Source organism: Canis aureus, chromosome 20 (genome assembly GCF_053574225.1).
Source record: "Canis aureus isolate CA01 chromosome 20, VMU_Caureus_v.1.0, whole genome shotgun sequence".
NCBI lineage: Eukaryota > Metazoa > Chordata > Mammalia > Carnivora > Canidae > Canis > Canis aureus.
Genome location: NC_135630.1, coordinates 51,084,348 through 51,372,705, shown reverse-complemented (window position 1 = coordinate 51,372,705; position 288,358 = coordinate 51,084,348). Strand labels below are relative to the sequence as shown.

At 34.9% G+C, this 288,358-nt stretch overlaps 1 protein-coding gene and 2 non-coding genes across 7 annotated transcripts; all 3 read right to left on the bottom strand.

The window, feature by feature from the left end:
• Window positions 1-56,991: 56,991 nt before the first annotated feature.
• Window positions 56,992-57,093, bottom strand: LOC144292038 (U6 spliceosomal RNA). Its single transcript, XR_013359578.1, has one exon. It is a non-coding gene; the product is annotated as a U6 spliceosomal RNA (small nuclear RNA).
• Window positions 57,094-132,479: 75,386 nt separating this feature from the next.
• On the bottom strand, window positions 132,480-268,000 carry LOC144291794 (uncharacterized). Of its 5 annotated transcripts, none has more exons than XM_077861586.1 (4): window positions 267,792-268,000; window positions 267,329-267,591; window positions 252,994-253,085; window positions 132,480-133,597 (listed from the first exon to the last, which is right to left on the bottom strand). In XM_077861586.1, exons 2-4 carry the CDS (start codon window positions 267,524-267,526, stop codon window positions 133,543-133,545), a joined length of 345 nt encoding a protein of 114 aa, XP_077717712.1. In that variant the 5' UTR covers window positions 267,527-267,591; window positions 267,792-268,000; the 3' UTR covers window positions 132,480-133,542. The 5 variants fall into 5 exon arrangements, with proteins under 5 accessions (XP_077717712.1, XP_077717713.1, XP_077717716.1 ...); XM_077861590.1 differs by lacking the exon at window positions 132,480-133,597 and adding an exon at window positions 217,726-218,489; XM_077861589.1 differs by lacking the exon at window positions 132,480-133,597 and adding an exon at window positions 217,726-218,485.
• LOC144292028 (U6 spliceosomal RNA) lies at window positions 254,943-255,049 on the bottom strand. The gene has a single exon (XR_013359566.1). It is a non-coding gene; the product is annotated as a U6 spliceosomal RNA (small nuclear RNA).
• Window positions 268,001-288,358: the final 20,358 nt, after the last annotated feature.

Genomic DNA, 288,358 nt, shown 5'->3' with positions numbered 1-288,358 from the left:
AGAGTGGAAATATTTTTCCTTCTGCCTTTAGTCAGTAAGATGAAAAAGGGCTCTACTGCATGGATTTGAAGGTCAACGTTGTATGGTAAAAAGCTTTAATTGAATTTAGGACAGAAGGAGAACACTGAAGGAAGACCTATCTCAGGCATTAGGAGGTAGGAAATGACATTAAATGGCCAGAGCTAGAATAAGACAGGTCGCAAACAAGGAAAGAGAGGGATATGACAAGCCTAAAGCCAAATGTCAAAGCAGAATAAATTTTAGAAGTAAAAACAAATAAAAAAAAAAAAAACTAAAAAAAAATAGTTTTAAAGGCAGAAAGTTTTAGAGGTCCATAGATAATTACATTGAAATATTGTTGAGGCATGTTTTCATTTCACTGAGTAAGTATCGACGAGTATGAAACCCGCTACTTGATGGCACAAGAGTGAACATGATACAGTCATATCTTGCCCCCAAATTGCTTATATCTAGAGAAACTGTAAGATCCTTATGTTTTCATTGTCACATTTCTTGCCAATTAAAATGTTTTATAAACTTTATTTTACTAAAATATTTCTGATTCTCTCAATATAATTTATTTTTAAAAATTTCATTCCAAATTGAGTTATTAATCTTAATGGTTAAATTCTACCAAAATTCTTGTCACTAGGACAATGGTTTTTACAGGCAGTCAATCTAGACAGAATTAAGTCTAAGATTCACTTAGAAAGCTATAGCTATATGCTACTGATTTTGTCTCTCTGGACCACAGAATACTGGTCGTCACAAGCAGGTAGAGTTGGCTTAGCAGGGTTGTTAAATAAAAGGATGCTGTAGTCATTCATTAACTTGAGGGTTGTTCAATATGGACTATCTGTTGATAATTATATCTGCCTAGACTCTACGGATGGAAAAGGACTATAATCACTTCTCTTTGGATATACCTTTCAGTGAGGTTCTATTTCGGATTTCTCTTTCAAAGTATATGACAAGAGCTCTAATTGGGGAGGAAGTCTAAGGGTTGCATTTCTTTAAAGCTTTGGTTGGGCTACGCTTTCTCTCTGAAATGCTCAAGTCTATTATTTCTTTTCTGGCTTCCATACTTTTCTATGTTGTCATGTATGAGGCTTATTATTACTTACAGACAACTTTTGGTTTTTATATTTGCATTTGTTCACAATAACTTTCTCTAAGTACAGAAATTTTGCTCTGTATCACAAACTTCAAAATTTTAGGGTTTTTTTTCTCTGCTTATTATTGGGAATGGCTGCACTTACTGTCCTCTAACTCTAGCTTAGTTAAACGTGCTATCTGTACTCTAATTGCTACATATTCACCTGCCATCATCACCATAAGATCTCTTCTGGTGAAGGGATTTTGAGACAGTCATTTGTAACTTAGAGTTCCTTGCTGAAAGCATTCTCCAATAAATATGTATATGACCACTGAACAAACTTCTTTATGTACTTAGCAATTGTAGTGCATCTTGTGTATACCTCTTAGATCCTCCTTCAAGATGGAGACATTCATACCTCTGACAGTCATGAGCATAGACTGCAGATGGCTTATATTTGGTTCATTTTGGAAATTGCCCTCAGCCTGTGGAAGCTGCCTCTCCCAAGGTCATGGTATTTGCTGGTGTAAGTGATGGTACATGCATATCTCTGAAGTCTTGGCCCTGTTACTTTAACTTGGGACAGTTCTGAGGGGCAACTCATTCCATAGATGCCCATGGGGCTGGCTGAGTCTTTTGTTGCATCTGCATTACAGTTCAACTTTTTCCTCTGTCCCATCCTGTACCCTGCACTTTCTTACAGCTGTTATCCCAATATGTCCTCCCCAGTAGAGCCTCTGCATACAAATTCCTATCTTAGATATTGTTTCTGAAGGCTGTGACCTAAGCCAATTGGTGTCAAGAGTGATTCTCAAGAGTGGACTATAAAATAGGATATTAGAGCTAGGTGACCCACTGGCTGGCCACCATTGTGGATCCTATTACTGATAGTATAGGGAGTACTGATAAGCCCTGGTATGCTACAGCAATGCAATTATTAAACTTTAACAAGTAGTGAACAAATGAAAATAAATGCACTGAGTAATACAATATCTCAAGCATTTAAGAACAGAAAGAGAAGTAGTCATTATAAGGTATGGAATTAGGTGTTTCTTGAGGGGTACTATCAATGCATTGGAAATGGACAAAGAAAGACTCTGATTGATCACTGTTTTAAGGCAATATTTGAAAATCACAATGCCTCCTTGGAAATACTTTTTAAAAAATTCTTATTTACTGTTGCTAGAGAGCAGAAGTCTGGGCTTTGATAGGAAAGAGTAGAAGCCTGAGATTAAGGGTATTGATATCTGGGTCAATGGTCCCTAGAACCTTGACACTTCAAATAATCTTAAGCTCTCTAGGCTTTTAGAAATGTTTCATTCCACCCTGTTCAAAGACCTTGATTTTATCCATACTTAATGATGATGCAGACACTTCTGCTTGTAGACAATACATTCCTGCCTCAGCCTATGCCTCCACTTCTGCTCCTTGCCAGAAGACTCTCAACTAGCGTTAAATTACAGATTAAATTGGCTGGGGAAGTGCTGGGTCTGCTAAAGGGAAAAAAATCTCTAAGTGCCAAGGAAACTGCAGGATCAACCAAGATTATAGACAGGACCCTGGGAAGAATATGTGGGATTAGATCTGAGGGTGCTAGATCAAGGATAACAGACTATACCGTTATATAAGGGAGAGTTTCTTCATAAAAGAACAGTAAGAACAAAGAATTTAATCCTTTGACAAGGACATTGGGAGATGGTGCTAATCACTACTGGGTGGCTTGTGAAAGGCTGGAAAAACTGATAATCCTCACTAAATAAAGGGAAATGCAGAAACACCCTGGTAAACACTAGAGAAAAGATAAAATGCTCACAAACATGGGCAATTAGAGTTCATATAATACACAAATCTGTGGAACCCTATGGGGATCTTGAGTGCAATTTGTTTAGCAAGTGACGAAGAAAAGTGTTAGTGAGGGGTATACCAGTATTGTGAATATCTGTGATGGCTATCCTCTGTAGGCTAGCTAGGAATGATTTAAAAAGATGATATTATCTGATTGAAAGAAAGGTGATGGAATGCCACATTAATGGAGGCCAGGTGGCAAGGCTTAATTGTCAGGAGAAAGATGAATGAAATTACTGAAATATGTGTCAAAGTCAGAGTGGAAGCCAGGGACTGAAACAACCATTGCTATGGTAACTGATAATAGAACACAATGCTTCTGGGAAAAAAGCTATATGGTAGCCAACAATGACATTGCTTGATTTATGAAATAAAACAAAGTAAAACAAACGTTATCCATACTGGTTGAAAAGGAAATCAAGAAAAGCAGCCCCGATAAAATCATGATATTGTACCCAGTTTCTACATTCCAGTCAATTTATAGACCAAGAACTCAGAGTTAACGGTAGGCTGGGTCTCCAGCATCCTGTAACATCATAGGAAATATGTAATGATTTTCCCAGTTCTTCCTCAAAAGAGTCGGTGAATATATTTTTTTTTAAAGATTTTGTGTATTTGAGAGAGAGCAGAGCAAGAGAGTGAGAGAGAGACAGTGCACCAAGAAGGAGGAGGGGCAGTTGGAGAGGGAGAAGCAAGCTCCCCACCGAGCAGGGAGCCAGGGATCAGGACCTGAGCTGAAGGCAGACACTTAACTGACTGAGCCACCCAGGAGCCCCAGAATCTGTGAATATTAACTTAACAATCATTGCCTGGGAATATATGTCAGAGAGACAATAAATGGACAATAAATGAACCTGGCCCAAGTTCACTTCACTCTGGTTTCATTTGTTCCACAGACACACAGCAGTTAGTAATTTTCCAACTCTTCAAACATATAATCAGGGATCCCTGGGTTGCGCAGCGGTTTGGCGCCTGCCTTTGGCCCAGGGTGCGATCCTGGAGACCTGAGATCGAATCCCACGTCGGGCTCCTGGTGCATGGAGCCTGCTTCTCCCTCTGCCTGTGTCTCTGCCTCTCTCTCTCTCTCTCTGTGACTATCATAAAATAAATAAAAATTAAAAAATTCAAACATATAATCAAAACATATATCTTATTTGTTAGTAAAATCCATGTTCTGGGGATCCCTGGGTGGCGCAGCGGTTTGGCGCCTGCCTTTGGCCCATGGCGCGATCCTGGAGACCCAGGATCGATTCCCACGTCGGGCTCCCTGCATGGAGCCTGCTTCTCCCTCTGCCTGTGTCTCTGCCTCTCTTTCTCTCTCTGTGACTATCATAAATAAAAAAATTTAAAAAAATATTAAAATCCATGTTCTGGTTACTATTGCATATAACAAATTATCCCATGTCTTAGTGGCTTAAAATAAACAATTTATTTCTCTCATGTTTGTGGATCCAGAATTCAGAAAGAATTCAGTTGGACAGTTCTTACTCAGGGTTTCTTGTGCTGGTGTGGTCAGAGGTTGTAGTCATCTGAAGACTCAAATGGATTAGATATCAAAGAGAACTCACTCACCTGGATACCATTTGATACTGTTGGTTAAGGGCTCAGGTGAGGATGTCATCTACAGGACTGCATGCTGAGTCTCTAAGGTGTTTGAGGTTCTTACATGATAGCTGTTTTTTTTCCAAGCAAGCATTTCATGGGAAGTAGGTAGTGCATGGCCTTTTCTGACATAACCCTGAAAGACATATAGCATTACTTTCACTGCATCATCTAGTGATTAAATCAGTCGTGGAAAAAATAAATAAATCAGTCACAGATTACCAAGATTTAAAAGATACAGAATAGGGATGCCTGAGTGGCTCAGCAGTTGAGCATCTGTCTTTGGCTCAGGGGGTGATCCCGAGGTCCCAAGATCGAGTCCCCATCGGGATCCCTGCAGGGAGCCTGCTTCTCCCTCTGCCTGTGTCTCTGCCTCTGTCTCTCTCATGAATAAATAAATAAAATATTTAAAAAATAATAAAGGAGACAGAATAAGAAGAGTTTGAAAGAATTTTTAAGCAATGTCATTAAAATTGCCATGCCCTTCCATTGATTCCTGTGAGGTAAGAATTATAATGGGAAAGGCCACAGAAAGTTCCTGGGACTGTCCCTTAAACAACTTGATCAGGATAATCAATTAAAACCTAAAGGGCATGGCAGAGATTAGTGTCATCCTTGTAGTGGTGCAGGAGTGATAATCTTTATCATGTTCTCGTTTTATTTACTAGGGTAGCCCCTATAAAAGCCAAAGGGATCCTGAAGTTTAATCATAGACTATCAAAAATTCAACTAAAAAGTAGCTCCAATTGCTGTTTTCCTGGTAATAAAGCATAGTAACATAATTTTAGATATAAGATGTAGTCATTATCTGAAGAAAATATTTTTTTATCTCTACCAGAAAGATGAATCAGAGGCAGTTAACAATCACACAGAATGAAAAAAAAAAAGTATGTATTGTGATACCTCTCTATCAGACTATAGTCCAAAGGGACCAGGATATTATGGATATTCTGTAGAATATTGTAATATGGTTGGCGTTATGTTACTTGGAGGGTAAAAAGTAGCATGTTGGCAACTTGGGTTTAAAAAAACTCCTCATGTAATCAAGAAATAGGAGTTTAAAATCTATGAAGATTTAACGGCTATCATATTAGGGTTTATAGTTCCAGTGAACTGGAATGATGCCAAAATATGCCATCCACAACAAAGGATAAATTATTGCAACTAGGATCTCCCATCACTAAGAAGGAAGCACAGCTCTTGTTTGGTTTCTTTGGGTTATGGACACAGCATATTCCACCCTTGGGAATATTGCCCTTACTCATTTAGTTGGTGACACAGAAGCCAGCTTTGGATAAGGGAGTATGCAAGAAAGGACTTTGTAGCAGGTTCTAGCTACGGCATAAACTACTGTGCAAGAAAATTTGCTATTTTAGCCCCTGAATACAGCAGAGTCAAACTGTGACACTCAGGAAATATCTTGCCAGCTTTCTTTTTTTTTTTTTTGCAAATAAAGTTTTGTTGGAACACAGCACTGCCTATATAGTTACATATTATCTACAGCTGCTTTCACACCGCAATGTCAGGAATGAGTTCAGGCAGTCTTGCTTTCCATGGTTTTGATGTGCACAAATTTCAGTTATCACAGTTTATTTAGATAACACCAATCTCCCAAGAATATGGTTCAAGTTTCAGCTACCATGTTATATTAATTGTAATTCCATAAAGCACAAACTTTGCTGCTAGCTCTTCAGTCCCCAAATACTATATAAATAACAGATGCATGTCATATTCAATGACCAATCAGCAAATGACCCTTGAGCATTACCTATTCAGTTCACCTACAGACAGAAAAAGCATGTTGTTGTGTTACATCCTACTTTCCTAGAGATAAACTCATGTGGTATTTTTGAAAAATAATCAAGATAATCAAAACAATTGAGAGAGAGACTTAGCCAAAAATGATGAAAGTGTTTGAAGAAATAGAAAGTAATCATGCTTGATGTGAAACTTGAGTATAACGTAAATAGAGTTAGAGAAGCAATAGCTGACCATGAGAATGTTAACACTACTGGTAGAGAGACAGAGATATGCAGCCAGAGAGGAATTTGATGAAGGAGAATTTATCTACATAGTAAGTAAAGTGGTTGTGATGAAAAGAATGATGTCTCAGAGGAGGTGATGCTGGCAAAATCTTCACAATAAAAAAAAAAAATTGGAGATATTTAATTGAAATTGAAAGAGCAAAGGATAAAACACCGGAAGCTGACGCAAACTTAGAAAGAAGTATGGCAATTCACCAAGGCACAGAAAAGATGCCCATTCCATGTATTTAGTTACACAATAGGAAGAAAGTATTGTTCAAAGTACTTCTACGTTTTTTTAAATCAATCTTGCTTTTCAGATAATTTTAACTTTACATGCAGTGCTAAGAAATAATTAGATCCCATGTGTCCTTTATCCAATGGTAAACAACTTCCAAAATTATAAATTATAATACACGAACACAACCTGAATAGTACATTTAAAATTTTTTAAATTCTCCACATTATCAATGTTTGAAGTCACAGTGTACTAGATAAATACTAGTTTTACTGTTTTTAAAATTTTCCTGTACACTTACCATAATCTGTGACCATTTAATGTTTTGACAGAAATTTTAAAGTCTATGGAGTAATCATAATTTTACTCATTAATTATTGAGACTGCCTTGCATGGTTTGAGCATACATAGTCATTTTTCCTGGACCTTCTCTATCTACCCTGCAAAACAAGGACTTTTGAAGGTCTAATAAGAATCTGTATGACCCATGAAGCCTAAAATATTTACTATCAGGCTCTGTGCAGAAGTTTGTCAACCTCTGGTCTAGGCAATTAGTAGGCCCTTTATGTGCTCTCGAAATATTTCCATTTAGTGAAGTATGTCATCTGATAGAATCTTAAATTTTTTATGAAAAATCATTAGGAACTGCCAAGAAATTCACTTCTTGAATATAAATAAGCAAGAACTTAACGTTAAGGTTATTTGAAGCTATAAAATGTCTAGCATTAGAGAACATTATAGCATTCATTAAAACAGGGTGGATTCTATTGAGTGGTTGAATGAATTGCATTTCGCCCACTCTGCACACCTCAACCAGAATATGTCTGGAATTATTTTGTTTTTGCCCTTCCTGTCATGTCTTTACAAAAAAAAAAAAAAAAAAAGTGGTAAGATAAGAATTGCATGGTGCTGAGATTTCAGGACAGTTCTTTTAAGATTATTTTTTTGATGATCTGTCTAGTTTAATAAAAGTGATTATATTTTACTTGTACAAATGTTCTAAGATGGAAAGGTTTGTTTTCCCCACTTTGCCTATACAATGTCTTTAAAAAGAAGTTCATCTTATTCACTTATAGTTAGATAGTGTAATTTTAAAAGTAGAAGAAAATTCACTTCGCAGAATAGATATTTTTATTAGCTCTTGCTTTTGAGTAGTTAGGGACAATTAATTAAATATGAATTTACATTATTATTTTGGAATTTTGAAGAACACTGCAGGTGATGGATAATATTAAATAGTTTTACAAATTTTAAAAATGGAAATTGGAGCTGTGGGAGGACAGGAGAGATTTGAGTTCTGTCTGTGTTACCATCTGTGAGTTCCTCTCCATCCATGATGACTTACTCTCACCATTAGAATGTCAGTGCTCAGGAAAGCATAGGATATAAATTAATCACCATAAGAAAGTGTTACTCAGGCAACTCATCTTGAGTAATATCAATATTGAGTTGAATCTGCATGAAAATGATGAAGACAAAGGGGAGAGACTCCAATATGCTTTTCATACCCCTAAGAGATCTACTGAGACTTTTACTTTCACTTATTTTCACCTTGCTGTGTGACTTTGGCCAATGTACTTAACACCTTTAATCATCAGTTTTCTCATCTGTAAAATAGAGGTAATAATAGTATTTACCTCAAATGTTATCTTGAGAAATAAAAGAAATATTGCTTGTGAAACGCTTAATATGAGGCATGGAGAAAAGTGTTCTGGTAGTTATTGCAGCCTATGAATGAGCTCTGAGTTCAGCCAGCAGTCACTTAAAAAAAAAAAAAAAAAAAAAAAAAAAGCTAACTATAATGTAATATGATAAGTATTACAAAAACCATTTGATGTATTATATATATAGTCAGAAGCCACTTTACCTATTGACCATGATCTGCTTTTGGAGGGAGCCAAGTGAATAACCTCTCATCTTGTGCTTTTTAAAAAATCAAATTGGTGCTCACATATCATAATGATGTGAAAAATATCAGGGTCAAAATAATAGAGGAAAATTATAGATTGGGAAGTCATTAAGAAAAACAGCAAACACAGATAAAAGCCAAGGAAATAGTATACTTTCTGTGTGACAGCTTTCAAGCACAGTGCCTAGCAAAGAAAGACCTAAAAATATATTTTTAAAAATAGTTTTTAAAATACAGTTTTAATAAGATTTAACAATTTTAATAAGATTATTTTTATAAATTTTTAGAATAAGACCCCTTTCCCCATTCTAACAGAATGATCATCATTAGAGCAAAGAAATTTAGTTTGCAGTTGCTTTGCTCAATGTGTCCTTTTGCTTAAAGTCTGAAATATAGGAGATTGAAAAGATTCAATAAAAATTAGCCACACAGGCTTTAAGAGCATTATCTGCCTACAATGAGAAGAAAAGTAAATGGTATTGAAAAAGATTCCACTAAGTAATTTTGGTACAAGGCAAAAAAGCCAAGCATGATTTAGAATATTTTGTTATTAAAAAAGTAAGCATTTAAAATCACCATTTTTCCCCTTTTCAATGTATTGAATTATTTTATCAAATAAGAGACGGAGGTGAGATGACACAATAGAATGCAGAAGGAAATGTGACTGAAGGAAAGTGAGCTGGATGAAATAAACTTATTTAAGGAAAATAAAAAGAATTAATATCTGCATTATAGTTAGGAAGGCAATGATAAAACTCTACATAGTTAGACAAGTACTGTAGAGAATAAATCTGATATTCTTTTCCATAAAGGTAAATAATAGGCTAAAGACAATTCAATGATTAAAGGGAGAATAGAGGACTTCTATAAATCAGTAATAAAAATACAGACATCCCAAAATCAAAATGGGCAAAATAAATGAATAGGCACTTTCCAAAAAAGATACATAAGGGTCAATATATGTTTGAAAAGATGCTCAATATCATCATTCATCAAGGAAATGCAGATTAAAACCACAAAGAGATACCACTACATACATTTTGAAATGACTCAAAGAAGACTGGCCATACTAAATATTGGCAAGGATGTGAAGCAAGCGTAATTCTTATATATTGCTGGTGAGAATATAAAATAGTACCATTTTGTAAGACTATGACATTTTCTAATAAACATAAACAACACATATGACACATGCAAAGTCCATGACATAGCAATTCCACTACTAGGCATTAAGAAAAATATTTTTATATATACACAGAAAGCTTTGTATTAGAATATCATTGTGACTTTATGGCTAAAGACTGAAACCATCCTAAATGTCTTCTAAGAAAAAATGGACACCTAAATTGTATTCTTACAACGGAGTACCACTTAGTAGTAAAAAAAATAATTATCTACACAACACAAATGAGTCTTCCAATTATCATGTCAAATAAAATAAGACAGACATGAGAGAATAAATGATACATGATTTTGTGTACATATACATATATATATATATATATATATATATATATATATATATATATAGTGGTCAAAAACAGGAAATACTAATCTATGGTGATGAAAAAATAGTACTAACTTATGTGGGTATGTGTGGGATTGACTGGAAAGGTCATGGGGGAACTTTCAAGTATGATGGAAATATTCTATACTGTGACTTGGGTTTTATCTTATGCTGAGTATAATGCAATACAATAAAACTTACCAATATAAGCACATGATTTGGTGAGTTTTGAAAAATGTGCCAAATCCTATAACTATCACTACAATCATGACTTAGATCTTTCTGTTCTATATGGTGGTCAGCAGCTGCATGGGCTAGTGAGCACTTGATACTACAAATTGCTGTTAAGTGTAGAATACACTTTGGGTCTTAGAGATTTAGTACAAAAATGTAAAATACTCAGTAACTTTTACATTTGTTACATGTTGAAGTGATATTATTTTGTGTATATTGAGTTGCACAAAATATATTATTAAAATTAGTTAAATTCATTTCTTTTTTTTTTCTAATGTGGCTACTACAAAATTTACAATTCCATATGTGGCTTGCATTACAATTCTTTTTTTTTATTTTTAAATTTTTATTTATTATTTATGAGAGACACAGAGACCCAGGCAGAGGGAGAAGCAGGCTCCATGCAGGGAGCACGATGTGGGATTCGATCCTGAAACTGCAGGATCACACCCTGAGCTCAACCACTGAGCCACCCAGGTGTCCTTTGCATTACGATTCTAATGAGAAATGTTATAAGAACATTTAATGAAATTATTAAAATGGTTTGTTTTACCCATTATTTCCTATGTCTTACCCCCTCCCTGCATTATATGGGTGCCATGTATTTTACTTCTATATATGTTATAAGCACTGCAATACATTGTTAATTTTTTTTGATATAAAGAGGTAGTTCTATTTTATAGTGAATTTAAAAAATAAGCAATGTATTTTGCAGCTAATTGCATAAGTCCTGGTTGGTTCCCCCAATATTTCTTCTGCCAAAAATTTTTTTAAACATATTTTGTGATACAGGTCTGCTGCTCCACACATTCTATTTGTCTAAAATGTCTTTATTTTGCTTTTACGTTTAAAAAATTACTTTTGCTGGCTATCAAATCTGAGTTTAACAGTTACTTATTTTAGTACTTTAAATATATCACTTTGGGCACCTGGGTGGCTCAGTCAGTTAAGTCTCTGCCTTCAGCTCAGGTCATGATCCCAGGGTCCTGTGATGGAGCCCCACAACAGGGCTTCCCACTCAATAGGAAGCCTGTTTCTCCCTTTCCCTCTGCCTGCTTCTCCCCTGCTTCTGCTCTCTCTCTGTGTCAAATAAATAAATAAATAAATAAATAAATAAATAAATAAATATCACTTCATCATTTTAATTATTCCCTGTTCTTACCTTTTGTTCTCTGACTGCTTTTAGACTCTCTTTATCACTGGATAAAGTTTCATTTCAGTGTGCCTTTATGTGGTTTTGTGTTTATTATGCTTTGGGTTCTTAGAATTTCTAGGGTATTGGTTTTATAGTTTCCATCAACTTCTTTTCATTTCTTTTTTTATTTTTTACTTTTCCTACGAGACTTTTCTTCTCTTTCTTTTCTCTCTTCTCCTAAGAATTAAATTATGAATACATAGCACATTTAATATCATTTCTCAGGTCACTGATGGGCTAGTTGCTTTGTTTATATTCCTTTTCTATGTGCTTCATTTTGGGTAGTTTCTAAAGCCTGGTCTTAAAGTCTATTGATTTCTTTTTCAATATCTAACCATTGCTAATTTCATTGGGTTTTTTTTTTTCCTACTTCCAGCATTGAATTTTATCTTCCTAGAATTTCAATTTGTGTTTTTTTGTTTGTTTTTATTCACTTTACTCTCTTAACAGGTTTGTTTTCTCCTCACTTTTCTGAATATAGGGAACACATTCTATTTTTTTTCTGGATCTGTTTTAAATAAAATTATAATCAGAAGTTACAATTTAAAAATTACTTAATCTTTATAATTTTTACATTTGTTTGCATTGATTGAATTTTATCCTCATTATGGGTCATAATTTTCTACTTCCTACCAAGTCTGGAAATTTGGATGCTGAACAGTATAAATTTACATTTTTGGGTTCTTGGTATTACTGCATTCATATAAATAGTGTTGGCCTTTTTTGGCATGTAAGTTAAGTTACTTGGAATTTGTTTAATACATCTGAGGTATACTTTTAAGCTTTGCTGGTCCATGCAGAGCAGTCTTTAATCCAGGGCTAACTGAACTCTATTACTAAGGTGAATATTTTCTGAGAATTCTATCCAATGTCTTATTTATTGAGATTTTTCTGTTTTTGGCTGGTGGTAATACGAACTATTCCTAGCCATGTGGGATATTTGGGAATTGTTCAGTTTTCTCTTCCCTGGAAGGTCTTCCCCTAACCTGTGTAACTTCCTTTAACACATGCATTGAGTAGTACTCAGCTGAAGAATTGAGGGATCTTCTTCAAGTCACTTTATCCTTCCCTCTGTGTATCAACTCCTCTCTTTATGGAGTCTGTCTCTCAAATTAAGGCATCATGGCCTCCATAAATTTTTTTTTAATTTATTTTTTATTGGTGTTCAATTTACTAACATACAGAATAACCCCCAGTGCCCGTCACCCATTCACCCCCACCCCCCGCCCTCCTCCCTTTCCACCACCCCTACTTCGTTTCCCAGAGTTAGCAGTCTTTACGTTCTGTCTCCCTTTCTGATATTTCCCACACATTTCTTCTCCCTTCCCTTATATTCCCTTTCACTATTATTTATATTCCCCAAATGAATGAGAACATATAATGTTTGTCCTTCTCCGACTGGCTTACTTCACTCAGCATAATACCCTCCAGTTCCATCCACGTTGAAGCAAATGGTGGGTATTTGTCATTTCTAATAGCTGAGTAATATTCCATTGTATACATAAACCACATCTTCTTTATCCATTCATCTTTCGTTGGACACCGAGGCTCCTTCCACAGTTTGGCTATCGTGGCCATTGCTGCTATAAACTAGACCACTCTCTTTCACCATACACAAAGATAAACTCAAAATGGATGAAAGATCTAAATGTGAGACAAGATTCCATCAAAATCCTAGAGAAGAACACAGGCAACACCCTTTTTGAACTCGGCCATAGTAACTTCTTGCAAGATACATCCACGAAGGCAAAAGAAACAAAAGCATAAATTTTGATCTATGCCTCCTCATGTTAATGACCACCATATTCTTTGTAGTTTTTCTCTCCCTCCATCACAACCCCAAAAATGCTACCAGGAAGGAAGCTGAAGTGATCAGAGGGTTTACTTCATCTGTTTTCTGTCACTCAGGCATATGCTGCCTGTTGTCCAATATCTAAAAAATATGGTTTCTAATTTTTTTAAGATTTTATTTCTTTATTTGACAGAGAGAGAGAGTACAAGCAGGGGGAGTGATGGGCAGAAAGAGAGTGAGAAATAGGCTCCCCACTGAGCAGGGAGCTGGATGCCATGAGGGGCTCAATCTCAGAACCCTGGGATCATGACCTGAGCCCAAGGCAAATGTTTAATGGACTAAGGTACCCAGGTGCCCCTGAAAAATATGGTTTCTAATATTTTATCCAATTTTCCTGTTGTTTGAGGCAAAGACAGAGGGTTTTTTACTTCATGCAGACCTAAAATTAAAATCAATAATTATCTTTTGATTGATTTGGTTCCATATTTATCAGATTATACACTCAGATACTATTTTACAGATTTTATTCATTTATTCATGAGAGAGAGATAGATTGAGAGAGAGAGAGAGAGAGAGAGGCATGCTCTATGCAGGAAGCCGAATGTGGAACTCTATCCCAGGACTCCAGGATCACACCCTGGACGGAAGGTGGCACTAAACTGCGAACCACCCAGGGATCCCAGGTACTATTTTTAAGAGACTCAGAAATTCTTATTAATTGATGCAGAGAATGCAGAAAAAATGTGCCCCTGAAAACTTTGTAAACATTGAAGAGAGAACCATGAAAAGAAATAAAACTTGAAAAATAAGCTGGTAAATATTTAAATATTTGCATGGATAATTTATCAGCTTGTCACTAGGCAAAATTTTGGATTCAATATTAGGAAGTGCCTTTTGAGAGTAGAGATTGTTAAAAGGTAATGTAGGTTACTAAGAAAAGTTTCTTCCTTATTTCTAGGCAAAAATAACATTAGAACAATTTTTCTTCCACAAATCTTTTAAATAAAGTTTTCTGGAAGAATAAGGCTGAACAGGATAAAGGAATTTTGTCCAATTTCTCTATTTTTGTAACATGCGTTCTCTCAGTCATCTAAAAATGCTTAATCAGCTAATTTCTATTTTCACTGATTAGCCTTCACTGTGCCTGACTCACTAAATAATCCAGTCACCATCTACACATTGAGAATGATGAATCATGACACATACTCTTTCTACTCCTCTTCTTCTCCAAGATCTTTTCATCAAAGTCTTCTGCATGAAAAAAAATAATTTATTTATCAAGGTATGACATTATATAAAATTCCAGTGAAAATGAATATTCTGTATGATTGAAACTTACCTCTGTTTATCCACACTCTAAAATGTTAAGCAGCTGCATTTTGCATCTTTTTTTCTGTTTGATTCTTAAAGACAATGCTATTTGATATCCGTGGTATCAGAGTTACTCATCTGTGAACACAAAAAGCTGTATAATATTCTCACATACAGTGTGTGGGGCTCTTGATTCCTTTCCAGAGGGCAAAGATTATGGAAATTAGGTTTCTGGATGAATGTCTAATTACTGCTGAGGTGAATGCCTATGAAACTATATGCAATGTTTTTATCAAGGAAACTAAGGATGATATTAAAAGTTATATTCATCAATTCATGTGTTCAATAAATATTTATTGCGTACTTAGTATGCTTCAGAGACTGTACATCTGAGTATGTAATGATAAAATAAATACCAATTATAAATAGTGAGGCTTGGTTATCATTAATATCCTTATTCTCTGCATTTAATTTTCCATAATGGGTCAGCTACAGTATATTTAATATGTGGTAGTAAAACTGAGTATTTCGTCAAGAACTCTTTACTACTCTAATTTATCATATTTGGTTTTCTAATCCTAGGTATAAATTATCAAAGGGCTTGCAGTACAGTTCTGGGTAGTTTTGAAATATAAATTTAAACAGTGATAGTTTACCCAATATGGCTTAAAAAATAAGCATGATTAATCTTAACTGCAGCACAAATGAAGCCTCACTTTTCATTTTCCTAAACCTCTAACTTTGCTTTGGTTCTTTGGATAATATGATTGAGTCCTAACATCACTACTAGAGTAATACCAATGAGTGAAGGTGGTTGTTATGTCTACAATAAAAGGGAAGACTCCGAGAGAAGCTTATTTCAGCAAACCCCCTCCTACAGATGTGATCTGGTTTATGGTGGCTATCTGGCATTGCACATTTTTTACTACAAGTCTCAAGAAAACATCTTGATAGAGTATTTCTGTAAGTAGTTTCAGAGGATTATTTATGACTCTGCAAGGATGCCAGATTGCCTCATTTTCAGACAATTAAAACAGGACTTTAGGCAGCCATTATTTGCATCTCTAGGAGAAAAACCCATTAGCACAAGGCCGGGGGATCATTGGGGCCTGGAGAAGCTACCTTGAATAATAATCCTGGACCCCAGTAAACTCGAACAAGCAGAGCCACTGACGCCTGTTAGAGCAGTCTGCATGTAGACGGGCACAGAAACAGAAGCTGGGAGTCTTTTAGGATAATAACTAATATATTTTTTATGAGGCAGACTAAAATAAGGCTCCAGAGAGAGCGACAGAAGACTGATCAGAAAGAGTAAAACTGGTGACAAGAAGATTGGAAAGTAGAATTCATTGTAAAACATATAAATCATGGGGAAATCTGTGCAGAGAAACAGACTAAACTCCAGAAATCCACATTTTGCTAGAGGTCAGCTTAATGAATTATCAATGTGAATACTTAAAATCTTTAATATCTTACCACATATGGGAAAAGACCAGTTGTTGACTAGAAAGAAAATATCATCTCTTTGTCAGGAGTTCAGCATCGTATTAGGAAATACCCCTAGCAGATTTGAAATAAAGAAGATAGGAAGAATTCTTTCAAAAGAATACTTTAAAAAAATCAACAGTTCTTGGTCTCTGTGTTAGCAAATAACATACAAACTGATCCATTCTCACAGTTGATATTGACACCGATATTCCCACTTCTTGAGATAGATTTAACTAATGTTAGATGAAATGCAACTGAAGTTTTTTAAGAGTCAAGGGATAGGTGTTCTAGTATGGATAGACATGGTGAGGAGGACAGATATAGTGAGGAAACCATTTTTCTTCTTTTTAAAAAATGTCCCTGTTCTTGGCCCAGCCACCTCTTCTCACATGAAGTTCTACAAATAAACTATTCCCAAATCTGCTATGTTTAGGGACTGAACCTGTTCAGGGACTTTTCCAGGTACTGGAAAAACAAAAATATTAAAAATTTGATCTTTTTCCTCAAAGAGCTCATAAATGAGGAAACAAAGAGTGAAAATTGTGTCTGATAAGTACAATGCATGTCTTAGGTTTCTATGCCAGCAATATATAGGTGAAATATGAGATAATTCATTTCATTTCCTTCTTTATGAGTTGGAATACTTGCCTGAAGAAACAGAATGCTAGAAAATTCAATCCCCCTAGCCCAAATACAAATGTAAAATTAAGCTTAAAAGACAAGTGTTGTTTATTTCTAACAAAATTTAGAGAAAATGTGACAACTTACAAAGCTATTTATTCTAAAGACTACATATACTTTTTAATTAGGAATACTCACCTAAATCCCATCTTCTATAACAGGTTCATTTCATGCTGTTCAAACTTCATTAAAAAAAAAAAATGCAAAATGAACCAACCAACAAAACACTTGATTACTGCTGCCACATAGATGGAATAGGATTTTATAAATAGTTTTTAGGGTGTTTTCATGGACATTTAAAATTCTATTAACAAGCATCTCACTAGTAAAAGAGTATATATATTAGTTTTTCTATTCTGAAACAATGTAATATAAGCTATATGTACAGTATATGCACAATATATACTCATCCAAATATGTATATCTTTATGCATACACATATATACACAGACATATTTATGAAATAGAAGGCTGACTTAGAAAACTAACGAAGTTATTATTCATACCTATCAAAATTCAAGGGACATACTCCACAGAACTAGAACAAATAATTCTAAAATTTGTATGGAACCACAAAAGATCCTGCAAGGCAGAAGTAATCTTGAGAAAAAACAAACATAGAGATATCGTGTTCTCTGATTTCTTTTTTTTTTTTTAAGATTGTATTTATTTATTTATGAGAGACATAGGCAGAGAGATAGGAAGAAGCAGGCTCCTCGAGGGGAGCCCAATGCGGGACTTGATCCCAGGACCCTGGGATCAGGCCCTGAGCTGAAGGCAGATGCTCAACCACTGAACCACACAGGCGTCCCACATTCTCTGATTTCAAACTACACAAGAAGGCTATAGTAATCAAAACAGTATGGTATTGGTACAAAAACAGACACGTAGATAAACAGAACAGAATTGAGAGCTCAGAGATAAACATATACATATAATCAGTTAATCTATGACAAGGGAGCCAAGAATATATAATAGAGAAAAAGCAATTTTTTTTAATAAGTGTTGGGAAAAGTGGACAGTTATATGCAAAAGAATAAAATTTGATCATAATCTTACACCATACACAAAAAATAACTGAAAATAGATAAAAGATTTGAATGTAAATCCTGAAACCATAAAAGTCCATGGGTAGTAAACTCCTTGACATCAGTCTTAGCAACATATTTGTGGATCTATCTCCAAAGTTAAGGGAAACAAAAGTAAAAGAAAATATATGAGACTACATCAAACTCAAAAAGCTTCTACATAGCAAAGGAAACCTTCATCATAACAAAAAGGTAATCTACTAATTGAGTGAAGATATTTGCAAGGCATAAATTCAATTATGGGTTAATATCTAAAATATATAAGAAATTCACACAACTCAACACATAAATAGACATTTTTCCACACAGCCAACAGACACAATGAAAAGATGCTCAATATCACCAGTCTTCAGGGAAATGCAAATCAAAACCACAACATGATATCACCTTATACCTGTCAGAATGCCTCTTATAAAAAAGACAAATAAGTATTGACAAGGATGTGGAGAAAGAGGAACCCTTGTACTCTATGGGTGGGAATGTAAATTGGTATAGGCACAGTGCAAAACAATATGGAGGTTCCTCAAAAATTTAAGTAGAGGTGTCATATGATCCATAATTCCACTTCCTGGTATTTACCTGAAGAATACAAAAACATTAATTTGAAAGGATATATGCACCTCTATGTTTATTGCATCATTATTCTCAATAGCCAGGATACTGAGACAACATAGTGTCCATTGATAGATGCATGGATAAGGAAGATGTGGTATTCATATACTCAGTGGAATACTATGCGGCCATAAAAGAGGATGGGATCTTGCCATTCAAGATGATGTGGAAGACCTAGAGGGTATTATGCTACATGAAGTAAGTCAGACTGAGTAAGAGAAACACCATATGATGTCACTCGTATGTGGAATCTAAAAACAAAGCAAATCAATAAACAAAAAATGAGTAAGAACAGAACAAAACAAATGAATAAACAATCAAACAAAAGGCAGAATCAGATTATAAATACAGAGAACAAACTGGTGTTTGCCAGAGGGGTGGTAGGTGGGGGAGATGAACAAAATGTTTGAGGTAAGTAGGAGATACAGGCTTCTAGTTATAGAATGAATAAGTAACAGGAATAAAAGACAGCACAGGGAACACAGTCAGCGATATTGTAATGGAACTGCATGGTGACAGATGGTAACTACACTTGCGGTGAGCATAGCATCAGGTGCAGAGAGGGTGAATCACTATGTTGTATGCCTGAAACCGGTGTAACATTACATGTCAACTATACTCGAGAAAAAAAAATGAGAACAAAGTATATATAAAATGATATGGCTTAAGAAGCTGGTTTTTTTTTTTTTTAACTGAACCCATAGACTGCAATTCTCCATGTTTTCCTATTCCTTTTTCAGTTTCTAACGTCAAACCCTTTAAAAAAACACACTTCTGCCTTTTTGATATCAACCACTAAACCAAACCTGTTGAACTCTGTACAGCTTCTAGAAAAAATAGTACATTTTACTACTTAGAGGTAGTAATATAAATCCAAATATTTTGCCTCCAACATCAAGGCTCAGAAGATTTTATCAAGAGGACTGCTGATATCCTGATCTCCATTCTACACTAAGCAGGACATATTGAATATGAATAGCATTAGGAGAGGGAACAACAAAAGCCAGAGAATTAGATCCTAGTGGGAACTGCATGCCCAGGCAAGCAAGATCCAGAATCAAAGAAAAAAATAATGGAACAGACCTTAATCAGCTTGCATCATAGAGAAAAGGAAACTTCTCTTTCAGACTTGTTTTATAGTCAAACTGTGCCTGAGTGGCAGGGCCTGTGTGCCTGTGGCTTAAGAGAATTCTAACAGGTGCCCTACAGGTGCTGCTGTTGTAACATAAAAGAGAACAGGTGTAGGTATTAGAGTCAGGTTTCTAATTTTACCACTTATTCACCATAAATTTAGAAAACCATTAATCACAATCAGCTTATTATTTTTCAACAGGCCAATATCGCACCAGATTGTCATGACAATCAAGGGGAATACTGAAAGTAAAATATGCTATCAGAGTTTAATACATTCTTTGTCTTCTCTTCTACTAATATATAGAAGAGGATTGGGATTTTCAGGTGCCTCCTATATAGCCACTAGTTGCTGACTTCTTGATGTGCTTAGAAACATTCAAAATGTCATGTTAGAGAAAGAAAGGATGCCATAGGTACACAGAATCTGGTTACAAAGAAGGAGCATCTGGGATGGATTGCTACATCATCCAGTATGATAATTCCTTCTTATTTGTTCCCCAACTTCTGTTGGGGATTTCACACTTGTGATTAAAGGGATAAGAAAGTGGTTTAGAAACAAGGAGAGCTGCTCAGCACAAGAATACTTGCCTCATCTTGCCACCAACTTGCTTGCACCCCTCATGCTATCTCTGTGGTTCTTGATCCTCCTTATCTAATATACCTCAGTACCTCACCTTCTGCTGCTGTAGGTAAGAAAAATAAATTTTTGTTTAAATATCATCTTAAGTAAATTAGTGTGTATAAGCATGATCTGTATAATTACAGCAGTTAGTAATTAGTGTAAATAGAGATCATGTCACAACTAACAAACATCATTAAGGCATTCAAGTGTAGAAAAGCCTATACATTTTGCAAGAAAAAAAGGTGCCTTAGATGACTTTCCCAGTCAGCTTTTAGATCATACTTGACATCAAATATGTTGTATTTCATAGCTGGTAAAAATGATTGAACAAAATTTTTCTTGGGAGTATTTTTCTTCACAAATTGTATTTTATTTATTTTTTTCTTCACAAATTTTAAATAATTTTTAAAATCCAGAAAAATAAAATGGTAAAGACATGAACTTTTCTTCTTTCTCTCTTCCTGTTTCCATGTGAAAAAAACTGTCTATCACTTATACTGTCTCTTGGAGGGAAGTTTTGTTTATGGTTTCACCCTTCGTAAGGCCCTAATGGAAACTGACTTTTTGTGTTTATCATTCACTATCTTATATTGCTATTAAAATGTATGAATATGAAATGTTTCCACCTACCCTACAAGCTCTTTTGGATATGGAAACATTATACTTTTTCATTCCTTATGCTCACAGCCCCAAATCTGATAACTTTCAAGTATCTAGTAGTTGTTGAGTCAATTAAAAAAGCTGAGTAAAATGTTTTTATACTAGTAGTAATTATTTAAATAAGTTTAACTTGTTTCAATAGATTAAATCTATATAATCAAAGAATAACAATTATTCAGCATTTTAAAGTATAGAAAAATATTTTACACTAGCCCTTTGTCTTTATAACTGCTTCTTGAGGAAATTATACAACTGAGGTAAAAACTCAGAGAAATTAGAGACGATGTAAAATTATAGCATGTCATTCAGAATGCAACTGATGGAGGTACAAATTAGATTCAAGAACTTCAGCTATTGAATACCTAAAATTCTGATCTATTTAACTACACATTAACTATATTTAAAAAAAAAAAAAACATGTGAAATAGGATTTATTTTTTAGAAAGTAAACCTAAGTAGCTTTGTGAACAAGAAATACATCTTTGAAAGAACAGTTTTTCAGGAAAACATATAAGTTTGGTTCTCATTATTCATTGTAGTTATGTTCTGTAAAGTTGCTGCCAACACTGAATTAACAAATACTGAATCATTGCTCCTTGAAAAACTGCAGGGTTAGATGCCTACAAGCCATGGCCACAACATTTTTGCACACAGAACTTTGTTTACATGTCTTTTGTTTAAAGACACCTTGTTTAATACATATTGTTGATTCATTAACATCGAACCCACAGTCAACAGCACTATAGGTCATGCCAGAACAGAGCTTGTCATACATACTCTCAGGCACTTTACAACCTTTTGTAATTAGGAACAGTAGACAGAGGAGAGGAAGGTGGCGGAAGAGTAGGGTCCCCAAATCACCCGTCCCCACCAAATTACCTAGATAACCTTCAAATTATCCTGAAAATCTATGAATTCGGCCTGAGATTTAAAGAGAGACCAGCTGGAATGCTACAGTGAGAAGAGTTCGCGCATCTATCAAGGTAGGAAGACGGGGAAAAAGAAATAAAGGAACAAAGGCCTCCAAGGGGGAGGGGCCCGCGAGGAGCGGGGCTGAGGCCGGGGCGAGTGTCCCCAGGACAGGAGAGCCCCGACCCGGAGACGCAGGAGCTGCACCGACCTTCCCGGGCGGAGAGGGGCTCGTGGGGAGCTGGAGCAGGACCCGGGAGGGCGGGGGTGCCCTCGGGCTCCCGGGGACAGTAACAGCAACTGCGCGCCCAGGAGAGTGCGCCGAGCTCCCTAAGGGCTGCAGCGCGCACGGGGGACCCGGAGCAGCTCGGGGGGGGGGGGGGCGGGGAGGGGGCGGCTCCGCGGAGGGGGCTGCGGGGCGGGAGCAGCTCGGCGGGCTCGGGCGGAGGAAGAGGCTCCGCGGAGGGGGCTGCGGGGCTGGAGCAGCCGGGGGCGGGGGCTTGGGGGCGGCTCCGCGGAGGGGGCTGTGCGGCCGGGACCGCGAATCCAACAGCGCAGGCCGGGAGCACAGAGCGCGGGGTCACAGCCCAGGATCCGGCCTCCCCCGGGACAGGCAGAGGCCGGGAGGGCCCAGGACAGCGAGGACGCTCCTGCCCCAGCTGAGCAGATCAGCGGCCCCGCCCCGGAGCCTCCAGGCCCTGCAGACGGAGAGCTCCGGAGCTACTGCGGGGGCTGAATACAGGTTTCCAGAGCTGGCCCCGCCACTGGGGCTGTTGCTCCTGGGGCCTCATGGTAAACACCCCCCACTGAGCCCTGCACCAGGCAGGGGCACAGCAGCTCCCCCAAGTGCTAACACCTGAAAATCAGCACAACAGGCCCCTCCCCCAGAAGACCAGCTGGACGGACAAGTTCCAGGGGAAGTCAAGGGACTTAAAGTACACAGAATCAGAAGATACTCCCCCGTGGTTCTTTTTTTCTTTTTCTTTTTTTTTTTTTTTTTGTTGTTTTGTTTTGTTTTGCTTTTTGATCTGATTCCTTCCCCCACCCCTTTTTTCCTTTCTTTTTCTTTCTTTTTCTTCTTTTTTTTCTTCCTTTTTTTTCTCTTTCTCTTTTCTTTCCTTCTCTCCTCTCTTTTTCTCCTTTTCCCAATACAGCTTGCTTTTGGCCACTCTGCACTGAGCAAAATGACTAGAAGGAAAACCTCACCACAAAAGAAAGAATCAGAAACAGTCCTCTCTCCCACAGAGTTACAAAATCTGGATTACAATTCAATGTCAGAAAGCCAATTCAGAAGCACTATTATACAGCTACTGGTGGCTCTAGAAAAAAGCATAAAGGACTCAAGAGACTTCATGACTGCAGAATTTAGAGCTAATCAGGCAGAAATTAAAAATCAATTGAATGAGATGCAATCCAAACTAGAAGTCCTAACGACGAGGGTTAACGAGGTGGAAGAACAAGTGAGTGACATAGAAGACAAGTTGATAGCAAAGAGGGAAACTGAGGAAAAAAAGAGACAAACAATTAAAAGACCATGAAGATAGATTAAGGGAAATAAACGACAGCCTGAGGAAGAAAAACCTACGTTTAATTGGTGTTCCCAAGGGCGCCGAAAGGGCCAGAGGGCCAGAATATGTATTTGAACAAATTCTAGCTGAAAACTTTCCTAATCTGGGAAGGGAAACAGGCATTCAGATCCAGGAAATAGAGAGATCCCCCCCCCCTAAAATCAATAAAAACCGTTCAACACCTCAACATTTAATAGTTAAGCTTGCAAATTCCAAAGATAAAGAGAAGATCCTTAAAGCAGCAAGAGATGACAAAAAATCCCTGACTTTTATGGGGAGGAGTATTAGGGTAACAGCAGACCTCTCCACAGAGACCTGGCAGGCCAGAAAGGGCTGGCAGGATATATTCAGGGTCCTAAATGAGAAGAACATGCAACCAAGAATACTTTATCCAGCAAGGCTCTCATTCAAAATGGAAGGAGAGATAAAGAGCTTCCAAGACAGGCAAGAACTGAAAGAATATGTGACCTCCAAACCAGCTCTGCAAGAAATTTTAAGGGGGACTCTTAAAATTCCCCTTTAAGAAGTAGTTCAGTGGAACAATCCACAAAAAACAAGGACTGAATAGATATCATGGTGACACTAAACTCATATCTCTCAATAGTAACTCTGAACGTGAACAGGCTTAATGACCCCATCAAAAGGCGCAGGGTTTCAGACTGGATAAAAAAGCAGGACCCATCTATTTGCTGTCTACAAGAGACTCATTTTAGACAGAAGGACACCTACAGCCTGAAAATAAAAGGTTGAAGAACCATTTACCATTCGAATGGTCCTCAAAAGAAAGCAGGTGTTGCCATCCTTATATCAGATAAACTAAAATTTACCCCGAAGACTATAGTGAGAGATGAAGAGGGACACTATCTCATACTTAAAGGATCTATTCAACAAGAGGACTTAACAATCCTCAATATATATGCCCCGAATGTGGGAGCTGCCAAATATATCAATCAATTAATAACCAAAGTGAAGAAATACTTAGATAATAATACACTTATACTTGGTGACTTCAATCTAGCTCTTTCTACCCTCGATAGGTCTTCTAAGCACAACATCTCCAAAGAAACGAGAGCTTTAAATGATACACCGGACCAGATGGATTTCACAGATATCTACAGAACTTTACATCCAAACTCTACTGAATACACAATCTTCTCAAGTGCACATGGAACTTTCTCCAGAATAGACCACATACTGGGTCACAAATCGGGTCTGAACCGATACCAAGATTGGGATCGTCCCCTGCATATTCTCAGACCATAATGCCTTGAAATTAGAACTAAATCACAACAAGAAGTTTGGAAGGACCTCAAACACGTGGAGGTTAAGGACCATCCTGCTAAAAGATGAAAGGGTCAACCAGGAAATTAAGGAAGAATTAGAAAGATTCATGGAAACTAATGAGAATGAAGATACAACCGTTCAAAATCTTTGGGATGCAGCAAAAGCAGTCCTAAGGGGGAAATACATTGCAATACAAGCATCCATTCAAAAACTGGAAAGAACTCAAATACAAAAGCTAACCTTACACATAAAGGAGCTAGAGAAAAAACAGCAGATGGACCCCATGCCCAGCAGAAGAAGAGAACTGATTAAAATTCGAGCAGAACTCAACGAAATCGAGACCAGAAGAACTGTGGAACAGATCAACAGAACCAGGAGTTGGTTCTTTGAAAGAATTAATAAGATAGATAAACCATTAGCCAGCCTTATTAAAAAGAAGAGAGAGAAGACTCAAATTAATAAAATCATGAATGAGAAAGGAGAGATCACTACCAACACCAAGGAAATACAAACGATTTTAAAACATATTATGAACAGCTATACGCCAATAAATTAGGCAATCTAGAAGAAATGGACGCATTCTTGGAAAGCCACAAACTACCAAAACTGGAACAGGAAGAAATAGAAAACCTGAACAGGCCAATAACCAGGGAGGAAATTGAAGCAGTCATCAAAAACCTCCCAAGACACAAGAGTCCAGGGCCAGATGGCTTCCCAGGGGAATTTTATCAAACGTTTAAAGAAGAAACCATACCTATTCTCCTAAAGCTGTTTGGAAAGATAGAAAGAGATGGAGTACTTCCAAATTCGTTCTATGAGGCCAGCATCACCTTAATTCCAAAACCAAACAAAGACCCCACCAAAAAGGAGAATTACAGACCAATATCCCTGATGAACATGGATGCAAAAATTCTCAACAAGATACTGGCCAATAGGTTCCAACAATACATTAAGAAAATTATTGGGGATCCCTGGGTGGCGCAGTGGTTTGGCGCCTGCCTTTGGCCTGGGGTGTGATCCTGGAGACCCAGGATCGAGTCCCACATCAGGCTCCCTGCATAGAGCCTGCTCCTCCCTCTGCCTATGTCTCTGCCTCTCTCTCTCTCTCTCTCTGTGACTATCATAAATAAATAAAAGTTAAAAAAAAAAAAAAAAAGAAAGAAAGAAAATTATTCACCAAGACCAAGTAGGATTTATCCCCGGGACACAAGGCTGGTTCAACTCCCGTAAAACAATCAATGTGATTCATCATATCAGCAAGAGAAAAACCAAGAACCATATGATCCTCTCATTAGATGCAGAGAAAGCATTTGACAAAATATAGCATCCATTTCTGATCAAAACTCTTCAGAGTGTAGGGATAGAGGGAACATTGCTCAACATCTTAAAAGCCATCTACGAAAAGCCCACAGCAAATATCATTCTCAAGGGGGAAGCACTGGGAGCCTTTCCCCTAAGATCAGGAACAAGACAGGGATGTCCACTCTCACCACTGCTATTCAACATAGTACTGGAAGTCCTAGCCTCAGCAATCAGACAACAAAAAGACATTAAAGGCATTCAAATTGGCAAAGAAGAATCAAACTTTCCCTCTTCGCCGATCACATGATACTCTACGTAGAAAACCCAAAAGTCTCCACCCCAAGATTGCTAGAACTCATACAGCAATTTGGCAGTGTGGCAGGATACAAAATCAATGCCCAGAAATCAGTGGCATTTCTATACACTAACAATGAGACTGAAGAAAGAGAAATTAAGGAGTCAATCCCATTTACAATTGCCCCCAAAAGCATAAGATACCTAGGAATAAACCTAACCAAAGAGGTAAAGGATCTATACCCTAAAAACTATAGAACACTTCTGAAAGAAATTGAGGAAGACACAAAGAGATGGAAAAATATTCCATGCTCATGGATTGGCAGAATTAATATTGTGAAAATGTCAATGTTACCCAGGGCAATTTACACGTTTAATGCGATCCCTATCAAAATACCATGGACTTTCTTCAGAGAGTTAGAACAAATTATTTTAAGATTTGTGTGGAATCAGAAAAGACCCCAAATAGCCAGGGGAATTTTAAAAAAGAAAACCATATCTGGGGGCATCACAATGTCAGATTTCAGGTTGTACTACAAAGTTGTGGTCATCAAGACAGTGTGGTCCTGGCACAAAAACAGACACATAGATCAATGGAACAGAATAGAGAACCCAGAAGTGGACCCTGAACTTTATGGTCAACTAATATTCGATAAAGGAGGAAAGACTATCCATTGGAAGAAAGACAGTCTCTTCAATAAATGGTGCTGGGAAAATTGGACATCCACGTGCAGAAGAATGAAACTAGACCACTCTCTTGCACCATACACAAAGATAAACTCAAAATGGATGAAAGATCTAAATGTGAGACAAGATTCCATCAAAATCCTAGAGAAGAATACGGGCAACACCCTTTTTGAACTCGGCCACAGTAACTTCTTGCAAGATACATCCACGAAGGCAAAAGAAACAAAAGCAAAAATGAACTATTGGGACTTCATCAAGATAAGAAGCTTTTGCACAGCAAAGGATACAGTCAACAAAATTAAAAGACAACCTACAGAATGGGAGAAGATATTTGCAAATGACCTATCAGATAAAGGGCTAGTTTCCAAGATCTATAAAGAACTTATTAAACTCAACACCAAAGAAACAAACAATCCAATCATGAAATGGGCAAAAGACATGAAGAGAAATCTCACAGAGGAAGACATAGACATGGCCAACATGCACATGAGAAAATGCTCTGCATCACTTGCCATCAGGGAAATACAAATCAAAACCACAATGAGATACCACCTCACACCAGTGAGAATGGGGAACATTAACAAGGCAGGAAACCACAAATGTTGGAGAGGATGCGGAGAAAAGGGAACCCTCTTGCACTGTTGGTGGGAATGTGAACTGGTGCAGCCACTCTGGAAAACGGTGTGGAGGTTCCTCAAAGAGTTAAAAATGGACCTGCCCTACAACCCAGCAATTGCACTGCTGGGGATTTACCCCAAAGATACAAATGCAATGAAACGCCGGGACATCTGCACCCCGATGTTTCTAGCAGCAATGGCCACAATAGACAAACTGTGGAAGGAGCCTCGGTGTCCAACGAAAGATGAATGGATAAAGAAGATGTGGTTTATGTATACAATGGAATATTACTCAGCCATTAGAAACGACAAATACCCACCTTTTGATTCGACGTGGATGGAACTGGAGGGTATTATGCTGAGTGAAGTAAGTCAATCGGAGAAGGACAAACATTATATGTTCTCATTCATTTGGGGAATATAAATAATAGTGAAAGGGAATATAAGGGAAGGGAGAAGAAACGTGTGGGAAATATCAGAAAGGGAGACAGAACATAAAGACTCCTAACTCTGGGAAACGAACTAGGGGTGGTGGAAGGGGAGGAGGGCGGGGGGTGGGAGTGAATGGGTGACAGGCACTGGGGGTTGTTCTGTATGTTGGTAAATTGAACACCAATAAAAAATAAATTAAAAAAAACAAAAACAACAACAACAACAACAAAGGAACAGTAGACAGCAAGCACTCAACACTCTGCTCGGTGGCCATCTCACACAGCAACATCAATAATAAAATATGAAAATACGAAAAATAACATGGCAATAAGTCCACAAAAGGTGCACTTATTTATAGTGTGAGGATCAAAACAAGAAGGCAAACTATCTCCTGATTTGATCTTAGCTGGGAAAGCACATTTCCCAGTGATTCACATTTCTTACCTCTCTGGACATAATCATATCTTAAAATCACCGTGGAAGTATCATAAGCATTGATTTGGGAGGTCACAAATAAATTTTAGTCAGTAGGCAGATTTGTAAACATAGAATCCATGAAATAATGAGAATCAACTGTATTAAATTCCCAAACAAGAAATATTGTGCTATGCATTAAAGAAGGTGAATAAGATATTACTGCTGATTTTGAAAGGTTCAATGTCTGTCTGGAGAGATGGAATATCAACAGGTAATGCCAGTTCAATGAGATTGTGTTCTTATCGCTGGAGAATCATGAAGGAGGAAACAAGTTGGTCTTTAGTTTGATGTGACTATGTCCTTCAATATTACAAATATGGAATATTACAAGTATTACAAATATCGTCAATTCACACTGTAATTCTTACCCCACCCCTTTTTTATTTATTCATGAGAGACACAGAGAGAGATAGAGTCTTAGGCAGAGGGAGAAGCAGGCTCCCCGCAGGGAACTCCAGGATCATGCCTGGAGCAGAAGGCAGACGCTCAACCACTGAGCCGTCCAGGCTTCCCTCATTACCACTTTTAATTTATGAACTAGCTCTTCATTGTTGATAAGAAAGAAATCTCGAAAAGTACTGCTTTGTTTCTGTATCCCTTGGTGCTCAGTAAAGCAAATAAAGGCTTCATGGAAATTTGAATTTAGAAAAGTAAAACATCTTATATCTCTGAATTACATACCACCCCTATTCATTTGTCCACTGAACTGGTTCTATAAGCATTATTAGAAAAAAAATGCCAATACCCTCTTTCTCTATGGAAGGCAGTGGTACACTAGTACAATATAATTACTTCTTGCTTCTTCAGGGCGTATCCAAATGAAGTCTATGTTCTTCTATAAAGCCTAAAATTTCTTACCTTCCTCAAGTTTGCACTTGATTATATTTCTTTGGTTAACATAGTGCTTTCTAAAAATAACTGTATTTTAATGATTCATATCTGAAATCTAATCTCATAAATTTTAATAGATTTTATACTTGTATACATGGAAATCTATAATTCCAATTTTGTTTCCCAATTTTCTGGCCTGGGGCTGTACCCTGAAAAATAAAGTGCAATTATTTTGTTATGCTACATTTTTCCTATGATATACCTATTTTACTCCAGGACTTCTCTTCTCTTCTTTTCTTTTCTTTTCTTTTCTTTTCTTTTCTTTTCTTTTCTTTTCTTTTCTTTCTTTTCTTTTCTTTTCTTCTTTTTCTTTTCTTTTCTTCTTTTCTTTTCTTTCTTTTCTTTTTTTCTTTCCTCTCTCCTTCCTTCCTTCAATTTTCTCAGATAATTGTTTTTCCCTCCAATTCATCTTTTATATTCTCTACCCCATCTACAACAAAACAATCAACAACCTTCATAACTATTAAAACTCTGTTGTTTAAGTAAATAAGACTGGATCTTAATTGTCTTCAGCAGAGCTCTGTCTTTTGTTAGGAACCTCTCATTCATTTAATCTTGCCCTTAACACCAGTGCCTTAGGTGGCAAAATATGGTTCAAGCTCATTGCTTCCTATTGATCATGTTGAAGTTTCACAGTTAACCATGGACCCCTTTTGGTCTGTTCCAATTTTAAGTTGCTTCTCATATTACAAATGTGTAGATTTCCTTTTCTTACATTTTTCTATATCTAATAAATTAGCTCTTTATTTCCACTGCTCTGTCATAAAACCTCTCTGAGTTTGCAGCCTTTGAATTTGAAATTAACCTTCAGCTATTATTTGAAAAGTATTTATTTAGGTGAATTTGAAATACATCTTTACTTTCTGTACTAGAACACTGAACCTCCAAAGGAAACTATTTTACCCCAAGACTGTATGTAACCTAAAGTACTTTGAACATGACCCCCCTCATTAACCCAACAGTGCTGTCACTTGACCTCATTCACTTGTTGAAAAGGGATTTATTTTGGTCAGAACTGAAGTTCTTTTAATTGATATTTACATAAATTTTCAATTCTATTTGATCTCCAGTGATCACTTCTGTGGCACAGAAAGATATTATGTACTTTGGTGAAGTTTGTTCTGTAAAACCTCACAGATTATTTACTAGTGCTCTCTCATTTAGAAAATTGTTCCAGGATGTGTCGGAAGCAAAAATATATTAATATTTTATAGTTTTGTATCATTAGAGGAAATAGAAGCTTTTAAAATATCATCTTATTAATCAGTTGATCTTTCCCCTCAATAATTAGCTCTTTCAATTTACTTCTAAAATTACTGGTTATGGAACTTTCAGGTAGTATAAAGTAAAATTCATTTAATAGAAAAATGACATTTGAAAATAATAGATTTTTTTCTTATACTGAATTCAATTCTCTCAACACTCTTGGTGGCTAATTCATTGCTACTAACATTTAAAACTTTGATCTTCTCATTTTTAATGTTTAAAATTGAGATAATTAGAAATTACATGATAATGACTAATTAGAATATGAACAGCACTATGCCTGAAGCACAAATAATGAGTAGGAATGTGTTGAATTTTTTTAATGTTTGGAATTATATTGGTATTTGAGAAATGCAATTATCATTTTCAATAACAATTTTGTTCGTGCAAAGAAGTTTTAAAACAGAATTGCAGCTAGAGACCTCCAAATCTGTACAAATATGTTAAATTCTCACTTATGTCCTTTTAATTTTGATATATATAAACTGTGAATTTGAAGCTGAGATTTTTGTCTATTTATAAAAAGAACATTTGGGGTTACATTAAAATATGTATCACATCTCATTTTTAAAATATATTAGACACCAGGCTAATTCATTATGGGCCAGTTGGTTGGCACTGGTGCGGCTACTCAATGAATATTCTAAATATAACTTTAGCCCAAAGTCATTTGGTGAGAGTCAATTGTCAGAACTTCAATTTAGTTACCCTCTCACCAAACTTTGAACTAAGGTTGTATTTATAGCAGTTATATTACATATTTATGTGGAGAGGTATTTTGATAAAATTGTAATAGGAATATAGAAAGATTTTTGGATGAATTATTAGTTATTAATAAGGATGGCTTGGGTACTGCAGGTGGGTCATGATGATTTTGCCAATAACTTAAAGTTTAAGTAGGCAGATTTTTATTAGCTCTGGGTCAAGAGCAAACTCATTGGAAGAACTTTATAAAATTAATTGTACAAACACCTCAGTTATTTCTAATTTAGAATAGCTCAACTTTCTAGTTTTTTCATATGGTATCTTTTTTTTATCTTTCCAACTTCAGTTAAGGTCATAAAATACAACTGGAATTATCTTAGGAAAAAAAAAGTGAGACTTTAAACTCCAGATAATTTGATGTACATAGAAAAGCTAGATAATTTATAAAATATCCATAATACATTGCAATAATCCATAAAAACATATACTAAGACTTGTGTAAAATATCTATATAAAATTTGCAAATAAACTTTAATTATACAGAATGAAGTAGCTTTAGTTTGTCTGTATATGAATCTCAAAATTAAGAAGAGTATTTTCTGTATTGGCCAGATGACATTGTTTCACAGCCCATTTCAACTGGAAAATTGGCCACATTGCCTAAGTCGTGTGAACATGAAGAATTATCATGAACCTAAAAACAATGAAACACAGAATGTGTGTGATAGAGCAAACTGAGGAAGAAATGATAACACCACCACTTTTGATTTCTCACTAAGTTTTGGCTGCAAGAAAGGAGAAAAAAGATGCCAAATGTAAGAGACTTACTATGCTATAATCATGGTCAGAGCTATTACAAGGCTCTTTGGAAGTTACTACATTTTCTTGGAATTGTAAACATTTGGATTTCTATAACATATGCCTACTTAGTGTGAATTTTTTAAGACATGGCATGTCAATGATAACACACTGAACAAATTGTCTATTCAGCTTCACTGCTGTAATGAACAGAGGAAATCAGATTGATAACCTAGATAGCAGGTTTATCTCACACCCCAGACCAAGCCATTAAAACTATGGGTCTAAAAAGTAGCAATACCTTAGAGAAGTCCTGGAAAACAAGGAAGGATCTACAGAAAAATATATAGATATCAATAGGGTCCCTGAATAAAATTAATAATATCTAATGGAAAAATACAAATTATCTAAGTTTATTCATGAATCAAGAAAAAACATCTGTATAGCATAATAACCATGGGGGGAAAATATAGTTCATGTTTTATGCAATATATATACATTAGTCCCAAAAGGTTATGTGGCTGAGTTTTACAAAACTTTGAAGGGACAGAAAATTCATGTGTTATATAAACTCTTCCAGAAAAACAAGGGAATCTGCTTTATTGTAGGGCATATGAACTTCAGCATGATGAGTCAAAACCAAATTACTGTCTCTCTATATACACTTTCATAATCAATTAATAAAAATTGTCATTTCATAGTTACCCACCAACACTCGGTATTATACTCATTTATCAGTAGGAAAAAGACAAAAAATGTATCTTGTTATTTAAATTTGTATTTGCCTAAATTCTAGACAGATTGAGAATCTATTCATGTTTATTAGTGATTACTTTTATAAATATGGATAAATCTTGAATACAACAGTATACTATAATATAGTTCATACACACATATACTATATTGTTGAGTAGTTAAAAAACATGTAGCGATGATAGTCACCAAATTCTGCATCATGACTACCTTCTGGGATGGCTTAAGCTAGAGTGAGCTTAAACTATAATTGAGTAGATTAGATTTTTTCTTCCAAAAAATTTATTCCCTTCTTCCCATGACATCTATGAAAAGAGTAAGTTCAGCCACCCTATTGATTTGGAGCTGATCTATGTGATTTGTCTTGAGCAGTAAAATATGGATTAAAGTGAAAGTATATTACCCCTGAGGAGAAATCCTGTATTTCCACTCACCTCTCTGGAAGCTTCCATTTCCTTCATGAAAAATAACAGGTCCCAGTTTCTGCTGTCACTCAACCAAAGCCCAAAATTGGTACAAATGGAATGGACCCAAACTCAATGAAGCCTTTATGAGAGCTGACCAAACCATCCCTTGGACACATGAGTGAGAAATCCATATTATATAAACTGCAAATCAATGGGAAAAAACGACAAAGGATATAAACAAATATATCATGGAAGACAAATATAAATGAGCATCATAAGAAAGATGCTCAAATTTGTTAGGAAAATACAGAGAAAAAAAACAGAGAGGTTATAATTAAAGTGTCAAATAAAGCAGCACTTTTCTCTTACTAGGTTGATAAAAATTAATAGGTTGCTCATATATAGTCTTAAGGTATGGAATATTAAGCATCACCCACCTTTGCTAGAAATGTTAATTATTACAGCATTTTTGGAACACAATTTAACAGTATCTATTAACTTAAAAATACATACGTATAGAGCCTCAGATTTTCCACTTCTACAGATCTATTACAGAAATATTTTGTGCACATACAAGGAGAGTCATGCAAAACTCTATTTATTGCAGCAGTGTTGCTGAGAAGTTAAATATACCTTCCTGTCCCCATTGTTTAACAATATCCAGAACTGTTAAAATAACCTAGATCCTTGCTCCAGGAAATAAAACTAATAATTAATTATAATAATAATACTCATCAAGAATAACATTTCTTGTCAAAACTTGCTTCCAGTACCTCACTTCTCTGTTCCCATCAATCCAAAAGTGTTATACTATAAATGCTACTCAGTTCTTCACCATGTAAGTCATCCTGCCCAAACCTTACAATCATGATTCCCTTTTCCTGGACATCCCTAAGACCATACAAACTTGATATTCTCTCTTATTGCAGTCAATCTAATTAACCTACCATTGCCTAGTTACAGATTTCCCTGGTGGTCTTTTGTGAGCCGAAGGCCAACATTTGAAATTGCAGTACCAAACTATACAAAATAGCAGTAAAGAGCACAGTTCTGGAGTCAGATTTCCTGAAGTTGAATCCTGAAACCACATCTTACTAGCAGTGTGACCTTGAGGAAATAATATTCCTGGTCCTTGCCTGTAAAGTAGGGACAATAACAGAAATTATTTATTGAATTCTTGTGGAAAATATATTATTTAATTTATTTAGAGCATTTAGGGTGAGGGCACAGAGTAAAGCCTCAAAAAGTGTTAAGTATATAAACAAAAGTATCAGATATAAACAACAATAAGTAAATAAATCACCTAAATCAAGTAAATAAATGACCTAAATCTCTATCAATAGAATGACTAAAAAAATCTGTAATACATTTTTATGTACAGTTTTTTTTTAAAAAAGATTAATATCAAAATCTTGATACTGAGAATTCAAATTGTGACATGAAACATATGTGACTACTTAAGTAAAATTATAGGTACATAGTTTATATTTAATCAGTATATAAATTTGTTTTTGGAGGATGTCATCAAACCAAAACTGTTCATTTCTGTGGGAAAAGAATTGGATTACAGATTATTAAAAAGGATTGTAGCCTTTTATTCCCCTCCCCAAAATATTCATGTATTAGTGATTTTTCTTACAAAGGAAATACATGATGATGATGATTTTTAATGGTGATTTGTTAATATTATGGTGATGAAAAATTATAGGCATAGCATACAGAATTGTAAAATAATATATAAAATGCCTACCTTTTGCACTGAAACTTTCAAGTAATTTATAAATGAATATACGAAATACTTTCAAATACTGCCCTATTTACAATTTTTGAATAGTGACTTCAGGAAAGAGGCTAAGCAGATGTTTTTACTGAAGCATAAGCAACTTTGAATCATGAAGTGAGGAGTAATTCCTTAACCAATGAAAATGTCAAGAAGAGTTTAGGTAGGCAAATATCATCCTGCCCAGATGGTTAGATTGAATATTGCTTCATTTAATTTTTGGCAAATTGATCCATTTTGTTTTAGTGAATACATTTTTAGAAATCATAGGATATTTTACATTAGCTCAGAAGGAAATATTTTCCTCAATAAAACCAAGCAGCATATTTTATCTGGTCTTTACTCAGAACAAAAAGAAAGAAATTTCGATCACTGAGATTTAAGGATTAAAACAGAACTCCCTCCTATACAACTTTTACAAGTTATCAACCAAATATAGTTTAACACCATGTTGTGAATCACATCTATTCTCAAAGTCAGTTTAAATAGATTTCTTTACAATTTTGTTTTTAAAAGTGATAATTTATTGCTTTAGAGTGTACAAATCTCATTCAGAAATTTATCTGACTGGAGTGCCTGGGTGGCTCAGTTGGCTAAGTGCCTCACTCTTGATTTGGCTCAAATCACAAACTCCAAGTGATAGGATTGAGCCCCATGTCAGGCTCTGTGTTGAGTAGGGAGTCTGATTGGGATTCACTCTCCCTCTCCCTCTGCCCCTCCCTCCCAAGCTCTCTCTTTCTGAAAATAAATGGATAAATCTTAAGGGGGGAAAAAAAAAGGGAATTTGTCTGGCTGATAAATATAGGTGGATGGACAGCTCGGGTGGCTCAGCGGTTTAGCGCGCCTTCTGCCCAGGGCCTGATCCTACAGACCTGGGATCCAGTCCCATGTCAGGCTCCCTGCAGGGAGCCTGCTTCTCCCTCTGCCTCTGCCTGTGTCTCTGCCTCTCTCTCTCTCTGTGTCTCTCATGAATAAATAAAATGTTTAAAATAAAAATAAATAAATAAATAAATAAATAAATAAATAAATAAATAAATATAGGTGTTACCACTAAAACACATTTACAAAGACAATGAATTTCAGAAAAAGAATACCGACCAGGGGACATTAAGTACTATATTTTATTCTGCTAATTATTAGCTCTAATATGTAATTCATGCTCTTTTCAGTAATTGACACATAGGATTATATTAGTTTATGGAGTATAGCATAATGATTTGCTATATGTATATAACGTGAAATGATTAACACAGTAACTATAGTCACCATGCCGTGCATTGCATTTCCAAGACTTATTTATCTTAGAACTGGAAATTTGTACCTTTTGACAACCTTTACCCATTTCTCACGCAGGCCACCCTCCAAATTCTGACAACTATTGATCTGTTTTCTGTTTTTATGAGTCGAGGTTCTACAAATAAGTGTGATCATACAGAATTAGTGTTTCTCTGTCTGACGTATTTCACTTAGCATATGCTCTTGAGGTTCATCCATGTTGTCAAAAATGGCAGTATTTCCTCCTTTTCACAGTGTAATAATAATAGTAATCATATTTTCTTATCCACACATCCACTGATGAACACTTCAGTTGTTTCTGTCTTGGCTATTATAAATAATGCTTTGATGAACACAGGGGTAGAGATATCTCTTCAAGATATGACTTTGTTTCCTTCAAATATACCCAGAAATGGAATCGCTAGATCATATGGTAGTTCTATTTTTAATTTTTTGAGGAACTTCCATACTGTCTTCCATAGTGGATACACCAACTAACATCCCTACAACATGTTGTTCACAAAAGGTTTCCTTTTCTCAGCTTTCTCCACTTTTCTCCCTATCAACAGTTGTTATCTCTTCTTTTGATAACAGGTACTCACTGATATCTCACTGTAGTTTTGATTTGCATTTCCATGATGACTAGTGATATTGGACACCTTATTATGTCCTTATTGCCCATTTTTATGTCTTCTTTGGGAAAATGAACATTCAGATCCTCTATTCATTTTCTAGTCAAATATTAGCTTTTTTGTTATTGAATTATATGAGCTTTCTGTACATTTTAGATGTTAACTCCTTATCAGATAGATGATTTGCAAATATTTTCTCTCATTCTGTAGGTTGCCTTTTCATTTTGTTGATGGTTTACTTTATTGCACAGAATCTTTTAAGTTTGATGTGATCCCCCTCATTTTTATTTTTTGATATTTTTGGTTGTGGTCTCAAATCCAAAAACACCATTGACAAGACCAATGTCAAGGAGTTTACCACATTTTTTTCTTTTAGGTGTTTATGGTATAGGTCTTTTATTCAAATCTTTAATCCATTTTGAGTTAATTTTATGTATGGTGTAAGATAGTGATCCAGTTTCATTCTTTGGCATGTGGCTCTCCATTTTTCCCACCCCCCATTTATTGAAGAGACTATCCTTTCTCCACTGTATAGCCTTGGTTCTTTGTCATAAATTAATCGATCATACATTAATGGGTTAATTAATCGGTTTGTTTCTGAGTTCTCTGTTCTGTTCCATTGACCTACATGCCTTTCTATCCTATACTACTAATCCAGTGTCTACTTTCATGCCAATGCCATACAGCTTTGATTACATAGCCTTGTAATACAGATTGAAATCAGATAGTTTGATGCTTCTGGTTTGTTCTTCTTTCTTAAGATTGCTTGGGCTATATGAGGTCTTTTGTGGCTCCATACAAATTTTAGAATTGTTTGTCCATTTCTATAAAAAATGCTATTGGAATTTTGATAGAGATTGACTTGAGTAGTATAGACATTTTAACTCTTCCAAACCCTCAACCTGAAATGTCTTTCCATTTATTTGTGTCTTCCTCAATTCCTGTCATTGATGTGTTAGAGTTTTTAGTGTACAGATCTTTCACCTCCTCAGTTACACTAATTCCTAGGTATTTTATTCTTTTTGATGAAGTATAAATGGGATTACTTTAATTTTTCTTTCTGATAGTTTGCCATTAGTGTATAGAAACACAATGGATTTTTTTGTATATTGATTTTGTATCTTACAACTTTACTGAATTCAGTTATTAGTTCTATAGTTTTTGATGGAGTTTTTGGGGTTTTTTTATAAATGATAATATTGTCATTCCTTAAACAGAGACAGTTTTACTTCTTTACAGTTTGGATGTCTTTTATTCGTTTTTATGTCTAATTGTTCTGGTTAGGACTTCTTCTTAAGATTTATTTATTTATTATTTGAAAGGAAAAGAAAGAAAGAGACAGAAAAATCTCAAGCAGACTCCCTGCTGAGCATGGAGCCTGATGCAGGGTTTGATCTCACGACCCTGAGATCATGACCTGAGCTAAAATCAAGAGTCAGGCACTTACCCAGCACCCCCTGGTTAGAACTTCTAATACCATGTTGAATAAAAGTGGCAAGAGGGCATCATTGTCTTATTCTTGATCTTAGAGAAAAAGCTTTCAACTTTTCTCCACTGAGTATGATTATTAGCTGTGGGCTTGCCATATATAGCCATTATCATGCTAACATAAGTTTCTTTTGCATATTTAGTTTGCTGAAAGTTAATATCATGAAGGGATGTTTAAATTTTGTCAATTTTTTTGTATCTATTGAGATAATCATGTAATTTTTAACCTTCATTTAATGTGGTGTATCACATTGATTTGTGTTTCTTGAACCTTGCTTATATCCCTACAATAGTTCCCAATTCTCGCTTGATCCTTTCCATGTGTTATTGAATTCAGTCTGCTAATATTTGGTTTAAGACTTTTGCTTCCATGTTCATCAGGGATGTTGGTCTATACTTTTTTCTTCTTATAATATCCTTATCTGGTTTTGATAAGAGGATAATGATCATCATAAAATCAGCTTAAGAGTGTTTTGCCCTCCTCTATTTTTTGGAAGCATTTGAGAATTGGTGTTAATTCTTCTTTAAATGTTTGAATTTACCAGTAAAACCATCTGTTCCTGGTCTTTTCTTTGTTGGAGGCTTTTGATTATGGAATCAATCTTCTTAGTAGTTAATTGTTCTGTTCAAACTTTATATGTTATGATTCAGATTTAGTGGGTTTATGTTCCTAGGAATTTGTCCTTGGTTGTCCAATTGATGGCATATAATTGTTAACAGTAGACTCTTATGATCATTGTATTTGTATGATAAAGGTTATACTGTCTCCTCTTTCATTTCTAATTTTGAGTCATCTCTATTTTTTTTCTTGGTGTGTCTGTCAATTTTATGTTTTCAAAAGTCCAGATGTTAGTTTCATTAATTTCTTTTATCGTCTTTTTAGTCTCTATTTAATTTATTTCTGCTCTAATCTTTGTTATTTCCTTTCTTCTACTAACTTTGGGCTTAACTTGTTCTTCCTTTTCTGTTTCCCTATGGTATAATGTTGTTTATCGAGCTCTTTCTTTTTCCTTTTTTCTATTTTGTTTATTTATTTATTTATTTATTTATTTATTTTTATTTTATTATTATTATTATTATTTTGTGTGTGTGTGTGTGTGTGTGTCTGAGAGCATGAGAGGGTGGAGGGACAGATGGGAGAGAGAATCTTAAGCAGGTTCCACATCCTGCACAGAGCCTGATGCAGTGCTTGATCTCACAGCTCTGAGATCAGGACCTGAGCCAAAATCAAGAGTTGTATGTATAACTGACTGAGCCACTCAGGTGCTCTGACTTTCCTTAATGTAGGCATTTATCAATATAAACTCCCCTCTTGAAACTCCTTTTGCTGCATCCCATAGGTTTTCATATGTTGTGTTTCCATTTTCATTTTTCTCCAGATATTTTTGTTTTGATTTTTCTTTGACTCATTTATTTTTTAGTAGCTTGTTGTTTAATCTCCACATTTTTGTGAATTTTCCAATTTTCTTCTTATAATTGATGTCTGGTTCTGTAACTTTGTGGTTGGAAAAGATGCTTGATAAGATTTCAATCTTCTTGAATTTATTAATACTTGTTTTGTAGCCTAATATGTGATCAATCCTGGTAAATGTTCTACGGGCACATGGAGATGTTCAGTAAGTATCTGTAAAATTCATCTGGTCTAATGTGTAGTTTAAGTACAATGTTTACTCACTGATTTTCCATTTGGATAATCTATCCATTATTGAAAATGAGGTGTTGAAATTCTCTATTATTATTGTATTCCTGTGCATTTCTCCCTTCAGATCTGTTAATATTTGCTTTATATATGTAGGTGTTCCTATGTTGGGTAAATAAATATTTATAGTTGTTATATCTTCTTGGATTGACCTCTTTGTCATATAACGACTTTCTTGTCTCTTATTACTCTCTTTGGCTTAAATCTATTTTGTCTGATATAAGTACAGCATTAGGTTGAGAAGGGTGTTGATGGGGAATTTTCTGAGACCAAAATATAGACTAAATGAAGACTAAAACAATGACTTAAGATGAGGCTGAAGAGATATTATAGCTAGAGTATGATGGATTTTATGCACTAGGAAAATAGTTTGAACTTGTGAACAAACAAGTCACCAGAAACCTATGAGAAGATCACATGATTTTTTTCCTCTTAGGGAATATCTCAGAAACAGAATGGATGAATGCAAATGAAACCTAATGAAGACAGATAGCAAAGACACTGAGACGTATGAAATGAGCTCATGGGATACACAGTTAATCATATGCCTAAAATCTGAATTAAAAAGTTTTATTACAGGTAGATTTTAGACATTTTGAAAAATACAGAAAAATACAAGAAATAAATATATCTTTAATCTCACAACATAGAAATTGGTGGTTAACATTTCAGTATATTCATTTCTAGATTGTTTCCCCTCTACATACATGTACATTTTAAAACAAAACTCATGACATTGATGTGAAATACTTTGTAGGTTCTGAGTCATCAAATAATAGACATTATTTATGTGATACACCATCAGTTCCTCCTATTATTAGAAATGTAGAGATTTTAAGATTTTAAAAAGCATTGTGGTAAATGTGCTTGTGCTTGCATATCTGTGCCCTTGTCTGATTACTTAGAAAAAGCTATTAGATGCAGAAGTTTTGGGTAAAATACACCCATAATACATAATATACATTTAAAGGTTTTTAAAAATATCTATTCAAAATTCACTTTAAGAAAGCATTTGATATTCCTACCAGCAGTGTCTTTTCCCTGAAGCTTTTAAAACAATGAATATTTTTATTTTTTCCTGACAATAGGCAAATATGATATCTCACTGTTTAATTTGCATTCCTTTGATTACTTATGAAGTTAAATCCTTTCATGTTTATTGTAACTTGCCTGTTCTGTCAATTTTTCTATTGGGGTGTTTGTAGTTTTATGTTTGATTTAAAAAGGCTCAAGGACCTATCTGGTTAGGCAAAATACAGCATAAGAATTGGAATTCATTATTCAGCCATAGAGAAGCTGTAAAAGCATTTCAAAAATTCAAAATGTGTGAAAAATAGGAGCACAGCAAGGCTTCAGGTAAACAAAAATGTGTGTAAATATTTGGTAGGAAAGTCATAGTTATGCAAACTTAACCAAATGCCTGCCATAATGAAGTTAAGGCAGAAGAATTGGCTATTTTCAAGGTGCCAGAAGAATGAAGCAATGGAATGGAGACCCTTTGTCCATGTGGATGCAAAGAAATCCCCTTGGGTTTTAGAGAAGAAGGCTACATTGAGGAATGATAGCTGCTAGTTAGCAATGCCAGTTTTTTTTTAAGTGTGTATGAAAGTAAAAAATGCCAAATTACAATAACCTTGAAAACTATCAGAAGGTATCAGCAACTTATTAAAACTTCAAAGGAGATAGAGGAAAACTAGTCAAAGAAAAATTGTACAAGACTAATTCACATACAATCTGAACATCAGTCCTTTAAATGTAAGCACTCTGCTCCACAGAAAGTGAAGAGCCTATCCTGAAATTTATAGGAACAATTTTCCTGACATTACTAGGAAAATATAATAAAATATAATGTTACCTGTGTAATCACTATCATGATGAGGATTTAAAATATTTTCATCATACCAAAAGCTCTTTCATTTCTCTCTTTTCTCTGATTATGGGTAAATTAACCTTTTTCTAAAATTTCATATAAAAGGAATTACAAAGGATTACTTTTGGTATCTACTTTTCCTCAATACAGTGCTCTTTGAGATTCATCCATGTTGCTACATACATCAGTGGTATGCAGCAGTAATGTTCTTCTTCATTGCCATATGGTATTCTATGTGAAATGTTATTTCATGTGGCTATACCACATATAATCAATCCATTACTTTGTTAATAAGTATATGAGTTGTTTGCAGCTTGGGGCTATTATGAAAGAATTTGCTATGTATAAGTTGTTATAGTGTGGATATAGGTTTTTTTATTTTTCTTGAGTATTTACCTAGAGGTGTAAGACTAGGTCCTGTGATAGATATAGGTTTCACTGTTCCAAAATATGCTGGTTTTAATGATAACAACAACAACAACATAAAGAACAAAATAGGTAGTCTTTTTAATTACATTCTAATAGATGTATAGTAGTGTTTCATTGTGGTTTCAATTTTTCATTTCCCTGATGATTAATGGTGTTGAAAATCTTTGCTGTGTGAGTTGGTCATCTCTACATCTCTTCACTTAATTTTTTTAAAAGATTTTATTTATTTATTCATGAGAGACACAGAGGGAGAAGTAGGCTCCTTGCAGGGAAGCTGATGTGGAACTTGATCCAGGACCCCGGGATCATGTCCTGAGCCAAAGGCAGACACTCAACCACTGAGCCATCCAGGTGTCCTTATATTTCTTTACTTAATATATTTTAAACAATTTGCTCACTTCTTTATTTTTAGTTTGTTTGTTTATTATTCACATGAGTTCTTTATAAAATCTGTAAAGAAGTGTTTCATCAAGTATATATATTGCAAATATTTTCTCCCAGTTTGTGGCTTGCTTTTATTTGTTTTTTTTTTTTTTTTCATTTTTGTAATGGTGTCTCTTACAGAGGAAAATTTAGTTTTGATAACATCAATTTTATCAATCTTTTATACTTTTTGCTTTTGCATTGAATCTAAGAAAACTTTCACCTATGTAGGAGTTTGATAGTTTTAGAACTTGTAGATCTATAATCAATTTTGAGTTATTTTCGACATATGGTAGTAGTTGAAGTTCAGTATTTGTTTTTATTTTTATCTTTGGAATATCCAAGGCTTTGAGCTCAATTTTTTTCAAAAAGACTATCATTTTTTTGCATTGCAGAGCTTAGTGTTTTTTTTAAATTAAATTGATCAGTTATATGTAAGTCTATTTCTGAAACCTCTATTCTATTCCATTGATATATATCCTTATTGCAGCACAATACTGTCTTGATTATTATAGTTTTATAATGGTCACAAAGTTAGGTAGCATAAATCTTCCAACTTTGTTCTTTCATTTTTAATTTGTTGAACTATTTCAGGTCTTTCCTATTTTATATAAATTTTAGGATCTTGTCAATTTCTAGGGGTAAAAATGTCACAGTTGGATGTTGAATCAGATTCACTGAATTTATACATAAATTGGATGAATAATCTTAACAATTTAAGTTTTTAATTCAGAAACCTAGCATATTGCTCCGTTTATTTTGTTGTCTTTAATTACCCTAGACAATACTTTCTTTATACACAGATTTTTTTTAAGTTCATTCCTTAATATTTAGTAATTTTAAAGTGTATTTTCTAGTTGTTATCTAGAAATAAAATTGGATCCTTCTTCTTAAACTTCACTACAGTCTAGAAAGTGCTTGTAGGAAGTTAGCCCAGGTGATCCTTCTGCTTACCTCTTTTGTATTCCTTTTCCCAGGGATAGAAACGATGGGCTATTAAACAATGTAAAGACAGCTGCTTTATCATTTATTTTAGTGTTCTACTTGTTCATTGTTTAGACCGAGTTCCTGCATCACAGCCAGAAGTAGAATTCTTTAATATATTTATTTTTAATGTGATGCATTTTTCAGAAAAGTAAATGGGCACCCATACTCTTTGCATTTAAGAATGTGAAGACTATGGTAAGAAAATGCAGAAACTGGCAGATTCTGAAGAGTAGTGTAGTCTGAAAGGGATGTAATTTTTCATATATTTTTCCTGATAAGATAAAAACTACAAAACTCTACAAATTACTAAATGATAAATTATCTCCACATAGTTAAGTACAGACTGCTACAGGAGTTCATCTTTTAGCAACTATAAAACCTTGAGACTTTACTAAAGGTTTTTCTCTTCAACCTCTACATCAGCGTAAGAGCTAAAAGATGTGAGTAAATGAGGGGAAGGGAGCAAAGGAAATATACCAAAGTATCTGGCTTTGCTAGAATTTTCTGTATTTAGTAATTAAAAAACAAAACAAAATCTCTTAAGAAACAATGAATAAATATTACAGTATAGGGAATCTTAGTATTACATCATGGATAGAGGAAAAGAATACCATTGAGCATATTTTTATTTGAGAAAACAAAAATAATTTAATATCTTTTAATTTTTAAAATAAAATTTAAAAATTCTTGACTATAAAACAAAGTGAGATACAACAAAAATTTAAGAAAGTTTTAATAGATGAATGAGATATAATAAAATATAAATTTAAAGAAACAAGGATCCTTGCAAAAATAAAAGCAAGTCCAGGAGAAAATTTTGAGTAGTTTGCACAACATTTAGAAGAAAGAGGCTAAGATATTAAGACAAAGAAAAGATAAACAGTATGGAAGATAGATATGTACTTTATTTATAAGTAGAGTACCTAAAGAAAAAAAATAGTTATAACAGGTATATGACAAAAGAATAGAATTAGTATACTTATGACAACCAAAGAGAAGTAATAATTAGAATTTGGAAAAGACAGCTTACTTAGGTTGAAGAATAATTAGAATTTCTGGGTTTATTAGTTTAAGTATACCAATACCCAGAGAGTCTGGTGAATTTTTAAAGTGCATGGATTAAACAGAACTCCAAAGGAGGTTCAAGCAGAAACAAATACAGTTTACATACAAAGGAATAATATGTTTGACCTTAAACTCTTTGTATATCAAGAACTCTAGAAGAGGGATCCCTGGGTGGCGCAGCAGTTTGGCGCCTGCCTTTGGCCCAGGGCGCGATCCTGGAGACCCGGGATCGAATCCCACGTCGGGCTCCCGGTGCATGGAGCCTGCTTCTCCCTCTGCCTGTGTCTCTGCCTCTCTCTCTCTCTCTCTGTGACTATCATAAATAAATTAAAATTAAAAAAAAAAAAGAACTCTAGAAGACATTGAAATATTAAGAGAGTTTTGAGGGGAACTATTACCACCATGAACTCTGTAACTGTGTTATATTTGAAGGAAAAAATAGAACATTCTCAGATGCGCACAGCATAGCAGTGTAATTTTCACTCTTATAAGATGGAAAAAACCTTAACAGACCTATTCTTGTTTGAAATATGCCATAATTTGAGAGCTGAATCAAAATAAAGAAGTTTAGAATACTTATAAGAAAATTCTCTTGGTCAGCATGAAGTCAAGTGAGCACTGTTAACATAACAAATGGTTAAACAAACTGAACACAAATGCCATATTTGGACAAAGAAACACAATTTAAAAATAAAGTAAATCTGAAGTAAAAAAGTATTAAATTATTTTAAAACTGGAAAACAACTATGAGTAAAAAAGCAAAATAAACTTGCTAAATTTTTCTGATTTGAGAACTTGCTAATAAACTTTCTTCTTTGAGAAGAATCAATATATGATCAATATATATATAGTCAACAAAATCTAGCTTTGTTATTTAAAAAGATTAAAGTAATCTCTAGTAGGGCAAAGATTTTTTTATAGCTATCAAATAAGTGAGGAAAGAAAAACAGAGAATTACACCTTACAATCAAAAGAGAAAATAATAATAAAAACACTTAACATACTGAAACAATATTATAAGAGTAAGTATGTAAAGTTGATAATGCAAATATACTAAATTCCCTTTATGAACTAAAAAAAAAACAAAGATTCTCATTTTTGTGTACAAAATTCAAACATATTCTGATGCAGTTTCCTAAGATTTGCAGTTATTTACATTTACTTAAAATTTAAGAATTTTTTGCTATAGACTCAAAGGATTTAACAAGAAGCCTACAATACAGTGTCCAGATGTCCTTTGTCACCTATTAGCTATTTACAATAAGCAAGTTAGAATACTTTCTGTGCTATGGTTTCTTTATCTGTAAAATGAAAATAATAGTAGTATCTACCCCACAAGATGTTCTAAGGATCACTTGAGTTAAAGTATATAAAGTGCTCAGAATATTGCCTATTTTTAGGAAGTGTTACATTAATATTTTTACGTACAGAAATTCAGCAGGAGAAAAACTGGAAAGAGGAAAATACTCTCAGGTGTGAAAATATTATAACTTTGCTTGAGTTGGAGCTGATGGGATGTACAGTTTTGACTTGCTGCTAAGGGTTACAGCTACAGATGCTCACTAGGGAGGCATCTAAGGCTCTGATAAGATTTTCCCAAGCTTGTTGGATATATACCTCAAATATATCCAAAATTCAAGGGTCCAGAAAGGGAAGACATGAAGTTAGGAGGCATCATTTAGTATCATCATTAAATCTTGATTATACCTGGTACCGCTAGTCCATTCCACTGAAGGGCTTTTAGAGTAGAAGCAGTCAACTTTCAAGGACAAAAATATAGCTGTTCAATTGACTGATGAGGAATCTAATTTTTTTCTAAAGTGGAACAGAGAATGGCTATTTATTATTTTTGAAAGAGCAAATAATTACATTCTTCTTAAGAAAATACAAAGTTTTGTTGAATGATGTTGCAGATGCTGTTTGCAGTATAAAAGGTATCCCCCATCTGAGAGAGTGGGTGGGGAGAGAAATAAAAGCCATTATGGGAGTGAGGTTAAACTACCCATTTAACTTCTCTGATTATGGATGGAATGCTCCCTCTCCGGGAAATGCATTCCCCACTGGAAAGCAATATAGTGCAAGATGAAAAAGAGAAAGTAATAAACCAGGTATGTTCATGGTAGAGGCCTCTGTGCTGACAATTCTCTAACTAATTAAGAAAAAGAGAGGAGAAAATATTTAAAATATATAAAAAATCATGCCAGAGAATTTTGAACGAGAGTCAACAGAAGAAAATGCAAAGTCAAATATTTGGTACAGAAACTCGATAGTCATAAGATTTATTAAAGTTGAAGACAGAGCAGTAAAAATACTTGTCATACATGTTGATAGGAAAGGTCTACCAGATAAATTTGGAAAAGAAAAGCATGCTGAGCTTTTTAAAATTGTTGTACTACCTGTGGTTGATACACACAAGTATTAATCGTCTTGAATATTAGTTACGGATGATGAGTATCAACCCCATGCAGAGTCCTTCAGACTCTCCCTTCTGGAACAGCAGGAGAAATTTAGGTGAGGTGCAGCTTACATGCCTGACATCTAAGGTGCAGTGTGTGTGCCTGACGCTGCTGGTGCAGGGAAGTGTGCCTGACACCAAAGGTATGAGGTTAGGCAGTACCAACAGACATATGTTACAGTTGATTACTTTTCCCATTTCAACATTTAAAAGGAAGATAATATTGGCTAAAGGGTAAGTATCTCATTCTCGCTACTCATGTTGAGCCTCTGGTGAAGGGAGTACTCTGCTGAAGGCAAATGCAAGGAAGCACAGATCTTGAAAACAGTTTTGTAAGGATGAGAAAGTACTAGTGAAAGGAAGAAGTGGACACCATTTTCATATTGGTGGCGATTAGGAAAGAATCCTGTAAGGAAGTAGAACTTCAAAAGTCATCTGAGAGGAAGAAGGAAATCCAAACTGAAACCAGGCTTCTTAAAATCCTGCTAAAGTTTGGGTTTAAAGAAAATGTATGAACTTGAGAGAAAGATTGCAGGGAGTGGGTGAGAGAGGGGATAAGGTGATTGCCTCTGAATGTGGTAGCACGTAAGATGTTAGGCCTAGTTACTTTAATAGAAAAGAACAAATAAACTACACTGAGAAAGGACAAGTATTTAAGAAGGAAAATAAGAATATGCTAATTACAACTCGAGAATAAATACTCTGAGTAGCATATCCATGCAATAAAATGTCTAGAGACAAACGTTCCAGAAATAAATTAATTAATTAACTAATAAAACAGACCAGGAGAATAAAGAAAAGGGAAAGGGAAACAAACTTTTGGCATATAGCTATTCAGGTTTAAGTAATTGGTATTCAATTTCTGTAGAAACTTTGTTGGTCTGGCTCATGGGAATTGGATTGTAAATATGTATAATATGTAAATAACTTTTAATATACTTGAAGGATTTAAAAAGAGGGATAATAGATATGAAAGTGCTCTACAATGAATATCATTACAGACACTGGGAATGTTGAAAGGAATACCCAAAGAACATTTCCAATTCTTGTCTCATATCTGCTTACATGTATTTGATTTCCTGCATAGGGTCACTTACAAAGTATAAGCCCTTCCTTATTGAATTTGTTTTCTTTCAACTTATCTTCTTTCAAGGCACTGCCTCTCAGAGTTTCTATATAGTACAGATTCATTTGTCGGCTTTTCTGTATTTATTGTTTCTGTCATCCATTTTATGCCCAAAGATTCTCAAAGGCAGGAAACATAGCCATTTACATTGTCTGGTCCGGAAAGAGTAAATATTATATGATAATGCTTTTCAGAGATTAATTCACTAGGCGTTATTTAAGACAATTCCATTTTGGAAAATAAATTCAATTTCAACTTTCTTACATAGAGCTTATATCTTCTACTAAAATTCATGGTAAAACTGGGTAAGTCTTTTTAATACACAGTCGACTTTCAATTACTAGGCAAATCTTGTTTGCAAATACTGAATGCTTTTTGAAAAATCTCACTTTCATCATATTTCAAGAATCTTAGTTCCGAGTCACATACTATGAATGCAGGCTTTAAAAAATGCCACCCAATATCACCATAGTATAAAAATCAAACTCCTTTTTTGGTTCTGCTTTGGTTAAATTTTGCCAGAAGTACTTATCACAAATTTTCTTCAGTCAGTCTGAAGTGCTTCCTCATTTTTGCATGCTAACGTTTTTGTTTGTTTTTTGTTTTAAGATTTTATTTATTTATTTATTTACTCTCTTTAACAACTTTCATATATATCATTTATACTCTGTATTATATACCACATAGCAGTGGTAACTATCTATAGTCATTATGTTCCACATTACAGCCCTAGTGTTTACTTAACAGAATTTTAAGTGTATAATATAGTATTATTAACTAGTGTATAATATAATATTGTTAACTATAGGTACAGTATTGTACAGCAGGTTTCTAGAATTTATTTATCTTGCATTACTGAAATTTTACACCCTTTGAACAGCGTATTATCATATCTTTCTGCTCCTAGTCCTGCAACAATCATAGTACTCTATGTTTTTTAGATTGACTATTTTTAATACCTCATATAAAGTAGAATCACGTAGTATTTGTTCTTTATTGATTGGCTTATTTCACTTAGCCTAATGTTCTTGAGGTTCATCCATGGTGTTGCGTATGGCAGGATTTCCTTCTTTTTTTAAGACTCAGTAGTATCGGGGATCCCTGGGTGGCTCAGCGGTTTAGCGCCTGCCTTTGGCCGGCGCGATCCTGGAGTCCCGGGATCGAGTCCCACGTCAGGCTCTCGGCATGGAGCCTGCTTCTCCCTCCTCCTGTGTCTCTGCCTCTCTCTCTCTCTGTCTATGATAAATAAATAAATAAATCTTTAAAAAAAAAAAAAGACTCAGTAGTATCCGAACATATGTATGTACCACATTTTATCTATTCATCTGTTGATGGAAATTTGGGTTGTCTTTACATATTTGCTATTGTGAACAATTATGCAATGAACATGGGAATGGAAATATTTCTTTGAGATCTTAATTTCAACTCTTTTGCATAAATAGCTAGAAGTAAGATTCCTGGATCACATGGTAGCTCTAGTTTTAATTTTTTGAGGAAACTTGACAATGTTTTTTATAGCACCTGCATCATTTTACATTTCCACCAACAGTGTACAAGGGTTCCAATATCTCCATGTACACACCAATACTTTTTTAAATGATAGCTATCCTAAGAGATTGTGAGGTGATACCTCATTGTGATTTTGATTTGCATTTCCCAGTTGATAGTGATGTGGAGCATCTTTTTATGTATCTGTTAGCCATTTTTTTAAAGATTTATTTCTTTATTCATGAGAGACACAGAAAGACAAGCAGAGATATAGGCAGAACCCTCCTCACAGGGATTATGTTGTGGGACTTGATCCAGATCCTAGGATCATGCCCTGAACCACCCAGGCGCCCCATCTGTTAGTCATTTGTATGTCTTATCTGGCGAGATGTCTGTTCAAGTCCCTTTCTCACTTTTTAATAGTTATTCATTGTTTTGTTTGCTATTGAGTTTAGGAATTCCTTATATATTTTGGATAATAAAACCTTATCAGAAATATGGATTGCAAATATTTTTTTCCATTTTGTGGGTCACTTTTCTACTCAAAAGATTGTTTCTTTTACTGTGCAAAAGTTTTTTTAGTTTGATGTTGTCCACTTGTTTATTTTTACTTTTGTTTCCTGTCTTTTGTTGTCATATCCAAGAAATCATTACCAAGATCTATGCCATGAAGCTTTTCTTTTAGGTTTTCTTCTAGCAGTTTTAGAATTTCAGTTCTTATGTTTAAGTTTCTAATTTTGAGTTGGCTTTTTTGTATGGTGTAATAGATCCAATTTTATTCTTCTGCATGTGGATATCCAGTGTTCCTAACACCACTTGTTTAAGACACAGTCTTCCCTAATGCACTGTATCCTTTGTTAAAATCACCTGACAATATATGTGTAGGTTTATTTCCAGGTTCTTTATCCTGACCCATTTATCTACATGTCTGCCATTATGACAGTACAAAACTTAGATTTTAAAAAATTATTTATTTATTTGCAGTAAAGGAGAGACAGAATGAGTGAGAGAATCCTGAAGCAGACTCTGCTGAGTGCTGAAATCAATGCTGGGTTCAATCCCAGGACTCTGAGATCATGACCTGAACTGAAATAAGAAATCAGTGGCTCAATCCACTGAGCCATCCAGACACCCCAAGACAGATTTTTAAATCTGTTTTTATAGCAATAAACCTGTATAGGAGTAACTTCTTAAGACATAATATTAATATTTTACTTTATAATCTGCAACAACCTAGGCCTTTCAAGTAATGAAATCATAGAAAAAGAGTTATACAATATTTTCCCAATGCTATTCAGTTAGTTGATGATAAAGCAGGAATAAGAACCCTGATGTTGTGAGACTTTGCCCAGTGTTCTTATAGCACATGAGGGACCACTCTTTCATATGATTGTGAAAAACTTACTGTGGTTGTAGGATATTGCAAAATTTTCTACTTTTATGTACCTAATTTCATAATTTAAAGTGTAAAAATAAGAGCAGCAGATGGGAGAAAGAATGGAGACAGTGTATTTCAGCAGCATTCCTTGGACAGCTGGACGAGCAGATTGTAAGAACTGGAAAACAGTGATCAAGTTGCTAATCCTGAAGTTACCAATCAGTCATAATCAATTGACTGTCAAACCACAGTCTTGTTCAAATTTCTCATACACCTCATTCCCTTTCTTATATTTGTGACTGAGATACACAAAAGTCAAAGTTTTTGAGTAAAACAGACTGTAAGTCAAAGTTTAGAAATTCCTTTTTACCTCAATATTTCCTGGTGTCTTCAATCTCTTGTCTTTACACTTGACATCATTTGTACCTAAAAAAATCAAATATTTAGTTTGGAGAATATGCACTCCTTACTAACTGTACAGTTTATACAATACAAATAAATTCTAAGTATCCTATTTGAATGTAATTTAAGATTCATACATTACTGTGGTAAAGGAGAAAATTATTTTACTTAAAGACGTCTACAAAAATTTGGATAATATATAAAAGAATAAAAGGTAACAACTCACAGCAAGTTGCCTGATCCTAAGACTTATAGAAACAAGTTCTTTTAAATATATATTTTTAAATATGTTCACTTATTTACTTACAATTTCTCAAATCCTTCATACACACATTCAGCAAGGTATGCTTCTAGACTCACATATCTAAACCTAAACAAATAAGCAAAAAGCTGAAAGAACCAAAACAATTTACAATATCTTTGAATGAATTGCTAAACTCAAATAAGACTCCTATCGTTAAACTAAGTGTGACCACGGGCATGTAAGAACACGGCGACTCCTCGAGACAAGTTGGTGATGAAATGGCAGGAATGGTAGATCTGACAAGAGGCATGCCAGCCTGAGAAGTATGAGAGCAGGGTAAACAGCAAACCAATATATGTACACATTATATGTTAAGGGAAGTTCATGGATGAATAGGCATTGTCAAAGACGGGGACACTGGAATAAGTGCACTTCCTATACTAGATACTAACAATGATAATAATAGTAATGATTAAAATATCAGCTACTATGTATTATTTTTTACTTAAACTTCATAATAACTTGGTGAGTTAGCATGATTCCCCAATTTTATCAGTGAAGAAATGTATAGTTTTTGTGGTCAAGCCACATGCCCAAAATTGTAGACTGAATAAAGCATAGAGTTCAAAACCATCTCAAACTCTTTTCATTTAATATATTAAATATTTCATATATGTATTTAATACATTTATTAAATATATATATGAAACATATATATTTAATATATATATTTAATATATTTCATGCTTGGAGACATATAGTCATATTTTTGAGATTGCTAAAGAACCAGGTTAAGTTTATGGTGTATGAATAGAAATGCGGCAGACAGATACTAGGGCAGATTAATAAATATCGAAATGGGAGAAAGACAGAGAGTAGAACCAGAAAGCAAGACTCAAGCCATCATGTTTGTGAATTTCTATTTTTTATAGCTGAACAGAAGATTAGATATCTTCTCAAAAAAAAAAAAAAGTTTGCTTCCTTGTGTGTAAGATTACTTTTAATGTATAAGCAACACTACTAGGTTTCTTTTTCAAAATTTACAATCCCTGAACTGCCTTTTGGCCTCCTTTCTTGGCAACAAGTTCTTCATTAGTGATCTCTATAATGCAAAGGTCATGAGAAATAATTTACTTGAGGTATACCATATCAAACACATGCAACTCTATTTTTTTTATTCAGAATACTAAAAATTCTATTTGCTTATAGTGATCTAGATAATATACAACAAAATAAAAGCTTTCCTTTGGATAATTAAATGTTTTTATTCAATTATCTGATTTAGCTATCTAATCACTTAGGGAAAAAATCCTTCCCTAAGGAAGGATTCCCTAGAATAGATGTCTCAAAAATAGCTAATGAATAAATCAATAGTTGAACAAATGTATTTTAAAAAGGAAGCACTTACTTGGTTAACCTCTCAGAGCAAACCTGAGATAATGCATGCTTTCCTTGATTAATCACAGTCTTTGTATTACAAAACAATTATTACTCCTTTAAAAATTGTATTATTTTATGGCCAAATGTATGTATGAATCAATAAAAAATTATGAATGCCAAAAAAAGAAAAAGGCTATTGCAATCATAGGATGAATTAATACAAGCATCATGGAATCTAGAAAAGGAGGATATAATTTCAGTATTTTCTTTGTATCAATCAGACAGAGGGATAGAGGGATACATAATATCTCGATTAAAATTTGATTATCATTAGAATTTTTTAGCTAGTGTAAAAAAAGGCACAGAGAAAAAGGTAAAAGAGGGGAAGGTTTCTCTTGAAATTACATTACAAAAGATAGAAGGTGATATTTGCAACAGATATCTTAATGGAAAATCTATTCATTCTGACTTACACTCTGGAGGAAAGGCAAGAGTTAAGAAGAAAGTAAATTGTAGGAATATTGGAAGCATATTTTACAAATTAAAAAAAACACTATGTTTTCAAGTGGAGAAATGCATAAATGCTTTGTATTTAGAAGAGCATCTTGGTTTACAGCTGCTTTATTTTAAGAAGGGAGCCTTAAAAAGTGGAGTATGTGAACATTGAAACAATCGTGGGTCTTCAAAATCTTTTCATGCAGGGGTACATTTAAAGGACTGCAGGCCCTACAGTGAGGAGAAGAGATGAAATGGGAAGCCACTCCAGTTTCTGCTCATTTTGATTATTGAAATGGGAGAGATACTTGATTGAGCTATATCAATTCCTTGAAAGCATGAATTATTCTGAGTTTTACATTGATATCTTTCATCAAATTAATTTTAAATATTAATAGCTCAATAATCACTGGATGGATAGATAGAAGTATGTGTTTAGAGTAGATGGATTCTAAGTAAACAATGAGTAAAAGCCTATTCTCTACCTCTAAAGGTAGAAACTAGTTTGTGAACAAATTTCTACTGAGCTAAAAAAGTTTTTAAGGCTGGTTCTCAAGTATATTTTGATAGGTAAACAATTGTGGTCATTGAATTGTAGGCAGAATTATATGACTAACTAAAATTAATTTGCAAGGTAGCAGTTTTGTATTGTTTAGTTTTGTTTCAAAACATAATTTCTGTTTCTGAAATTTACTCAGAGGATTAAAGTGAGAAAACTTTATAGAGTCCAAAGTAGCTTCATAAGATGTGAAAAGGTGTCACCAGAGTTTTCCTAAATGTTGAGTATTATTCATTTATTTACTTAGTCAACAAAGTTTAAATGAACTTATTTACACTAGCCTCTATTCATACAACAATTCAAAAAAACCTATTGTCTTCTAGGTACATTTCATTTTAAAGTGATTTTGTAACTGAATAATTATGGGAAACTGGGATTTGCTGGGATAAAATTTGGAATGAAGGACACATCAAAGTTTGCTAGGACAGGTCAGCCAACGTTTCCCCGAGGAAAGACAACATTTAAATGAAGACCTTAACCACAAGGAGTTGGTGTTCACCAGACAGACAATTGAAAATAAGAATTCCAGCCAGGAGTGGGGGGTAAGGAGTAATTGTTATTTTCTCACTGTGATGGAAATGCCATGATTCCTGGGAACCGACAAGAAATTTGAGTTTTCAGGAACACAAGACCAATGGAGAAGAGGAAAACAAGGGTCCAAATGCAATAAAAAGTTAAATGAACAGACTGTGGAAGGCTTTGCTCAGGAGTTTTATTTATGCTAGTAAAAAGGCAATGAGTGATTTTATTTATGAGAGTAAATAAGAGTAACATGGTCAGATCTCTGCTTCGGAAAGATAAAACAGTGCAAGAGTAGTGTCAGATCATGTGAGCAAAGAATCTTTTCAGAAAGCTCTTAAAACAGTACACATGAAGAATGCTGAGGCTGAATCAAGGCAGGATAAACATATTTATTTCAATTGCTCTTGTTCTCAATAAAAATGAGAAGTTAGGGGAGATATGAAAGCTTTTGCATTGTGTCTCTCCTAAGGAGGCAAAGTATGACATTCACACTAAAGAATAATTAAACCAGGGATCCCTGGGTGGCTCAGCGGTTTAGCACCTGCCTTCAGCTCAGGGAGTGATCCTGGAGTCCTCAGATTGAGTCCCAGGTTGGGCTCCCTGCATGGAGCCTGCTTCTCCCTCTACCTCTGTCTCTGCCTCTCTCTCTCTCTCTGTCTCTCGTGAGTGAATAAATAAAATCTTTAAAAAAAAATAATTAAACTACAGTCTTCCATTTTAATTATGCCGATGTGGAAGTCAGGTTCTTCTACTACATTAGTGATATTGGGCCCCAGATATATCTCTATTTTACAAAAGAATGAACATCAGCAATTCAACTTTTCTAAAGGTGATGTGCTCAATGCCCTTATTATGGGAGAGTGGGGCACCTAATTACATTGATCAAAACAGATACAGTTTCTCTCCTCAGAGATCAGTCGGTACACCTTGACGAGGTAATAACACCTTTTTGTTCCTATTGCCTTTCTCCTCACTAGGTTGGGTTCCTTTGTTTCTGCCAATTCCAGGTGCTCATTCTATGTAGCTCAGCATTGGTCTTATTTCTCAAAGTGTTTCCAAAGTTTCTGAACAATCTTTAAAGTTTTTGTAATTCTTAATCTTCCTTATCCATCCCCAAATATTCTAATTTTCATGATTATCAGTAATTCAGGATATTTCTTTCTTTGCACAGATTTTACAAGACATAAAAGAGTTCTTACTAAGAATGTGTTTCCTTGGCTTAGTCAACGAGTACTTGCGCTGCCCCTCATTCCTTGGTAAAATATCATTTTTGATGTTTAGCATTTACGGACTGCCCATAAAACTTATCAGGAAGGGAAGAATCTCTGAATTTATTGCCCATTCTTACTTTAAAATTGCTATCAATGAAATGAAGTCTTAACTACTAGATTCAGTGCTACCTAATTACCCATTTCTTCATTTTATAACTTTACTACATGTAATTTTATTAATGGAAATTCAAGATATCCTAATTATAATACAACATGTAGAAATGACTATTTTTATATGAAGTAAGCTGAGAATTATAAAAGCATATCAATATATATATTAGTTAACACCCTGCTTATTGTGAATACCGTAGTAGATGATGGGCATTTATAGATTTATATACATTTTTTATACTTTTTTTTATTCTATGGAGATAATCCACAAATTCCTCCATAATTATAATTTTCCAAAAATTCTTTGTTTGCTCAATATTTACTTTTATAATCACACTGAGTCAGCGACCCTCAGCATGGAAATATGGTTTCAAATATATGATATCATCTTATTACTTTCTCATTATTATTTTTTTTTAACTAAAAGATAGTTGACACAATGTTACATTAGTTTCAGGTATACACACAGTAATTGGAAAGTCTAAAAAATTTGGAACACTTCACATATTTGCATGTCATCCTTGGAGGGGCCATGCTAATCTCTGTATCATTCCAATTTTAGAACATGTACTGCCAAACTGAGCACTACTTTCTCATTATTTACTATAAATATGGTGATAGATTTTCTACATGGAAAGTATTCCAAGAAAAGAGAACATGTTATATGATGTTGAAAGACCCTGAAATAACAAAGACATAAAATGATATACCACAATGAACTGGACAATCAAAATGGGAAATGATGGCAGAAAAGGAAACAAGTGTGCAAGTAGAAGAGAAGACAGGACTAGAAGAATTATCAGGTAATATATATTTTCTGAGGCCCTGGCAACAGCATTTACTACCACTTTATAAGCTAGTTTTTCATTATAGCAAAGATTTTCTGAAAAACTTCATTGCTTCTTTAGAAAAGCATTAAAAATATTTAAATAATAGATATTTCATTGGTTAATGTCCAATATTTCCATATAAATACAAAAATATATATGTATATTTTAAAGATTTATTTATTCATGAGAGACAAATAATAGATATTTCATTGGTTAATGTCCAATATTTCCATATAAATACAAAAATATATATGTAGGGATCCCTGGGTGGCGCAGCGGTTTGGCGCCTGCCTTTGGCCCAGGGCGCGATCCTGGAGACCCGGGATCGAATCCCACATCGGGCTCCCGGTGCATGGAGCCTGCTTCTCCCTCTGCCTGTGTCTCTGCCTCTCTCTCTCTCTCTCTCTCTGTGACTATCATAAATAAATAAAAATTAAAAAATATATATATATATGTATATTTTAAAGATTTCTTTATTCATGAGAGACAAAGACTGAGAGAAAGAGTCAGAGACAAAGGCAGAGAGGGAGAAGCAGGCGCCTCGCAGGGAGCCTGATGCGGGACTCCATCCCAGATCCCAGGATCACGACCTGAGCCCAAGACAGGCACCCAACCGCTGAGCCACCCAGACGTCCCCCAAAAATATTTTTAAACTTAATTGCTTCATCTATAAATATTTTGCTTCTAACAGTTGTAGTAACCCAAATACCTACTATTTGAATGTTAATAGATCAAATAAGAATTAACATTTTATTTATTTTCCTGGGTATTTAAATATAGCCTAAATAATTTAAGTTAAAAGACATATACTTCCCTTTATTGTGTAAATGTTTTCTTTATTAAAATTTTAAATTTTTGTATAAACCAGATCTTTTCTGAAATATACATTTTTCGTCCACTGTTTTATTTTATCTTTGTACCATTTCCATATTGTTTAAACTAATGTATGAGCTGAATTCCCAGAAAGACAAGCCACTCCTTCTTAAATACTTTTTTGAAATATTCTTATTATTGTCAACATTTAACAAAATTCCTTCTACAAACCCCTCATCACTGCAAATGCTGTCAGCGTTTGAATTGGCCTAGAGTTTTATGTGATATATATTATATATATATAAATATATAATTTTGCAATTTTAAAGACTATGAATATCTGTGAAAAATGTGGTACACATGAGTTTTAAACATGTTTTCCTATATAAAGTGATTGTAATTGCCCTTTGACTTCTTTCTATCTCTGATTATACCAGTGTCACAATGAACTTAACCTCGAGTATATGTAACAAGAACTGTTATTTTCTTAAACCTAATTTCCTACATTACATAAGTGATTTCAAAAAATACAAGCATATTTCTTCAATTTTTCAAATACTTAGCTATTATAATTATGAATTTTAAGTGTAGGACATATATATTTTCTGAGATAAACTTTTTCTATTCTGAATCAATGAATATGCTAGAATGTCTCTTAAGTGGTAACTCCCCAAACTTGGCATCTTTATTAGTTTGCATATTTCTAAGCTAAGCTAGCAACTACTTTTTTTTTTTTTTTTTTTTGCGTTGCTTTGGCACTTTCCAATATGTGGTTTAGAGCATATTTTTTACAGCATTTTTTTTTTTTTAAAGACTGTATTTGTTTATTGGAGAAAGAGAGTGCACGGTAGGTGGAGATAGAGTGGGAAAGAGAGATGGAGGGAGAATGGGGAGAGAAAGAGGGAAAAGAATCCCAAGACGACTCTGTGATAAGCATGGAGCCCAGCATGCGGCTCAATCTTGAGTCTAAGATCATGACCTAAGCCAAAACCAGTCAACGGCTTAACCTATTGAGCCACCCTGGTGTCCTTACGCATTTTTGTTTCACGAATCACTCTTAGACATGCTTTCTACAAACAGACTCAGTTCTCTGAAAGAACATTTTTGTGGTTTGGTGGGAGGGGAGTTGTTCTGGATGGCAGTCTAATCCAGGGTGGGCTTTTTTGCTGGAATGTGTTTTGTGTGTGAATATCTACTTATTTTTGAAAAAGCCTCAGACTGAAGTCTGTTTACTTGCTCATTTATTTGTTTTTTAAAAAAGGTTTGGGGGATCATAACTTCCGCACAGCAAAGTCATGGTTCACCACAAAACAGTATCAATACATTGTATTAACCATTTAAAAGGAGTAATGAGGGATGCCTGTGGCTCAGCGGTTGTGTCTGCCTTTGTCTCAGGTCGCGATGTCAGGGTCCTGGAGTCCTGCATCCAGCTCCCTGCGTGGAGCCTGCTTCTCCCTCTGCCTGTGTCTCTGCCTCTCTCTGTTTCTCATTAATAAATAAAATATTTAAAAAAAATAAAAGAAGTAATCAGTAAATTAGTCTTTTTATTTGGAAGTTTGATTGAAACATTCGTCGTATCCCAAGCCAGAAATTTACACATGAGCCCTCAAATGCTAGTTAGTTAGTAACAATTCAATAAACTTAAACATCTGAGGTTGAGTTTAGCATAGTTAAGACCATAGATTCTGGGGTCAAACAGACCTGCCTTTCAGCTGTAATCTTGCCATTTACATGCCAATAACTGTGAACGATTTACTTCAAATCTGTTATTCTTAATTCTGTTATCTTTAAAATGTGGGTAACAACAGCATCTACTGAACTAAATTATTGGAGTAATAAATGACATAGTTTGTGTGAAGCAGTTTGAACAATGCCTGATGTAGAGTAGTAGTTAAAAAACAAGATGAAATAAAGTTGTATAATTTCCCATAGTTAAAATTTCAACACAAAAAAACATAAATTTGTGTTAAGTATTCTATATTTAAACTAAGTACAAAATAGTTTAAGTAGAAAAATGTCCACACAATGCTATCGCATTCACCAAAAGTAATTTTTTTCAACAATCAAAAACAGTAACAAATCAAAAACCAAAACAAATAAAAAACACATACCATAAGTTAAATATGTTCTTGCAATTTAAATTTCAATAAGCATTATAGAGTTATATGGTACTGTTCATCTGATTGAAGGAAAAGGTAGTTTAATTTCTCTACGCTTTAGTGGCTGTTCTTACGCTTTAGTAAGTTGAAGGAGCTTTGAAAGTTAAGGATAAAGCACAAATATTTAAGACAAAGAAAAAATTTGCAGGTAATTGCAGACTCTATTAAAGCCTTAATTAAAGGACACTAGGAAAGCGAAGTAGCACATCTGAGATTTTAATCAAACTGCTATTTCAACCAATTTATTAATTGACTCCAGGATTAGACTGTAATGTGCACTGTTAAGATTATGTTCGTGATCTGAAAACCCTACGACTATATCTCACTATTTTTATCTAAGGAATAACCAAGTTGAAATGTGCATTTAAAAGGGATCTTCTAGTTTTATGGAGATACTAGTAAATGTTGTAAAGGGTATTGATCATTCTATGCCTACGATAGCTAAACCTAAAACAAAATTAATGTTAATGTGGAATTCAGCAAACACTTGTTGAGTGGCTGAATGCTGTAGATATTTTGATTCACCTAAAGACAAAAACCACATTCTTTATTAAAATATAGTTCAAACAAGAGTTACAGCAAATTGTCTATTGTATAACATAGGGCTTATAGTTAACAATACAATATGGTAAACTTAAAAATTTGTTAAGAGATAAGATTTCATGTTAACTTTTCTTACCAGAAAAAAAAAAAAAGCAAAGCGACACAAGGAAACATCTGGAAGGGATGGATATGTTTATTACCTTAACTGTGATTATGGTATCATGGGTGTATTCATATGTCCAAACTCATCAAATTGTATCCATTAAATATGTGCAGATTTTTTGTGTGTATATCAATCATACCACAATACTATAAAAAAATTAAAAAGACTGTCTTTTTTCATTCTTGGTGGAATAAAAAAATTATTAGATAAAAATAAAATTCATTTTTTCAGATTATTTATTTATTTATTTATTTATTTATTTATTTGAGAGAGAGAGCTCTCTAGTGAGCATGGGGGATGGGCAGAAGGAGAGAGAGAAGCAGACTCCCTGCTAAGCAGGGAATCAGACTTGGGGCTCAACCCCAGGACCCTGAGATCATGAGTGAGCCTAAAGCAGATGCTTAACCAACTGAGACACCCAGGCACCCCCTTAAAAATAAAATTCACTTTAAAAATCTTAAAGATAATTGTAGTAAAACCAAAAGGCATTTTCAAACTATATAGAACATTTCTATAAATTCCAAACTCAGTATTGTGTATAGGAACTTGTCATAGTCTGTTTGGGCTACTATGACAAAATACAATAGATTGAATGGTTGATAAACAGTAAACATTTATTTCTCAGTGTTCTGTAGCCTGCAAAGTCCAAGATCAAGGCACAGATTCAGTGTCTGGTGAGGGCTCCTTCCTCTCTGTCCCTCTTTTAGTGATGACCTCATGTGGCAGAAAGGGTGAAGAATCTTGCTGGGACCTCTTTTATAAAGGCTTAATCCCATTCATCATCATGAAGACTCTGCCCTCATGACCTAATCACCTTTCAAAAGTGCCATCTCAGGGTACTATTACTTTGATGATCAGGTCTCAACATAGAATTTTGAGAGGACACAAACATTCCACCTATAGTGGGCTTATCCTGAAGTCTTCAGTCAATAGGCTACCCTTCCATATTTTTGGTCATAAAGTAGAGAAATACCATCTCACATAGTCTTCTATATGTATGTGTATTATAATAAAGTTATTACCTGCTTCAGAGTAAAATGGATTCCCTCCTGCTGTAAAGAGTTATATGTTATTCTGCTTGTAGAAATGTAGCAAACTGAATTCCTTATAAATTTTTTCTCCCATGTGATTTTTAACACCAGCTTATGTTCTTATCTCAGTAGGTAAATAAGAAAAGAAATGCTCCTATACCTTAAATATAGTTTTTGTTTGTTTTTCTTTTCTTTGAATTCATGACATGTTTTCAAGTCTTTGGAAACCACAAGCAAAAGGCAATTATAAGTTTTCTAGTAGCTAGGCTTTTTTAGCTTTAACAATAAGAGTAGAGCCAGCTCAGAAGTCTAGTTGTCTGGGCACATGGGTGGCTCAGTACTTGAGCATCTGCCTTTGGCTCAGGTTTGATCCCAGGGTCCTGGGATGGAATCCCACAATGGGCTCCCCACAGGGAGCCTGTTTGTCCCTTTGCCTGTGTCTCTGCCTCTCACTCTGTGTCTCTCATGAATAAATCAAATCTTAAAAAAAAAAAAAAAAAAAAGAAGAAGTCTAGTTGTCAATGAGATTAACCAAGGGGGCCTGTTGTAAGAACAAATTTAGGTGTTTTTTTTTTTTCTTTTTTTCCATTTTGGGGTGAGTAAATATAAAGACTTTAACATTGACAAGCATATTAATCATGCCTCTTTATTTTATTTTTGTGTGTATTTCTGAGGCTTTGCCATCTGGGACCCAGAGAGACTACTCCCAGAGCTAGCCAAGGTCTAGAGATAATAAAGGACTCAAGAGTATCTTTCATATGCAAACCAACCAATCTTGAGCCCACACTCCAACACCTCTTTTATCACTTTTTAGTGCTCTTAAACTCCAGGCTACTATATTCCCTACTATTCACTCAGGACCAGGTACTGAACAATTAGAGCTGTTATACTCTAGAGCCCACTGAAGTTATTCAAACTAGCTAATCGTAAACCTGTTTAATTGCCTTGTCCTTTCCTTCACATGGAAGCCACAGTAAAGGTTCTTGTCCATGCTTTGCTCCTGCTCCCTGTGCCTCCTTACTAACCCTGGGGCTTCTTCATATGACACCTATATGAGTGCTATGCCTCCTCCCCTTAGAAACTGGGAGTAAAAAACTATCTTTTCAATGGCATTGTCTTCTGATCTGTTGGTCTCACCACACCCGATTAATACAAACATCTAAATTTTAAAACAATGAGCACAAAATACTTGTACTATTAAGAAAACATATATATCTTCCCATTTCCAGGCATGGTGTGACTTTCTAGTCATGCTTAAGAGTGAAGTAAAAAAAAAAATGTCAGTTTAAGTAAATATTTTAATAGCTTCATGCTTTCCATCAATCCATCAAACAGCTAGAAGGCCTGCTACCAATATAGTTAGTTTACGCATGCGGCAACAGTTCAAGTCACACCTGGCTAGAAGCAGTCTACCTCAATGTCCCATAACAACCAATCTTTTTCAGGCTCTTATCTTAAGAATTAAAGGTTCAGGTGCCTGGGTAGATTAGCTGGTTGGACTTCTGCCTTTGGCTTAGGTCAAGGATCCTGGAGCCCCAGGATGGAGCCCCATATCAGGCTTCCAGCTCAGTGGGGAGTCTGCTTCTCTGCCCCTCGCCCTACTCATGTTTTTTCTCTCTATTGCTTTTTCTCCCTCTCTCTCAAATAAATAAATAAAATCTTTGAAAAAAATTAAAACCATATTCAGGTACAGATTTCTAATAGAATGCACAAGCAAAAACGATTTTCTCACCTTTCATTGTGCCATCACACAGCAGCATGACAAAACAGATAATTAGACTTAATATAGGAGACATTATGGGGTAGACTATTTTATTTATTATCTTTTCAATAGGTTTAAGTTCAAGACGGGATTGACACTGGACAGTGGCTGACATCAACGGATATAAAAACTACCTATGGATTATTTTAAGTACTTTTACAGCCACCATTTCTCTTCATCATTAACTACTCTCTGCATGGCCATCCACTTCTATATAGTCAGTTAAATAAAGAAAACTGCATGTGGTTGAGTAGATCAATATTATTGACTTATCAAATAAGATTGATATGTCCATAATGAGTTTAAAAATGTTTTAAGACTAATGTATTATGAAAATAATTGCCTATCATCATTACTTCGGCTAAATAGCACAATAATCATCAAGCAACCACCTATTGATAGTGATGTGATAATTGCTCCTTCACTTTGACTGTTTTTATCTTAACGATTAATCAATTGTCTTAATTCAACTTTCTCAATTTCTCTTGTTCTAATCCTTCCCTTTCTAACTTTGTGTTCCTCTGAACTGCTGCAATGGCTTTCTAGCTAGTCACTCTACCTGCATTCTCATCTCTTAATAAAACATTCTTCAGAGTGCTGCCAGAGAAATAGGGCTAACATGTTGTGAGGAACAACTTTTTCCCATGCTCAATATTCTTCAGTGATTGCTGTTACTTAAAGGGTACAGTAGCAACTTCCTAACATGGCATAAGTGGCCTTTCAGAATCTACTATTTTCACACATTTTATACAATATGGTCCAACAATACTAGACTGTTGCAATTTGCAAACATGGCATGCTCACTTACATCTCTTGCATATTCGGTCGATCCTTGAACAAGTCTGAACTGCAAGGGTCCATTAATACATAGATTTTTTTTTTTTTAACGAATACAGTAAAGTACTCCAAATGTATTTTCTCTTCCTTATGATTTTCTCAACATTTTCTTTTCTCAAATTTACTTTATTATATGAAAATAGCATATAATACATATTAGATACGAAGTGTGTGTTAATCAACTCTTTATGTTATCTGTAAGACTTCCAGTAGTAGAGTTTTGGGAGGGTCAAAAGTTATAAGTGAATTTTCAGTTGTGTTGGGGGTGTTAGTGCCCCTAATCCCTGCAATATTCAAGGATCAACTGTATTATTATTATTTTTTCCTTTTCAAATGCCTTTTTACTAACTTATCACTGATGCAACAAAGCCTTCAATAATTTTCATGGTTTGTCTAGGCACACATAGGCATGCTCTATACCTTCCTTGCTACCTGTGCATACTGAATTTCAAGTATTAGTGTCATTTTTTCTTATAATTGTGTGCATGTTTGCCTCTCTAGTGGGCTACAATTTCTTTGAGTACAGAAAATATAAATTATCATATATACATCTTAGATAGAGCTCTATACATACAATTTACATAGTCATCTATTTCAGGTAGTTGAATGAATGAGTGGATATGGAGTCCCTGAGAGTCATAGTAGAAGTACAATATTGGAAAAATTTTTCCATCACTTTAAGTCTGATAAACTGCCATCTAGACAATGTTAAGATACGACATGTTTTTAACATCCAAGTTCCTTAAAGGCAGAAACAATGGGTGAACAGTTTACTCCCCTGAAACACCAACAGACAAACCAATTGTTTCAGGAAAGCTATGTTTAGATTTGTGATACTTAATGCAGTAAGGGAAAACACCACCTTGACTGGGTCTTATACTATCTTAGAACAGAAGGTCAGGAAAGGATATTTATCATATTTTAGCTCCTCGGCTAGCTGGTTGACTTTAGGTGTGTCTTGCAAGATGTGGAACTCATTGGAATTGGGCAGAGATTATGGCACAATAGCTTTGTATGGATAGGCACACAGAAACGAGGGTCTTCAAGTACTTCTTGATGAGGAACTTGTTTGTTTATAAGTAATTTGGTGAGTTGTTTTACAGTCTTAATCTTCCGGAAGCAATTTTATGGTGGAGAAAGAACTAGGTTATTTTTGCTTAGTCACAATGTTACTTCATATACACATAGCAGTTTATGTTCAGCCTCACAACACTGTTTAACTGATGACATTGGTTTCAGTTTTTAATTACTTCCTATAATTTGTATCCTTAGTGTCTATCACAGTACCTGGCTCTTGGAAAGATTTAAATATTCTACATGCTTAAACTTCTAACTTGAAGAGTACAAGGCACAGGAATTTTCACTGAATCACAAAGTTCCTTTTATGGAAGCAGGATTGGCTAATTCAGAGGTTAAAAATAAAAGGACATCGTCCATAAAACCCATCAATTTCCCTGTTTAGTGTGCTCCTACACCTCTTATTTACCCCAATAACACCTTTCCCATTTATCTTTTTCCTAACTATGTACTATGCTCCAAACTCACCTATCACTTGTGTCGGCACACTACTCATCTTATAATGAGATCAGTCTCTACTCTAGTTGAATATTTTCATTGTAAAAACTCCAGAAATTTAGAAAAGTATAACATGAAGTTGCTAGAACTTTCTTTTCACTGTTCACCTATTAATGTGCACCTTCCTAGAATTTGTTTTATGCATGTAACAAAGACAGGTCCTTGATTGCTTGGACCAATATGAAATATCCATATGTCAGCTTTCACAAGAAATCTTGGAGATTTTGTAATGTTCATTTTGATTACCTAACTGTCACTTTGTGTAATACATTTTCAAACATGAAAAGAGAATCCAATTAAACTGAACAAGAATTATTGTGCATCATCCATGTGAAAGACAATTTGTTATATTCCAGGGGGTTAACATAAATAAAATATTTATTTCTTTCAAAGGTTAATAAAACATGCAAGGCCTTATCATCTAGCAGAGATGGCATCTATTTATATAATTAAAATAAATGTTAAATAGAATAAAATAGATACTAAATTGTTGTATGAGGTATTTGTTGTAAGAGATTAGAGGAGAGAGAATGTACTTCTGGGTGGAGTCTACTTCAGAATATAATCTGAACACCATTTCTAACTTCAACCTCATTTTCCTTCACCTTTTCATTTCTTCTTATAAATTGATATGCACATATATCTATGCATAGATGAGGTTTTCCTTTCTGAATGTACTTTAAAGCTCTTATATTCTCTTTCCCTTTGACAGGGGACCAAAACTAGAGAAATATTTCTAAATTTTAGTTCTAAAAGACACTTGGGAAGTTGATCTCAGAAAATAAAGAATTGTCATTCATATCCAAAGCTGGCATGTAATTTTTCCTTATGGCTCCTCCTTAGCCAGCTGGATAACTTTTAAGTCTAACCAGTGACAACTTTGAATTGGTCATTCCAGTTGAGTCTGGCCAGTCATCCTTTTTGCTGCCATGGCACCCAGATCAAGCTCTCTTTTCCCTAAATGAAAATCAGCCAAATATCTAGCTCACTACTTGTTCCCCCAAGTGCTTACTAGTAACTGCAGCCAGTATGTCATACATACCAAATAGCTAATTAAAGATGGGGCTAAGTTTGTGTTTATGTTGAGGTAGAGGTTTGAAGTTATACACATTTTGAATGGCAACCATTTAGTTTTACAAGACTTAGAAAATGACACCAAAGATATTGATGACTTGTCAAGGTTAACAAGAGTAAGGCAAGATCCACTTGCATTGAACTTAGTAGAATACAAGCCTCTGATTGCTTCTTTCCTAGGTGTATCCAGAGGTGGGGTTACATAACTATGATTACTGCATAGCAGTGACTTAAAAAAAAATGTCAATTCGCTAAAATCAACGTTTGCAGGAGAAATAAAAAACAAAACAAAACACCAAACCATCAAAAATAATAAAGGCACCAAAAATAATAAAATACCTGGTAATAAAACTAACCAAAGAGGTGAAAGACCTATATTCCAAAAACTATAAAACACTGTTAAAAGAAATGGAATGAGGAGGACACATGCAAATGGAAGCATATCTCATGCTCATGGATTAGAAGAATTAATATTGTTAAAATATTCATATTACCCAAAGCAATCTACAGATTCAATGTAATCCCTTTCAAAATACCAATGACATTTTTCACAAAACTAGAGCAGGTAATACTAAAATTTGTATGGAACCACAGAAGACCCTGAATACCCATGGCAATTCTGAGAACCAAAAACAAACCTGGAGGTATCATAACACCAGATATGAAGATATATCATAAAGCTGCAATAATCAAAACAGTATGATACTGGCACAAAAAAAAGACACACAGATCTAGAATAGAGACTCCGGAAATAAACCACAACTATATGATCAATTAACCTGTGATAAAGGAGGAACGAATATAAGACGGGAAAAAAGACTGAAATCTTGCCATTTGCAGCAATATGGATAATGCTTAGTGAAATAAGTCAGAGAAAAACAAGTGCCATATGATTTCACTCATGTGGAATTTAAGAAGCAAAACAAAGGAAAAAAGAGACAAAGAAAAGACCAGACACTTAACTATGAAAACAAACATAAGTATCATAAGGGAGGTGGATAAGGGGATGGGTGAAGTAGGTGAAAAAGAATTAAAAGTAAACTTATCATCCATAATAAGCATTGAGTAATGTATAGAATTGTTGAATCTCTATATTATACACCTGGGACTGATATAACACTGTATGGTAAGTATATTGAATTAAAATTAATAAAAAGAGAATATATAATGGGGAAAAGACATCCTTGTCAATAAATGGTACTGGGAAAATTGGACAGCTACATGTAAAAGAATGGATTATTTTTTAACACCATACAAAAAAATAAACTCCAAATGAATTAAAGATTGAAACATGAGACCTGAAACCATAGAAAATCCTAGAAATCCTAGAAGAGAAAACAGGCAGTAATTTCTCTGATGTCAGCCATAGCAACATTTTTCTAGATACGTCTCCTAAGGCAAGGGAAATAACAGCAAAAATAAACTATTGGGACTATATCAAAATAAAAAGCATTCACATACCAAAAGAAAACAACAAAATAAAAGGACAACCTACCAACTAGGAGAAGATATTTGCAAATGATAATAAGAGATTAATATCTAAAATATATAAATGTAGGCAACTCAACACCAAAAAACATAGAATTCTTTTTTTTTTTTTTTGTTTAATTTACTTATGATAGTCACAGAGAGAGAGAGAGAGGCAGAGACACAGGCAGAGGGAGAAGCAGGCTTCATGCACCGGGAGCCTGATGTGGGATTCGATCCCGGGTCTCCAGGATCGCGCCCTGGGCCAAAGGCAGGCGCTAAACTGCTGCGCCGCCCAGGGATCCCCAAAACATAGAATTCTATTAAAGAAATGGGCAGAGGACCTGAATGGACATTTTTTTTCCAAAGAAGACACACAAATAGCCAACAGACATAGAGAAAGATGTTCAACACCATTAATCATCAGGGAAATGCAAATCAAAACTGAGTTATTATCTTACACCTGTTAGAATGGCTAAAATAAAAAAAGAAAGGACAAGTGTTGGTGAGGATGTAGTAAAAAAGGAACCCTTATACACTATTGGTAGGAATGTGGAAAACAGTATGGAGGTTCCTAAAAAAGTTAAAAATAGAAATACCATATAATCCAATAATTCCACTATTGGGTATTTACCCAGAGAAAACAAAAACACTAATTTAAAAATATATATACACTTCTATGTTTATTGCAGCATTACTTACAATAGCCAATACAGGGAAGCAATCTAACTGTCCTTCAACAGAAGAACAAAGGAAAAAATACACACACACACACACATAGGAATATTACACAGCCATAAAAAGGATAGATAGTGCCATTTGAGACAACTTGGATGGACCTAGATGCTACTATGCTAAGTGAAATAAGTCAGACTGAGAAAGACACATACCATATGATTTCACTTATAAATAGAATCTTAAAAAAAGAGAATAAACAAACAAAAAGTAGAATCAGACCTATAAATACAGAGAACAAACTGATGATTGCCAGAAGGGAGGTCAGTAAGGGGTTAGGCAAAATTGGTGAAGGGGATAGGGGCTCTGCTGTTATAGAATGAACAAGACTTGTGAATAAAAGGCAGAGCATAAAGGAACACAGTTAATGATATTGTAAATAGCCATGTAATAGGACAGATGGTAGCTACACTCATGAACATAGCATAATGTATAAATCTGTCAAAGTACTAAGTTGTACACCTGAAACTAATGTAACATTGTGTGTCAATTACAGTCCGATAAAAAAAAAAAAAAGAAAGAAAGAAAAAGAAGCCAAAAGGGCAAAATTCACAGTCAAATAAATAAATAAATAATAAATGAGATGTCTGTTGATAGAACAAACAGAACTGAATTATCTTCTCATGCTGTACATGGCATTCATATTATGAGTGTTAAATTTTCTCTTGTTTTTTTTTTTATTTTTTTATTTTTTAAAATTTTTTTTTTTAATTTTTATTTATTTATGATAGTCACAGAGAGAGAGAGAGAGAGGCAGAGACACAGGCAGAGGGAGAAGCAGGCTCCATGCACCGGGAGCCTGACGTGGGATTCGATCCCGGGTCTCCAGGATCGCGCCCTGGGCCAAAGGCAGGCGCCAAACCACTGCGCCACCCAGGGATCCCAATTTTCTCTTGTTTAGTTATAGTAGATAGAGGTGGCTAAATATTTATAACCCAAGACATTTAATTTGTCTCATATATTTATCATTTCTGTAAATTTATAAAAAATAATTGAACTTTTCATGTCTTATTTTTATGGCCTAGGAAAAGGAATTGTTACCTGCCTCATGGTGTTATTATAAGAACTAAAGAAAGGGTATATTGCATGTAGTAAAGAGTAAAGGTTTACTGAATGTGATCCAGTATCACAGTTCAAACTGAAGAGTTTGTGATTTGGTAATTTGGAAAGCTGTTACTTTTATTTTATTTTATTTTATTTTATTTTATTTTATTTTATTTTAATAATTTTACTTATTTGTAAAGCAGTCAAGAGTTAAGCAGCCAACTCTTGATTTTGGCTCAGGTCATGATCTTGGGGCCCTGGGATTGTGTGGGGCTCCCTGCTCAGTGAGGAGTCATCTTGAGGATTCTCTCTCTCCCTTTGTTCCTCCCTGTGTCCATGATCTCCCTCAAATACATGATTTTTATAAAAATCATGTAGCCTTTGCTTGCATCTTTTGGACTGTCATTTTCTAGACACTCTCTGATCCCAGCTGCTATGTTATGAGAAGCCCAAGTCCATGAGAAAATGACAAGTTCCATTTGAAAGTTTCAGCTAAACCCAGGCTTTGAGTTATGACAGGCACCAGTCATGTGGGGGGTGGGGGGGATAGTCTTCCAAATAATTCCAGCCCTAGAGCTTCAAGCTACCTTCAGGTATTAGGGATTCCTTGCTGAGGCCCTTGACATCCTTGAGCAGAAAGTCATGCCTGCTGTGCCCCGCCTAATTCCTGGCTCATGAAGTCCAAGAGCAGAATAATATGGTTGTTGTTTAGGTCACTAATTTTGGAATAATACTGTTTAATAAGTAGCAGTAGATAACTAGGAAAAAATGTATTAAATCATGAAGGAAATTTGAGTTTGTTAATCAGGGAGACAAAAACAAACAAACAAAAAAAAAATGAAATATTTATATGGAAATAATTAATAACATACCAGGAAAGGAAAATAGTAAGGCTACCAGATAGTAAGGCTAGCGTCTACCAGAATAGTGGGAAAGAATGAGAAGAGAAAAAGTTGGCAGTCAGGTCTCTCAAATTCTACAGATGGCTGCCAGAAGAAATTCAGGACAAATCTGTGACCACCAAGAATGGAAAAATTATGCACAGCAAGTACTTCCTGAGTACCTACTATGTTCCACATACAAATTACATCACACACACAATTTCAAATTTGTCACCCACTTCGATATTTTTTATTGTCATGTTCTAACACTTTTTTGACAATCCTGTGCACATTTGAAAAATCTTTTCAAAAGAGAGCTTTTATAATATTTTGTAATTGCTATTCAAGACATTGCTACATTTGATTTTTTTTTTTTAAATTATAGCTAATGATACCTGATTGTGTCATCTACTCATTGCTTCTTTCTCATAGAATTAAATCTGGCTGCTGGTAGTTTACAAAGAATATTTGAGAAATGTGGCAAAATCATGCAGTCAACCATCTATTTGGGGAACTGTGTCTTTCCATAGAAAACATAGAACTTATTAACAACTGACACTTGTGATTTCTTACCAGGGGAAACTTAGAAGTGTTCAGCAAGATACAACCATTTGCACATGCATTCTCAAAGTCAATGAATAAAACATGGTTGAGGTGACACTTTAAAATATCTTCTAAAAATTAAATAAAATTCATATTCTACTTTTCCTTGTATGTGCTTCAATAAAGCCATGAACATAAACTTTTCTGTGTACCTAATAATATAAATGAACAATTAAATCTTCTAGGTCTTTGTTTTCATATTGTCTTCTTGTAGCAGATAGTAACATAAGAAATTGCAATAAATATCCTCAGGTGTTGAGATGAAAAATTATATATATTGAGCACTATATTCAATACAAGAAGCACATTTAGCAACAATACAGATTTTTGAGATCATAAAATGAAAAAAATGTACATTACACAAAGAAAAGTGCAAGATAATTTATACCCTTCCTCTTTTATGTTATCTCAGTCTGCTATCATGTCTTTTATTGCATAAAATTTAAATCCCTCCCCTTGGTGGATACTAAGGCTCTTTTTGTTCCTTTACCATTTCATTCCCTCTGAGTAATGTTCTTCTTCTTCTTTTCTTTCTTTCTTTCTTTTTTTTTTTTTCATTCCTGGCAACCTCACTATATGAGATCAGTTTTCTTCTATTTGACTTTTTAAATATAAAATTTATTGAGGATCTTTTCTTAGACTTCTCTCTTTAAAATTACTCTTTTGAAAATCTCTATCCTTTCCCACAATTTTGATTGTGGTTATCTTCAACTAATGCTTGAAAAGGTTGGTACAGTATTCCAGACTTACACCCAGCAGTCTGTATACTGATGTGGGTGACAGTCATAGTTAAGAATTATTACTTAATTTTATTTAGTTTCTTTATCAACAATTTAAAAAGAGAAACCATCTACATTTCTAGCCTCTCTTAGAAAAGCAGAGTCTACAATTGCTAGGGCAGTGATCTCCTGTAATATGAGGGCAGCTACTTTCTTTGGAAGGGCATATTTTTCCAGTGTGCTCTATTCCCCACATCTTTATTGTTTTGAAAATAGCTTGTCACTTCAGTAGTCCCTGTAAGCATCTGAGTTTGCAAGCCCTCTTGTAATCCATATCTTAAAAGCAAAAGATCTAAGCCTGCATTTCCAGCTGGCAATTGCACAGCTTCATTCCAAACAGCTGCATTGATCCTTATACATAAAACTTTCCTAACTTGGTCTGATAAAAATCCTTTCAGATACCAAGACTGGAAGCTATGTACTTTTTTCTTTTCATTTCTTTGTTCTTTCCCATTAGCACTGATTAATAGTGAGGACAGGTCTTATGGATTCAGCTTTTATAATATATTCCCTCTGCCAGTCCCTCATTACCTCTTACCTAGGAACATTACAGACTCTACATAATCTTCCCACAAAAAAAAAATATCCTTACTAGGTTAATCATCCAAATGTATAACTTTAATCATACTACTATGTTGCTCAGAAAACTTTGAGAAATTTTAAGTTGCCAACAAATTTTTTAAAAAATCCTCAACTTAGCATTCTAGGTCACTCAAAATGGGAACCAATGTATTCTTAGATCAGAGCATTTTAGAATAAGCATGACCTTAATGATTTCTAGTTCAATTCCCTGTGTGTGTGTGTGTAGCTGAGAAAACTAGGTCTCAAAGGGCTAAGTGACTCATCCATAATTCAATAGATAGTTAGCTGAACAAAGATCAAAACTTAACTCTCCAGAATAAGTTCTTAAGGCTACTTCTACACTCATCAGCCAAACTACTTGTTCTAGCCAAGGATTGGTTCCCATTCATCACTACCAACATCTGACCCAGTGCTGTTGGGACTATCTTTTTTTTTTTTTTTTTTTTTTTTTTTTTTTTTTTGTTGGGACTATCTTAAAGGTAATTCTCTCTTTGAAGGTTTTGCTTATCTCTTCCCCTTGCTCACAGAGTGAGACTTCTCTATATTTTTAAAGTACATTATAAATTGTAATTTTGTGCAAGCATTTACCATGTTCTCCTTTACATTCCAGCACCCTGCCCCATCTACTCTCTTGCAAGCACACTGAAGGGAGAGACCATGTTCTTGTAGAAGCCGGCACAATGTCTTGAACCTAACAATTTGAGTTGTCATTGAATTCCCAACCCAGCCTCCTTTCTCCCTTTCAACTTTATCTTCCTGTGATAATGTCTGCTATGATCTACTAATTAGAGATTTCTTCCCCAACTCAGGATGCTTCTCCTCTGAATGATCCTCATGGATTTGTTTCTTACACATTTGCAAATGGTAGAGGTTATACTGTTGTTTTTGTTTATTTTTAGCATATAACTAATTTTTTTTTTTTAATTTTAGAGTGAGAAAAAGACATAGGACCATGCAGGGAGGGGCATTGGAAGAGGGAGAGAAGCAGGCTGCCCATTGAGTGCAGAAACCCAACTCAAGGCTCCATCTCAGAAACCTGAGATCATAACCTAAGATGAAACCAAAAGCCAGGCTTAACCTGACTGAGCCACCCAGGAACTGAGTAACTGATTTAAGTACAACTTTCCTCCCTTTAGCCTTTACAAATGGAAATCAGGAGCATTTACTGTTTGTGTTTTCAGTATCATCAGTGATCAGCAGAGCATCATCACATGTCTATAGCCAAAATAAATTGAGATCAAGAATTGTTCACCCACAGGGCCCCAAACCTCTGAAAGTCTACCAGGGTTGTGTTTGTGGAAAATCTATACTGCCTCTGGCATCTGCTATTACACCTTAAGAAATAAGTTTAATAGTTACTTAGCTTAATAACGATTACTAAGTAATTTTAATTTCATCAAACTGTTCATTCCAGTTATAACTCCATGCTGTGTTGTGAAATTTAATCAAATATTAATTTGAATTCAGGTCATAACACTTCTAGTTATCTTCTCATAATTAAAAAAATTTAATTAATTGAAGAAAGAAAGAATGTACTTATGTCTAGAATTGCCTGTCTGCTACTTCTTTGTTTTGCTGAAAAATAAAATAGTTAATGCTAAATACAATAATGATCTGTCGTATTTTTAGATATACAAATACAGCGGAGGGTATTTTATTTGAGATGACGGAGGCTGATACAAATTAATCTTCTTTTAACTTTAACCTATTCTATCTTCTTGCTCTATGTATATGCGAAGCCTTATTTAATCGTTATATTTAAAATTAAAATTGTCACAACTACCCATTCACTTAACATTTCAAAATACTTAACTGCAGACTCATTTCATAAGTCAAGGTAAATATTGTAAAATATTTAAATGATTGCTGATTTTCTTCTTGGTTTCTGTACCATTTTTTGTATTGCCTGCCAATATTAGGCCTTTTTAAATATACTTTCTTATATTTGAGAAGCGGAGTTTCACTCCCTATCAGCTTTCTTACAAGTATACTGAAGACAAAGACAAGGACTAGGTTCTCTTAGCAATGAGTACAATGCTTTGAAGCTAACAGGTGCTCAAGGAATATTTATTGAATTTCTTTTGAACCCTAAGCTCTATCTTTTATTTCAATTTCATCTTCCTCTGCATTTTTCTATTATCTTAGAAATATATTCTTTCCCAAGCACATATGAAATTGATTTTTTAAATTAAGAACAATAATAAATGTATAATTTTAGATTTTAGGAATGTCATAATTGCGATATATAGACTAATCAAAATGTATTGGATCACGTTAGTATCTACATGGCCTTAATTCAGTAGACACCTATAGTGTGTTTACATGGTGATAGTAGCTATAGACCGAAAGGATCCAAAGATGGGTCAGACATGGTCCTAATCCATGATCTACAAGACAATTTTAAAAGAATGCTACACTAACCCATGTGGAAGGTGAGAAAACTGGGAAGATGTGTAGAGTTTCTGTGCTTTAGATTAGGAACAACAATAACAAAAATAGACATGTATGAAAACATTCAAAAACAACTCAGATTATTCTTTTTTCTATCCAGAGGTTTTTCTCTGTTTACCTGTATATAAGAACTTTCTCCAAATAATCGCTAATATTTTCAATAGATAGTACACATCCAATAACCATATGCTGGTAAGTGAATGGACTCTGAGTGATAAGTAAATGAGTTAAGTGTTACTATAGGGAATATATTTACACCTACCTCCATATGGAGACATTTGTTTTGATACTTCCCAATTATGCTAATAAGCACACTGTAGTACAGTTCATTTAATCCCGCTGTCTGCCAATAGTCAGTATGTAATGCCCAGCATCCCCCTTTCTCTTTGTGATTATATTAAGAATTGACACTGTGGTTTCTTAATTCTACAATTCTTACTTCTTAAAATGACCAGTGGTTCATGTTCTTCTGTCTAATGTGATTAAGCTAGAGAAAATGGAGTCCACTTTTGGTATGAAACCATCGTATTGTCCATTTAGTGTAGACATCAAAAAAAGCGTATTCGCTCAGTGTCTACGTGGCACTTCCTATTTAACACCATTATCCATCTCCAGCCAATAGTAACTCCAGATGGCAAATAAAAGAATCACTGATTTGGCAGAGAATATGATATCAAACAAAACATGTAAGAATGATCCACATTTTAAATATGTGCATGTGGACTTTAACAATCATTGTTAGTTTCTTAATGTTCACTGCATCATTGAAAAGAAATATATCAAGCTTTTAATGTTCAATATTTAGATAGTGATTCAACAATAGTGCTTCTTGCAAAGACAGTGGTAAGAGATAGAAGGCAGGTTTTCTCTCTTGACGTTACTTACATGTAGTCAGGAAGCAGTTTAATATATATATTTGAACATTAATTAGTAATATATTTTTTAATTTTACTATTAAATAATTTGATATTAATTCAAAATAACATTATACACACACACACACACACACACACACACACAGAAATACTTAGTCTCAGCTCTCTGGAAATTCCCCGGGCTAGAGAGAGCTGCCTTTCCAAAGAAACTCTTCCTTCTCAGAAGCAGCTAAAGCTAGTGACTGATAGGGAACTCAAACCCCTCTATGCACCACGGTAAAACTCTGAAGGACTATTCAGAATTCAAGGCTCCCTGTGGTTTTGGCTATGACCTATTTTGCAACTGCATTGTCATCAACTCCTTTCTCTAATATTCCTTCCTTCCTTTCCTTCATTCAAGTGTTGACCCTAATAACTTATAGTTGATAAATTATCTTGATGAAGATTCTGATTATTTACCTTCAATCCATGACAAAGCATGAAACGGGGCATGAATTAAGTCTACTATGATGAACAAACCATAGAAGAGTGGGAACCTTGGTTCTTCATCTATTATTTTAAAGAACCGAAAGCAATTTTAGGGTGAACCATATATCTTTTAAATATGATGATATGAGGACATAGATACTATTTGTACTTTATATACCTGTATACTTTATTCATTCACTAAAAACTTATTCAATATCTATCACATTCAGCATGTCTGCTGGGTCCTGAGATAAAAACAAAACAAAACAAACAAACAAACAAAAAAACAAATGGCCCTTTGTTTCTTTTTCTTTTTCTTTCTTTTTTTCTTTTTTTAAGATTTTATTTTTAAGTAATCTCTGCAGCCAGTGCGGGGCTCAAACTTACAACCCAAGATCAAGAGTCTCATGTTGTACCAACTGAGCCAAGCATGTGACCCTCAAATGGTCCTTTCATAAAAGAACATGCTATCTACAAGAGTCAGCTTATTTTATAGGAATTTTAAAATAATAAGCTGAGTATCATAATTTAAAGCACTTATACTCTCCATGTGTGGTCCCAGACCAGCAGTATCAGCATCAGCTGGTAACTTGCTGGTGCTAATTCTCAGGCCCCACCCTAGACCTCAGAGACTCTCCTGAGGAGCCCAGCAATCTGTATTTGACTAAGATGTTAAGTGATTCTGAAGCTCGCTAATGTTTGGGAACCAACATTTTTTATTACTTTATTTTGTTGTATTTTATTTTAATCAATTAATTTATATTTTTAAATGATTTTTAAGATTTTATTTATTTATTCATGAGAGACAGAGAGAGAGAGGCAGAGAAATAGGCAGAGGGAGAAGCAGGCTCCCTGCTAGGAGCCTGATACAGAACTCAATCCCAGGACCCCCGGATCATGCCCTGAGGTAAAGGCAGATGCTCAACCACTCAGCCACCCGGAGAATCCCTTATTTTATTTATGTTTATTAAGTAAGCTCTATGCCCAACATGGGGTTTAAGCTTACAACCCCACGATAAAGAATCTCATGCTTTACCACCTGAGCCAGCCAGATTGCCCCAGGAACCAATCTTTTAAAAAATAACAACAAAAGAAGTTTTGAGAGTAGTAATTTAGTTGCAATTTTTCTCTATTGAAGGCAACACTAATTTGGATTAATTCCATCTTATATCAATGCAGTATATAACTAGGTTCTTAAAGGAAATTAGATAAAATACAAAATTGAATCACTTAATAAAATACTCAAGGTTTAAAGGTACTTTGTGAAATATTTAATGAACTATAAATTTAGAAAGCAAGGAGCAAATCAAACCAAACAATCCTCCTTCATTTGTTGATATCATCCTAACCCAATTTTTATTATCATAAGGCTCTTCCCATTTCTGTAATACAAGTAGATATAAAAAAACATATATTACTCTATGCCTATTATTCTAAGATAGATCCTTTTAAAATACTATCACTATTGAGCTAACCAGTGTATTTAGACTGAATTTACAAGGCATGGGTTCCTTGACTTCAACTACAGGGTCTGGATTCAGCTTGGTCCAACTTGATCAGTATTTAGAAATAATGATTTTGTTGTATGGATGACCAAAGATTAAGCCTTCCAAATGTATTTTGTGACTTTTATTTTTTTTGGTAAGTCTTAATTCAAATGATTGAGGAAAGTAAAAAAGTCTGCTATATTAGATTTATTGCCTATTTTATTAAATACTGTGGCATTTGTGGTTATAAGGACCCAAGCATTCTGTGTGATTCCATGTATATCCTACTTTCCGTTATAGTTAAATCGGTACTATGGATTAGTTCTAGATAATGGCCTGTGGGAGGAAGCCAAGTGTATTTCTTAGGTCTTAGGTACCGGAATGAATCTTCCACATTGTTTATTCCCTTTTCCCAGCAAATCTTTAATGCCCAATAATGATGGCATCAAAACATTGAAGGTATCTGAATTCTTGAGTAGCCACATGGATATTTAACCTAGATTGTTACCTAACTCACAAAAGATTACAAGTGAGAACCACATCTTTGCTAGGTTAAGCCATTGAGCTTTAGAGTCCCTTTGTTTCTACAACACAGCCAAAATATCCTATTTATCCTAAATATCTTTTGGTAGCCATTTTCTCAATAATAACTAATAGGAAATAGAGCTTGCTCTCCCTTCCAACACTTTTATACAGTTCTGTTTTTTAACTTTTTGAATAGGTAACATATTCATATGGTTCACAAACTAAAAATAGATTTTCCTTAAAAGTCTGGTCATTTGGGCTATATTAAACATGAGTGCGTTCTCCTCTGTACCTGTGCTGGGGCTTGCTATAAGAATACCTTATTGGGTCTCATACTGGGAAAAGCCCTCATGTCAGAATATTTAGGTTGTCTAAATACCATAGAAGAGATTACTATAATCTCCTGTACAAACAATGGGAGCTAAATTAGGGAAGTAGATAAACGTTTATTTTAACTTTTGTTTTCACCAATGAATATATTATGGACTGAATTGAGTACTCCCAAAATTCATAGGTTGAAGCCTTAACTCTCAATGTGACTGGATGTAGACATAGAGCCTATAAAGCAATAATAAGGGTTGAGTCCTAAGGGTAAGGCCTTAAGCTGATAAGATTGATATCCTCATAAGAAAAGAAAGAGACATCAGAGATCTCGCTCCCTCTCACTGTGCACAGAGGAATTTTGTCTGATAACCATTTTGTTACAGAGATCTGCTTTAGGTCATATATATATAGTATCTGTACATATTTTTTTCAATATGTTGGCTTTGAGGGTGGTAAAATATGATAACAACTCACCTATAGTTCTTTTTTCACAGATTACTTCAATCCCTTTGAGGCAATTTGAAAACCATTGTTTGAAATAGATACTAACCTAGAATCTTTGTATTCCCAGTACCTGAAGCAGGGCTCTGATTGTGCAGTGGATTTCTGATGCACTTTGAGAATACATGGAACACTCTGAGACATTTTGAGGTCCCAACACAATCAGAATATTTTTTTCCTGAAATGATCCATCTTGAAAATGCAATTTGGAGACTTATCTGAGGCACCTACACATTTTTCATAGACAAGAAAGTTCTTGTGTAGTTTTGTTTATATATATATTTTAAAGATGTTATTTATTTTTTTGACAGAAAGAGTGTGCACAAGCAGGGGGAGCAGCAGAGGGAGAAGGAGAAGCAGGCTCCCTGCTAAACAGGGAGCCTAAAAAAAAAAAAACCTCTTCCCTGTTTAGCATCCCTGCTAAACAGGGAGTCTGCTAAACAGGGAGCCTGATGTGGAGGACCCTGAGATCATGGCCTGAGTTGAAGGCAGACACTTAACCTAATGAGCAACCCGGGTCCCCCCATGTAGATTTGTTTTCATCAAAAGAACTCTTGCATGCAATACTTGTACAATGATCATGATATTATTATTACTATTTGTTACATCAAAAAAAATTTATTGGGATGCCTGGGTTGAGTGTCTGCATTTGGCTCAGGGCGTGATCCCAGGGACCCCAGATGGAGTCTTATATCGGGCTTCTTGCATGGAACCTGCTTCTCCCTCTGTCTATGTCTCTGCCTCTCTCTCTCTCTCTGTTTCTCATGGATACATAAATAAAATCTTAAAATAATATTCATTGAACACCTATAATATATCTGAGAAAGACAGCAGTAAAAGAAATAGGCAAACATTCTGATTCTAAGGACTTAGACTTTGAGAGATCAGCAGCAAAAAACCCCACAAAACATGTACACATCGGGTAGTGGTCAAATCTATAAATAAGATGACATATCATCCTCTCCATAAAAATATAGTGCTACCTGCAATTATTTAAAGGCAAAATACCAAAGAAATTAATAGATTCCTAATATTTAGCAGGATAAATAAAATGGCCAATGTAATTCTAAATCATTAACAGTCTTCTAAAAGAGACTTTTTGGAGTGGGTTAACTTGTAAATACATTACCCAATATACGCTCCCCTGCTGAGTTTATGAGATCTCATCTCCTGTACTGAGGCTCATGATGTCTCCTCTTCCTTAGCTAAGGATCATGAGGGCCCTTCATCCTGGGAAATCACCAATCAATTCTTGGAAGCTTTAATTGCTGTTAACTGTGTTAGGAGGAAAAAAAAAAAAAAGTTCCTTACCTCCTTTTGTGTGTTCTCTCCTTCCTACGTTTAATGCAGTTTTTATAAAGGGTAAAGACTTGCTTCTAAGTTTGAAATCTATGTTTCTTGTTTTTGTTTTTCCTAATACAAGTGAAAGCGACATAGCAAAGTAATTCCTCCATATAATGATCCTTTCTGACCAGATAACTCAACTGACAGCTTTTGGGAATGCTGTGAAATTATCAGATGGTATCTTTATTGGCCATTTCTCCCTTAACCATATAAAGGTCCACATGAAGAAACTCTTACCCATATACTTAAAGGCAAGATTTATTTATTTATTTTAAATTTTTATTTATTTATGAGTCATAGAGAGAGAGAGAGAGAGAGAGAGAGAGAGGCAGAGACATAGGCAGAGGGAGAAGCAGGCTCCATGCATCGGGAGCCTGACGTGGGATTTGATCCCGGGTCTCCAGGATCACGCCCTGGGCCAAAGGCAGGCGCTAAACCGCTGCGCCACCCAGGGATCCCTAAAGGCAAGATTTAAACAGCATGAGGAGGTATGCCACAGGAGACTTTGACCATCAACACCTGCAGCAAAAGGCCAAAATATAAGGTGTAAAGGGACTAAACAAATATGATGTAGCATCATTATTTTCCCTCTTTCCTTCTATGTCCCCGACCCAATGTGCACCTGCACGTGTGTGTGTGCATGCAAACACATATGCACACACACATTTTCTTTTTCTTTCCACTATCTCTCCTCCCTACCTCAGGAACCTTCACTACCTCATAAGCTGCAGGCCAGCAAAAGTAATACCATGCCAATACTGTTCTGATGGTTATTGTAACCCCAAGCAAAAGGCATGACCCCCAAACATGAGTTCCCTTAAAGTCAAAAATTGCTGCCTAAATCAAAACCATGAGGGCAGCTACTCAACTGTCCCCTGTCCTATCAAAATGCTGACTCTGTTTCGATTAGGAAGCTACTTCATCTTCAGATGCTCAATTTCACATCAGCTGAATAAATCCTTTAACCTCTATTTGAGTCACTTACATTTCTTTTGAAAATTTAAGATCAGAGAGTTCAGGGCATAGGCATAAAATTTTCACTTGGGCTTAAGGGAAAATGATAGATAAAGCATAAGACTTCACTGAATTATGTTATGCAATAATTTAATTTAATATGTATTTGTATTCTTAGAAAAATTCCCTAAATTGGCTTAGGATCAAGACAAATTACAAAGGCATAGCTCTGATATAGAAGTATTTGTGGAATTCAGATTCCTGATTGGAGTAGGAATCTTCTATTGTTTTATGCATGCCTTTATAGTAGATATCATGGTAACTGATTTCCTCAAAGACATAATATGCCTTGTTGATCAGTACTGACAGCTCCAACACTCCAGGAAAATGTATCAATGTTATGAAATAAAGGTCTATCTTTATTGCAGAAAAATGATATAACCATCAAGACGATAAACCAGGAAGAGTTTTTCACTGCTTTTTTAAGTCCAATATTATTGGAAGATCTTTTTCTAGAAGGCGATGTAATGGATCAACTGTGAAACAAATTTATTCATTTATTTAAGTTTTATTTTTTTTAAACGTTTTTTTTAGTTTTTTTTTTTTTTTCAATTTTCACTTATTTATGATAGAGAGAGAGAGAGAGGCAGAGGGATAAGCAGGCTCCATGCACCGGGATGCCCGATGTGGGATTCGATCCCGGGTCTCCAGGATCGCGCCCTGGGCCAAAGGCAGGAGCCAAACCGCTGCGCCACCCAGGGATCCCTTTATTTAAGTTTTAAATATTTTATTTATTTATTAAGAGCAAGAGAGATAACAAGCAGAGAGGGAGAGGGAGAAGCAGCCTCCCTGCTGAGTAGGGAGCCCAATGTGGGGCTCAATCCCGGGACCCCAAGATCATGACCTGATTCGAAAGGCAGACACTTAACTGACTGAGCCACCCAGACACCCTGGAACAAATTTATGACAGATAATGAATATTTCAGGAAGATTTAGACATTATAAATATCTTCATTTCAGTTACAATTATCTTAGAAACAATGTTGGAATGTCCAATTGAACATTTCCTGGTGTGTATGGTTGTATGTGCTGATACATTTGTCCGATGTACTGAACTGACTCTAAGTCCATCTCTGGCTTAAAATATCCGATTTTGAATGTGTGAACAGGTCAGCAGAACATAACTTAAAAGAGGCAATTATATACCATTTAGAACTACAAATGTGTTTTTTGTAGTTTATTTTCTATAGAGGAAGATACATGGAAAAGAGGAGGGAAAGGAGGCACAAGGAAAGAAGGAAGAACTGAAAGGAAAAAAAGAAGAAAGAAAAGAAAAGGAAAAACTTCTGAAGAGAGAGAGGGCATCTAACCAAATAAAGGTCTGATGATCCAATGATATATTTCAGGTGGGCTGAACTTTTCACTTTTAAATCCTAACAGTAATGAGACCACTCTGTAAGAGCTACAAACTGTAGACTACTAGAGTTTTACAGCCCTGCAATCTATTTTATTTGGCCATTTTGTGATGTCTTCACAGAGTTTTAAAATCAATGAGATTAGGTATGTACTCAGCTTGCCATGACATAAGCATCTTAGGAAATGCATACATATGTACGGCACATTTAAGATTCAGCACTAAACAGAGTCCATAACCAGTGGCTATCAGACATTCATTGATTTTAACATTAGGTCAATTTGAAAATCCTAGAATCCCAAAAGCCAGTGTCTTCTTAAAGAATTGCACAAAAAGTGAAAAAAAAAACCTGTGCTGGGCCTAAATTGGTCCAAATTGAAGACATTAACCTAGCAGAAATAGTCTGTGCTTAGACTCAAGCTATGTTAATTTAGGAGAATAGGGTTAAAAAAAAAAAAAGACAGAATATTTGTAAATTTTTTGAAAACTATTACAAAAGCTTTTATTACAAGAGTGTAATGATTGTACAAACATTTCCAAATTGTCTTAAGATTAATTTAAAAAATAGGAGCGACTTCATGCAAAATGAATGAGACTGTTCAAGCTTGACTTAGAGTTACACTCTCAGTGTGAAGTACTGCAAACGACAGCTAAATATATTCAGGTTAGAGAAAAAATCAGCAGCTAGTATTATTTCTTTGGGGGGAGTAGGTGATGGAGATAGAATGGCCATCTGGGAGCCAAATCTCTGTAAAGGGACATTTATCAGTGGAACAGAAGGACTTTAGCTCTGCAATCTGCTTGCTATGTTTGTAGGAAAAAGCACCATTTAAAAATTTAGAAAGCTTTTCTATTTCATGGGTCTTTTTTACATAAGAAAAATAACTCTGGTTAATATCTTACTCTAAAAAATTGTTGTTTCCTATGTGTCTTATGTTCATCTACACTATGAACTTGCTAGGTAAGACGTCAATAGATTAGCCCTGGAGAGACAAGATGTCAAGGGAATAAAATATTTTACCACGGTACTATTTCTCTTTTTGTCCATATTGCACACACTAAATTACACCCACTTTCTTTTCTCACAACGCCCCACAATGGCTACTTTCCTCCTCTTCCCTTCCCCTACCATATGGTCCTAGCATTGCTTGCAAATGTTTTCAATATGTTCCTGCTCATCTTCTGAAGTAAAGGATGGTTCATCTTGGTCCAGCTTTACTCAGTACATTGTGGGAACACAGGTTAACCTTAACAACTAATTTTCACATAAGGAAATCAGGCATAGGGAAACTAAATCAGCAAACATTATTCAGGAAAGCTTCAATAAGTTAAACTTTTGGGGTTTTAATCCAAATTAAAAAGGTTAAAAGTGTGTATTTTGTTTTACTATAAATATACACTAATCAAGGCAGTGTTGTATTGATGAGAAAATATAGACAATGGATCAACAGAATAGAGGCCAGAAATAGACCCACATAAATGTCATCACTTGATGTTCTTTTTTTTCCCCCCCCAAAGGTCAAAGGCAATTCAACAGTGAAAAGAATAGGTTTTTCAACCAATGATGCTGTAACAACGGAATGTGCATTTGCAAAATAAAAATCAAACAAATCTGGGTCTGTTAGGTCATCTTCATTATTTCCTTCCCATATAAACTTTTGCATATGAAGTTCCTAATAACATAAACTAACTGATACAGATCTGGGAATATTTGATTATATATTTCTAGATCTACTCTGCATTAATCTATAAGTTTCTATCTTATGTAGCTTTAAAGGTATTTTAAAAAGATATATTTATTTGAGAGAGAGAGAGAGCGCATATGCAAGCAGGGAGGGGGTAGAGGAAGAGCAAGAGAGAATCTCAAGCAGACTCCCTGCAGGGCTCAATCTCACAACTCTGAGCTCATGACCTGAGCCAAAATCAAGAATCAGACACCTAACTGACAGCCATTCAGGCAACCTCTCCCACCCACTGCTTTTTATTTTAAAGATTTTTTTTTTTGACATAAACTTTAAGAGACAATTTATCTTTGTGAATTCTGGAGGAGTGTAGACAAAATGCATAGAGGGGCATTTAATGGCGTAGAAGCAAGAGTGGTGTAAAAGTTGTCAGTTTAAAGTAACCATGTAGTAGAATCTAAGAGCAAGTTTTTAATTTTGCAGATTTAACTCATTTTGTGCAAGGGAAATTTTAAATATGCAATGTTATCTGAAATTATTTTAGAAGCTTCTTCATACAAATTGATAAAAACGGACATCACTAGATGTTTGTTCCCTTTTTGTTTTAAATGAACAATTTATACTGAAAGTTTCCTGAAGTGGCTACAGATAATTTTTAATTATCTTTGGTAAAATTTTGTCATTTAAAAAAAAAAAACAGAAATTAAAGTTAAAATGTGAATATATATTTAACAGCTGAATCTGACCTAGAAGAGAAACAAACTTTAAGAGGAAATATGAAAGGATCACAATGGTTGATTAAATACATTGTTGCTGCACCTTTATGACTCAGGCTCTCCCTCTAATGGTGGGCTGTCTGCAACTGCAGATCCAACAAATCCAGTGGATGGAAGCTTTGGAAATAGGATCCATCCCAGAATCATACTCTCAGGGACCAGCACCACCCTTTCCCCTAAAAAATAAAAATAAAATAAAATAAAATAAAAATTAAAAAATCCAGAGGAAAATTATCATACATTTTAAATGGAAGACGTATTCCAAAGTTTGTCCTATAGGGACTGCCTACTGGGGCAAGGCAGTTAACATTACACTGAAAAAGTGTTAGTAGTTTCTAAGAATATGGCAGTCAGTGGATAGTATTTACAGGCCTTGGGGTGGGGTGGGGGGGCTGTTCTAGAAAGGTTTAGGATGGATCTTTCTAGGCACGGTGTTAACTGAATGGAGGAAAATCTGTGATATGACTGTTTAATATTAGAATACACAGTGTCCAGAGTCTTGAAGTGAGACTAATAAATTGGTGTGTGAAAATGAGTTGTTTGACCAGGTGAGCAATATATTGTCCTGATAGGAGAGATTTTTGTCCAGAAGCAAACAATTTGCCCAGATAATTTGGTTTACAGTAATTTCTAGAAGTAAACAATTAAACCATGTCAATAAAGTTAGCTTCAATTCTCAGTCCTAATAGTTAAACTTTGTGAACCAGGGAATTTCAATTTTCAAATTTAAGGGGAATAAAGCCAAAACAAAGAAAAACACATACTTTGAAGCCTCAGTTCACATTCCAGTTTTTCTTCTTCCTCAGTGTCTAACCATCAACAGATTCATTAATATTCTGAGACCATATGTATATTGCATATTACAACTTGCATTTTCTTTTCTTATCTATATCTATATTTATATAAGATCTATATCTATATTTAATAATGCATATAAAGCATCTAAACCAGTACTAATTATATAGAAGATACACACTTAAAGTAAGTTTCTTCCACCTTGAGAGGATTAAAACAATAAAGCCAATAGTGAAAATAATATTTTAAGTTCTTGAATGTAAGGAATAACATGATACATTTTCTTTTATGTTTGCAAGGCAAACTTCTTTACACGTACATTTGCGATGTGCATTAAATTGTGTTGATTGTTGCCATATGAGAGAATTTATTAGTTATAAAAACTTAGAATGTTTGAGGAACACAGTAATGGACAGCTTTATTGAGTTAAATCTTAGTTACATATCATAAAATTTACATGCTATAAATTTATAGTTAGATGAGCTTCAGAAAATGCATATAGTTTTTCAGTCAATACTGTAAGTGAGCTTTAGAATACTTTAGTGATTCCAAAATATCGTTCTTGTCCACCCCACTTCCACTGTGAAAACAATGATTTGTTTTCCTAATGTATGAATTTTGCTTTTTCTAGAAATTTCCTATAAACGACATTATACATTTGATAGTAGTTTATGTCTGTCTTGTTCTACTTAACATGGCATTTTTGTAAATTATCTATGCTGTTGCATGTTGAGTCAGAATTTGCTTCTTTTTATTGCCTTGGTAATATTCCCTTCTATGGATGTAGCACACTGCATTTATCTACTACATGATGATTGATATTTTGGTTGTTTTTAAGTTTTGACTCTTAGAAATAATGCTATTGTAGACAGTCACACAAAAGTCTCTGTGGATATAGGTTTCCTATCTTGAGTATATACCTAGAGATTAAATTCCTGCATCATATGATAAAGATTAAGTTCATTATTTAAAGAAGCTACCAATCTTTTTTTGAAAGTGATTGTATAATTTTATATTCCCACCAGCGATGTAGGAAGACTCCAGCTCCTCCACATTAAAAAAAAAAAAATTATTTATTTATTCATGAGAGACAGACAGAGAGAGAGAAAGAGAGAGAAGCAGAGGGAGAAGCAGGCCCCATGCAGGGAGCCTGACATGGGACTCGATCCTGGGTCTCCAGGATCATGCCCTGGGCAGCAGGCAGCGATAAACCATTGAGCCACCGGGCTGCCCTAGTTCTTCCACATTCTTAGCAATACCTAGTATTGTTATTATTTCTGATTTTAGATAATGAGTTTGTAGTGTTAATTCAGTGGAGTTTTATTTCACATTTTCCAAATGACCAGGGTGCTGAACATCTTTTCATAAACTTATTGCCCATTTTCATAACCTATTTTGTGAAATGTCTGTTCAACTCCTTTGTCCATCTTTAAGTGGATTGTCTTCTCTTTATTTCCATTGAGTGCTTAATATATTGTAAATCCAAATCTGTTCAACTTTGTTATACAATTAATTTTACTCAATCTGTGATCTATTTGTATTCTAAATGTTTCTTTCAAACAACAAAAGTTCTAAACTTGACATTGTCCAATTTGTTTACTTTTTAAATGGTTTAAGTTTTTTGTGTTCTATGTAAGAAATCTTTGTATAACACAAACTTACATATATTTTCTCCAGTTTCCTTTAGAAGTTTTATACTTAAACTCTTACTTTTAGGTCTGTGATACATTTTGAGGTAAAATCTGTGTGTAAGAGGAGGAGATGGTGAAGATTCATTATTTTCCATGCCAGTTAGTTATTCTATCACCTTTTACAGGAATGCTTTGCTTTATTACACTTAATTTAATTGTGCTTCACAGGTACTACATTTTTATAAGTTGAAAGTTTGTGGAAACCCTGCATTGAGTAAGACTACTGGTGTCATTTTTCCAACAGCATTTGCTCAGTTCATGTCTCTGTGTCACATTTTGGCAATTCTTGCAATATTTTAAACTTTTAAGTAATTAGTTTATTTGTTATTGTGCTCTGTCTTTAGTAATCTTTAATGTTACTATTGTAATTTTTTTTGAGGTGCCTAGAATTGCATCCTTATAAGGTGGCAAACTTAACGGGTAAATGTTATGTGTGTTCGGACCTTTTCACCAACTGGCCATTACCCCATCTCCCTCCTTCTCTTTAGGACTCCCTATTTCCTATGATATAACAATATTGAAATTAGGCCAATTAGTATTCTATAATGGCCTCTAAGTATTCAGTGAAAATAAGAGTCACACATCTCTCACTTTGAATCAAAAGCTAAAAATGGCTAAGCATAGTGAGGAAGGCATGTTGAAAGCTGAGTGAGGCCAAAAACTAGGCCTTAGGTTGTGGATGTAAGGGAATATTTTTTAAGGAAATAAAGAATGCTCCTCCAGTGCTCCTCCTCTTCTTATCAAATGATAAGAAATCAAAACAGCCTAATTGCCAATATGGAGAAAGTTTGGTGATCTGGATAGAAGATCAAACCAGCCATAGTATTCTCTTAAGCCAAAAACTAATCCAGAGCAAGGCCCTCGTTCTCTTCAATTCTATGATGGCTGAGAGAGGTAAGGAAGCTGCAGAAGAAAAGTTTTAAGCTAGCATAGGTTGGTTCATGAGGTTTAAGGAAAGATGCCTTCTCCATAACACAAAAGTATAAGGTGAAGCTGCAGATGCTGATGTAGAAGCTGCAGTAAGTGATCCAAAGATCTAGCTAAGATAATGAGTGAAGGTGGCGACCATAAAACAACAAATTTTCAATGTAGATGAAATAGCTTTCTATTAGAAGATGTCATCTAGGATGTTCATAGCCAAAGAGGGAAAGTCAGTGATTGGATTCAAAGGTTCAAAGAACAGACCTGACTCTCTTGTTAGGGCTAATGTGGCTGGGGACTTAATGACGAAGTTGAAGTCAATGTCATTTACCATTCCCAAAATCCTAGGGCCCTTAGGAATTATGTTAAATCTACTCTATAGAGAGACTCTGCTCTATAAATGGAACTGCAAAGGCTAGATGACAGCACACCTGTTTACAACATGGTTTATAGAATATATTAGGCTCACAGGTGTGACCTAATTTTCAGAAAAATTGATTCCTTTCAAAATATTACTGTTCACAGATAATGCAACTGATCACACTAGGGCTCTGATGTAGATTTACAATGAGATTAATGTCATTTTCATGCCTGCTAATACAGCATTCATTCTGCAGCCCATGGATCAAGGAGTAATTTTGGCTTTCAAGTTTTATTATTAACTAAATACATTTCATAAGGCTATAGCTACCATAGATAGTGATTCCTCTGATTTGAACCAGGGAAAAGTAAATTGAAAATCTTCTGGGAAGAATTCAACATTCTAGATGCTATTAAGAACATTTGTGATCCAGAATATCAATGGGAACTAGAGTTTGAAAGAAGTTGATTCCAACTCTCCTGGATGACTTTGAGGGGTTCAAGACTTTAGTGGAGGAAGTAACTGTGGATGTGGTGGAAACAGCACGAGAATTAGAATTAGAAGTGAAACCTGAAGAGGTGACTGAATTGTTGTGACCTCATGATAAAACTGGAACAGATAAGGAGTTGATTCTTAGGGATGAGCAAAGAAAGTGGTTTCTTGAGATGAAATCTACTGAGGAAGATGCTATAAAGATTGTTGAAATGGACAAGTGATTTAGAATATTACACTTAGTTGACAAAGCAGAGGCAGAAGAGAGCATTGACTGCAATTTTGAAAAAAAAGATTCTACTCTGGGTGAAATGCTGTTTGACAGCATCACATACTACAGAGAAATGGTTCATGAAAGGAAGATTCAATCAAAGTAGCAAACTTCATTGTTATCTTAAGAAATTGCCACAACTGCCCCAAACTTCAGTCTGATCAGTCAGCAACCATCAACATTGAGACAAGATGCTCCATCAGCAAAAAGATTACAACTCACTGAAATCTCAAATGATGATTAGGGTTTTTTTAGCAATATTTTTAAATTAAGGTATTTATACTGTTTTCCTTGCACATAATGCTATTGCACACTTAATGGGCGGTAGTATAAATATAACTTTTATATGCACTGGGAAACCAAAATATTCATTTGGCTCAGTTTATTGTGATATTCACTTGATTGCACATCTTCATTTCCAAAGTAGTTTTTACCTTTTGTAATAAATAATACAGGGAATGCTACTTTGAAATCTTGTGAATAATCTCTTCCACAACTACCTGTATCCAATGATTTAGCACCCATTGTTGGTCTTTGCCTGAATGAGATATATTAATGTCTTTAGTGATTTTCTAGGTATGTCAGTCTTTCTTCCTTTTTTTCTACTTCTCTTCCTTCTTTGTTCCAAATTTCCTTCTTTCCTTTCTCCCTTTCATTCTTTCTTCACTCATTCCTTTCTCTCTGCCTTCTTCTCTCCCCACCCATCTTCCCTCTTTCCTCACTTTCATTCTTTTGAAATGACATTATGAATTCATGGAGTTTCATTTTTCTTTATGAATTTATCTAGTGGAAAGCCCTTAAGTCTAGATCTAAATGTGCCTATTTTTCTTGGTGGTTTATGGTTCTAGTCCCTTTCAGTGAACAAAACTAGAAAGTATATATATCCGTGTGTGAATACATGATATTACATACATTGTAACTATACTGTTGTATGTAAAAATATTGTATGTATATGAATACATAACTTTGCTGAGTATTACTTAATGAATTCTATAAAAGGTGTTCTATTATGAATTCCATAAGCAAAAAATAAAATATAATATTGCCTCAAAGACTTTCCAACAGTGTTCAGATGCTTTTTTTAATATATGAGAGATAAAATAATATTTGGGATAGTTTTAATTTTATTTATCTCATTATATGTGAAATTGAATATTTTTTATATGTTTAAGCACCATTTATGTAGGCACACTTAAAAAAAATAGCTGTTCATATTTTTTCTTTCCCCATTTTTCTATCAGATGTTTGGTCATCTGCAATTTTAGAGTTCTTTCGAACTTTAAGGAGATTAGCCTTTTACCTTTTATACATAATACACATATTTTCTTCTAACTTGTAATTTGTCTTTTATTTTTTTCCATGTTGTCATTGTATATATAAGGAAATAGTTTTTTCCCTTTCAAAATGTATTTATTATTTTGTTGTTTGAGTAAATAGTTTTTTTCTTTTAGTACAAATGGATTTAAGTCACAATTAGAAGTTTTCTTCTGCTTTCTTAAGGTTCTTGTATGGGTGTTTTTGTTTTTGTTTTTGTTTTTGTTTTGGTACATCTTGATCTCTGATTCCTTTGGAGCTTTTGCAGGTGAGTGATTTGAAGTATGGGTCCCTGCTTATGTTTTTCCAAACTGCTGTCCAATTGTCTCAACACTTGTCCTTAGTGCTTCTCCCCTCACCCCTAGTGATGTAAGATGTGACTTTCTTTCTTTCTTTCTTTCTTTCTTTCTTTCTTTCTTTCTTTCTTTCTGATAGTCACAGAGAGAGAGAGAGAGAGGGAGAGGGAGAGGCAGAGACATAGGCAGAGGGAGAAGCAGGCTCCATGCACCGGGAGCCTGACGTGGGATTCGATCCCGGGTCTCCAGGATCACGCCCTGGGCCAAAGGCAGGCGCTAAACTGCTGCGCCACCCAGGGATCCCAAGATGTGACCTTCTTTATATCACTAAATTTTATTATATACTGGAATCTATTTCTGAATTTTCTTGTATTTCTTACTTGTCTGACTATTCATGTTCAGTTTCATACTATGATTTTTGAGGCTCTAAACTATGTTGTATATTCAGCAGGCTTAGTTTCCCCTAACTGAAAACCTCTTTAGGTTCTTTCTAACTTTTCCTGTATGTTCATCTCATACATATTTTGGTATCATTTATGTATCTCCAAAAATCATTACTTTTATTGAATTTTTATATTAACTTTGAGATAATTGCCATTTTATAATGTGCTGTTGTCATGTAAGAACATGAGATATTTAAATTGCCTTTGTATCTTTTTCTGGTGTTTTCAAATATTTTCTTTTGTAAATTGCTATACTATCTTACTAAGTTTATTTACAAGTATTTAGTCTTTATTTAGTCTTTATTTTGTCCTATGACAGAGTTTTCTTTTCCATTACACTATACATTCTACTAAATTTTATTGCAGGTATAGATTTAAGTAACCATCATCACATTCAACATGCAGAATCATTCCATCATTACATAGACACTTCATTGTGTTACTCCTTGATAGTTACAGCCTTCCTTTTAATCTTGGCCTGGCAGCAGTTTATCTGTTCTCATTACTATAATCTTGTTCTAGAAATGAGATCATATAACATCTAACCTTTTGTTTTGCATGCCTCCCTCAACTCAGTTTGTTCAGTGCTTCTTCATGATTAGATTCCTGCATTTTTAGCGAGATACTAAAGATTTGATATTTTTTCCCTGTCAATTATTCTTTTAAGGAGCCAAATGATGTTGGGTTTGGCTGATTGTTCGTAATGTTAACCCTATTTATTTGTTTAATGTAACTTTTTCCAGGTTTCTCTACTTTACAGGTATTATTTTTCCTTGCTATTAATTAAAAAAAATCTTGAATTTTAAAAAATTAATAGCAGTAATCCAATTCCAAAAAATGAAACTAAAATACATACCTTATATATATTATATACTTTAACTATATATCTTATACCTCATCAAATTTTCACTCATTAATTTTGCATTCACAAATTTCTAATATGTGAATTAAGCACATTTATGCTTACTATTTAATTGGAATTTTTATCCTTAATTCTGTCTTATTATCTTTCATATTTTTCTGTTTATTGTTATTATTTCTCTGTGGGTTTTTTTTTTTTCTCTGTGTTTTTTTTAATTAAATTTTTTTTTTATATTTTCAAGGACTAGTACCTATGTTTGGGTAATTATCATTCTAATACTGTCTTTTATAATGCAGTTAATACCCTTAGGTATCTATCATTTGACTGAATAGCTTTAAATAATAGTCTTCGATGTCACCCTATTGTGTTGTACATACTTTTAAAAAATTAGGTTATTCTATGTAATTTTCTCTGGTATTTGAAGCCATTTGTTTGGTTTTATTCTTTCTTCTTGTCCAGAGCACATAAGATTTACATCTATTCTGTCTTCTACCCCACCTTTGCTATTATCTTATTTCACTCTTAACTTATCTCACTTAACTCATTGCAGTGAATTTTCCTATCATCCCTGGTTGGGTGATATGCTTCCTCTAGAAGTGCAGTACATGAGTACAGCGTTCCCTGAATTCCTACATGTTTAAATTGCTTTACTATAAGCTGTATCCTTAAATAGCAGTTAAAATGGATATATTTTGGCTTTTAAGACAACTTTTTGTTGCATCTGAAAATGGGAGTCAAAATATAAGTCTTGAGACTGGAGATTGTGGAATAGAATTGATTTCAAACACCTGGACCTTTACATAGATAAAAAGAGCATCCTAGTTATAGAATTAGGGAGAAATTTTATTTAAAAAGGGGAAAAGATACACATTTTAAAGATTATTTATTTATTTATTTATTTATTTATTTATTTATTTATTTATTCATGAGAGACACAGACAGGGAGTAGCAGGCTCCATGCAGGGAGCCCGATGTGGAACTTGATCTCAGGACTCCAGGATCATGCCCTGAGCCAAAGGCAGACACTAAACCACTGAGCCACCCAGGCGTCCCAAGATACCTATTTTAAAAAAAGACTTTGATATAGGATGAAAAGGTACTCAGGGATCAGGTGTTATTAACATATATTAATGAAAGAGAATGTTTTTAAAATTAATTTTCAGTGTTTTTATTTCCATATAGTGGAAAATAGCAGAAAAGATGCAGGTAAACATCTCATCTCTTGGATGGGATTTAAACTCAGCTGATCCAGAGAATATAGAAGATGAGAAATGAGAGGAAGGCTGGTTTACACACCAGGATCCATAACAATCATTCAGTAATCTAGCTTAGATTTTCCTTTAGCAGGGGACTGAATTCCAAGAAATAGAAGTGGAAGCTGCCAATCCTCTTAAAGCCTGGGCTGCATAGCCCCAGAATTTTCATTTCTGTTGCTTTCTCTTTATGAAAACCAGGCAAGAATAAAAGGCAAGAGAAATAAAGTCCGTCTGTTGATGGTGAGAAATGGCATGGGTTTACAGGAGTGAAGTGACAGCTGTTTTGGGAAATAATTACACAGATATTTTCATTGTCCCTGGAAAACAGAGTTTAATTTTCTTGAAGGATGATATTTTGCTTTATTGTTCTTTATAGTCTTCACAGTACCTCACATAATATTAATAAATAATATTTGATTGTTGCTTGGGCTCTAATCTAAACGTGTTTAATTAAACTTTTTGTCTGAATATCATGATGAATTCTGGCAGTAACTACAGAACTCCAATAGATGACACATAATTTACTGATATATCTAGCCACTGTGACTTAATATAGATTCTGCTGTTTCAACATGGAGAGATATATGTCATTAGAAAGACAATGTCAACAGTATTGGATTTATTAACTTCCATTACAATAAGAGTCTTTAGTTAAGGTGAAGGTACTGGAATTTCTTTTTCACCCTATGCCCATATTGCATTTTATATGAAAAGTTTAAAAGAAAAGAAGAGGCCAAGAAAGAGAATTGAGAAGGTCAGACAATATGTTCTTTGCTTTAATAACCATTTTAATTCAATCATCAGAAAAAGGTACAATCAGAGAAAGCTATGCCCACGGTTAAAGATAAGGTCACCTACTTCCTTCTAAAAAATAATGTTTAATATGTACTGCTCTCTGATAATAACTTTTTGCATACCAAATTGGCCTCCTAAGAAATTTTACTTCTACTGATGAATTTCATACAATGCCATAACAATACAACTAATAATACGCGAGATTTGTTCAATTGTGCAAACAGTATTCATTGTGGCACAACCGAATGCTTCTTTAAGTTAAAGTTTTTATTATATTTATCACCTTGTACCCTGCGTAACAGATGTCACAGGTCTTAGACATAACAGATACTCAATAAAATTCAATATTTGTTGACTATTAACTTTATTTATTTATTTATTTATTTTTAAAGATTTTTTTTTTTTTTTTTTTTGGTTATTCATGAGAGACACACACAGTGAGAGAGGCAGAGACATAGGCAGAGGGAGAAGAAGCAGGCTTCCTGCAAGGAGCCCGATGTGGGACTCAATTCTGGACCCTGTTCATACTCTGAGCCAAAGGCAGATGCTCAACCACTGAACCACCCAGGCTATCCTATTAACATCATTTAGTAAATTTGATTCCTTAAATAAAATCTTGGTAAACTAAAGCCAAATTTAATTAAACAGATATTATAAATCCTTAGGTCATTATGGGTGAATTAATCCTTCTCAATCTTTTATAAAATTAATTCTTAATTTTGGTTCCTCCCTTTTTATAGAGGGGCTAAAATGTCATTTCATTTGTTGCATTTTCTTTAAAAGAAGTTTATATATAAAATCAATATATTCTATAAATACCTGTAGTATCAACTATCTAGGGAAGTGAATTATATAGTAGAAAGCATAATGATCCATAAAAAAGACAGACATTCAAATTATGATTCTTGATTCTGGATTTAACGGTTAAAAGATAGTAGATAATTTCTTTATCTTCCCTGAGTCTTAGTGTTCTCATTTTTTCAAGGAGCACAATGTGTTGTTGGTAGAATAAAATCAAACATATGTAGAAATAATATGAACTTAGGTTTTAGTTTTAGCTTCTTGGCTGACTGATGATAATTTGTTCATCTTTATAATCACAGGACCCTACAGTATGACCTTATCAACAGCACACGATTCTTAAGGGTTTGATTATTGAGTAAAATGATGTAAAATGAAGAAAGCATTATTTCTTAGTTTTGGAATTAGGGAGCACAACTGCAAACAGATTTCAGCATGACAACACATGTAGAACTTTAAGAAGACTTTTTCATGAGGATGTGTAATATGCTCCTATTCCTCCTCTTCCAACGTGAAACAACTCAGTGATAGCTCTAACAAGTTGTGTTTTGCCAAGTCTCATATATTCTTAGATTCAATTTCTTCATTTTAAATAGGTTTATTAATATATAACCTACTGTTTCAAAGGTCAAAATAAATACAACAAAGAGAAACCTATTCTGAAACATGAATTTAAAATATCAACCAAGAAATGATTTTAAGAGAGTAAAAGGTTTAGTCTGATTTCCTTTAATAGAGGAAAAGATTTTCATGCAATGATTGAGACAATAGTGGTTACCTAAGATTCAATTTCTCCCCTTTTTTTTTGTAGCAATTAACCTTTTAGAAAACTATCATCTATTTGGATACAAAGTAGATTTCAAGTATACCATACCCTCCTCATGAAATAAAAAGATTCATACCCACAGTAATATCACAGAATATGCTTGGAATCTACTTAGAAAGGCCCACTTCTTGCCTTGCCATGGTAGCATGTATATCTTAAAAGACTACTGAGATTGTGTTTGCCTTTGTCATATTTAGTTTGTCAACTTCATCTTATCTTCTACTAGCTAAATGTAATGTTATAACTTCCTGTAAAAGCCTGGAAACAAAAAATCTAGGTCATTCTTTCTTACGGTCAGTTTTTAAAGATATCTTACTCATTTTACCCATTTAAAGTTCCTCTGAAAATCAGGCCATGCAATGAAATATTATTTTGCCAGTTTGCCTCAATGGCTAGAAAGGATGTGAGGCCATGTGTCTCTGTAGGTATTAGTGAGAGATGACCTCATTTATTTTTAATAGCATACGTAGGTGATTATTTGATTGATGGAATTTATATTACTACTTTCAGAGAGTCATTAACAATAGAAGACACATATGGCTGGAACACGTAAGCAGGTATGAGTAGCATTTGTATCAGTTTGGTCAAAATTATTGTGCAGATCCACACAAAGTGTAAGGCAAGAAGCTACATAAAGTTATTATTTTTCAAACACAGTGGCAATATGCTACTATATGTGATATACTTTATGCAAAATTACATGTCCAAAAACTTTATTATAAAGCAGATGGCTAAAAAAATTTTTAAAAAAATAAAGCAGATGGACATAAAACCAATTGTATTTCCATGGGACACCAGGGTGGTTCAGTCAAGCATCCAACTCAGGTCATGATCTCAAGGTCTTTCGATGGAGCCTTTCATTGGGCTCAGCACTGGCACTCAACACGGTGTCTGCTAGAGAATTTTTTCCCCCTTTTTCTCCCTGACCCTCTGCAGCACTCCCCACCCACATCCTCTCTCTTTAAAATAAATAAAGTTCAAAAAAAAACCTCAGAAGCAGTGTTATATATATATGCTATGCTCTTTATCAAAAATTTGTTCTCATAGTAGTTATAAACAAATAATATGCTATAAAATAACACTACAATCTTAGAAATATATAATTTTTTGAACAGAAGGCACATGCTCTCATAATCATAGTGTTTCAAAGCTACAGATATCCTAAAGATCAGAATCCAATCTTCTACTTTTAACATTAAGGTATTTAAATAGTTTAATTATTTGGCCAATATTAACTATTTAGTTGGTGATAAATATATGACTATATTTATAAATTATATTCCAGTTATTTTAGACCAACCTCCATTATAAAAATAAAAAAATTTGAAGCTATTTCTAAGTGATTTAGTTTATCTGAAGAGAAATCATATCTGGCAGCTGTTCTATTGGGTCTTGTACCTCCACAGTCGTGATACTTTAGACGAATTTTATCTACAACTAGATTATGAGACTTGTTTTGTAGGAAATATGTACCAATTACCAGATATAAGCAAGATTCCTCAGAGTGGAAATTTACCACTTTTATTCCAGATAGGAGGGGAGGACTAAGAGTTACATGTTCAATTCTCACTAGAGTAGATGTGATTAGGAATTGGCAAAACTGCTTTTTTCTTTTTTTTTTAGCTCGCTTATTCAACCAACATTTATAGAACACACATATATGGCAGGACTTGTAATACTAGGGATAAATAACTAAAAATTCATAATGACTTCTTGAATGTTACTATGTTACTGTTTTCAGAAAGTAATCATTTGAAAAAAAATATAGTGAGTCCAACAGGAGCTACTTTTCACTCTTCAGTGTGGAAAATTTTTAGGTACTGTGGCCTTATACCTGCATCTTACTATGTAGTCCTATAACATTCAAAAAAGAGACATACAAAGAAAGGATGTGCATTTTATGATAGTGGGAAATAGTTCTTCAAATACCATGATCTTCAAAAATTGGATCCTTTTACCAAAGACCCTGAGGAGATATGAAATTATATATATTATTTGGTTATTAGTCTCTATGGAAGTACTTCAGTTACTTCTATCTGGTCCCTGGAGTGGAAACTTCTCAGGGTTAGTTGGTTGGTTAAAATGGGGTTTTGTTATCATCTCATAAGGTTAAAATGTTAAGGTTAATACTCTGAATACTATGATAGTTGGCTTCTCATGGCTAGAGACATCTTGAACCCAAAGTTTGAACATTAACAGTACTAGAGGAGACAGGGTAGTTTACTACAATTTTAAAGACTCAAGACATTAGACTTACTATTTATAAAAAATTAAATATTATAACACTGTACAAATGTACAGTATTATTATTTTTATTTTTGATAAAATATACTGTATGTAACCAACTAGTTATTCCCAGATTTATGCTACTAAATTAAATTCACAGGCTCTCCTAATTTGGTAACATTTGGATTTGTAATAGTAGTAGGTTTTGCCTGTAAGATTAGATTATACAATGGTAAATATACTAGGTAAGAACATCCTAAAGCAAAAGAGACTATGTGAGTTGACTTCTAGATACAAGTGTTTTAAGAGTGATAGATTTTAAGAATGAAAGTATAGCAAGTGTAACTTACAGTACAATGTTTTCAGACATATATGTAAACTCGACTTCTTCATGTGAAAAAGAGGATGAATATTTTCATGGAGTTTTGAGGACACAACTAAAAGGCGTTTCTAAATGCATTTATCATCACTCCCACAACAGATTAGCACTTAATACATGGTGGTTATTTTCTTTCCTTTCCCTCTAAAAAGGCTGCATGTGATTATTTGGTTATATGTATACACTGAGATCCATTGTTTGCCATTTTTTTCTCACAAGTGATCTTTGGAGTACATGTCTTTTTTTTTTTTTTTTTTAATCAAGTAGGCTTACATAAAAGACCTTATTTCTAAGCCTTAAAATGGTTACATATTCACATGAGGTAATATTAATCATCAAAATAGCCAGATACAGAAAATTATATACACGGATCAATCTATGAGAGATTTTAGGGGGCCAGAAGCTATTGGATTGTTTTGCAACTTGACAGAGCTGGAGGTGATGGGAAGTTTGCATTTTTAATCTGAACTCTAGTAAGTCTTTCCAAAATGAAAGTCATAAAACTAATCCAGGTAATGCAGAATAAATCTCTGATAATGATTAGCTTGACTCTTTAAAAATGCTTTCCTGAGTATTGGTCCAAGAAAAACAAATGGGTCAGGTTACCATCAAGAATATTTTTAAAAAAGATAATTTGGGAAAGCTCTGCCCTCAACTTTTTGAATAGTTAACAGTGTATGCAGCAAACTGGTATCTAAGGAAATGGTGAGTAGAGCCAGAATTCCAGAAACCATTTCCCACGGCTAACACTTTCTTATGGTATTACCTTCCTGTTCCTGTGTGTCCCATCTGCAAGATGGAGGTAATAAGAGTATCTATTTATTATAGCAATTGTAAGGATTGAATATGCTAATATTCAATGAAATTCCTAGAATAACATCTCAATATATATTAGTCATTTTAATATTTAATATTACTTTATTTTTATTATTATACAACCCTTTTTCGGTGTCTGATATTTTATAAATAACTGAAGTCTAGAAATGGAGGTGATTATATTTCTCTTAAAAGTAGTGCAGTTTGGAAGGGTTGGGATATAGTTACATAAAACTACATTTTAGCAAATTAAGCTTAGGAGGCTAATCTTTTTTTCTTTAAAAAATATATAATTTTTTTAAAAAATAAAAGTCTATAGTAATACAGAATTACTGAAATAATTTCATTAACAAAAACCAGAATTCTCTGCCCATCACCACTGTCATGCTTTGTTTTAGATAATAGCCAAAATTTAAAATATATATATGAGAGAAATAAGCATTCAGAAAGAAAATAAATGACATTAGCAAATATTTTTTTAAATGACAATAGAATAATTATTATATGAAAATTTAAGAATTTTCTTCAAGAAAATTCAAAAGAATCAGATAAAACATGATTAAAACAACTGGAGAGTTAATTAGGAAGTTAGGTACAAAATTAATAAAATACTCAAACATTTATGTATATGTATCAGCCAGAGCAAGTAAAAAATATAATAGAGAAAAAAATACCACTTAAAAGGATAAGAAAACTTGCTACAGATTTAATATAATACTAAACAGAAAATGTGTAAGCCTTTAGAGGAAAAAAATACTGTAAAATTTATCAAAGACGTGAGAAGAGTTATAGAAGCCAAGTGCCAGAGAAATGTAATTGTATTTTAAATAACTAATAAATTTAATACAAACTTTATTTTAAAAGTTTAATAGTATCATTATAGAGCTTGAAAGTTTATCTTCATATCTACCTAAGTGCAATTTCATAACAATATTCAAGAAATTATGAAAAATTGATGACAAAATATAGATGACTCTTTTTTTTTTTAAGGTTATTTATTTTATTTTAGAGAAAGAGAGAGAAAAAGCATGCACAAACATGGGGAGGGCCACAGGGAATGGAAGAGAGAATCCTAAGCAGATTCCCCACTGCTGTGAAGACCCCGACGCAGGGCTGGATCTCATGACACTGAGATCATGACTCAAGCCAAAATCAAGAGTCAGACACTTAGCCAATTGAACTACCCAGGGACCCCTAGATAATTATTTTACGTAACATGAATGTAAGATTCTATAAAGATGTGGCAACCAAACTTTTAACATGGGCTTAGAAACAAATAGAACAGTGAAAACAAAATAAGTGGCCAGAAATAGATTTATAAAAAAGTGGCTTTTCAAATATATGTGGAAATTATACATTATATTGACATACATTAACTAATCATTCTTTAGGGGAAGCCATTAGTTGTCCATTTTACATTATACATAAAAAACAGAAATTAACTCATAAGAACTAGACAGCTAAACTTAAAAATTATTTATAAATTTCCAAATATGAAAGATTAGTTCCATAAAATTTTTGGAGGAGAAGAAATTTTCTAAGCAACACAACAAATCAAATAGAAAATGACAGACTGACTTGACCACATGAAAATTAATATTTCTGTTGCACACATGAACTTAATACAATGGTATGTGTCAATTATATCTCAATAAAAAATAAGATTTCTGAAAAAAGTTTCATGAGGAAGTAAGAATAAACAAAAAAAACCACAAAATAAGATATTGGGGATAAATATATATAACATAAAGATAATATATAGGACATAAAAAAACAAATCCTGTAAAATTTACTCAGAAGATATAAGCAACAATACATTAAGTAAAATGATCAGAAGTAGCCAAATGAAAAAATGGTGAACCTTCATATAAAAAATATGAAAAAAATCAATCTTGATTGTAATGTAAATAAAACCAAACAACGTACATAATGTTTTACTCATCCATTTGGGAATAAGCTTTAACCTCATCTTGACAAGATTTAAAAATGGAGGGAATGTAAATTGGTTTACCAAAATGACAATTTGGCAATATCTAGGAGTATTTGAAATTTGTCTACTCTTTATTTCGGAAAGTCTACTACTGAAGAAATACTCATATATATCTTAAAAAATGTAGCTGCTACAATTTAATAATACTAAAGAATTGAATATATTTTTGAATAAATTGTACATAAATACTATAGCAAGATGCTGTATATGACACACACTAAGTTATATGTGAGCATTTACTGTAATTATAATAATTACCAGTACTGATATCTGTGTTGAGTATTTTCCATTTTCCTTCTAGATCCCCTCTCCACCCATCTCCAGGCTGCTCTGGACCTGGGAGGATAAATACTGTGGGCTACAACCACAGCCCTTCTGGCCTTTTTGCTTTTGTTTGGGTCCCATCGGTAAATAATCAGAAAATGAAGACGGTTGGAATATTTGACTTCCTCCATGGCAAGTTGCTGGGGGTTAGATGCTTCTGTCTAATAAAAGCCACAGTTTCAGTAAGATACCACCCCCGGTTTCTAATAACCATTCCAACTGCTCACTTCTTCAGACCTAGACAGTGCAGCTCCCTGCTACCATGGGACACAAGGTTCTGCAGTAGCCTTGTTTGTTTTCTTAAGCCTCATCACACCTTTGTAAGTAGTGCCTATAGTTAACTCTCTTCCAATCGCCCAGTTGAGTGAACCATGTATTCTTGCCAGTACCCTTTCTCACAGTATTCTTGACAACATTTCGTTTTTCTTCATTACCGGCAGAGCTCTATTTTTTTGTTCCAGCCCTCCACATTCTTCCTACAGCCTTTTGGTCAATCCCTTTCCTCAACATAATGATCAATCCTGATTACTCTGAGTTAAACGCAGTAATTCTATTCACTGTACCAGCAATCAGTTTAGGAGTAGCTGGGAAATGAAGAGAGAAGTCTAATGAGGGGGTTCTAGGGAGGTTCTCATGAACTTAAAAAAAGAAGAAACACAAGAAGAGGCACCCACAGAAGTCTTCTGGTAGGCATTGTGAAGTTTGGAGTGATGCCTGGACCTGACTTGGGTGCTACACCATTGCACCACTGTGCTAAAATGGCACAGTAGGCAGACAAAAAGGGTGTGAGTGAGCTGACAAATCTATCAGTTTTAGGATTGCCTTCCCTGTGGATCCTCTACTGTGACATAATACATTTTCTTCTTATTGTTTAATGAATTCTGAGTTGGTTTACTCTTACTTTCAGTTGAAGGCAGGCCCTCTGATCTGAATACCATTGAATGCTGGAAAGCACTTAAAAAAAATAAAAAGAGGAAAATTGGCTTTTACTGAGTTGCAACTATTTCCAAAAATAATTATAATCATCCACAAAAGAAAATAAAGTGAAGATATATATGTATATAAGTAATGTTACATATGTATTTAATCTTATACACATCAGATTTAATAAAATATATTAGATAAATATTAGATTTATAAGTATCATATGATTAGATATTACTATATAAAATATTATTAGATTATACTATACTTTAATGTATAATATATAATGATATCTATAATATTATATATGTATATAATATTATATAGTAGCTAATGATCTTCTGCCTCAAATACCCGAAGTAAAGGTATATGCATATTATTTATGTAAGTCGTTTACTGAATGCTCTGCAATTAATAGAACACACAAAAACATTGTAATTATACTTGACCCTACCTCTTTAAACCCACTTATCATCTTACAATCCTTCCCTTTGTAATTCTTGACAACCCAATAACCCTTCTGAATGACTCTAAATAATCCATATCTCTTATTTTTTTTAAAGATTTTATTTTTTTATTCATAGACACAGAGAGAGAGGGGCAGAGACACAGACAGAGGGAGAAGCAGGCTCCACGCAGGGAGCCCCACGTGGGACTCTATCCCGGGTCTCCAGGATCCCACCCCAGGCTGCAGGCGGCGCCAAACCGCTGGGCCACCGGGGCTGCCCAATCCGTATCTCTTATTAAGATACCTAGTCTTACCTAATGGCAAAGCTTCTATCTTTCATTAAATTTAAATATTTTTTTCAACCCAATTTGAGCATGCCTCAATTTTATAAGCCTACAATAAGAATGTTAAACCTTCAGGTCTTCACCTTTTCACTGCCTTGTACTTCTACTACCCTTACTCATGCTGCCCCTGTCTTCCTGTAGAAACTGAAAAGGGAGAAGAAGGGAGAGAAATTGTCTGAATTAATTTTAAGAGTACAGTCTGGCATGGGGGCTGTTTATGCATTATATTGACAAATGCTCACTTATTTTCTCAAGGGCTTTATTTATGTGTTTTGGGAGGTTTGCTCTAGTGAGAGACTCAGTCTGAACATCTCTAAAGGCAATGCGTCCTCTATCTAACCATTAATCTATTTCCTCAGCCACGAAATTCCTGAGTTCCGTCCCTCTGTATGGGGTATATGTAGAAGGATTTTGTTTAGGTATCCATATCTTCCTTCCTGCAGGGAGACACACATCTGGCAAATACATATCTTTGCCATGTCCTTGTGTATAGTAAACATACATATCTTTGGAGTCTCTCTCTCTCAAGAAATTCTAACCATGATTTATATTTTGAAATTTCAAATTCCTAATCAATCCATATTCTCAAGTTCTAGAAGACAAAGTCCAAGTTCTGCTAGTGCTTATCTCAAGTTCTGCCAGAATTCGCCTGTCATTTACCCGTTAAAGATAACAGAATGCCAAGAATCCATTAGGTTGCTAAAGAAATAGAAAAATAAGAATTTCTTTACAGGAGGATTTGGTGTGCTGTGAAATGTTTCCTGTCTCTTCTCTTGAGGAAAGGAGAAGAGACATAACCTATCACTTAACTGAAAACTAGTCAACAGTTTAGCTTGATATAGCTTTGGTGATTCCACACTGGTACACTGCAAAAGCTGGGTCCTAAGGATGGCATTATAGTTTTGTAATGTCCTGTGTAAATGTTTTTACTGATTTTTGAAAATAATAAACCAAAAACCTTGGTTCATTTATACATGCCTTTTGATACATGCTTGTACGTATCTAAAGATGATCCCCTTGGAATGGTCTAAGAGTTTAACTTGCAGTGTTTTGTTAATTGGTACCTTGTTGTCTTAGCTTTGAAACAACTGACACTGAGTCCTCAGTTAAAACTTTAAGACCCAGAAAAGTCCATTTTAACATTTTATCTCTAATAGTAGATATGTAAACACGTAGGGGAAAAAAAAAACCTGGTAGGATATACCAAAATATTAATAGAGGTTGACTTTGGAGAAAGGAAGGATATGATATTGAAAGTAGTTCAGGGATGCCTGGGTGGCTCAGCAGTTGAGCATCTGCCTTCAGCTCAGGGTGTGATCCTGGAGTCCCGGGATCGAGTCCCACATCAGGCTCCTTGCATGGAGCCTGCTTCTCCCCCTGCCTCTTTCTCTGTGTCTCTCATGAATAAATAAATAAAATCTTAAAAAATTAAAAAAAAAAAAAAGAGAAAGTAGTTCAAATTAGGAGGGAAAATTTAGTGTTTACAACTTACACTTCTCTTTGGTTTAGATTTTAAAAATTAGCACTCATTTATCACTTATGTACCTGTAAATAACAGCAAACCTTTAAAAAGTGAGAAGAACTACACCCTAGAAACCAAAACTATTAGAAAATTCATTAGATCATGAAATGCTCAACAATGAGAATTATGCATTTTTTATCATCAAATCCTTGGATTTGATATCTTGATCTTGCTGCATGGGAAATATGTGCTGAAATAAATACGTGCTGAATGCAGAAACAGAAGTAAAAATGACATACTCCTAATCAAGGAGTTAGGGTATATCATGTTTTTTAAACTTTGAGAGCTACTGTAATACTCTATATCTCTGAGGTACTAGTATAGGGGAGGGGAACACTTTTTTCCCCTAACTTTATGAGATTTATGTGGAATTAAGGTTTATTCTCTCGAAAAATGAAGAAGAACATCTGGCCTTGTGCCTTTTGGTCACATTGAATACAGTATTGTGAAAGCCTACATATGTAATGAAACCGGTTCTCTGACAACACATTTCTATAGTAAAAGGAAAAATCTGCTAAATCTCAGGGGCTGTGCAGGTGGATTAGCCTATAGTAGTATTAACAAAGACTTTTCCAGCTCTGTTTGAAATCAACACAAAATACACTGAACAAAACCTTAATTATACAAGAAGACTCCATTTGTGAAAACATTAATATATTAAAAAATATATAACCTGAAATAAATTTAAACCATATAAAACTAACCTACTAATCACCAAAAATGTTAAGCACAATATTGAATATATATTTTTGTTTGTTCTCTTAGAATACAGAAGGACTTTCAGGAATATCCCAAAATTTGTTATTAAAAAAAAAGACTGGAGGGGATCCCTGGGTGGCTCAGCAGTTTAGCGCCTGCCTTTGGCCCAGGGCACGATCCTTGGAGTCCGGGGATCAAGTCCCGCGTCAGGCTCCCGGTGCATGGAGACTGCTCCCTCTGCCTTTGTCTCTGCCTCTCTTTCTCTCTCTATGTCTACCATAAATAGATAAATCTTTAAAAATATATATAAAAAAAAATAAAACGAATCATGGAAAGTTCTTTAAATAAATAAATAAATAAATAAATAAATAATTTAGAAGACTGGAGGGGCGTCTGAGTGGCTCAGTTAGTTAAAAATTTGACTCTTGATTTCCACTAAGGTCATGACCTCAGGGTTGTGAGATGGAGCTGAGCATGATGGGCATGGAGTCTGTTTAAGATTTTCTCCTCCCTCCCTCTGCCCGCTGCCCCATCCCCACTTTCACACCGGCTATTTCTCTCTTTCTCTCTCAAAAAAAAAAAAAAAAAAAGAAAGAAAGACTGGAAAAGATTGTGTTATTCTACAGCAAGCTGAGATATTCAAAATCAATCTTCTGCAAACTTATTTGAATAATAATAACGGTAGCAATCTAAATGTTTAAAGGCAATGCTAAAGGTTATAATTGCTATGTATTTGAGACAGCAGCTATCTCTTTTACCTTCTGTATCTTTTGATCATAACCTTTCCCTTCCCTTTCTCAAATATCCCCTTCCCAAGTTCAAGGGCCGAATGGGAAGGGAATAGTAGTTTGTGTTTCCTAAAAGACCACAAGCATGACAGGGACTGTCAAATAAAGGCTGGAGAGGGGTCTTCATCCTGTGCTGTGGTGGAGAGTGGGGGAAAGATGGAGAGTGAGCTAATTGGCCTCAGGATTTTCACACCAGCTCTTGGAACCTTTCTCTTGATCATTGCTACAGGGTTGCTGACTGTGTGGGGCTGTGCTATAGAATCCAACATACAGTAAGAAAAGGCCTGAAAAGTGAAGAATGGCTGTTAATTAGATGGTGGTGAATGAGCTGAGCTGGGTAACACGGGACTGCCTTATCTTGAAGAGAAATTTAGCCCATGTAATAGCCTGCACGTTAGTGACAGCAAAAGATATCGACAAAGGATGGCTTTCTAAAGGTTGAGACTTTATTCTAGCCTCAAAATTCCTTACATAGCAGAGGTTTATCATTCACATATCATTGTCAAAAAATAACAGGAGCTTCCAGACTTTCTACTGAACTTTACAGATGTTTGCAAAGCATTTATGTGGGTCTTAAAGGTAAATGTGTTCCACCAGACTTACATAAATGCTATTAGGATGAATACACTGCCTAAGCCCTTTCTCTCTTTCCCCTGTCTTTGAGTTTGCAAATATTACCTTTGAAATGTAAATGGAACTTCCTTGTTCTCTTACTATGGCATATACTCTCAACTCTAATATTGAAACAAAAATAGAATTATCATGCAATGAAGTTGAGGTCCCTCATTTGAGATCATATAATAAAGAATCCTTTGTGTGTTATAAATTTGACATCGAAGTCTGAGAGGTATAAGGAACAATGCAGATTCATTTAATGTATACAATCCCCTGGCATATTTAATAGGATTTTTAAGCATAATGTCTTACATAACTGCAAAGAAACAGTAGTGCTTCAATTCTAGTCTTTTATCATCAGCAGGAAACTAGAAAATAGTGCTTCCTATGCTAAAGAAAAATTTGCTGGTGATTACACTTTTTATAGTTGAGCTCCTTATAAATGATTTTCTCCACTTGTAAAGAAAGTGGTAGTAACTATCTCATATTTTAACAGAAGTAGAAGGAAATAGATCCATTTGCATCACATTGCACTGTATTGGGTGTCAGAGAGAGACTCCTCAATCTCCAGAGCTCTTGTTTACAAAGATAGTTTCTATATACTTGGCAATAACTTCAGTAGCTCTATAGTTTATAAGCCTTCAAAAAATATGAGATTGATATTGAATGATGCAAGTACTCTAGAGAAAACCTTTCTTTTCTCCCTGCTCCTAATTTAAATGGATTGCTGGCCAATGGATATTTTTAAATGAATGAAGCTCTGATTATATATTAACTGTTTAATAAAGTTTAATGGTAAGAGTAATAAGATTTTGTTAATGAAGTTTGGGCGGCCACAAAGCAATGCATTGCTTTCTTGGAAAATTCAGACATCCAAGAATTTCTAAATATCCTGAAAGAAATAGAGACTGAATCTATAAAACTTAGTTTAGTTCTGTGACTTCCAAATGTAGAAAAATTATATTATTTGGAAATCTTGTCTTTGACTGGAATGGGATCTAACCTAAATTGGGGAAATAAGATAATTAGAAATATTCCTTTGATTAATAAAGGGAAGTGTTAACAGAAATGCACACATAAATTATTTTGAGGATGAATTCCACGTTTTATAGTAATGTTAGTAATAACAATATTGACCACTATTATAACATATTGAGGGTTTATTATTCTCCAGATCTTGTAAGGGATTTATATATATATATACATCTCATTTATACTCAGGCCAGTTTTATGAAGTACTTTTATTCTCAATTTACAGATAATTAAGTAATAATTCTAAAATCACATATGGTTAGTAAGTGATAAAGTTGAAATGCAAATACCCCTCTGACTCCATAACCTCTGCTCTTGGCAATTGTTGTAACTGTATGATGCTGCATAGTACTCTCCACAAACATAATGGTGTAAGCATTAATTGATCGTTCATGGATCCAGAGGTTGACTGGTCAAAAGAGAATGGTCTCTATGGGTCTCTCATAGACTGCACTCACACAGTGGCTAAGGCTGATGTTATCATAGAAGATTGCTTACAGGCCCAACTGTTGTCCAGGACATTTACACATGATCACTATTTGCAGCTTGGGCTTTCTCAGAGCATGGCAGTAGAGTTCAAGGGTGAGTATCTCCAAATGTAGAGCCTGAAGAAAGCTTTATTCTTTTTTCTAAATCAGCCTTTAAACTCTTGTAGCATCATTTCTATAGCATGCTATATATTAGAAGTCACTCAGTAATAACAGCATATTTTCAAATGGAGAAGGCCTATGCTCCATTTCTTTTTTTTTTTAATTTTTTTAATTTATTTATGATAGTCAAACAGAGAGAGAGAGAGGCAGAGACATAGGCAGAGGGAGAAGCAGACTCCATGCACCGGGAGCCAGGATCGCGCCCTGGGCCAAAGGTAGGCGCTAAACCGCTGCGCCACCCAGGGATCCCTATGCTCCATTTCTTAAGAGGATTAATGTCAAAAATTTGTGAACATCTTTTCATTAATAGTGATTTTTAAAAATTGTGGTAAAACATATGTAATGTAAATTTGTCTTCTTAGCCATTTTTTTAGTATAAAATTCAGTGGCATTAATGACTTTCACATTTTTGTGCAACTACTGCCACTATCCATCCACAGAAATCTTTTCTTCTTGAAAAATGTAAATTCTTACTCCTTAAAAATAATTCCCCATCCCCTGTTCCCCCAGCTCCTAGCAACTACCATCCTACTTTCTGTCTCTATGATTTTGATGTAAGCAGATTCATACAGCATTTGTCCTTTTAGGACTGGCTTATTTCACTAGCATAATATCATCAAGTTTCATCTATGTCGTATATAGCATGTGTCAGCATTTCCTTCCTTTTCAAGACTAAATAATATTCCATCGTATGTATACACCACATTTTGTTTATGCATTCATCTGTCAACAGACACATAAATTCTTCCACCTTTTGGCTACTGTGAATAATGGTACTCTAAACGTGTAAGTATAAATTCCCTTTAAGGAGTGGAATTGTTAGGTCATATGGTCATTTTTCTACTTTTTTTTTTAAACTGACATACTGTTTTCTAAAGCATACGCACCCCTTTATATTTGCAACAGGCACAAGTCTTCTAGTTTCTACTTATCCTCATCAGCACCCGCTATTTTCTGTTGTTTTTTGTTTTGTTGTTTTGTTTTGCTTTGTTTGTGAACGGGTACCTCATTGTAATTTGATTTACATTTTCCTAAGAATTAGTGATATTGAGAATCTTTTCATACTTTTTGGTTACTTGTATGTCTTCTTTGGAGAAGTATCTATTCAGGTTCCTTGTCCATTTTCAAATCAGGTTGTTTGTCTTTTGTTGTTCCATTTTAGGGGTTTTTCTATATTCTGGATGTTTTCCATATTGGATATATGATTTGCAAATATTTTCTCCCATTTTATAGGCTGCCTTTTCATTCTTTTGATTGTGGCATTTGATTCATAGACATGTTAGATTTCAAAGTTGTTTATTTTTTTTCTTTTTTTGCCTGTGCTTTTAGTGTCATATCCAAGAAATCAGTGGAAATCCAATGTCATGAAGATTTTCCCCTCTATTTTCTTGCAAGGGTTTCAGAGTTATAGGTATCAGGTTATGTAAAGTTTTTGATCAAATTTGAGTTAATTTTTGTATCTGATGTAAGATCAGATTCCAATTACATTATTTTGCTTGTGAATAGCCAGTTTTCCCAGTATCATTTGATGAAAAGATTATCCTTTCCCCATTGAGAGGTCTTAGCACTGTATCAAAGATCATTTGCCCATTTATGCAAAGGTTTATTTCTGGGCTGTGTGTTCTGTCTTATTGGTATATATGTCTGTGTCTATACCAGTATGACATTATTTTTGATTACTCTAGCTTTGCAGTAAGTTTTGAAAGCAGGACGTGTGAAACCTCTAGCTTTGTCCTTCTTTCTCAAAATTGGTTGGCTATATGGGGTCCCTTGAAATTCTATAAGAATTTTAGGATGCATATTTTATTTCTGCATGATATATCACTGGCCTTTTGACAGGGTTTGCATTGAGTCTGTAGATTCAATTAGAACTTCTTTTTCTTATTTTTTACAATGTAAATGAGATAGTTTTAAACTTCCTTTTCAAATTGCTCACTTTTTAATGTAAAGAAACACAACTGATTTTTGTGTGTTTTTTGTGTGTTGATTTTGTATCCTGCAACTTTGCTGAATTCATTTATTAGTTCCAACTTTTTTCTTTCTTTTTTTTTTTTTTTTTTTTGCTTATTTGTTTGTTTTCTTTGGAATCTTTAGGATTTCCTGCAAATAAGAACAGATTATATCTCTGTGAACAGGAATAATTTTTCTTCTTCTTTTCCAATTTGGATGCCTTTTATTTCATTTTGTCTAATTCTGGCTAAGACATCCAGGACTACATTGAATAGAAGTGGTGAAAGTTAGCATCCTGTCTTAGCCTTGGTCTTGCAGGAAAGCTTTCAGTCTTTCACCATGAATTATGTCAGCTGTTGTGAACTTCCTTTAAATCACCATAATAATTTTTAATATTTTGTTTAATTAATATGTAATCTTCATACTCAAACCCTGATTGTATTTATATTTAAGTGATAAGGCATCACTAACTATACCTCTTGTCCAATTATGCAAGAATGAAAAGATAGGGCAGCCCCGGTGGCGCAGCGGTTTGGCGCTGCCTGCAGCCTGGGGTGTGATCCTGGAGACCCAGGATCGAGTCCCACATCGGGCTCCCTGCAGGGAGGCTGCTTCTCCCTCTGCCTGTGTCTCTGCCTCTCTGTGTGTCTCTCATGAATGAATAAATAAAATCTTAGAAAAAAAAAGAATGAAAAGATAAAGAAACAGTTCAAAGCAGTCCAGGGCTAATGAGAAACGTGCTTGCCAGTTTATCCAAAATGGAAATATGAAGCCAAAGTCAACATTATTAGATTCAAGACTTATGGGCTTATTTGGCATTATTTTTAATACTGTAAAAATCAAAGCTACTACCTTTACAAATGAAGGCAGTTAGCAGTCTAAAGTTATTATTTAAAATATAATTTAAGTGCGCCAGTGGTAATATTTCAAATAGGTGAAGAAAGGATAATGTTTAATAAACAGTATTGAGAAAATTAGATATTGATTTGGAAAAACCTGATTTCAATCTTTAGCTGCCACTGTTCCCAAATCCATCCCAGAAGGAATAAGGAATTAAGCAGGAACAATGAAGCCATCCAAGTACAAAAAGAATGTATCAAGACAGTTTTTATAATATTGGGGTGCAGAAGACCTTTCAAAGAATGACATAATAGCAAAGATTGACATACATGACAAAATAAAAGTTAAAACTTCTGAATGGAAATGACACAAAGTTGAAAGGCAAAATGGGGAAATTTGTCACATATAAGTGACAAAGAGTTATTAAAAAGTGGATAGAGTGCATAAAGAAATTCTACCAAAAAATTTTAAAAGATTCCACAAACAACACCCCCTCTCAAATTCACAAACAATATAAGCAGACTATTCAGAAAAAAAGACGAATACTTGACCAATAAACATTTAAAATTGCTTGACCCAACTATGAATTAAAGGAAAACTATTCATTTTCCTGCTGGAGTGGTAATATTCCAAGGCTTGCTGATATCTAGTATCTGAACTATACTGGCTAATACAAGTCTATTTTTTCTTAAGTCCATTCTTTGCTCTTTCTCTGCTTTGTTCTTCACTATAGGAGGGCTGACTCCTATAGGCTGCCCAGATATCCATGTCAGCAGCCCTCCAGCTCAATTTGCCAAAGGAAAGCACTGGTAGGAAAATCAAAATTGGATAAAAGAAATAATTCAGGTTTACTTCCTTTCCAACTCTTTTTTTTTAGGGCAGTTCCTTTGGCTGAATGACACTGTCTCCATAGCTGTACTTCCAGCTAATAACTCCAGCTTCCTGATTCTGGTAACACCTCCTACTCCCATTATCCTTCTGCCAATGACACACCCAGCAGGCAAAGTAGTGGTAACAGTCCCCTGGATGTAAGCAATTAGGGGGCATATTGTGTGCAGAGAATTTCTAAACTATATTGATACCAACCAAAGGTCAGTCTTTCTCGATAGATGATAGATAGATAGATAGATAGATAGATAGATAGATAGATAGATGAACATAAACCATGTGCTAGCAATTCCAAAGGATGTCAGTGACATTGAAGAAACACTCCTCCCATTAAGACCACTACTCCCAGTATATCCCTCCCCCTGCCTCCTACTTGGTATTCTAGCAATCCAGTCTGAGGAGCAATAGCAACAGCTTCCTGCTGTTACTAATCTCAGGGTTGTCTCACCATCCCATCTGGTTTCTCAATTCTTCCATGATCTGTGTCAGAAATTTTCTGTTTTAGCCCTAGAGGTTCGTTTTTCTCTTTGAGTCCTGACTGATAGAAAAATTATGGAATCTGGCACTCATTTTTTTGTGGATGTTCATGAAATAGGATAAACTTTTAGATAGAAATTTAGTCTCATTTCTCCAGCTTCAATGTGCATTTATTTATTGTGGAAGTGAGAATGAGAGATTAGAAGGGCTTTTATTTTCTAGCTTAAATTTGTTTGTATCAGTTACTTGGATTACTTTTACAAGTAAAAACTAATGCATTTCCAATTTGAAAAGAAAAAAGTAGTCCCATACTAGAAGCACATACTGTATACTGTCAGCATGAGAGAGTAAATGTGTATCTCTGATTGTCAGGGTGTGTCTAGAGAAGAGAAATGTTAAAAACAAATACAAAAATCTTAGTTAAAGACAAGCATGACTGGAATAAATCACAATGTAGAGGGAGGAAAGTAATCAATGGTGAGGGATGGGCCTGCTGCTCGGTTGCAATTAATTTCTAAGCAAAAGACTTAATGAACTGGGGAATTACAATATATGTTATGAAACCTGCTGTGATGAAACAGAAAATAGGAAGCATACTAGCTCAGAGGGACATATTCTGATTTTCTCAAGGGTTTAAGAAGTGAGCAGGCTTTCAAGGGATCACTTTTACCAGGTTACAGGAAGCCAGTGAAGCGAGAGCCATGTACATTATTGTAAAGCTGGGATGGATAATTTATAGTCAGATAAAACATGCAGTCCTCAGTGGTGAAAAACACCAGTGTTCAAACTATGTGACACAGGTACCTAGGGAATGCAGTCATTGCAAGATACTGCACAGGCAAGGTGTTTTAATCACAGATTTACTAAGTAATATGTCACATTACTACGAGACACAACATATTAATGCATTTGGAATCAGGCAGATCTGAGTTTGAATCCTTTTTCTCACTAGCAATGAAGCCCTGGACATATTACTCATACTCTAGTACTTTCTATTTTTTTATGTCCAAAATGTAGAAAAAACCCTTTAATATCATATATTTACTGTGTAAGGTGAATAAAAACTTCGTACAATTGCTCAATACTCTGGTGTTATCTAAAAACCCATATTTTGATGAATAAAATGAAGCTTTATTTATGTTTCTGTATTTGACATTGGTCTGTTGCCATTATGAAATCTTAATCAATTGCTGTAGAAAGTATGACTATAGGATGTTGGGCTCCACAAAATGTTGCAACTCAGACAGAGTTGCAACTCATATATTATGAGTATATAAAGTGGTGACACTAAAGTTTTATTTAAAATATCCTCATAGTATAATAAATGTTGTCATTTTAAATGTAATCAGTATGAGGAGGGAAAAATCCCCACAAAATAATAGTTTGGAGACATTAAAATGTCACCAATCTAAGAGATAATATGTGGGATTCTTATCCAAGTTCTATAAAAAGTAATTAAAGTTTCATATAATAATTATTATACATTTTTAAAAGATTTTATTTATTTATTTTGAGAGACAGAGCATGAGACCACGCAAGGGGGAGGGGCAGAGGGAGAGGAGAAAGGGAATCTTTTTTTTTTTTTTTTAATTTATTCATGACAGACACAGAGAGAGAGGCAGAGACATAGGCAGAGGGAGAAGCAGGCTCCTTGTGAAGAGCCAGATATGGGAGATGATCCCAGGAGCCCAGGATCATGACCTGAACAAAGGCAGACACTCACACTGAGCCACCCAGGTGCCTCAAGAAAAAGAATCTTGAAGAGACTCCAGCTGAGCGCGGAGCCTGACTTGGTGTTCCATCTCCCGTCTGTGAGCTCACTACCTGAGAGGAAATCAAGAGTCTGATGCTTAACTAGCTGAGCCACCCAGGAAACCCTAATTATTCTATTTTTTAATAATAAATAACACACAAAGCACCTTGCTATATGCCAGGAATTAATTCAATTTATCCTAGAAAAATTCCATGAAATGACAATGATGATGATGACAATAATGATGATGATTGTCATTTTAGAGATGAGAAAAAGTAGAGTATAGAGTATAGCAGAGTTTTCTCTCTGAAGTCAAGAAAACTAGTGGTAGAAGTGTTTGTTAGTTGAATGGTTAGCTTAAGAGTAAACTAACATAGTACACAAAGCAAAGCCATGAGACACAGTGAATGTATTTCAAGTGTTCTATCTCTACCATTAGTATTTGAATTCAAACTGATGTTACTATAGCAACTACTATGATGGTATTTCTGTTCCTGTGTTTTCTTAGACTCCTTTTATCAGAATGAGGAAGTTCTTATTAATTATTACTTTTCTGAGAGTTATTTTAATGCATTTTTTAAAAGGTTTTACTGCATCTATTAAATTGACTATAAGACTTTTATCTTTTATTCTATTATTATGATAAATTAAATTGATTGATTTTCAAAATTGGCCTAATATTTGCATTCCCTGGATAGATTTCACTTGGTTATTGCATATTAGCCTTTTTTTATATGTATATGCATTGCTGTATTTGATTTGTGACTATATTATCGTGAATAGTTGTGTCTATGTTTATGAGGGAAATTATTGGTCTGTAGATTTATTTACTTGCAAGGTCTTTGGTTTTAGTATTGTTCTTATAAAGTTAATTGAAAGAAAAATCTTTAGAAAAATATTTCTTGGCCTTTTAGTTTTTGTAATAGTTTCTGTAGAATTAATATTATTTCTTTCTTAAATATTTAGTAGAATTCACCAGTAAAATCATCTGAGTTTAGAGGCTTTGTTTGTTTTGGGGGTGGTGGTGTGTGTGTGGGTTAGTTTGAATTACATTTCTTTAGTAGAGCTATTCAGGGTATCTGTGAAGGAATTTGTGTCATATAGGTTGTTAATTTGTTGACATAAAATTGACATTCTCTTATGATCCTTTAGGGTCTTTGGTGATCTATAGGATCTTTTAGTGGCAACCTCTAATTCATTTCTGACATCAGTGATTTGTGCTCTCTGATTTTTATTGATTGGTCCAGCTAGTTGTTTACCAATTGTATTGATTGTTTTCAAAGAACCAGCTTTTTAATCAGTGAATTTTCTTTATTGCTTGTTTTTATTTTAGTTGGTTTGTTTCTACTCTTTATTTTATTATTATTTTCTTTCTTCTATTTGTCTCAGACTTACTTTGCTTTTCTTTTTCTAACTGGTTGAGGTCCAATATTAGGTTGCTGTTTTTTAGACTTTTCTTAAAGAGAAAACAACCTAAAATATTCCTTCTAAGTACTATTTTATCTGTATCCCACAAACTTTGATATACTATGTTTTTATTATCACTTATTTTGAAATATTTTCTACTTTCCTAAGTGATATCTTCTTTGACCAATAGATTACTTAGAATTGTATGGTTCAATTATCAAAAGTTTAATGATTTCCCAAACATTTTATTGTTATGCATTTCTAAGATAGTAATATTGTGATCTGAGAACACACTTTGTATGATTTCAATTATTTTAAATTAATTGAAACTTGTTATATGGGACAGCAATATGGTCTTAGTAAACTTTAAAGAAATGTGTATTCTATTGTTTTTGTATATGATATTTTATAAATATCAATTAGGTCAAATGTTTAAGAGTGTTATTCAAATGCTCTATGTCTTCATTTTTGGGGCTAATTGTACTATTAACTACAGAGAGAGGCATTAAAATATTCTGTGATTTAGGAGTTGTTTATGTCTGTCTTTAATTTTGTTAAATTTAATTCATGTATTTTGAGGCTATTTGGGGAATAAAAACATTATTATATTATTATTTTTTAGATTTCTTTTTTTTTTAAGATTTTATTTATTTATTCATGAGAGAGAGAAAGAGAGAGGCAGAGATACAGGTAGAGGGATAAGCAGGCTCTATGCAGGGAGCCCAACATGGGACTCGATCCGGGGGCCCCAGGATCACGCCCTGGGCTGAGGGTGGTGCTAAACTGCTGAGCCAACTGGGCTCCCCCAAAACATTATTGTTATGTCTTCCTGTTGAACTGTCCCACTTTTGTGATTCTGAAAGGTTCCTCTTTATCTCTGATAATACTCTTTATCCTAAATTCTATTTTATCTTCTGCTATTACAGTCATTCCAGCCTTCTTCTCTTTACTATATGTATGGCATATGTTTTTTCTATCCATTTACTTTGAGTCTATCTGTTTTCTATATTTAAAGTGTGTCTCCCATAGACGACAGGACAGGTAAGGTCTTATAGTTACTTTCTTCTGATAATCTCTGACTTTGGTTGAAGGGTTTAGCAATATAATTATTGTTATGAGTTTAGTCTAAAAATTTGTTTTATGTGTGAGTTCTTTAGTCAAAGCTGAAGTTTTCACAATTCCAGATTTCAAGTTATATTATAAAGCTGTATTAATCAAAATAGTATGGTACTGACACAAAAGCAGACACAGTTTAATAATAGAATAGAATAGAATAGAATAGAATAGAATAGAATAGAAAGTCCAGGGAGGTGAGTGGGGGATTGGGGTGACTGGGTGATGGGCACTGAGGGGGGCACTTGGAGGGATGAGCACTGGGTGTTATGCTAAATGCTGGCAAATTGAACTCCAATAAAAAAATTTTTTTTTAAAAGTCCAGGAATAGGTCCGTGGTAATATGATCAATTAATCTTTGACAATGGAGGAAAGATTATGCAATGGGAAAAAGAAAGCTTCTTCAACAAATGGTGTTGGGAGAACTGGACAGTATATGCAAAAGAATGAAACTGGACTACTGGCTTACACCATATACAAAGATAATTCAAAATGGATTAAGAACCTAAATGTGAGAACTGAAACTATAAATATCCTAGAAGACAGCACAGGTGGTAATTTCTCTGACATCCGAAGTAGCAACTTATTTCTAGATATTTCCTGAGGCAAGGGAAACAAAAGAAAAAAATACACTATTAGGACTACATCAAAATAAAAAAGCAAAATAAATAAATAAATAAATAAATAAATAAATAAATAAATAAATAAGCTTCTGCACAGTAAAGGAAACTACAAATAATCCAATAAAAAAATGGGCAGAAAACATGAACAAACACTTCTAGAAAGAACACATTCAGATGGCCAACAGACACATGAAAAGATGCTCAACATCATTCTTCATCAGGGAAACGTAAATCAAACCACAAGGAGAAATCACCTCACATCTGTCAGAATGGCTAAAATAAAAAAAACAAGAAACAAGTGTTGAAGAGGATGTGGAGAAAACGGAATCCTTGTGCACTACTATGGGAGTGCAAATTGGTGTAGCCACTGTGGAAAACAGTATGGAGGTTGCTCAAAAAGTTAAAAATATAACTACACTATGATCTAGTAATCACACTACTCGGTATTTACCCCCAAAATATGTGATATATGCACCCCTATATTTACTGCAGCATTATTTACAATGACCAAGTTATGGAAGCAGCCCGTGTCCATTGATAGATGAATGGATAGAGATGTGATATGTATATAAAATACAATATGTATATAAAATACAATATTATTATATGTGTATAAAATACAATATTACTTTTTGTTACTCAGCCATAACAAAAAGAATGAAATCTTGCCATTCGTGACATCACGGATGGAGCTAGAGAGTATAATGCTAAGTGAAATAAGATAGAGAAAAATACCACATGATTGCACTCATATGTGCAATTTAAAAAAACAAAATAAACAAGAAAAGAAAAAAAAAAAAAGGAGAGAGAGACAAACCAAGAAACAGACTTTTAACTGTAGAGAACAAACTGATGTTTACCAGAAGAGAGGTAGGTGGGGGATGGGTGAAATAGGTGATGGGGATTAAGGAGTGCACTTGTAAGGTGATGAGCACTGAGTAAGGTATGGAGTGGTTGAGTCACTACATTGTACACCTGGAGCTAGTGTAACACTGCATGTTAACTATACTGGAATTAAAAGGAACAACTTAATACAAATTTAATTTTATAGAAACATTAATTTTAGGAACTAGGAGCAAATATGATTTTATTTTCCCACAAATTCACTATTTCTAATACTCTTCATTCATTCTTAAATATCCAAGTGTCCTCTGCTATCATTTTCCTTCAATGTAAAGAATTTCTTTTAGCATTTATTTCAGGATGGGCCTGGTGCTGGCAAATTCCCGTACTTTATATTAAAAATATTTTTATTTTTGCCCTCATTCTTAGAGAATATTTCACCAGATATAAAATTTTTTGTTGACCTTTGTTGTTTTAAAGAACCTTTCAGTTCTTTAAAGAGGTTTTCCAATGTATTCTAAGCGTCGTGCTTTTTGTTTATTACTGTCTAATGTTTTGAATTTCCTCCCCAAAATTAATATGCAGTTTTTCTTTAGGTACTTTAAGGACTTTGCTAAAAATTTGCCTTACCTTAGCTTTTAGCATTTGACTTTTATGTCTATAGGTATGAACTTCTTAAAATTTATCTCATTTGGGTTTCACTAAATTTAAGTTTGTAAATTTATGTGTTGCAGCAAATGTGTATAGTTTCTTTTGCCAGTGTTTCTTCAAATATCTTGTCATCTCTATTGTCTCTCTCTTCTACCTTTTGATGGAGGAAAATTTTTTTTTATATTAACATATAGGTCCTTGAAGCTTTGTGCATTTTTCGGTGTACTCTCTTATCTTCTCATTAGATGATTTGTATATGTCTGCCTCCAGTTTCAGGTTTCTTCTATTATATTCCTTCCACTATAAAATGCAGCTAGTGAGTTTCTTATGTTATAAGTGTTTTTCAGTTCCAAAATTTACTTTAGATTTTGCATTTCGTCCTTTTTAAAATATTTTCTACTTCTTTTCTAATATTTCTTTTTTTTTTTTAACCTGAGCACTAACATAATTATATCAGCTTCTCTGATAATTCCAAACCCAGGTCATCCCAATTTTGGCATCTGCTTACTCCCTATTCTTGAGACTGTTCATATGTTCCTGCTTCTCATATGTTATAGATGACAATTTTATCCTGGATATTTTATGAATTATGTTGTATACACTATGAATTCTCCAATATTTCCCCACAAATATGCATGTTTTATTGCATTGGGCAATTAACTCCCTTAGATTCAAACTTTAAAATGTCATACAGTGACATTTCTTAAACTGCAATGACAGCCCAAACTATGGCCACCCTAGGGAAAAAAAAAATAAAACTATTGAATTCACTTCATGTCATTTTGCTTGCTCCAAGTTTCGACTTACTTTCAATATCTGATTACCCTTTTATAAAATAAAAAAAAAAAATTCCAGAGTCTTTAGATAGTCGTTTCATGTATTTTGCTTCAGAGTTTATAATTCTTACTAGCATGAGGATTGGTCCAGAGTTTGTAACTGATATTTGTAGGAAGATCTGGTATTCACTCCATCATATTGGAAGCAGAATTCTCTCTTCTACCTATTTTAACTAAAATTTGTAGTGAAAGAAAAAATAGTAAAAGCTCATGTGGCATTTACCTACTCACAGGCTATATCTTGTGATTCCACAGTAGGGGCTGAGATGTGATGATCTACAATGCGTGGATAGGCAATGCATTCCACTGGTATATAGGAAAGGATCAATTGATAAACATGTTAACATCTGATTTTATTGCTTGCACTTTAATTTTCATCATTTTGGTTTTTCTAATTAATACTCATTAAATAATGTATTACTTAACGAAACTATTTTTCCAGTTTTATGATTTTATTTTTTTTCTGACTTTAAAAGAACTGATATTAAACATAAACATAAACATAACATATGTTTATGTTAGCAGTTCCAGAATTGTATTACAATGTAAAAATAAGGTTTGACAATTTTATTTTCTTTCTTACTACGTACAGTTGGTTTGTACTTAGTAAGGTGTACATGGTAAGGTACATAGTAAGATCCATTTTAAAATTCTCAAACATGATCCAGAACATTCTAAAGCTGGAAATATTTCTTATTTTAACATGGTTTAGGGGAAAAAAATCTATCATATTTCAATACATCTAACACACCATCAATTATAAGATGCCCCAGCATTTTAAGCAACATCAAGAAAGAAAAAATATAGCTAATTCACATACAACACAATGCTGTTTTTAAAAATCACTTGAAATTTAGTTACCATGCCTATTGCAAAGAAACTCTTGTTCTACCTTGCAATGGATTTCTTTTTTAATCATGCATTAATCTGCTGTGTTGCTATACTTTTCTGCTCACACACATTTTTGTTTCCAAGCTGAATCACAGTGTCATTTTTTAAAGACATTTAAGCAGCAATTAAGCATTATACGTGCACATAACTCAGCTGATGTGAGGACAATATGAACAACTATAATTAATTTCAGGCTTGCTGAGTAATGACAATTACATCATAATTGTTGCCTGGTAGGCCATCGCTGATTTTAGGAATCCTCCCGATTTTAGAGATCTCAAAATGTGAAAATATGTGCTTCTTAGGGTAAATAGAACACTACTAATATTTGTTTATTTATTTTTCTTTTTAACCATGAAGGAAGCATACCAATTGCTTGATGGAAGAGCCACTCCTCTCGATAAATATCTTTGTGTGAGTTATTTTTGTTTATTCATTACTTAGCACAACATTTTGGTCTTTTAAAATAGTTCAATCATTAGAAATTATTGTCCCAGACTATTTTTAAGAAATGTTATTCAAGATCGTGGTTTTGGTTAAATTTCTAGCTAAAGACTAAATTAAACTGAGCTTTAAATTATACTGCTGTGTATGCCTCTCTCTCCTTGCACTCCTTCCTGTATGTCATATGTTTTAATCTGTGAAGAGTTTTTGATGTCTGCTGAAACAACTACACAGAAAGTCTGAACTTTACCTTTTTTGTATGAAGGCTTGTCTGTCTCATAAAATGAATAGAAAAAAAATGAAGCAAAGGTCAACTTGGGATACCCCTCTAATAGTATAAACAGTATGATAATATTTCCTGATGAGCACTCTTAGTTTCAAATAAGCAATCATGATGAGAGTACACACAAAGAGCAAACACCTACAGATCTAAAAATTTCAAAGGATTTTTCATGAGATATGTATGTTGCAAATTTTCAAATAATTTTTAGGCATTGATCTGCATGCTAATGATCTCATCTCTCATCCCCCTTTGTTTCAAATTTTTTTCCTTTACTAACTCTGCATTTCTGCACCGTTATGATGGTTTTCACCCCCTTTGTCTTCTTCATGTGACCCTGATTCATGAAATGACTTTCCTTTAATTCTTGCTTTACTAAACTCTTTTTCATTCTTTGAAGCTCAGTGAGGGCATCACCTTCTCTAGGGAAGTTCCCCTGATCTGAGTATATTTGGTTTCTGTCCAAATTCTACTTAAGGGTTTGGGATTTTTTTCTTTCTTTCTTAACTTTTCCTTTCTAGTAAACTAGTCAAGAATATAGGACAATATAGAAATGGAGTTTTTTGAGGTCTATATTAGTCAGCTCAGGCTGCATAATAAAATATCAAAAATGGGGTGGCTTAAACTACAAAAAAATTATTTTTCTCACAGTTCTGGAGACTGGAAAGTCCAAGAACAAGGTAAGAGCTGATTGTTTTCTAGTGAGAGCACTCTTCCTCTGTTCTCACTGGGTGCTCACATGGTGGAAAGAGAAAGGGAGAGGAGGGGGGAGAAGGAGAGAGACAGAGAAGGACAACACACAGGTTTCTCTTCTGAAAAGGGAGCTAATGCTATTGAATGAGGGTCCTACTCTTATGATCCACTTAAGTAAAGGCCTATCTCCAAGTACAGTCACATTGTGGGTTAGAGCTGCAACATACTGATTTGAGAAGGATGCAACATTTAGTCCATAACAGGTTATTTAAGTAATCCCTTTAGAATCAAAGAACCAAAGAGGCAAACTACAAATTCTTTAAAAATCACTCCCTGTGTTCAGCATTGTCGAAAGCAGTGTCCCACCTCCCCCCACCCCCCCACCCCCACTCACTCTATGTAAGAGGCTTACATAGAGAGAAACAAACAATAGGGGATCTCTAAGATAGAAGCAGTGTGAGAAGCTGTTCTGGCTACACTTCTAGGTATATTTATTATAAAAGAAAAAGTAAATGACTACCCTATATATTCTAAAAACTACAAATACCTTACTGCTCTGTCATTTTTACATAAACCAACTCACAAACATGAACAGTATTGCCACTTCACTCCTAAACTGGAAGTGGAATCACTACAAAGTATTAGGGAAAGTAGAAGAGCTTATCACATTAAAAAAAAAAAAAAAGGAATGAAATTGTTCCCATCCATTTCCATCCACTCTTCAGTCCCCATCCACCAACCCTCTGTGCTTCCAAAACTCCCTGGGAATTCCCTTATTTCACTTTTTATATAATTTTCTGATGTCCTGAGTATTTTCATTTTGACCCTCCAGGCCCATCCTCTAGTCTTCCTCTCCATGGCTATTAGGTGTTTCGTGCTACTGGTGGCACCTGCTCTTCTCTCTTCTGCTCATTTCCTTTTAAATAGTTCTTTCATTAAACTCCCATCATTTATCCCTTTGGTTGGGACATTTATTTCCAGCAGGACTCTAACAAATATATCTGTTTATGTGTCTTTCAGCTAGAGAACTGACTTCCTTGAGGATGACCTACCTAATTAAATGTGTATTTCATAGCTTAGTACAGTGCCTGACACAGTGAATGGTTGGATGAACAATTATACTTCCCCATGTATTAAATTTTCAGTTTTCATTATTTCTTTTTGTTATTGTTACAGACTCAGTCCATAATGACTAGAAAACATTTTGGTCTGTCATTTGGAGTGTGCAGAAATTTTGCTTGAAATATAAGAGTGGAGAATAGGATTTTCCTTTGTGCAGAAGGGATATATTATACAGTGAGAACAATAAACCAAATCTCCAGACAATTACCATGCCCTTTGTTTGTGGTGGCTAACTCATACAGTCTCCTGAAGACCAGTTGGTGTTAAATAAAAAGTTGATAAAGTTTGCTGAAGAGAGAGAAGCTGTGTTTTATCTTACACAACTAGAGCATTGGAATTGCTATCATATTACGGTTTAATAGAGGAAGCCAAGAGGGAGCAACTGAATATTACAGTGAGAAGGAGGGAGGAAAAACCAAATAACCATAGTACAAACAGAGAGATAATCTGAAGATAAAAATTGACATGGGACAGTATGTCCATGTTTTAAATTTGAAACATACTGTTTTGTCCACTCTTTCTGTTTCTCATTGACATGAGGCCTAGATTGCTGAAGTCAGATCATATAGTGTGCTCATATAAATGTTTTGGTCTGATGATTTTTGCTGATTATGCCTTTCTTCAGAGAGGTATCAACTGGAGGAAAATATATAATGACAAAATCTTTATAAAAGATTATAATGGCCCTTTGAACTGAAGACACAGATGGGAAAATATGATTCTCAGTATTCCTGAAAATATTCCACCACCACCCCCATACCGCCAACAGTGATAACTATAGATAACTTATTAATTGGATAGCACCATTAGGTTTCAATGGCAGATCCAACTACAGCTCACCTGGAGATGTTCTCTAGAAAACAATAATTGGTACAACAGAGCTTAATTCGAAGGTTAGAGACACATTTAGCATTATAGGATATCATTCTTTGTGTTTGGTTTGAGGAAAACCAAGGAGAACAATAAAGTAATCCAATAAGCATAGTCTTTTTTGCCTTCTCCTAGTATAGTGGAGGCAGGGATAGAAGGATGGGAGATAGATCAGGGCTCAGGCCCTTAGGTGTCACTACCTTGAAAACACAGAGCCTTTGGCATAGGAAGTCCTTCTCTCAATAACATAAGTCTGTTATGAATGAGAGAGTCTAGAACATTCTGCATACAAAATGAAGAAAGGACTAGTTAATCCATTATCTCAGAGACTTGTTTTCATGGTATATGGGAACTTATAAATAACAGAAAACAGCTTGGAGTTGAACCATGTAGCCTTTCTCTCTCTCTCTCTCTCTCTCTCTCTCTCTCCTATCTCTTTTTTCCTCTAGCTTTTTATTGTTATTTTAAAAATGCTATACTTCATAGGTGCTCAGCTTTCAGGAACTGGAGAATATTTTCTCTAGCTATTTTAACACCTGTATATTTGCCCAGGCTATCACCAGGTCTGGTAGCCTCATGTATTGTGTTTGCCTTTCCTAGAAGAAAAGAATCCACAGTTCTTTACTGAGAGATCTGTTGATCAAAATATCTCACCACAACACCGTAACTTGTAAATAGAAAACTGTTGACATCAAATATTCAGTATTCCTTTTGTTCCCTACAAAATAAAAGAATTTCTGATTCCAATATTCTTAAAAGCAAAATTAGCGACATAACAGCTCAGCTGCATCAAGTGTAACATGTAACAACATTGCTGTGTTAAAATAGAGATCTAATGATACCTTCATTAATCTGATCACTGAAATGGCTCTATAGATTTCCAACTTTTTCCAACATAACAGTTTCTATAGATACCACATGCTTATGATCAAAATTGCTTTTTCACCTCTACTTGATTGTAATTTACATCTTCTTTCTGGCTGTAAGTTACAATTAAACATAAGGAAAAATGGTGCAAGGCAAAATATACTCTACATCTGTTATAAAGTTCAAATAAATACACAATATGCACAAAACAGATTTCCTAGTGGGAAAATTGCAAATAACTGCCAAGATAGATTCAGGACTCTCCTCCTTCTCCTCCTCCTCCTCCTCCTCCTGCTCCTCCTCCTCCCCCTCCTCCCCTCCTCCTCCTCCTTCTTCTTCTTCCTTCTTCTTCTTCTTCTTTCTTCTTTCTTTCTTCTTCTTCTTCTTCTTCTTCTTCTTCTTCTTCTTCTTCTTCTTCTTTTCTTCTTCTTTCTTCTTTCTTCTTTCTTCTCTTTTTTTTAAGGGCATTACGGATCTACCAAGTGTTGCTGGAGGAGCTTTCCATGTACTCTAGCTACTTACCAAACAGCATAAATGCTCTGTCAAAAACATTTAAATTAAGCTGTTGTAATAATGAGTACCACACAAGATGGATTCTAGTTAATAAGTAGCTTTTTATCTCTCATGTATATTTCCCTATACAATATTGGTTTTAAAACATACACATAACTTTGGGAATGGAATCTTTGAAACTGAAGGAAATTTTCTTTAAGTATAGTTGACACACAATGTTATTAGTTTCAGGTGTAGAGCATAGGGACTCAACAAGTTTATACATTATGTTATGTTCACCACAAGTGTAGCTACCATCTGTCACCATACAGTGCTATTATAATACCACTGACTATATTCCTGATGCTGTACCTTTTATTCCATAACTGAAAGCTTGTATTTCCCACTCCCCTTCACCCATTTTGCTCATCTCCCAACTCTTCCCCTCTGGCCACTGTCATTCTGGTTTTTGCATTGATAGGCTTGGTTCTGCATTTTGGTTGTTTATTCACTTGTAAGGAAACTTTTTTAAAAAAAATCAGCAGAAATGGTTGATATGTCATATTCTTCTCTATAGTAGTCAGCGAATCTCATTGTGGCTTTTTGCATTTTCTCCTGTATATTAAACAATAAAAATAAATCAGACCTCTAATGAGTAATTTTAAAAATTATGCTATCCTCCATGAGATCAGTTTTATGTTTAAAAATTCATAGTAGGCATTCAAATTAGCAAAGAAGAAGTCAAACTCTCCCTCTTCGCCGATGACATGATACTCTACATAAAAAACCCAAAAGTCTCCACCCCAAGATTGCTAGAACTCATACAGCAATTTGGTAGCGTGGCAGGATACAAAATCAATGCCCAGAAATCAGTGGCATTTCTATACACTAACAATGAGACTGAAGAAAGAGAAATTAAGGAGTCAATCCCATTTACAATTGCACCCCAAAGCATAAGATACCTAGGAATAAACCTAACCAAAGAGGTAACGGATCTATACCCTAAAAACTATAGAACACTTCTGAAAGAAATTGAGGAAGACACCAAGAGATGGAAAAATATTCCATGCTCATGGATTGGCAAAATTAATATTGTGAAAATGTCAATGTTACCCAGGGCAATATACACGTTTAATGCAATCCCTATCAAAATACCATGGACTTTCTTCAGAGAGTTAGAACAAATTATTTTAAGATTTGTGTGGAATCAGAAAAGACCCCGAATAGCCAGGGGAATTTTATAAAAGAAAACCATATCTGGGGGCATCACAATGCCAGATTTCAGGTTGTACTACAAAGCTGTGGTCATCAAGACAGTGTGGTCCTGGCACAAAAACAGACACATAGATCAGTGGAACAGAATAAAGAACCCAGAAGTGGACCCTGAACTTTATGGTCAACTAATATTCGATAAAGGAGGAAAGACTATCCATTGGAAGAAAGACAGTCTCTTCAATAAATGGTGCTGGGAAAATTGGACATCCACATGCAGAAGAATGAAACTAGACCACTCTCTTGCACCATACACAAAGATAAACTCAAAATGGATGAAAGATCTAAATGTGAGACAAGATTCCATCAAAATCCTAGAGGAGAACACAGGCAACACCCTTTTTGAACTCGGCCACAGTAACTTCTTGCAAGATACATCCACGAAGGCAAAAGAAACAAAAGCAAAAATGAACTATTGGGACTTCATCAAGATAAGAAGCTTTTGCACAGCAAAGGATACAGTCAACAAAACTCAAAGACAACCTACAGAATGGGAGAAGATATTTGCAAATGACATATCAGATAAAGGCTAGTTTTCAAGATCTATAAAGAACTTATTAAACTCAACACCAAAGAAACAAGCAATCCAATCATGAAATGGCCAAAAGACATGAACAGAAATCTCACAGAGGAAGACATAGACATGGCCAACATGCATATTAGAAAATGCTCTGCATCACTGGCCATCAGGGAAATACAAATCAAAACCACAATGAGATACCACCTCACACCAGTGAGAATGGGGAAAATTAACAAGGCAGGAAACAGCAAATGTTAGAGAGGATGCGGAGAAAAGGGAACCCTCATACACTGTTGGTGGGAATGTGAACTGGTGCAGCCACTCTGGAAAACTGTGTGGAGGTTCCTCAAACAGTTAAAAATAGACCTGCCCTACGCCCCAGCAATTGCACTGTTGGGGATTTACCCCAAAGATACAGATGCAATGAAACGCCGGGACACCTGCACCCCGATGTTTATAGCAGCAACGGCACGATAGCCAAACTGTGGAAGGAGCCTCGGTGTCCATCGAAAGATGAATGGATAAAGAAGATGTGGTTTATGTATACAATGGAATATTCCTCAGCTATTAGAAATGACAAATACCCACCATTTGCTTCAACGTGGATGGAACTGGAGGGTATTATGCTGAGTGAAGTAAGTCAGTCGGAGAAGGACAAACATTATATGTTCTCATTCATTTGGGGAATATAAATAATAGTGAAAGGGAATATAAGGGAAGGGAGAAGAAATGTGTGGGAAATATCAGAAAGGGAGACAGAACGTAAAGACTGCTAACTCTGGGAAACGAACTAGGGGTGGTAGAAGGGGAGGAGGGCGGGGGGGTGGGAGTGAATGGGTGATGGGCACTGGGGGTTATTCTGTATGTTAGTAAATTGAACACCAATAAAAAATAAATAAAAAATAAATTAAAAAAATAATAAAATTTAAAAAAATTAAAAAAAAAAAGAGAGCCAAAGCATTGTTTATTTTAAAGTTTTGTTTGACAAATATCTTTAATTCAGGAGGAACTTTACATCAATTTTCTTTTTAAAACTACTTAATGAGAAATTACCAAGTGGTAGAGGGGAATAAAATCAGGCCTAGCTGAACATGTCTGGACTTTAATAACAGACATATAGTGGTTCAAATTCCAGGCTCTTCCAGATGTAGGGAATTGAGAAGTCATTTGGACTGTATCCAACAAAAATGGAGATTTGCAGGGTTTCTAAGAGGATTAAATGGCATAATGCATTTTATAGGGCCTACTAGCTCCTGCTAGTTTGATTCTCAAGAAGTCCCCAAGTACTTTCTAAGAGCAATGTGTTATGCTTGGAATTGACTTTCATTGAAGTACATAGTTAACATAATCCTAACATTGCATAAACAGAACTCCATAGAGGATAAACAGAACGCATCTTAATTTTCCATACATTTCTTTGTACCTGGATAACATCTCACTCTGGTTCTACTACTTTTCAAGTTACTTCTATATAATAACAGACTTTTTTTTTTTTTAAGATTTGTTTATTTATTTATTCATGAGACACACACACACACAGAGGCAGAGACACAGGCAGAGGGAGAAGCAGACTCCATGCAGGGAGCCTGAAGTGGGACTCGATCCCGGGACTCCAGGATCACACCCTGGGCTGAAGGCGGTGCTGAACTGCTGAGCCACCCGGGCTGCCCTAACAACAGACTTTTGGTCATCAACAAGTGGTTCAGTGGTAAAATATCCAATCTAAATAACCTATTCTTCTAACTTTAAAGTTGAAGCTCTTTCCCACTCAGTACTGTTTTTGGGTCAAACAGATTGGTAGGAGAAGTGAGCTTTTTCTATCCTCTTCTCCACTAATGTGCTAACAACCATGGCTCTGACTTCTTCCATGTTTGAAGATGCATTGGAAAAAGGAGGCAAAGTAAAGGGTAAGAACTGTTCTACTTGATGACTACTGCCATTTTGCATTGGTTTCTCTAAATTTGGTGGATTTTTAAAGCTCTTTCTCTCAGGGAAATAGATTCAAAGTAGGATTAATTTCATCCTTTAGGCCCCAGACATGTCTCAGTCTATGTTGTTTGTTGGGTTACAGTGACCTTTCAGGTATGTTTCATTGATCATGTTGAGCAAGTCTACTCTCTTCTGTGAGGCCCCTATTGGTCTTTGAAAAATACTATCATTCTCTCGTACCTGAAGTAGAAATTTAGTCAATTCCCAATTGTATTAGTTAGGTGGGATTGCCATGACAACATACCACATCTTGGGTGGCTTAAAACACAGAAATTTAGTACTTCATAGTTTTAGAGATTGGAAGTCCAAGATCAAAGTGCTGCCAGTGTTGGTTTCCTCTGAGACTCTACTATATGGCTTATAAATGGTCATCTTCTTTCAATATCCTCTTAACTCTCTCTATATCTGTGTCTTAATCTCCTTTCCCCTAATCATCTCTGCTGATAAGCACATTAGTCATTTTGAATTAAAGGCCATCCTAATAACCTGTTAGCTTTAATGACCTCTTTAAAGAGCCTATCTCTAAATATATTTTCTGAGGAATCAGGGGTTAGAACTTCAACAAATGAGTGTGACATATCAGAAAGGGAGACAGAACATGAGAGACTCCTAACTCCGGGAAACAAACAAGGGGTGGTAGAAAGGGAGGTGGGTGTGACTGGGTGATGGGCACTGAGGGGGGCACTTGATGGGATGAGCACTGGGTGTTATGCTATATGTTGGCAAATTGAACACCAATAAAAAATAAATTTAAAAAGAACAACTATATTATCCAAAAAAAAAAAAAAAAAGAACTTCAACATATGAATTTTAAGAGAGGAAATAATTCACACCATAATACCAAGAGAGTATAGGTCAATCTTCTCCCCTCTCCCACCCAGCCCCCTTCTCTCTCCCATTCTTTAATGTTATCTCAGTGGTTAGCCACAATCTATACATGTGCATGTAAGCTCCTCGGGGCACTGTAGAAACCAGGAGTGTGCGTCCTGAAGCACCAAGAGACATGCACCAATCTTTCTGCATCATCCCCAGGTAGTTTCTCCCAATTCATTTGAGGAGAAGGGGAAAATTCCACAAGACTACAACAAATTTATCAAAAGGAATATTCTTTTTGGTCTTGCCTTTTTAATTGTCACCTTTTTCACACCCTTGAAAATATTAGGCCAATATTTGAAAACCTTTTTTTTTCCCTCAAGTCCTCTGTAAATTGTCTAACACCTCATATTAGAATATTCCATGAATTATTTTGTTCTCAGACTTTTAGAGACTAAGCCTCATTGAGGAAAAACAAAAGTTAGATTTTAACAGATACATTTTCTCACTTTTTGGTATTGACTTTCCACATCCTTTTGTTTCTACAAACTATTTAAACAGAAAGAGAGAAAGATAGAAGAATTGAGAAAAGCTGTTAGGTTCACAGAGGTCTCGAGATGCCTAGATAAATTTTTTTCTGCACTGCCTGAGTTTTATTATTGGTTCCTGGTTTAGTAATTTACTAAAATTACAGGATATTCTTCATCTCTTTTTCTAAATGTTATAGGAGACAGATAATTAGTTTTTTAAAAAAAGATTTTATTTAGTATTCATTCATGAGAGACACACACAGAGAGGCAGAGACGTAGAGGGAGATGCAGACTCCTTGCCAGGATCCTGATGTGTGACTCGATCCCAGGACCCTGGGAATCACAACCTGAGCCAAAGGCAGACACGCAACCACTGAGACACTCAGGCGTCCAGGCAATCAGTTCTTTAAGGTGATTTTGTATTGCTGCTGCATATACTCTATAGAAGTCAGAGGGAATGCAACAGACCTGAAAGACAGCAAGCCTACCACCTACAACACACACATACACCAAACAAAACTTTGGCAGTCTGCAAATGATGCTTAACATTTTTTTGGAGACTTGGAAGAGAAAAACAAGATCAATGACAGCAAAAACTGATCAGTACTATTTTGGCACTATCTCTATATATACTGTGTATAAAAACTGCCTCAATGGTATTAACATAATTCTTTGATTTGGGACACAATTAGCTAGAAGATCCATATACAACAATATATTCTTCATATTTTGTATATCTTCAGGATACCTTCCATCATCATTAATATAAATAGACTTTTACAATAACATATTAGCTAATTTTGTCTTTTGGATTCTTTACATCTAGGAAATCAACATTTCCTAACGCCCCAACATAGAATATGTTACATTGAAAACACACCTGTAAGAAACAGTAAACTAAATTATGCTCCCAAACTGCTCCTACACATAAAACTACAAAATAGAATTCAAACTTCATTTCCCTTATATAATTTAATTTTTCCTTATTTAAATGAGAGATACAATGGTTTGGCTATCAATATATATTTGGTGTTCAAAACTTGAACTTTCTTGTAGTTTGAGATCCATTTTCACTAATCAACACACCGTTAATAAAGTTCCTTCATCTTTGTCACTGTTTTTCCATTGTGTTTTTAAAAAATTGCTTTTTAAAATTATTAATTTTGTGTAAATATTCCATTACATATCAATGCTTTTAAAATAGTATTTAAAATAAATTACCTTTTCCAGTAACCAACCATGTCACAAAGGCCACTTTGAATCACTTCTACTCCTGTTATTGTGTCATATCCAATTTGAAATAAAGCAGTTTTACAGCATATATTGTGTTAGAGTGAACACAAGGACTTGGCAAACACGATTAAATCTATGGAGAAAAAAATAAAAGAATAAACAGTTTTACTGTGGTGAAACTATAGGGATTAATATATTTATTTCAAAATAACATTTAATAAGTATATGATACTAAGAACTCAAATGTTTCCTTTTCAAAGACAGAGACCAAGATACAACAGAGCTGATGGATTTATACGGTACTGCCAAGCGTGTTCTTCATTAATTATATTGGGAAAACAGTACACCCATCATCTGGGCTGTTCAGTGGATGCCTTTTAGTAATATGTCGAGTAGATCTGCCTCCTACAGTTTAAGTACCTAAACATAGATTCTGATATGCTTGCCTAAGATAAAAGGAATATATTCACCAATGAATTAAGTGAATTTCAGAAAGTCACCAAGCATTGCCTTATCATTCATTTTCTTCTTTCATCCCTGGCTTCTCAATACAATGAAAAACATGACCAAGAATTTTTCAATGAGGATTAGCTTCAAAGTTATGATAAAGTTAATATAGCTGATTTCTCTTCAAGGGGTGCCATCTCAATTTCTATTTCTATTATATTCCTCTATAGAGCACAGAAAATATGAAAACTGTAGAGCCCTATTGTCCCTCCCTTCTCCCCACACCCCCAAAAATAGTAAGTACAGAAGTATTGTGAATTACCACATCCCAAATAAGGTAATAACACATTAGTTTACAAAGTCACTTATAGAAATGGGTGTTTAGGGATAGCCCTGCTGGCTGGGCTTTTTTTATAGAATTTTTATGTTATCCAAACTTTAAGTTTACAATGGATGATAACAGAAATCATATCCGTATATCCCAAGATTAAGCAATCTTTTTTTTTTATCTTTACTGAGGAATAAGTGACAACTATAAAGGTATAAATTTAAAATATACAACACAATGACTTGATAGGCATACATATTGTAGAATGATTATCAAGATCACCTCACATAGTTAACAGAGGTAACATCTTTTTCGAGGGAGGCAAGTGTGTAAGATCTACTTTCAACAACTTTCAAGTATGCAATATTGTACTATTAACTATAGTCACCATACATTTAATCCTCATATTTTATTATTCTGAAATCAATAACTTAAAGTTTGTGCCCTTTAATCTCTATTAATCCATTGCCTCCTCCCTCTAGTCCATGGCAACCATCATTCTATTGTTTCTATGCAAATTTTTTGTTTGGTTTTTGTTTTTAGAGTCTACATGTAAGTGACATCAAACAGCCTTTGTCTTTCTCTTTCTGTCTTATTTTACCTAGCATAATGTCCTGCAGGTTTATCCATATTAAGATTCACCAATCTGGACCAGAAAACAAGGTCAATTTGATTGCAAATAAGTGAATTATGGGAACATGAGTGATATCAGCCTGATTTTAGGAAATCACAACCCATCAAAATATCCCCATGCTGTTACTGGGACTGCCATATATGAGCTCTCAAAGGCTTAGCATCTAGTCAGAGGCAGATGGGAAAAACAACCAAAGCTCTGCTGAAAGGAAAATTTAGAAGTGAAAAACATTTTAAAACAGCAATTTTCAACAGATTGTTCAAAGTTGAAAATCGCTTTCTTCTACTGCAAATATCTCTTCTCATAGCTCCTCTCTGGCTGAAGTGGTACCCCAGGCCTGGACCAGCCCTTTGGCTGCTGCTACAGTCAGCAGGAAACTCAAGATCAAGGGCAGAAATCCCAAAGAGGCTGAAAGGACCTTGCCCTTTATTTTCTCCCATTTCCTCTCAACTACCCATCTCTCCATACTTTTAATGAAGTTAATTTGGAGTCGCAGCTTTGCTGCTGCCCCTGTATGGTAGTGTCGCTTGTAGAAGTCAGTCACCAGGGGCACCTGGGTGGCTCAGTGGTTGAGCATCCGCCTTTGGCTCATCTTGTTAACCTCAAGATCCTGGGATCAAGTCCCTGTCAGGAGCCTGCTTCACCCTCTGCCTATGTTTCTGCCTTTCTCACTGTGTCTCTCATGAATAAATAAATAAATAATCTTTAATTAAAAAAAAAAAAAAGAAAAAGAAGTCAGTCACCAAGTATTATTTGCCTTTTTCCTTATACCATGCTCTAAAACACCCTTGGGTAAGTTGCTGGTGAAGCCTCACTGCTTACTCTCTTTGCCATGAAAAGCTCCCCATCCATGTTGACTATGATAGTCTCTAATCTGGACTCCAAGAAAGGAGGTTGAGAATGTCACAGTCCCCAACTTTTAGCCACATTTTGTCACATGGGCCTTAAAGTTACTCTGCTTGTGTTTAGAATCTCACCAAGTCTCTATGAAGAAGTTCCCATCGGTTTCTGACTCACCTCTAACCAGAAAGATCTAATCTCCCTTCAGGATTCTTGAAATAGATGAAATATCAGCTACTTTTTACCCTCTTGTAAGACTTTTGCCATGTGGTGCATTCTGATGAGAGATGAAATGGTGACTCAGAGTCCAGTATCTTGGAGCAAAGAACGGCCTGAAGGGGTTACACCGTCAGGCACCGTCAAGATGTTCAGGTGCCGAGGTGAAGCCCCCACTCCGGGTTGGCTCTTGGTTTTATTATCGTACAATGTAAAGTATGTGTAAACGTGTAAACAAAGAAGGAAAAACAGCTCAAAAAACCAATCATGAGAAGGGCAACAGAGAACTGCATATGTGACTATCTGCAAGGGTATCAGAGGTGCATTAATGTGGGGGCTGCGGGGATGGGACAGCCGACCTCAGCAGGCCTGGCTATGTCCCACCATCTTTTGTACTGTTTTCAGTATGGACTGGTGGCAGGAATAATTGGCTTCTGCCACATGCATAAAGGTGTTGTCATTCATGTGTTTCCCTGTTCTTATTCTTTCTTTTACCCACTGAGGTCCTGCTCTCCCACAGACTTCTATTATTCCTTGCTCACAGTTAAAATACTCAATTTTTATTAATATCTATAGTTGTAACCTAGACCCAGGAAAGAGAGTGAGGATTGAATTTAAAAGATGTCATCACTAAATATATCTTTAGCCTGAATAATTTGTGTTTTTCAGATCTTCTCTGCATCTTGTTCTGTGACCTTGAGACTAACCTTTATGATTTTATCAATAGAGTCTCTCTTGAACTTGGATTTAGTCAATGAGAGGCAAGGAGGACAGCAATATCAGATTATCCATCATGCTGGCTGCTTTCTGGACACCTCACAGCAGTTGACAATGTTCCTCCTACCCGGGGCACAGCTTCTGTCTCCTAGCAGGTGGCTCTTTTCCTCTGTCAGTTTTCTCTGATTCCCGAGAAATTGGTCCTCCTTGGCTTCAAGATTAGAAGTCATAATAGTTTCCCACTGTTGTTAATGTTAGGGTTCTTTTCTTTTAAATTTATTTATTTATTTGAGAGAGACAGTGCATATAAGCAGGAGGAGAGGGAGAGCAAGGGAGAGAATTCTTCAGACTCCCCGCTGAGCAGAGCTCTGTCCCAGGACCCAGGGATCATGGCCTGAGCTGATGGCAGACGCTTAACCGACTGAGCCAACCAGGTGCCCCTAATGTTAGGATTCTTTACCAACTCTTATTGGTTTCCTTGTGACCTCTTCTCAATTTCCTTGCTTGGCTGTGGAGTCTATTATCAGTAAGAATGCTAATGCAATCTGTTCTCCATCATAGAGATTCAAATGTGGCAGCACTTTAGAAAGAAAAATATAAAACAGTCTAAATTAATTGGTGATGTCCCTCTGCCACCACAGATAAGGAGCTCAGTCTGGCCCCTCTGTAAATCCTGGCTTCTCATTTTTTCCCATTCACATACATCCTCTTTTTCTATCCTAAACCTTTCTGACTTCGCTGATTAAGGCAAATATTAACTAGCTCAGTTTAGTGAGTCTTTTGGTTGTTTGTGAGTCATTTAACAATGTGAAATGATTCAGTTGAAGTATCAGAGATTTTTTCTATATGGTAAGAGATTCATGTTCAAAAGCCTAAACAATAGTTTTTTGAGAAAATATTGCAAAGAAAACCAGTCAACCTAATTCTTTCCTGCATTGTGAAGAGCGCTTAGTCCCTGAATATCCCCACCAAGAATATTCTTCAGAGATAATCACCGTTTAGTAAGTAAGGGCATAGTCACAAATTTTGATACATTTGTGATTTCTGAAAAAGACATGATATGAAAAAAAGGGCCACTAAGAACTATTGCTCCCTTTTGTGAGAGAATCCCCTGCTAATAAGTACAATTCCCGAAGCATCTTATAGGATTTAAAGCAATATTTCAGAAGTCTACTTACTTAATATATGTTAGAATGACTCATCTTTACTCTCACTGCTTCACTGTTCCTAAGTGTAACTCTCCAAGGATTTCTTTACATGAAAACCCATTTCTCCAGACAACTTTAAAGTATTTTACAAATTAAGTTATTGGAAAAGCTTTAAGAGTAAAGTTTAACATAATGGCTTTCAAAAGTCATTTGTTATTCCATTGCCACAAATATAAATTATTAAAATATTGTATTTGAAGTCATATTATTCATGCAATCTTATTTTCAATAGGTTTGTAAATACTTATGTTAAAAGCATTTGGTCATATTATTAGAAGTTTCAAAAAGATATTTTCATATAGTATTTAATTAGGTATAATTATATCTATAATTATGTTATGTGCTATATGTGTATATAGTATATATGTAATATAAAGTGCTGATTGATTGATTCCCTGTTGTCAGATACGTAGAAGGCTTTCACTTCTTAATTATATTTTGGATTATTTTATTATTAGTTTCTTGAAAGCATGATTCCTGGTGTCAGACTATAGTCATGTTTTTAACTCTCAATATTTATTGTTAAATTCCAATCCAGTATCATTATTTACACTTTCACCAAGAATTGGAAGAAAGATGTTTCCCTGCCCCATTTCTTAATTTGATATCATGGAGAGTTTACATAGTAGGCATCCAATGTAGAGATAGCATATACATTTGCTCCCAATTTCTGATTTCATGGCATTTTTATTGAGAGACTCTGAAAAAATACTGTCTTGCATATTCTGTTTTTAAGGCTATTTCTATGCCATTTATGTTTTGAAAATATTAAATATTTCATCTATTTTGTACCCTGGCGTTGAATATGTATCTACTCTGAATCTTGTAATTTTCTGCCACCCAACACAAACTAATAATACTTCAGTTGTCTTGACAAAATAATTAACTTATTGCAGAATCTAAGTTTTATATATTCACGTATATCACTAATTTTAAGAAAAAAAGAGAACTTTGAAAATGTTTTATTTCACTTGAAATGCTATAAAATGTTTGTCAGTTTTGAAAATTTCAGAGGAGCCCTTAAAATACTACGTGCAAAGAGCAAGTCATACTCTGCTATCTCTACTTTCATTTCCATTATAGTTTCACTTCTAAAGGTTGAAATATACTATATAGATAGATAGATAGATAGATAGATAGATAGATAGATAGATAGCATTTTACCTTTATAACCTTAAGGCAGTCACTCAAACTATTCTGCAAAACAATTTTCAGTTTCTGACCTTCTGGTTGGTCTCCTGACATCCAGGACATCCAAGCATGTTGCCATATGTTACGGCAACCTGCTTCCTGGAAATGTGATACATGATGCCTGCCTTTATTCATCCTAATGGCAAATGAAGGTCCAGGAAACCACTTTCCTTAGAAAGGCAAGAGTAATAAGAAAATTGACAAGCTGTATCCCTCAATATAGAATCATTTCTAAAGCCGTATTATTCATTTATGTGTGTTTCTTAATCAGATTGATTATCTGACATATTAAATCTAAGTCTGGACTGTTGATAAGAAAAAGTTGTTTCTCTGCTCACATGTAAGAAGAATAAATTGTCGGAGGATATGAATTGCCATTGCCTGGGACAGAAATATGGTGTCAGGAAGTTCCTGTTTAACTTCCCTGTTCAATATTTAGTGGCACACTGGGAAGTCAAAGCCAGAAATTCAAGGAGCCAGCTGGCAGTGTGGAGAACAATTTGGCCTTGGAACTTCACCCCTTGTGAGGATGAAATGAGACAAGCATGATAACTCCTTAAAAAAGTTTAAAATATTATAGACAGATGAAAGGTATTAAGAGTTGGGTCAAATGAATTTGGGGACAAAAGAGCCTCTTTTCCTTGCATTCTCAAGACAGTGCTAGGAGTACAGCTGAGCTGCAAAATGATCCTTTCATAGGTTGTAACATAACTGCTGGAGAAAAACCAGTGCTTCTTGAAGATGTACAAGAGACATAAAGTAAATGGTAGGTACAAAACAGCAAGACAAAACAAAGTGTAAACTTCATAGGTCACAAATAATATACTTTTTGTATTTTAGACAAAAGTTCACTTTTTAGAAGTATAGTTGTAGTGATTGCTTTATGAGGCGACCTACTATATGTGTCATTCTTTAATGTCTTCAGGACCTCAAGAATGGCCTGGCACACACACAAAAATATTCTTTTGAGTTAATAAATATAAATTTAGCAAGTATTTTGTCCAAAAGTTCTCTAAGTAACCAGATCTCTTAACAGATTACCCTTGAGATCATTACTCCTACCACTATTGTCTTAAAGCAGAACCACAGAATACAGGAAAAGTAAGTTGATAGTCTGGATAAGCAAAGTATACCCCTGCCACTGACCTTGAAATGATGTTCCTATCCATCTAAAGATATTTCTTCTCTTTGCCATTCCTGAGTTCATATAGCCAAGTTCCAGTCCATCTGTCTTGTTATAATAACTCAAAGGATCAATACTTTTCAGGTTTATATAATACTTTCTCTGCTAAGTTGAGTTTTTTAGTAGCTATTCATATCACATAGTGCCTTCTTATGCATATTCTTTTAATTTTTATCTCTTAAGCTATGCTTTATTTTGTTCTAACAAGTACTAAAGTAGCTCAGTGAAGCTGGCTTATTATGTGATCATTACAGACAGGACATTTTGAGCTTATACACCTACTGAAATATCCCTACACTGGTGATAGAGAGCAAAAGAGCAAAGTTCAAAATAAGGAATAAGCTCATGTCCCCTTGGGATTCCTCATGGAAGCCACTTAATGCAAGTCAGAGCTCCCACATACTTGACACCTGTATAGTTAACAGTCATATTACTCAGTTTTTCCAACTAGCTCTTTGATCCTTAGAGGGATAAGGGACAGTTTTACTGTCTCTCAACAACTGTTTACAAATTGGAGATGGTCTGCTTTTAACATATTGTTCCTAACTACATCACTATCATTCAAATAAAATAAACATCATTGTATATATAAATTAATATGAGAGAATTGTGTTTTATGCTTAGTCTACACACTTATAAAGTATATAGTTATAGTTCTGCAGTATCTAGAATAGTCAAGTAGAGAAAACTTAGGTCTCAATTATCTGACATGTCATTGTGTTATGGATTAAACTGTATCTCTCCAAAATTCATATTTTGAAGTCCAACCCCCAATGTGATTGTGTTTCAAAATAGGGACTGTATAGGGGTATTTAGGGTTCAAAGAAATCATAAATGTGGAGGCCTTATTTAGATAGAACCAAAGTCCTTATAAGAAGAGAAAAAGACCCCAGAGCTCTGTCTCTACATGATCATAGAGAAAAGGCCATGTGAGGATACAGCAAGAAAGTAACTGTCTAGAATTAGGGAAGAGAGCTCTCATCAGAAACTGAATTTATTGGCACCTTGATCACGGATTTCTATCTAGCCTCGAACTGTGAGAGGATAAAGGTCTGTTGTTTAAGCCACCTAGTCCGCGGTATTTTGTTATGGTAGCCCAAGCTGACTGATATGCAGAGCAAAGTTTGATCGGTACGTATTATCCTATATGATTACCCTACTTTGTACTTCACTGTCCACCTCTAGTTATAGCTATAATGTCAACGTCTGATGGAAATGATTTCATCTGTGACTTTCCTGAGACATAGTTAAAGCATTTCATTTTGCAGAGTGTGGGAAATGATTTTGAGTTTAATCCAGTTCTTAAAAGACAAAAGTTGGCATCACAAAAACTCCCATCATCACCGGCACTAATTAGTCTCCTTCCTGACAGCTGAAGTAGGTATGGCTAGGGCTGAATATTAATCCAAGATGGAAAAAAAAAATGCCCCTTCCCTCTGAGTTGATCTTTCTCATGGTTGAGATATATTTCTTCAGAAGCCAAGGGAATCTTAATCTTTGCTCTCCTAGTTTTCTGACCAATTAGAGTATTTTACACTTCTGCCATTATGACATATTCCACCACAAGATAATATTACAGCAGAGTTACTAAAAAAAACAACTTGTAATGTCTATATAAAAAGTGATGCAGAACTGTAGTATATCTTGAAAACTAAAACACCTGAGCAATATGAAACATTTTTTCACATTAGAAATCATGCATGCAATGTTCATTCCTTACACCTTCAAAATAAGTTTAAAAAAATAAAATGACCTGACTTTATTGCAGAGAATAGAAGAAAGTATTCATGAAATCCATTAATCAGTGAAAATTCAAATCAGTTGACCATCAGGTGGGTTTTTTTCTTTCTATTTAGCTTACTTAGCACTTCTACTTTTTGCTTTGAATTTGCAAAGTGCTTATCAGCCTTATTAGTTAACCCTTGTAATGTGTCCATGAAATAGATGGATGGCAAGCATTAGTGTGACATACATTAGTGTACTCCTTTGAGAGATGCTAGCAATGAAGCACATGGAGGTTAAATGATTGCTACATGATTGCCCATCAAGTCTGAAGAAAAAAGTGTTGGTTTCAATTCCCTACCTCCTAATCCTTTCCAATAACAAGGCTAAAACTAAACATAAGATCATCCACAAGGATCTAATGTGTAGTCTCCTTTAAAAATGAAAGCTCTCAAAAGCATTTTCTTAGGCTACTGAAAATCTATCCATTGAACAAGTATATTAGATATATATTTCTTTGTCACTTCCCCATTTAAGATGGGATCATCTCAAGAGGCTATGACATAAATTGTTGTGGAAAAGATCGATTACTTTAAAAGCTTTTTCCTTTTAACAGATCAGATAGTCATTATATTTCACCCTTTTGCATGTGATTTTCATTGAGCCATTTTAATCATTTACTCATTTGAAAAAATTTCACCAAAACCAAGAGGTTCTACAAACCTATTTATCACATCTGGCTCTCCTTGCTAATCACTGGGTTTGAACTTCTGGGAACTGGGGACAACTGTCTGACTATAGAATCCATTTCTTTAGAAGTATATATATATTTTAAAGAGCTCTTCATTTCTCTTCATGAGTCAGACTCTCTACCTCATTTATAATCCTTTCTCTCATTTGAGGACATCATTAGAGAATGTTTATGAGAAATGAAAAAAGGGTATGTTTTGAACCTAAGGGTAAAAAGAAAGATACCGTAGTCAGTTCAATGGGAAGAAGACTAAATGGTTCATTATCCTGACAGGTAAGTCATTTAATTTCACATTTTTTCCCAGTATTTTACCCCTTTTGTTACTTTACACTTTTGTTATTTGGAAATGGATCCAGAGGAAAAAAGTATTCAGGGTAAAATTCATGGTATTTCATTGCCTCTTTCACAACATAAATGACAAATGGTGGGAAATAAAGTAAAAAGGTATTTGATACAACGAAATTCACAGACATGAATTGTTCATCTTTCTTAACCCTGACCATGGGAATTCTAGCATATTGAAATAGTTGGAGAGTATAATAAACCAACGATTGATATTTTATAAGTTTTTGCAATTTACAAAATATTCCTGCATTCAGTATTTGATTTGATCCTTATATTAAGTTTGAGAAGTTGTTGTTATATATCACAATTTGTAGTTAAAGAAAATATAGCCCAGAAATTCTAAGAGTTGTCCAAGTCATGTGGATGATAATTTAAAAGTCCTACAGCCTGGACATGAACCTTTTGACACCAAGTCCAGAGGAATTCTCCTTAGTATTTCATATCACTATTTTACACTGTGGATCTATGGAAAATATTCACAAATAAATCTTGGAGTATGTGCAATAATTCCTGTTGCACCTAAAACAATAAATATGAAAGTCATGACTGAGACAATGCCAATAAAATCTTGATAAATGCTTCTCATATTAACCCACAAGGATATAGACCAAAATAGCTTATATTTTCAATAAGTTGTTGAGAATTTTCACCCTCCTATCTGCAATTAACCAAGTGGGTGGTTTCCAAATGAAAATTGATCCAGAAATGTTTCATGTGATTATTGCACAGGAGCTAAAATTACTTTTAAAAGCTCCAAAGAATAACATTCCAAATGTGTTTAAGTGTAAATTAAGTACCTGTCCACATATCTAGGAATCCTGTAATACAGCCTAAAATTTTTGTGGTATTTCACATATCTTCCTAATGGGCCATTAACGAGAGTTAATGTGCTTCCAAAAGGACCCACCCTATGACCAATAAATTCTGTCTACTTCATGAAACCATACTTTTGTGGAACCAAATCTTCAATGGCCTAAAGAATTGTCTAATTTTCTTACTCTGATAATGAACGTCCATCACAACTATCCCAGTTTCCTTCTTTAGCCTCCCCATAACTATTCACATTCATTAAATCCATTGTTATTGTTAAACCCATCTCCTCCTCCTTCTTCAGATTTATTTTGTGCTCTTTGAAATGGACATCTAAAACATTCAACCCTTTTTCTTGTGTATCCCAATCCAAAACTTTGTCTCTATTTTGAACTCCAGCTTTTAGAACATATAATGTTAATTTGACATTTAAAATACACTGCCATTCTTGCATCATATTAAATATTTTTAAATCTCTGGGTTTATTTCACTTTAACACATCTATTTTTTAAGTGAATTAATATAATCAAACATTATATTTGCCAACAGTCATTACATGCTAGGTCCAAACACCAGTTAAGCACTTTAAATACACTTCCTTACTTAAAATGACAACCCAGAAGTCGGTACTGTTATTATTCCCATTTCATTAACGAGCACATTGTGACTAAAAAGGTTAAGTTTCATGGCTAGTGTTAACAGTTAGTTGTAAGATAATTAGCAAAAGAAGAGCTGAAACCAGGTATTTTTGACTCTAGAACTCAATTCTACCTTACCACACAACCTCTATCAAAGATTATAATTGAGGATGGAAGTTATGACTTAAAAATATTTATATTCTAAATAGAGTGTTGTATTCTGGATCAATTTCTAAAACAGAAAAAGAATATTGGTAAAAAAAAACCAATGAAATCCAAATAAAGTTTCTAGTTTAGTTAAAAGTAATGCACCAAGGTTAATTTCTTAGTTTTTTTTATTAAAGATTTTATTTATTTATTTATTTATTTATTTATTTATTTATTTATTTATGAGCGAGAGAGAGAGAGAGAGAGAGAGAGAGAGGCAGAGACACAGGCAGAGGGAAAAGCAGGCTCCATGCAGGGAGCCCGACGTAGGTGGGACTTGATCCCGGGACTCCAGGATCACGCCCCAGCCAAAGGCAGGTGCTAAACCTCTGAGCTACCCAGGGATCCCCAATTTCTTAGTTTTGACAAATGTACCATTGTTACTAAAGATGTTGACATTAGCACAAGCTGACCATACAAGAAGTCTCTGTATGTTGTGGCAAGTTTTATATCTGCTCATAATTGTTATTCTAGTTATATTTCCTCAGCTATATAACTTTATGCTCTTCCACACCCTCATAATTATCTCTTTGAATTTGTCTTGCTTATATTTGTGTGTATGTGACTACTTATTTTTGTTTCCTTCAACTTTGTCAACTTTATGATGGTAGGCATCATGCCTCATAAATTGTTTGATTCCTTCCTAAATTTTGCTAGACTCTCTTATACATAGTGACAGTGTAAATAAAATGGGTTATATTAATTTAAGTTTGATATTGATAATTTGAAGGTAATTTCTGGAGTTGTGAAAGATTTTCACATAGTCCACCATCCTCTTTCCTTTCACTTTCTTTTTCACCAACGGTGGGTAGCAAGATTGCCAGCATGGTTTATACCTATAGTCTGTGGCTATTAAATAAAATAGCTAAGTGAATTATATGATCCCAAAACCATGGCATCATCCATCCCTGGATGATGAAGTTAGACATTGTGGTGAATGAAATCTACTATTAGAATATATGTGGACTCAGACAGTGATGACAAACCAGTTGGTCTGGGTTTTTTAGTGCCCTGGAAAAAGACACATCAGGAACAAACATCACTGACCTATCTGAGAGTGCCTATCAGAGAAAAGACACCAAACAACAAGGAAGACAGGATGACTTGGTCAGTTGACATCCATCTGTTTCTGTCATTGGCTGCCAAAGTGCTGGTACAATAGGCACTTGAGGGATCCCTGGGTGGCGCAGCAGTTTAGTGCCTGCCTTTGGCCCAGGGCGCGATCCTGGAGACCCGGGATCGAATACCATGTCGGGCTCCCTGCATGAAGCCTGCTTCTCCCTCTGCCTGTGTCTCTGCCTCTTTCTCTCCTCTCTGTGTATTCTCATGAATAAATAAATAAAATCTTAAAAAAAAAACAATAGGCACTTGAATGGAGTAGTCATTGAGGAATAGTCTTTGTGGCAGAGATGGAAACTGTACAAGCACAACAGCATAGCTGCTGACAAAAGCAGACAGTGCTGCCTCTTGAGATCAATCAGCCTCTTGATGTCAAGTAGTCTAACTGGATCCCTTCTACTCTGGAAAGATCAGCGACTTATCTTAATTGGACCTAATACATATATTAGACATAAGTTTGCCTTTCTTGCTTGCAGAGCTTCAGTCAACATAATATTTGGGTATTTAATCTACTGACAAGCAATCTTACATGCTATGACATTGGACCAACAGACCTACTCTACAGGAAAGGAGGTGCAGTAACCAATGATGATTAGTGGCACAGGAGTAGGCATGAAGCCACAAGAATTTAGTGGTCAGAATCTAGTGGCTGAAAGCTTGCTGGTGGAACGATGTAAAAACCTATTGAAGATGCCTTTGAGAGGCCAGCTTGAATGTGATAACCAGTGAGGACAGTGTGCCATCCTCTAGGATGTAGCTAGCATATGCTCTACATAAGTGATTCATTGTATGGTGTGATATCTCATAAGCAGAACCCATGGGTCCAATAAAACAAAGGTGGAAGTAGTTCTCACCTTTAAAAAATGGAATCCACTATTATGCAATATGCATTACCTAAGAAATTTAGATTTTTGAATTGAGAAAATGGAATGTTTTTTCCCAAATACAAAACCACAGGCTGAGGCTTTTGTTTTTGTTTTTTCAAAATGTACTGGATCATAGTCTACAGGCTTTTTAAGAGTGAGCAATTTCATTTTTTTTTGGCCTGCATAAGGGGCAGATTTGTGAAAAATAGTTTTTAAAACTCCATTCCCTTCTTTTGGTTATCAAAGTTTCCCTGATAACCAAATAATCAGATCATGTAAGACATTAAGACATATGTTATATGACTCCATAAAGGCAAAAATCTTCCCCAGTGCCAGACTTTCCCAGTTCTAATAGCAGAAAGCTTGTCAGCACATGCCTCAGCTGCAATGGGTAAAGAAAGTGGCAAGGGATGCTCACAAATCCATCCCTCCTACTACATGTGCTCATCTCTCCCTGAACTTGAAGGTAGTTTTTAAAATTAACCCCCCAGCATTAGTGTGCCTTGCCTCATAGGTGGATGTAACAAATCGGTGGCAGTTGAATTAGAATTCTTTGCCCTTGACACTTCAAAGTACTGCTCAGCCCAGTGAGTTAATGGGATACTGCAATGGCAAATTATAGCATCCTGATTTCCAAATATGTTCAGACTTAAGAACAGAGTGACAGGACACGTTAAGTCATCAACCAGGAAAGATTTCTCCACTCGTGCCTTGAAAATGGGAATAAATGTGCAAATCTATACAATTGTGCTTCCTTTGCCATCTATCTTGTCAAAATGAAAATCGACATGGGAATCAAGTCAAATGTGCTTTAGCAGATTAGAAAGAAATAATGTATATTTTTCCTCTTGAGTCCCACAGAGCAACTATCACTTCTTGCTGTGCCAATTTGTCTTGGGCTAGTGGTTCTGAAGGTGAAACTTTGAAGGTCCTATGAATGAGAAGCCAGTACTATATAGAGTGAAATAAATACGGAAAGAACAATGTGTGGATTGAGCAAGATACCCTAGAATAAATGATAGATTGCATTATCTTTTTTGTTCCTTTCAAGAGAATATAGTGTTCTCTTTTTCTTTTTTTAAAGATTTTATTTATTTGAGAGAGAGAGAGCAAAAGCAGGGGGAGGAGCAGAGGGAGAGGGAAAAGCAGACTCCCCACTGAGCAGGAAAGCCAGAGGCAGGGCTCAATCCTAGGACCCAGGGATCATGATCTAAGCTGAAGGCAGACTCTTAATCAACTGAGCCACCCAGGCACCCCTTCATGTTCTCTTAAATACTGTGTGAAATAGTTAAAAGAGAGGCTGTTAAATTACGTGTAAAATTTTTTTTCTAATAAAATCAAGAAATCTGTTTGGTTATTTTTGAGTCCTTTGCTCTAGTTGGTTTTATTTGATCTCAAGTCATCCTATAGCTGCCTTGTGTATGAGTGTGTATGTGGTGGGGGAGGTTGCATAGGAGGGATGGGGAAGGTCTGTTAAGAAGAAAAGGAAGAGGTAAACTGATGAAGAAAGCTTGAACTTTTTGAAGAATTAATTTTGGTCAGTGTCAAAAGCCAAATGTGATTCAATGTATAAAGCACTCATTCATCACCCTGCCTACATGTTTGCTTTCTCCACTAACACTATTATATTCCTTTTAGTACACCCCTACCACCATAATAATTTATTCACTCTGTACAGATCCTTATTCTTTTTCAAGGAAATGACATGCTGCTCTCATTTCTAAGCCCAGATGTAATTTTTTTAAAGAAGAAGACATTGGCATATTCAAAGTGAAGGGCAGATAATTTTAAATTATGTTTTCCTTTTGTGAGATCACTTTTTAAAATCCATCACTGTGACCTACATTGAAGCCCCAAAATATTATAATCTCCTCGCCCCTGCCCTTGAGACTTGCCAGCAAGTCAGGTTGTCTAGGAAAATCTCATTAGGGCAGGACTCACTGTCCAAGCAACTATTAGCAGAGAGAACGCAGGGAGAAAAGTAACCCACTGACTGTCTGCAAATTGACACAGATTAACTGTCCTTTGTCTAGAATCCTGGTGGAATACTAGAGAGCTGCAGAAAGTCATTCTCAGATACAACATTGAGAATAAGCTGAAGAATGATATGTAGGCATCCATGAATTACAAGGAGTACCACACAACTGCAAGAACCATAAGTAAAATTAATTTGGCCCAAAAGTATATCCCTAGAAACAGTTTTAAACAAGTCTCAAAATGTTCCTGCAGCTGACAATTTATTTAATTGGAAAGGCTATTAAACCATTTGATTGCAATGGGCAAAATTCTATTTGATTGTGGAGCCATATCCATAACCACAGGTTTATCTTTTCTCCTTGTATTCAATTGGGGACACTAATTGAATTCATCCACAAAGCACTGGATTTTATCGTGGATGGAGTTGGTTTCTTTCCAGGAATCAATTCCCATTTTAAACATAGGCCTAAAGTATCTGGGCTTCAGCCAGATGTTTCTGAGAGGAGGGTGATTAAAATGGTTGCTAGTTCCATGGCGAATATTCTCCTCACCATGCTCACATTCCACCTTGAAGAGTCAAGATGAACCACAGTTCTGGATTACAGATTCCTGAGAGTTTATTTTAATTTAAATTAGTTTAAAATAAATATTAATGTGTATAAAAAGAATTCTGAGAGTTTGACATGAACATATATATAATATTTAAGCTAATAAAATAATACTTATCTATGGAAAGATAACAAGTGTATACTCTGGAATTACAACTATTTCAGTTAAATTTTTAAGAAATTAAACTTGTAATCACTAAGAATCACTTTGGAATTTTTCTTGTGCAGTTAAACATATTGGTAAATTCTTCGTTCTAACAATATATATCAATGTGCAAATTTGTGATACCAATTCAGATTATTTGCATTTTTGAAAATAGTAGTAGAAAGGTAATGACAATTTTCCCCATGGTAGCACAACTCTGATGAGTAACAAATATACATCTCAACACCAAAACCACACATCTTCAAACTTATGGGTGAAATGAAACTTTTTATTAGGATTTGGTCCAAGTTTGCTCATCTAGTCACTTTTATTTCCTTAGCTGTGTAATATTTAAAAAGAGTTCTGGTCTTTTTATTGGTGTCTGCTCAACATCCATCCACTCATTAAAATGCAAGCATCTACTACAAGTCTTTGGCATTTGTATTTCCATTACATTTGTTACTTAAATTTCACTCTCTAAATACTATTGTATAAATCTATCCATGCAAGGCAGGTGACTTAGCAGGTGTGATTGTCCTTCATAATGATCTCTTTCCATTGAAAAGCACTAATTTCATTACGATGTGTACTACTGTAGAAGAAATCTGAAAATCAATTTAGCCTCAAATAGGAGAAATTTAAATATCAAGACCAACTTGTAAGAAGAATATTATTTCCATATTACAGGTAAGGAAATTGAGGATCAGAAAAATACTCATACTCAATGAAACCTAACCATTAAGGTAACGAAGGCAGGGAGGCTATGTTGTAATTGCAGTGTTTCATGGAGTCCTTGGATAACAGCTAGAGATGATGGGGTCGGAGTGGTTGGGCAAAACCTTACCAGCTCTCCTCACTTAGAGTAAAGCAATTGGACTGCAACTGATTCATGGTGGAATTTCAAGTAAAAACTTGTGTAAGAGAAATAGCTTAGAAAATTTACTACACATTCAGTGACCATCATTTGAGTTTGCCTAGAATTGAGGGGGTTGTCAGGACATGAGAGTTTTGGTGCTAAAATGGGGAAAGTCCCAGAAAAATGAGGATGAATTAATTGGTCATCCTACCACTCTGTCTTCCATCAATATATTTATTTGTTGAAGCCTGAAGATTTAGCAGATGGGAAATGCACTGAGGTTTCTAATTTATGTGGAACATGACCTTGATCCACAGCTTCATATGATTCAGCACTGCAACAGTATGTACACCTTCTCCAGGTCTTGACTTAGTGCAAAAGAGATGCAACTATGTACTGCCCCAAATTTTGCTGTGCTCACTTTTTATTTTATTTTTTAAAGATTATTTATTTATTTATTTGAGAGAGAGAGAGAGAGAGAGAGCATGCACACGAGCAAGAGGAGGGGCAAAGGGAGAGGGAAAGGGAGAGAAGCAGACTCTCCGCTGAGCTGGGAGCCCAAAGGGGCCCAAGACCAAGGCTGGGCTCTATCTTGACGCCCAGAGATCATGACCTCAGCCTGAAATCATGAGTCTAAGTCTTAACCAACTGAACCACCCACCCCTGCTCCCTCCAGCCCAGACCCAGTTTTAAAGATTTGTGCTCACCCTCTTTAAAAGCATGCACAAATATCCACATATAGATTTCAAAATTATATTGTTTTATATTACATATTTCACTACAACAAGGACTTTTGAATATTTTTTACTATAACCCATAGTAAGAAATAAAATTTACAATGCAACTCAGTACACAGACCATAAATAACTGTTACGAATGTTTCATAGAGCATTTTTGCGTTTGTTACTAGCCTTCAGAATAGTTCATGCATGGCCCTATGATGTAGGGCCTTCAGGAGCTACTAAGTTCAACATCATAGAATTCCATTCTTGCAATATGCACCTCACACTCATTACTCATCCTACAGCCTAAGGCTGTGGTTCTCAAGCTATAGCAACCATAAGCATCATTAGAGAAAGTGTTAACTTGGCAATTTATGTTACTGCACAGAGACCTGGATTCTGGCCTCAGACCTTGAAACTTGATTTTAACACATAATGTGAACAAGGATAATTCTCTGGCCATGCTGAAGAACACTGCCTTTCAGGACTTTGTCCTGAGCTTCCACAACTTCTGTATTGTCATTTAATTTACTTCCCTATTTAGTTATTAATCCAACTAATATGTGCCACAAACCTTGAGAGATACGAGGGATACAGGCCTCACATTACTAAAACACAGTTAAATGCAAAAATTAGAATATGGTCGCTCTTATTAACAAAGTTTATATAAGAGTTCATGCAGATTTGATTCTGTTTTTCCTGCACAATAGGTAGCCATTATAGAAATGTGTGCAAAAAAAAAAAAAAAAAAAAAGACACCATATTTTTGCTGATTATAAAGATCATTTTTGTGTGAAGGAGAGCAAGATAAAAGGTGAGGCAACCTTTCTGAGAGTGATTCAACAATCCAGGGAAGGAGTGGTTAGTTAATGTACTAAAGAGTAATACCGAAGGTGGTCATGGGCACTCAGGATAAAACAAGCAGTAAGAAGTATCATTTCTCATTGAGTAGACAAAGCAGATGGTCATCCTGATGCAGTGCAACATGTTCTGTGCTAATGGTGTTTATAAGTTAAAATGATTGCAAAAGGCAGGGGCTCACTCAGAAATACTCTGGTATGCACTGCAATTCTGTCTCAAAGCCAAGAATTGGAGGAACCCTGGATAAGAATTTCACCCTCAAATCAAGGCAGCTGGAATATAAGATGAGCTCAGAATCTTGAATTACCTTTGAATAAATGTAAGGATATACCATTTAACATTGCAATAGATAAAAGTCAAAGAAAGCAAAATTTCTTTGACAGTATTAAATAGTACCATTTTATCTTCAATGTAAAACCCATATGACCTAAACCTAGATTTACAAAAGGCAAAGATACTACTATTTTTTTCAATTTTATATAATCTTGTTACATAGTCTCTATATAACAGAATCATTTGTTGAAAATCCTCAGGACCTTCTCCTAGACAATCAAGAGATTGATGATTTTCCTCCCCCTGGCATTCCTGTTCAATTAGGTAGAGGTCAGGGAGACATCTGCTTCATATTTCACCAATGAGGACTTCAATGGAAATGAAGTTCCCTAATTTTAGGTCTTGGCACATGCAAAACAAATTCACCTTTCATGTATTTAAAAAAAAAAAAGGTAACAATTAGTTGACTTTCTCCACCAATTTCTTATTTTAGATTAAAAAAATACACCTCTTATTATTTATTGCCGTATTTTGTTAGTTTTAGCTTCCCTCTCCAACCTTCCTGTTTACCCTCTTTATATACAGCTTGACTCTGGATCAAATGCAGTGGAGGGTCTCATTAAATGCTGAGCAGCCAGTTTTGACAAACTCTACTTTCACACAAGTTACACAAGAGAAATACATAATATAATTTTTATGGTTGACTGCCTTGAGAAAATTTAGCACACCAGAAGCATAATTCATTCAAGGGAAAAAAAAAATCTCTTTAGCTGAGTTATTACCTGAGTGCAGCTCTGCTGCTGGAAATAAAGTGTGAAAGCTTCTGCGTACGTAAGGAGTACAAATGGATTTGGGTCATCAGTAACGTGACTAAGTTCAGAATCAGGGTGTTAAGGGATTTCCCTCTAACAAGCAATAATAGTATTCATTGTGTTTGTGTCTCTGATGTGACGGAGTCCTTGTCCTACACTTTACATCTGTTACTTCATTATAATCCTAATAGCACTCCCATATGAACAATATTGCCCCCAGTTACAGATGAGAAAGGTGAGGATCAGAAGGTTGAGTAACTCCCACAGGGTCACATTGCTGGTAAGTATGGAATCTAAGTCTGTTAAATTCCATAGCCAAGCCTTTTCCTATGACTTCTGTGAAATTTTTACTCCTCAGTCTACTAGAAGGTTTATTCATTGCTGAGTGCCTGTAAACCATATATTTGAGTTTTTGCACATCATTTGTCACTTCAAGCAGGAGAGAGCACTAAAAGTGCAGCAAGGGGTAATCTTATCCATAGAAAAGCGATCAAAATATTTTAGTCACAAAACTCCATGCAGTTGAAGTACTAATAGAGTAGTAGATGAGGAAGAGGTTGGGAGCTTGAGTTGATTCTGATGTTAACACTTAAGTGCATGAGCATGTGCATCCCTTGCCAAATCTTTTGCTGTTGTTTGCAAAGTCTAATTGTATCACACGACAGCCTGTGAAATGCTAAGTAAAATGTTTCTTTGCCATATCTATCTATATATAGAGAGAGCTTTGATTTCCTCAATCTAATATTTGTAGATAATATAGTTATAAAGACAGAACCACAATGCAGTGGCATTTTAAGTAAGTGTTACTTAGAAAGTAAATGAGAAATAAATATGGTGCCTGGAGCTTGGACTATATTATGACCATATGCCCCTTTCTCTACACATTCCTTGCCCACTCCCTTTAACCATCATATGCACTTACTTCATCTGTAATTGGGACTCTTTGTTGTAAGACATCAACTAAGTTACTTTTCTTCAGAAACAAAAAGGAAGGAATGTGGTAAGATGGCAGAAGAATGAAATCTGGAAATGTAAAGAGGTCAGGCACTTGCAGTAATACTAATCTCTCATCTCCACAGCTCTCTATACTCCCAGCTCACTCCAAAATTTCTCTAGTATTTGGTGTGCCTGTCAGGCAGAAGATGGTACTTCAATGGTTCCAAGTTTATGTTACTAAGCAACAACATGAAGGGACAGATATATTCTTAGTATTAAGTTCAGTTTTCTGGAAAAGGAATATTAAATTCCCCATTTTATTCAAATCTCTACTCTTGGCCCAATTAATGTCATTAGGTCCTTATAAAATGCAAACATAGGTTTGTGTTCCTCTGTTGGAAAATCTGAGGTCAACTGAGAACCACCCTGAATAGAGTACTAAAACAAAACAAAAACAACCCAGGGTACCTTCTTTTGTTATTTATGCAAGTTATGACCTCCATGCCCAAAATATCTTGTTTTCAAAGTTCTCTCAAAATGTCTTTATGATAAACCTTATCTGATTATATTTCTCTATCCACAGGAGGAGTCTGTGTTGATGGGATCACTTTGGCTTTCTCACTTATCTGACCCATGTGGATCACAGCATGACCATTTAGATCAGAGCAACTGATGTCAATTAGAAAAGATTAAGTTTGTCATACATCTTGTTGCAATTAGAGAAATTTTGCTTCTGTCACTTATTACCTAGTTTATATCCTATTTCCATTTTATATAACCCCTGCATAAGAACCCTAGTATTCACCATTCCATTTGTAATACTGTTATCATGTTATGTGATTATCTTGTTTGCTGTTAATTGTAGAAATTAATACCATCTGTTTTTAATACTATAAACCTCTTGAGAATAAGAGTGGCATTCAAATAGTTTTGCCTAAATACTTATAAACTTCCAAATGGAAACCCTTAATAATTACCATTTAATGGCAACCATCATAATGTAGATAGCACAGAATAAAATTAAAAACTATATTAACTATTAAAATGATATAATCAGTAACTAAGAATAATCATAAGCATCCACATTTCAATAACATTATGCCTAGAGACAAAGCAACTGTTTCCTGTGGCTTAAAGTCCCCAAATCACTTTAAATAAAGTTGAAATATTTAGTGAATTATCATGCCAGAGCAAAACCTCCATGGTATAGCAAAGACTGTAAAATAATGTAAGATCAAACACTGTTTAGCTCTTTTCATAGTAAGAAAAACTCCATGAAACGTAGTTTTATGCTAAGTCTCAGTCTATCAAAGTACACAGATCTTGGACTAGAAAAATATTTTACAAAAAGCTGATCCCAAATAAGTGACCTTGTACAAAGGTGACAAGAAATTCATTGAATAACATCACACAGGAATAGGCTGAAGATATTTTCACTGAAAAAAAAAATAAAAATAAAACCAAGTATGCACAACAACAGCTTACTAGAAAAAACATGTCATTGTGGAGAACAGTTATCACACCATATACACTATTGTGGATTATGTAGATATATATCCATCTTAGAGAGGTAAATATACACACGTCGGGGTGGTGTAGTCAGTTAAGCATCTGATTCTTGGTTTCTGCTTAGGTTGTGATCTGAGTGTTCAGGCTCAGTGTTCAGCATGGAGTCTGCTTAAGATTCCTTTTCCCTCTCCCTCTGCACCCACCCAGCACACACTCCCTCTCTCTCTCAAATAAATAAATAAATCTTGTTTTAAAATAAGAAAGATAAAGATACAGAAATAGAGTTAGATGTGTGTATATATCTCCAGGCATATGAATAAATTTTTATTTTTACGCCGATTTTATTTTTATACTGATAATTTTTATTTTTGTGTACTTAACTAGAATAGTGAGAAGGTAGATTGCATGGGATTTGAACAATATGTTGGTCAAAGTCAATGCACCACAGAGGCACCATTCACAGTCATAAATAAGAGAGAAAAAAATAAAAGAAGCCTGAAAACATAGATAAAAGAGTGAACTATGCCAGGAATAATCCTAGGAGAGTAGATTTCGCATAGGAACATTCAGCACCTAGAGTGTTTCTTATTTGCTTTATGTATCCCAAGTCAGCTAGGCTAATCTTAACCTCTATGCAATTAGTTATATGCTTATCCTACCAGGACTTAATATCTTAAGCAAAGATATTTCCTCTGGACTGAACAGATGCTCCTTGGGGGCCTTGCATCTGTACTGGTCTCAGCAGAGTCTACTTTCTCTTGATCATATTTACTAGCTCATTCTTTCCCCAGGTGTCAGCTGCCTTCCTGCCACCATCACCTTAGGATCAGAGCACGGAAATTTATAACAAACCCCCATAAGTATATGTATCACCTCTTTCATGAAATATCCATAACAATTCACTTTTGTCTCTCCCCTGCAGTCCATCGACCAAAAAAGACATTTCCTTTTTCTACTTAGCCTTCTACTTGCACATCGTTTCCCTCTGCAATAATTTCAACTAGAGTTTTACATGTAAACTAGACAAGAGTAAATGAATGACAGTAAGAAGAAGGCAGGACAGTTATGGACAGAAATCCAAGAGCAACTCTGATAAGACTCAAGCCTTAAAGTGTCTTCTTTTGTGTAGTAAAAGGGAAAATATAAATTAGCTTGAACTTTAATCTTTGTCCTGTTTATATTATAGTTCTCTTGTCAGTTTGGCCTATACTTCCAATAAAAATTTCAGCAGAAGTATCACCCAATATGCTATGCTGCTCTAATAATCACCATGTCCATAAAGAGTGATTTTTGCCAGCCTCATTTAATATTGTGCTCTGAAAGAGAACACACAGAGCTACCATTTTGGGTGAAGGCAACACAGATTTTTAAGGGTGTAAACAGTAGCTGTGGAGACCATCAAACCTAAAGGAGCTATAGAAGATATTTTCTGTAGGGTACTGGGTGATACCATCAGTTAAGCCATTAGGCATCTGACTCTTGGTTTCAGCTCAGGCCATCATCTCAGAGCCATGAGATTAAACCCTGTGTGGGGCCACAAGGACTCAGCATGGTATGGAGTCTGCTTAAGATTCTCTCTCTCTCCCTCCTCCTCTGCCCTCCACACCTACTCCTGCTCTCTCAAATAAATAAATAAATAAATAAATAAATAAATAAATTCTTAAAAAAAGATATTTGCTGCAGACACATTATGATCCAAACTTTATGAATGCTCTGTAAATTAAGGCCAACTTTGGAATGGGAGGAAAGGGGGTTCAGAGACGACAGCTTTTATTTTGTGGACTGGTGTACACATGAAAATGAGTTAATATAAAGAGGAGAAATAAAAGTTCTCTATTTAACAGTGAGAGCTATAAGCAAGACAGTGATTATACTGTGACAAGAGCCCCTCCCAGAAATGTCCAGCTTTAACATTCAACTCTGAGTCACAGTGCATCCAATTCTTGTTTTCCATGTGACATCAGTGGATTATCTTGAACTACTCTATGTTACTTGTTAGGTTTTACTTCTTACAGGATAATTATAATATTGTAACAGTTTTCCTAATTTCCTGACTTTTTTTGTGGGGGGAAGGGTAGGATTTAGGATTTGAAGAAGTATTTAAATTTCCAGAAAAATGCCATAAGGAATTTTTGCATAGATACAGGAGGCACAGGAAAATATCTTGGCTCCTATTACTATTCAAACTAGGCTATAGGATTATGTTTTCTTCAGCCTTACTTTCCATTGGTATATTTCCCAGAATGCATTATGGTCATCTACCTTATGATGTTACCAACATGATGGATAATCCCTGCAGATGGCAATTACTTTTTGGGAGAATGCATTAAATCACCATGGAAAATTTAAATATATTTTGTATTATTTTTTATTTTAAAGATTTGTTATACTTTCACTTAAATTCATTATGCAGAAATATCACAGGATGGAGCCAGTAGACTTGTGACAAATTTTAAATAAGTTTTACTATCAATGCTCTGTATAATTTTGAATAAATTACAGTATCTCCAATTTTTTTCATCTAAAAATTAAATACAATAATATTGTCATGGGTACCTCCAGCATATTGGTGTAACAAAAAACAAAAAAACAAAAAGTGAGTGTGTTAATTATTACATTTATTGGTATGACTCATATTTTTGGAACATTTTTCTTCATTATCACTTTTATGTACAAAGACATAATCACTGTTTATTTTCTTAAAGCGAAATTTTAAAGAATACTGAATATTATGGACTGAAAGTGTCCCCCCTAAAATTCACATGTTGAAGCCTTAATCCCAATGTAACTTTATTTAGAGTTAGGGATCATAAAGAAGTAATTATGGCTAAGCTTATAAGATTGTGGGACTAATCAATAAAAGTACTGTTTTATTTTTTAAGATATTTATTTATTTATTTATTTATTTATTTATTTATTTATTTATTTATTTATTTTTGAGAGAGAGAGGAAGAGAGAGAGAGCAGGAGCAGGGGGAGGGGCAAAGGAAGAGGGATGGAAAGAATTTCAGGCCTACTCCCTGCTGAGCATGAAGTTCAATGGGACACAGAGCTGTATCTCAGAACCCTGAGATCATGACCTGAGCCAAAATAGTTGGATGCTTAACCAACTGATCCATCCAGGCATCCCAGAATTAGTATTTTTATAACAATAGCCATAAGAGAGCTTTCTCTATCTCCACATGTACTCAAAGAAGTCACGTGAGCACAGTGACAAGGCAGCTATCTCTAATTTAGGAAGAGAGCTCTTACCAGAAACCAAACCCTGCTGGACCTTTATCTGGGACTTCCAAGCCTCCAGATTTGAGAGACATAAATTTATGCTATTTAAGCCAACTAGCCTGCAGTGTTTTGCTACAACAGCTCAAAGTGATTAATACACTAATTAGTTATGTATAAAATGACCTGTCTCTGTGGTTCCAAATTTCTTGTAATATTATTATTATATTTACACTATACTAATATTGGGCTTAGATTATATTTTTTTATCATTTAAATGTAATATTTGAGAACTGGAGTTATATTATATTCAAGTTTTTATCCTCATTATAAAGTGTATTATTTAGTGCAGTAGGTGCTAGTTACATAAGTAATATGGTATATACATTCTAGGTCTATTATCATGAAAGAGTTTTGGTCTGGTGTTTTGTTTTCTTTTGGGTTTTGTTTCTGTTTGATAATGTTAGCTCTAGGTCCATTTTAAAAGGATAATTTGTTTATTTGGTTTTTGCTGGCTTATTTACATAATTCTGCTGACAGTGCTTTAACATGATCCACATTTCATGGTGAGTAGGATTTGTTGCTATAAAAGTCATATCTCAGTCATTATTCTTCAATAATCTTTTGTCCAATACATAAAGTAGGTGGTATGAAAAGCACTGATATCTGAATAGATAACTAAAACATCTAAGATACAAAGTCAAGAATCTAATTTGATAGAAAAGAAGAGCATGAAGAGCCAGTACTTAGGAATGTATGACTAAACCACAAAGGACCAGAACTGGGCAAAACTATTCTACACGCAACAGTGACAAGAGAAGAATAAGGAACGAGTACTGCTGAATACAACAGTCGTGATGAGAATACACTAGACTATGAGAGAGGTCATTCTTGCTTTTATTTTTTTAATGATTGGTTTCAGAAATAGTGTTTTGCTAATATTGGAAAACTGCAGTTTTTCAGCCATTGTTATAAGCATCAGGAAAAAAAATGCCAATATGTTCTATCTAAGCCAGAAGATAGGATGGATGGATGGATGGATGGATGGATGGATGGATGGATGGACTGGGAAGGAAGGAAGGCAGGTAAGCAGGCACGCAGGGAGCAGGGAGGGAGGGAGGGAGGTGTATGCATGTGTGTTATGTTGTGGCTTTTGGGGGAATGCATAAGTAAACAAGAAGACAATATGGACAATTTCACTGTCAGTTTTCAGTGGCTTAAGGGAAAGGAAAGTAGCCTTGATCATTTCCTAGGTTATTAACATGGAGAGTCAAAGCAAAGTAACTGAAATGCTGTTACTTGTTATCTAGTGGCAACATTTAGAAGAGGGAATTTTTAGTTAAAATGGTATTTCCTAATCTGGTGTTCAACTGATCCTGACTCTTCTATTATATGTTGGTGGATGTATTGTGGAAAAACAAACAAACAATCAAAAACAAAAACAAAAAAGTAAAAAACAAACAAACAAACAAAAACAAAAAAAGTATTTCAAAGTCAGATAACTTTGGAAGTCAACAAAAGATATCAAAAGCAAACAAGCTTTTTAAACATACCGAAATCTTGGCAAAATTCAATAATCAATCTCTGAGGCAGAGTATGTAATTAGAAATTGTGAACCTTTACCAAAAGCATAGCATCCATCAACAACAGATTAGAAAGTGTTCTTGACACCTCAGAATTTTTGCTGAAAATTCTAGATTTTTAGGAATGATTTTAAACCAGCATAATTTTCATTAAAACTCTTCCATGGAGTGATTGACTCAGTAGTAATAAACATACCTATTACCTGGCTATTGTTTTCTAAATATCATTTTTATAGGAACCTTTTAAAAGGAACCAGCGTTCTTTGATGAACTGGATGATTCCAGGTCTGAGGCAGGAAAAACTACAAGAAAAGCCCAGAGGATCTTGTTGTGCCACAAAGTAAGAAAAGAGAAAAAAATGAACTAACAAATGATGAAGATAGGAACAGCATAGGGACAAACCTGAGAACTCTCAATGGCCAAAGTTAGAACAACTAGATCAACAAAGCAAATAATGATAGCATTGATTATAACTCAAATAATAAGTTAATATTCAAAGCAATTAATAAAATTAATGAACGAAGAGAGAGAGAAAAGAACAAAGGAATGAAAAAAGGAAGATACAAAGGAAAAGCAACAGCTGTTCTTTCCTGAAGCATTTCAATTATTACATGTAGAAGAAACGAGCAAAATACAAAATCACCATTAGAACACCCTAATGAGAACTGCAGCAGGTAAGTTCCTCCAATGGATACTAAAATTAATGAGTGAAAGTTTAAGCAGGATAGGATATTTGAATAGTCTTAATATATCTCTCCCCCAAATTTTAGTAATTACGATGACTTTTCAGAAGTCAGACGAATGATCATGGTTAACATCATCGGTATTACATAGGAATACCACTAACACTTAATACAATGTCCTCCGTAGGGCACACCACCTCCTTAGTATCCTTACAAATAACCTAAAGTTCATGCAGAACCTAAATTTAAGCATGAGACACCAGGAAAACCGAAATTGAAGGACATTCTACAAAATAACCAATACTCTTGAAAAGCATCAAGATCATAAAATATGAGAAGAGACTAATAATTGCTACAGATTGAAGAGACAAAAGAACTAAATGGAATGTGAAATTCTGAACTGAATCTGAATTCTGAATTGTGAGGGGGAATACGGAGGGACATTATTGGAAAAACAAAAACTGGTGAAATTTGAATAAGTTTTGGGTTTTAGTTTATAAAATTGAGCCAAGATTAATTTCTTAGTTCCAACACATACTCTTTGTTTTTTTTTTTTTGTTTTTTTATATTAAACGGGAGAAACTGGGTGAAAGATATATAAGAATTCTCTCTGTACTACTTTTGCAATTCCCTTGTAAGTCTAAAAGTTTTCTAAAAAAATTATGTTAAAATACAATAAAATTAAAAATATATTAAGTAAACAGATAACTAAATGAAAACTCTGGTACAGCAGTATATAGACATGCCTAACATGACTACTCCTAAAAGTGAGTTTGTCACTTACATTGAACCTTTTATCATCACTATTGTAATTGCGTAACAGGAGTGTTTCTTTTTTTTTTATTTTTTAATTTTTTTAATTTTTTTTTTTAATTTATGATAGTCACAGAGAGAGAGAGAGAGAGAGAGGCAGAGACACAGGCAGAGGGAGAAGCAGGCTCCATGCACCGGGAGCCCGACGTGGGATTCGATCCCGGGACTCCAGGATCGCGCCCTGGGCCAAAGGCAGGCGCCAAACCGCTGCACCACCCAGAGATCCCCAACAGGAGTGTTTCTATTTTACTTCAGACTGGTACAAAACAACTGTTTTCTCTTTTTACCAGTCTGACTTCCATTTATTTGCCTTGTAAATGCACAATGTTCATCTTAGAGTAATTGTTAAAATAGATCTCCCTAAACTCCTCATTCTACTGATTCCAACAAGATGAGAATGAAAAATCCATAGGATATTATATATGACTCTGCTTGGTTGTAATTTCCCCAGTTAAAAGTTAATATATCAAGGTAATAAAATGTTATAGCTTTTAGTTCAAGCAAAAACTATAAAAAATAGAAGATATCAGAGTACACGTTATCATACTATGCATGAAATTGCCTATTTGGAAAGAGAAATAGTAAAGTGGTAATTGTTATGATGTTAAAATCTCTGAATAGAAATTGCCACATTGTCAGCAAAACCAAAATTTCCGGTTGGTTTATCAATAAGATTATAATTTTCTTTGAGCCTACACTGTACTTCATGCTGTCTTCTGCAGGTTTCTTCTCTTCCACCAATGAGGAAGCTGATTTTCAGTAGGAAGTTTCAGTAGCTGGACAGCTACAATGCTCATGCCCACTTCCCTTCCCCCTCCTCCAAATAATGGAATTTAAAAATGATCATCAAGAACCAAGAACTGTGAGGAAGAAGAGAGTAACTGAAGACGAGCTGACAGTTCTGCCTCAAAACTGATAGAGAATTACCCCTGCTCTGGGGATGAGCCTATCTTGCAGGGCACTTGGAATCCAAGAGAGCTTCTGAACAAATCACATGCACATATTTCAGTCTCTGCTGCTGCTACTATCTGTTCCTACATTTCACTGACTAAAATCTAGGAATTAGGGTTCAACTATATCTCAGAACCTAGAGTACAATCCCTGAGTCATGAGAACCGTGAAATACTGTTGGGAGGAATGTTTAAATATTGTTTGAGAGGTGGAACACTTGAGGAACTTTTTAGGTGTATCTGGGCTTTCTGTGAAGCCCTCATACTCATTCAGTTTATTTTCAGCCTTCCAGGAGCACCCATCATTTGATCTGAAAATGATAAACGAATTTCAGTTTCCTTTCTGTCATTCTAGATCTAAGTAATCTCTTAGTTTCACAGGAGAAGTAATACAGTAGGGGATATTTCAGGCTTGAACTCATGTTTTTCTCTTTTCTATAGTTACCTGAAACCAGAGATATTAATTACTTCTAATTTTACTAATTCATAATGGTAATCCTAAGGGTTCTATGGTTGAGATAAAATAAAGGTGCATTTTATGAATACATTAAGCTCGTTAATCAGTATTTCCATCTAAACATGAGATTGTCACTTTTATTCATTCTCCCAAATGCATATAATGAAGAGGAGGTCAGATGGTGAGTAAGGTTAATAAGCTTCTACAGAGTTTAACTACTAATTTTAACCGACTAGAAAAATCTTCAAAGCAATCTAAATAAATTTATTGTGATTATTACACTTCATTGGGAAGAATCCACCTACTGAATGGATGGATTCTTCCTTCTATGAATACTTCCTTCTATGAATACTTAGATGGGTCCTTAGTGTTCGAACTATTATTTCTCCATGTTCTTCTAGAGAACATAAGAACGGAAGATGTGTATAATCACCTAATAGGAGCTTAAAAAAATCAGCTTCTCCTTCTACTCCCAAATGTCTTTCTCAATTTTTCACTCCTATAATCATCATGGGAACTTCAGCACCAGATGTATAATCACTTGCTTAAGGTAAAAAGGGCCCCAGCTGGAGACAGATGTCATGTTCTGCTGCCATTTTCCTGGAGTCAGGCATGCTAGAACATGTTTGTGTTTTAATGGTGTTTGGCCACTGCTTGCTTTATCTTCCAGATGCATCAATCCTTAGTCTTCTCTCTTCTCTTTGGTACTTGTGTGTGGAAAGCCTCAGCAGGACTGTAGTTCCCTGTTTCATTTCTACTTGCTCCACTCTCTGCCCATCTTTTATCAGCCTTGCCATATTGCATGCATCCTTCAAATGACTGCATTAGCTTTTTTTTTTTTTTTTTACTTTGATTAATCTACATCTCAGTTTCTGTTGGTTGGTCTATAAATTTAAATTCTTATGTTCCTTTCCCTTCAGTTAATAAAGGAAAATCAATTTAACTGTCACACAGTACAACATTTCCTATTCTTCATGCTGTAAAAATTATCTTCTTCTAGGGAACCAAGATTATTTCTACTAGTGGCCATCCTAGTAATATCTGGAGCGTATTTCTGTGGGAAGAGATAGGGTCTATGAATGCCAAGTCCTAGCCTTTGTTTTCAGCCAGTAGCTAATAAAAAAAATCATATTCTTTTTTTAAAGATTTTCTTTATTTATTCATGAGAGACACAGAGAAAGAGAGGCAGAGACATAGGTAGAGGGAGAAGCAGACTCCCAGATCACATCCTGAGCCGAAGGCAGACACTTAACCACTGAGCCACACAGGCGTCTCAAACATATTCATATTTTAATAAATGTTGATATATTCATTGATAAATAGGCATCTTAAGAATCATGTTTCAAGTAAGAGAAAATATTTTTGACTACCTATCCAAACAAAATAAAACAATTTATTCAATGGATAGTGAGTTGTCTTAGAAAACCTAAGGAGAAGAAATGAAACAGGTATTAGAAGTTATTAGTGACAGACATAGCAATCTCCCAGTCTCTCTTCCTTTCCTTTCTCCATATCCCACACCACTTGGCAGTCAGATACTCAGGTATCTGTGTATTTACTTCTCTCTCTCTCTAAAAGTCCTTTTCTACTTTTGATTTCCAATGGCCACCTCAACCTCAATTTACAGAGCCTCTTAATTCTTCTACAAACACATACTGAGTGTCTTGGTGCCAATTCCAAAGTTTCTGCAGAAAGACTCTAATTGAGCTATCTTGGTTTAGGCGTTTACTCCTGGTCCAATTAGCAATGGCCATGAGTCTGCCAGTGGCCCATGATCAACAAGGATATGTAAGAAGACTCCTAGAGAAGAGGACCAAATGCCCAAGTGTCACTACAGGTACTACTGCTTCATCTGTAACTGTTAGAGATAGACTTCAGGTTTTCTTTGCAGTAAAATAAGTAACTTCTATGTTCTTCATGTAAGTTTTGCCTGTAGCTATCTCCTTCCAACAAAAAAGGTAACAAAGCATTTGAATGTGATCGGTACAATTAAGTCTTTGCAGACAAAACTTCTTTTCCAGCTATATGAACTCCTTTCTAAGCACAATTTTATTTCTCTTTTTTCTAAGCATTCACTGTCATTTATTAGGTTAAGATCATATTCAAGATTATTTTCACTAGAATTAATAGTACAGGACTAATTTTCCAGTAGAACTCATTATTATTTGTGTTACATATAGGCCTCCCTAATTCAATGGTTCTCAAACTCTGGCAGGCAAGATAATCACCAAAAGGGTCAGGGTAAGGCCTGAGAATTTGCACTTTTGATAAGCATCTACCCAAGTGATGCTAATGCTATTGGTTCTAAAGTCACACTTTAAGAACCATTGACCTAATTCATCATTACTCTCATCACAAGAGAAAATAGCCAAACAAGGCCTTATCTATTACTATCAGGGATCTAGGTGTGGTGTCAATGCTTCACTGTTCCCACCTATATAATGTTCCCATTTAAAAATCCTTGGGCTATTAAAATGCAAATGACTTTTCAGATTGGCTCATCCTCTTTCCTATGCATGATCATACTGTACTAATGAGTTTAACCACGTCCATGCACTACCTTCATTATTATGTCCTTTATATCTTTACTGTATTTACAAAGAAAAATTTATGTCACTTTTATAGATGGAAAAGAAACAATGTTTTAAATTGAAAGTAGCGGGATCCCTGGGTGGCGCAGTGGTTTGGCGCCTGCCTTTGGCCCGGGGCGCGATCCTGGAGACCCGGGATCGAATCCCACATCGGGCTCCTGGTGCATGGAGCCTGCTTCTCCCTCTGCCTGTGTCTCTGCCTCTCTCTCTCTCTCTCTCTCTGTGTGGCTATCATAAATAAATAAAAATTAAAAAAAAATAAATAAATAAAAAAATAAATAAATTGAAAGTAGCTATAAAAATAAATTTTAAATGTTAATTTTGAAAAGTAATAAGTGATACCAAATCAAATAGTTTTAAAAATACATATGCAAAAATAAATTATTCAGTAAGAATTTAAGAACACTTATGATTCATTCTTAATAAAGGAACAATCAGCTCAATATTACTTTGCTTAAGATAGAGAGTTGACATCATCAATTCTATTTTTTTTTTTTTTTTAGTTGTGATATTTGCTTCCTTTGAGAGTCCCAAAGCATGTGTGTATGCACTTAGAATGGACAGAACAGATCTAATGATTTTCTTTGGCATTGCTGGATATTAATATTCATTCCTACTGTTATGGTACAAGCTATTTTGTTCAACTGAGTTTTAAGATATCCAGAAGTCATTTCCAGAAGTCGATCTTCTGAATTTGCTAATGTCTGCAATGTAAAGGGAAACTGGGTTTCTTCTCTCTCACACTGCCATATTCTTTCAGGAGAAACTTAACAGAAATAATTACAATTTTTTACATTTTTTTCATAATATTCAATCATGCCTTCAGTGAGTTAGTCAAGTTCTTCTGAGAAAAATTTTTTTTAGAATAATTTAACAAATGAGTAAATATAACCTACCCTCAAGTTACTCTATGTGCTGTGACAGTCATGGTGAGCAGACACAATGCACTCTGTGGCCTATATAAAATATCTTTCAGATCTCACTAACTTTATGAGGTTCAAATTATAAAATTATAAAATTCACATTCCAATTAATGTGGAAAAAGATTCATAGTAGTTGAAATGACCTGCTCAAGTATGAACAGCAAGCAATGCTTGAGCCAAGACCATAGTTCACTTTGGAACATTCTTTAAACACTGACTTGGACTGTCTCAGGAAATTGAGTCAGAAAAGAGGGTAAAGGTATGATTTTGTTTCTCCATGAATGTTTTGCTATCTCTTCCTGCTCTAGTTATGAGTAAAGGTCAGGCAGGGCTCAGTACAGGGGCATGGAATCAGGCTCCCCAAAATCCCCAAAATGTGGAAATGACAGGAAACCAGAGATAAACAAACCAGACCATCCTGCCCCAGGTGTCAGAGGTGGGGTCTGTTATAATAGCTACTTGTAACCAACAAACAATTAACAGACCCTAAAAAAGAAGGAAAGGCATTGAAAGTATTATCACTCACTGGTCCTCACTCAATGGTGATGTCAATAGTTATGTTAAAAGTTTAGGTTCCCTGGTTGGCTTTCAATAAAAGATGAACCCTGCAAGTCCCCAGTGGTAACCCTGTTGGGATGGACCCTTCTCACTCCTGAGAGCTTTTTCCATATCCTTGCTTAATAAACTTCTATTGCTTTACTCTCTTCCTTTGCGAGATTCATCCTTTGACTCCGTGAGACAAGAACCGAGCTCTCCTGCTTCAGTGATGCATCCAGCTTTAATCAGACACTTCCTAAAAGGCCAATTTATTGGAATCTCTAAACTCCTGGCCTAGAAAAAGATCAAAATGGTGCCCTGGCCTGCAGTGTTACATCTCCATTGTGGGTAGGTGTGAGTGACTGTGCTTGGGTTGCACTGACAAGATTCAGACCTAGAAATACAAACAACACTGATAGCCTTGCCTTACTTCATTTCCTTCCCCTTCCATCCCATCTTCCACTCTGTCAATTAGTAGATCAACACTATCTCTGGGGGAAAATAGTTTTAAATCACCTCTGTTATTTTATAGATGAGGAAAGTATTTTCTTCCTCTCACTGGAGCAACCAATCCTAAAACAAAACAAAACAAAACAAAAACACTAGATCTCTAAATACCTTTAAAATGTAGATTAGTATTAAATTTACAAAATTAACACACTCCAAAAACATACTAATTTATGTAAACACTCATCTGAAAGTCTTTTTTGAAGATTGTACTATGATTTGAAGAGAGCTTTAAGGCCCTAAATGTCCAAAAACTTTTACTTTAAGCCTCCCATTATGCCTGAATAATGGCAAGAAGAATCATTGTAATCATGTTAACAGGAGCCACATAGTTAGAGCCATCTGCTTGTGGCTTCATTTACTAGCTGTCTGATATATGGGAAGTTATTTGACCCATGTCTCAGTTTCCCTCCTGTAAAATCATCATAACTCCAGCACGTGCTTCTGTTGCACAGGTGCACAGTGGCCCATCCTACTGCATTATAAAATTTTTTGAGAGCATCTTAGGAGCAGACGGGAAAAACAGGAAGCCCTCTAACCATCCACGGTATTCTTCGTCTACAGGACTATAATGCTGAGGAACCTGAGAGCCCTCTAAGTGAAAGGAATCTCATTATGCACATTGAATATTTGTAGGTTGGTTATACTAAAAGTGAGTAAAGTACAGCTAGTGTTTGCAACAAAAGGCCTTCCTGGCCTAAGATTCTTAAGATGCCTCAGAGCTCACCTACCTCAGCTGAAACTGTCTCAGTTTGAGAATCTTGTTCTCCCTCAACGACATGGTTTGGTCCAACTGACCCAGCTCCCTGTCAAGTCACTGGAAGTAGCAAGGAAAGAGAGGCCCATCATCATAGGAGACCAAGTATATTTCCTTAACCTCACAGGGATTTCATGAAGATTGAACCATAATACATACAAAAAGTACTCAATGTGGATTATTCATTTTATTATGTACTGTGAATAAAGCACTTTGTGAAGCACTTTACTTATTTTGTACGTGTTCCTTAATTTTCTCAATGCTATTAGGTAAGTGTTATTATTACTTCCCTTTTAGGACATAAAGTAACAAAATAATTGAATCTCAGAAGAGTTCATTCATATGTCCAAGGTCATACATCTCATGATGTAAGACCTCAAAGTAGTTTCAGTCCCTAAAATATAGAATGTTATAGATCCTTCACACATTTATTTGTTAGAGATCCTGTTAAGAATACAAACTGTAGTCTCATACTGTTGTTTATTCAGTAGCACTAGAGAGGATCTGCACATTAGTAACTAAAAAATAAAATAAAATACCACCCCCCCCCCAAAAAAAAACCTAAAAAACCCCACAAAACTTTGCAAGTAATATTGACATGATAATTTGGAAATTTTCGAGAAACATTGCCTATAGGTAGGAGAGGGGTGATCATTAAAATTATCACCTGAAACAAATGATTTCAGGGCAACACAACAGGAAAACAGATCAGAAGACTGGGACATCTGTAATAATTTATCTACAGGAGATAAAAAAACAATGATCCGATTTTGCAATGATTAACAACTTATTGGGTCAGAATTTAAGGCCATTCTCCTACTCTCATAAGGATGTTAGTAGAGAAAAAGTTTAAAAACTGGGAGTACTTTCAGGGTGTGTAGGATCAGGTCAGCAACATAGTACAAATAGTGAGTGTTATGACAAAGGCAGGAGGGAGAAAATGCCGCAAGTGCTAGTACATTAGTCTTCGCATTTCTTCAGCATGACAGGCATATATTCTAATATTTCACCGGATCACCATAGAAGCTAATATAGCTAATAAATTTTATAATCAATTGTTGAAACCTGCCCTGCTGACTTGAAATGTAGAATTATTGCTATTCGGCCAGAGATGCAGCAGAGTGTAAAAACAAAAAAGGCAGAGAAGGAGAAAGTAAGAGAGGAGATGAAGACAAGCTTTGGTTTGAAATGTTGCCTAGGACTAACCCTTTCCATATAGCTCACGATTAAGAATCAGAAAAGGACAAATATGAAAGTGGGTATGTTTTGCCTCTAATTTCTTTTACCATCTATTTTTTTCTTATTCCAACACAAAGTAACTGCCCTCTAATAAAAAAGCAATTTTCATAAAGGAGGACACTGTGACAGCCCATGAAAATAATGGTGATATTTTTGCCCTTTTGTGAAATTGGTAACATTTTTCTTGCAAAATTGTTTTTACAAGTTGATATTGTATTTATTCTATGTGAGATTTTACAAATAATAATAATCTCTGATGGTTTAAGTACCTTCTCCATTACATAAATCATATGAATTTTAATTTATCTCAGTGATTTGAGATTTGATGGGCCTCTGTAAACAACTTCTGAAACTTTCTCAATTTTGTAATGTTTCTGAGGTAGATATTCAACAGAAACCACTATCATGGGGATACTGATATATGATAGAGCAAAAGGTCCAACTTATGCCCCACCACAAACTGATTTTAGAGAACAAGAGATTACTACTTTCAACTTATTTTCTTTCAGAAAGAAGGTGTTGCCATGGTTTCTTGTATCCGTAGTTACACATCTGCGTAAAAAAGAAAAAAACTTCACAGAACGAATATCCAAAGAAACAGGACACTATGCTAAAACAATGGTACTCAGAATATGTGATATACCCTTGAATTTTTTTTTCTATTATCCCTTCCCTCCACCAAACTCTCCAAAATAACTCAAACACTTAGAACATTCTGCAGCACAATTACTGAGCTTAATTCCAAATTGATTAATCAGAAATTAAGAGACTATATTATCTTAAACAACAAGATATAGTTCATATATTGTTACATGAGAGAAATAAGAATAAATAAATAAGCTTGTTACAGAAATTTTCTTAAAGGAAACTAATGGAAAAATAACATGTAATAGAGCCAATACTGATTGACTCCAAATTTTGGTGAGAACCATTCCTGAAATAAATAAAATGTGCTTCAGGTTTTAATGGTAAAACATACCCACCATTTAGTCTATTTTATGTCACAGTTATATTAAAGAAGGAACAAGTTTACAGTGTTTATTTTGTAGGTTTGGAATAAAGGAATCATCAACATTGAATCCCCTTCTTTGCCTTCATTATGCTGGAGAAGTGAGAAAGCTTCCCAGAGATGGAGACAAAGATTTACTGTGTAAATCAGAGATAAAGGCAAGGTAATCTGATAGAAATCTTTATTGAAAGAATTAGTGACAGGTCAGCTAACTATAGAATTAAAAAATTAGACCTCAAAAAGATGAGCAGAGAGGCTACGGGGTTTTCTTTTCTTGCATTTTTAATTTTTCTTTTGGGAATAGTTTAATACTTTATGTAAACTATTTTGTTATTAGCATCATTAATTATTTTAGATAAGCCATGCCTTTCTAATTAAAAACTGAAGTCCTGGTTCTGTGTTAAAGACATTTTTAAAGTGCATTTTCTTATTCCCTTACCTGAAAAATAATGGCATTTGAAATTTCAATGACCTCTCAGGAATTAAAGAAACAAACAGAACTGTTCCTTAGCTATAACCTAGGAAGAGACTAATAATATGATGGGGGAAATGTGATAGGCTGTGGAGACTTACAGAACATTTGAATTGGAATGTGATTTTGTTTCAGTGCTTTTAAAAGAGAAATAAAAGCAATTCAGACGATCTCGCTCGGAAGTTGTTTTATTGTCAGTTCTAATTGACTTGTATAATGCTCTTATATGTGCAATAATGCATAATTAGTTCTTTGACTTAACTCTGGAAATATATTCCTTAAGGTAAGGACACATTCAAATAAGAAAATTACATTCTTCCTCAAATCACCAGATTTATTTTTTGGTTTCTTTGTTGATAGCTGAAAAGTATTCTTCCAAGGATTACAAGTATACATACAGTTTGTAGTAATATCAGCTATAGTAGAACAGTGGACTGCACTAAGAATTGTTCAAAAGCAAAACAAAACAAAACAAACAGGCCCCAAATCATATCACTTACAAAGAATTTCCAAACTGGTGCTTAATCTACAATCTAATTGCAGTTTCATGCAGTTTTATTAACGGGTCAGTCAGGAATGTTTTTTTTTTTTTTTTTTTATTGGTGTTCAATTTACTAACATACAGAATAACCCCCAGTGCCCGTCACCCATTCACTCCCACCCCCCGCCCTCCTCCGCTTCTACCACCCCTAGTTCGTTTCCCAGAGTTAGCAGTCTTTACGTTCTGTCTCCCTTTCTGATATTTCCCACACATTTCTTCTCCCTTCCCTTATTTTCCCTTTCACTATTATTTATATTCCCCAAATGAATGAGAACATATAATGTTTGTCCTTCTCCGACTGACTTACTTCACTCAGCATAATACCCTCCAGTTCCATCCACGTTGAAGCAAATGGTGGGTATTTGTCATTTCTAATAGCTGAGTAATATTCCATTGTATACATAAACCACATCTTCTTTATCCATTCATCTTTCGTTGGACACCGAGGCTCCTTCCACAGTTTGGCTATAGTGGCCATTGCTGCTAGAAACATCGGGGTGCAGGTGTCCCGGCGTTTCATTGCATTTGTATCTTTGGGGTAAATCCCCAACAGTGCAATTGCTGGGTCGTAGGGCAGGTATATTTTTAACTGTTTGAGGAACCTCCACACAGTTTTCCAGAGTGGCTGCACCAGTTCACATTCCCACCAACAGTGTAGGAGGGTTCCCTTTTCTCCGCATCCTCTCCAACATTTGTTGTTTCCTGCCTTGTTAATTTTCCCCATTCTCACTGGTGTGAGGTGGTATCTCATTGTAGTTTTGATTTGTATTTCCCTGATGGCAAGTGATGCAGAGCATTTTCTCATATGCATGTTGGCCATGTCTATGTCTTCCTCTGTGAGATTTCTGTTCATGTCTTTTGCCCATTTCATGATTGGATTGTTTGTTTCTTTGGTGTTGAGTTTAAGAAGTTCTTTATAGATCTTGGAAACTAGCCCTTTATCTGATATGTCATTTGCAAATATCTTCTCCCATTCTGTAGGTTGTCTTTGAGTTTTGTTGACTGTATCCTTTGCTGTGCAAAAGCTTCTTATCTTGATGAAGTCCCAATAGTTCATTTTTGCTTTTGTTTCTTTTGCCTTTGTGGATGTATCTTGCAAGAAGTTACTATGGCCGAGTTCAAAAAGGGTGTTGCCTGTGTTCTTCTCTAGGATTTTGATGGAATCTTGTCTCACATTTAGATCTTTCATCCATTTTGAGTTTATCTTTGTGTATGGTGAAAGAGAGTGGTCTAGTTTCATTCTTCTGCATGTGGATGTCCAATTTTCCCAGCACCATTTATTGAAGAGACTGTCTTTCTTCCAATGGATAGTCTTTCCTCCTTTATCGAATATTAGTTGCCCATAAAGTTCAGGGTCCACTTCTGGATTCTCTATTCTGTTCCACTGATCTATGTGTCTGTTTTTGTGCCAGTACCACACTGTCTTGATGACCACAGCTTTGTAGTACAACCTGAAATCTGGCATTGTGATGCCCCCAGATATGGTTTTCTTTTTTAAAATTCCCCTGGCTATTCGGGGTCTTTTCTGATTCCACACAAATCTTAAAATAATTTGTTCTAACTCTCTGAAGAAAGTCCATGGTATTTTGATAGGGATTGCATTAAACGTGTATATTGCCCTGGGTAACATTGACATTTTCACAATATTAATTCTGCCAATCCATGAGCATGGAATATTTTTCCATCTCTTTGTGTCTTCCTCAATTTCTTTCAGAAGTGTTCTATAGTTTTGAGGGTATAGATCCTTTACATCTTTGGTGAGGTTTATTCCTAGGTATCTTATGCTTTTGGGTGCAATTGTAAATGGGATTGACTCCTTAATTTCTCTTTCTTCAGTCTCATTGTTAGTGTATAGAAATGCCACTGACTTCTGGGCATTGATTTTGTATCCTGCCACGCTACCGAATTGCTGTATGAGTTCTAGCAATCTTGGGGTGGAGACTTTTGGGTTTTCTATGTAGAGTATCATGTCATCGGCGAAGAGAGAGAGTTTGACTTCTTCTTTGCCAATTTGAATGCCTTTAATGTCTTTTTGTTGTCTGATTGCTGAGGCTAGGACTTCCAGTACTATGTTGAATAGCAGTGGTGAGAGTGGACATCCCTGTCTTGTTCCTGATCTTAGGGGAAAGGCTCCCAGTGCTTCCCCATTGAGAATGATATTTGCTGTGGGCTTTTCATAGATGGCTTTTAAGATGTCGAGGAATGTTCCCTCTATCCCTACACTCTGAAGAGTTTTAATCAGGAATGGATGCTGTATTTTGTCAAATGCTTTCTCTGCATCCAATGAGAGGATCATATGGTTCTTGGTTTTTCTCTTGCTGATATGATGAATCACATTGATTGTTTTACGGGTGTTGAACCAGCCTTGTGTCCCAGGGATAAATCCTACTTGGTCATGGTGAATAATTTTCTTAATGTACTGTTGGATCCTATTGGCCAGTATCTTGTTGAGAATTTTTGCATCCATGTTCATCAGGGATATTGGTCTGTAATTCTCCTTTTTGGCGGGGTCTTTGTCTGGCTTTGGAATTAAGGTGATGCTGGCTTCATAGAACGAATTTGGAAGTACTCCATCTCTTTCTATCTTTCCAAACAGCTTTAGGAGAATAGGTATGATTTCTTCTTTAAACGTTTGATAAAATTCTCCTGGGAAGCCATCTGGCCCTGGACTCTTGTGTCTTGGGAGGTTTTTGATGACTGCTTCAATTTCCTCCCTGGCTATTGGCCTGTTCAGGTTTTCTATTTCTTCCTGTTCCAGTTTTGGTAGTTTGTGGCTTTCCAGGAATGCGTCCATTTCTTCTAGATTGCCTAATTTATTGGCGTATAGCTGTTCATAATATGTTTTTAAAATCGTTTGTATTTCCTTGGTGTTGGTAGTGATCTCTCCTTTCTCATTCATGATTTTATTAATTTGAGTCTTCTCTCTCTTCTTTTTAATAAGGCTGGCTAATGGTTTACCTATCTTATTAATTCTTTCAAAGAACCAACTCCTGGTTCTGTTGATCTGTTCCACAGTTCTTCTGGTCTCGATTTCGTTGAGTTCTGCTCGAATCTTTATTATCTCCCTTCTTCTCTTGGGTGTAGGATCTATTTGCTGTTTTTTCTCTAGCTCCTTTATGTGTAAGGTTAGCTTTTGTATTTGAGTTCTTTCCAGTTTTTGAATGGATGCTTGTATTGCGATGTATTTCCCCCTTAGGACTGCTTTTGCTGCATCCCAGAGATTTTGAACGGTTGTATCTTCCTTCTCATTAGTTTCCATGAATCTTTTTAATTCTTCCTTAATTTCCTGGTTGACCCTTTTATCTTTTAGCAGGATGGTCCTTAACCTCCATGTGTTTGAGGTCCTTCCAAACTTCTTGTTGTGATTTAGTTCTAATTTCAAGGCATTATGGTCCGAGAATATGCAGGGGACAATCCCAATCTTTTGGTATCGGTTCAGACCCGATTTGTGACCCAATATGTGGTCTATTCTGGAGAAAGTTCCATGTGCGCTTGAGAAGAATGTGTATTCAGTTGAGTTTGGATGTAAAGTTCTGTAGATATCTGTGAAATCCATCTGGTCCAGTGTATCATTTAAAGCTCTCGTTTCTTTGGAGATGTTTTGCTTAGAAGACCTATCGAGTATAGAAAGAGCTAGATTGAAGTCACCAAGTATAAGTGTATTATTATCTAAGTATTTCTTCACTTTGGTTAATAATTGATTTATATATTTGGCAGCTCCCACATTCGGAGCATATATATTGAGGATTGTTAAGTCCTCTTGTTGAATAGATCCTTTAAGTATGATATAGTGTCCCTCTTCATCTCTCACTACAGTCTTTGGGGTAAATTTTAGTTTATCTGATATAAGGATGGTACCCCTGCTTTCTTTTGAGGACCATTCGAATGGTAAATGGTTCTCCAACCTTTTATTTTCAGGCTGTAGGTGTCCTTCTGTCTAAAATGAGTCTCTTGTAGACAGCAAATAGATGGGTCCTGCTTTTTTATCCAGTCTGAAACCCTGCGCCTTTTGATGGGGTCATTAAGCCCGTTCACATTCAGAGTTACTATTGAGAGATATGAGTTTAGTGTCATCATGATATCTATTCAGTCTTTGTTTTTGTGGACTGTTCCACTGAACTTCTTCTTAAAGGGGAATTTTAAGAGGCCCCCTTAAAATTTCTTGCAGAGCTGGTTTGGAGGTCACATATTCTTTTAGTTGCTGCCTGTCTTGGAAGCTCTTTATCTCTCCTTCCATTTTGAATGAGAGCCTTGCTGGATAAAGTATTCTTGGTTGCATGTTCTTCTCATTTAGGACCCTGAATATATCCTGCCAGCCCTTTCTGGCCTGCCAGGTCTCTGTGGAGAGGTCTGCTGTTACCCTAATACTCCTCCCCATAAAAGTCAGGGATTTCTTGTCTCTTGCTGCTTTAAGGATCTTCTCCTTATCTTTGGAATTTGCAAGCTTCACAATTAAATGTCGAGGTGTTGAACGGTTTTTATTGATTTTAGGGGGGGATCTCTCTATTTCAGTCAGGAATGTTTTAATCAGTGTTAATGAATCTGTCACCTTGGCCCTCTCCATTCCCCAAAGAAAGATGAAGTCATCTATATAATAAGACCACTGGCTTTTTCCCCCTAGAAAGGGGTCTCGCCTGAAACAATCCTTTTCTTTTACTAATAACTTTCTTGCCCACACCTTCCTTCTTAACCTTTCATTTTATACAACTCTGGACTGCTTCTCTACTAGTTGGATGGGATACTGCCCAATTCGTGCATCATTTAATAAAGCCAATTAGATCTTCAAATTTACTTGGCTGAATTTTGTTACTTAACAAAATCGAGAAACCTAATTTTATTTCCAGTGTGGACACTAACCAGCTGTGTGACCCTAAGCAAATCATTTCATCTCTTGGTTTTTGTTTTTTCATTGGTTAAATGAGAAATACAGACTAGATGATCTCACAGGATTCAAAATGTTAGAGATGAAATAAATTATAGTTACAAATAGAAAGACTTATTTTACAGATGAAAGGACAGAGCTCCAAAGGGATAAAGTGTTTTGCCTGATGTTCAGTTGAATTAGTGGAAAAGAGAAAAATAAAGACAGTTTTTTAATGCCAAGTTTCTTAGAAATTCAGACAAAAGCTCCAAATATACCAGAAATCATCTTTGTACGTTATTGATGATTTGGACAAGAGATGAATATATGTGCACATATAAATATTAACATATAATAAGTACATACTTTTATATTAATATATGATTTATGTTCATAAATATATGTTCATAAATATTAAAAATCTATCAATGCAATGCAAAGAAGTCAACATTTGTTCATTATTATTTGACAACAAATTTTTAATCACTGAATTTAGTTTAGATATTGCTTAAAGACAGATTACTTTAGGAAGTTCTTTGCAATATACAAACTCATCATGTTAAGTTTCCAGTAGGAAGTTCCAAAAGGAACAAAGGATTAAACCTGTGCAATATCACAGATAGTTTCCTAGGATGACACAATGGCTAACTTCCAAGGTTCCCATGGGATCTTACTAACTTGGGAGAATTTATCTCAACTTCGGAAAACTGATTTGTCAAATCTTTATAATTCTCGTGTTACTAAGAAATACTCAAGACTTGAGCAAATTAACTAAGCTCAGAAGATATATAAAATAGGAAAGTTATTTAATTTGCAACTGAAACATAATTTCGAAGGCTACTAAAATACTCTATCTTTTGGATAGTTCATTCTTTTTGTAGATAAAACACCAGAGTTACCAATATATAATCACAAGTTTGATTCCATGGGTGTGAAAACAATCAAGAGCAACTAATTACTTATTGTGAATACTTAATGCTGCTAAGTGAGGCAGCCAGCCATTTCCTTAGTGATCATACCCTCTGCTCAGAGAATATATTACTTATTCATATATTGATTTAATCTCTGACATTTTTATCTTTCCAAATATCATATACATTAAGGTGAAGAAATTATCTTTAGTTAATTTTTGCATCAGCAGAAATAATATATTACATATTTAGCAATAGAATGGGAACCAGAAGAGATAATACCCCAAGTCTTGGACCAGTAAGTACTTCAGCCACCAATTCGGCCAGTCATCATTCCTATGAGCAGTTGCTGAACTGTGGTGCAGTCTGGCGTCACCTGTGGGAGGGAGGATCGCGTAGCCCCGCTACATCAAAACCAATATAAAAGAATTTCAGTATTTTTAGCAACTGGTTCAACTGTCATGATGCATGCTGACTGAATATTTTCCCTGAATGTTGAAAATCTTTTTAAGCATCTTAACATATTCTCTTTTTTTTGCCTGCTCATTTAAATAAATTACAACTAAAATCTCTTTAATGTTTAAGGTGGTGTTTAATTCATGTTTAGAACATGAATTACTGCAGCAAGTTATACTAGTGATGCCTTTCTGGTTTCCAAACTGCACCAAATGATGCCAGACTACTATGAGTTTTAGAATTCTTATATCTGCTCTGGAAATTTTTTTTTTCTGTCTCTTCCTATCAGGGCTGTCACTTCTCATTTTTATCTTCACACTTTCCTTTAACAACAACCCTCAAATTTCTCAGAAACTGAATCTAATTTAATTCTACTCTGAGCAGGAAAACCTGGCCAATTTCTTAGATATATGTATAAAATAATTATGAATAAATTCCAAATCATGGCTCGAGGAACTATTTTATGAGTAAAGGAACATATATTTTAATTTCAGAACTTGTGACACATATGTTGTCACTCTGCACACCTTCTGGATTACTTGAAGTCCTTTCATATGTTAAACAAAATTCTAGTTTAACTCATAGTAACCACTGGATAAGTGATCAATTAGGCTTCACATTATTGCGGCAGTTGAAAATAAGTAGTCAACAAACAAAATCTAGCCAGCAGTTGTGTTTCGACTGGCCAAGAAACTATTGGCTGTGGCTATATATATATATATAAATATTTCTTTTTAGGTTTTCGGAGTCAACATTTAAAATCAGTATATTTCACATGTAAAACAGAAAGTATGACAACACTGGGCATATATATATATATATTAATGTGAAAATGATAGGTGAGAACTAAATATCAGCAGCTTTCTTTAGATAGTGTTATGGGGTTTCAGTTTGTCCCTCAAAATGATGTGCTGAAATCCTAACCCTCATTACCTCACAATGTGACCTTATTTGGAAATAGGGTTGTTGCAGATGTAATTAGTTAAGATGATGTTATAATGGAGTAAAATGGACCCCTGGCCTGATATAATTGCTGTCCTTATAAAAGAATGTCATGTGAAGGCCTTGAGAAACACAGGGAGAAGAAAACCATGTAAAGATAGAGACAGAGATTGGAGTTCAACTGCCAGAAGCCAACGAACTCATGGAGCTACCAGACGCTGAAAACGGTAAGGAAGGATCATCCATCCCCCTAGAGGTTTTGGAGAGAGCACGGCCCTACCAACACATTAATTTTGGACTGTCATCCTTTAGAGCTATGAAAAGATACAATTTCTGATGCCTTAAACCACTCAGTCTGTGGTACTTTATTGTGGCAGCCCCAGGAAACTAATATAGGTGGAATTTTCAGATATTTCTGACAATATGGTTGAATACAAGATTAAAATTTATCCAGAAAAATCAATTATATGTTGAATAAAGTACCTACAAAATCTTATTCACATGTAGATAAAAGATAAACCCTTGAACATGCAAGACACATAAAAAATGACCCCTATCAAAAGGTGACCCTTGACCATCAGTCAGAGTGCAGTAGGATCAGTCTTTCCACTGGCAAAGATTACAGAGACGGAGATAGTTTCTGCCAACATTTTCAGGAAAAACAGAACGAAACAAAACTGACCTGAGAATTCCAAACCACATGCTTATAACTTCCCTGAATCTGGGCTTGGAATTTAAATTCCAGTAATTTCCTAGCAAGCTAAGAAATTAGTGATTTCTTAGTGATCACAGGTGGATGACATTTTGGAATTGATAGCAAAATTCCTCCTTTTTTTAGATTTTATTTATTATTCATGAGAGACACAGAGAGAGAGAGAGAGAGAGAGAGGCAGAGACACAGGTAGAGGGAGATGCAGACTCCATGCAGGGAGCCCGACATGGGACTCGATTGGGCTGAAGGCAGTGCTAAACCACTGAGCCACTCAGGCTGCCTGCAAAATTCCTCTTGAAGAGGTCTTCAACCTAGGCCTTAAAAGATTCAGGTAAAGAAGACATCTCAGCCACAGTAAATACAGCTGTTCAAATGTAATTGTAATTGAAAAATTAATCACAAGACTGCCAAAAATCCTACAATACATAGTTACAAGCCACCAAATATAAGACTTTCAAAAATTTCATCTAGTAATCCGACAAGATTATAAACTATGTTTAAAGGATTAAACAAATAAAAGGGAGGGATATTCACTCAACAACACACATTTATTTCACTTAACACTTATTGAAGATCAATTATGTCAGGTGTTTTTCTAATTACTGGAAATATAAAAATTAACCAACATCACCATCACTAGCTTTGTTACTGTATTATGAAATTTATGTCCTACTTTGTGAGAGATAAAGTAAAATAAGATGTTTCATGATGAAATGTGCTATGAATTAAAATAAGGTAAGGAAGAGATCAAGAATCCAAGTAAGGGTGTGATTTGAATTTTACATTGAAGATTGGGGAAGGTGCTTCCTTTGGCAGCATATATACTGAAGATTGGGGAAGGCTTCACTAAGAAAGGGATACTAGAACATTACAGGAGTAAGGGAGCAAGTCAGATGGATATGTGGAGGAAGAATGTTCCAGGCAAAGGGAATAAAAAATGCAGAGGCCCTGAAATGGTAACTGTAAAAACAATAAAGAAGATTGGAGTGGTGGTAATAGTGGTGGTAATAGACGATGAGGTTCAAGAGTAATGGCAGGCCAAACAATTAAGAACTATAGTATTGCAAAGTACCAGAAAAGTATAAAAAAAAATTATGTCTGACAAGAAAACTTAACTCTTTTTTTTTTTTGAAAACTTAACTCTTAAACGTGAAACTCAAATGCATAATTAAATTGCAGTAAGATAAAGCTAAAGAGAGAATTAAGGAAATGAAAGGAAGCACTGAAGAAATAAAAAGCACCACTGGGAAGCAAAGAGATGAAAACATAAAAACTAAAGTAAAAAGATTAAAAAACATAAGATAAAATGTCTCACATATGTCTAATCAGCATTCCAGAAGTAGAGAGTAAGATTAGAGATAGACCACATTTGAAATGATACTAAATTAGAATTTTTCAGAAATATTGAATACCATGACTCTTCAGGGTCAAGAAGTACAATGAATCCTAAGCAGAATAAATGGGATCAAGTACATACCCAGACATAAACTGCAAGTTCCACTTGCATTAGTCCTCTGTCTTACCTGCTTTATTAATTTAGCTTACCAGTGAGTTTCCTGAAAGCATTGGAATTTGTGGACTAAGTTACACATCTATAGTCATAATTCAAGTTTATTAACTTTTCTCATTAAAAGAAATCCTTATCATGAAGTACTTGCTAAAAGAACTGAAAACAAATGTTGACATTTCTTTCTCATTATCTCCATCTGTTGCCTCTAACCTTTTTGACTTTGAGAAGGGAGATGGAAATGGGTGGAGACAGAGAAGCCAGGCTGCTTCTGGATACTTGGAAATGAATGGCTGCTCTTGTAGGTTAAAGAGTGTCTAGACTTCAGCATCTTTGTTTAGATGGCTATAGGTGATTACAGAAAATCATGATTGTTCTTGATTGTGTGATGTTGGAAGGACTTATTTGAAGGTTTTATTTACTCAAATCTGTGTGACTGTGATATAAATACCAGAAACTACGACACTCAGTTCTAAATTTCAGCATCTACTTAAAGTAGGATTTCTCTCCTGTGATATGTCAAGCCACCTGTCTTCTCTGTACATCTGGTTAATCCTTACTTATTACCAGAAATTATTTTTTCCAACATACACTTGTAATTTTTACTAATCCAGTTTTTCTTAATCTGAGGTGATTTAGACAGATGACATTTTACATCTTGACTTCTAACTAAAATACAATATTTCTGACTTATGAAATTAGAAATTACATGCATAGTGATCTATTCTAAAAAATAATATTTTTAAAGTACACTTTTTCTGGAGGTAGAGACAATACAAAATATTGTGACTGGTAGATTAGGAGGACTCTGGCAAGTGAGAATTTTCACAATTTTCTCACCTTGATGCAAGCAATTTAACTTAAGAAATTAAAGCACAGATTTACTTAGGAGAAAAAACAAAGGCCAATAAATATTTAGGGTTTTATTTCTTTAAAAGTTAAGAGGCATTTAAAAAGTTTAAAACAAATGATAAATGCTCATTGTTAGTATTGCTCTAAAACGTATTCTTTAGCTGAATTTTCCTTTCCACTGACCTGATTCTGACCATAGCACTTACAATGTAGAGTTTAATGTGCTGTGTCAGTTAGAGTTCAAGCAGAGAAGGAGATTTAGTAGAAGCTATATATTAAGAGAGATATATTACAAGATTGTGGGAGCTGGCAAGGCAAGTCTGAAATCTGCAGGGCAGGCCATTACAAAGGACAGGCTGGGAATTCTGGAGCACAGGATGAGATTTCTGTCCACAGACAGAATTTCTTCTTCAGTGAAGGCTTGATTCTCTTCTCTAAGGAGCTGGGGAACAAGTACTTATGGCCAAGTACTTGTACCATAAAAGTATGGAGACAGTAGTGTGCAAAACTACATATGAACTGAGGCTTCAAGCTCCCTGACATGTGTTACATTGTCCAATCAGATTTCCTTTACAAAACTCAAATTCAGGGATGCCTGGGTGGCTCAGTGGTTGAGCGTCTGCTTCAGGTGTGATCACAGAATTCCAGGATCAAGTCCCATATCCAGCTCCCCACAGGGAGCCTGCTTCTCCCTCTGCCTATGTCCCTACCTCTCTGTGTGTGTTTCTCATGAATAAATCAATAAAATCTTTTTTTAAAAATTCAAAGATGATTTTTTAAAGAATATCATGACAATGGCCACAAAGCATTAAAGCCAAGTACAAGTTCCTCTTCTGAGCACAGAACCTGGTAAGGACTACACTGTTCACAGGCCCATGCAGCTCCCCCTGGTCTTGAGACTGTGATGACACATGCCTCCCACAGGACAGGGTCTCCCAAGAAGAAGGGGAAATATTTACTTACAGGGGAGAACACCTAACCCAAACTTGTACCACCATGGTGGATTAGCTCTGCAGGAATGAAGTGCCACTAATGACCCATTATAACAACAATTTCAGTCTGGAGACAGGTACAAGTAGGGGATGAATATGAGACTTGATCTTCCTTTTTCTCAAAAATATGTATTTATTAAAATACTACAATGCACTATCTTCCTGCTGGTTTATGGGGACACAACTTGAAAAAATATGTGGTTTCTTCCTTGGAGAATCTTGTTCTCTAATATAAAATATTATATACCTTATAGTTCTTGGCAAATTTAGTTAAACAACCCAATGTATATTTAACATAAAATAAACATTCAATTTGATTAACCAAATGTGGGGATGTGAAAGTAAAACTATAGGTACCATGTAAATGAACCTTAACCTTAACACAAACTCTTTCTGAATTTATTTCAGCACTTCTGAAACCTCCTGATTCAAAGCATCCACTTTTTTTTTCTATACAGAAGCATTAAACTCATATTGATGTGATTACTTTGCAAAGAGTCTAATGAAAGAGAGATTATATTTGAGATTTTTTTAAGTCTTTCTGCATATTTTGTTGTGGAAATATTCAAGATGTGGTTGAAAAATCAGCTGTTTTTAAAAGGTCATTTAAAATAACAATAAACGACATTCTCAATATTGGAAAAAGTCATATGCCTGGTATTGCATGTAATACTAGTAATATATTCAACTATGAGTAATAGAAAACCCTAATTAGTGCCTCAAATAAGTTAGGGTTTCTCTTTCTCACATAATAAAAACTTCAGAGATGGAAAAGATTGTGTCATTGGTTCAGTTGTAGAACATTTTTGGCCAATCGTCTCTAAGATTCTAGAGGCCCTTCCCTTGTATATTGCTTCATTCTGATGCAGCTGCAGATATTACATCATAAAGGTAGTGGGAACTCAGTCAACATGCATTCCCATCCTTATTATACTAAACAATTCTGAGAATAAATACATTTTGCTTTATTTGTGGTAGTTCAAATCTAAGATAAAGCAAATATTCCCATTTCTGTGCTAAATATTACTGAGACTAAGCAAAAATAAATTGTTTCAGGAAATACTTGTTCCTTGATAAGAGAACTTGTGGAGGTGGTCTCTTGGTTATCAGGCTTGCTTCAAGACTCTGACTTCTTTGTGTTCATCAATCCAGAACTACCATGTCATAAAGTCTGTCATTTCAGACCCTGAAGCCCTAAAAGTATCCCTCTCTAACCTCCCCTTTCTCAAACATTGCTAAGAATCTCTCAAAGAAGTATTCTCTGTCACTGTAGGAAAATCCACAAGTTCTTCTGAAAATTGTTTTGTTGACTGGACACACCAGAGCTTGAAGGGAATCAACCATATATGTTCCATTTATTAGGAAATCAAGTGTTCCCAGAAATAATTACAATAGATTTTTGTTTTAACTGGTCAGAACTGACTCTAACTAAAATAAAAGGTGGATGAATGGATAATCAATTAAGATGTCTCACCTGCAGATTTCCACATGGTAACTATAAAGGAAACAGGGTTTATATTAGCAAGAGGGAAAGTGAGGAACAAATGGATACCTGATAGGCAACTAAACTATGAATGTCTTTTCCAGAATAATCAGAAAAAACTTCACTCAAAAGCTCATAGGATAAATTTTCAGAAAAAAGTCCTCAACTTAGGACCTTAATCAGAAAAAGTACTGAAATATAAAGCTGAATATTCTTGTAAATGGAAACAAAGATCTCACCCATCCCTTGCTCAAATATAAATAGCCTAATTAGAAAAGAGAAGATCAAAGAGAACTAATGTGTGAATGTTTACCATAAAAATAATAACTTCTCTATGAAGGATAAATGCCTAGCAAACTAACAGACGAAAAATGTGTGTTCCTTCTTCTGAATGGAGACTGCAGTATTTTTGAGAATTAGTGTTTTTCTTTAGGAGAGTACATTTGTGTGTATGTATGCAAACACACATTTGGTTGAAAAGTTCTACAATAAAGAATTGAAAAAAAAAAAAAAAAAGCAAATGTCACTTGATATTCCCACAATTCAAAATGATAGAGAGATTGGAATAGACCCTATCTTGGTGACTAAGTGGTCAACAGACATTATTGAATAAAGCTCTTACCTCGTTTTTCCCCCATAGTTCTTTCCCTATCACATCATTCTGCCTTCCCTATCTCACATTTAAAAATACATATTGGGGAATTATTCCAGACTAAAATTCAAGTCTATCATGTGGATAACTTCTCTCAGTTGTTCAAAGATGGGTGGCAAATCTCATGCGGGAGCCTGAGAAAGAGAATAAGGAATCCAACAACATGGTAGCCAGGGGACCAGATAGCTGAATGTCTTAGTTAAGTTTCAATGGACACAGAGAGTCATATTTATCACAAAAATTTACTGAAAATTTGGAGAAATTATATGGAATTTTATCATAGGAAATGAATGTGAAATTCAAGAAACTCAAATATACATGTAAAACCTTTGGAAATAGTATGGAAAAAATACCAATATATAGACCTATAAAGAGAAAGGGTGGTCCACTTCACATGTTCCACAGAGAAGGCATAGGTAGGATACAGATGGTTATGATCAGCTATTGTAGGAAAGTGAGCAGGGATACATGGTTGAGATGAGATGAAATGGAGAAATAAAAAAGTCTAAGTTCAAATTGTCTTCCTGTCAAACACAGAAAGGTCTGTATAGGTGGGATGATGAAATACAGACTCAGTAGAAGTGGATGCTTATTTGTTTTACATTCCATCATAGTCATATGATGCAGAACTCTAAGCATTTCCCAAAAACACATGTGCTCTAAATGATTAACCTGATTCTATTCACAAATGGTTAACCATATTGCCTATGATTGCTCCCATCAATGAATTTTGATGGTCCCTATCTCCTCTTCTTTGAAAAATATACCATATTAAGCTTCTCCTTTTCTGAATCCCTCTTCTCATCTACATGTTTTATGTACTATGCATTTGTTTTATGGGCTTTCCTAACATAAAGTGTTACCTTGTTAAGAGCAAAACTATATGCATTCTTTGAATCCCCTCCAGAAGTCAACACAGCATTGAAGATTGTATTTTTGCTCAATTAATACCTACTGAATTAAATATTAATTCTGAAGACATACTAAGTGCATTTAGACCAAATGTATTTAGAATACCTACAACAAAGCTTAGACTTTTTTCCATAAAAGAAAAGTTGGCAATACAGGTGATTTATGGTGAGAATGGGTAACATGATAACACAAATGTGTATTATTTCTAAATCCTCTTTCATAGCCATTGAATCTGAAAATAATAGACTTGTGTATGCATGGGAAAATATGGGACACTTGTCAATTTTTAAGAATCTTTCTTTAAATTTGCATATTAACAAATACTCAGTTATTTCACTGGGAAAAACTTTATTAATTCAAGACCATTGTCATTACCTCAATATACACTTAACTAGAAACAGGATTAGCAATTTTAATAATACACTTACAGGAAAGATATTGGTTAAGAACTATGGTATCTTCCTATCTTCCTCTCAAACGGTGTACACTAAATCCAACTCATCAGAGCCAGTAAGTACCTTTCTTCACCTTCATAAAGTGACCTTAGATGCTGTTTTTCACAATATTAAGAGCTATATAATGTCCTTAGAAATTCATTATAAAGACAATATTAATCTTTTGGGGGAAATTCCACCATTGTATTTCTATAAAAAGATGCCATTTATAGGATTTTAAACTTGCCCACTGTTAAAATATAATGTATGTACTTGGCCTACTGTTCCTTCTACTGATTTTTTGTCTCATTTTTAGTAACAAAGGCCCATTTGTTTTTTTCCCCCCAGTATAATTTTCCTCTTTGGCACATTGCCGACTCAAGTCATTTGGAGCTTCTGAAGATGTGATAAAAGTAGGTATAGAGGTGTGAACTGTATTTAATTAAACTCTGTTCAGGGCAAGTAAGTAGTGGGGTGATTAATTGCTGTTCACGCACCTTTCAACTACTTTTGTCAAAAGATTCTACTGGGAAAAGACTTGCTGCTAACTTGATAATCACCAGGGCTCATTCATGTATTTACAGATAACCTGGGCTAGAGTTCAGCCCCTCTAACTCTGAATAACTATGACCCTCTCCAGAACACCAATTGTTTTACTTAAAGTTTTGAATAGGAGCTGGAGGAATTTCTTTCCATTTGAAAATAATAGTAACAATTTGCACACTATGAATAACCATGTATATCATAATATCTAAATGGATGTATTGACATCTGTTCTTTCTTTTTATATAAAAGAGTATATTTCCAAGGCATTTCACATATTTTTAGGTCTATACATAAATAATACAAAGGGGGAAGTAACAAAAAATATGCATTTGTTTCCTATTGTAAAAAAATGTGCTTATAACTAAGTTCATTTTCTGCTATTAAACATTTATCATGCACACATAATCAGTGCAGTTATCTATCAGGAATCTTTATTAAAACTGAAAATGAATACTGAGAAATATCATAATTAAACACTATTTTAATTCACTTGTGAAAAACAGAATGAAAGCTGGTGGTATTGATGTTACAGTACTAATTGTATCTCCTATTACAATGCCGTAATCAGCTTTCAACAATGTGCATGAATAACCCAGAACTAGATGTGAATTGTAATTAATAATTTAAAATATGTAAAGAATAAGATTCCACCAAATAGAAGTTGGATAGCATGAACACTAGACGAAAAAAAGGTAAGAACAACCAACATAGAGTGGTTAAGAATAATTGTCCTTTCAACTGGGATGACTGTCATATTCCTACACACCCACCCACATAAACACACACACACACACACACACACAAATTTGCAATTATCGTTTCTGAAAATGAATCCAATAATCGGAAGTTTGGCCACAATGTGCATATAATGTAGGGAGTAGTATTTATTTTTCTTCATTTTCTTAATAATATCTAAGTCAAGTGAGGCTGTTAAATAAGTTTTATTAAAGGTGTAACTGATAGGTTTGGGAGGAATATTTTGTGTGTTAGCCTATCTATTTTTTTTTTTTTTTTTGCATAAAGTCCTGGTTTGATGGCACGCCTGGGTGGCTCAGTGGTTGAGCACCTGATTTTGGCTCTGGGTGAGATCCCGCTGTCCCGGGATTGAGTCCCACATCAGGATCCCTTCATGAAGCCTGCTTCTCTCTGCTTATGTCTCTGCCTCTCTCTCTGTGTTTCTCATGAATAAATAAATAAAATCTTAAAAAAAAAAAAAAGCCCTGGTTTGAGCTGGAATAACTGGCTCTCCGCCCCCCCCCCATTTCCTACTGCCTCTAATTCACTGTCTCTGAAGAGTTTATATGGACAATCTCAATATGAGATCAGTACATTTATATTCTTTGACCCAAGGACAGCAAACTTTGTGGGTTTAGTTTTTGATGGGTAGATATTCAACATCCTATTTTTGCCAAGGAGTCTATAAAGTAACATCATTGAGACTGTCAGCTTCCTTGACAAGATAACTTGAAAGGAAAATTGTGTGAAGTAGAGGAGTTTGAGTTCACCCCAGGCTCAGTAAATTGCACAAATAGCAGTTTAATCTGCAGGGTGTCCAAGCCAATAATAAGGGGAAGCTGAGTCAAGGTTTAGGCAGAGAGACCTTTTGCCTTTTTTTTTTTCTTTTTTGTGTTGATTAGTTTTGAAATTTTTTTTAAGCTGCCACTTAAGATTCCAATTTTCACACCCTTTAAACATCTTAGGTTTTCTTGGCCATAATTAGGATTATATTGTCAGATCAAAGTTTTAGGAGATATTTGCTACTAATGTTTTACATAAAATCAAAGCAGGCTTCATTTTTAAAAATAAAATTAATATTAAAAAATAATACCAACTTGTACATTTTTCTTACCAAAGCTATTTATCTTCCCAGAAAATACTTGAGGTACTAATTTTAAATGTGCTGTAACTATAACTATATAGGTATCATGTGTAAATTCCACACAGTAAAAGTAAATACTTTTTTTTTTTTAAAGTGTAGGTGCTCACACAGAAACAGGTCTCGGGTGAGTAGGAGCTGCTCCCTGCTCCCCTTGGGTCACTGTGCAGCCTGTGAGTCCAGGTGGAGGCGTTGGCCTCTTGGTTTTGGGTGAGAACACACAGACTCCCATGTGATGCCCATGAGGCAGCTCCTGCAGCCCTTCCACAGCTCCAAAAGGTCAGGGCTGCCTCCCTGCTACCCCAGGCCAGGGAAGGAGGCTGTAGACGGGGCTCGGGCAGCTTATGCTGGACTCCCGCTCCCCTGTGAGTCCTGTTCTGTGCAGGGGAGACCCAAGCCATGACCTTTCCAGCCCATCTTAAGTGCATGGACCTGGACACGTGATGACATTAGGATGCTCCGATCTGACATTTGACATGACCACAAAGTGCTAGATGCTCTTACTGACTTCCAGCAAATGGGATGGGGGAAATATAGCAGTTTTTGGTAAAGTCCTTCATAATAATGGTTTGATTTTTTTTATTTTGAGAGAATCTTTTTTGCAATGTATGCTTTTTTCCTTTTTGCCCAGTTTCCTTATCACTTGCTGTAGATGGCTTATTTTGCATTCATGCAGATTATGTTGCAAGTCTGTTTCATCTAGTAAACTAGTAAAATTATTGCTTAATCAAAAAAAAAAGTAAGTAGAAGTGAGTACTATGCAGTCAAGGGCAGAGGCTCTGCAATCAAACATGATATAAATTCCATATTCTGCAATTTAATAATAAACGCGGGGCCTTGGGTCATTTGTTTATACTCTCTGATGTGTAATATCCTTACTTATAAAATGGAATAATGATATGTCTACAATAATGTGTTATGAGGATTTAAAGAATTAGGGCACTTGTAACAGAAAAAAAATTTTTTATAGAAAGAATGCTGATTGTATGTTCTATGGAAGTATAAGAACACCATTGGGAATGTTTTGTTTGTTTTTAAGAGGGAATGCACCATAATGAGTATTTATTTATTTATTTATTTGAGAGAGAGAGAGCATGAGCAGGAGGGGCAGGGGGAGAAGAAGAAAGAATCTCAAACAGTCCTCACAGAGTGTGGAGCCTGATGGAGCGGGGGGTTAGGGTTGCTCAATCTCATGATACTGAGATCATGACTCGAAGCGAATCCAAGAGTCGGACACTTAATTCACTGCACCACCCAGGCAGTCCCCATAATAGTTATTTATGATGATGATCTAGGTGATGATGCAGGTAATATTTTAGCTTGGTGTGATGTAGTATTTGGAATTTGAAAAACAGAGCAACTAGAGCGAAGGATTCTGGAAGTAACAAAAATAAGACAATGAGAGAAGGGTCTGGATTTAAAAAAACGACAGAAGGATAAGTTAAAGATTAAATTCCAACAATAGTGTAGGCAAAAGTGAATCATTTCCACTAATAAACTCCAATAGCAGATAACTGAAGGACGTTAAGCTGAATGGATGTAAGGTTGAATATTAAGCGATTTCCTGCCCTTTGTTATAATCTTGCCTTGTTACTTCCAGTCTTTTAGTAAAACTTTTTGTCTACTTGAATGCATTATAAGGCATACTGCAAGGACTAAAAGATAAAGACAACTGAGTAGGAAGAGACCATCAGTAAACAAAATGGTCAATTGGATCAATAATTCAGCAGAGGCAGGAATTTCAAAAGAGGTACTTAGGAAAATCAGGAGAATATGAGATTCATGTGTTCACCTACTCTCCCAGTCTTCCATTTTGGATTCCATAGAAATAGCTGTAAAGTTGCTTCCCTTCCTGTAGGAAAGGTCACTTGGTAACGTGTTAAAGATATTAAACAAGAGTTGAAAGAGGACCCAGTTGTGCCTTAAACAAGACTGGTGTTGGCCTCACTGAAATAAATTTATGTTTCACCACCACTTGTCTCTCCGATTTTGGGTTTTGTCAGTGGTGAGTGGTCAAACCTGCTCTGTTTGGGACCCCTGTGGCCATGTGCTTTTGCACCCCAGTGCTTCTGGTTACAATGTGTGATTCTAGAAGCCTGGAAGACTTGGGATCTCTGGGTTATACATATAAAATAGATCTCTCTCCTATAATAGAAGCTTGAGAAATTCCAGGAGTGGAATTTTCACATGTTGTTTTTCTTCACTGAACTCCTTCAAAACCTACACGGCATTGAATAATTATTTCTTAAAAGAATCCCCATGTTTGCACATCAAAGGCCTTAAAGATATTAGTTCTTTTGCTTTCTGATATTGATGGTCTATCAATATACTCCAAAAGGCCTTATTCACTTTGAATCTTAGTTTTCATAGATTATATTATAAAACTGCAAACAAGTGAAAGAAAACAGAAAATTTCCAAAGATCGAATTTATAAAATTGTGCCAGGAAAGGACACTCATAGAGTTATTTATATTACTCGTAATTGTGTTCTAGCAAATTGGTCCTGTTGAGAACAGTGTGGAATTTGTACTGCATTGTGATAAAATAACAGAAAAATATTTGAGGCTTGAGAGGTCAATGCTGTTCTCAGACTATTTTTGTTTAAGATTCTCTTTGTATTAGATAAAGATATTGTAAAAATTAATTAAGGAAAAGTCATTTAAAGTGGAGTTGGGTACACTCACATGTGTATCTCTCTAGCCTGCATGACCAGTAGGAGAAAGATAGTTCTTATCTTCACAAGAGAGAACACTTTTCACATATTAAGAAAGCTTTTAAGAAAAACAAGGAAGATCTCTCCTTGCCACAACAATTCACTAACTGCTTGCAGCCAATGAGAACCATCCACAACCTCAAATTCTTATTCTTCTCTAATGAATTTTTGTTCAAAGTAACATTCCTCAATTTCTTCCTAAAACTTAATAAAAGTTGATCTTCCCTTTCTCTTCAGACTTGCCTATGGTTTGCCATAATTTGCTTGTCCCAAATTGCAATTCCTCTGCTATTCCCAAATCATTTTGCTAGCAAAATAACTTGCTATTTTATTTTTAAGGTTGACAATATGAATTAGACTCAAATGTTTTATTTCCAGTATAGGTTTGAAAAATTTGAGCTTACTTATAAAAAGTGAATAACCTTGGGGATCCCTGGGTGGCACAGCGGTTTGGCGCCTGCCTTTGGCCCAGGGCGCGATCCTGGAGACCCGGGATCGAGTCCCACATCAGGCTCCCAGTGCATGGAGCCTGCTTCTCCCTCTGCCTGTGTCTCTGCCTCTCTCTCTCTCTGTGTGACTATCATAAGTAAATTAAAAAAAAAAAAAAGTGAATAACCTTAAATTTTATAGTCTACAGGAAGACAGCAGACTAGGGACATCTGAGTGGCTCAGCGGTTGAGTGTATGCCTTCGCCTCAGGGTGTGATCCCAACGTCCGGGATTGAGTCCCACATCATGTCTCTCATGAATAAATAAATAAAATATTTTTTTTAAAAAAAGAAGACAGCAGATTATTTTTTAAAGTAGCAATAATGACATTCCATTAAGATATTCAGTGAATATCAACATTTATTAATAAAACTCATTTTAGAGAGATATGATAGTTTTGACTTATATGTCTAGCATGTACATTTCTTATAAGTAATTACACAAGATTTATAAAATGTTTTTCCTTTTCCGTTTTTTCAATTGTGATTTTCCTTCCTTCCTTCCTTCATCTCCTGAATCCCCAGTCAGGAATCATTGACAGCATTCCCACCTTAGTCACCTCTTTTCCTCTCTTCTAAAGGCTTTTTAGAATTAGCTATCTCAAAATCTAAATCCTATTTCTTGAACTCAAATGTCTTGAATTGTCTCCCTCTGTGAAGAGAGAATGCAATTCAGGATTAATCTGGTCTGTCTATGATAAATCAATCTGAAATTTAATTTGGTTGTTCATGTATCTCAAAATAGATCATGTATACTTACATATATTTTTCCAATTAATGGGGAGAAAGAAAGTGAAGGGCAGAGGAACATTTCTATTCAGGAAAATGAATAGAAGCCAGGACATGTTTAGGAACTGAGAAAGTATTTAGCAAACCAGCTCTATTTTCCATTACACTGAATTTCAGCTAGGAGATGAGAGCAGTGTACTGGTGCAGGCTTTAAGGGTGTGCACTGTCTGTAAAGAATTTAAAACAATAAATAACGCATTGTAGATTATACATGGCACCCAATAAATGTGGTTGGTGAACCACTCTCATCCAAATACTAACCCCCTTCTTTGGCATGCCATTGATTCTAGGAATATATCTGATAAGAGTTTTATATAGTTTGCAACCAAGACATGACTTTGAACCCTCGTAGAAGAAAGTGTCCTAGGTCTTTATAGTTTTGTTCCTTCTCCCTCTCAGAGAATCTTCCCCAGCCATAAGATCCTTCACCTGAGTTATGGAGCTAGAAAGATCTTTGCACTGAGTATCCCAAAAGCAGAAAAGCACAAGAAGGGAAATATTTTTCAAATGGCTCTCTCTTTATATTTTGACTTTTAAAAATTAAGATTAATAGTGGCAATAGTTTTACTAGTATCATACCTCCTTTTGCTTCATTGTGGATTAAACATTTTGGTTTTGTAGACTGGGGGAGGGCAGGTACTACAGTGAACACATTGTTTCCATGGTGAAATGCAATCTGAGTCCCAAAACATGATTTACAAAGGAATCTTTGGAATACAACATTTTTATACGTTGGAGATTGCTTGAAACAGAGAAACTTAAATAACTTTTATAGACCACATATCTGGTTCTTTCAAGTTTAAATTAATACCAAAGATGAATTCTTTTTAAAAGGCCAGGAAGTTGAGGTATATTTTCTTTTATTCCAGAGCCTAGTCAGATTCTTTCTCTGAAATCAGAAAAGTTCAAATCAGAAATGGAAATGGAATATATTGCTCTTATATATTACCTCTACACGCTGTTTATGGATGCTGCTAATGCTGTAACAGTGTCACATGTTATCTGTCACCATCTCTGGACCATCTACTATGGCTGTATTGAAGCATATGGTTTGGATAGTAATCAAAAAAGTGGCTTTCTTTAGCCACTGCTGATTCTTCACAGAGTTATGATAAAGTGATTCAGGATGGTTAATTTAATAGACGAAAAGAAAACTTAGCCAAGAGTTATTGGGATGGCATAGGTAGCTAGCACAATCTTAACACACAAAGTTTGAGGCAGAATTGTGTCCCCCTCAAAATTCATATGTAGAAGTTGTAATCCCTAGTCCTCCGAATATGACTGTATTTGGAGATAGGGTCTTTATAAAAGTAATGAAATTAAAATGAGATTATAAGAACAAGCCCTAGTTCGATTTAGTTGGTGTCTTTATAAGGAAAGAAAATTAGACTATAGACAGTCACAGAGGAAACGGCATATGAAGACATCAGGAGTAGAAAATCATCTACAAGTCAGGGGGAAATGCTTCAGAACAAATAAAGCTTGCCAATAGCTTGATCTCAGTCATACAGTCTCCCAGACTGTCTAAAAATAAACTTCTGGGCAGGCCGGGTGGCTCAGCAGTTTAGCGCTGCCTTCAGCCCAGGGCCTGATCCTGGAGACCCAGGATCGAGTCCCATGTCAGGCTCCCTGCATGGAGCCTGCTTCTCTCTCTGCCTGTGTCTCTGCCTTTCTCTCGCTCTTACTCTCTCTCTCTCTGTGTCTCTCATGAATAAATAAATAAAAAATAAAAATAAATAAATAAACTTCCATTGTACAAGCCACCCATTGTGCAATATGTTGTTATGGCCTACCTGACAAACTGGTACAGTACCTAATAATATTTGTTCATTTATTTTTTCATTCATTCATTTAAGACATACTAATTAAGAAACTAACATATGGCAGTCATCCTGTTAGTTTCTGGGATCTAAGAATGAAAAAGAATGAAGCTCATTGGCCTGAGACAAACAAGAAGACAGTCTTACTGGAGAAAGTCAATGAGGTGCAAAGTGGAAGGGGATGAGAACAACGAAATGGCCAAGGCCTTGTTAAATACTTGTGGATGGTAGACATAAAAAGATGGTATGCACAGAAACAAAAGAATAAGCAGTACATTGTAATCAGAGTGGACAGTAGGTAAATGTGTAAATAATGCCTGAATTAAAATCATCTAAAATCACATGCAATCTTTTATATACATATAGTTGAGAGAGGAAAAAGCTAATTGTTCTGATAAAGATAATATTTCTATAAATCTCCATGGAAAATTTAATACATCATTCCATTCATACTGTACATGTCCACAAAATTTTTCTCTAAAGGAAGATGAATGGCAAAATTTCCCTGCTTCCTCTCCAGTTTTCGTTTTCAGACATGTGGTTAATTTAACACAAGCCTAGATATTTTTCCATGTTAACCATGCTCAAAGAAAAATGCTTGAAACATGATTTTATAAATTTCAAAACTAAAATAACCTTTCAAATTCGTTTCCATCATCCTGACTAAACACCAAAACTCCTTCTTTTCTTTCCTTATTTTTTAAAATTTTTCTGTAGAGAGAGTGTGTGTGTGTGCACACATGGTGGGAAGGAGCAGCAGGAGAGGGAGAGAGAGAATCTTAAGCAGGCTCCATATCCAGTGTAGTGGGGCTTGATTCCACAATCCTGAGATCATGACCTGAGCTGAAATCAAGCGGGATGCTTAACCGATTGAGCCACTCAGGTGCTCCTGAATACCAAAATTCTAATACTTGGAGAGGTTGGATATAGATAGGGCATGGGATTATGAAAATATTTTCAGAAGACAAAAAGATGACAGTCATCTTTGTTTTTATTCCCTTGAAGATCTAATTCTTATCTTCTCCTGATCATTTGTTTTATTATGATCTTCCACATTCATTCCTCTTGGATATTTTAGTGGTCAAATCTCAAAAGGCCTAAATTTAGGACTGTTATAAGCAATGAATCCAAGGTGAAGAGGCTTTTTGATTAATAAAGAGATTCTTACTCTCTTAGCTATAAAGGTAAAGGACAAAAATTTGCTCATTCAAAACCTCTTTCCTTACATGCAACCAAATGGGATAGGAAATTGATTAGGTTCTTAAGTTTCCTGATCTTATTATAACTCAGACTGATTTTGAATCTTGTATCAAGTGAAAAAAGATCAGCTTCTTAATTTATGTGCAAAATGACTCATTACAATTAGTTAAACAGTATTTGAAGCTTTGGGGAGGGGCTGAACACCAACTCAAGGTTAACAGGTTATAGGTTCCTAGCACCACAGCTGTTTGATCCTGCACAATTCACTTAATTTTTCTGAGACCACCTGCCTAACCAGTATAACAAGGGGTTTGAATGGAATTATTCATAAGACTCCTACTACATCCAACAGTCTGTCTTTTCAACTGGGATATTGTAACAAGACAGTTAAATATCATGCATTAAACCATTTGTTCTCAACCTTGTGAACAGTTGAGTTCAAATTCCAGAACACTGGGAATTTTGTGGTTAAAAAAAGTTCCCGGGATCCCTGGGTGGTGCAGCGGTTTAGCGCCTGCCTTTGGCCCAGGGCGTGATCCTGGAGATCCAGGATCGAATCCCACATTGGGCTCCCGGTGCATGGAGCCTGCTTTTCCCTCTGCCTATGTCTCTGCCTCTCTCTCTCTGTGACTATCATAAATAAATAAACATAAATAAATAAAATAAAAATAAAAAAAGTTCCCTAGTAGAATGGACAAAAATGAGCTATAAAATGATAAAACACTTATTTGTGAAAATACACATATCTAAATCCATGTTTTTAATTTTAAAACTTTTATTTTTGTATTTAAATTCAATTTGCCAGTATCTGAATCCATTTAGTTGCAAGTTCTTGAAAATCTAACCCAAGTTGAGTTGGCCAAAAAGAAAAGGAGGTAAGGGAGTTGGAAATTTCATTGGCTCCTGTACTCCCACTGCCCAAGAGTAGATAAAGTCTCATGCTAATCTTTATCCAACACCTGATATACCCAAAACTTAGCATCACTTTTTTTCATGTCTTAACTTTGATAACATCCCAAAAAATTCCTCTTTGAGTTTCATGTTGTTCATCAGAAACTTGTAAAGCTTTCTGCTTTGGTCTGAATGTTTGTTTGCCGCCACCCCCACACTCACACACACACGCCAAATTTATATGTTTAAATCCTAACCTCCAGAGGTGCTTATAGTACACAGGGAATTTGGGGGGAATTGGGTCGTGAGAGAGGAGCCCTCACAAATAGGATTAGTGTTCTTGTAAAAGAAATTCCCCAGAGCTCCCTAGCTACTTCTATTATATGAAGATAAAATGGCCTACAACACAGAAGAGGGCTATCAGACAACCATGTACTTGGAGCTCCTGCCTCTAGAACTGTAGAAATAAAACTCTGCTATTTATAAGCTATTCAGGCTATGGTATTTTGTGATACGAGCCTGAATGGACTGAGACACTATCCCATCCCTCAGGGAAGAAATTCACAACCCTTATACCTCAAATGTACACACACAATCACAAATACACCTATACAGAATTAAGTTCCACTGATTCTGATTGGCAGGACTTAGCTAATGTTTCCACTTATGAATGGACCATGGTGTTAGGAGGTTTGGCAATGTGGGTGACTTTTTGGAAAAGGAAAGGAAGATGCCAGGGAGACAATAAATATATGCCCCACTACCGCATCTATAGGCTTTTTAGTTTTTTCCAAATTCAATTTTGCAGAAGTTAGAATAGGCAGGATCATATAGCAAGGAATATAAATGTAAGGTCTGGAGAATGTGGAAGAAGGTACAAAGGCAATTTATGCTGCCATTTGTATATTTTGCTGTGAAACAGCACAAAGGCCAAATGAAGTTTTACAGTTAGGTGACATCAGTGTTTTCTACAGAATATTGAGTTGTGTTCAGGTTTAATTAGAATAGCAAATGACAGGGAATTACAAACAACTTATAGTCATTTTGAGGTTATTTAGTGTGTTTAAAACAAAACAAAACAAACAAACAAAACCTAACTGCTTTGCCTGGGAAATTAACCAGGAAATTAGTGTCATATTGTAAAATAGTTGATTATGGCTTTGTGGTTCCTCTTCTCTTTATGAAAAGAATTTTGATGTCTTTTTTTTTAATTAAACAACTTAGTTTCTGATTCATGAAAATATACCCTTATTCTTCTATCCAATAAACTCTTCCTAGTATTTTGCTTCTACTTTCACTTTCCAAAACCAATATTTTGCCTTGTTATTTAGATTAGATTTTATATGACCCTTCCCTATGGTTTGAAATATAATAGCATACAAATTTTATCACAGAATATCCTGACTGATATGTTATTTTAAAGGTCTTCTCTTACATCACAATAAGAATAGATTATTATTTCAATATTCTCCTTTAAATTTCTTAGGAAAATTAGTAAGGATATATTGCTTATGATGACAGAAGTTATAGCAGATAAAAGAAAATAAATCAGATTTGTTAGACTTGCAGTTATTTGATCCTAATAGTATAATTTCATTTATATAGATGCGATCAAATCTACAGAAGGCAAAATTATGATATAAAAATGGCAGGATTCTGCACTGGCCTCATAACCTTCATAGTGAAATCAACTCATAAATATTACAAATTTTTACATTCAGGCATTCATTTTAACTTTGATCTGATTTAATCTCTTCCAATTATTTTAAGGATTATATTGTACCTACTTTGAAAAATGGGAAATGAATCTGACCTGACCTGGTAATCATCATATTATTAATCTATTGCCAACATATAGAGCAATTAAAATAATTTAATAGCTTCTTGTTTGCTACTCACCTACTTTGTAAGGTTTTAACAAGAGTCTAATACTTACTACCTGACTGGGTCAAAATGTTATTTGAATTTTAAGTTACACCTTAGTTATATTCAAATGCAGATTAAAATACTAGACATGTTAAATTTTAAAATTCATGTTCTGAATTTAGCATGAAAAGTAAAAAATTATTTTCAAGAGTAACATTTTCTCTGTCAGCACTCACTTTCCACCCTTCTGATACTAGATCCTAGATTTAGAAGAACTTTCCTATCCTTATTTATTTTTTGTTATTTAATGTTTTGACCCTATTCTTACTTCCAAAGATAGGCATAACAGATCAGACCCAATGAAATGCAAAGGAGTAGTTCCTAGGACTTGCATGCAACAAAACTTCTCTTTTATGTTTCCCTTTCCTTCCAGTTAGAGTGCCCAAAAATATAAGGTCTCAAGCTAATATATTCATTTTGATACCAAAAGGAGAGGGGGACTTGCTATTATGAAGTGGACCATCCCATGAAAACCAGAACATCAGAAAATGCAGTGGAAAGTCAGAGAAACTAACCTCAGAAAATGCTGTGGAAAGACATAGAAACAGGTTAACATTATATTCACTGTAGTACCAAACCTCTAAAATAAATTCTACTATAAAAATAAAATAAAATAAAATGAATTCTACTAAAGATATGTTTAATCAAATGAATCAATAAAATCCCTTTTCAGAAACCTACTAACTCTAGTTCAATATTTGTTGCCATTTCTATTTTCTCACTTGAGATACATTTATATAAGTATACTGCATAAATATTAAGTGTACTATTCCATAAGTTTAAATGCCTACATATTCCCATTTAATACATCTCCATTGAGATATATTGTTCTTACAAAAGTAAAATCATGCTGCTTTCCAGAAAGTGCCCAATAAGCCAAGTACTTTCAAGGTTTTTCAGAGTATAGATTAGTTTTGCTACTTACACAATTTCATATAAATGAAAACAGGCAGTATGAATTATTTCGTCTTTCTGCTGGAAAGAGTGTTTATGAGATTCATTTGTGTTGTTGCCTGCATTAGTAGTTGTTCTTTTTTTACTGCTGAGTAGTATTCCATTTGTTATGAATATGGCATTTGTTTTCCATTCTCCTATTGATGAACATTTGGGTTGTTTCCAGTTTTTGACAATTCTGAATAAAACCGCTATGAGCATTTATGTTCAAGTCTTTGAGTGAGCATAAGTTGTATAACTGTTTCTATGTGTTGCCCTTGTTCTTTTTCTGCCTTCTCTGGTTTTAACATTTTGTATAATTCCATTTTCTTTTACCTTAAAATATTTATGGTGATGTCCTGGGCCTCCGGAGCTCAGCTCTGCTTCATGCTTGGCCAGAGGGCGATATAGCCAAGAGTGAGGTGGCCAACAGCTACCAGCAGCTTCCTGCCTTGTTCCCTCCTGTGCCCTCCAGGCCCTCATTCCAAGGATTTGTCTCTCCCTCTCCACCTTCTGTCCTGACGCTGACCCAAGAACTTCCCACTAGGAAATGCGTAGTGGGAGTCCAGGGGCAGGGGCTAGGGTCCTCTGGGGCTCGCCCGGCCTATGAGAGCCTGGGTAGGATTGGTTGTGAAGGTGCTGAGCTCATGGCCCCAGACTCAACAGCCTCCACCTTCTTTCTGCCCTCACAGCCTCCTGGCTCTGGCCCAAAAAGTGATTCATTTGTAAATTATCATAGTTTCCTGCATTGAAATGACCATTTCTGGAAAAAAAAAAAAAAAAAAAAGGGTTTCGGTTTGCAGGCCGAAACCCTAGTTTATTTCAGCATCAGCAACATCTTAGCCATCACAAAAATAAACTCTACCAAGGGTGACAGAAGTCTCTACAGCGAGGCTAAGGGCTCAGCTGCCAAGTGGCGAACATCAGAGGGGTGCATGGCGGGCACTGCCCGGGCAATAAGTTAGGAAGCAGCAGGGCTGGTGGTGGTGGCAGGTGCGGGCTGGAGCCTCACTTCTGGGCAGGCACGAGGTCCTCGATAGCCTGGCCCTGCTCCAGCCGCTGCTCCATCTCGATGAGCAGCTTCATGCCATCCACCACCATCTGTACCAGCTCCACCTCTGAGAAGCCCAGGCGGTCTGTGTTGGGGACATCAAAGACGCCACCCACCGCAGCTGTGTCCACACAGCTGGTAATATTTTTAAAAAATTAGTGATAGTCCTAGAGTTTGCAACATGTATTTACAACTAATCGAAATTACCTTTGAAATAACACTATTCTTCATGTATAGTGTCCACACCTTCTAACGAGTATTCCCAATTCCTCCTTCCTATTCCTAATAATATTGTCATTTATCCCACTTACTCATAAACTACTCCTGATACATTGCTGCTATTATTTTGAATAAATTGTTAATTCTTAATCAATTAAGAATAAGAAAAACAAACAAAAATTACTTATTCCTTCTTGAAAGCTCTGACTTTATGTAGTTGTGTTTCTCTCATTTCATTTTCCTTCTCTCTGAAGAACTTTTCACATTTCTTAGAAGTCACATCTACTGGCAATAAATTCCCTATTTATTGAGAGCTTTTATTTTTTCTTCCTCTTTTGAAGGTTAATTTCACTTGGTACAAATTTCTAGGTTGGTGGATTTTTTTCTTCCAAAACTTAAAAGATTTCCCTCCACTCTCTTCTTGCTTAACTGGTTTCTGAGAAGTCAGATATAATTCTTGGGACAGCTGGGTGGTTCAGTGGTTAAATGCATCTGCCTTTGGCTCAGGGCATGATCCTGGAGTACCGGAATCAAGTCCTGCATCGGATTCCCTACATGGAGCCTGCTTCTCCTTCTGCCCATGTCTCTGCCTCTCTCTTTCTGTGCCTCTCCTGAATAAATAAATAAAATCTTACAAAGATATAATTCTTATCTTTGTTCCTCTATATGTTCCCCCAACACACACACCGTAACTCCCCAATACCCGCCTCCCAGCTTCTTTCAGGATTTTTCCTCTTACCTGATTTTCTGTAGTTAGAAGATGATATGCCTATGTGATTTTTTGTTGCTAGTGTTGACATTTATCCTGCTTAATGATCTCTGAGCTTTCTGGATCCATTATTAATTTGGTGTATTAATATTAGTTTACATTTATAATCAAAATTAATTTACATAAAGATTAATTTGGGGAAATTCTCAGTCATTATTTCAAGTACTTCTTTTGTTTTTGTCTTTCTTCTGGTATTCTTGTAACAATAGGAATTTTTTGAAACGGTAATTTTTTTCTTGATGGTTGGACTGATATAACAATAGGAATGCCAGTAGAAGAAAGAGATGAAGGGACATTAATACCCATGTTACACAGTCTTTATAGTTATCTACAGTCTTTGGATATCATTTTCAGCTTTTGTTTTCCTTGTTTTTTGGTACTGAGGATTCAACTGATATAGCCTCTAGTTCAGAGATTCTCTCTTCAGCCATGTCCAGCCTATACATAAGTCCATTAAAGGCATTCTTCATTTCTGTTACATGTTTTATGTCACTAGCATTTCTTTTTGATTCTTCTTTCCATATCTCTACTTACATTACCCATCTGTTCCTGCATGCTGACTACTTTATCCATTAGAGCACATTAATCACAGCTATTTTAAATTTCTGGTCTAATAATTCCGACATCCCTGCTATGTCTGGTTCTGATACTTGCTCTGTCTCAATTTTTTATTAGTTCATCTTTTGAGATGCTTTATAATTTTTCTTGATGGCTGCACATGATACACTGGATAAAAAGAATTACTGTAAAAAGGCCTTTATTGTATATACATGTTAACACCCATAGTCATGTGGTAGTAAAGTATAGAAGAGGGGGAAGCATTCTATACTCCTATGATTTAGGTCACATCATTTAGTGAGTCTATGCCTCAGGACTGTGAACTTCACAAGTGTTATTTAGTTTTTTCTCTCCATTTAGGTGGGACAAGATGGCTAGAGTGGGCTGGAATTGGTATTTCCTTTCTCCCACACAGGAGACTAAAGCCAGCTGGAGTTCAGTATTTATCTTCCCGGATTGATTAGGCTCTAATAATAACCCCCATAATATTAGGCTCTGATTAACTAGTTTCCCTTGAGGGCAGGCCTGCCTTGTTAGGAGGAACAGAGTGCTCTGGCATATTCCAAAATGGTTCCTTTTTTCCTTTCTCTGCCAAAAGCTTAAGGAGCTTTTTTCCCAAAACCTACTATAGGAACTGTGAAGAATATTTAGTATGGTAAGCTCCTGGAAGCAAATCTCACAATATTAGGAGATCTCCCTAATGACTGGGTACGTCTGGAACTTTTAACCTCAGATTTGTCCACACGGAGCCTCCAGCAACTCATCAATTCAGGTTCTCCAGCCACATCACTTCTTCCCACGGCAAGTTTCTGCTCCTAAGTCTCTGCTCAGAGAAGCTACAATACCCTGTATTCTCCTGTCTCTCCCATCTTGGGAGCCACAGTTTTCCCTGTGTCCTCCCTTCCCTTGTAGATGTAACAACAGTAGTTGATTTTTCAGTCTATTCAGCTTTTTGCATGTTGTTAGGACAGAATGGAGACTTCTAAACTCCTTACATGCAGAACTGGAAACCAGAAGTCTAAATGATCTCTCCTCTATTTTCAATTAATTCTTTGAGTGTGCTCTTTCAGGAGGTATCAGGACTCTAACTGAAACAAATATAATATAAAAATGCTAATTTCATTTCTTATTCACAAGTAATTTTACTTAAAGCTAATACAACTGGTATTTAAAAAAAAACAACTGGTATTTAAGATAACTTATGAGATATAATTATGAAGCAATTCTATTTTTGTTTTCTATTGTTCTTGGGAAATATAATCTGAATAGCCAGTTCTTCTTTTGTAGAGAATGAAAACTTGGGTGGGCTCCATGACTTTTATGGCTAATCTAAGATTTAAAAAATACAACCCTACGTAAAATTGCAAAATAGTCTCAATTCAGCAATTAAAATAGGAAGTTCTGTTACTTCAAATATTCAAATTTAATTTAACATTGAATACATGTTACTTCCCCCCCACATTTATTCCTGCTGTACATGAGAAGTCTAGAGTCTAGAGGTAGGGTTTGGTTAGCTATCTTCTCTTGATCTTTCTACATTAATATATGGCCTTTCCATACTTGGGAGACAAAGAGGTAAAGGAAGAAACAGTCCTATGAATATATAATCTTCTAGTATTATCATGAGCTAGTTTATCCTTTCCCTAGACATTTCAGATATTTAAAATTTAATACTACTTTTGTGGGTTGTTTCAAGTTTTCTTCTAAGATTCCTACTGGTTATTTCAGAGGATCTCTTACCTATGTTGCCTTAGTGAGGGTGATGTTGTCTATTAATTACCTTATTTAAGTGGCCTTTCCTTGATGGAGATCTGGACCATGGAAATCACTCATGCAGTCTTTCAACTTACTATTTTTTGGAGTTTAATACTTTCAAAATTATAAGTCTTTTCTGCAGCTATGTATTTCTTAATTCAATCTCTTGTCCTATAGATTTTGATCCAAATCAAATACTGTCCTCTGGGAACCCCAAACTCTAGCCAAACTCCACAGGATACACATTAAGGTCTCAGAAGGTGTTTTGTTTTGAGATTTATCTTTCCTGAGCTAATAGTAAAAATTAGCAATTTCCCACTCTTTGCTCTTGAGGAACATGACATTTAGAGAATAGCTCCAAAAACTAATTTTAAAGATTCTTCCCCAACCCAATTTGTGACTTTTTATCCTTTTGCATTATTGGTTTTGATGGATGCTTTAGCAGTTGGGGATAATTTATTCAAAATTTGCATCACAGTATGACATGTCACTTTGTAATACAGTATATTTTTTTTCTTGGTCTCTCCATAGAAACTTAGATTCCACATACTGCTACAGTACCATCTTTCTTTTTGTCATTGGCATAGTGTGCCTTACCTTTGTGTGTGTGTGTGTGTGTGTGTGTGTGTGTGTGTGTATGTTGCAGATGGAGGAGGGGAGAAGTCAATTAATTCCCTATTTGTGCAAAGAAAATGGAGTGTACTTTTTATGGGTTTATATCACTTTCCTCATATTGGATATATCTTGCAAAACACTGGGATATTTGTTCACATTTCATTCAAAACATTTCCCAGCTGGTTTGGGGTACAATTTAAGTCTCCTTCTTACCTTCTTTGAAGTCTCAGTCAAAACATGATGGCATATGAGAAAGAAAGGCAGAGAGAGGAAAGAGACATTTTCCTTTTCTTTTTCTTCTAATCAGACGATGCTTCTAGTCTTCAGGGTTTTTCATCACAAGAGTTTTTGATATTTTCACATCTAAATTATATGTTAGTATTTTTAACTTTTCTCTTCAAAGCAGTCACATTAATAGAATTCCTTCATCTAGCTTATCTCTCTACTTGTGACACAATTACAACTTGGGGCAGTTTTAGAAGTCTATCTTGTTCCACAGAGAAGCAAAACCTTTCTTTGTTGGTCTTCCCACAGTAGGAAGAACACTTAAAACAAAAGCAAAGAGCACTATTCCAGTATTAACATTTGATGTTTATCTGACATGGTATGTTAGTCTGCTTTCTTATACTCGACTTTGATAAAATAGTTTGGTTTTATTGTCTGCATAAATTTCTCCCACTGTTGAGCTATAACTGTAATCCTGGATTATACAGGATAACTTTTTAGGCCTGTAATTTAATAATGCACTAAAAAATATTTAACTAAGTATTTCTTGTTTAACTTAAATAATAGATCCTAGAAAGACTGAGGTTTCTTCTTTCTAGCCTTCAAGTTTAGGCTAGAAAAAAATAACATACTCCTGGACATATATATTTTCATTACAGATTTGTTATTTCTTCTTAAATATTTACACTGACTTTTCTGTGTCCACCCTCTTGACTGACCCACTTTTTTTTTTTTTTTTTTTTTTTTTCACACTTAAATATATTCTCAGACCTGGTTTTGTGGCCTTGCTTTACTGATGTAGATCTAGATCTCAGGTCATGTGCTTAAGTATCATACTCTTTCTTTCTTGTTCACTAAAGTTTGTTCTAAAGCCACTTTCATTACACTAATCCTTAGAATTCATATTAGTGACTCTTGATGTACAATTTCTCTCCTTTTTTCTCTCTCTTCAATTAATGTACAGCTCAGATTATAATATTTTGTTTAGGTGACTTATCCTCTCCCATTGCTCTATCTAGATACTGATTTCCTAGATACTAGTTCTTCATCTACTTGACTTCACCTGTCACTTTGTCACTTACACATTGTTGACTGTGCAGTAGACTAATCACAAGAGATTTTGTCAATTGATAGATATGTTAATGAACTGTGCACAAGGATTGGGCTGCCAGGTGAAATACAGAATACTTGGCTTAATTGGCTTCTCAGATAAATACACTAAGAATAACTTATTGCTTATCTGGAATTCAAATATGACAGGGCATCCTATACTTTTATTTGCTTAACCTGGCAGCCTTACACAGAGAGTACTCTTTATTAAGAATTTTTATCTCAATATAATCACAAAAATTTTCCTTCATTCTTCCTTAAATTTTGTTATATCCAATACTGTGCACTACTATTAGATTTAGTTCCTATGATTTTTTCCCCCATTTATATGCTTACTACTGCTTAAATAACTCTATAGGCTATGGCTTTACAAAACAAAAACAAAAAAAGCCAAACCAATTATTGATGTGATACAAATTAATTAATTAGAGTAACCACTTTCCTATTTGCTTATGGCCTAGGACAGAATTAATTACTTAAGCCCTAGATGTCTTATTGCCTGTATTTCATCCCAGTATTACTTATAGTCCCAACGGAAAACAGGATAATCAAATCATTACATGAAGGCAATTTTAATAAAAAGAGATGCAGAGAGGGTTAAGAAAATCAAGAAGAATGACTAAATATGCAGAGACTAGCAATAACAAACATTTGTTAGCAATAACTAACATTTGTAACACCCCCATGCCTGAAAAGGATGGTGTAGCCAGAATCCAGTGAAAAATTTAGCCCTGGAAGAGAAGCCCCACAAAAGGAGCAGTGCTAATAGTTCGGTGATCTGCCCATAGTGGGAAGAACACTCAGAACAAAAGCAAACTATTGTTCAAACTGTGGCTCAGCAGCAAGAGAACTGAGAGAACTTTTGCCCTGATCTCCCCTTCCTACTTTAAGGACAAGTGTGTCTCCTGTTATCCAGTCCCATCTGGAAGCCCCAGGGCAAAGGAGCCCAAGTGATAAAATTCATGGAGGTCAATGCAAAGAGGGTAGAAAATGAATCTGAGAAATAACTGGCTCAAGAAGATCAAATAAAGATTTTTGAAATTTAAATATTTAAACCTATCCATAAACAGTATAGAAAAACCTTTTAAAAAATATTAAATACCTAATCACCTAATTCTAGATGTAAAATGATACTTTTCTTAAAATAGTGATTTACCTTATATTTCAAGAAAAGATATGCAAAGTATACACACACACACACACACACACATAAATAAAGAACTATGTCCCAACTATTTCAACTTGCAATTTCAGCTCTCACATCTGTGGCTTTAAACATTTATGATATTTTCCACAAATAGATTTTTGTTCATAAATGCAGAATTTATGGCTGGGTATCTCACTATCTTTGAAAAGATGTTTTGACTGATAATAATGTTCTCTGAGGGAGGTATAGAAATTAGCAACTTCAGATATTTTTTGTGGAAGTGTAATTTCATATAATCTTTGTGAAAATCAATTTGGCACATTGTATCAAAACTTTTAATGTGTCTAGACCGAAATTCCAAAGTCAATGTGTAAAGCTTTATTCTAAGAAAATGAAAAAGTATATATGGTACATATAGACATAAAAATGTACATATGAGAATAGTCATTCATGGTTACAGAATTTGGAAGCAAGTGAAATATATCAATAGATGATTTAAATCAATAAATTATGGTACATTCAATAAAATACTATTCTGTCAAAGTGTTTTTGATTTCACCATGGATGTGCACTATACCTTCATTTAAAAAATGATAAAGTAGGTGGAGGGTATGATTCTACTTACACTGTCTTTTCCTGAATGTTACATAAATGGAATCACAGAGTACAGAGCCTTTTGTTTTTGTTTGCTTTTTTTCACTTACCATGCTTTGAAATTTATTTATGTTTTTGCATGTATAAGTAGCTTATTCTCTTTTGTTGAATTGTATTCCGTTATATGGCTGTATCACAATTTTTTTTCAATAATGGATAGACATTTGTGCTGTTTTCAGCTTGAAGGTATTATAAATAAAGCTATTCTAAACAGTCACGTACAGATTTTTGTTTTAGATAAAAGTTTCATTTCTCTTGAGTAAGTAGGAGTAGAAGGTCTAGATCATATGGCAAGTATATATTTGATTTTATTTTAAAAAATTGCAAAATTCTTTTCAAAGTAGTTGTACCATTTTGCATTCCCATCAGAATGTATGAGACTAACAGCTTATTTCTGAATGTTTTACAAAGGGCATTAATTATATTAATCATCATCAGATAATACAATAAAACTTTTTCTATTTAGGTGATAAAATTGAGGGGGAGTTTTGGGGACTCAAGTTGAGAGTAAATGTTAAAACCATTAGCAACATGTGTTGTCTTAATATCTCAAAATAAGATAATAAATCAACAAAGACAACATCAGGACAATTTTTACATCTTTAATAATTATTGTATTAGTGATTTCTATACACCAATCCCAGTTTATTTCTGATACTCAATCCAGTACTATATCAAGGCGACACTTAGAAATGTATCTTATTGTAGATAATAAACATTATATAAAGCTTTTTATTGAGTCTGGTTCTTCACTCGGGGTTGAATGCCTTTCTGATTGTAGGACTGACTCTTCAGTTGTTGATTTTACCTAGTAGTCTTTCTTTCAGCACCAGAGAGCACATCTACAACTCAAGAATATTTTTCTCTTTTTTTTTCTTTCTTAGACTTTATTATAAGGATTTTCAGTTTTATTGCCATTCTCTTTATCTCTATTTTCTATTTCAAATTCTGTTTTTTTATTTGTTGATTAGTCCCCAAGGAAATGACTCAAAATTCTCGCATACTGAAAATAGAATTTGTGTACTAGGATGCTATGTGCTTAAATTTGCAGTTAAATATTGTTCTACTTTCCCATGACTTACCAGAGTACATTTCAATTTCAAAGAGGAAAGAAGGACGTAAATTGTGCAGAGCTGACTTTATTCCCACTATCTTATTTATTCAAGGATTTTGTTTTCCTCTATGTACCACTGTCACTGAATAATTATTGATTTGTTTACCTTATATTTCAAGAAAAGATATATATACACACACACACATATATAAATAAAAGGACTATGTCCCAATTATTTCAACTTGCAATGATTTGAACTCTCAGATCTGTGGCTTACTCTACCATTTACTGAATGTTGCTTTGAAATTTATCATGGTCCTCTCACTCAAAGGGACTTGAAAGGTCACTCTGCCCATGCCTTTGCCCCCAAGCAGAGTGTCATTCCTAATTATTGGGAGCAATGGCGGCAAGAATCATTTGTAAGGGACAGATAAAACCATCACATGTAACCTATACCTTGCCCTCTAATCATCAACTGAGCTCCAGCTGTATAAATTACTTTTACTGAGTTCAGTATACATTTTATTAGTGCTGTTCCTCTTCTATTGCATAGAATGCATATTGCTAACCTATTAAGTAAAATCGCTTATAGATGTAAATTTTTTATGACTTTTTAAATGTTAATTTATGGCTTGTTAAATGTTAAAGTGGTAAATAGCTCCTAGGAGTTCATATGTACTAACTTCCATTTTGTAGCCCTCAGCATTTAAAGAAAGAATTCATAAGATATTTGTCAAGCTAAGATTTTTATAAACTTGCTTTTAATATACAAATGTACAAAAGAAACTAGGGCATTAGAAAACAATGTCAATGTTGCCACATTAAATGATCACTGTCACAGAATAACAAGTACCTCTTGCTAGATTATTTAAGAAAAATATTATGAAATATAAGAATTATTGATTTAGGCTACTGCTACAAACTGAAACTATAGCTCATTGTACTAGATCATAAAGGTCGTTGTACTAGATCTATGCTCTTCTACATAGGGCTGCTTACAATTCCTATTTACTTAAATATTTATTGTAAATAAGTACAGTGGATTCTTTTTTTATGGCTACATCATTGCCTCTATTATCCATGACACAAAATAACATAATTAAAGAATGAATGAAATCAGAGTTCAGGGCAATTTTTGATATTGTGGTTATTGTAGTTATTGAAGATTTGGCATTAGATTTAAGTCTAGATTCTTTTAAAAATACAGATGCCTAGGTTCCAACTACAGACATATTCTTGAGAGCTGAGGCCCAGGCATGTATATTTTTTAAAATATCTTTTTATCCTTCTAATGTATAATTTATAAATAGGAAAAAAGAATATCCAGAATCTTAAAGGATTTACTCAATGTTAAAGAGCTAGTGAAATGTAAAACTAAAATCTAACATAGGTTGACTCCTCTTTTACCCATGAGGTAGAGGACAGGTAAGAGCAATCTCTAATCAAGGGTACCAGCAGAGTGAACATCAATCTTTTCCTAATCCATGGATCCTTCCAGGCGGTGAGGTTAATGGATAGAAGAGGCCGCATAACACTCACATGCAACTACATCTATTGGTTTGCTAGGACTGCTGTAACAAAGTACCATAAATTGGGTGTCTGAAATAAGAGAAATTTATTGACTCACAGTTCTAAAGGCTAGAAATCCAAGATCTAGGTGTCAGCACAGTTGATTCCTTTGAGGACTATGAGGGAAAATCTGTTCCCAGACTCTTTTTTGTAGCTTATGGTGATATAGGGACTGAGGGCAGCCCACTCCATGATGTGCCACTATCTTATTAAGATTATTTTGAGCTGAAAGCAAACAAGACCTTACAGGTTCAAGAGAAAATTTTCCCCTCCCTTACCTACACAGAAGAATCTAAGTTGGAGTCTTTCTCAGAATAAGAGCTATTCCCAGAAATAATTTTATCTGAGTGACCCATTTATATGTCAGGGCAAACATCTAATTATCAGACATATGCTTTTTTTACTGCCCTGTGTATTACATTTCTTCTCTCTGAAGTCCCAGGACCCTATCCCCACTCTCCTTAGTTCAGGATGACATGTATACCTCATTTTGCCTGTCTCTGGGATTTCCATATCTGTGTGGATTCCCTGTGTGTATTCTATTAATTTTATTTTCTTTTGTTAATCCATCTCATGTCAATTTGATTCTTAGTCCAGATAAAAGAATTCTTAAAGGGGACAGAAATTCTTGCTCCCTGACAATGACAATTTTTGGTGTTCCTTGGTTTTAGATGCATTATGCCAATCTCTGCCTTCATGTTCACATCACATTTTCTTGTGTGCATGTCTGTCTCTGTGTCCAAATTTTCTCCCTTTTAGATCCCACCCTAATGACCTCATGCACTTGAGTAAAGACCTCCTTTCCAAATAAAGTCACATTCTGGGTTACTTGGGTTATAACCTCAACATATTTGGGAGGGGGATCACAATTCAATCCATAGCAATTGTCTACACAGAGGCTATGGAGAAGCAGAAGCTTAGGGGACTCAGAAAGCTCTCTTCTGGGATAACTGGGTGGTTCAGTGGTTGAGCATCTGCCTTCAGCTCAGGTTGTGATCCCCAGATCTTGGGATTGAGTTTTACTTCATGTTCCCTGTAAGGAGCCTGTTTTTCCCGCAGCCTATATCTCTGCCTCTCTCTCTCTGTGTCTCTCATGAATAAATAAAATCTGAAAAAGAAAGCAAGCAAGCTCTCTTAAACACTTATTACTGATTATTTAACTTCTACTTAAAATATAATGCCATTAGCATAATGTGGAAGTCTAATTACCTGGGTTATGAGTAGTCCAGCTTGAAAAAGACTTTCAAATCTCATTTATAAAGAATATGGGTTTTCTTTCCCCTATTTGTGTGACTGTTTTCTAATTAACTCTTTTCTCCATGAGGTCTAGCATACCTTCAGAGTTCTATACAAAATTCATGAATTGAATTAATCACTTTTGCCTTTTTTTTTTAAACACAATTGTCTTGCTTTCTGAATTGTTTCTTCCTACTAGACACACCTTACTGCTTTCACCTTGTAATGGTAGAAGGTTTTCCTCCTTTTCATCTAGAAAAATCATCTCTTTTTTGTTGTTTTTTAGAATAGCTTTCTTCTAGTTCTTCATATCTGATTCCCTCAAAGGATGCCACATTTTCACTTGATTCCCCTCAAAAAAGAAAACAAACAATTGGTACAGGATTTTTCATCTGGATTAGTTGAAGCCCTACCCCAGGACTTTTGAACTTGAGACTCAATGGTCTTTTAGTCTTTCTCCAGTAAGAAAAAAAAAAAAAAAAAAGTTCCATCCTAACTTCTGTCAGTGGCAATGTTTTTTTTGAGTATCATTTAGGACATTTTCAGCAATAACAACAGAAAACTCAACTCAAAAAATTCAATAACAAAGAAATCCATTATAATATATAGCAGGAATTCAAAACTATGCTGTAATGTATATTAATTTAGCAACTCAATGATATTATCCTAATTCTTTCCATTATTTCATTCTGTCCACTCTTGGGTTGACTTCATCTTTGAGCTTGCAGTATACTGGATAAGGACATCTTATCCAGAACTGCTATTCAGAAAAAGTCATCTCTCCAAGTGTGTTTAATCTTAAAACAAAAGAAAACATTTTTAGAACCATCCAACTAGTTTTTCATTACATTGGCCAAAATTATATCCTGATGCCATGCCTAAACTAACCACTGTGAAAGGATTTAATAGCAACATAGCTGGATTAAGGCAATCAGAATTAATACACTAGGGTTGAGAATACAGCATCTTTTCCTGATATTCAGTGCTACACAAAAGAGAACATATACATCATCACAATCAGGATCTGTTAACAAGGAAAAAGGAAAATAAATGTTGGATAGATTATTAAAACTCTATCCTAATCCTCCGATGTAAAGAAAGCTTACATGTGTTGAAACAGAATGTAACCACCACAGAGAATGACTTAGCAGTTTTGATGAGTTCCAACTCATCCTGAAGCCCAGTTGCATGTATTGTCATTCCATAATGTTTTAAAAGTTGTTTTTTTATACTTTATTGGATTCCATGAACATGTTTCTTTTGCCTATACGTGTTATAACAGCATTTCTATCACTTGTAACAAAACAAATATACCTTACCCTATTGTAAGTTTATTGAAGTGATATTTGCATGTTATTTTTATTTTCATAGCTGTAAATTTTGTTCCCATCCTTTATGGTAAGTCAGACTTCATGCCTTCTACTAATTTAATTATACCCAGAGAAGTCGAGATATATGTTTAAATTTGCTGACCATTTTGTCAGACTATCTCATGAACATGAAATATTTCTATTTCTACTGTAAAACATATTAATTTTTCATCGCATATAAATGTGATAATTGTGCCAACTCTAATTTTATTTTTTTTTATTTTTATGAGGTTAGAGAAGCTATTAATAAGTCATGTGAGAATCATCCATCTTTTATCTAAAAGAGAGCCTGATCCAAATAGTCACACCATCTACTTAATATCTACATTTCATTCTTGTCTTACGCAATTCACACTTTTACATTTTTGTTATTATGGAGTCATTATCAAAAAACAGCATTTGCCCTCTATTATTTTTATAAATGTAATGAATTTGAACACATAAACTGTGTTAAGCTGTTAATGATCTCCCATGGGTTTTGCATTTCTTATTTGTGAATCTTCAGTGATCTCCTTGGGGTTTAGGTGAAGCAAATTTTGGAAATTATGCCTACAGGCATGGAAGTTTTCCTATGAACTTCAGTAAATCTACTCTAGAGTTTTGATCCATGAAGTAGGGAAATTTCTCAGATGAATAATAATTTTGAACCTTCTCTACCCCATGGCTTTCATATGCTACTTTTTGGGGGTGTGTGAATTCACCTTATATATTGTTGATTATAATTGTAGAGAAAATAATAACAAAGTCAAAACTTATTTTCAGTGCTTGGGCCATATGCCTATCCCTTTCCTTTCTTAAACTTTAGCATCCGAATCATTTACCTGTTCCTTTAACTATGCTGTTCTGCTCACATTTTACCCTATCTTCCATCTGGGATGCTAGATACTTTCATTTTGAAACCTAGAAACATACATATTATAAACTGTTAAAGATAAAATGCATTTTTTTTTCTTTTTAAAACTTTTTAAGACTTCTATTCAAGCACCCTCACATTTGGGTCAGAGAAGGAGTAGAAGAACCTAATAATATTTGATATTATGTATAAAGATTTGGGATCAGAGGAGTTCTTGTAAATGATGATTTATGATGTTAACAATTTGTTATGTAAACTTAAAAAATTCAAATAAGAATGTCTGAATGAACAATACCTATTTCTAGCAAATACATAAATAAGCCATCCTGACTTATTAGGGAAAAAATGTCAAAGAAATAAATTAGTAATCATTTTAGCAAATTTAATTAACTGTAATATCCAGGGAGGAAATTTCTGAATTAAAGACAAGTATCATATCAATAGCATATCCTGGCCAGAGGTCTGACCCACTACCTGTTTTTGTAAATAAAATTTTATTTAAATAGAGCCACATCCATTCATTTACATATTGCTTACGGCTACTCTCTTGCTGAGTTCAGTTACTACTGAGACCATATGCCCCACAAAGTCTAAAATATTTGCTACCTAACCCTGTACAGAAAATGTTTCTGATCTCTGTCTTAGGTAAATCCCTATCAGACCCAGAATATTGTGGAACTATTGAGTTTGTATAAAGGCATAATCTAAATGAGCACATATTACAGGAGAATTGGGAGCCATTCTTAAAGGTATACAACCAGGAACAGGTTGGTTAGTCAGCAAGGAGAGGCTGTAGACAACATAATGTCCTATTTCACCTAAGTGAAATTTAACGAGCCGTACAGTCTTTCAGAGTCTTATTTCCTTGATCATGCTTGAGCAATTAGAATAGATGCTGATCTAGTAAATATGAAATCTCTCTTTACATTTATTAATGATGCCAGAAAAGTCACAACTATCTAAAGTTGCAGTATCATCTTTCTGGAGGGAAGATGCCTATTATTACAAGGACTATATAGGCAAAGTAAAAACAATCTCAGGATCTCAAAGTAGCATATAAATCTATGGATGAGAATATATATCCAAGAAACCTAGGTTTGCACAACTTGAGATGAAAGACACAATTTCCATTAAAACATATATCCAAAAGTAAAAGTACAAGGATAATAATTGCAGGTCACAGTGAGGGGACAGTACTAAAGAACTAAAGCTAAAGGAAGCTACTGCAGTTGAGGATATGGGTAAGCCTTCAGACAGTGGCAGATAAAGAAAAACAAAAACAACAAACAACAACACACATACACACACAAAATTTATGTAACTGGAGAGATTAAAATTTTCCTAATAACTCTAAGAACTTATCACATATAGAATGTGTTATCTCATTTATACCATGCCTCTCTTCCAGAATAGAGATAATTTTAAAAACTGAAATAATTTAATCTTCTGATTAGACAAATATTTAGATAAGGGTTATTTCATATTTAGGTTCCTAATAGGTTAAATTTAATGGATTTAAAATTAGTAATTTTGGGGCATCCCTGAGTGGCTCAGCGGTTCAGTGCCTGCCTTTGGCCGAGGGCCTGATCCTGGAGTCCCAGGATCAAGTCCCGTGTCGGGCTCCTGGCACGGAGCCTGCTTCTCCCTCTGCCTCCATCATGAATAAATAAAATCTTTCAAAAAATTAGTAATTTTTAATGAAAATGTCACATTGCACCAAGGTATTTTTCTCAGTAGAGAAGAATACTTGAACCGTCCTAATTGTACAAACTATTGGGCTCTCTTTGGATGACATGAAACATGCATTCTCTTAGAAAGCAAGCGTTCTCTATTTGTTTCCAATTTGCCATTACAAAGCTCAATATATGCCAAGTGACTGTTTTGTAAAACAGTGTATATACTTTCACTTTACTTATATTTTATTTTTGCTTTGTGTTAAAACAGTTGTTTTTCTCGAAATTATTTTTAGTTTGGGAATTGGTAGTATAGCAGTTAGGAAATTTGTTCAGCTGCTTGTATTTGGCATTTAACTGCAATAGTTTAGACCAACATTTCTTCTATATACATTAATGTAGAAGGTTTTTTATGTGGGTTCTGCAACTCAAGAATTTGGAAAAAGGCCTCTCTTGTATTTCTAAGGCTCTATCACATAGAGTATATACAGAGCTTTATGGGTGAAGGAATTTGAAGGTGAAGATAAGCCAAATTTTGGTATTGCTTAGACTATAGTTCCAAAGAGACAAAAAAAAAAATAGTGTGTTCCAGAAGACAACTGAAAATACATGCTAAAATCAGACAAAATTAAGATTAATTTTCATTGAGGTGGTAACTAAAGATTAACATTTCAAGAAGTTGGTAGTGACTAAGTGAGGTTTGAGAGGGAAGTAGGCCAATGGAAACTCTATTGGGATATAAGAAACTAGATAAGGTTTTCTGTAGGGAAAATTATGCATGCTAAGAAGGAGATCACTGAAATGAAGGCTAAGGAGTTAAGACTGCCTAAGAAGATATACCAATCATAACAATAACAAAGAGAGCATATTCCTCAAATGTAAAGCAACAGTGGCATAGACCTATCTTGATATTTCTAAGAAAAGCCTTAATGAAAAGGTGGCTACTCTGTGGGAAAGATGACACTCGTCTTTCATAGAATTCTATATTTACTTATCCTCCCAGTATTATTTTAAAGGCTACAGAATCTTAGATCTTCAGATTGAATGTCAGACAAGCTTTTTTATTGACACCAACCTGCATGAAGGTCAAAAGTTAACTCCAACAATAGCCAAACTGTGGAAGGAGCCTCGGTGTCCATCGAAAGATGAGTGGATAAAGAAGATGTGGTTTATGTATACAATGGAATATTACTCAGCTATTAGAAATGACAAATACCCACCATTTGCTTCAACGTGGATGGAACTGGAGGGTATTATGCTGAGTGAAGTAAGTCAGTCGGAGAAGGACAAACATTATATGTTCTCATTCATTTGGGGAATATAAATAATAGTGAAAGGGAATATAAGGGAAGGGAGAAGAAATGTGTGGGAAATATCAGAAAGGGAGACAGAATGTAAAGACTGCTAACTCTGGGAAACGAACTAGGGGTGGTAGAAGGGGAGGAGGGCGGGGGGTGGGAGTGATTGGGTGACGGGCACTGGGGGTTATTCTGTATGTTGGTAAATTGAACACCAATAAAAAAAATAATAAAAAAAATTTGTAGATGGATTAAAAGATCAACTTATGTGTGAAAAAAAAAAAAGTTAACTCCATACTTTCATTTTATATCTTACACAGAGGGATCCTCGATTTCTTGTATAGTCAAAGTCAAATATACCAGTTCCTCAAGCTTGATCTTAAGAAGACTATACGCATCTTAATAGTGTCTAGTGGATCACATTTCTCATCTACAAAAAAAATGATCTGGAATTAAATGCTTTGTGATTTGAGTCCTAGGACTTCAAAAATTTCCAGACAATGACAGCCACCTGTTTTGTACAACAGTAAAGAGGTTGATTTAGATATACTCATTGTATCAGCACACATAAAGAGAAAATATGTACATGTAAACAGGATTGAATTTCAGCTACATTTTCCTTTGAAACTGAAACCCGTTGACAGTCTTACCAATAAACAGTGCTCAATGTTATCTTAGTCTTCTGTTTGAGTTTTGGAATGCTGAGTCTTATGGTAATTGCATATTGCATCTACATACTTAAAATGAGTTTATAATGGCTATTATCATCAAAAGGAATAGGAAAACAATTAACCATGATTAGCCTTTTTATGTGAAGAGTTACCTCCTTATTTTGGCATTCAGTTTGCAATCATTTTGAAATTAGCTATGAGTTTGAATAATTTTATTTATTTTTGTATTTCAATAGTGTAAGAACAAATGAGTGCCTTAACCTTATGTATTTCTATAAAAAGCATAAAATGAAAAAAAAGTATAAAATGCTAGCAGTATTTATTAAAATATAAAATCCATTTCCCTGGTTTTTTTTAAAGCAGAGAAAGAAACCAAAAGAAACCTTTCTAATGTTTTTTTTTTTCCTAGATTAATTTGAAACTGAGCCAACTTAAAATAACTACTATGAAATTAATTATTGCACTTTATATTGTCCCCCAAATGATTAATTTTCACTGCCTCAGGTCACTTTCAAAGGTAAATGTTCTCTTGTAAAAGAACAAAGGCATGACTTGGTAAAAGGCATTGATGATGTGGTTCAAATTTCAAAATACATGTTACTCTCTTGCAATACTGAGACAATGCAAATACATGTTTAAATTCCACATGTGGTAATAATTTACAATTTATCACAGAGATTCCCAAATACCCTGGGCAGGGGGAAGGAAGATTTAAAATAGTGACTCTCCACAAATCAGGCCAGATTCCCTTTGTTTGTTTTTGGATCCTGGAGCATTGTCAGCCTTGCCTGTGGGATGTGTTTGGAGTCCTCTAAGTGATGGCTGGAGTGAAATCTCAGGGATGGCATGGGCACTGCCTGAACTTTCCAGATAATGATTGTGTAGCCAACACACTCAGTTTCAGGTCCTTGGAGATGTAGCCTTCTGCTCTGTGCTATCCTGTATGGCTTGGAGAACTGCAGTGGCTGTGACTAGAGAGTAACCTCTTAGGAGGGTGAATTGAAGCTTTGGAGTTACTTGGATGTTTGTAAATTACAGAGGGCTAAAAAACCCCTTTGGGGATTTGTGTTTTGTTGAAAGGATGATCACAACTTCTTCCTACCTGAAGGAAAAGAGAAAATGTAGTATAAAAGTTGTTTTTAAAGAATTAATTTAGGTTACAAAAAAGGTAAATTGGGGTTTGTGATAAATGGTGTTAAATACAGTAACTTATGTGTGAATAAAAACATTTCCTTACATTACATTCATTTGTTTAGTCCTATCACTACATCTTTAGTTTCCCATTTGCCTACTCATTGCTATTCCATATTGCAGATTTTTAGAAGATTTCTTAAAATGCTTGAAAGAAATTTCAACATAAATATTCAAAGATTAAATGTCATCATCATTGTTTTCTGGAAGTGGAAATCTTTGGCATAATGTATTCTCAAGCAACCTTCCTTGCTTTGTTAAATAATTCACTTTTCAGATCTAGGGCAAGAGATGATTCCTTAATTATGGTCTAAAAAAATTAAAAACAAAAAGCTTCCTCTCAACATTTATAAACAATCAAATATACAAATTTATAAAAACTGGCCTTATTTTATGTTTGATATGGAAACTATAATTTAAGATATATTTGACTTCTAATCTACTCTATTTCTTTCAAATCAGTCACAAATAACTTTCTTACAGGAATGGCCTATTGTTTAATTCTTTAAGATAAACTGCCCTCTTTAATATGTACCTCTATATTATAAGTTTGATTGAGGTATAACTTCTAAACCAAATAACATACCAACTGCCAAGTATAATTTCAAGTTAATAGAATTATGTTTCCATCACCATAATCCAGTTTTAGAATATTTTTATAATTCAGGAAAGTTTCCCCATACCTATTTATGGTTAATTTCCACTCATATTTCTATTTTTAGGAAGCTACTGAAGAACTATTTTACTCTACAAATTTACCTTTGTCAGATATTTCATATAAATGGAATAATGTATTAGACTCTACATATGGGTTCTTTCAACTTAGAATAATACTTTTAAGGTTCATCCATCTTGTAGCATTGTGGTAGGCAGAGAATAATTGTCTCCCAAAGATATCCATATCCTAATTGCCAATTGTGATTATTTTATGTTACATGGAAAAGGAGAATTAAGGTAGCACATGAAAATGAGTTTATCAGTCAGCTGCCCATAGAATACAGATTTTTCTGCATTATCCAGTGGTTCCATGTAATCATAAGGCTCCTTAGATGAGGAAGTAGGAGATAGAAGAGTCACCATGATGAGATGTGAAAAAGATTTCATGGGTCATTACTGCCTTTGAAGATAAAAGATCACAAGGCAAGAGATATGGGCAATTTCTAGAAGCTTGAAAACACAAGAAAATAGATCCTACCCTAGTCTTCATAAAGGAATTTCAAAAGCCCCATGAATTTTAGCCCAGTGTGGCCCAATTCAGGTACAATACAGAAGACCTCCACAAACTGTAAGATAACAAATTTCTCTTGTTTTAAACCACAAAATTTATAGTTATGTGTTACAGCATCAAGAGGAAAATAATATAAGCATGTTTCAGTTTTTGTTCCTTAAAAAAGTTTTCTTGTGGTAAGAACACTTAACATGAGATTGATCTTAATAGATTTTTATGTGCTCAGTACAGAATTGTTAACTGTAGAAACAATGTTGTGCCATAGGTTTCTGAAGTTATTCTTTATGCAGAACTGAAACTCTATAGCTGTTGCTCATCAGCTTCCCATTTGCCCCAGCCCCTGATAATCACCATTAAACTCTCTGCTTCTGTGAGTGATTACTTTGGATACCTTATATAAGAGAATTATGCAATAGTTTTCTTTCTGCAACGGATTACGCCTACTGATCCTCAAGGTTCATCTATATTGTCACATATTGCAGGATTTCCTTCTTCTTTAAGACTGAAAAATATGGATCCCTGGGTGGCGCAGCGGTTTGGCGCCTGCCTTTGGCCCAGGGCGCGATCCTGGAGACCCGGGATCGAATCCCACCCACATCGGGCTCCCAGTGCATGGAGCCTGCTTCTCTCTCTGCCTCTCTCTCTCTCTCTCTCTGTGACTATCATAAAAATTAAAAAAAAAGCCTGAAAAAATATTCCATTGTATGTAGACACTACATTTTCTTTATCCAAAGACATTTTAGGTAGTTTCCACATTTTCACTATTGCGAATAGGGCTGCAATGAACAGGACAGCATTAATATGATACTGAGATCCTTATTGCAAAAAGTTTGGATGAATATTGATAAATGGGATTGCTGAATCATATCAGTTTTTTTTTTAATTTTTTAAGGAACCATCACACTATTTTTCAGAGCAGTTGCATCATTTTTGCATTACTGCTACCAATGGACAAGGATTCCAATTTCTTCACATCCTTGTTAATATTTGTTCTTTTTTCAATAATAGTCATCCTAATAGGTGCACTGATATCTTAATGGGGTTTTGATTTTCATTTCCCTGATTAGTGATGTTGAGGATCTCCTCATATGCTTATTGGCCTTTTGTATGTTTTCTTTGGAGAAATATTTTTATTTAATAGCCAAATATTAGTCTATTGCTTATAAAGACCATATTTTATTTATCAGCTATTTGATATCTGGATTATCCTCAGTTATAACCTGTTATTAATAATGTTTCTGCAAATATTGCTGAACGTGTTGTTATGGGGACATGTTTTGTTTCTCTTGGCTTGATACCAAGAGTAATATTTGCATCATAGGGTAAAACTATATTTAACTTTTAAGCAACTGTCCAACTATTTTCCATAGGGTTGATGCTATATTTCCATCTCTAATGCATAAGGATTAGAGTGTTTTTTTTTTTATTTTTTTATTATTTATTTATGATAGTCACACAGAGAGAGAGAGAGAGGGGCAGAGACATAGGCAGAGGGAGAAGCAGGCTCCATGTACCAGGAGCCCAACGTGGGATTCGATCCCGGGTCTCCAGGATTGCACCCTGGGCCAAAGGCAGGCACAAAACAGCTGTGCCACCCAGGGATCCCAGGATTAGAGTGTTAATAGCAAATAACATTTGCTATTTTCTGTTTTCTTCTATTAAAGTCATTCTAGTGAATGTGTAGTAGAATCTTGCAATTTTAAATTGTAGTAAAATACACATAACATTTGCCATCTCAACCGTTTTTATAGTTTTGTGGTAATGAGTATTCACATTATTGTTCAATCATCATCATCATCCATCCCCGTAACCCTTTTCATCTTGTGAAACTGAAACTGTATACCCATTAAAAAATAACTCTCCATTCTCTCCTCCTCGCCCCCAGCTCCAGGCAACCACAATGATACTTTCTGTTTTTATGAATTTGACTACTCTTAAATACCTCATATAAGTGGAATCATAGAGTATTTCTATTTTTTATATTTTTTACTTCACTTAGTATAATATTCTCCAGCTTCATTCATATCATATCGAGTTACAGAATTTCCTTCCTTTTTGAAGGCTAAATGATATTCCATTAAATTTATATTTATATTCACATTTTCTTTATCCATTCATTCATTAGGTTGCTTGGGTTGCTTCCATGTTTAAGACACTCAATAATGCTGCTATAAATATGGGATACAAATATCTCCTTGAGACTGCTTTCAATTATTCTGGATATATAACCAGAAGAGAGATGGCTGGATAATATGATAATTCAACTTTTAACTTTTAAAGGGATTGCATAGTGTTTTCTTTTTTCTTTTTGCATCGTGTTTTCTAAAGTGTCTGTACCATTTTACATTCTCACCAACTGCACAGGTTTCTATTTTCTCCAAATCCTTACTAACACATATTGTTTTGTTCTTATTTTTAAAGTAATACTCATCCTAATAAGTGCAAAGTGTTAGGTCATAGGTATTTGACTTGCATTTCCCTGATGATGATGATAGGTGATATCAAGCAACTTTTCATATGCTTGGTAAGTCCTTTTGTATATCTTCTTTGGAGAAGTATCTATTCAAGTCCTTTGCCAGTTTTGAATTATTTGTATTTTGTTGTTGAGGTTTAGTTCTTTATACATTCTAGATATTAATCCCTTATCAGGTAGGATTTGCAAATATTTTCTTCCATCCTGTGGATTGCCTTTTTATTCTGTCAATAATGTCTTTTGATGTACATTTTTTTAAAATGTGTAAGCTCAATTTATTACCTGTACTTTTGTCATCCTAATCCAATATATTATTATAAATTCCCAAATTGTAACCACTTTTCTTATAAGTTGTCTTCTAAGAGTTTGTTTGGTTCTTATATTTGGGTCTTTGATCAATTTTGAGTTAACTATTGTATATTGTGTTATGTAACAGTTTGATTTAATTATTTTGCATAAGGATATTCAGTTTTCCCAGCACTACTCATAGAAAAGACTATTTTTTTCTCCATCGAATGATCCTGGAACACTTGTAAAATATTATTTCACTATATATATGAAGGTTTATTCTGGGCTCTCTATTCTACTCTGTTGCTCCATGTCTGCTTTATACCAGTAACACACTATTTTGATTACCTTCCTTTTATACTAAGTTGTGAAATCAGTAAGTATTAGTACCACAGTTTTATTCATCTAAGATTGTTATGGCCATTTGGGTTATCTTGAGATTCAATATAAATTTTAGGGTAGTTTTTTTATATTTTTGGAAAAAAAAAAGATTAGGATTTTGAAAGACCTTGTATTCAACCTATAAATCATTTTGGGTACTACTGACATTTTAATGCTATTAGCTCTTCCTCTTCATGAACATGATGTTTAGTTCCATTTATTTATGTTCTTCTTAATTTCTTTCAACAATGTTTGGTAGTTTTCACTGTACAAATGAGTTACCTGCTGGGTAAAGTTAATTCCTAAATATTTTTACAAACTTCTTTCAATAATGTTTGGCAGTTTTCACTGTACAAATAGTAAATTCCTAAATATTTTATTCTTTTCAATGAAATTGTAAATGCAACTGCTTTCTCAATCTCTTTTTTGTATTATTCACTGTTAGTATACAGAAATGCAATTTATTTCTGTGTATTGATTTTGTATCCTGCAACTTTACTAAATGTATTTATCAGTTAAATTTTGTGTGTGCGGAATCTCTAGGGTTTTCTACATATAAAATCATAACATCTGAAAACAAATTATTTTTCTTCTTTGCCATTGAGATGTTTTTTTGTCTTGCCTGAATGCTCCAGTTAGAACTTCACGTACTGTGTTGAATACAAGAGGTGAAAGTAGGTATCCCCTTACCTTGTTCCTGATCTAGGATGAAAAGCTTTCAGGCTTTCACAATTAATATGATGTTTGCTATGGATTTTTCACATAGCTATCTATTATGTTTAGATAATGTCTTTCAATTCCTACTTTAATGAGAGTTTTCATTATGAAAAGATAGTGATTTTTGTCAAATGCTTTATTTGCACCAGTTGAAATGATGTGGCTTATTATGTTGATCATTTTCCTATGTTGAACTATCTTTGCATTCTAGTAATTAATCCCATTTGGTCATGATATATAATATTTTTAATACTGGATTCTTTTTGTTGGTGTTATCCAGAGGATGTCTGCATCAATGCTCATAAGGGATATTGGTCTGTAGTTTTAATTTTGTTTAGTCTCTTTGTCTGGCTTTGGTTTGGGGGGTAATGTTGGCCCACAGAATGAGTTAGGAAGTATTCCCTCTTCTTTAACTAATTTGAAAAAGATCGAGAAGGATCAATATTAGTTCTTCCAAATGTTTTCGTTAAATTCACCAATGAAGCCATCAGGTCCAGTGCTTTTTCTTTTCGGGAGATTTTTGATTGCTGATTCAATCTCCTTACTAATTATGAGTCTATTCAGATCTCTATTTCTTCATGATTTAGTATTGGTAGGTTTAGTGTTCTAGGAATATGACCATTTCATCTAGTTTATACAAATTGTTGGTATGCAACTATTCAATGTCTTACAATCCTTTATATTTTTGTACAATTGATAGTAACATTCCCCACTTTTGCTTATGATTTTAGTAATTTGAGTTTTTTTTTATTTTTATTTTTTTTTTACATACTCCATTTAAGCTAAAGGTATGTAAAATTTGTTTATTTTCTCAAAGAACCAATTTTGGTTGCATTGATTTTTCTCCATTGTATTTCTATTCTCTATTTTATTTCTCTGCTCTAATCTTTATTATTTTGTTTTCTGTCCACAACTTTGAGTTTAGTTTGTTCTTATTCTAGTTCTTTAGATTTTAAAGTTAGGCTCTTCATTTCATATATTTATTGTTGTTTAATGTTAATATATAGTTACAAACTTCCTCTTTAGCAATACTTTTCCTGAGTCCCCTAAGTTTTGGTATGTTGTGTTTGCATTTTCTAATATCTTTGTTTTCTAATGTTCCTAGTGATTTGATTCATTGGTTGTTTAAAAGCAATAAATTATACAGTTTTATGATTTTTCCAGTTTACTTTTTGTTATTAATTTTAAACAGTATCCTGCCATTTGTCAGAATGGATACTTTTAATGATATCTCATTTTCAATCTTGAGATTTAATTTGGGGCCTAACATATGATCTTGGAAAATTTCCAATGTATATTTGAGAAAAATGTATATTTTGTTGTAGAGTAGAATGTTCTACACATTTTTTTTTAAAAAGATTTAATTTATTCATTCATGAGAAAGAGAGGCAGAAACATAGGCAGAGGGAGAAGCAGGCTCCCTGCAGAGAGCCTAATGCAGGACTTGATCGCAGGACTCGATCCCAGGACCCCGGGATCACAACTTGAGCCAAAGGCAGAGGTACAACCACTGAGCCACCCAGGCGTCCATCTACACATTTCTGCTAGAATTAGTTGATTATTTGTGTGGTTGAGTCCTCTATTTCTGTACTTCTGGTGGTTCTATCCATTATTGTGAGTGGAATAGTTTCCAACTATTTTTAGAGAACTTTCTCCCTTCAGTTTTGTCATGTTTGGCTCATATATTTTAATGACCTGTATTTAGCTGTGTAAAATGTTTATAATTATATCTTCTTGCTTTGAGTCTTTTATTAATATATAATGTCCTCCTTTGTCTCTTATAAAATTTGATTAATAGTTGATTTCTCTGATATTAGTACAGACACCTCTGCTCTTTTTAGTTACTATTTGGATGAAATGTCTTTTTCTATTCTTCATTTTCAACTTCTTTGTTTTTGGATTTTCAGTGAACCTCTTATAAACAACACACAGTTGGGTTATGTATTTTAGTCATTCTGAAAATTTCTATCATTTATTGGAGAGTTTAATCCATTTACACTTAAAATAATTATTGATAAAGTACCTACCTTTGTCATTGTGCTGTTTTCCATAGGTCCTACAGTTTCTCTGTTCCTCATTTCCTGAATTACAGTCTTCTTTTGTGTCTAGTTTTATTTTTGTAGTGAAATGCTTAAATTCTTTTTTCATTCTCTTTTGTATTTCTTCTATAGTTATTTTCTTTGTGGTTACCATGAGAATTACATTAACATCCTAAGTTTCTAACTCTACAATTTAAATTAATACCAATTTGACTTCAATAACACATTCTCTGTTCTTTTACAGCTTCATTCCCACCCCTTTTAGTTGTTGTCACAAAATTAGATCTTTATAAATTGTATGCCCCAACCGTAAACTGTTAATCTTTTAAATGTATTTCTTTTTAAATTATATAGAAGACAGGATTTAGAGCTACAAATCAAAGTTACAGTATTACTACTTTTACACTAATAACTGTTTTCTTTAAATGTATTTGTCTCTTAAATCATGTAGGAAACAAAAAGTGCAGTCACAAACCAGTATTACTATAACATTAGATTTTATAATTATTCATGTTTTACCCTTACTGAGATTTCTATTTCTCTATATAGTCTTGAGTTACTGTCTCATGTTCTTTCATTTCACCATATAAGATTTCCTTGAACATTTCTTGCAGGGAAGGTCTACTGGTCATCAACTCCCTCAGCTTTTGGTTATCACAGATTACCTAAATTTCTCCCTTACCTTAGAAGGACAATTTTGCCAGATAGTGGAGATAATGGATTCTTGGTTCACAGCTTTGTTGTTGTTGTTATCACTTTGAATATAAAAGCCCACTGTCTTCTGCTGTCCAAAGTTTATCTTCTTGGGTAGCCTAGGTGGCTCAGCGGTTTAGCACCTCTTAGCCCAGGGTGTGATCCTGGGGACCCGGGATCAAGTCCCACATCAGGCTCCCTCTGCCTATGTCTCTGCTTCTCTCTCTCTCTCTCTCTCTCTCTCTCTCTCTCTGTGTGTGTGTGTGTCTCTCATGAATAAATAAAAATCTTAAAAAAAAAGTTGATCTTCTTACTCATGTATCATTTTTTCCAGTTTTATTAAGATATACTTGACATATAACATTGTATAAGTTTAAGGCATACAACATAATGATTTGATAGATAGATGGTTGTTAGCTAGATGGATAAATGATTAACATGATACATTTAGTTAACACCCGTTACCTTATATAGCTACATTTTTTCTTATGAGTACATTTTTTCCTGATGAGAAATCTAATAATCTTAGAATCTCTTGCGACAATTTGCTTTTCTCTTGCTGCTTTCAAGATTCACTCTTTATTTTCAGCTTTTGAAAGTCTGATTATAAACTGTCTCAGTTTGAACTTCAAAGTCCATCATACTTAAAGTTCATTGATATTCCTGGCTGTTTATATACATGACTTCCATGGAATTTGGGGAGTTTTCAGTCATTATTTCTTCATATATTCTCTCTGTTCTTTTCTCTCCCACTTCTCCTAGGACTTCCATGATGCATACGGCAGTATGTTTGATGATATCTCCTTTATGACTGATTTTTCTAATTTTTATTTATTTTTTTGTTAGTCTAAAGGTTAATTTTGTTTATCTCAAAGAATCAATTTTTGCTTTCAAGAATTTCATATTGCTTTACTATATTTTGATTTCAATGATTTCTTCTCTATTTTCTATTTATTTTCTTCTACTTGTTACAGGTTTAGTTTGCTCCCATTTTCTAGTTTCTTAAGGTAGAAGTTTAGGTGGTTGACTTTGAGACTTTCATCCTTTTTGATGTGGATGTTTAAAGATACACATTTACTTCTAGGTACTTAACTGCTTCTCATAAATTTTTGTTTTCATTTTAATTCAGTTCAAAATATTCTGATTATCTTAGGATATTTTCTTTGATCAATGTTTTATTTAGATGTGTCTTGTTTAACTCCCAAATCTTTAGTAATTGCCCAGACTTATCTGTTGTTGCTTTCTGAGTTAATTCTGTGGGCTTCAAAGAACATGCTTTATGCTAAATTTGTTGAGACTACTCTTGTGACCCAGCATAAGTTAGTCATGGAGAATTTTCTATGAGTTCTTGACAAGGAGGATGTTGGGGTTGTTGGGTGGAGTCAGTTGTCATAAGTTTCTTGATAGTGTTAAGTCTTCTAAATTCCTGATTTTCTCTCTACTTGTTTTAGAAATAATTAAGAACGGATATTGACTCTACAACCATTATTGTTGAATTACCTATTTCTCTTTCCAATTGTTATTTTTCCCCCCAGTATTTTGGGTTTCTGTTTTTAGGTACACAGATCTTTATAACTGTGTTACCTTCCTGATATATTGAGTCTTTGTCACTAACAATATTAGTATTGTCACTAAGTAATATTGTCACTAATTAATATTGTGGAAAATACTGTTGTTTTTACACCTACCATTTTCCTGTTTTTATTATGTCTATTCTGTCTTTTCTGTTTCTGTCTTCTTTTGTGTTACAGTGTACATTTAGTTACCCTGATTTTTTTTTACTATCCTTTATTCTGTTGTTGATTTAGAAGTTAAAATATGCATTTGCACATATTATAACCCATTGCACATTCATAAAAACTATTAATTCTGGATATACATACATGTACACATGTGTATGTATAATGTATAAATGTATATACATTATATACATACACAGAACTTTCCTCCAATATAACTCCATTCCTTCCCCCTCTTTTGTGCTATTGTGTTATATATTACACATTGAGTATGCTTATAAAAACCAATATAGTACAGTATTATAATTGTTGCTTTATATAACCCTATATCTTTTTGTAAAAGTTAAAAGAATAAATGTAAAAATATGCAATTATGAAGCTGTTAATCCATATATAAAATTTTCCAATATTATTCATTTCTTGCTAAAAATTTGAATTAATGTCTGTTTTCATTTTCTTTTTTCTTGAAGAACTTTATTTAGTATTTCCTATAAGGCAAGTCTGCGCACCACAGACTCATTATTTGCTTATAGGAAATATCTCTATTTTGGCAACTTTATAGAAGAATGCTTTTTGCTGGATACAAGATTCTTGGGTGACATTATATTTTTCTTTCTGCCCTATAAATATATTATTGTGCTAACTTCTCTTGTCTTTAATAAAAAGTCAGATGTTACTCATTTTTATGCTTCACCATACCTTCATGTGTTGTTTCTCTTTTCCTGTGTTCAAGATTTGTTGTTTACTTTCAGCTTTCAAATGTCTGGCTTTTTGTCTAGGTGTGGATCTATCTGTATATATCCTACTTAGGATTGTTGAGATTCTTGAATCTGTATTACGTTTTTATCAATTTTGAGGTTTTAAACATTCCTTCAACACTTTTTGTTGTAGTTGTTTTGCCCCAATCTCTATGTTCTTTTCCAGAGGCTCCGTGAAATCTGTTTACCATTGGTTTGGTGCCCAAAAGGAAATAACTATTTCATATTGTTTTATATTTTCATGAGATGATGTTTGAGAGAAGGCAAATAGGACATAATTTGATTCCCTTTGACTCAGAAAATTCTAATTAAAATATTTTATATGATACCAACTCTGTTTTTAATGTGGTATAATGGCATAGATTCTTCGAATAAGAGCAGGTTTTAAAAAATTCAATCTCCCTTAACATTCTCAGGAGATCCTTTGTATTTTTTGTTTAAAAATTACAGTGAATAGGAGATATCACACCCGTGCATATAAAAGTTAAATTATCTTAAACAAAATGTGGAAATGCATGCAAAACTGTTGAGCAACTTATAGCCTATAAATAAGCAAAACATATATAAGCATATATGTGTGTGTAAATATATGTGTGTGTATATACATATACACACACATATACATATATATACATATATACACATATATATATATATATCAGAGATAATAGAGGACTTCAGATCTCATGCACTCTTAAACACTGAATCTTTCATACATTAATCAAATGAGGAAGAAGGTAGAGTTTATGGCATTTTCTTCCTTGTTTTAACAGTTTTAAGATGTTCATCCCTGACATAGTTAACATAGTTAACCTTGATGGTGTATCATGGAAATATATGTTTGTTTGGTCTATGTTTTCCTATGCACTGTTCTGCATTAAAAGTAGGCTAAATCCTAAAGACTGCTCCTGTAATAGCTGGCTTCTGCCTGAGTATGGCTATAAGAGGCTTTGACAATTTGGGAAACAGGAAGAAACCAATATATTTCCCCCTCTTCCTATGCATTGGGGGATAAAGGTGCTTTGTTCTCTGTGGCTTCAGTTCTCAGAATTGGACTACTCTGGACTACTCTCAGCTTTTTTTGGTGACTTTTACTTCTGAGCACTGATAATACTGTTTCATTCTGCTTTCCTTCTAGCATTACAGTCACCATGTCTTCTATTGTTGTTGATTAATACATTATGTCACTCTCATCTGTTTGGCATCTGAATTCAGTGTCATCAATTCTCTGTATTACATTTACTTATTGTAAATTCTTGAAGTCACTTTTCTTATTAGAATCCAACTGACAATTTTTTAACAAAATAATTTTTTTTAATCTTATGTGGCATTTAATCAGGAGTCTTTACTTCCCATTAGAAAAAAATTCTAGTTTTGATCCAAGTGGTGATGGATTTCAAATATTTATTTGTGTTTACTTTGGATCAAACCTTTTAGTCTAGAATTGATCATTACACTGTTATTACAGCAAAATTTTTTACTTGAATGATATTTGTTCTTGTCTTCATTTAAGTACATATTAATACATCAATCCAATCAAAGTCCTCTAACTTCTTTACCACTTTCTCTAGTGTTGAGGAGATTCATGATTTAATTTTGGCCTACAACAGAGTTGTAAAAATGAACAAGGAATCTTTTAAATAAGACTATCACTAATTTTAATTCTTGCAGTATGCTTAATGCTTAAGATGATCCATAGACCCACATAATTATTTGGAATCCTTCTACCTCTGCTTCAGCGGCAATGAAAGAACTCATCACAACCTTTATTACTTTTTCAAGGTTTAGGAAACCATAATACTTGATAAAATGCAATATAAACATAACACATATCTTCCTAATTAAAGTATTTTCAACCACAGTGAATATTAGAAAGAAACAATAGGAATAATGTGTTTTTAACAAACTCATGCCCTCCTAGTATCTATTTTACTCTTTTAGAACACAGTATAAAATCAGAGGATACTGCTCATTTTCCTCCCTACCGTAGCTTTTGCAATATTAGCAGTATGACATTACCAACTATGTCCCAAATGAACTACTAAAAAAAATAAATAAATAAACCATGAAGAATTCTCATTTTCCCTTCATTCACCAGTTTGAAATTCTTAACTTTCCTCATGGGTAAATATTTAATGTGTTGCTGCTATATAAGAATCATCTTCGTGTTAATTATTCTAATTACAGACTATCTTCCAGATTTTCCAGCACTAAAGGCTACTTCATTTGACCAATTAAAAATTTGCATTACTCAGCAATGGACTGCTTATGGGGTTGATTGTTCAACTGTACCATCATCTCATTTTACAAATCAACTTTTTAATTTGAGGCTATCAGATATGATAGCTGAGAATGTGAACACATGAATAACTTAATCAGTTTTCATTATGCCATTAGGTGTTCAAAAGGAATTGAGAGATGAGGTAGTTTAGTCAGAAGTCTTATATTTTATATCACGAGTTCTGTTTAATGGCTTTTGTGAAGTATTACTTCAATTCTGTTTCCAAAAAGCAATAAAGCAGAAGTTGTTTCTACAAAGCAGATAGAAAATTGATTCACTGGTGCTGGGCATTTTCCAAGTATAGCGCAGTATTTCCAAACTGTTACATATGTAATAATGACGTTGGTGTTTAAGTAAGCATTTCATTAAATGGGTTGATTTTAGTTCTGAAGCAAAGGCTAGCGTTACCAACTAATGAAGTGGTAAGAAAGAATTAGTCATGTAATTTTATGTTAAAAAAGTCACCATTCATGTGTATCTGAATCTATCAGTTGAAGGGACAGGTTAAAGTTTATGCCTCATCTATTTTTAGAATTTATTTAAGTACTTTTTCCTTAAAAACTATAATAATAGTGATAATGTGTTGTACATATCACTTTCAATTATCCATGAGAAGAAAACTACCATAAATCTGAGGGTGTTTTTCTTATATTTTCATAATCACTTATATTTCATATCCACATATTTCACATTCACCATATTTACTTTTTATTAAAATCTCACTCTCAGAATTGCTTTTACAATTTACTGATGTATTTCTAAACTGAATAGGAAAAAGCAAGAGATTTCTCATTATGTTCATTTCTATTCCAATTGTCTAAAATAAGTGTGATTCATATGTTTTCTCAGTGTTGATAAGAAATCACATATTAGGGACACCTGGGTAGCTCTTTCAAAAAGAAAAGAAATCATATATTATAGTTAATAATTAAAAATCTATTATTCAAAAATGTCCATCAATTGTCTTCATACTAAAAGTATAGTGATTATCTTTAAACCACTGCTAGGCCTGGACTGGCTTTTCAAAATCAAAAAGTCAGTAGCTGGAAAATTTGACTTTATACTTTTTTTTTTTAAGATTTTATTTATTTATTCATGATAGACACAGAGAGAGAGAGAGTGGCAGAGACACAGAGAAAGAAGCAGGCTCCCAGTAAGGAGCCCAATATGGGACTTGATCCTGACCCCAGGATCATGTCCTAAGCCAAAAGCAGACGCTCAACCACTGAGCCACCCAGGCATCCCTATAGTATTCTATACTTTCTAAATATGGGAAAAATTAAATGCAAAGAAGGGTCTTAGATTACAAAAAAAAAAAAATCCCTAAAATTTTTATTTATAATTTTATGGGATATAAGAGAAAGGCTTTCTTTTTTCATATACCACAGTTATAGCTCAACAGTAAATCACTTACAACTATAATAGTAACATGATAAGCATTGGCACTCATTTCACATTCTGTTTAGAGATTGTGGTTAAGTCTAAAGTGCAATCAAACCCAGAAATATGTTACTATTAGGACTATCTTATGTCGTACAATATGAATACCAGGCATTTTGCTTTTTTAGAAATTGAAAGTGCAAATACTCCCCAGTAGAAGTGGCCTTGCTCCCCTTTTAATGGAATTGCAAGCCTATTCACTGAAGTTTGCCATCTTTTCAGTATACTGCAACTTGCCAAGTTAACAAAGAGGTTTTATTGGAAAGAGGTTCACTTAAGAAATTCTCTTTGGGAGGGCACCTGGGTGGCTTAGTGGTTGAGAGTCTACCTTCAGCTCAGGTCTGCTCAGGTCATGATCCTGGGGTCCTGGGATTGAATCCTACATCAGGCAACCTGCAGGGAGCCTGTTTCTCCCTCTGCCTACATCTTTGCCTCTCTCTGTGTGTCTCTCATGAATAAATAAAATCTTAAAAAAAAAAAAAAAAAAGAAGAAGAAGTTATCTTTGGCTTAATTTTTCCTAGAGTGCTGGCTTATTTTATTCTTTTTCTCCTGCTACTACTTCTTACCCTAACCTGTTCAACCACCAGGGTTAATGAAAAATGATTCCAGGGGAATACATATTATAAAAATCTAGGTTAAAAAAGGGCAGTATGTATATTACTTTTAAAGACTTACCTCATGCCGAGTTCAATTAAAAGAAAAGCAAATTAAGGTGCAGCAAATGAGTAAGTATCTTACCTCAAGCATGAGTTCTTCAGTTTGAGTAATAAACCCAGAGAAGTGGCATCCTCAGAGCCCAAACAAGTTTTGCAACCTGTTTTAAAGTTCTAAAACCATCGCATTATTTAAAGTTCTAATATAATTGCTCAACAAATAATGAGCCACTTTTCCTTTACAACGCAATCTCTACACAAATTTTTAATATATATGATAATTATATTTCGTAAGTTAACTGACATTGCATTTATTTCTCAAATTAGAGCAAATCAAATGTAATTTAGAAGATTTCTCAGCCTATTTTCCACATATTATGACAGAGACTCATCTGGGTTTGGCTTCCAAAAGCTGAACCTGAAGATTGCTAGTATTGAGGTCAACTACCAACAAGGCCAAACAAGCTTCACTTTGGATCCAATGGCAGTATCAATTGAAAAAACAAAAACAAAAAAACAAAATGGCAGTATCACTTGTGTATAAAACCATACATGCCTACATACTTAATTGGATGCACTTCCACAAAGGCCTTAAATGTGGCACATTCTGGTTTGACTCCAGGCATTGATTCTCCTTTTGTCCGGAGTGGTAACATCTGTTTTGTTAGTCTACATTTTTTAATAGACCGATAAATTTTTACACTATTATCCACATTTGCCTTATATTTTTGAAACCTTTGTTCAGCTATTTATTTATTTTTGTATAATTTACCTTTATCTTTATTTTTCCCATGGGTCTTTATGTAATAATCCACATATGTGCATTCAAAAGATAATCTAAATGATGGGGCATGAAAACTAAGCTCAAAGAATTATTCAGGAAATTGAAAGAGTACATAAACTATTCAGATAAAGCCAATCAATCAAACTGGCCAAATTGATTTTTCTAAAGAATACATTCTCTTTCAACATAAAATCCTTTTCTCACCACTTCAGAATTTTTTTTAAGATCATGATTTTAGAATGTGAGGAACTGGTCAGGCAGTAAATAAGCATCCTTTCTTCATTTCCATTAAATTCACATCAGCTGTCTTTTGTCTGGCACCTACCTCATGACAGATGCTGGTATTATGAAGACAAATTAGCCAAAATCACAACCATGAAGAAGGTAACAATTCTGGGAGACAATGTATAAATAAATAAATTATAACCAATTTTTATATGATATAGTATAAAAGATTATTTGCTAATGTTATGACAGTGCTTGTACTAATCAAAATAGAAATGAACTTAAAAATAAGTATAATAAGAAAGAAGATTCTGAAAAGATGGCACAGCAGGAAGCACCAGGAATCTGTCTCCTCATTTGGACAATTGCACTGGCACAATATATCTGATACAACTATTTTCTAACTGTAGAATCTATTGAAGGCTTGTAACTTCCAGCAGAAGTCTTAGATGGTAAATTGTGGTTAATTTCCATTAATTTCAGGTCTTAGAAGAGTAGCAACTACCCAATCTCTACTGCAAGTCCTATGGCAAATAGCTATACAAGTATTCCAGGAGTAGTTTGAATACAGCAGGTGGGTAAAAAGGATTCTATCCTTCAAATATCAAGGATCTGTTCTCTGATTACTGAATGCTGGTTCTCATAAATGAGATGTAGACAAGATGCAGCAGATACTGTTTTTACACCTTACTATTGCCTCCTAAACACATCTAGGAGACTTAAGGGTAAGCATGGTTCCCCTGATTTTCATTTTTCTTACTGTGCTTGTGGAAAACAGACATTAAAGACTAAGACATTCAAATGCAACTGTACACACATAGGAAATCAGAAAATATCCTGGGAAGATTTTAAGCTCAGCCTGATCCTCAGTACAGACAACTAAAACAGTTGAAAAAAACAAAAACAAATAAACAAAAAACACAACCTGTTGGATGAAGAGAATATGATTTTCAGACTTAACTATTTGATTCAAATGTCCATTTTACACTGACAAAAATCATGAAGCCAAAAAAACAGGAAAAAATGGCCCAAAGGAAAGAAAAATGAAAGAAACAGTGCCAGAAAAAGTCCTGATGGCATATTTACAAGACAAAGATTTTAAACAACTGCTTTAAATGCTTGAAGAAATAAATATGATGCAAATTTTTTAAAAATTCAAGAAAGTATATGAACAAAATGGATATATCAATAAAGGGACAGAAAAATCTACAAAGAAACCGAATGGAAAATCTTAAGTTGAAAAATACAATAACTACAATGAAAAATATACTAGAGGAATTCAAAGGCAGGTCTGAGATGGTGGAAGAAAGAATCAATAAACTTGTAGTTATTACAATAAAAATTATTCAGTCTAAGGAATTAACTGAAAGAAAAAAGAAATGAATAAATATTAAAATACAACATTATCACAACTTATGCGTCAGAGTAAAAATACTACTAAGGGGTGAGGAAACTAGCTGTAAATGCTTACAATAAAAAGATCTCAAAACAACCACCTAACTTTATAGCTTAAGGAACTAAAAAAAGCAGAACAAGCCAAACCCAAAGCTAGAAGGAGGAAGGTAATAGTAAATACAGAGCAGATATAAACAAAATAGAGACTAGAGAAGTGAAGAGAAAAGCATATAAAACCATTTGTTGATTTTCAAAAACTGACAAACTAGATGGAATAAAAAGGAGGAAAAATTCAAATTACTAAAATCAGAAATGAAAGTGGAGACTCCCAATTCTACAGAAATAAAAAGTATTGTAATGGGGTAATATAAATAATTATATTCTAACAAATTGGGTGGTTACCCAGACAAATTTCTAAAAACACAAAGCCTAACAAAATTATATTTACAACTAGTAAGGAGATTGAGTCAGTAACAAAAATATCTCCCAACAAAGAAAAGCCCTGGACCTGATGGTTTCACTGGTGATTCTACTAAACATTTAAAGTAGAACTAATACCAATCTGTCTCAAGCTTTTCTAAAAAATTGAAGAGGAGCAAAGTCTACCCAAGTCATTCTTTGAGGCCAGTAACACCCTGATACTAAAGCCAGACAAAGACCCTACAAGAAAATAAACTACAGAATATCTTTCATGAACACTTAGGCAAAAAAACCCTCAAAAAGTATTAGCAAATTAAGTTCAGTAGCATTTTAAAGGATTATACATCATGAGCAAGTAGAATTTATTCCTGGAATGGAAGGATGGTTCAACATATGAAAAGTGATCATTGTAACATGCCTACCAACAGAACACAGGAAAAAAAAATAGTATCACAATTGATGCAGAAAAAAAAAATCAACAGAATTTGAGATTCTTTCATGATAAAAATACTCAACAAACTAGTTGACAATGATTACTTGGATATGACATCAAAAGTACAGGCAACAAAGGAAAAAGTAGACAAACTGGACTTCATAAAAATTTAAAATTTTGTGTATCAAAGGACATGATTAACAAAAAATAAAGGAGACCCATAAAATGAAAAAAATTCAGAAATTATATGTCTGATAAAAGATTAATATTCAGAATATATAGAAAACTCCTAAAACTCAATAACCATAATAACCTAGTTCCAATTGTCAAAAATGGGCAAAAAACTTGAATAAGCATTTCTCCAAGTAATATATACAATAGGTTAGTAAGCAGTTGAAAAAATGTTCAATATTGCTGGCAATTAGGGAAATGCAAGTCAAACAACAATGAAATACTACCTCACAACCAGTAGTTTGGCTACTATCAAAAAAAAAAAAAAGGAAGGATAAGAAAGTAAAAATAAGTGTTTGCAGGGATTTAGTGAAATTTGAACCTGTGTACATTTTGGTAGATCTGTAAGATGTTAAACAGTCACTGTGAGAACAGTATGGCAGTTCCTCAAAAAATTAAAACTAGAATTACATTTTATTCTAGAAATTCCACTTTTGGGTATATACCCCCAAAAGTGCTGGAAGCAGGGTCTCAAAGATCTATTTGTAGATTCGTGTTCATAGCAGCACTATTCAAAACATCTAAAATGTAGAAACCAACTCAGGTATCCCTTGATGGATAAGTGGATAAGCAGCATGTAGTATAAACATACATTGTAATATTACTCATTTAAAAAGGAAGGGAAATTCTGACATATGCTACAGAATTGAAATCATTATGTTAGGGATCCCTGGGTGGCGCAGCGGTTTAGCGTCTGCCTTTGGCCCAGGGCTCGATCCTGGAGACCCGGGATCGAATCCCACATCGGGCTCCCTGCATGGAGCCTGCTTCTCCCTCTGCCTGTGTCTCTGCCTCCCTCTCTCTCTCTCTCTCTCTCTCTCTCTCTCTATCATAAATAAATAAATAAATAAATAAATAAATAAATAAATAAATATGTTAAATGAAATAAACCAGTCACAAAAAGCAACTAATGTATGATTTCACTTATGTGAGATATTTGGAGTAGTCAAAATCAGAGAGACAGAAAATAGAATAGTGGTTGCCACGTCTAGGGGAAGGAAAGGAATGAAGAGTCATTGTTTTATGCATTTTCAGCTTTACAAAGATGAAAGGGTACTGGAGATACACAGCAGTGAGACAGCGTTATGTTGTTCACTGTTCACTGGCACTGAATTATAAAGTTAAAATGGTTACGACGGTAACTTTTATATTATGTGTATTTACTACAATAAAAAATTGGTAATAAAGAACAAATTTCTAGTAATGTCAGTGTCAGAAAATACAATAACGCTGGCCAAGATTTTCAAAAACAACTATATCAGAGCTCAGAAAATCAAATGAAGGCAGAAAATGAATTGCGATGGATTTACTGAGGAAAAGCTGCTGAACCTTGGATAAATACAGTGGAAATATGTGGCACTTTTGCTTGCAGCTGCTCTCACTCCACTGTTTATTCGGCAAGGTAGTTCTACCAATATGTGGCAGGCCATGAAAACCACCAACTTTACTGCTACAGAGACTCACTTGCTTTGGAGTAAAAGGCAAAACGTCCAAGATGAGTCTCTTTGTGAGCAAATACTGTAGTCTTGGCAAGTAAATGGGAAAGTCCAGTGGCTCCATTTGCCTACGGCAGTTCTTACAGTTGAAATAATTGAGAAGTGAGTTAGTCAGAGATTTAACAAGGGACCTTGGAAGTAAGAAAGGGATTTGACAAGATAGCCACATATTTCTGGCTATAAGTGATGCATATGTATAATGGAGAACAAAAAAATCTTTGTAATCAGTGTACACCTGCCTGACCACAGGCTGCAAATGTGCACATGCATAGGTACAATAAAGTGAAAGTAGGGAAGACTTAAACTGATTGAGCATTGAATGCACTTAAGAACCCATACACAGATCCATGAACAAGGAGTAGATGCTTTACTGTCTCAAGGTGTTTATCACAGCTTCAGATCAATCATTGGCAGTTCACTAGCTTTACAACATAGAAGCAACCTAGGAATCCAGGCTTTAAAAAGAAATGATGAAAAACTAAAAATTAAAAAAACCTAAGATATAAAAAGCTAAGCAGAGACATACAGTAACCACAGGGGACACTAATGCTATAGATTTAGTCCAGACAGGAAAGTGATGAGAGAAGAAAAAGAAAAAGAGAGAGAGAGAGAGAGAGAAAGAAAAAAGAAAATGAGAGAAAAGAGGAAGAAAAAGAAGAACGAATTACAAAAAAAGAAAAAACAGAAAGAAGGAAAGAAAGGAAGGAGGAGTGAGGGGAAAAAGTAAGTTTTGAAAAAAAAAACAAAAGAACCAAAGCCGGGGGGGGGACCCTTAAAGGAGGAAAAAAAAAATCAGAATCCAGTGTTACTGCACTACAATATTTAAAATGTCATGTTTTTAGCAAAATTTATGAGGGGGTGCCTGGTTGGGTCAGTCAGAAGTGCATGTGACTCTTGACCCTAAAGTTGTGAGTTGAGCCCCACTTGGGGTGCAGAGATTACTCAAAACTTTCTAAAAATTATGAGATGAGCAAAGAAAATGGAAACTATGACCCAAAGACAGACAGACCCAAAGACAGAAATTTGTTTTTAAATCTTCAATAGAAACAGTCTTTGAGAGAGCCCAGAGGTTGGGTTTAGCATAAAAACATAATAAAGCAAAATAAATAAATAAAATAAATAAAATGAATAAAATAAATAAATAAATAAAGCTATCATCAATATGTTCAAAGACCTGGAGATAACTATGTTTAAAGTATGAAAAGAAATTATACTTGCAATAATTTTTAAAAAAGAATCTAAATAAACAGAAAAAACGAAAAATGGGCCGATGTAAAACCTAGAGTTGAAAAGTTCAACAAATGAAACGGAAAACAAAGCTTACTGTAGTATGTAACATACGATAGTATATGAACAGCACATCTGAAAGGTAGAAAAGAAAATCGGTCAATTTAATGGTAGATTATCCAACTTGAAGAAGAGAATAAGAGAGTGGGGAAAAAAAGAAGTAGAAGAAAAATGAAACCTGCAGGAAAACAACATACTTCGTAATATCCCCAAACTAGATACCTGGCTGGCTCGGTGGTTTGGTGCCTGCCTTCAGCCCAGGGCATGATCCCAGAGTAATGGGATAGAGTCCCACATCAGGCTCCCTGCATGGAGCCTGCTTCTCCCTCTGCCTGTGTCTCTGCCTCTCTGTCTCTCATGAATAAATAAATAAAATCTTAAAAAAATAAATCCCCAAACTAGAAACAACCTAAGTGTCTACCATTTTTTGTGACTGAATAAACACAATACTATCCAATCCATACAAAACAATATAATTCAGCGTGAAAGAATCACTGATACATGCTTCAACATTTTAATGAAATTGACAATAATTAAGTGATGGCAGATTCCACTACATGAAATGTCCAGCAGTGATAAATCTATAGGAGTCAAAAAACAGATTAGGGGATCCCTAATCCCTGGGTGGCACAGCGGTTTGGCACCTGCCTTTGGCCCAGGGCGCGATCCTGGAGACCCGGGATCGAATCCCACGTCGGGCTCCCGGTGCATGGAGCCTGCTTCTCCCTCTGCCTGTGTCTCTGCCTCTCTCTCTCTCTCTCTGTGTGACTATCATAAATAAATAAAAATTTATATAAAAAAAAGACTAAAAAAACAGATTAGTCGTTGTGTGGAGCCAGGACTGCGAGAGAGGACTGACTGCAATGTGAATGACTGAATATTTTAGAATGCGAACTTTGTTCACATTATTCTATAAATTTACACTTCAACCTTATATATGTAATTCATACCTCATTGAAGCTTCAGAAGCAAATCCACAAGAAAAACACATAGTCCTGAATCACAGAAGATTGACAACTTTGCAATTATTTCTTGAACCAGCAATTGGTAGAGTATGATGTTAGTTAAAACTATTTTCTGGTTAATAATGAATGAAACTCTGGCATCTAAATAGTGGATCTTGTCTCTTTAGTTAAAACTCCTCACTGAATGTGTGTTGAATTAGCAAACCTCTGCTTCCAAGAGTTTAAATGATCTGCTACATCATGCCTATATTCCAGCCACATCTCAAAACAAGATAGGTACTTATCCTCTGTTCACACAGAGTTTTTATTTCAGGAGGATTGTTAAATGTTTTCCCAACTCAGTGGTCGTGTGATTATTGTTTCGCTACTTGTTTTGCTAATTCCAATTATATTTTCAATTGTTTACTTAGGTATCTCTAATTCATAGAGATTATCTCTGACCCCCTCTGACACCCAGTACATCCTTTCTGTTAACTGTATTTGTTATACAAGTCCTCTCTACTCCTAATATTACACTGCATTTTTCCTCTGTATTCATTATCACAATTATTTTATATATTTCTTTGTGGCTATGTATTATTTCTCTTCTTTCAAGACTAAAAGCTTCATAGGATGGGAACCATATTTCATCAATGATTTTCAAGTTATGATCTAAAAGCTTCATAGGATGGGAACCATATTTCATCAATGATTTTCAAGTTATGATCTTTAGACCTCAGGGGTACAAAGATCTTTCCATGAGATAGGAAATGTCAGTATTATCATGAAATAATTAAGAAAAGGGCACCTAGCTGGCTTAGTCAGTAGACTATATGACTCTTGATCTCTGGGTCATGAGTTCGAGCCCCAAGTTGGGCACAGAATTTAAATAAAAAAATAATTTAGATTTTTCTTGTTTTTTCATTGTGTTGACACTTGCATTAATTGGGTAAACCAATGGTGTGTAAAGCTGCTGGTTTCTTACTACGAATGAAGACAAATTCCATTATTAATCACTGTATTCTTTACCACTTCACACATAGAGGGGAAAATTGCCAGATTCGCTTAAAAATGTCCTTGATATAGCAGTACAATTATTAATTTTGTTAAATTTCACCTATTTAATATTCTGTGGTCAAAAAGTGAAGTATATATAAAGTACTTCTGTATTCTGCAATACAGTGTTTTTCTTAATGAAAAATACCATGATTGAGTTTCTGGACGCCCTAGCCACTTTTCTCATGAAATGGCATTTTTTACTGAAAGAATAACCATCAGATGGATTATGGTTTATTCAGATTTGGATATTTGGAAAACATTTTCTAAAAAACGAATAAGGTGGTTCTCTCATTTCAAAGAAAACAAATGATAGCATTTGTTGCCAGTGATATTTGAACTTTCAAGTGAAAATTAGAATTTTAAAATTTTAAATGCATCACTGTTAATTTGATGAGCTTCCCAATTATTAAAGTTACCCTAATGTAACTGTAATGTTAATGAATGTAATACTGATAGTGTGTAGGGAAATGTGTTAATATGTAAAGATCTGCATAACACAGCAAAACAATATTTTATAAATGACAGTGCAAAATTCTACAAAATCATGCATGGGAAAAAATAACTATTCAGAGTACATGACAGATAGAAACTTTGATGGATTTTAATCTAACTGTATAAGAAGTTCATTGAAATGGTACCAAATTCTATATTGTGACTACCATTAAAAAACTACTAGTTGTCATGCTTGGGAGTAGTATCAGAGCTAAGAAGTCCTGAGAGAGAAACTTGATCTATCAAGTGACAAAAGATGAAAAGTCTCAAAACAGTAATCTAGTTTCCTATTTCAAGATACGCACACATACACGCACACAAAGGAACAATATAAACCCATAGCAAATAGAATAATTAGAGCAGAAATCGGTGAAATTGAAAATAGACAACATAAAAATCAATAAAACAAATAACTGGTTTTTCAAAAAGTTCAATAAAATTGACAAACTTGGGGTGCCTGGGTGGCTCAGTGGTTGAGCATCTGCCTTTGACTCAGGTCGTGATCCTGGGGTCCTGGGATCTAGTACCACATCATGCTCCTCTTAGGGAGCCTGCTTCTCCCACTGCCTATGTCTCTGCCTCTATGTGTCTCTCATGAATAATTTTTTTTTTTAAATCGACAAACTTCTACAAGCCTGACCCAAAATATAAAGAAGAAAAGATGCAAATTAACAATGTCACAGCAAAACAAAGGGTATAAACTACAAACCTTGCAGACATCATAAAAATATTAACAAAACAAAAACCCTCTATACCCATAGACAGTTAAGATGAACTTGACCAGTATCTCAAAATACCACAAGTCACCCAATAGAAAATAATTTTAATAGTCCTTTAATGATTAAGAAATTGAGTTAATAATGAAAAACTTCCAAACACAAATTTTCAGGCTCATATAGTTTGCCTAGATAATTCTACAAAATACTTAAGGAAGAACTAACATTTATTTTACACACTGTCTTCCTGAAAAAAGAAGAGTAAGAAACATTTCTAAATTTATTTTATGAAACCACTATTATCCTGATACCAAAATCAGACAAAATCACTACAAACAGGCAATACTACTGATCAATATAACCTGATGACATGGACATAAAAATTATTTCTTAAAAATTTTAATTCCAAAGTAGGGGCACCTGGGTGGCTCAGTGGTTGAATGTCTGCTTTTGACTCAGATCATGATCCTGGGATCAAGTCTCGCATCAGGCTCGCATCAGGAGACTGCTTCTCCTTCTGCCCATGTCTCTGCCTCTATGTCTCTCATGAATAAAGAAAATCTTAAAAAAAAAATCCTATGTAGTTAATATATAGTGTTATATTAGTTTCAGGGGTACAATATACCAATTCAATATATATATAGTTTTAGATACCCCTGAAACTATATATACCAAGTCTATATATTACTCAGTGCTCATTTATACCAGTGTACACTGAATCCTCTTTATCTATTTCGCCCATCTCTCTATCCACCTCCCCTCTGGTAACCATCTGTTCTCTCCAGTTAAGAACCTGTTTTTTTGGTTTATCTCTTTTTTTCTGTTTCTTAAATTCCATCTAAGATTAAAATCATATGGTATTTGTCTCTTATTTTGCTTAGCATTATACTCTCTAGGTTCATCTAGAACCTTGCAACCTAGAGAGTTGTTGCAAATGGCAATATTTTATTCTTTTTCATGGCTGAATAATACTCTGTGTGTATACACATGCACACACATATATACCTATACATACCTATTCATATCTATGTGTATCTGTATTTGTAAACCACTTCTTTTTTATTCACTTATGTATTGATGGACACTTGAGTTACTTCCAGTTTGGCTATTTTAAATAATGTGACATAAACAGAGAGGTGCCTATATCCCTCTGAACTATTGTTTTTGGGGGCAGCCCGGGTGGCTCAGCGGTTTGGCGCTGTGTTCAGTCCAGGGTGTTTCTGTGTGTTTTGGGTAAATACCCAGTTAGCATGACTACCGGATCATAGGGTACTTCTATTTTTAGCTTTGATGATGAATGGTCGGACTATTTTTCACAGTGGCTTTGCAAGTTTGAATTCTTACCAACACTGAACAAGGGTTCCTTTGTCTCCACATCCTTGTCAACATTGGTTGTTTCTTGCATTTTTAACTTTAGCAATTCTGGCAGTTGTGAGGTGATATCTCCTTGTGGTTTTGATTTGCATTTCCCTGATGATGAGTGATGCTGAGTATCTTTTCATATGTCTGTTGGCCATCTGTAGGTCTTCTTTGGATAAATGTTTGTTCATGTCTTCTGCCCATTTTTAATTCAATTATTTGATTTTTGGGTGTTGAGTTGTATAAGTTCTTTATATATTTTGGGTACTAACTCTTCATCAGAGATGTCATTTACAAATATCTTCTTCCATTCAGTGGGTTGTCTTTTAGTTTTTTTGGTTGTCTATTTACTGTGCAGAAGCCTTTTATTTTGATATAGTCCGAATAGTTTATTTTTGCCTTTGGACACAAAAACTCTTAACTCAAATATCTGTAAATATAATTCAGCAGTATGTGAAAAAGAATTATATACTAAACCAAAGAGAATTTATTCCAAGGATGCAATGATAGTTCAATGTTAGAAAATCAATGTAGTCTATCATACAGTAGATAAAACATTAAGAAAAAAGATCACATCAATTTGATATCTGTCATCAATTGACAAAGAAAAAAGCATTTGAGAAAAGTCAGTATTTCTTCATAATTTTTTTAAGGATTTTATTTATTTATTCATGAGCGACACACAGAGAGAGAGGCAGAGACATCGGGAGAAGCAGGCTCCATGCAGGGAGCCTGATGTGGGACTCCATCCTGGGACTCCATCACGCCCTAAGCCTAAGGCAGATACTCAACTGCTGAGCCACCCAGGCATCCCAAATTTCTTCATGATTCAAAAAACCCTCTCAGAAAACATACAATTGAGTATAATAAACAATAAAGGGCATTTACAAAAAGAAATCTATAGGTAATGTTTTTAATGTTGAAAGCCTGAATGTTTTCCTTCTGTAATCAGGAATAACACAAGGATGTCCACTTTCATCACTCTTATTCAAAATAAAACTACAAGGCTGAGCTAGTACAATAAGGCAAGAAAGAGAAATAAAACGTGTACAGGTAAAAAAGGAAGACACAGACAATCCTTTGACTTATTTGTTGATATAAAATAATCCAAAGAATCTAGAAAATATTTAATGAGTTAATAAATGAGTTCATCAAGGTGATAAGACATACAAAAGACATACAAAATTTGGTCATATATTTTTTAATTTTTAAAATAATTTTGTAAAGATTTATTGATTTATTTTAGAGATAGATGTGCACAAGTGGGGTGAGGAGCAGAGGGAGAAAATCTTCAAGCAGACTCCCCACTGTGCAGAGAGCCCATTGTGGGGCTCAATCCCAGGACTCATGAGATCATGACCTGAGCCAAAATCAAGGGCCACTGACTGAGCCACTCAGGTGCCCTGGACCCTTGTATTTTTATATCCTAGTAATGATCACATAGTTACCAACATTGTAATACCAAACTATAGTTACCAAACTATGTAATACCAATTATAAATCATTCAAAAAACAAAATAATCAGGTATACCTAATAAAACATGCATAGGATTCATATGCTGAAAATTATAAAATACTAATGCAAGAAATCACAGAAAATTTAAATACATGGAGAGACATATTGTATCCATGGACTGGAAGACAACACAGTAACCAATTCGACTCAAGATGATATATATACAGGCTTAACACAGTACCTAGCAAAATCCCAGCAAGATTCTTTTGTATATATAGATGATATTATTTGAAAATTTACATGAAATTCAAATGAACTAAAATGGAAAAATAACAAAATGAGAGGCATTGATAGAGAGCTACAAGACTGTGTAGCCCTGGTGGAGAGACAAACACATAAATCACTGAACAGAGTAGAGGACCCAGAAAGAGACCCACAGAAATATACAACTGATTTTTTATAAAGCTGCAAAAGTAATTCCATGGAGGAAGGATAGCCTATCTAGCAGAGTCCTAGAGCAATTGGACATTTATAGACTGAAAATATGGACATCAACCTATAAATATTGACTTCTTATACAACAAATAACTCAAATGGATTTCAGATTTAAATGGAAAACAAAATTGTAAAAGTTTTACAAAACAACCTGAGAAAGTCTCAGGACCCTAGAGATGGGGGGAATAAAGCCAAAAGCACAATTGATAGAAGGAAAAACTGATAAATTCTACCTCACCAAAATGAAAAGCTTTTTTTCTGCAAAATACTTTGTTAATACGAACATCATGAAAGATACTGACTGGGAGAAAATATTTCAAACTACATATATACCAGAGAATTGTAAATAGAATATATAAAGAACTCTCAAACTCAACAGTAATAAATAATAATAATAATAATAATTCAATTAAAAAATGGGGAAAAGGCATGAAAAAAATATTTCACTGAAGAGGTAATTTAGGTGGTAAATAAACAAATGGCTGGATCATATGATAACTGCATGATTAAAAAAAAGTTAGAGAAACTGCTACACTGTTTTCCAGAGTGACTAGACAATTTTAGATTCCCACTAGCAATATATATGTGATCCAGTTTCTCTGCATCTTTCATCATTTAGCCATTCTTATAGGTGTATAGTGATACTATTGAATTACAATATTGTACACCTGAAACTAATATAACTAACTGTATATTAGCTGGAATTAAAATAAAAACTTAAAAAATATATTCTCCATTGTTAAAATGCTATTTGACTTTCCAAATTACAGTGGAACAGTTAAGTTTTGAAATCTACTGATTCTAAATGCAATAGAAACAAGAGATATAAGCAAACTGTGTTTCTCCCTAACCCAAAGTTGATTATCTTAGTTTTCATTTCAGAGTGATTGATGCTTTCCGGACAATCTGGAGCAGGTTGACAACTATGTGGGACAGAAGATTCATAAAAGGCCTCTTCTAGAATTCATTTTTCCAAATAAGTGGTCCAAAATCTGCAATCTGCTCAGAAATATTTGGAAAATGATGCATACCCTATGCCCCACTTAGTTACATTGAACATTAGGGTATTAAAAATTTCTTGAGAATATCTATAGTAAAGAACCTGTTAAATACATAAAATGTGATGTTATCTAGGTGCTGAGACTTTGGGAAGTAAAACAAACGAAATCCAAAAACTTCATGAAGTAGGGGAATAATTACCCTTATTTTATATACCCATTGGTCTTATAAAACCTATAAATTCTATAAATTTCTACTATAGAATTCTTATTTTTCTTTAAGTGTCGTTCTTTACATTTAAGAAAACCTCTGGGTTGTCTGAAATAAAATGGAGCTAAGATAGGCGGAAGTATTAGTTTATAATACTTGAAATAGATCATACTGTGCAAGAGACCTAAAATATATTATCTGATGGTTTAAAATAAGACTTCCCTATTCCTTCTAGTCTGAATTGTCCAACAATTAATCACCACATTGGATTATTCCATGGGCAGAAAATTATTTTTAAGACATTGGGAAGTGAGTCAGAACTGGGGAAGGTTCCTCTAGGTTACAAGTTTGGAGAATCAGGTAAATTGTTGATTTGAAGAAACCATGATGTTAAATTTAAGGCATGAGGTGCAAGGAATAAATAACAATCACATAGAAGGCAAAGTAACAGCATTCTGGAAGGTAGTGAACTATCAGGGATCTTAGGGTGATCCCCAGATATTGGGCTTGATAAGGGAAAAGGGAAGATCAGAGTGTCTGAACAATGATTCTCAAACTCTGGTATGTTTCAGAGCTATCTAGTTAAATATGTTAAAGCTTGCTGCTTTTCCTCCTCCTCCTTCCCAACATGTTATTGATTTCAGTTCCATATGTTTGGGGTAGAGCCCAGACTTCAAGATTTTTAGTGAGCCGTCTGCTTGCTAAAGTTTTTGAATTATTGTTTTGTAACTGCCAAAATATTGTCATGAAAGAAGAGTCATAGTATAAAGATCACAGAAGACAAATTTTATAACTTTTCTTTGCATCTGAGAACGGACAAGGTAAAGTATCTTTCTGCCCTCTGAGCTGTAGAACCTTTGCTTCTATTCTAAGAGTGCTTCTCAGGTGAATTTTCTTGGGCTATTCTACACGCTAGTACTTTGAAGCAATTTTGAATTCCAAGTTTCATTTTAAATGTCTTGTTTTTATTTACTTTTTGATAAAAGTATCTACATGTAGTAATTTGTCCAATATCAATAGAAGTTTTATAACAATAATATACAACAAACAAATTTTGATTGACGGTGCGTTGCAAGTTCTATTTCCAATTTCACAAATGTCAATGAATATTCAGTAAGTAAGGGAAACTGTAATAATGCCCTGGACCAAAAATATACTTAAAAAGTTTAAGCAGCACAGTTTCTTAGTATCATCTTAAATTCTGAATAAAAAATATATTCAGCTACTGAAACCTACTGTTTAACTCATTGTATTATGACTTTCCATTTAATATAAATTTGAGGAAGTGCTTATAATTTATTGAATATTTACATGTATTTTCATGTGGGCAAAACAGCTTCAACACTTCAAATATATATTCATTTGGAATACTATTTGAGGATGCATAATATAAATATTTGTATAGTTTAAAATTATGAAACATGCACAGCATGCACATGAAAAAATATAACCAGAATTGATTTAATCTTGGTAAGTATTACTTTCCAAATTTTAATTGAATGACTAGGAGTACAGAGCATATATATCACTTAAAAGTGTAATTAATGGCAAATGTATAAAAAAGCTAAGTCTAAGTGTTGGCATTTTGCTTTTATAGGAGCCAGATAATTCATTTTTAGTACAAGGATTGATTTTTAATACTCGAAAAGGACTGCATTCTCATTTCATGTTTACTCCAAGCCTCAGATTTTGTGAATTTGGCTTTCTTTCTTTATAGTGCCATTCTCCTGAGATCCTTCAAGAGAGGAAAGCAAATCACCAGTCAATATTTAGACTTGGGCATTCTTCTGATTAATGAAAGGGCCAGTACTTGGTCTCTTAAGGCACCTTGGGCAATTTTACAGGTTTATCCAGAGCAGACAATCAAAATCTTCATTAAGTAATTGTAATTCTGATTTTTGGCAGCCTTCACTACATTGACTCGTCAACTCTGATATTCACATAAGCATCTCACTGCCCGTTAGGTTCTTTAGTATTTTAATAAGCATTCTGTTCTTTTTTTTTTTCCCCTAACATGAGGTAAGATATTGCAGATGGTAGCAAACAAAAGGTATGTATTCTGTGTTGTTAGCTCTTATTTTAGAGAAACAGAATAATGGAATTACAGTTTATACTGCATTGGCTAAGCATCATTTTAATGACTGGAAGGCATATGCAGCTGGTGCTGCTATAGAAATAGATTATGACTTACCACAGACATGGAACATTTGTTTTCCTGTGATAAACAATGATATGATTCATCAGTTGGAGACAAGCCAAAAGGAAAAAAACATTCTAACAAAAGTTAGGACCGTGGTGGCATATTATACTTAAAAAGATTCAATATGTCACCCCTTAACCTACATCTATTTAGGGAACCACCATTGCAAGCTTAATATAATTAAAGAGTGTTTTATAACATCAACTACTTAGTATAACTGATATAATAGTCCTCCATGCCTTTCTTAACTTTATAGTCACTAAAAAAACCCTCTTACAGACTCAGTTTTGTTGGTTGTTGAAAATATAAGCAGCTATGTAACAAATCCTCCGTGACAAAATCAAGTCAGACTTCTGCTCTAACCTTACTCTTCTTATTCTCCAGTGATTACTGTTGTATAAATCCACAAATGAGTCCTTTTGGGCATTTTCTATTTATGTGTATTATTACTGTAATGCTGTATTTTTGCTTATGGTATTAACCTTGATTATTTGCACTCAGATCTCTCCAGCCCCAATTTTTCATTTTCAAGGACTTTCAGTGCTATGCTTTGTACATGCCTAAGATTACTCATATAGGGATGTCTAGTTGTTCAGTGAGTGAGTGTCTGCCTTCAGCTCAGGTCGTGATCCCTGGGTTCTGGGATCAAGTCCTCATCAGGCTCCACAGGGAGCCTGCTTCCTCCTCTGCCTATGTCTCTGCCTCTCTCTCTGTGTCTCTCATGAATAAATAAATAAAATCTTTAAATAAAAAATGATTACTCATATATAGTCTATACCCATAGATCATATTGTTTTGTAGCTCTGTACAATCTGTCTGTCTTGACCCTCCTATTCCCCTTCTATGGTATTGGCATCTGCCGCCAAGTCTTAACACATCTTGGTAACAGTCCCTTGTCTTTTTTTTTTTTTTTGGATCATTTTTAATTCTACCCTATATGGTGTTACAAGCAGAATTTTGTCTCCCAAAGTTCATATATCAAAGTCCTAGCCCCAGTCCCTCAGAATGTGATTATATTTGAAGATAGGATTCTTACAGAGGTAATTAAAATAAAAGGGGTCATTAAGTTTGGCCCTAATCCAATATAAGTGGTTATAAGAAAAAGAGATTAGGACACAGACACATACAGAGAAAAGACCATATGAAGACATAGGAAGAAGATGGTCACCTGGAAGCCAAGGACAAAGACTTCAGAAGAAACCAACTCAATGACACCTTTATCTCTGACTTCCAGCCTCTAGAACAGTTAAGGAAATAAACTTCCATTGCTTGTGTCACCCAGTCTGATATTTTGTTACGGTGGCCCTAGAAAACTAATACAGATGGGTGTTGCCCAAATATACATGATGGATTGAAAACACACACTGATCTCTGTCCTACCTCTTTCCTCTTCCACTAAACTCTCTCCTAAACATATTAGAAGGGAAAATGATGTACATTCAAGGACAAGAAAAATAGGAAAGATAATTTCTAATGAAAGGCAATGACAAATGTTCCAAAGCAAATGAAGGAATCATAAATAATTTAGTAGTACACGGAAAGCTGAAATAGTCTCTGTTGCAACAGAAAGAAGTTAATGAGAATCAAGAAACTTTAGGGGGCTAAAGAATCCAGAGACATTCAAAAATTATGTGTAGAACAAAGCAGATATATGGAATATGGATTAAAAAAAGGTTTGGTTGAAAATTTTGTTATACCCTATTATAGTGAGGGATGCTATGAGGATTACTCTATGAAGAAAGTGATCAAAAGATGTCCAAGAATTAGGCATAAACAAAAGGAATAGTGCTAAAAAATGATATTGAGTGAAAACTCTATATTCTTGAGTAAGATTCTCAGCACTCTTTTTCATCTTGGCTCTCAAATAATTAAAGTCAAGAATATTCCATTCTGACAATCTGGGGGAAGAAAACTAAGTAAAAACACCCATAGATGAGATTTCCAAACAAAATTTTAAGTTTCTCACTGTCAAATATGAATGACAATAGACAATGGTTACCGAATAATTAAGAAAAGCCTTTAATGTGAAAATACATAGAATAAATAAAAATTTCTTGACAAAAACTTAGGAGACAGAGCACAGAGATTAAAAAAGGCAAAAAAACAATTTCCATAAAGAAAAACGAATACATTAAAAAAATATTCAGAGACTGACAAAGTATTCTGAAATTTAAAAATAAAGAGTTTGGGAGCAAACTCTTAAAGCTTAGAAAATGGGAAGGTAAGTTGGAAGAAATAATCTAGAGGGGCTCCTGGGTGGCTCAGACAGTTAAATGACCCTTGATTTCAGCTCAGGTCATGATCTCAGAGTCATGCATGATCTTACAGTCCTGAGATCCAACTTGGCATCGAGCTTTGTACTCATGGTAGAGTCTGCTTCTTTTTCTATCACCCTCTCTCTTCCTCTGCCCCTTACATCCCCCAAAATTAAATATTAAAAGAGAAAGAACCTAGAAATTAGAACAAAAAGACAAAGAGAGAAAAGAAAATTATAGCTTTGATCTTTAAGTCTTTACATTCAATTAATAGTCTTCCTGAAAAGAAAAATAAAATATAAGGGAGAGAATGATAAATAAAATGATAAATAAATATAAATAAACAAATAAAATTCCATAATTAAATTTCAAGCTGAAAGTAATAAAGGAAAACATTAACCCATACTAAGGAACATAATATTAAGTTTAAGAAACTACAAAGAAAGTAAGTTTAAAAGTTTATAGAATAAGAACTATAAGGAAAGATAAATACAAAATAAAATCACACTGGCTCTGTAACATAGCAAGGGTCTAATGGTAAGATTAGAAGTTAGATTAAAGTGCAAGAAAGCAACTGCTTCAAATTTCTCAAGAATTACTAATTTTCAAACATATATCGAAGGATAATAACTTCAGGGATTATTATTTCTCATCTAGTAATTCTATACCCAAACTGCTTTATAATTATTACTGCAATTTCATCCAATATGAGAAAAATGTTCTTATCAAAGTATGATATTTGACCAAACTACAGAATTTACTAAGGAAATGGCAAAAACCAGCCCACAGTTGATGTACCTCTCAGCCAGTTCAAGTGTAAGGTGAAAGAAGAGATGCTGTGAGACTATTTTTGGAGAAATCTGTTGTAATCCCCAACTCCTATATCCAGGGGTATGAATGTGCAAAACCTGCTTCAACTCACATCTATTAAGTGAGGAATTCAATTTAACCACTGCAGACATTAATATATGCCCTGTGTAGATTAAAGGCATCATAGCAGGGAATCTGGCTCCTACTAGAAGTAAGATATAGGCAGAGAATTCATGTGAAGTTTCACTCAAAGTCATGACATATGTTCTAAAGCAAACTAGAAATTCCTGGAATTGTCTTGGAGGTGCTTCTCACAGATCATGCTGTTTCAAGAAATAAAGTATCCTTTATGATTAACACAGGTAGTTGCAGACATCTCCCCAGAGAAGAAGTTTCCTATGGTGTTGTGTTCTCTTTCTCCCAGTATACTTGAGACTTTTTCTAAAGTGTGTACAAACCTGAGGCACCCAGCTGGCTCAGTCAGTTCAGTAAGCATGAAACTCGATCTCAGGGCCACGAGTTCAAGCTCCATGTTGGGCGTAAAGCTTACCTAAAATAAATAAATAAATAAACAAATAAATATGGACAAACCCTCCTTTGACAAAACAAAATCTAAAGTTAACTAATAAGAACTAGGTGCTTAAATTGCCACCTGCATCCAAATATACAATATTCATTTCTTTCTGTTGGATAATAAAAGATTTTGGCCATCTCAATTACCCTTCTAGGATTTGGTTTTGTGTATGGAGGATCATTTACATCATGTCCTCAGCCATGTGTGTGGTTCCTCAGGTTTTTCTGAAACTTCAGTTACTTTATTGTAAAATACCACTATCTTCTAACCTCAAGCAAAGACTTTTTCTCTTACGTGAATTCACTGGATGTGTTGTTTTTTTTACATTTCCCTATTTTTATTTTTATTATCTATTTAAATGTTTTCCTTTTTGCTTGCCAGAGTACTATTTTTGGCTTCCTCTGTTCCCTATTTTTATTTTTATTATCTATTTAAATGTTTTCCTTTTTGCTTGCCAGAGTGCTATTTTTGGCTTCCTCTGAAGCTTCCCTAAGCGGGCATTCCTTCTATCTTTTCATGCTGTGGTACATTCCTATATTACACATACAGGAAACATTAGAACTTATCTAAGACTCCAGAAAGGAAAAATCTTGCATGTAACCATTCTAATAAACAAAATATTCTCTAACAGATAGTTAATATAGGATTAAGCGTGGAAATCAGCACTATTGTCTTTTACTAATTCCTTGGATACCTGGTTAGACATAATATGTGCCTGTTGTCATGCGTTTGGTATTTTTGGATGTTCAGATGGCAATAATTATATACTCCTTCCTCAACATTATGAAAGCCAATCTCTGAAGCAGACTTCCTGACATACAGCACACTGATTATCCTGTCATCCTAGACTACATTTTTTCCCTTCTACTATTCTCATTGCCATTTCATCCTAAAAACATTAAATGAGACGGTAGGGAAAATACAGATCACCTAAATGTCTTTCTAGATCCGTGAATTATTTCCTCTTATTTTAGAGACTTAACCAGTGACTGGTAACTTTTTTAGTCAGCTAATCATGCATATAGATGACAAGTATTTTTTGATCTGTGTATGCATGTTTTATTGACATAATTCACTCTCATTTAGCACTGTTGCCCTCAGAAATGAGGAGAAAATGAGTTGTAAACAAAAAAAGAATACCTGGGTAGAAAAGCAAAGCAGAATGCCTATTTTCAAACACTTCAAGTCTATAAAAAGCAAGTTAGATATATTGTAAATATTTTCTAAATAGAAAAAGTGAGCAGCATATTCCTTGAATCTAAACAGTAAAGGTTCTTTATGTGAGTACCTTGTGTATATGTTGTGTTGTGTGCCTGCACTTGCAGGTGCATGTTTACATGTATTTAACTGCATACTTGATGTGTAGCAGAGGGAATCTATACCTTCTTTTTATCTTTGCACATTTGTTGGCCAAAATAAATTTCAGAGAAATAGACATGGGAGTTTTTAGAATTAACCTCATTAAAAGACTTATAAAAATTAAGCAACATTTAATTGACTTTCCTGGTGTTTAAATAAGTTTATAGCAACACACCGTCTGTTTTGTTGTTCTCACCTTAAAATTATCCAACAAATAAAAAGTATGCCCTGTTGCATTTTCTAATTTTATTTAATACACTCTGAGGGTATTCAAATAATTGTAAAACAAAAACAAAAAAAACTGTATCAACACCAGTTTTTTGGTTTTGATGTTAAATCTGTCAACTGAGTCATGACACTACATAAATTCTAAATTGTCTACTTCTTTGTGAATCTTTTCCATTTCATTTTCATATCTTTTTTCCATTCTAGAAAGATTCTTTTGTATTTTTATTTTTATTTATTTATTTATTTTTAAATATGGAACACTTCACGAATTTGCGTGTCATCCTTGCGCAGAAGCCATACTAATCTTCTCTGTATTGTTCCAATTTTAGTATACGTGCTGCCGAAGCGAGCACTCTTTTGTATTTTTAAACTGTCCAAATACCTCTACATAGAAAAATTCAAACAATTATTGACAAATCCATAAAGGAACTGGGAAGATAGTTAAGATGGTTCTAAAAACAATATAAAATTAATTACATGAAAATAGCTACATTGTAAAACAATACATTTTAAGCTAGAAAGTGCTTGAAATATATTTATAAATTCTATAGAGTTCAATAGTCATTAAATAGTTCATGTGCTTGTTAACTCAATCTACATAATCTTTTATTCTATCATGTAGGAGAAAAGGCAGTTTGAAGACAGCTTTTTCCTAAAATATTTATGATGTTCTATTATTTCTCATCAACACTGCAATTATATCTCATCATCAACACTGTAATTATTCATTCATTTATTCATTTATCTTATACATATGTTAATCTGTTACTACATAATTGGCCCTGGCTATGTAATTAAGAGTAAGTCATAGCTTTTTACCTCCTGGAGCTTAATGTCCAGAGAGGTATGCAGACAAATAAGCTGATGTTTACAATAAAGATCACAAAGGAAAGTGAAGGGAGATATAAGAATATATAAGAAGAGGTAGGGATGCCTGGGTTAAGCAGTCAAGCGTCTGCCTTCGGCTCAGGGTATGATCCTGGGGTCCCAGGATGGAGTCCCACATCAGGCTCCCTATATGCAGCCTGCTTCTCCCTCTGCCTATGTCTCTGCCTCTCTCATGAATAAATAAATAAAATCTTTAAAAAAAAAAAAAGAATATATAAGAGGCATCCATAATAGTTTTGACAGTTCAGGGAAAGCTTATGATTAGATGAAGATATGGTCATTGAGGGAGAAGAAGTAGGTTAGAGAAAAAGAAGGAATTTTCCAAGCAAAGTGGTTTATGCAAAGACCCTGACATAAGGCAGTCAGGGAAATGGAACCTATAAATCCATGAGTGGTGGTAAAACCCTGGTTCTGAGGAAATGCAAATACAGCAGGAAGTGCAATAAAGATAAAGGCATGAGGTTGAGAGATAAGCAGGGCCAAATTAGAATGGTCCCAATAAGACATATGTTGATACTGGAACTAGTATAGGCCAATGTACTTTTTATTTTTAGAAACTTTATTCTGTCTACAGTTTAGAAAATAGATTAAAGAGGTAAAAGGGATAAGATCAGGAAGTTCTGATCTTTCTCTATGCCCCGCCCCCAACTGGATTGAGGACTTAGTATTTCATTCTCAAGGACAATCCATCCATTAAATAATTCTAAGTATGGATTTACGTAATGTTAACAATTTGCAAAGATATCACTGGTAATGTTAAGAAGTGAAAACTAAAGAGGGAGATATTGGACAATGAAAAATCTATTCAAAGAGATAAAGGATTCAGGGAGATTACTCTAATAATCAGGTAGAGAAAATAAATCGTTAAAATTAGGTGGCAGCGGAGAATAGAAAAGGAAAAATAACCATTCAGCAACTACTGAGTTGAGTAGGTGCAGCAACTCTGCTCTGCAAAAGCTAAAATATTCACTGCCTACACTTTAAGAGAAAGTCTGTCAATCCCTAGCTTAGATTATGCTTTGTAGAAGCATGAATGGTCTAACCTGGGAGCAATTTTATATTTGAGGAGAGAGCATGACCACATTTATGCAAGGAAGAGAAGGGGCACTGAAATACTGGAAAGAACAGATAACTGTAGGAAGAATGTCTCAGAGAAGATAGAGGTAGAAGGAATAGCTTCAAACAAAGGAGGGACTTTTTTTCCACAGAAATGAGTGGGAAATATTAAGTCTGGATTTGGATGGAAATATATTTATCATAGAAGAAAACTTAAAGCATTCAGGTTTAGTGTTTTCTTTTTTTTAATTCTATGAAGTAGGAAGCAAAGACATTTGCTAAGACTACGGTGTAGGGGGAGAAGGCACCTGTGGGGGAAAGGCATTCTTTCAAAAAACACTTTGAGGGTTTGGCAGAAAGGGAAAAGTAAACAAATAATCTCATCTTTCTCTGTCTGTCCCTGGGATCAAAGGAGCTGTAAACCAAGGGTTAGTAGTGGAACTTACCAGCTCAGTTATGACAGCTGTGATTTCTCTTTCCATATACCTAGAAGAATTATTGAGAAAATCCTACTTTAAAAGTGTTAAAATAAGTATTAACTCATAGAACCTGACTTTGAGACAAATAGTTTTCAATTGGTTATTGAATTTAAGGTATTGTACTACATCCTTTTGAGAGTATAAAGATGTGATTATGTCTTTCACAGAGCTCACAATTGATAGGTAAGAGCAATATATGCATGAGTAAGGAAGGTCAGAAAAGCCTAAGTATTACACAGTCAAGGTTAAACAAAATCTTTATGAGGAAAAAAGCAAAACACGACAGAAGAAATACATAATTCTTCACAGTGATGGAGGTAAATTTCAACCAAGGAAAAAGGGATGTTTGTACATGAATAATGTGAAGTAACTCTCATGTGGTCTTTGATAAAGTTTTTTGTTTTGTTTTTGTATTTTAACTACATATGCTTCACCCAATGGAAAACAACCATGTATAGAAGGTAAATGATACTGTTTTAAGATAGAAAGATAGAAAAATAGACTCTGTGCTTAATTAGCATCTCTCTTATAAAGGTCTAAATAAAAGTTTGCTACTAACGATTCTAACAAGGATAGCGCTAAAAGCATAAACACTACATTGCTAAAGCATTTACCTATGCCCCATAGATAACCTTAATTTTTGTACATGCAGGTAGAAGTTATCTCACATATATGAATCTAACCAAGAATGTAATGACAAACTGATAATCCATATCTAATCAACATAGACTTTTACATAAAACTTTCTTTCAAATATTATAAATGTATGCCACAACATATTTCTGATATACTTATAATCTTATTGGGCATCCAAATCTTTTAATATTTATATTCTAGATTATGAGATCTTAAATATCAGGGACTCTTTCATTTTTATAACACCAAATAGTACCTTAAGTAGTAGAGTTTAAAAAAGTTGATTTCATGATATTTTAATTCTAATTTTTTTAATTGTAGGATACAAAGAATGAGATGTATAAAGAGCTCTAATTTTAAGTGCCCAGCACAATATCCACCCAGATGTGGGTTGTATAACCACAACCCACATCTAATTATAGAATTATACTACCACTGTAGAAGGTTCTCTCATGCCCCTTGTCAATGTCCCTCCCAGAAGCACTATTTTGATTTCTAGCATGCCTTTAAAAGTTTACTTTGATGAAAAGTATTTTTATAATTAATTTGGTAAAAATAAGCATTTATATTCTTAGATAACCAGTCACCAAGATAACAGGGGTTATTTCAATATAAATTTCCAGCCTAACTTTAACAATGACTAAGTTCACTAGATAATTACCACCAGGATCAAGATCATTTCGTGTTGTGCTGTGTATACCAGAAATAAAAAGCTCATTTAACAGCAACCCTTCAAAAGCATTACTCAAGAGTCATGATCATGTTCTAATTATTATGGGGTGTGTATTAAATCTCAAAAAACGTCAGACTCTTTGAAGGCAAAGAAAGCCTACATTTCATGCCCCTAAGTTAATGAAGAAAAAAATTCAAGGTTTGTACATTGATGGCAACTACAAAAGCTTTGTTAAGATAATAGCCTTACTCTTCTTCCCATATAACAGTGATGCTTCTGTTAAGGAGTTTCACAGAAGTTTGGCAGATTGAACAAAATTGATGAATAATGGCTTTCAATCGGTGGTGCAATATAGCAATGCCATTCACTTCATTCTAGTGTAGCTTGTCATATTTTCCAGACTTTTTTAAGCCAGAAAACCAAGTCTTTGTGTGTACTGTGTGATAGAGTATTACACTTATGGAGTATGCTCCTCCATGGTGTTTCATACATAAAGGATGCAGCTCCTGATAGTCTTAATGGTAAATGGCAGATTTTCCATGGAATCTACTTCTAGATTGTGGAAGTTCAAAGAAAGAGAGGAACACGATGAACTTGGTTGGATATTAGTGAGTTATACATAAATAGTGGGCAAGGGGTTAAGCTGTTTGTACTGGCTGAATTAAATAGGAGATTCCTTCATTCAAGAAACATTTGTATAACTCCTACCATGAAGGACTGTGCTATCTATATATATTCTCTAAGGGAAACAAAGAGAATGAGAATTCCTGCCTCAGTAATTACTTAGTAGAGCAGAGAAGGGAAGACAAATAACCATGAACAAAGAAGTTTTACCACACACAAAAGGACAGATGTTAAAATCAGTGTTTATCAAAAACTTGAAAGTAGATTGAAATACCAAAGAATGTCCTGATGGCAAAGAAACAGCCTCATTTTAGACTTCTCATGAACTTTTACTGTAGCCATTAGTACCACCCTCTCTACCATATCTAGTATCAAAACCCTTTTAATATATCTGTCATTATCATCCAATGAGACTCATTTCCTCATTGTGTGTCCTATGTACTCCAGGCTTTACCCAAAATGATAAATACTCCTTAGAAAGCATTTGTTCATCTCTTTTCATTAATTGCTTAAAGATTTAACTCTAAAACCATCTTCTCCAACTTCCCTAATTATGTGCACCACAGGTATATATTCTTCTACCATCAACATGTCCTCAATGTTTAGGTATAAATCTCATATTACATCACTGTGATTGTTTTCAGATTGCTTTCTACTATAGAAAGTACCACAAAAAAGGGTGATGTATGGAGTTTAATATTCACTTAGCATCTAATATATAAAAAGTATTCAAAATGCTTGTTAGGGGCTGGCTGGGTGGCTCAGTCATTTGAGTGGCCAACTCTTGGCTTTTCAGGTCAGATCATGATTTCAGGGTCATGAGAAGGAGCCCCACATGGGGCTCTGCCCTCAGCCAGCGGTTTGCTTAAGATCCTTTCCTTCTGCCCTTCCTCCCAGCACGCATGCACATGCACACAAGTAGGCTCTTTCTCTTCTTCTCTTTAAATAAGTAAGTAAGTAAGTAAGTAAATAAATAAATAAATAAATAAATAAATATTTTAAAAATGCTTGTTGGATTACAACATAGTTGAGTGGAGTGACAAAAGTTACTTCCACGTAGAGGAAGCTTGGCATAGTAGAAGACTGCAGTCAGAATCTGAAGTTTTAGATGCGAACCTCAGATCTATCACTGAGAAGCTGCAATCCTCAGCAAGCCATATCTGAAAGCAGAGAGACAAGAATTGATAACGAGTAGAAATCTGAGGTAAATGATGGAGTTTCATTTGCTCTCAGGTGACTCTACTTACTAGATAAGTAATTTTAATACAATTCACATTGCTTCATGAAGAATAACAAGGCAGAATGTTTCATATTACTATAAAACAAAGGGAATGACATCAAAAGAATGAGTTGTGAGAAGAGGTTGCAAGGTGGTCAGCAAGGCAAAGGAAGATAGAAATTGTTGGATTTGGCTTCGAGATGGATACTGTAACAAGAATGAGTGATTTCCAGAGCTCAGATTATAACCTGTTTAAGGGTGACTGAAAGTTAAAGAAGAAGAGACTCTGGATGTAGTTTATGCTTTCAAGAAATTTGGAGAAATGAACATAGAAAAAGACTAACAGTTTCAATGTAAAGGTTTATCTTCAACAAAGCAGGAAAGAATATCCAATGGAAAAAAGACAGTCTCTTCAATAAATGGTGTTGGGAAAACTGGACAGATGCATTCAAAAGAATGCAACTGGACCACTTCCATACAGCATGCATAGATTAAAGACCTAAATGTGTGAGAGAAAACCATTCAAATCCTAGAGGAGAACACAGGCAGTGACCTCTTTCACTTCGGCTATAACAATATTTACTAGATATGTCTCTTGAGGCAAGGGAAACAAAAGCAGAAAGAAACTATTGGGATTTCATCGAAATTGAAAGCTTCTGCACAGTGAAGAAACAATCAACAAAACTAAAAGGAACCTACAGAATGGGAGAAGATATTTGCAAATGATGTATCTGATAAAGCATTAGTATCCAAAATCTATAAAGAACTTTTCAATTTATTTTTTTTAAGTTTTTTATTTATTTATGATAGTCACAGAGAGAGAGAGGCAGAGGCATAGGCAGAGGGAGAAGCAGGCTCCATGCACCGGGAGCCCGATGTGGGATTCGATCCCGGGTCTCCAGGATCGCGCCCTGGGCCAAAGGCAGGCGCCAAACCGCTGCGCCACCCAGGGATCCCCTATAAAGAACTTTTCAAACTCAACACCCAAAATCAAATAACTCAGTTAAAAAATGGACAGAAGAAATTGATGGCTAATAGATTCATGAAAAGATGCTCAACATCACTCATCTTTAGATTAAACCAAATTAAAAGTGTAATGAGACACCACCTCACACCAGTCAGAATGACTAAAATCAACAACACAAGAAACAACAGGTGTTGGCCAGGCTGTGGAGAAAGAGGAATCCTCTTATACTGTTGGTGGTAATGTAAACTGGTGCCGCCACTCTGCAAAACAGTTCCTCAAAAAGTTAAAAATAGAACTACCCTACAGTCCAGCAATTACACTGTACAAAAATACACATTTGGAGGGATACATGCACCCCAAAGTTTATAGCAGGATTATCAAAATAGCTAAATTATGAAAGAATCCCAAATGTCCATCAATTGATGAATGGATAAAGAGGTGATATATATACACAATGGAATATTAGCCATAAAAAATAAAATCTTGTCATTTGCAATGACATGGATAGAGGTAGAGAGTATTATGCTACATGAAATAAGCCAGTCAGAAAAAGACAAATACCATATGATTTCACTCATATGTGGAATTTAAGAATTAAGTTCACCAGTGAACTAGGTTGGGGGAGGAAAACCAAGAAACAGACTCTTACCTATGAGAACTGATGGTTACCAGAGGGTAAGTGGCCAGGGGAATGGGCTAAATGATGGGGATTAATGAGGGCACTTGTGACAAACAAGTTGTATGTAAGTGTTGAATCACTAAACTCTACACCTGAAACTAATATTAAACTGTATGTTGACTAACTGGAATTTAAATAAAAACTTGGGGGAAAAAGGAGTTTTAAAGGCATTTTTAATAAAAGTTTTGTTTTGTTTCTTGGTTTTTGGAGGAGGGGATTATTTTGGAGAGAAGAGATAATATAATCTCACAAAAACCTAAAATATTTTAAGAGTCATGCTAACATCTTTATTTTGCCTGTCCTAAATTTCAAAATAGCACAAATACCATTTTTCTATGTAATGCTTATCATATGAAATCTTCTATTCATGCCATACAAAAAATAAAAGTTTCTAAATAACTGCAGTCTTTGAGTGACTTTGAACTTTGTTTAGGGAAAATTTTGTCACATAGTATGCTATATCAATAGCTTGATTATGTTTGATTGCTTTTGCTTCCTGTGCATATTAAAACGTAGCTTCCATTATCACAAGAAGTCAAAAGCTTCAAACCTGTGTTTGGAAGCATTCAAAGAAGACTGTAATATTATATACATTTCTCTTCTTGGTGTCTAAAAGGAAAATAAAATGTTGAATGGCTTGCTAATTGACTGATTACAGCAAGGGTCAATAAACTATAACCGGTAGGCCAAACAGGGTCTGCTGCTTCTTTTTGTAAATAAAGTTTCATTAGAACACAACCACAGGGATTTATGTATACGTCATCTATAGCTGCTTTTGCAATATAATGATACAGTTAAATGAGTTGTGAAAGAGACTGTATGCCTTAAAAAAACTAAAATATTTATTATCCTTTACAGAAGAAGTTTGCCAACCCTGTATTGAATTTTATAGTAAATATGTCTTAATTTTGAAAACAGATTTCAAATATGTACTTTCCCACATATTTATTTATATTAAGAGTGTTAATTTGGCAAATACATATTGAACACCTCTATGAGGCAATCTCTTTACTAGGTGTTAGAAATATAGTAATCAACAAAATAAACATTCTCAGTCCTCATAGAGCTTATATTCTAGTTGTAATCAACCAGACAATAACCAACAATCACAATCAAAAATTAACAAAATAATCAATCAACCAAATGAATGATAAAATTTTAAAGTAGTGCACCAAATGGTCATATTTGCTGCTAATAAGGAAGAGATTAGGAGATATCAGGAATTGAAGGAACAAACGTATCATTTACTACATGTCATTTATAGTGTCCTAAGATTATCCTTAAAGAAAACAAAATTATCTACCAATACATCCTGTAAAATAACCTTGCTCAAATGCCTATTTCCTAAGTTTGTTATACTCAGTCCAGACACTCATTAAAATACCCCACTAGTCTTTACCCTCAATTTGTACATGTTTCTATGCTCACAATTCACAAAACAGCAAGACCAAAAAAAGAACCGTAATATACAAAGTTAACCCCTACAGAACTGTCCATCACAGTAAACGAGTCCCTACAATTATGGGTAAATACAGTGCTTAAATCCAATTATAATCCCTCTGTAAAATTGTGTAAGCAGAGTAAATTTTGTATAAAAGTGTTCATGCCAGTATAGCAAACAATAAAAGCTCAGCAGTACCTCAACACATTTAGAAGACAGGAGGAAGGAAAAAGCCTAATAATGTTGCAAACTATTCTCACAAAATTAAGTGGAATATAGCCATAATTTAATTATTAAATTACCTTATGATAGTGTTATAAACAATATAAATAGCAAGTTATAAACAACCATAATCCACAATTTTCATTATATTGACAGAGCAAAAGATAATTCATATTTTTTTAGGACTTTCTTTTTTAAAGATTTTATCTATTCATGAGACACACACAGAGAGAGAGAGAAAGAGAGAGAGAGAGAGAGGGAGAGGCAGAGACTCAAGGCAGAGGGAGAAGCAGACCCCATGCAGGGAGCCCCATGTGGGACTCAATCCCGGGTCTCCAGAGTCACACCCTGGATGTGAAAGGCAGGTGCTAAACCGCTGAGCCATTGAACTAAATACATGGTACAAAACTGATTTAATCTCCCTCTTGTGTGTCCAACAATATAAAAATGAAATGGAAATAGTGGTTCATACTGGATCACATTGAATTTTAATGATTTTTGTAGCTTGTCAGTACAACAACCTTATTTTGGGTTTTGATTAACTGTCTTGTTCCTTGAATTAGATCTTAGTTTCTTGATGCTTCTATTCTAGGAGAAAATTACTATTTAAATGTTCAAGATAGCTTTAGAGTTAAATATCAGAATGCAAGAAAAAATATTTTAAAGTCCATTGATCCTAATTTCTCTGAGATATCCTGGAAGAATGGTTCTGCTAGGGGGATTTTTTTTCTTTTTTAACAATTGTATTGTTATAACTTTCTCCTATTCTAACAAATGTTAACTCTCAACCATTTGCTCATTATTTCCTGAGTTCTATACTAACAACTTTTTAAAGATGTTAACTGTTTTCAGGCCCTTGAGGGGACCATTCATTAGTAAGTGAAAAGGAAGTCAGCTATTTATAAAATTTCAAAAATGAGAATCTGTCCCTGCGGTTAGTATAATTTGCATTACTTGGGTGAATAGTAATACTTGCCATAATTCAGCAATGTACTTGTAGAACTTTTTCCAAATGTCTAAGTATCTTTTCTCTAGTTGAAACAATTAAAAAAGAAAAAAAAAAAAAAAACAAGGAAGTTCCTGGACTTAATAGTATAACATGAAGATATTCAACAAAAAGAGAAATAAGATACTTCTTCAAGATAAATTACTGGAAATGTCTTAGAATTTCAAGGCTGCAACTGTCAGTGAGATATCTGTTTATGGTAACCCTAAATGCATCTAACTGTAAACACATAAATGGAGGACAAGTAATATGAAAGAAACATGCACTAAGTGCACTACTTAAGAAGGCTTTATGTGTTACCAATAATAATCATATTTGTTTCCCACATTCTGACTCATATATGCAAACTAATTACAAATAAGATAATGAATTGTAAGGAAAAATAAGAAATAGTTTTCTGTAATACAGCCAATAGCCTTTTTGGATGGAGTGTTTCATTTACGTCTGAGTCTCAAACATCTTTCTCTCAACTTGTCATAAAATATACATACTCAGGAACTAATGTTTTTAAGGCCTAAATTTCTGAAATTACTGCTGTAATTTCCAGGAGACCCCAAAAAACAGGATCATCTTTGTCATTCAAACATAATCCTTATGGGAAAGAGGCACAGTTTTGGGTGGCAGAGTGTGTACCCTTCAGGAGCAATGAGAGACTATTACTGATTTCAACATATTCAAAGTCTAGAGTGTTTTTTCTTAAAGAGTGGTCAAGAGATAACACAAAGTGCCTTTTAAAAATTCAACTATTGGAACCATCTCCTGGCTTTGTTGTGCCCAAGATTGCGAATCTGAGAAACCACCAAGGAGCCGACACCGATGCAAACATATGAGGGTTTATTAACAAGCTCCAGCTTGGGCCCAAGTATCCCCGACACAGCGAGCAAGGACCTGGACCCCGAGGGGGGTTCCAGCTGGGTTTTTCTTTTTTAAGATTTTTATTTATTTATTAATGAGAGACACAGAGAGAGGCAGAGACATAGGCAGAGGGAGAAACAGGCTCCATGCAGGGAGCCTGAGGTGGGACTTGATCCCGGGTCTCCAGGATCACGCCCTGGGCTGAAGGTGGCGCTAAGCCGCTGAGCCGCTGAGCCACACCCAGGCTGCCCTCTGGCTGAGTTTTTATGGGCTGGTCTAGGGGACCTTCAGAAGGGGTGGAGAAATTTCTCAAGTTCTGTTTACATTCTGATATGGGGCTTTCTAGGGCGTTAAGCTCTGTTCTCATTGTAATATGGGGCTTTCTAGGGCGTTAAGCTGTTTTTTCCTGTAACTGAAGGTAAAGTTCAGCTCTTATTCACAGGGGCCTGAGATGGCTGTACTTGCGCTGACGCTGAACTTAGGGTGGAATGGCGTTAATGTTCCCGGCCTCCACGGCTTTAGCTAAAATCCTGATGTCTTCGCGGGAACCAGAAATCTGCATTTCTTTCAAGCTCCTGGGTGATCAGTACAACATAATTTAAGGGCTATTAAGTTTAATGCAATGACACAAGTATAAAAACAAGGATGGGCAGCCCGGGTGGCCCAGAGGTTTAGCGAGGCCTGTGGCCCAGGTCATGACCCCGGGGTACCGGGATCCAGTCCCACGTCAGGCTCCCTGCATGGAGCCTGCTTCTCCCTCTCCCTCGGTCTCTCTCTCTGCCTCATGAATAAATAAATAAAATCTAAAAAAAAAAAAAAAAAAAAAAAAACGTACGAAACACCGGCAGCCTCTAGTTTTCCGCACTGGTCTCTCTACTGACTACTGACCCGAGTCTTCCTAACCAGCCCAAAGCCCATGACAGTTCGGGGACGGCGGGGCTGGCTCACGTGCCCCTTGCTCGTCACTAGCCTTCAGCTCTCCCGTCGCCAGGACCTCCGGGCTGACGTGAGCGTGGCTCACCTGCAGCCCCTCAGCCCCTCCTCCCGCATCGCCGGGACCTCCGGGCTCACCTGCAGCCCCTCAACCCCTCTTCCCGCGTCGCCAGGACCTCCGGGCTGACGTGAGTGTGGCTCACCTGCACCCCTCAGCCCCTCTTCCAGGGTCGCCGGGACCTCCGGGCTCACCTGCACCCCTCAGCCCCTCTTCCAGGGTCGCCGGGACCTCCGGGCTGACGTGAGTGTGGCTCACCTGCACCCCTCAGCCCCTCTTCCAGGGTTGCCGGGACCTCCGGGCTCACCTGCACCCCTCAGCCCCTCTTCCAGGGTCGCCGGGACCTCCGGGCTCACCTGCACCCCTCAGCCCCTCTTCCAGGGTCGCCGGGACCTCCGGGCTCACCTGCACCCCTCAGCCCCTCTTCCAGGGTCGCCGGGACCTCCGGGCTCACCTGCACCCCTCAGTCCCTCTTCCAGGGTCGCCGGGACCTCCGGGCTCACCTGCACCCCTCAGCCCCTCTTCCAGGGTCGCCGGGACCTCCGGGCTCACCTGCACCCCTCAGCCCCTCTTCCCGCAGCTGGGGGTGGAGGAGGTCCGAGTGAGACCCTTCGTGGCCCCTGCCTGGAGAGTGAGGGCACCCGTGGGCGTTATGTCCCCCAGGTCTGTCCTCAGAGAACTTCCCGCTGGACCCGGGATGACAACACCGAGGCCGCCCGAGACGCGGCTTCGGGGACCCGACGGCCGGGCGAGGCGGGCCCTGGCATCCCCAGGAGCCTCCCACAATCCCCTCCTGCGGCCCTGCCGGTGCCCCGGGCCCCACGTCGGGAAGGTCAGGCCGGCGGCGGGAGCCTGCCCGCGGCGCCCACTCCCTCGCACTGCAGGCCGAGGCTGACCGTGCTTGCCACGCCACCTTCCTGCCGCAGCTTCGCTCCGCACTGACCCCCTGGTGACGACATTTTAGCTTCAGACCCTCGCGCACCACGTGTCCTTTCCGGCCCAGGGGGCCTGTCCGGCACGCACGACTCCCCCGGCCGCCGGCCCCGCAAGGCCCCGCTCCCGCTCGGGAATGACGTCTCCAAGTCCCGCGACATCTGGGTCGGTGATCCCGCGAGGTCTGGCTGCGTGATCCTGGAAGATCCGGCCTCCCGGAAATGAGCTACCCGCCACCGTTGGAATAGGATAGAGCTATTTCACTTCCTGTGTTCTTCCCAGTCCCCACCCGTAGGCAGAGCTTATATAGGTAGGACCCCCGCCCCCCTCCTCCCCCTGCCCCCGCCCGCCCCCAGTCCCAAGCCCGGGGAGCCCAGGGAGCCCTGGCTTCCACTTGACTTCCGGGAAGCCTGTGACTTTGTGTACCTCCTGCTCTCAGGCCCGCGGTAGTACTTCCGGTTCATGTGTTGGGGTCACTGCGGCCCCTCAGACCATCTTCCTGGACTAGGGGGGCCTTTGCGGGGATGGCGGAGTTTGGGTTAGACCCCTGGGGACAGACTCCAGGCCTCCGTGGGAGTCCGCAGGAGACTCCCCGAGCCAACCCGGGAAGCTCTGGAGTTTCTGCTTCCGGGTCATGGAGCCCAACCATCCAAAGAATTCTTTGAAACGTCATAGGGTACACACAACTGAGTAGGTTTGTTTCGGGAGCACGAGGACAGGACCCACGGGCAGAAAGGGCTGCACCTTTCCCCGTGAAGCTCGTGGCGACACGCTTGGCGTGGGGGGCGGGGAGGGCATGTGCGTGGAGTAATAGATCATCAATGTCTCCTTCGAATTCCTGCTCCTAAAACTGCTTTTGCAAGACTTCTCTGTTGCTTATTCTGTTCAGTGTTCTCTGTCGGGGAGGGTTAAAGACACTTAAGGTCAGGAGACCCTCGGGAACGTAGCAACCCGTGCACGTTTGATCCCTCTCAGAACTACGCGGCTCTAGGGCAGCCTTCTGAGCTACAGGGACGTTTTTCTGCTTCTGTTCCTCATCCGTTCTATGTGATTTGGCTCTAGGGGATCAAGGCATGTATGTGTTTTTGGAGCGGGGCGGACCTTGGCATCACTGTGAGTCCCCCAGGACCCCCGCCGGGGGACCCTGTCCGTCCCCACAACTCCCAGACCCCAGGGGGATCCATCCTAGGCCGCCTTAAATCTGAGCCAGGGTGGCTTGTGGCGCCTGGAACCTAAGCTCCAGCTTCCCCCCAGGCATCAGGCCCTCTGGGGCTGTTGGATAAAGTTGCTCACACCCACCTGCACAGTTTCTCCTGGAGGATTGTCCCTGCCACTGTGCCCTTGATATGGAAACTTGAAAGGCAATTACTGTCAAACCCCACATGGACCCGTTCAACTTAGGAACACTAAAGGCCAATCTGGCTCGTGAAAAAATAAAATAAAATTCAAAAATAGAGATGTACAAATTTACCAAAACGGTAATTACATTTGTTTTAAGTTGGAGTCATAGTAATTTTGTGTACTACAGTTCATTTTTAGCTTACATTTTATTGAGCACATATATGGCCAAATTTGCTAGACCCTTTTTTTTTAAAAGGTTTTATTTATTTATTCATGAGAGACACACACAGAGAGAGATAGAGACAGAGACACAGGCAGAGGGAGAAGCAGGCTCCATGCAGGGAGCCCGACGTGGGACTTGATCCCGGGTCTCCAGGATCACATCCTGGGTGTAAGGCAGGCGCTAAACTGCTGAGCCACCTGGGCTGCCCAAATTCTCTAGATCCTAAGGATGTGGAGATAAGTAGAACACAACTCCTTTGATAAAGTAGCTTATGCAGTTGTATGGATAAGCAGACTAGTAAACCATCCTTTAAAACAGTATATTTAGGGCTTTAGCAGATAATGTGCTCCCGGTGGTAAGGAGTACAGAGTATGGATTCATAACCAGCTTTGCTTAGCAGTTGAACCTGCCTTTGAATAATAATGTAAAAGTAAGAAAATAAATTTCAAAATTAACAGCCTTTTCAGTAAACCAAACAGTCTTTCACTAACAGGAACTTTTAATTAAAAAGCAAAGATAATTCTTAGTGTTAACACATTTTTTGATATCCAGTTGACTATACGATGATTATCAAAATCTAATAGTCAATGATTTTATGATCTTTACCTTTGTTACTTTAAAAGCATATAATTTTCTTCCACAGATAGTTTATTTGATTTTGGTAAATTGGTTAGTTGGTTGTTTAGTTTACGGTTGAGTAATCTTGGGATGGGTCCCTCAACTAATTCTACCTTATTAAAACATATAGAGAGATACTTAGAAAAGGAACAAATGCAGTGATCTTAAACACTACCCATTTGGGAGGATGGGAGAGCCCTATTTCTTTCTACTGCCTCTCTTGAGATGTTTCACTTGGAGTGTTCTGACTCCTTTCCGTTCTGTAGCCCCAAGTGCAACTGAGTGACTGAGTAGTTTCAGCATCATAAATAAAGGAAAGGACTAATCATTTACTATTACCTCTGACTGCTGGGAGCCCCTGCTGGTCCCAGGCATTCCTGCTACTTTTAAAGTGATAATAGCAGGGTAGACTCCCCACAGATTCCTGAAAGTCTGTAATTTTAGAGCTAGAAAGGGCATTAAAGATCATTAACTACTCCCCTCTCATTACAGATAAGGAAACTGAGATGCTTAAAGGCCAAGTGACCTTACATAAACCCTAGCGATTGGTTGGTTGCAGCACTTGAAATAAATTTGAAGAACCCAGAGTCCTTGACTAGGCCTTGCCCTTCAATCAGGAGACTTCAGTCTAAGAACAGCATCCTCCAGCTCTTTTGGGGACAGTCCAAAGTGTAGAGACCAACTTCCAGATGATGATCCCTTCTCCCCTAGCCCTAGAACACTCAGTATGATCAAATCAAGCATTGTGTTTAGGTCCTAGAGCAATTGAAGGGGGTAGGGGGTGGGTACAAAAACCCTCTGGTAACTTCAAAAGGTACCCAGAGCCCTGAGAGATCTCTTCCTCCTCCAAATACCTGGGGCACAACCTCAGAGACAACTGAGGTTATACAATAACTATAGTTATAGTCTCTCACAATGAAAACTCATCTATTTTGTACACACCTCTTTGTTAGGGAACTGGACAGTAGATGAAAAAAATGTATTTATGATCTCTAATCTAGAACACATTCATTTTTCTCCCCACAATTCTGAGATACACAGAATTTTCTAGGAAGAAAACTATGATGCAATCAAGGGAAGATACTTGTTTTGTTCAGAAATTGTTGAAGTATTTATCATCATTTTAAAAAAACTTCGGCAGTTATGGCAAGACTGCTTATATGAGTGGTCAGCAAAGAATCTTGTTGGTTGACAGGTATAGCCATTGTATTCATCATTATATAGCTGTGTCAACACATAATTACTTCTAATCCTATGCAAATATACCTAAAGGTTTACATTTTTGAAATATACATGATTTTATTATAAATTACTTTTTTATTGTAGGTGAAACATACTGATTTTTAAAAAAATTATATATCCAAGTATACGATTACCCATGAATTTCATTTCTGCCTGGTAAAAGGGGCAAAACAAAATCTTCCTTATAAGAAAGAAACTTGGATCAGATGATGCTGAGAATGATTATTTATGAATCAATCACCCATTGGCATGGGCCAAAATGTTCTACCTCAGTATTTGAGTAAAGTATAATTTGCATACCTATCATAGAGTACACTGAAATTTTACTTTGACCAGGTTTCCCAACAAATAAAAAACTTAGCTATGAAAATACTAGTTTTTCTTCTCTAAATTTGAATTTTTTTTTAATTTGAATATTTTGATGAAATTGCATGGGTAAGTGTATCAGACCTGCTATGTCTCAGTATCCTGGTATGGCTCCCATGGCCTGGACTTTTACTTTAAATTCCTTGAAAAGTAAATAATTTTACATTTCCAGGTGCCAGTATCACTTCAGAATTTCAACCCAGACCAAGTCCATTTCAAACCACACATAGATTAGTATTTTATTCATCGGAGCTTCTCAGAAACCAAAGAGGACTTGTTGAATTCCTGGAACTCTTGTGGAAGGGTGTTAGTATCCTACTTCTTTATAAACAGTGGAATGGCAAGGTTGGAGATATTCTATCACTACATGGAATTACTCTATTAATATCCACAGCTAAGTATTTTTTTTTTTTTTTTTTTTTACTTTTTTTGAAATCCTTCTTCCTAGGGCATCACTTTTTTTAAGTCATCCTATGTTTTGCTAATATAGATTATTGTCAATTGAATTGTCCCTTTGCTGAACAGGACTATTGTAAGTATGTGGGAAGGTGACTGAAATACCATTAATAAAAATCTTATACACTAATATTTTCGTATGGGCTAAACTCATGATATATTCAAGTTAAATATTAGGATTACCAGCTATACAGGTTATGTAATAGGCACCAGGGCTCATGTGAGTTAAAAGTATTTGATTAAATCGCACAGGTCCTTTTCTTTTTTTCTGTATTTTCAAGCAGAACCCTAAATAGACTCAATAGTGAAGTATTTGGAATACTTGGATTTACTCTTAGATTTACCTAAGCTAGTTGAATATAAATGTGAATATAAATTGAATACAAATATTCCTTACAGCTTGATATATAAAGATTAATAATATAACTTGCCTCCTATTCCCCTTTACCTCCCATCACCTAAAAAAATGTTTCCCAAAAGAAAAACTAATTTTAACCAAAACATACATAATGTCTGGAGTAGTAAAGGTAGATAATATCATGTGTTTCAAGCTGACAAGAATTTTCTATCCAGAACATAGAAATGACACACTATAAGAAAGATATGGGGGATCCCTGGGTGGCGCAGCGGTTTGGCGCCTGCCTTTGGCCCAGGGCGCGATCCTGGAGACCCGGGATCGAATCCCACATTGGGCTCCCGGTGCATGGAGCCTGCTTCTCCCTCTGCCTATGTCTCTGCCCCTCTCTCTCTCTCTCTCTCTCTCTCTCTGTGACTATCATAAATAAATAAAAATTAAAAAATATATATATATATTAAAAAAAAGAAAGATATGGTATCATGTTTATCCAAGATTAATTGGCCAAAAAAGCATAATGTTTCCTTGATTTCCAAAAATACCACTGCTCTAACAGTGAAAAGGCTCTTATCCTATCCTTAGTAGGTATTTTTTCTGCCTTCATACATACTTGATATGTAGTGTCAACCTAACAATTTTAACTGGTTACTGTGATGATATGAAATGTTTTCATTTCTCAGGGACACCATTTGTATTTTTGCTTCTGTGGTTTGATTTTTTTTATTAAATATTTTCTTTTTTTTTTAAGATTTTGTTTATTTATTCATGAGAGACAGAGAGAAAGAGAGAGAGAGAGAGAGGCAGGCTCCTTGGAGGGAGCCTGACGTGAGACTCAATCCCAGGTCTCCAGGATCAGGCCATGGGCTGAACGTGGCGCTAAACTGCTGAGCCACCTGGGCTGCCCTGTGGTCTGATTTTGAGGCATAAGGAGGGATGTTTTCATTCACATAATTTTTCCGTCAGATGCACACTAATCCTTGGTAACTCTTACAGAAATAAAATTTTATAGGCAATTATTATCAGCCTATTTAACCACATAGAGGAGGACTCAGCTGAAATTTGTTGTTTAAGAATTCAAAATAGGACCCCCCCCCAAAAAAATAGGAGTAGATATCATAATTATATTAATAATTACCACCATTGGGATTTTTAAATAAGTATAATATGAAAAATAGTGCCAGGTTTTGACTAATTTAGCTCGTTCTAGTTTGACTTCTAGTAAACACTTATGACCCTTGAAAATTTAGTCCTTTCTTTACCATTAATTTCTTCACATGTAGTTTTTTTTCAACAATATTGATAATTATATATAGATAGGTCCATCTGAACAGTTTCTTGGGAAAAATACCAGTCTAGGGAAACGTCAATCTTTAAATTCTAAAGTTTTCCTTAAACCAGTTTTTCTTTCTGTTGCAGTTCTCCTTTTGTAAACTTGCCTAAACTTTTAAAGGTGTATAACCAGCACAGATTTTTTTTTTTTCTTACTCATGAAAAAAGAGTGATACTACTTTAGCAGTGACTTTTTCCTCAGGGTTATCACTTGAGTGATCAAATATTACCTCATTAGTATTAAACAATTTTCTTTGTGTCTGTAATTCATAGTGATAACAAGCCATTCTATCGTGAGCATAACCTGACTTGCCCTAACACATTACTGTTTTCTCTGCCCTGGCCTACCATGTTAACTGCAGGTCATTATTTCTATTTCCTTTGTCAATTAGGGCTTATCATAGAATGTTCTGATCCTGTTCTCCCTATGACCCAAGAGAATATCATCTCAGCCATCTTTTTCTGGATTCCAAACTGCATACTTTCTGTTAATGTCCTTTCATAGAATTTGGATAATACATTATGCCAGTTACAGCCACAGAAGGTTAACCTAACAATTTAGTCATGTTATAGTTGCCCTTACCTGTAATATGATTGATTGAATGCTTGAGTTGATTCAATCAGACATTAAAATTGTGAAAAGGATAAGACCATTCACTTTGCATAAAATTGCACTGTTTTTAAGCCTTTAAAATTGACACACCTTGAAAAGTGCCCTACATTATAGATTTTCTTTTGTATAGGTGCCAGTGGTAACTTTGCTTAATTCTGAGGGAGAAAGTAGAGTAGGTGGAAAAGGAGAGCATGCATTTGGCAATCATGTTGAGTGATTTTTCAGTTCATTAAGCCTCAGAATTTAAGCTGTTCTAAATAAGACAAATGTGTTCTCTTTCTTCCAATGTATAAAGCATAATTATTTAAAATTACTTTCTTGGCTATTTCATGTATATTTTAACATTATAAAAGGTGAATGAGTTAACATTTTTGAATTTCAATTATTAACTTTAATATTCCATCACTTTTGTGGGGTATAGCAGTGTATGTATTGAATGTGTGTGTGTGTGTGTGTGTGTGTGCTTACACGTAGGAAAAATCTCTCCTGCCCATACCTGTCAAAATATAACTAATGATATTAGAAAATACTGTTCATGGAATTGCTTTTCTAATGCATATATTCTACTATGAATCTTTGAAAAACAATATTCCTTCAATAAAATAGTTTTTACCTCTAAAGAATTGTCCTTATACATTTATTGCAGGGAAAGTTTTAATGCAAATACTTGTGATCTACTCTAGGTTATTGAAAACAATATTTTCATCTCAAAATTAGCTGATATTTATCTATATATACAGTGACTCTGTCTCTTTTTCCTCATTAGCTCCACAATTGAGGCCACAATGGCCAGGTCACTTTAATTAAATTAAAAAAAATCTTAATGTACTCCTTTTTATTCCTCTGCTTAAAAATACTTTTCCTCAGATAACCACACGGTCTGTTTCCTCATCTCTTGGATTTTTGCTCAGTGAAGTCTTTTCTATCAATCCTATTTAAATAACAAATTTTTCTCCCGAACTCCTCCTGCTTCATTTTTCTCCACATCAGTTACTGATGCCTACATACCATATTAATTTTCTCACTTATGTGATTATGGTCTATCTCCATTACCATGTAGACTACACGAAATGAAACATTATCTTATTTGTTTCCTCTTGTATCTCCAGGACCTAGATCTATGTCTGTCACATGGTAGGTGCTCAATGGATATTTACAGAAAGAGTAGAAAAAAAATGTATCTTACTTTATGTTTTATAAATAACTTGATATTTACTGATTATTTCTCTTGAGCACTTATCACATATTTTTTTCTTTTATTTACTTGAATAGTGTTGAAGAGGAAACATACTATTTTATAATTTGGTGTAACTCGTGTGTGCATATATATCTTTGTCCATAATGAAAGACTAAGGGCTCTACAAGATATATTTGTTGTCTGGATTCCTTGTTGCAGAGCTTGCAGTAGTAAGTGTTTTGCAGCATGTGGTTTATTTTTGATATAATCCTTATGACAGGATTTTTAAAAATTAATATAAAATACAGAACAGTATTTTTTCGTGTCTAATCAGAAAGAGTTCCTGCAATTAACTGGTTTTAAGTTTGTACTTCTTATTCCCTTGGGGTATTTTAAAATCATATCTCTGGTCTTCTGTAAGGAATTTTTCAGAGTTTTTGACCAATTTTCAAATTTGGGGATGTGTCTTATCCCTCTGTTCACATCTGTATAAGATGCATGAGGGGAATAAAATAGCAAATAAATGAACACTGAAGCTTATTCATATCTTTAGTGTGAAAAGTCACGGAAAATGATGAGCAAATGTATTTCTGTACATTGATCTTGGCACTTAAAAATAAAAGTTACAATGCATTTAATTCTTCTAGTTGCTAAGGGACCTCCATATCCAGAGTGCGAATTTTTGCAGCACAAAGCCTGCTATGTGTTCTTTTTATCGACCGATTTTCAATTTGCAAACATATATAAGCGCTGGGGGAGGGGAAAATTTTAAAAAAATGTATCTGTATGAGAAACAAATCAGATCAGACTAATCTAATTCCTCTGTAACACAATAACAGACCCAGTGGTTTAGAGGAAAGCAATAGACATAAGATCTTTACTTCAGTCAGGCTTTTAATTCAGTGTTACAGGAGATTAATTAGGGAGCAGAACGGCAGGGTTGAGATCCTGCTATTAGAGCATCGGTGTGCTACTGTTTGGAAGGTCACACTCAAATAGTAGCTATTAATCCTTCCTTTCTGCTCTGAGAGATGGGAGTGGATACTGAGTGATACTTCAGAATCTGTGTGAGATCCATTACTAGATTTTTTTTTTTAAGATTTTGTTTATTTATTCATGAGAGGTACAGAGAGAGAGAGAGGCAGAGACACAGGCAGAAGGAGAAGCAGGCTCCGTGCAGGGAGCCTAATGTGGGACTCCCATCCCAGGACTCCAAGATCACGGCTGGGTGAAAGGCAGGTGCTACACCACTGAGCCACCCAGGAGTCCCCCATTACTAGATCTTTATCAGTGATTGGGTTGATCAAGTGGGGGTCTTCTTAATTTCATGGATAACATCAAGTTGAGGGGGGTAACTGTCCTTAAAATAGAAAATTTAAGTGACCTTCGTAAAATGAGAAAGTGAAAACACAGGAAAAAGAATTATGTCCTAGGAAAAAATAGAAGAAGGTCAATTTAAAAATTCTATGCAAATTGAAAATGGGAAGTTGTAGGACAAGTTTAGGGTAGTCCACAATGAAAGGGAATAAAATTATCCCGAAAACAGGGTAATTTAATAATACTTATAGTCTTCTCAAATTATTGCACTGTGGATAAGAATATGAAGATCCTGCTTTTGAGTAGAATTTGATAGTTTCTATCCCTATCAATTTAATTACTGATCACTAACCCAATTTTATCAACCCATTTTTATTTGCTATTCTATGCTAACCACACCCTTGGATTCATTTCTGCTTCACTAGAAGTTTAGAAAAGACTTTCTGGAGGATGAAGACCACCCCTTATTGATATCCCTGGTCTACTTGTTTGCTAAATGGAATATATATTTGTTTTCCTTGACCCTATTTTGCCCAAACTGCTTATCGTGGTTTCTGTTATCATGTCCTCCTATTTTTCCCCCCAAATGTTGTAATCACTTATTTTATTTGACGTTATAGGTCCCATGGTATATAATCTGTAGATGAGTTGCCTCACCTTAATTTGTGGAATGAGTACTCTGACTACTTACTAAGTTTGGCCGTGACATGACATTGGCATTTAAGAACACTACTCTTCCAGACTCCTGGATGTCTGTACGGTTTGACTTCTAACCTCATCTCAGACATTACTTGTCAGTTTTGACTTTTTTCAAGACTTGACCCAGCACCTAACTTTGATTTCTGGTGTTTATTTGTTCTCCATCTCCAAACTGATCACCTGGATACAGATCTCTGATATCCCATGGGCCACCATCTTTGGCCTACATACACAGGGCTGGTCCCTAACCCCATAACTGCCCACTATGTGAATATTTTAAATGGTATTTATTGAGATTATTTTATTTTTATTCTAAAAATATTGTAAAACAAGAGCATAGTAAAGTTGAAAATGTACAAAAAGCATTTCAGATGTGATGAAAATCCCTTACATTTCCTCTGCCCATCTGGTTGCACTAAGATACATTTTTTCAGATATTTTTTTCAGATATTTGCTGATAACAGTTTGGTGTATAATCTCTCAGGTATATATAGCTATATTATTTTATATATAATAATTTTTTAATCAAAATTATATGTTCTACAACCTGTTTTTTCATCTTATATTAGCCAGTTCCCTTTTGATGAATAACTAAATATCTCTAAGGATCTCTATGATAAAAAATTATATATTATATCCATATCCTCATAAATTTGTCTCAGGTACTTGGTATATATATCTAGAATAAATTTATTAAAATATAAGTTATTTAAATTAAAAAAATGACATTATCTTGATTCCACAGTAGTTTGATTGCATTGTCTGTCCTAAAATGCTAAGCCTTTAAGTTTATAGCTTTTATGTAAAATGTAAACCATTCAAGTTTTCAACTTCTTTTTAAAATATTTTTTTTTATTTAAATATAAAAAATTAAGCATAAAATATTTAACAATACAGTAATATGTCTATATTTGGAAAAAGTAGTGAAACCTAAAATCTTTCTTTCTGAAACTGAATTACAGTCATGATTAACCTTGTATACCAAGAAGAATAATGTTCATACTGCTGTTATTTTTATAGAAACTTCACTCTTAGGCAGCCCCGGTGGCTCAGCGGTTTGGCACCACCTTCAGTCTAGGGCGTGATACTGGAGACCCGGGATTGAGTCCCACATCGGGCTTGCTCCCTGCGTGGAGCCTGCTCCTCCCCCTGCCTGTGTCTCTGCCTCTCTCTCTCTCTCTCTCTGTGTGTGTGTGTGTGTGTGTGTCTCATGAATAAATAAATAAAATATTTTTAAAAAAGAAAGAAACTTCACTCTTCCTCCAGAATGATCCAATGTTTGTTTCCTTAATTTCTTTTTTTCCAAATATGGTGTACATCTAAATTCAATCCTTTGGGTTTCCCTCAAAGATCTTTTTACAGACTGTATCAATTAAAGATTCATACCTCTAAACAAATAAATTATGAACAGAAGGGCTTTGGAGCATAAATAATTTTTTTTAATTGTTTTTTATTTATTTGTGATAGTCACAGAGAGAGAGAGAGAGAGAATGAGGCAGAGACACAGGCAGAGGGAGAAGCAGGCTCCATGCACCGGGAGCCTGATGTGGGACTCGATCCCAGGTCTCCAGGATCGCGCCCTGGGCCAAAGGCAGGCGCCAAACCGCTGCGCCACCCAGGGATCCCAATAATTTTTTTTTCATTATCAAAGAGCAAATCTTTTGCAATGCCCTTGGGGTCTTGGTATTACCTGTTAGAATATGGCATTTCACACACCTAAATTCTCCACTTTATATCTATGTTGAAATTCAGCTTCCAAAGTACCAGAAGTTTTCCTTAAAGGCTAAGATGTTAGGAATACCTTTCCTGTGGAAAAGTAGTGCTTGTGTTATGAAGCTTTGGATTTTTTTTGTTAGATAGAGTTGTTTACCTGAAGTAAACATATATATATAAGTGTGAAAGTTTGGAATAGGCTTAGAATTTTATTAGGTTTCCTCAGAAAGAACCATTTTGAGTAAGATGGCTAATATATAATCAGTATTTTTTAGGGAAAAAAGAAATAAGTAAAATGTACTGAAGAATTTTACTTGTCTTCACAACAGTGACAGGAAAAAGTAAAATTGATTAGAGATTAAAAACAGATATCTTCAAAAAAAAAAAAGAAAAAAAACAGATATCTTAGCAGTCAGAAGTGGAACTGAAAAGAAACAGGTGATTATAGGGAAAGGAACAAAGAAAGCATTAAAAATTATAACAGAATTATACAGCTTTATAGAGCTCTCTACATATGTGAAGATGACATTCAATGACATGGCAAGATAGAACTTCAAGAACTCCATGTTATATAGACAGGACAAAAAAAGGAACAAATACAGATGGCTTTCTTTGAACACCAGTGAGTTAGTAGATGAACAGATATGAAACAACATTTAGATTATTAAAACAGTATGAGGTCAATTTATTCTCATATCTACTGGATTCTGAATTTGTATTATTTAATTTGAAAAACTTTATGTGGGTGCAAATGTTCCAGTTGGAGCCTATGGTACCTATTTTAGCTAATGTATTATCAGGCGGATAACATTCTACAATACATCTGGGAAACAAACAAATATCCCCAGAAAGCGGTAGAAGTTACAATATTCCTGTGGTTAAAGAAGGTAACTTTCAGGGTACCTGGGTAGCTCAGACAATTAAGCATCTGACTCTGATTTGGGCTTAGGTTATGATCCCAGGCTCCTGGGATTGAACCCCCAGTCAGGCTCCTGGCTGCATGTGTAGCCTGCTTGAGATTCTCTCCCTCTCCTGCTTCACCCTGCCCCCTTTTTCTCCCTCTCAAAAGAAAAAGAAAAAAGAAAACGAAAAAGAAAAAAAAGAAGGTAAGTTTCATCAAGACAAATATCAGGTCAATAGATTTAAGAGTCTTTGCCTCTAGGAAGATATTCTTTGTTCTCTCCAGATTCCCCTGACAATTAGTAATCCTTTTCTTTTCTGAACCACTAATATATTGTACAAATCAGTATTTCTGGGTACATGTAACACTTTATTGCCCTTCTTTCTTACATATCTATTTCCTTGCATCCAGAGCAGGCATCATATTATATTTGATGATCCACAGTACATTTTAGAGTACACAAAGTCTCATAAGCAGTAAATACTGTTGATTATTTATTGAATCTTAAAAATCCTCTGAATTAACTCAAATCTACCTATCATTATAATTATTCTGAATAAATCACATGTCTAAAAAATAACTATTAAGAGCCCATTATGTATAAAGCAATAATGGAGTGGTTTTAGAATATGTGGGGGAATATTAGGTGTCATACAAAGCAAATTGAAACAGCTTTTAATTTTTTCCAGTCATTTCTATTTTGAAACATAAAAATAACAATGTAAACATTCATAAATACACAGTATACACATATGCATATATTATATAATTTACATATACATATATATCTAGAGCATTTAAATGTGCATATAAAATACAGGAACCTACCTAATAAACTATGCAAAGTTTGGCCCATGGACTGCCTTTCAATTCTCAAACTGTTAGTTGCTGGTCTGAAATGAGATGAAGTAATTTAGCCAAAGAGTAAATCAGAAATAGAATAAAGCACAATATTTAGTTGAGCTGACTTTTTAATAGCAAGACATTCTTGATGAAGAAAACAGTGACTTGATTTACATGCTGGCACAAGTTCCTGATTTTGTAGTAGACCAGAATTTCAAGTAGCTCTGAAATACAAAATTAATGCATTTAACCTACATGCCAAACCATCCATGCTGTATCTGTAAGAGGTTTTCTTTTTATTTTTACATGATTACAATGTTGACTATGCAGCTAATTGCAAGGGAAGATGATTCACTGCATTTACAACACCTCTTTAGCGCACATATCCTGAGCACTACTCCAACTTTGTGATAATATACAAATACTAAAATGTTGTATGATCTTCAATAGAAAAATGGACAAAAATCCCAGAGTTGGGTTATATAAATGCCCATAAACATGACAGTGCATTCAACCTCTTAGTAATCAGAAAAATGTGAATAAAAACTATCATAAATGTCATTTCTTGCCTATTGAATTCCCCAAAATTTAAAAATTGGATACTATCAAATGCTAGCAAGAATATAGAGCACCAAGAACACTCATCCATAGCCAGTGTCTGAGAGAGTAAATATGTACAATACATTGCTTCTATTTGGCATCCTTCAAGACTCCTCAATCCCACCATGATCTTCTTCCTTTGAATTTCTTTAGTGTCTATAATATTCAGTCTCTTTCATTATTGTCTCTTTAGTGCCCACTCCCTCTGAACCATGCTATAGTCTACATTGTATTGCTGTCTTAATTTTATTCTGTACTTATTCTTCCTCATTTTCTCAAATTGGTTGTAAATTTTTTGAGAGGAGGACATATGTTTTGATCAAGTATTTTATACTTTGTTGTCTTTAATCTCAGACTCTAGCACAATGCATTCTATATAATGTGTGTTAAATTCAGATTTGTAAATGAGATTGAAGGATCATGAGGCATCATTGGAAGAATGGAGTAGAGGAACTATGTATCCAAAGGTATCTGTTGCTTGGACATTCAGAGAATGAGGACTAGTGGTCTAGTCACAGATTCCTAGAATAGGAAAGAATGGAAAGGGAAACTTTCTTGCATATGTCTTGGGAGTGAGAGGAGCAGGGCAGAGTCAGAAAACAGAACTATAGAATATTTGAGCAAGTGGTTAAAGGTAAAATTAAGGGTCAGTCATTTCATTAATAAAAAATCTAAGGCCCAGGGAAACAAGTTCAAGGTTGCCTAGCTAGTTATTCAAAAACCTTCTCTTTATTTTTAAGAGGAAATGGGATATTTTTAAATAACAAATAAGAAAAGTAGAGTTTATTAATATTTGAGCATAGTTCAGAAGTTAGCCTTAGAAGTGTAAGAGGAAACATGTAGCTTGGAGGGGATGTTTGCCCAAGATGAGAAACAAGAATCTAAATGTTTAAAAATTCTAAGTAAATGGTACTGCTGAAAAGAGCTAAACCGTACCTTTCCTCCACAAGTAGGAGCTAGTTTCATTCTGGAATAGCAAGCCACGTTAGGCAGTATGCCCACTGTGTCACTGATACAGTCTTGTGATAAATTGGTAACTAAGTGCAGTTCCTGGTGATACATCCCACTGACATCATGATTCTGATAGTCCTTGCTATCACTTTCATGCTTTGGATGCTTGTATTCTGCTGAGTGGCCAGAAAGAGATTAAATTGGTGGCAAAGGGCTACCGATATATTGTGACTTCTCTAGAAACATGCTCAATTGTCAAAGTCAAGTGGAGTCAATTGTCAGTCTTACGCTATTGTACTATTACATATTTTTTTGTATTGTTAGGTAACAATAAAGATTGGGTCAATTGGAAAGCACTTATAACATGTCTTTTTTTAAAAGATTTTATTTGTTTATTTATGAGAGACACACAGAGAGAGGCAGAAGCATAGACAGAGGGAGAAGCAGGCTCCCCGCATGGAGCCTGATGTGGGACTCGATCCCAGAACCCTGGGATCACGACCTGAGCTAAAGGCAGACGCTCAACCACTGAGCCACCCAGGCGTCCCAAAGCTTATGTCTTTAAGAGATTTTACTTCTATTATAATTATTTCAAAGATAGTCTTAGGGGCGCCTGGGTGGCTCAGTGATTGAGCGTCTGCCTTCAGGTCAGGGCATGATCCCAGAGTCCCAGGGTGGAGTCCCAAATCGCGCTCCTTGCATGAAGCCTACTTCTCCTATCTCTGCCTCTCTCTCTGTCTCTCTCTGTGTCTCTTATGAATAAATAAAATCTTTTTTTTTTTTTAGAAAAAAAACCATAGTCTTAGGAAGAGTTATGAATTATTAATGATTTCTGATAGGATGATTTTGCTAAATATTCATAGTCCTTAAATTATCTCACTCTTTAATATTTTTATACGAGCATATACATCCAACTGCAAAGGAAAAATAGAAACTATATAGATGCAGCTATTTAATATTTTTCTTTATATATAATTATGTGGTCACATTTTGAGAGGCAGAAAAAAAAAGGCTGATCATAGTAACCTGTGAACTCAGTATTATTATACAATAAAGCAAAATTGCCATCTGGATTAAGAACCCATATTTTAATTTAAACATCTTTGGAAAATTTACGCTTGGAACTATCTTCTGTGTCACTTTTCTGTACATGTGCATGTTACAGAATTACTTGTAAATGTGATCTGGGAAGTGTTCAGAGGAGGTAACTGTAATGCAAACCTTGGATCTCCTACTTTTTGTTGTGTAATTACAAGGAAATACCATATGTGTGCATTTTATTTCTCTAACTGTATAATACTTGTAATCAAAGCATTTGTGAGGCTAAGTTAGATAAGAGAAAAGTATTTTCAAATTTTCAGATCCTATGTAGTATAAGATACAGACATCAGTATGCATTTAATAGAATATTGCTGTGACAACTATAAATACAGAAATGGATATTTGGCTACTTAACTTGATCATCAGTTGAAATATTTATTTCAGAAATGAGCTAAACTTCTGAGATATTATCATCTACTCAGTGTGACAGATTTGACCTTCACAAGGCAACTCTCTGATTATTCCTGTGAGACATGAATTTTGTGCACTCTGTTTCTGGATCTGTGTTAAAAATAAGCTGCTTATTTGCAAGATATTATCTAACATCATTTGCTAAGGGGAAAACAGACAATCAGGCCCATATTTATTCCATTTGAGAATCCCATAATATTGACTCATACTGTGAGTTGGGGATGTGTTTGTTTTCCTCCTCCTCCTCCCCCTCCTCTTTCTCCTCCTCCTTCTTCTTCTCCAAAACTTATGTTTCATCTCCAGATCACATATTTTGTTGGATGTAATTGAAGTTGTTTCATACCTTCCATGGCACCTTCACTAATGGCTCTTCTGTGGGAGTGACTATCACAATTTTAACAAATAAAGCCTTCTAAAAACCTTTTTAAAAAAATAAAAATAAAATTACCTAAGAGCCTTACACAATTCAATGAGCTTTCAAGCCTTCTTAGAATCATTTCAAATTGTACAGTTTTGGAAAACATGGGACACATTGACCTTGTAGCTAAAGATACTTCTAAAACAAATATTTTTGAGATCTAAAAATGCAAGTATTCATATAGGCTTATCTTTTTCAGAGCCCACATTTTATGGAAGCATGTGGGAGGATAAATCTACAATAAAATTACGGAATAAAAGAACATAAGTGAATTGGTCAGGCTAATTATCAGTGTAACTCTATTTTCTATTAACAGTTCTTTGAATACAATAGATGCTATTAAATTGTCTTGTTAGTGTCTCTTGACTTCAGGTAATTTAAAAATTCTTATTTAGATAGCAACAAGAGAGAAATTATAGTATAAGTAAAGATATTTTTAGATAATTAGGATTAATCTTGCATTTTGTATCTCACTGAAGGAAATGAATTGTTTTCAGGTGTTAATATTTTATAATTGAATCTTTAGTATCTTAAGAAACATAAGCCATTCAATAATCTTGCAGCCTTTTTAAATCAACTTCATACACAAAGTCTTAGAATCATTGGTTCATGCTCACTGGTATGTAAGATTCTTGAGCTGTCATTTCTGACATTAGTAACAAGTCATAATGTGTTGCTGAGTATAGAAATGAGAAATATTAGGTCTCTGAGGGGGTCAAAAAGGAATCTAAAATTAGTCTTGCTTAAATAACATTATAAAATAGTACCTATCATTTCTGGAGGTTCCAGCATCACCTGTTATTAAAATGTACAGCAGATCCTCATCTTAAGAAACACCATTATGGAATGAAACAACCAAAATATCTCTGATGATGGAAAACCTATTTTAGGACCATGGTTGAGCCTAAGTATTTAGACTTGCTGCCTCATTTCACTAGAAAGAGGGCTTGCCAGTCCTTCAGCAAAATAGGATGAGGCTAAGGATGTGTATGCCCTTGGCAATGTAGAGTTAATCACTGAGTACAGTAAGACTTCAGACAGTTTTGTACTGAGCATCTGAACTGTTAAAGTTTGGTAACATCTTTCTAGAGGTTGATTGTGGCCTTTGGGTCTTCATGTTATAGTATATAGCTTTTTTATAAAGTATCATAAATGCAATTCTTATCAAGTATACTTCTTTTCATTCCAGAGAAGTGTCCTCATAGTTAAAAACAGGCGATGCTCTACTAAGCTCCTATATTTTATTTATAGATGGGATGAAAGGTATTCCAGGACTGGAGCCTAACTCTTCAAGCCTGAAATCCAGGACTACCATGTATCATATGTTTAATCTTGGCCTAGAAGTGCTTTAGTCTCACCATTTGTAAAATGAGAATGAAAATAGTACTTAAAAGGATTAGTATGAAGATGAAATGAGGTAACACCTGTAAAGAATTTGGAAGCTTGCCTCGCATTTAATAAGCGCTCAATAAATTCTAGTTGTAATTTTTGCTATTTTTACTAAAAAAGAAAAACAAAAACCCAAATCCATTTCTCTTATTGAGAACCTTTTATCATAGAGGTAATTATAATAAATATTGGCTATATTTTATTTTATGCCTCATTTGCAATGAGGTTAGAAGGTTCAAACAGTGTTATTAGATGTATATATTCAAAGGAGGGGAAGAGGAAAAAAGAAAAAGAAAAATGTGGTAGAGGCATATTTCCAAAGAAGGAATAACTGATAAGTACCTGTCAAATAATAGAGAAAAAACATGTTCAAGAGCTATAAAATCTCACATATCTCCATCATCTGAGGCCATTTAATGTAGACAATATGGCACTCTTTCAGTGTTTCCAATGAGAATGAAAATATTAAAATAAATAATTTTATGATTAAGCTTCTGTGGTCATTAAAATGGCTTAAGTTACTTTCAGTGCAGTATGTTAAGAAATAACCAATATGTGTCTAAAATATTTCAGTGAGGGCTTTTTTGAAAAGCAGACTTAGTTTGCATAAGAAAATTGCCTGTTCAGACATATAGTTCCATTATGAAATCATATATTGCCTTTTTATACTTAAGTAACTCATCTCTTCCGTGCACTTGTCTCACCTGCCTGTGTAACGAGGTCCCACACTCAGCTCTGAGTTCCCTCGCAGTTATGCCTTGGTGTGGCCTCTCTAGAAGCTATCTCCTGTGCTTATGGACACATACAGTCCGATGTCATGGCTTATCTCTACTATCTGCTCCAGTGCCACTCAGGGATTTCCATTTCAAGTTCTTTCCTGACCATGAAGCTATAGGAAGGCGCTCCACCAATCCCCTGACACCCACTCTCCGGCCCATTTAACCGGGACAAGAACATCCCTTCCTCCATCTCCATCACCGCGGTAGTCCTAATGCATTGGACGCACTGCCCCCTGGAGGACGCAATGAAACAAAGCCACGTTGAGCTTCATGTTCTTCCAAGCATCCCTCAATAAATAGATTTTTTATTTTGTGCAATTTACTAATAATTTATTATATATTCTACATCTTGTGGGCACCGAGGATATGACGATTAAATAGAGCTGATTCTTGGCTCAGCCAAGCTTGAATAGTCTAGTGGAAGATGAATGCCAGTAAGTTTGCTATTATCCTGAACAAAGTGCTTAGACTGCTAAACCTAAGGCTGAGATATTATTTTTAACCCTCCCCTTATTACTGCACCTTCACTAGGATGATGTTACTTAACTTTAATGATATGATGGGCAGCTTAATGTTGACATTCAGGGAGGTGACTGCATAATAGGTGGATTCCAGAGTTCAAGAATCTGGAATAAAAAAAAAAAAAAAAAAGAATCTGGAATAAATTGTGGCATTGGAATCTACATACACTTCCATTCTATTAAATGATGCCAAACAGTTTTCCCAAATTGATTTTAACAATTTATATTCACACCAGCAGTGTGTGGCAATTTACCATTTTTTGCTACTTCATTAACATTTGATATTATTCACTTTCTTAATATTTGACAATCTTTGAAAGAAACATGTTATAAAATTTTTATTATAATAAAAATTTACTTATAATTAAAATTTAATTTGATAAATTATACAGTTATGTTCTATGGACTACTATATATAAAATCTCAGACAGATTTGTATATATATCAATATAAGTTTAAGTATATATATATATACACATATGCATATCTAACAAAATTTTATTTATAATAAAAATATAATTTGGGAAATTATACGGTTATGTCATATGAACAATCCTACATAAAAACTTAGATTAATGGATATATATATATATATATATATATACACACACACACGTGCATATCCACCTGAGATTTTATGTAGGATAGTTTATGGGAGATAACTGTGTAATTTACCCAATTATTATAAGGCAAGCACCATATATTAATAATTGAGTCAAGATATAGAACATTCCCAGCATCCCACAGCCTCCTTCATGATCCTGTGTAATGGAAACCTGCTCGCTCTCGGCTACCATGTGATATTGTCTCTTATGGAGAAAGAATAATAACACTGGCTCATTCTTTTTCCTTGTGATTCTTCTCCATCCTAAAATTGTAACTTATTCGATTATTTTAAGTCCTAAAATGGGAACAATTCTTCCCATGTTTCCCAGATTCATGAATAAGGAACTAATTTGGCTTTTGTTTATCTGTTGTTTGTCTTTCTTTTCTTAATTGAATTATTCCCAAGTTTTTCCTTATCTTTAAACTTTCTTTCACTCAAATACTTACCAGAGTGCTGACAAACCAATTGTGCCTTGTAAAGACAGTCAAAGTGAATGTTATTTATTCCAATGCAATTCTGGTAATATTTAAACACCTCCACATCGATGAATCCTGTAAGGATGCTAAGCACTTAGAAGGCTCTTTTCATTTTCACAGCAGTATTTGGCATACACAGACAGGTCAGGTTTTATATGAAGATAATAAAAATAAAGCAGCTTACCATGAGCAAAGAGCCTATTATTAATTGTTTGAGAGAGGCTTTCCATGTAGTGAAAGAAATATACTGCTTCCTGCAGGATTTCATAGAATCATACAGCTAGGAGGAACCTAAGAAATCACCCAAGCCAATCCCTCAAGGTGCAGAGAGGTGAACTGATCTGTTGATCTCTGATTTGATATGTGACACCCTTGTCAGGAAAAATACAGCAACAAAAAAAAAGGGGGTAGAAATTATAGACAGATGATGAGATATGTCTAAGTAGGTTTTCAGTTTATTTTTTCTTAATTTGAAAACAATGAATAAAAACAAATTAAAAATGGATAAAACTAAAAATGCAGATTTTTATAATATATAACCAATATT

Coding starts and splice junctions, on each gene's coding strand:
- LOC144291794 (XM_077861586.1), bottom strand. CDS start 267,526: ATGTCGCGGGACTTGGAGACGTCATTCCCGAGCGGGAGCGGGGCCTTG. Junction 253,086..267,328: donor AAGGTGGCGTGGCAAGCACG/GTCAGCCTCGGC, acceptor TATTTATTTTAG/GTAAGCTTTACGCCCAACAT. Junction 133,598..252,993: donor GAGCCAGCTGGGTGCCTCAG/GTTTGTACACAC, acceptor TTTTCTCCATAG/ATTTAATCGTGTTTGCCAAG.